The 288,358-nt window shown below is 37.7% G+C and overlaps 2 non-coding genes and 1 pseudogene across 2 annotated transcripts; 2 read left to right on the forward strand and 1 right to left on the reverse strand.

Moving 5' to 3' along the window:
- Window positions 1-1,228: 1,228 nt before the first annotated feature.
- LOC126000359 (U6 spliceosomal RNA) lies at window positions 1,229-1,335 on the reverse strand. The gene has a single exon (XR_007492703.1). It is a non-coding gene; the product is annotated as a U6 spliceosomal RNA (small nuclear RNA).
- A 158,025-nt stretch (window positions 1,336-159,360) lies between these two features.
- Window positions 159,361-159,467, forward strand: LOC126000158 (U6 spliceosomal RNA). The gene has a single exon (XR_007492521.1). It is a non-coding gene; the product is annotated as a U6 spliceosomal RNA (small nuclear RNA).
- A 93,997-nt stretch (window positions 159,468-253,464) lies between these two features.
- Window positions 253,465-255,460, forward strand: LOC125998879 (calmodulin-like; annotated as a pseudogene).
- Window positions 255,461-288,358: the final 32,898 nt, after the last annotated feature.

The raw sequence follows: 288,358 nt of genomic DNA on the forward strand, positions 1-288,358 counted from the left end.
TGAGAATTGTCATAAACCTAGGCTTCTGCTTACATAGAAGCAGCTGTTAAATGTGTGTGTGGCTTCTAGGATTTCTGACAGTATGAGCTGGAGCAGGCATTCTGCCATTACTCTGACAAGACCCTAAAGGTTACTGCCCCCACTGTGACAGACCATAAAATTTTCTGCCTGAAAAATTATGTGCCTGGAATTTCGTATCTGCAGAGATTAGTCATGAAGTGAAGCTGGGCCATTGCATTGTTTACATGGCTGTGGGATGTGGTTCTATAAATTGCTATTTATTTATTCTTCCCTCTTACTGAGCCACATACTCAAATATTGTATATCTCTATTGAAAAGTGTAACCCACAATTGAGTTGAAGGTTGGGAGAAGTAGGAGATACACTGGTGATAGGTAGGTGCTGGAATTATGAACACAAAAAATCATTATGAATCACATGGAAGACCACAGAATCTCATTTTTATTTGTTATTACTATTTTTTTTTTGGTTTTTGGGTCACACCCGGCAGTGCTCAGGGGTTACTCCTGGCTGTCTGCTCAGAAAGGGCTCCTGGCAGGCACGGGGGACCATATGGGACACCGGGATTCGAACCAACCACCTTTGGTCCTGGATTGGCTGCTTGCAAGGCAAACACCGCTGTGCTATCTCTCCAGGCCCTGTTATTACTATTTTTATCACAGCACCATGACTTACAAAGTTGCTCAGAATACAGTTATTTTACACAGTAAATGTTCAAACACCAATCCTACCACCAGTGTGACCATCCCTTCACCAGAATCCCCAGTCACTCACTTATTACCACAGCCTGCCTCCATGTAGGCACATATTTACTTTATTTTGATTGTTACAATACAGAGGGCAACTTGAATTATCAAATCTAAGATTAATTCAAGTCAATTAAAATGATTATTCTATTTCTTCATTATATAACTAGAGTCTGTCTAAGGATATACTGGGCTGTGGTCAGTGCTGGTTGAGCATTTTTTGCTACTTGTCAGGCTCACAGAGTTGGGTAGACTCTCCAATCAGATGACTTTCAAATCAGATTTCTTGTGATACTACTTGGCTGACGCTACAAGGTATTGAGTGTTGCATCCATGTAGTCCAAGATTTATAGATGTGAAATAAATTAGACAGCTTGGACTTTGATGAAGTTAAGTCACAGTGATGAGCCCTTACTGTTGGAGGGTGTCAGAAATGGCATTAACTGCATTCATACAGAAACAAAACATATGGAATGTTTCACAACTTTGCATGTCATCCTTGTGCAAAGGTCATGTAGATCTTCTCTGTATAATTCTAATTTTAGTTTATCTGCTGCTGAAGTGAGCACAGAATCTGATTACAATTTTAAAACTAAAGGCTACGCTTAGAAACTAAAAAGTGTGGTCAAGCAGCATATGTGCACATACTGCCTCAGTAGGCCCATCATTGAGAAAATAAGAAATAACAACCAGAAACAGTCTTACATGATTCAATATATGGTTGCAATTAAAATGCAACATAAAGTGTTTTACATAACATTTATATATTATAATTGTTGGACTTCCTTTTTAAAGTTTTATTTAGGAAGTATGATAGAGGAGATGGAGAGAGAGCTCCATAAAGTAAAAAAGAGATTATGCACGCTGAATTCAGATATAAGGATTCCAGAATGGAGAGCTTTCTTTGTGGCAGTGGTAGTAGGGCATCCCAAGCAGTGATTGCCTGAGAGCCATTTCGTTTTTTCTTTTTATTTTTCTTTTTTGGTTTTTTGGACACACCCGTTTGATGCTCAGGGTACTCCTGGCTAAGCACTCAGAAATTGCCCCTGGCTTGGGAAGACCATATGGGACACCGGGGGATCGAACCGCGGTCCTTCCTTGGCTAGTGCTTGCAAGGTAGACACCTTACCTCTAGCGCCACCTTGCTGGCCCCGAGAGCAATTTCTTAGTGTTCTCTTTTTTTCTTAGTATGGTTTTATAATTTTCTTTCACCTCTTTTGTTACACTTATTTCTAAGTTCTTGATTTTCTGAGACACAATTAAAATTAATTAAATTAAATTTTAATTTATCTCTTTTCTATTGCATTATTTCCATATAGGAAAGTCATAGACTTTTGTGCGTTGATCTTGCATCCTGCCACTCTTTTGTATGAGTTTATTGTTTCTAGGAATTTTTTATTGGAAGAATTTATATTGTCAAATGGAAACTTTTTTCTCAAAGAACTATATAGATTCAATGCAGTTTCTATAAAGAAAACACCTATGACAATTTAAAAAGCAGAGATAAAATGTTATTAAAACTTATATGAGGGGGCTGGAGAGATAGCATGAAAGAAAGGCGTTCGCCTTGCATGCAGAAGAATGGTGGTTTGAATCCTGGAATTCCATATAGTTCCCCGAGCCTGCCAGGAGCGATTTCTGAGCGTAGAGACAGGAGGAACCCCTGAGCGCTGCCGGGTGTGACCCAGAAACCCCCAAAATATTTGTAAAAATGTATATAAAATAATTAAATCCCAAGAATAGCCCAAGCAATCCTAGAGAAAAAAATAAGTTTCCTTCCTTCCCACATTTTAAAATTATACTTTAAAGTTGTAGTAAATAATGTGGTGCAGAAACAAGAATATACTATTAAACCAATGGAATATAATTGAAAATATAGAGATAGATCCACAGGCATATGGGTAGTTAATCTTTAATATAGTAGAGCAATATATATGTAGTCAAAAAAGGAAACCCTCTTCTTCAACAAATGGTGTTAGCAAACTGGTCAGTCTCAGGAGACTGGGACCCCCCCACGCCAGGTGGGTCTTCATGGCCGGCCCTGGCAACTCGGGCCCTGGGGGGCGGTTGGAGGAGGGAAACCCTTCCCTTTCGATTTTCAAACTGGAGAGGGAGCTCGCAGTTGGACTCAGCAGAGTGCACATGCCAGGAAAGCCGTCCCTCTTTCTTTCTGGTATGTTAGGGTCGGTGGTCGGACAGCAGGCCACAGATCCCCTCAACTGAACACTTGGTCCAGGAGACTGGGACCCCCCACGCCAGGCGGGCCTTCATGGCCAGCCCTGGCAACTTGGGCCCTGAGGGGTGGGTGGAGGAGGGAAAACCCCCTATGTATATTGGACCCACTGTTTTGTTTGCTAGTGATACTATTTTTCAAAACTGCACGGGCGCATTTGCGCCTGCGCGACAAATATACTTTTTAAGCGATATCCAAAAACGTTCCTGATCTAGAGTGTTCCTAGGAATAGAATCAGGATGCCAAAAATTCTGATAAAACACTCAAATTGACCTTTATTGTCTAGTCTTTTATGTATTGCCTCTGCCCTCACTCCTACCTCCTCATACCCAAACCCTGAACCATTATCTTCCCCTTATTCAACCCTCCTTATCCTCAGTTCCTAATTGGGTAGACACCAAGACTGACCTTCTGCCCCAACACCACCATCCAGCTCCTCATTGAATGACACCCTCTCGGTCCTCAGCTCATGCCTATACAAACAACTACAACCAACACGCCTGTTGACCCATGCTTGGTGGCCCCTCATGCCCCCATCAAACTATGGACTGTTGCATGATACCAGAATCAGCTTCAGCATAACCCCTAGTTCAAGGACAATATAGGGTTCTGTAATGCCGCAAAACATGTCTCAAACTCAACTATGACCTGTTGTCTTCAAATACCCTTGTTTTCTTTCTTTTTTTTCTTTTTAAAACATAAAAGGGTCACGTGTATCTCTTTTGTATATCTCAGATGTATTCCCTTAACATCTATAACTCTTTTCAAATATCCTCATATAGTGACAATTTTGCCCACTAGATTAGTTATATGATTGTTTGATTTTCACCCGTGAGATCTGTTTTATAAGCAATACTGGTAGAAGAGTAACTCTGTGTAGATTTTACCTTTATACCAAGTTACGGGAAATGTTGGACTTTATTAGTTGGCCCCCAGATGCACCAACAATATCTTGTGGCATTGCTTCTCTTTTGCACATTAAAATGGGAAAATAATACATATGCAAACAAGTTCTTATCTAATAGAGACGGAAACACAAATTTGGTAATGTAATTAGGCCTTTTACCCTGAACATTGGCATAATGATTTGGCTCAGGTCTCAGAAGTATGGGCATCGCCCACACACACCTGAACTATGGAAACAACCACAATTGTCTTTAACAGTCCCAGGATCCAAGCCTCTACCAGAGAAGACCTACCACTGCTTTGGTACTGACTTACTCCAAAGAGTACTCCCAACACTCAGGCGACTCAGCAACAGTCTGCATGCAGGGCAGATCGCTCTGCATTTAATGATATGCTGAAACTAGAGGATGCTCCACATCAGCCTGACATCGATAAAAGAAATGCACAGAATCCAGAGTCTTTAAATATAAAAGTCTGATACCAACTATAGCTAAAGTGTGAAAAAGTTTGACTGGGACCTTGAGAATGACTGGAGTTTGATAGACTGGTATGCCTGGAACCCAGAGTCTGTCTTATGCCAATAAACTTCTGGGGTGAGGCCTTTTTGTAATCAGGTCAAGGATTCTTTTTCCATTTTCTCCATTTTTCTGGACCTATGCAAACATTGGCGATTGCCACTATCACACCTTTACTATATATTTTTTTTACTCTTATCCTTTAAGGAAAAAAATACATTTACTGAACTTAAAAACAAATTACTGTAGTAGAATGCCAGTCTCAAATACAGGCAGAGGGTAGAAAGGGGGGAGGAGGTAATGTTGCACTGGTGAAGGGGGGGGTGTTCTGGTTATGACTGTAACTCAAATATGATCATGCTACTTAAATAAAAAATATATTTAATAAAAAATAAAAAATAAAATGTATGTTCTGTAAAAAAAAGAAAAGAAAACTGGTCAGTCTCTAATGCAAATCCCCCCGCCCCCCGCCACCAAAATAAAAAAGAAAAACAAATTCAGGTCCCTTTCTAACACTATGTAGAAAAATCAAATCAAATGAATTAAGGAACTGTATATCAGACTCAAATCCATAAACTACACGAAGGAAAATAAAGGTAGAAGAGACCATAGATATATTTAACTGTTTAAAACCATTGACCATAAGAACTGAAACAAATATAAACAAAAGGAACTATATCAAACTAAGAAACTTTTGCCACACAAAGGAAATTTTGGTCAGACTAAAAAGATGTCTCACAAACTGGGAAAGGATAATTGCCCACTACTCATCAATAGAGGTTGATATCCAAGTTATCAAAGTGCAAGTAGAATTCTACCAAAAATTTCAACTTCATCATATAATGAGAGAAGAAATGAAGAAGACAGATGACCAAAGTATCTCTGAAAAATTATTTGTGTCATTTATAATCAGGGAACTATGAATCAGAGCAAAAATAACATATCTCACATCAGTGATATGGTACCCAATATACAGAGCAAAAACACCCAATGTTGATGTGGATATAAGAGAAAAGAGACCATCATTTACTGCTCCTTGGAATGTAGATTCTTCCAACCCTTATAGGAAACAATATATATACTTCCCCAAACACTACGAGTGGAACTTTCATATAGCCCAGAAATTCTGAGTATTTAATACAGGCGTCAAAAACTTAATTTAGAAAAAAACTTGTACTGCTATGTTCATTGCAACAATACACAATAGGACTTCTGGTCTCCCAGCTTCTTGAAGGATCTCTCCTTCCTGGGAGCCGGGAGTCTAGCAGGAGGAGGTTTGGCAGGCCCACGCCATGCCGGAGGCCTGCTTGGCCAGGCCTAGGGGGGGTGCGGGACTTGGGTAACCCTAGCACCCCTCTGCCGCCTTGCTCCAGATCTCCAGGGCTTCCCCGGGCCACACGCCTGGGCAAGCCGGTGAGTTGGGTCCCTTGGTGGAGCTTGAAGGTACCCTAGGCCTTCCCCTACTATCCATGCGGCTCCTTAGGGAGGGTCTGGGTGGGGCTCTGAACTTCTGGTCTCCCAGCTTCTTGAAGGATCTCTCCTTCCTGGGAGCCGGGAGTCTAGCAGGAGGAGGTTTGGCTGGCACTGGTAATCTCTGTGCAGTCTACATTTTCAAAATTGCGCGGGGGCGATAGCGCGCACAAGAAACATTAATAGTACTCTCACAAGAAACATTAATCATACTCTCACAAGAAACATTAATAGTACTCTCACAAGAAACATTAATAGTACTCACTATCATTGAATTATGTTTTTATGTATGCAGAATGTCCATTTTGTACTCTGCCCTTTTTGCATACCCCTTCATAAGTTCATATTTCTCTTTAACTTCTTTAACTCTTATCATCATTACTCCTTTTTTACCCTTTCTAACTTAAGTACTGTTGAGTCCTAAGTCACAGACCAAAGTGGTGCCCTAGAGTTAACACCCACCCAACTATTTTAAAAGGCATAAAAAGGACACATATCTTTTCAACATTTTATGGGTGTTTTCTTTGACGGCTATAACTTTTGCTAAATACTTTCTTATACAGTGATGATCCCCCCCCCATGTTTTTTATCTTCTCTTTGTGAACTGCTCAATATGGAATTTGGTGTGAAAGAATCCCTCAGTTTAATACTTATGTTTGAACCAAGTCATGGGTCTTGTTGGAAATGTTCTTATGCCCCCATATATCTGATAGCACCACGTGGCTTTATATCTTGTTTGCGTAGGCACACTAACATGGGAAAATACTATACATACCAATAAGTTTTTATCTAATAGAAATGGGAACACACAAATCTTGTAGTGCAATGAGACCTTACACCCTGAACATTGACATAAAGACCTGGCACAGGCCTCAGAAGAATGGGCATTCTCCATTTACCCCTTGATCTACAGAAGACATTTACAAAACATCCAAGGTTGTATATAACATCACCCGGAGGTATTCCTGTACCAGGGACGACCCTACAGCTGCTCTGACATCGATCTACTCAAAAGAGACACCCCTTAACACTGAGAAGACAACAAGAACAATGACCTGCTTACTGGACAGGGCTTGCTGTATTGCCCCTTTATGGTGAGGTTTGTCTATAACATCACCTGGAAGCAATCCTCTACCACGGAAGACCCTACCACTGCTCAGGCATCGTCCTGCTCAAAAGAGACTTCCCTTAACATTGAGAAGACTTAACAACAACAACCCGCTTACAGGACAGGGCTTCCTGCATTGCCCTTTCATGGTGAGGTGAAACGAGAAGGCACTCCACATCATGACTTCAATGTAGGACATGCAGATTCCAGAATCTTTAATACAGAAACATGAGACCAACAACAGAGACTGTGTGATAAGTGTGTTGGCGCTACGGATAATGTCTTGGAGCGAACGATAACTTTCCTGAGGCCTAGAGCCGGTCTTATGCCAGGAAACTTCAGGGGTAGGATCTCTTTGTATTTAGGCCAAGGCTATTCCTTTCCATGCCTCTCATATTTTGGTGGGCCTATGCAAACAACAATTGCCACTCTAACACCATTTTTACTGTGCTCCTTTGACTCTAATCCTTAAAACGCACCCACTTAAAATTTGAGGTTAACTTAAGCTAATATGCATGTACATGGAAATGTAAAAAGTACTATGCCTCTAATGTTTAAGGAGTTACGTAAGTTTGATGGCTTTAGATTGCCTTGTGTGCTGTTAAGAAATATTATAATGTGCTACAATCTGGGGACTTGAGGGACAAAGTAATTGCACATGGATTCTGTTTTATTTATCTTAACTTTCTTTGGTGAAAGTTCAAAGTTAAGATATCAGCAAGGGGACTTCTTCTGATAATTATGTTATGGGTGATTGTCCTTCCACTGTAACTTTACCTTATCCTCTTTCTTTGCATCTTTTGTTCTCATAATTCAAAATAAAAAATTATAAATAAAAAAAACAATACACAATAGTCAAAAATTGGAAACAACCTAAGTGTACAAGATTAGATGACTGGATAAAGAAACTGTGATAGACATATACAATGAACCACTACTTGTTTAGATATATATATACACATTTATAATTATAGAAATTGTACAGAGTATCTTCTTAGACCACATAGCCATGAAAGTAGAAATTAACCACAGAAAGAATAGAGAAAACTTCCAAGACATGGAAGCTGAACAAAATGATGCTCAACAACTACTATAGGAAAGAGGAAATCAAGGAAGAAATAAAAGTTCCCTGAAATTAGTGATAGTGAAGATAGAACTGTCAGAATCTATGAGATTCAGTAAAAACTGTACTATGGAGGAAACTCATAGCATGTCAGGCCTGCAATTTGCAAATCAAATTACACGATACACCACAGGAGTAAAACAAAAGTTAAGAACTATATGATCATATCAATCAACACAGAGAAAGCTTTTCTCAAGATCCAACATCCATTCATGATAAAAAAAAATGTCATTAAAATAGTGGTGGAGGGAACTTTACTCACTATAATAAGGGCCATCTAAAACAAACCCATAGCCAGTATTATTCTTAATTTTGAAAATTAAAACCATTTCCTCTGAGTTCAGGCACAAGGCAAGGAATACACTCTCTCTACTTCTATTCGATGGACTAAATATACTAGAAGTCCTGGCTACAGCAACCAGGCAGTAAAAACAAGTTATAGGCATCCAAATTGAAAAAGAAGTCAAATTATTACTATTTGCAGATAACATGATAATATACATAGAAGATCCTAAAGACTCCACACAAAAATCCTAAAAACAATAAATCAATACAGCAAAGTTGCCAGTTTCCAATACAATACACAAAAATCAGTTGCATTTTTATATATAAAAATAAATCTTATGCATGGTAAAGAGATCAATTAGCTTATAATAATATACACAGGGCTCAGAGTGGTATCACAGTGGCAGGGCATTTCCCTGGCATGCAGCTGAACCAGGACTGATGTGGATTTGATCTTTGGCATCCCATATGGTCCCCTGTGGCAGCAGTGATTTCTGTGCACAGAACCAAGAGTAACCCCTGAGCGCTGCTGGGTGTGGCCCCCCAAAAATTGTAAACACAAACAAGTATCTAGGAATTTAACAAAAGATGTGAGAGATCTATATTATAAGTAATCTTTAAATCAATTTTTAAAAACAATGGAAGATCTTAGGAAATGGAAATTTGTTGCATGCACATGGGCTGAGAGAATCAATGTTAAAATGGATATCTTCCTTATGCTATTATACAGATTCAATGTAATTCCAAATTCAGACAACATTCTTCAAGAACTTAGAAAAGTCAATAATATAGTAATAATAATAATACAATATGCAATCAAAAGAGACCACCAAATAGTCAACCCATGCTGAAGAATAAGAAATGAGGAGGTATCGCATCATCTAATTTGGAACTGTATTAGAAAGCTATACTGATAAAAAAAATAGTGTCTGGTATGGAATAAAGATAGACTCTGATTAATGGGTCCAAATCTAATACCAAATCATAAAACCCAATATAACTATATTAACATTTTTATAAAGGATTTGAGAATATGAAATGAAATAAAGATAACCTCTTCAACAAATTGTGTTGGAAAAACTGGTTAACTACATGTAAGAAGTTGAACTTGAACCATATTTTATTCCTTACATGAGTCAATTTAAAGTAGATCAAAGACCTGGAGATCCAACCAGAATCTATAAAGTACTTCAAGGAAACCATAGGCATAAAGCTCCAAGATTTGGACTTTAAAGTTATCTTCAATGATCAGATACCACTGGTAAGGGCAACAAATCAAAAATAAATAAATGGTACTACATCAAATTAAAGACTTTCTGCACTGCAAAATAAACACAGTCTAAAACAAAAAGATAGCAAATTGAATGGGAAAAATCATCTCATTCAACATTTTATATAGGGATTAATATCTAAGATAGAAAATTACTAAGGACCTAAAGAAGAAGCTTGCCATGTGGCTTTTAAAAAATGGCGTCCCTCCTTATTCAGAATTCAGCTGAGGAAGGAAGTAATTATAGGATTAAAAAAAATCAGGACTGTGAGAAATTGTGAGTGCTGCTTGTCTGTGTTTGTCTCCTGTCCTGTCTCCTAAACCTCTTGTGAATGGGTTGAAAAGGGCCCAGGAAATTCGCTCTTCTAGAGGCTCCAGAAAAGCACTTAGCTCCGCTTCGCTACATGGCCATGTGCTCTTTCTAAGGAAAGAACGCCACTGCAACAAGAAGAAAAATCACACTAAGAACTGAGCTGGATCACTGAGGCCCAGCATTTCTCCCCGGACTGTCTTCTCTGCTGCATGTTCGGGCCTAAGATATGATCCTGTGTGAGGCTTCATCCTCAGAAGGCTCCCTTTTCTTGGAGGCAAGACATCCCAACCAGAAAGGGCAGAGCCAGAGGAGCATGGCCGCGCACATCATTTAGCCAACGAATGCCACCACAATATGTAGAAACACTCACAATAAAAGTGTGACAATGGGGAAACAATGCAGCTGAGCATCAAATAGAGAATATGATGACAACTCTGATGATCAACCAACTAATAAATCTCTCAGATAAGGAGTTTAGACAAGAAATATGGAAGATGCTCAAATAACTCAAAGAAACTATGAATCTAATTGAACAGAACACTAATAAGAACCAAGAAAATAATGAAGACAGAAATCACAAAACTCCAAACTGAAATAACCAGTCTAAACGGCCTAAAATCTCAGTAAACAAATTGAAGGACAAAATGGATGAGCTCTCCGACAGGGTAACAGAAGCTGAGAATAGAAATGGTGCTGTGGAAGATGAGATAAATAACAATTCCATACAGCGGGAGAGATTGGGAAAAAAACAAAGCAAATGAACAGGCAATGGAAAAATTAGTCAAAGAATGGGAACAGATGAAAATAGAAGTCTATGATAAGCTCAACAGAAACAACTTAAGAATCATTGGAGTCCCAGAGACCCAGGAAGAAAATTTCCAGAAGAATCAATGGTCAAGAACATTATTAAAGAGAAACTTCCAGAGCTAAAGAATATATGCGATCAAATCCTACATTCCAAAGAGTACCAACCAAAAGAAACCCCAGAAAAAATACCCCAAGACACATCCTAGCCACAATGACGAATCCTACAGATAGAGACAGAATTCTGAAAGCAGCAAGAGCAAAAAGGGAAATTACATTCAAGGGAACATACCTGAGATTTACAGCAGACCCATCACCAGAAACACTCAAGGCCAGAAAGCAGTGGTGGGACATAGTGACATAACTCAATGAAATAAATGCTTCTCCTATAATACTGTACCCAGCAAAACTCATTTTCAGGTTTGACGAAAAAATACATGGTTTCACAGACAAACAACAGCTCAGAAAATTTACAGTCTCAAAAGTAGTCTTAAGAGAAAAATTGAAAGACCTAATTTAAGACAAGACTGACCAATAGACACACCAAATTTTGATATAAAGATGGCACTAAATCTCAGGGCAATTTTTTTCTCTCAATGTTAAGAGACACAGAGTGGCTAAATGGATCATAAACTCAATCCAACCTTCTTCTGCCTTCAAGAAACGCACCTGAATAGTCAGAACAAACATCGACTCAAAATAAAAGGCTGGAGAAAAATTATCCAAGCAAACAACACCCATACAAAGGCTGGAGTGGCCATACTAATATCAGATGATGCAAACTATATACTCAGGAAAGTTGTAAGGAAAAAAGATGGACATTATATATTAATCAAGGGATATGTACAGCAGGAAGAAATCACTCTCCTAAAAATATATGCACCGAATGAGGGGCCAGCAAAATATTTAATACAATTGTTGACAAATCTGAAAAATAATATCAATAACAGCACAATAATTGTGGGAGAACTCAACACGGCTTTGTCAACACTGGATAGGTCAACCAGACTGAACCCCAACAAGAATATACTAGACCTGAGAAGAGAAATGAAAGAAAGTGGCCTAGTAGATATATATAAAACACACGATCCCCAGAAACCTGGATACACATTTTTCTCCAATATACATGGGATATTCTCCAGGATAGACTACATGCTGGCACATAAAACATACCTCCAAAATATCAAGAAGATAGAAATTTTGCAGGCTACATTCGCTGACCACAAGGCACTGAAATTATTTGCGAATTCAAAAGGGACACAGAAGAAAAACTATAATACCTGGAAGTTAAACAGTCTCATACTGAATAACCAGTGGTCCGAGATGAAATCAAAGAGGAAATCAAAACTTTAGTGGAAACAAATGATAATAAAGACAGAAACTATCAGAACTTAGGGACACAGCAAAAGCAGTACTGAGAGAAAAATTTATAGCTTTGTAAGCACACATCAGAAAGGAAGATGGGGGCTACCTGAATAGCTTAATGACGCAGCTCATAGAATTAGAAAGTGCTCAAAAAAAGGACCCAAAAGTAGGGAGACAGAAGAAAATAACAAAGCTGAGAGCAGAAATTAAAGAAGTGAAAACCCAAAAATACAATCTGAAAGATCAACGAAAGCAGAAGTTGGTTCTTAAAAAGAAATAAACAAGACTGATTGACCATTGCCAAAACTCACAAAGTGGAGCGAGAGAAACTTGATAACTCATATTAGGAATGAAAAAGGAGAGATCACTACAGATACCGCAGAGATTCAAAGGGTAATCAGAAACTACTTTCAGAAATTATATGCCACTAAAAATGAGAACCTGGAAGAAATGGATAAATTCTTGGACTCTTATAGTCTTCCACAGTTGAATGAAGAGGATGTAGCATATCTAAACACCCCCATCACTATTGATGAAATTAAAATAGTAATCGAATATCAGCCCCAAAACTAAAACCCAGGCCCAGATGGATTCACTAATGAATTCTTTTAAATTTTCCAAGAGGAACTACTACCAATCCTGGCAAGACTCTTTCATGAAATCTTAAAAACGGGAACACTTCCAAGTAGCTTTTATGAAGCCAACATCGAGTTGATACCTAAACCAGACAGAGATGCTACAAAAAAGAAAATTACAGACCAATATCGCTGATGAATGCAGATGCAAATATCCTCAACAAAATCCTGGCAAATAGGATTCAATGTCTCATTAAGAAGATCATCTACTACGATAAAGTCAGTTTCATCCCAGAAATGCAAGGATGGTTTAACATCTGTAAATCTATCAACATAATACAAAACATCAACAACAAGAAAAATAAAAATCACATGATCATATCAATAGATGCAGAGAAAGCATTTGATAAGGTCCAACACCCATTCTTGATCAAAACTCTCAGCAAGATGGGAATGGAAGGAATCTTTCTCAACATAGTTAAGGCCATCTACCACAAGCCAGTGGCAAACATTATTCTCAACGGAGAAAAACTAAAAGCCTTCCCTCTAAATTCTGGCACAAGACAAGGCTGTCCTCTCTCACCACTCCTATTCAACATAGCACTGGAAGTACTTGCTATAGCGATTAGGCAAGAAAAAGATATCAAGTGAATCCAGATAGAAAAGGAAGAAGTCAAGCTCTCACTGTTTGCATATGACATGATACTCTACCTAGAAAACCCTAAAGACTCTACCAAAAAGCTTCTAGAAACAATAGACTCATATAGCAAGGTGGCAGGCTACAAAATTAACGCAAAAATCAATGGATACACCAATAGTAATAAGGAAGAAATGGACATTAAGAAAACAACCCCATTCACAATAGTGCCACACAAACTCAAATATCTTGGAATTAACTTGCCTAAAAATGTGAAGGACCTAAACAAAGATAACTATAAAACTCTGCTCCAAGAAATAAGAGAGGAAATGCAGAAATGGAAACACATACCCTGCTCATGGATTGGCAGGTTTAACAGAATCAAAATGGCAATACTCCCCAAAGCATTGTACAGATTTAATGCGATTCCTCTAAAGATACCCATGACATTCTTCAAAGAAGTGGATCAGGCAATTTTAAATTTCATTTGGAATAATAAATACCCTGTAATAGCTAAAGCAATCATTGGGAAAAAGAATATGGGAGGAATTACTTTCCCCAACTATAAACTTTACTACAAAGCAATAGTTATCAAAACAGCATGGTCTTGGAATAAAGACAGGCCCTCAGATCAGTGGAATAGGCTTGAATATTCAGAAAATGTTCCCCAGACATACAATCACCTAAGTTTTGATAAAGTTGCAAGAAATCCTAAATGGAGCAAAGAAAGCATCTTCAACAAGTGGTGTTGGCAGAACTGGCTAGCCACTTGCAAAAATTGTACTTAGACCCCAGTCAACACCATGTACTAAGGTAAAATCCAAATGGATTAAAGACCTTGGTATCAGACCTGAAACCATAAGATATATAGAACAACAGGTAGGCAAAACACTCCAGGACATTGAGACTACAGGCATATTCAAGGAGGAAACTGCACTCTCCAAGCAAGTGAAAGCAGAGATTAACAGATGGGACTATATTAAGCTGAGAAGCTTCTGCACCTCAAAAGAAATAGCACCCAGGATACAAGAGCCCCTCCCCCCCACTGAGTGGGAGAAACTATTCACCCAGTACCCATCAGACAAGGGCTTATCTCTAAAATATACAAGGCACTAACAGAACTTTACAAGGAAAAAAACATCATCTAATCATATCAAAAAATGGAAAGAAGAAATGGACAGACACTTTGACAAAGAAGAAATACAAATGGCCAAAAGACACATGAAAAATGCTCCACATCACTAATCATCAGGGAGATGCAAATCAAAACAACTATGAGGTACCACCTCACACCACAGAGGTTGGCACACATCACAAAGAATGAGAACAAACAGTGTTGGCAGGATGTAGAGAGAAAGGAACTCTTATCCGCTGCTGGTGGGAATGACGTCTAGTTCAACCTTTATGGAAAGCAATATGGTGATTCCTCCAAAAACTGGAAATCGAGCTTCCATACGATCCAGCTATACCACTCCTAGGAATATACCCTAGGAACACAAAAATACAATACAAAAGTCCCTTCCCTACAACTATATTCATTGCAGCACTATTTACCATAGCAAGACTCTGGAAACAAGCAAGATGCCCTTCAATAGACAAATGGCTAAGGAAACTGTGGTACATATACACAATGGAATATTATGCAGCTCTCAGGAGAGATGAAGTCATGAAATTTTCCTATACATGGATCTACATGGAATCTATTATGCTGAGTGAAATATCAGAGAGAGAGAATAGAAACACAGAATGGTCTCACTCATCTATGGGTTTTAAGAAAAATGAAAGACATTCTTGCAATAATAATTTTCAGACACAAAAGAGAAAAGAGGTGGAAGTTCCAGCTCACCTCATGAAGCTCACCATAAACTGGGATGAGTTTAGTTAGAGAAATAACTACACTTTGAACTATCCTAATAATGAGAATGTATGAGGGAAATAGAAAGCATGTCTAGAGTACAGGTGGGGGTTAGGTGGGGCGGAGGCATATTTGGGACACTGGTGATGGGATAGTTGCACTGGTGATGGGTGGTGTTCTTTACATGACTGAAACCCAAATACAATTATGTATGCAATCAAGGTGTTTAAATAAAATATATTAAAGTTAATTAAAAAAGAAAACTACTAACAAAAATCACAAAAAACAAATCCAAAATTCCTATCAAAAAGTGAGGAGAGAGCAGCCGGAGCAGTTGTGCAGCAGTAGGGTGTTTTCATTGCAAGTGGCTGGTCCAGTACTGACCTCGGTTCAGTCCCCTGGCATCCCATAGGTTCCAACAAGCCAGGGGCGATTTCTGAGCTCATAGCCAGGAGTAATCCCTGAGTGTTACCAGGTGTGGCCCAAAAACCAAATAGAGTGAGAGAGAAAAAATGAATGAACACTTCTTAGATGAAGACAAGCAGATCGCCAATAGACACATGATTAGGTGCTCAACCTCTGATACTGGTGTGTTCCGAGCAGAGAGCCAAAGGATATTACAACCTTTCACATCCTCTAGAATCACTCAGGAGACTCGGATAGACCCACGTGGCATTTAAATTTAATCTGGAAGGGACGGTTTATACAACCACAGTAGAACGTTTTAGAACAAGTATTTCACAAAATATTTCCACAGTGAATTATTTTGGGCAGAATAAACAGAAAGAAAATTCCTTTCCATACTGCCTCTCTTCCACAAGGATGAAAATGTTCCTGTTTGATTTATGTGTTCTAAGAAAGATGAACATATTTTTCAACAACTGTAGTTGGGGGTCAGATTTCTTCTGTATGACATTGGTCTTCAGAAGCATGGAAGTCACTCTTTGATTTCAGCTGATGCTTCAAAATACTTTTCATTTATGATTGTCTTGTAGAAGCATTTTTTATAACACTGGTGGGTCAGCCCTTTTCTGGCTTTTGGATGAGATCTGCCATCTTTTATTTAGCAGCAGCAGCAGCAGCGGTTATGAGAAGATGGTCTTCAGCCAGGGGAGAGAGGGCTCAGTGACAAGCACAAGTTCATGAGATACCTGCCACCCAAAGCTGCACACACATGATCATATGGACTCATAACTTGAGACCTGGGTCCTATCCAACACTGGGAAATGGGTTTAGGTTTGTAAGTGATGATAAACTAAAGTGAAGCAGAAAAAAATTCACCCTGAAAGAAAGTATAGAACTAAATTTCTTTCAGCTTCTCTATATATTGTTTTAGGTCTGGAGGCAGTGTGTCATTTTTTTAAACATTTCTTTGCTAGGGATTTTAGTGTTTAGTCCTCTTGTGGGCCTAAGTCAAGATTTGGGCAGTCAGCATTGGATGTGCTTATCGTTAACAGAAGGAGAGTAATAAAATCAAAGAGCAGCTGTAAAATTCCAGAGGAGTTTTGGGGCAAGGCCGTACCCCAATTGAAACCTCCCATTGTTGTAGTTTCTCCAAGGGAACTTGTCCAAGGCCCTTCACCTGGTGAGCTGAGTCAGGCTTTCCCCAACTGAGCCCGGGGTGAATATGAAGCCAGCCAGATCAGGAACCATTCTGTTTTTTTTTTCAGGGAGTAGGGCACACCCAGTGGCTTTGCACTCAGAAATTGATCCTGGCAGGCTCGCAGGACCATAAGGGTTGCCGGGGATTGAACCTGGATCCGTCTAGATCAGCTGCATGCAGGCAAATGCCCTACTGCTCTGCTATCACTCTGCCCCCCAGGAACCATTTTGTAAAGTGAATGAAGATGATACCTCATCTGTTAAAATAACACAACAGCAGGGTTTTGTCACAGACCAGTTGGTCTTGACACAAAGAAATCTTCTGGGGGTCCATTGAAAGGTGTGTACCAGTGTCAGCTGACGGGTAATAACAGAGGGCTAAGGAGTCAAGTTGGTATCAAGCTCTGTTCTGTTTATTCAAAGCACAAGTAGAACACTTAAACTCAATTTATTGACAAATTATAAGGCTAATTTACCAAAAAAAATAGAGGCAAATTTTACAAAGCATATTTCTGATGCAGGATAGTTTTACTTTTGAGGCTGCTTCTTGCTATCAGTAGTTTCTCAGTAGCAAGGTCAGTTGAGAATTGTCTTGGTTTTATGCTTACTGAAATGGGACCTGAAATGTTAACTCTTACTATAGCTGCACACAGGCTAAGTGCAAAGTTAGATTTAAGGTTGACTAATTATTCTGTAATACTAAATAAAAATACTTCAGTCTAAGCAAATGTTTCTCATAGGATATGTTTATATGTCTAAGTAATTTTTGTTTCAAATATTATTTATGCTACATCCCTTTATTTCCCAAATGCTCATGGACAGGCAACCAAGGTTTATTTTAGGGCCCTAATGCCTGTGAGTACAGGTTATTTTTTCAAGCATCTTTTCTTACAGGTGCTACTTTTTTTTTTCAAATGTCCTCCCTGCGAGTACAGACTGCTTTGAAAAAGTTCCTGTAATAGCAGACAGCTTTTGAAAAAACCCTCCCTAAAGGAGCCAGAGAAATAGCATGGAGGTAAGGTGTTTGCCTTGCATGCAGGAGGTTGGTGGTTGGAATCCCAGCATCCCATATAGTTCCCTGAGCCTGCCAGGAGCGATTTCTAAGCGTAGAGCCAGTAGTAACCCCTGAGCGCTGCTGGGTGTGACCCCCCCCCCAAAAAAAAAACAAAAACAAAAACCCCTCCTATTGACAATTAGGGGCTTTATAAAAATAGTGTCTTCCTATGCCTCAGGATTTGTTAACATGGGAGATGTAGAAGGGTTTAGTTTTCAAGTATGGGAAATTGAGTCAAACACTTAAAGTCTAGAGAGCTGCCTGAAGCACAGGCCTCCTGCAATTAGAAGCATGATTATAAGAGGGAGAAGGTAAAGGAAATGGAGAACTAAAGAATCAAAACTAGAAATGTATAAGACTTGTAAAAAACAAAACAAACAGTTTTTGCTTTTGGCCACTCCTGGCAGTGCTCAAGGCATACACTGAAGTTTTTTTATGAAGACCTTGAGAAGCTAAAATGTTATAAATCTTATAAAATACTTTACATATGGCAATATATGGATTAATTTTTATTTGAAAATGAAAAAAGTGGAGTCATCCCTGCCCAGACACTGTGGAATTATTGGCTCTTCTGTGTTTCTAAAGCACAGCATCCATTTGGGCCTTCTCTGCTTGCTTTGGCCTAAAAATTTGATCCTCTCCAGCATCCATCCCTGAGGGCATGTCTTCTCCTGAGGTGAGTTGACCCTGCCCAGAGACTGTGGAATTAGCTGCTCTGCTGTGACTCTAAAGCACAGCATTCATTTTGGGCCTTCTCTGCTTGCTTGGTCTAGGAACTTTGATACTCTCCAGCATCCTTCACTGAGGGCATGCCTTCTCCTAAGGTGAGTCATCCTGCCAACAAAGAGTGGAGCCAGAGGAACACAGCCACACACATCATCTAGCCAATGAATACCACCACAACACGTAGAAAAACCCACGATATAAGCGTGACAATGGGGAAACAATGCAGACCAACACCAGGCATAGAGAATGAAGATGACAACTCTGATGAACCAAAAATGGCCAACCGTCTAGTTAGTCTCTCAGATATGGAGTTTAGAGAAGAAGTATGGAGACTCTTCACGGATCTCAAAGAAAACATAGATCGAGTTGAACAGAACACTAATAGGAATCAAGAGAATATAAAATAGAGATCAGAAAACTCCAAAATGAAATAACAGGTCAAATAACAGGTCTGAAAAACTCATTACACGGATTGAAAAACTCATAGAAAGCCTCTCCAACAGTGTAACAGCAGCTGAGGATAGAAATAGTGAGCTGCATAACAACTCTATATAGCAGAAGAGATTGGAAAAAGTTTTAAAGCAAAAGATTAGACAATGGAAAAATTACTCAAAGAATGTGAACAGATAGAAATAGAAGTCTTTGTTAAGCTCAACAGAAACAACTTAAGAATCATTGGAGTCCTAGAGACTCAGGAAGAAAATCTCCAGGAAAAATCAACAGTCAAGAACATCATCAAATGGGGCTGGAGAGATAGCATGGAGGGTAAGGCGTTTGCCTTTCATGCAGAAGGTCATTGGTTCGAATCCCGGCGTCCCATATGGTCCCCCGAGCCTGCCAGGAGCGATTTCTGAGCATGAAGCCAGGAGTAACCCCTGGGCGCTGCTGGGTGTGTCCCAAAAACCAAAAAAAAAAAAAAAGAACATCATCAAAGAGAAACTACCAGAGCTAGAGTATATATGCGACCAAATCCTGCATGCCCAAAGATTACAAGCTAAAAGAGACCCCAGGCAAAATATCCCAAGACACATCCTAGTCACATTGACGAAACTCACAGATAGAGACAAATTAGTGAAAGCAGCAAGATCATAAAAGAAAAATTACATTTAAGGAAGCATCCTTAAGAATTGCAGCAGACCTTGAGTGGGCCAGGGAGCCAGGGCACAGCAAGCAGTGCTGGAGAGGTGGTGAGGTTGGGAAGGAGGTGCTGGGAAGCACAGGAGCGGGCCAGGAGCTAGGGAGCAGCAAGCAGCACCGGAGAAGCGGTGAGGTTGGGAAGAAAGTGCCAGGAAGCGCATGAGCAGGCTGGGGAGCCAGGGAACAGCAAGCAGCACTGGAGAGGCGGTGAGGCTGGAAAGGAGGTGCCGGGAAGTGCATGAGTGGGCCGGTGAGCCAGGGCGCAGCAAGCAGCGCCTAAGAGGTGGTAAGGTTGGGAAGGAGGCGCCAGGAAGCACACAAGTGGGCAGGGTAGCCGGGGAGCAACAAGCAGCGCCAGAGAGGTGGTGAGGTTGAGAAGGAGGCACCAGGAAGCACAGGAGCAGGCCGGGGAGCCAGGGAGCAGCAAGCAGTGCTGGAGGGGCAGTGAGGTTTGAGCGGGCCTGGGAGCCAGGGCACAGCAAGCAGCACTGGAGAGGCGGTGAGGTTGGGAAAGAGGTACCGGGAAGGTCACGAGTGGGCCGTCGGAGGGTCACCATAACAGGTATCCCAGGAGGACCCTGAGTCCTGAGAGAGAGAGGCCAGAGGGAGCTGGAAAACTTTTGCCAACTAGCCAACCTGGCAGAGGCAGCTGGGGGTGGGGCAGAGAGCCAGAAGGAGTAGTGACTAGAGGGCCAAGAAGGAAGCACAGGCTGACTCCCAGGTGGGGGAGGTGACTCATCTAGGCTCAATGGTGCCCTCTGCCACTGTGGCCAGGAGCAGGACTACACTGTCACAGGAAAGGGAGGTGATCCATCAGGCTTGACTGGAGGATGGGGGAGGGGCCAAGCCTCAGCAACATACCCACCAGGAACAGCACTCCAGAGAAGGGACTCAGCCCCAACACACAGTTGGCAAAAGTAATCAGAATTCAGAAGGCACTGTTCTCTAAGCCACACCAATATAAGCAAAGGAATATGGGTAAATCAAGGAAGGTCCTGAATTCCAGGGATATGGAAAGGATCCCTAATAAATTTCCAAGTCCTCCAAAATGCACAGACCCAACAAAAGAAGATCTTAAATTAGCCATGAGGAATGAAATGCAAGCCATTTTAAAGAAAATGAAAGAAACATTAGCCAGCGAATACAAGAAATTCATGGACAAACAGATCAAGCAACTAAAAGAATTGTTACAAAATATGAGAGACTCCATGCAAACAGAATTAAAGGAATTACATAAAACCATAGAAAGCCAGAACAGCAGAATCGCACAGCTTGAGAATAATATAGAACAACTCAGAGATAAACTGCAAACAAAAGACAACAAAGAAGCCAAAAGAGAAATAGAAGGTAAAGCACTGGAAGTAAAAGTCCAGTATTTAATGAATATTTAAAGAAACAATCTAAGAATTGTAGGTATACCAGAAGAGGAGGAAGCACGGAAAGGGGAAGAACAATTAGTCAGGTAAATAATAGCAGAGAACTTTCCCACCCTCTGGAAAGACGCATCTGAGCAAATCCAGGTGAAAAGAATCCCCAACAAAATAGACCCTAACAAACCAACACCAAGACACATAGTAATTCAAATGGCAAGAAACAAAGAGAGGCAACCTACTTAAAGCAATGAGGTAGAAAAAACCCTCACATACAAAGGAAGGAACATTAGAATCAAACCAGATATCCCATATGAAATACTTCAAGCAAGAAGACAGTGGAACGACATATTTAAAAGACTGAATGAAAGAAATCTTCAACCTAGAGTCCACTATCCAGTGAAACTCTCATTCACATGGGAAGGGAGACTAAAATCATTCTCAAACAAAAATGAACTCACATTATTTGCGCTAAGAAAACCAACCCTAAATGTCCTGCTCAGAGACGAATTACACAATCCAAATCCCTGATTGTAATGACAACCACCTTAAACAACAGAACTGCACAAAAACCCTCTCTGTCAATAATCTCCTTAAATGTTAATGGACTAAACTCTCCCATTATAAGACAAATAATAGAGACCTGGACTAAAAAGCATAAACCAGATTTTTGCTGCCTACAAGAAAGACACCTACTAAAAAGGGGGAAATCATATGTATAAAAATGAGCTCCTATTTACTAGGGATAAGAACTCATACTTGTTTACAATAGAGGGGCATCTCCCACCATGAAAATATGTCACATGGACCCAACGTAGACCCCAGGTGATTAGACACCAACCATCCAGCCTTGAACCCTGGATCACAGACATAGAAATGACACACATCTTCACAACAGCCACAGGAAACAAATCCCAACTGGAACATCCTTAATAGTGCTCAGACACCAACAAGTGCCAGCCCTAATATGATACCCTGACAACGAGGAAAATGGGAACAACTTGACCTAAGAGCAAGTTATTCTACCTTGCCAGCTAACGATAAGACAAATAAGAAGACTTGTCACCCTTTGGTCTATCCAAATGCCAAGATCGCAATTTACAGATGACTGGATGACAGAACCATGGCTGAACTGTATGTATCCTGGGACAAATAAAAAAGCCCTAGTCTAGGACGTGAGCTACGACCTGCATAACAACCATGATCTCTAGTTCCAGAGGTCTGTCTGAGACATCCACAACAGAATGGGTCTTCTGGAAACATAACGGAAGACGCTATCCAAGGCCCCTTCCTAGGATCAGTGCAAAGACCAAGACTGCCAACCACAGAAGATGGATTAAAACAACACTGAGAAAACAGAACTTCTAGAACCACAAAGAAAGACATAATCATAAGTTTAACTCCTTGACTTGTGCAGATACTGAGACCTCTAGATACAGAGGTGTGATTTTATCACCCAGAATGGAGCAGAAGTCTTCCATACACCACAAAAGCACCAAGGGGAGAGTAAATGAGTCTATAATTAATCCCATGACAATATACTTCAAGGGTGGAGAATCCCTGTATCTCTTAGGCAAAGGAAATTCCTTTTTGAATGAGCCAAATATTTACTGTGCATGTGCAGGAGGGGAAAAAGGCAAAAAAAGCACAAAACAATTTATTATTATTATTTATTCATTTTTTTTGTTGATTTCTTTGTTGTGGTTTGGCTATTTGAAGTGGATGTCTCCATTTATATTTATTTAGTTATTTTCTTCTTTTCTTTTCTTTCTTTTTGTGCTCTGCCACATTATTTTTATCTCAATACCATGGCTTTTATGTGGTGCTTACCCTTTCTTTCTTTCTTTTTTTTTTTGGAGTGCTCACTGGATATTTTATTTGACAGTTCTTTATGTACTGTTGTGGTGTTTCACCTTCTTTTTCCCCTTCCCCTTGGTCTCTCAAACCAAGGATGAAAGCCTCTAGAAGGACTCCGCCCATTTCCAGAGTATTTGATATTTTTCCCTTTTTTCCCCCAGGTTATTACTTTTCTCTTCTTCAAACAAAACCACATAACTTGAACTATCTAGTCCCGCCTCCCAAGTAGGGGGGGGAATAAGGGAGGTACCAAGACCAAACAGGAGTAAGACCACTAAGTACTAAGCTAGGCAAAATGGGGACCACTTATTCTAGCAGTCCCGGGGAGTGAGGGAAGAGTATATGGGAGGTAGGATGGAAACGTAGGTGGAGGGAGGACAATTCGGTGATGGGAATTCCCCTGATTTTATGTGAATATGTACCTAAAATATTATTGTCAACGATATGTAAGCCATTATGATTAAAATAAAAATTACATTAAAAAAAGGAATTACAGCAGACCTGTCACAAACACCCAAGGCCAGAAGGCAGTGGTGGTACATAGTGACAAAACTTAATGAAATAAATGTTTTGCCTAGAATATTGCACCCAGAAAACTCACTTTCAGGTTCGAAAGAAGTATATATAGATTCAGAGATAAACAACAGCTCAGAAACCTTACAGACTCAAAACCAGCCTTATAAGAAAAAGTGAAAGAGGGGCCGGGTAGGTGGCGCTGGAGGTAAGGTGTCTGCCTTGCAAGCGCTAGACAAGGATCAGGACCGCGGTTCGATCCCCCGGCGTCCCATATGGTCCCCCCCAAGCCAGGGGCGATTCCTGAGCACATAGCCAGGAGTAACCCCTGAGCGTCAAATGGGTGTGGCCCAAAAAAAAAAGAAAAAGAAAAAGTGAAAGGTCTATTTTAAGACAAGACTAACCAACAGACACACCAAACTTCTACACAAAGATGGCACTAAATTGCATAACAATTATCTCTCTCAATGTCAGTGGACTAAATGCACCAGTTAAGAGACACAGAGTGGCTAAGTTGATCAAAAAACTTAATCCAACCTTCTGCTGCCTACAAGAAACACACCTGAATAGTTAGAACAAACAGACTCAAAATCAAAGGGTAGAAGAAAACAGTTCAAGCAAACAGCACCGTTGAAAAAGCTGGAGTGGCCATACTAATATCAGATGACACAAACTTTAGAATCAGAAAAGTTATAAGGGACAAAGATGGTCATTTTGTATTAATCAAGAAATATGTACAACAGGAAGAAATCACTCTCCTAAATATATATGCCCAATGAAAGACCAGCAAAATATTTAATACAATTGTTGAAAATCTGAAAAGGATATAAATAACAACACAATAATAGTGAGAGACCTCAACCTGGCCCTGTCAACACTTGATCACTTGATAGGTCAACCAGACAGAAAACCAACAAAAATATACTAGATCTGAAAAGAGAAATGGAAGAAAGAGGCCTAGTGTGTGTGTGTGTGTGTGTGTGTGTGTGTGTGTGTATTCCACCCTCAGAAACCTGGATAGACATTCTTCTCCAATGTACATGGGTCATTCTCCAGGTTAGACCACATGGTGGTACATAAAACATACCTCCATAAAATAAAGAGGATAGAAAATTTGCAGGCTAACTTCGCTGACCACAAGGCTCTGAAATTAGATGTGAACTAAAAAGGGACAGAGAAGAAAATATTTAGCACCTGGAAATTAAACAGTCTACTACTGAACAACCAGTGGGTCCAAGATGAAATTAAAAAGGAAATCAAAACTTCCCTGGAAACAAATGACAAAGAAGACACAAACTATCAGAACCTATGGGACACAGCAAAAGCGGTACTGAGAGGAAAATTTATAGCTTTGAAGACACATATTAGGAAGAAAGAAGGGGCAAAGCTGAATATACCTTAATGACACAGATTATAAAATTAGAAAATGATAAAGAAAAGGAATCAAAATAGGGAGAGAGAAGAAAATAACAAAGTTTAGAGCAGAAATTAATGAAGTAGAAACCCAAAACACAATCAGAAAGATCAATGAAAGCAGGATTTGATTCTTTGAAAGAAATTAACTAGATTAATAGACCATTGGCAAAAAGAACAAAGAGAGAGAAACTTGAGAGAAACTTGATGACTCATATCAGAAATTAAAAGGGGGAGATCACTATAGATATTGCTGAGATTCAAAGGGTAATCAAAATCTATTTTGAGAAACTCTATGCCACTAAACATGAGAACCTGGAAGAAATGGATAAATTATTGGACTCTTATAACCTTCTATTGTTGAATAAGGATAATTTAGCATATATAAACACCCCATCATATTGAGGAAATTAAAATGATAATCAAATGTCTGCCCAAAAACAAAAGCCCAGGGTCAGAGGGATTCACTAATGAATTCTGTCAAACTATCCAAGAAAAAGTACTACCAATCCTGGCCAGACTCTTTCATGAAATTGAAAAAACTGGAACACTTCCAAATAGCCTTTATGAAGCCAACATCACCTTAATACCAAAACCAGACAAAGATGTCACCAAAAAAGTAATTACAGACCAATATTCATGATGATCCTCAACAAAATCCTGGCAAATAGGATCCAATACCTCATCAAGAAGATCATCCACTATGATCAAGTAGGTTTTATCCCAGAAATGCAAGGATGGTTTATCATCCATAAATCTATCAACATAATGCACAAAATCAACAACAAGAAAAATAAAAGTCACACGATCATATCAATAGATGCAAAGAAAGCATTTGATAAGTTCCAATACTCATTCTTGATAGAAAAAAAACTGTCACCAAGATGGGAATGAAAGGAACCTATCTAAATATAGTTAAGGCCATGTACCACAAGCAAATGGTAAATATTATCCTCAATGGAGAAAAAATAAATGCATTTTCTCTAAATTCTGGTACATGACAAAGTTGTCCTTTCTCACCACTCCTATTCAACATAGTACTGGAAGTACTTGCTATAGCGATTAGACAAGAAATAGATATCAAGGGAATCCAGATAGGAAAGGAAGAAGTCAAGTTCTCACTGTTTGCAGATGACATGATACTATACGTAGAAAGCCCTAAAGACTACCAAAAGGTTTCTAGAAACAATAGATTCATATAGCAATGTGGCAGGATTCAAAATTAACGCACAAAAATCAATGGCATTTTTATATACCAATAATAATAGGGAATAAATGGACATTAAGAAAACAACCCCATTCATATTAGTGCCACACAAACGCAAATATCTTGGAGTCAACTTGAACAAAGACGTGAAGGGCCTATACAAAGAGAACTATAAAGTCCTGCTCCAAGAAATAAGACAAGATACGCGAAAATTAAAACCCTGCTCATGGATTGGCAGGATTAACATCATTAAAATGGCTATACTCCCCAAAGCATTATACAGATTTAATGCAATCCCTCTAAAGATACCCACTGCATTCTTTAAAGAAGTGGATCAATCACTCCTGAAATTCATTTGGAACAATAAACACCCTCAAATAGCTATAGCAATTCTTGGGCAAAGGAATATGGGAGGCAATACTTTCCCCAATTTTAAACTGTATTACACAACAATAGTTATCAAAACAGCATGGTATTGGAATAAAGACAGACCCTTAGATCAGTAAAATAGGCTTGATTACTCAGATAATGTTCCCCAGACATACAATCACCTAGTTTTTGATAAAGGAGCAAAAAAATTCTAAATGGAGCAAGGAAAGCCTCTTAAACAAGTGGTGTTGGCACAACTGGTTAGCCACTTGCAAAAAAGTGAACTCAGACCTCCAGCTAAAACCATGTGCCAAAGTAAACTCCAAATGAATTAAAAACCTTAATATCAGACCTGAAACCATAAGCTATATAGAACAACGTGTAGGTAAAATACTCCATGACATTGAGACTAAAGGTATCTTCAAGGAGGAAACTGAATCTCCAAACAAGTGGAAGCAGAGATAAACAGATAGAAATACATTAAGCTGAGAAGTCTCTACTCCTCAAAGGACATAGTGCCCAGGATACAAGAGCCACCCACTGAGTGGGAAAAACTGTTCACCCAATATCCATAAGGGGATAATATTCAAAGTATACAAGGCACTGACAGAACTTTACAAGAAAAAACATCTAATCCCATCAAAAAATGGGGAGAAGAAATGAACAGACACGTTGGCAAAAAAAAAAAAAATACAAATGGTCAAAAGGCACATGAAAAAATGCTACGCATCACTAATCATCAGGGAGATTCAAATCGAAACAACTATGAGGTACCATCTCATGCCACAGAGATTGGTGCACATCACAAAGAATGAGAACTAGCAGTGCTGGCAGGAATGTGGTGAGAAAGGAACTCTTAATCACTGCTGGTGGGAATGTCATCTAGTCCAACCTTGGAAAGTGATATAAAGATTCCTCCAAAAACTGAAAATTGAGCTCCCATATGATCCAGCTATACCACTCCTTGGGATATACCCTAGGAACATAAAAATATAATATAAAAATTCCTTCCTCAAACCAATATTCATTGCAGTGCTATTTACAATAGCCAGATTCTGGAAACAACAAAGATGCCCTTCAACAGAAACTGTGGTACATATACACAAGGAATATTATGCAGCCATCAGGAGAGATGAAGTCATGAAATTTTTCTATACGTGGGTGTACATGGAATCTATTATGCTGAATGAAATAAGTCAAATGAAGAGAGATAGACACAGAATAGTCTCACTCATCTATGGATTTTAAGAAAAATAAAAGACATTTTTCCAATAATTCACAGAGACAAAAGAGAGGAGGGCTGAAAAGTTCAGTTCACAACATGAAGCTCATCACAAAGAGAGATGAGTGTACTTAGAGAAATAATTACATTGAGAACTATCATAACAATGTGAATGAATGAGGGAATTGGAAAGCCTGTCTATAGCACAGGTGGGGTGGGATTGATTGGAGGAAGATTTGGGAGATTGGTGATGGGAATGTTGCACTGGTGAAGGGGGTGCTCTTTACATGGCTGAAACCCAACTACAATCATATTTGTAATCAAGATGATTAAATAAAGATAATAATTTTTAGAAAAGAAAATAAAAACTCACACCAGAGAAAATGGCACATATAAAAAACTAAGAACGATCTGGGCTGGCAGGGATGTGATGAAGAAAGAAATCTCATCCATTGCTTGTGGGAATACTGTTTCAATACCATCAAAAATTATAATTATCTTATAACTTACAACTTAAGTTATAAGTAAACTTCAAATTGAATTGCCAATGACCCAGCAATTCCACTTTTTCTGTATTTATTTTCAGGACTTATATACATTGATTCAAAAGGGCATATGTGCTTGGCCTCCCACTGGTGTCCAGAAAACACCTCTGGTTAGGTGAACTGGTACTCTTAGAAGGTGAGAACTGAAGAAAAGTCTTGGCCTCCTAGAGGTGCCTGTGAGTCCACCACTGGCTATGTGAGTTGGCTCTACCTAGAGGGAAAGAACCAGAAAAAATCCTCAGCCTCCCAACTGGCACCCAGGACTCCTGGCTGCAGCCAGGTGAGCAGACCCCACCCAGGAGGACAGACACTAGTCAATGAACCCCAGCATGGTATAAGAACTCAAAGAAAGCATGAAACAAATTGAATAAACCATAACGAAGACTCAAGAAGATATAAAGGCAGAAATGAGAAAAATTCAAACTGAAATAACAGGACTGAAAAACTTGTTATGTGAACACTGCAAAACCGCACCAGCAAAGTAACAGCTGTTAAAGTAATCAGAGAGATAGAAGATGAGCTACATGACAACTTCATACAACAGAAGAGTTTAGGAAAGAACTTTAAAAAAATGACCAGATAATGGAAAAAAATCCCCAAAGAATGTGAAGAGATGAAAATAGATGTCTGGGATAAATTAAACAGAATCATTGGAGTCCCAGAGAAGGAAATTCCCATGAAAAGTCAACAATCAGGATCATCATCGCAGAGAAATTCCCGGGGCTATAACGTGCATGTAACCTCATTTTGGATGCCTAAGGAGTACCAGCTATATATTTTTATCTTGTTTTTGTTTTCTTCTTTTCCTTAACTTCACTTTTTTTGGGTTCTGATAGGTACAAAAACCTACAAAAAAAGTCTTGCCTGGGATAAAAGCTCAGGTTAAAACCAGGCACAGAGATGATGGATCCTGACACTCTCACCCCCAAATGCACCAGCAATATTATATAGCACCATTTCTTTTTGCAAAGGCATATTAAAAAGGCGTAATTTTACATGTAGAAACAAGCTCATCTCCTAGGGATAAGAACTCATACAATTTACAATTCAGGGGCGCCTCCCAACTCGAACATTTGTCATGTGGTCCTAACTTAGACTCCATGTGGTTAGACAGCGACTGTCCCACCTTAAACCCTGGAACTCAGACATAGATCTGGCATGGTTCTCTGCAACAGCTACAGGAACCAAACTCCCTCTGAGGCATTCTTAATACTGCTCAGGCACCAATATGCGCCAGTTTCAATATGAGATCCTGACAATGAGGAAATGTCAACAACTAAGTCTAAGAGCAGGTTGTTTTAACAATAAGATGAAATCAGAAGACACATCATCCTTTGATCTATGCAAAAGCCAAGATTGCTAACTACAGAAGACTGACTTTGACAAGCATGACTGGGCTGAGCCTATCCTGGGACCAATAAAAAAGACCCTAGTCTAGGCTTTGGCCTACAACCTGTACAACAACCAAGATCTCTAATCCCAGAGGTCTAGCTGAGACAACTGCAACTAAGCAGAACTTCTGAAAACATAATGAAAGACTTTATCCTAGGTTTCATACAAGTATTGGTGCAAAAATCAAGACTATTTAAAATTACAGTGTTGGAACAGAACTTCTAGAAAGGAAAAGAAAGACTTCATTCTATTCTCCATCTTATGACCTGTGCAAATACCGAGATCTTTAGTTACTGAGGCCTGATTTTATCATCCACGACAGAGCGAAAAATTTCCAGACAGCACAAAAGAACCTAGGGAAGAGAAAAAGAGCATGTACGGAGGCTATAGTTATCCCCATGACAGTATGCTTCAAGGGTGGAGAAACCCTTTATCTCTTAGGCCAATAGAAATCCCTTTCTAATGTCCCCAATATTTACTGTGCCTATGCAAAAAAAGTACAAATTAATTTTTTTTATATTTGTTGTTGTTTTATTGTTTTTTTCTTTTTTGTGTGCTTTGTTTTGTTTTTATTTCAGGACCATGGTTATTGTTTGGTTGTTGTATTTATTGATGTGGAGCTTTTTGGGTTCTTTTGTTTGCTTGTTTTTTGGCATGGCTTTTATGTTTTTCTTCCTTTTTCCCTTTCTTCCCTTAAATTTATATATATATAAAATCTAGAAGGACTCCTCCCATTTCTTTCTTGTTTGATTTTTACCCCTCCTTTTTTCCTCCCTTTTTTCTTCCCTCCAAACAGAACCACATAACTTGAACAATCTTGTTTTGCCCCACAAATTGAGGGGGAAATTATGGAGGGTACCAAGACCAAACAGGTGTATGAACATTGAGTAGAAATATAAAATGATCATACTTAAACACAAAGTTCAAACCCAACGACAACAGAATCGAAACCCAATCTACAACAATCTACAACACAGATGGGACCACTTATTCTAGCAGCCTGGGGGTCAAAGGAGGGGGAAATGGGATGCATGCTGGGAACAGGGGTGGAGGGAAGATGACACTGGTGGTGAGAATGCCCCTGATTCAATGTCACTATGTACCTAAAATATTACTGTGAAAGATGTGTAATCCACTTTGGTCAAAATAAAAATCATTAAAAAAAAGTTCCAAAGAAAAGCACCCAAAGGCACATCCTAGTCACAATGATAAATACTACAGATAGGGATAAAATACTGAAGGCAGCAAGATAATAAAGATAAATTGCATACAAATAAGCATCCTTAAGTGGATTTATCAGAAACAACCTCAAGGCCAGAAGACAGTAGTGACAAAACTCAATAAAATAAATGCTACGCTAGAATACTTCACCCAAGCAGTCTTATGTTCATGTTTGAACAAATGATACACGTCTTCACGGATAAACAACAGCTCAGAAACTTTAGAGACTCAAAACCAACCTAAAAAAACTGAAGGGTCTACTTTAAGTCAAGGCAGACCCAACAAGCACATCAAATCCTACAAAAAGATGACACTAAATACAGTGACAAACATCTCTCTCAATGTCAATGCTCTAGATGAATCAATTAAAAGGCAGAGTGACAAAATGAATAAAAATTGAATTCATAATGGATAAAAATTGAATTTGTAATAGCATATATGTGTGTATTTTATATAAATTTTATATAAAGAGAGATATTCATTCCCAGAAAACTGAATATACATTCTACAATGCAGATGCAACATTCTCCAAGATAGATCATATGCTGGGCCATAAAACATAATTTAATAAAATTAAGAGACTTGAAATAGTTTCTGCTATCTTTGCAGAGCATAAATCACTGAAAATAGAAGGAAATTACCAGCACAGATGAAGAAATAACTTTAAAACCTGAAAATTGAACACCTTACTACTGAATAACCAGTGGGTCAGAGACAAAATATAAAAGGAAATCAAAAGTATCCTGGAAACAAACGAGAATGAAGACATGACTTATTAGAATTTGTGGACACAGCAAAAGCGGTACTTAGAGGAAAATTTATAGTTTTGCAAACACTCATCAGGAAGGAAGAAGGGGCCTATATACATAACTTAATGACACAACTTGTAAAATTAGAAAGTGATCAACAAAAATTTTAAAAAATAAAAAAGAAAGTGATCAACAAAATAAACCAAAATATGCTGAAGGAAGAAAATAAGAAAAATGTCTTTGGTTTGTACCTCTTGCAATTTTTTCACTTGCTTGAATTTAAGCATTTCATTTAAAGCTACAGACTTTCTTTACTCACTTAAATTTCTAGTAGCTTTATGGGTGCCGGTTAAACTTCCAAGGGCATGGCAGGATTCCCCTTCAATGTATATTATATAAAGCCGATTAGAAAAAATACTGAAAAGGTCTCAAAGATTTATATCATTGCTCATTTTGGGAATCATGGGAGCAATAATATTGACTGCCACTGCTGCTGTTTCTGGAACTGCCCTTTACTAGATATCCCAACTGTCTGTTTTGTAGAAAATTGACACAAAAATGCTAGTTTATTATGGCATCACCAACAACAAATTGATGCTAAAATTGTTACATATGGATTTTCAACAATACAGTCAGTTTTCTATGGGACAAGATAATAAAGTCTTACAAACAAAATTTCAGCTAAAATGTGACTGGAACTTTACCCATTATATAAAATATATAATGAAACCAACCTACAAAGGCGATAATTAAATATTTTTTCAATCAGGAAAATATTTCTCATGATATATAGCTGTTGTAACAAATATTCTGTACTTTCTCTTCTAATAAATTTACGATTTTCTCTGGCAGAAGCAGGATGGATGGTAACTCTAGTCTTAATCCACTAAAATCTTGCATTTATGGTAATTTTAATAGTTTTTTATTCTGATCATTCTATCTTCACTTTTATGTGTAGTCTGAAGGAGCTACTGCAGAGCCTGAATGACAATGAGACTGAGATATTGACCATCTTGAAACTATTAGCCCATAAAGAATTTTGAAAAGGTATAGACATATATTGTGTAAGATTACATATTTAAAATTTATATCTTTTATAGTTGATTTCAAGTTTAGCTAGAGGTCAGATCATCTGGGAGAAGGTGCAGGCAATGATCTGTTTACTCAATACAAACCACAGAAATGATGGTGCCCACGGGGAATGCCTTGGACACTGGTGTCCTGTATACAGTCTATTATCTGCCACCCTTTTTTGAAGAAAGACAACCTTCAAAGATTATGCATTAGTTTCTTCCTTCCTCTTATTATCTTATTGAAATACAAAGATCTTCCTAACCTAGATAGCATTAATTGAACATCTCTTTGTAATCTTCTCTTCTGTCTATGACCAATTATTGATGAATAATAAAAGTTCTGCATGGTTGACTGGTATGTTGGGGCACTGGGCAGGACAGCTAGCCACAGGCTCCCTGGGCTGACCACTTAGTCCAGGGGACCAAGATCCCCCCACACCAGGCAGGTCTTCAGGGCCATGCCTGGTTAATCGGGCCCTGGGGGAGGGGGTGAGAAATTCCTACCTATGCATCCAAAAACTACAGAATCGTGTGGGCGCTTGCGCACTTTAAACATTGAGTATTCCTTATCTTTATGTTATGTTTTGCGTACCCAGAATGTTCATTTTGTATTCTCCCCTATCCCACAACCCTACAAAGCTTTTTTTTACTCATTAACTCTCTAACCCCCCCAAACGTCACTAACCTACATTACTCTTTTTAACTTCAGTACTGTGCAATCCTAATCACAGACCAAAGCCGTGCATTGTGTGCAACAACCCCAAACTGTTTCAAGATACATAAAATGGACACGTATTTCTTTAGAATATTTTGTGTTTTTTCTCTGACAGCTATAATTCTTACTAAATGTTGTCTTATACAGTGATGATTCTAACCACTTTTTATCTTCTCTTTATGAGCTGTTTAACAAGGAATTTTGGTGAAAGAGTCCCCCAGTTTAATGCTTATGATTGAACCATATCATGGGAATCAGTTGGACTTGTTCTTATGGCCCGCATATGCGCCAATAACACCATGTGGCATTGCTCCTTTTTTGCATAGGCACATTAAAATGGGAAAATACTATACATACAAATAAGATCCTATCTAATAGAGATTGGAACACACAAATCTTGTAGTGCAAAGGGACCTTACACCCTGAACATTGACATAACGACCTGGCACAGACCTCAGAAGAAAGGGCATTTTCCATTCACCTCTGAACCAGGAAAGCCATCCACAAAACATCCAGGCTTCTCTATAACATCACCTGGAAGTAATCCTCTACCACGGAAGACCCTACACTGCTCAGACATCGACCTGCTCAAAAGAGACTTCCCTTAACACTGAGAAGACTTAACAACAACAACGACCTGCTTACAGGACAGGGCTCCCTGCATTGCTCTTTGATTGTGAGGTGAAAGGAGAGGATGCTCCACATCCTGACTTCAATGTAGAATATGCAGATTCCAGGATCTTTAATACAGAAACATGATACCAACAACAGAGACTGTGTGAAAAATAAAAGTGTTTTGGCACTACAGACAATGTCTTGGATTGGACGATCTAGTTTGCCTGGAGCCTAGAGTTGGTCTTGTGCCAGGAAACTTCAGGGGTCGTGTCTCTTTGTATTTAGGCCAAGGTTATTCCTTTCCATGTCCCTCATATTTTGGTGGGCCTATGCAAACAACAATTGCCACTCTAACACTGTTTTTACTGTATTTCTTTAATACTTATCCTAAAAAAAATAAAAGAAGAAAAGCTTATTAAACCTTCTGCTAGGCTTTTAATGAGTTAATTGGTGATTCAACAATTTTAAAAAATATACTTGCTACTGAACCTTTTCTTTCTCTTCCATCTCGTTAGTTTCTCTATTTTTAATAATGTTGCATTTGCTCTTCCTGAAACAAATGTATTATGACCAATTTTCTCAACTATGTGATATATTTTCTTCAAATAAATAAAATAAAAAATATAGAAAAAAAGAAAAACAAAACAAAACAAAAACCTTCTCAATATTCAACACCTCCCCTAAAGTGAATTCTCATTTTTGATGTTCACCTCCCCTTATATCAAAGATCATAGCCCTCTTAGGTTTCTTAATATGCTAGGATAGTTTTGCATCAAGGCATCTTGCATAAAATTTTCTATTCATGGAATGTTAACCACCACCTTTCCCTTTTTATACTTCTTTCCTTCCTTTTTCCCCTAGCTTCCCCTTACTATACCTATCCTTTTCTACTCAATTTTGCTTTTATACCTTTCTTTTCCCTAGATCTTTTTCCTTCTCTAGCTCTCTTATTTCATATAAATATTATTTCTTTATATTTGATACTGTCAAAAGACTAAGTCTATAGGCTATATAGCTAATATATTGTTTAGAATATTATATGTATTTGTAAGATTATTAAACATGCAGTGTGCAATATTCATTGTTCACATGTGTACATATGTATGCATATCATTTTGTGTTGTATTTGATACCAAAAATGGGGTCACTGGATCATATTAAGGTTCTATTCACGGGGCTGGAGAGATAGCATGGAGGTAAGGCATTTTCCTTTCATGCAGAAGGACAGTGGTTCGAATCCCAGCACCTCATATGGTTTCCCAATCCTGCCAGGAGCGATTTCTGAGTGTAGAGCCAGGATTAACCCCTGAGCACTGCTGGGTGTGACCCAAACAAACAAAAAGGGTTCTATTCTTTGTTTACAGTAAGTACTCATGCTGTTTTTCATAGAGAAAAATATTAAATGAGATGGATTAACGCTTAAGAAAAATGGTTCTATATATTCAAAAATAAGTCATGAATAATTTTCATTAAAACATTACTAATTTTAAAAATATGCACAAAATTTCATAATGAAGACATGGCATATTACAATGTCAGATGTAAACCACTACAAGCTCCTTACATTCTCTTGTCTTATGTTTCATCATCTCTATAGGAAATTATACTAGATCATATTGAAAAGATTTTCTAGTCTTTGACAATTTGTAATTATTTTAAGTGTTGTTTTAATTAAAATTTTAAGTTAACTACTTTTATAAGAAAATATCAATATATATGATATTTTTTAAAATTAATATTTTTATTTAAGCACCATGATTACAAACATGTTTATACTTGGATTTCAGTTATAAAATAAAGAACAACCACCTTCACCAGATCAACATTTCTACCACCAATGCTCCCCTTCACTCTCCTCCCCCACCTCACTGCCTGTATTCTAAATATAAATGACATAGTTTTGATTTAAATTTGTATGATAGGAAATAAGTCAAAAATATATGAGACAATTTTTCCTCTCTTCCTTCTCATACCACTTTTTATATTATATTTTTTGCACATACCTACACTTTGTCAGGCATGTACAACTTTGTAAGCTGCAGCAAATAGCGTGCTGCTAGTGGTAGCAGAGTTCTCTGTATTTCATCTCTACATCTTTGGCAACCACAACTCAAAGGTAGGATGGATGGGAGGCTCATGGGCAGAAGCTAGTGTCTTCCCATTTGTTCTTACTCTGTGGCTCAACATTTGCGTCTTTCTTTTTCTTCTCTTTTCACCTACTATTTTTACCTGTATATCCTTGGTAACACTACTATAAAGAGATTTAAAGAAATATCTTGAGCAAAGAATAATAAATCAATGGGAACTATGTGAAAGTGCACTGTCAGTGTAAAATCAGTGCATATATGCCAAGAAAACTGATTTACAACAGGACAAGAATTAGTAATGGAAAAAAACAAGCAGAGGTACTAATGAGTTCAAGTAAAAACTAAGCAGCCTCTTCACAAGTTTTTAATATAAGTCTTTACCAATATATAGCTTATTTTTACTGGAATATCTCAGAGTCCCTCTGTCTTAACAAACTGATTTTATTTTCAGGGTTTTTCCTAACTCCATTTTCTCTAAAGTCTAAAAAACATGCTAGAAAAACGTCCACTTGCCATGTTTTTAGATAGATAATGAGGTATTTATTTTCAAAAAGTAGTTTTCTTCTTGTTACTAGACCCATAAGGGCAGTAAAATGGCATATTAGGTACATAGAGTCCAACCTGTAACACCCACTATGTACAAGATAAAAATTCCTTGGAAGGAACACCCATATATTTGCAGCCTGGAACTTTATGAGAATGGGGCTTTGAACAAAGACTTTGATCCTGGGTTATATTTAATGCTTGAATGCAATAACAGTAAGTCAAATTATCTTTAATTTTCTCCATATGGTTCCTAATCTCCATTCATTTTTTCCTTTTTATTAATATCTTTATTTAAACACCTTGATTACAAATATGATTGTAGCTAGGTTTCAGTCATGTAAAGAACAACCCCATAATATCCATTCTAATTAATAAAATATTTTGTTAATTGAATTTTAAATGTATTAAATTCTTTTCAGAAATATAAGCACTAAACCATAGGTGTATAAGAATCTTGGAAGATAGTCAAATCCCAAACTCCCCACTTTAGAATAGGATAGCCAGTGCATAAAGGTAAACTACTTTTCCTATATTACACAGTGTTATTGTAAAACACAAATATATTTGAAAGTGTTTTCATGACATTAAGTTATATATAAAGTAGACAATATATTATAAATAAAAATAACCACAATCAAAAAACTGCTTTTTTGTCTTTATTAGTGGAAATTCTGTTGTGAATAAGAAATCTGCCTTTGCTTATTCAAGAGAGGAAATGGAAGGAGAGTTGAAAAAAATAAATAACACTGAATTAATTCAGAACAGCTGTACTACTTTTCCAGACTTTGGATTCTATATCTCAGTGTTGTTACCAGCCCAAGCAACATCGTATTTCCTTCCACATACAAAATGCAATATTTATATACTCATGGTGCTTGGTCTCATGATTCAAAAGCTCATGGTGTCTTTACCCTTTGCTTTGTGGGTGTAAGATGGTACATATTGCAGCAGACTCAAAAAATATAAAGTTGGTCTGAAAGTAATAGAATATATACAATTATTTAATAGTTCTCATTTCAAATATCACTTGATTTCAGTGGCTGTTTTGAGTCACCAGGGATATCATAACAAATAAATAATTCTTTTTTTTGAATGTCCTAAGCAATCATAGTACATATAGGGGCTTATTTGAGCATCTAACTTTCTCATTCCCCCTGTCTATATGAATCAGTAGAGTTATTTAGACGGTGGGGCTATCACAGGAGTGTGAGTGTATGCTAAGTATTTTCAAATGATCAAATATTTGTTTATGTCTTAAACAGAAATGAGAGAACAAGAAATATTTTTAAGAAATTTTATATACTAAAAATAATTGGCATAATATGTGCACCTTAGGGCTGAGCATTAGATTAGTTAAAATATTCATTTTATTTTTATTTTATTTTCAAACTTTTTGTAATCCTGTAAATTATACATTATAAATTATAAATTGTATATTATATCTAACTAGGATGTTTTCAACAAGGGAAGTGCCTATGTATTAAAGAATCAATGTATTTTTATGTTTGTGAAGTTTAACAGAGATTTCCACACAAGCCTGGAATTTTTCTTACTAAACATACAGTTATCATCAAATGGTGAGACTCTTGCTTAAAAGCATATGACTCTCTCATTACACTCATTGGAGGAGCAAGATTTGAGCCATATCTAGCTGTGCTTAGAGCTTTTCCCTTGCTTTGTAATTAGGAATAACTTCTGGTGGTACTCAGGAGACTATGTATGGTTCCAGAGATAAAACTGGGATCAATAACATGTAAGGCAAATGCTTTACTGTTTTTATAAATCCATACCATACTGTTTTTCTTTTATTTGAAAGAAATATTAAGAGTAGAGCCTAGGAAAATTATCCAAGCAAACAACACCCATAAAAAAGCTGGAGTGGCCATACTAATATCAGATAATGCAAACTTTATACTCAGGAAGGTTGTAAAGGACAAAGATGGACATTTTATATTAATCAAGTGGTACGTAGAGCAGGAAGAATTCACTCTCCTAAACAAATATGCACCGAATGAGGAGCCAGCAAAATATTTAATACAACTGTTGACAAATCTTAAAAATAATATCAATAACAACACAATAATTGTGGTGGACCTTAACACGGCTTTGTCAACACTGGATAGGTCAACCAGACTGAAACCCAACAAGAATATACTAGACCTGAGGAGAGAAATGGAAGAGGCCTAGTGGATATATATAGGACACTCCATCCCCAGAAACCTGGATACACATTCTTCTCCAATGTACATGGGACATTCTCCAGGATAGACTACATGCTGGCACATAAAACATACCTCCATTTTTTTTTAGCCGGCACGGGCGGGCAGCTGGCAGACCTCCGCATGTGCCAGCGGCCTTTTGGCCTGGCCTAGGGTAGGGGGGCCCGGACCTGGGTCACCCAACCCCCCTCTCCCCCTTTCCTCCGGATCTCCAGGTGGGTTTTTGGGAGAAGCTGATGGGGCACCCTGGGTTTTCCCCACTCCCAGGCCGGGTCTGGGGACCAGCCTAGGGTTGGGCTTAAATCCCTGTCCTTCGGGCTTGGGAGGGTCTCTCTCCCTTCCTGGAGCAGGATTTTTAGCCGGCATGGGCGGGCAGCTGGCAGACCTCCGCATGTGCCAGTGGCCTTTTGGCCTGGCCTAGGGTAGGGGGGCCCGGACCTGGGTCACCCGACCCCCCTCTCCACCTTTCCTCCGGATCTCCAGGTGGGTTTCTGGGAGGAGCTGATGGGGCACCCTGGGTTTTCCCCACTCCCAGGCCGGCTCCAGAGGTTGGCTTAGGGGGTGGCGTTTGATCTGGGGGGTGGCAGATAACTGCTCAGCTATACTCAGGCTGTCACTGGCAATTTCATACCAGTCTACCCCCGCGCGAACATATGCTCCTCCCAACCATCAGTACCCCAGATTTACCCTTCTTAACTTCAGTAACACAGTTTTAATCTCTGACCAAAGACATACAGTAGATCTTACAAATCCCAGAACTATTTAGAAGGACACAAATCGAACACATATTGAAAACATATATCTTTTGAATATTTTATGATTATTTTCTTTAACTGCTGTAACTCTCTATATATTCTTCTACCATGATGTTTCTATCCACTTTTCATCTTGTCTTTTCTTTGTAAGCTGTTCAGTAAGGATTGTTGGTGGAACTGTCCCTCAGTTTGATGCCTATGATTGAACTATATCATGGAAATTGCTGGTCTTGTTCCTATTGCCTCCAGATGCACCAATAACGCTTCATGGCATTGATCCTTGTTTGCATAGACACATTAAAATGGGAAAACACGTGGCTCCCTGTGTGTGACACCAGGCGGGGAAAATCCGCGAAAGTACACCGGCCCAGTGGGGCTCAGCTGTGAAAGACTGTGAGTGTGACCTGTCTATGTCTGTCTACTGTCCTCTTGCGTGAAACTCTTGCGAGTGGGGCAAAAAGAGCCTCCAGAAACCTCGCTCGCCCAGACGCCATTTTCAGGGAGGGACTTCAGAGCATAAAAACCGGCTATCCTTTGCAAAAGCTGGCTCCCTGTGTGTGACACCAGGCGGGGAAAATCCGCGAAAGTACACCGGCCCAGTGGGGCTCAGCTGTGAAAGACTGTGAGTGTGACCTGTCTATGTCTGTCTACTGTCCTCTTGCGTGAAACTCTTGCGAGTGGGGCAAAAAGAGGCTCAGAGAAGCACGGCCGCTCCGCTTCGCTACGCGGCCTTGCACTCTTTCTAAGGAAAGAACTCCATTGCAACAAGAAGGAAAAATCACACTAAGAACGGCGCTATATCACAGAAGCAAACATTTCTCTCTGGACTGTCTTCTCTGTTGCATGCTCGGGCCTAAGATTTGACCCAGTGTGAGGCTTCATCCACGGAGGACTCCCCTCCCTTAGAGGCAAGTCAGCCCATCCAGAAAGGGAGGAGCCAGAGGAGTGTGCTGCCTACATCATATAGACAATGAATACCACTACAACACGTAGAAAAACCCACAATACAAATGTGACAATGGGGAAACAGCGCAGGCCAGCATCAGACATAGAGAATGAAGATGACAATTCTGAGGACCAGATAATGACTGAACAACTAATCAACCTCTCAGATAAGGACTTTAGACTAGCAATATGGAAGGTGCTCAACAGACTCCAAGAAACCATGGATCGAGTTGAACAGAACACTAATAAGAACCAAGAAAATATGAAGGCAGAAATGACAAAACTCCAAACTGAAATAACATGTCAACTAACAGGCCTGAAAAACTCAGTAAACGAAGTGAATGACAAAATGGATAAGCTCTGGGACAGGGTATCAGAAGCTGAGAATAGACTTGGTGCTGTGGAAGATGAGATACATAACAATTCCATACAGCAGGAGAGATTGGACAAAAAACTTAAAGCAAATGAGCAGACAATGGAAAAATTAGTCAAAGAATGGGAACAGACGAAAATAGAAGTTTATGATAAGATCAACAGAAACAACTTAAGAATCATTGGAGTCCCAGAGACCCAGGAAGAAAATTTCCAGGAAGAATCAATGGTCAAGAACATCATTAAAGAGAAACTTCCAGAGCTAAAGAATATATGTGATCAAATCCTGCATGCCCGAAGAGTACCAACCAAAAGAGACCCCAGAAAAACCACCCCAAGACACATCCTAGTCACAATGACAAATCCCACAGATAGAGACAGAATTCTGAAAACAGCAAGATCAAAAGGGGAAATCATGTTCAAGCAAGCTTCCCTGAGATTTACAGCAGACCTGTCACCAGAAACGCTCAATGCCAGAAAGCAGTGGTGGGATATTGTGACAAGACTGAATGAAATGAATGCTTCACCCAGAATACTATACCCAGCAAAACTCACTTTCCGGTTTGATGGAAGAATACATGGTTTCACAGACAAAAAACAGCTCAGAAACTTCATAGACACAAAACCAGTCTTAAGAGAAAAACTGAAAGACCTAATCTAAGACAAGACTACCCAAAAGACACACCAAATTTTGAAATAAAGATGGCGTTAAATCCCAGGACAATTCTTTCTCTCAACGTCAATGGACTAAATGCACCAGTTAAGAGACACAGAGTGGCTAAATGGATCAAAAAACTCAATCCAACCTTCTGCTGCCTACAAGAAACGCACCTGAATAGTCAGAACAAACATAGACTCAAAATAAAAGGCTGGAGAAAAGTTATCCAAGCTAACAACACCCATAAAAAAGCTGGAGTGGCCATACTAATATCAGATAATGCAAACTTTATACTCAGGAAGGTTGTAAGGGACAAAGACGGACATTTTATATTAATCAAGGGGTACGTAGAGCAGGAAGAATTCACTCTCCTAAACATATATGCACCGAATGAGGGGCCAGCAAAATATTTAATACAACTGTTGACAAATCTGAAAAATAATATCAACAACAACACAATAATTGTGGGGGACCTAAACACGGCTTTGTCAACACTGGACAGGTCAACCAGACTGAAACCCAACAAGAATATACTAGACCTGAGGAGAGAAATGGAAGAAAGAGGCCTAGTGGATATATATAGGACACTCCATCCCCAGAAACCTGGATACACATTCTTCTCCAATGTACATGGGACATTCTCCAGGATAGACTACATGCTGGCACATAAAACATACCTCCATAAGATCAAGAGGATAGAAATTTTGCAGATTACCTTCGCTGACCACAAGGCTCTGAAATTATTTGTGAACTCCAAAGGGACTCAGAAGAAACACTTTAACACCTGGAAGTTAAACAGCCTCATGCTCAATAACCAGTGGGTCCGAGATGAAATCAAGGAGGAAATCAAAAGGTTCCTGGAAACAAATGACAATAAAGACACAAACTCTCAGAACTTATGGGACACAGCAAAAGCAGTACTGAGAGGAAAATTTATAGCTTTGCAAGCACACATCAGGAAGGAAGAAGGAGCTTACCTGAGTAGCTTAATGACACAGCTAATAGAACTAGAAAATGCTCAACAAAAGGACCCAAGAACAGGAAGACAGAAGGAAATAACAAAGCTGAGAGCAGAAATCAACGAAGTGGAAACTCAAAAAACAATCCGAAAGATCAACGAAAGCAGAAGTTGGTTCTTTGAAAAAATAAACAAGATTGATAGACCACTGGCAAACCTAACAAAGAAAGAGAGAGAGAGAAACTTGATAACTCGTATCAGGAATGAAAAAGGAGAGATCACTACTGATATGACAGAGATTCAAAGGGTAATCAGAAACTACTTTGAAAAACTCTACGCCACTAAAAATGAGAACCTGGAAGAAATGGATAAATTCTTGGACTCTTATAATCTTCCACGGTTGAAGGAAGAGGATGTAGCATATCTAAACACCCCCATCACCATTGATGAAATTAAAACAGTAATCAAATGTCTGCCGAAAAACAAAAGCCCAGGTCCAGATGGATTCACTAATGAATTCTATCAAACTTTCCAAGAGGAACTACTGCCAATCTTGGCAAGACTCTTTCATGAAATTGAACAAACAGAAACACTTCCAAATAGCTTTTATGAAGCCAACATCACCTTGATACCTAAACCAGACAGAGACGCTACCAAAAAAGAAAATTACAGACCAATATCACTGATGAATGCAGATGCAAAGATCCTCAACAAAATCCTGGCAAATAGGATTCAATGCCTCATTAAGAAGATCATCCACTACGATCAAGTAGGTTTCATCCCAGGAATGCAAGGATGGTTTAACATCCGTAAATCTATCAACATAATACACAACATCAATAACAAGAAAAATAAAAACCACATGATCATATCAATAGATGCAGAGAAAGCATTTGATAAGGTCCAACACCCATTCTTGATCAAAACTCTCAGCAAGATGGGAATGGAGGGAACCTTTCTCAATATAGTGAAGGCCATCTACCACAAGCCAGTGGCAAATATTATCCTCAATGGAGAAAATCTGAAAGCCTTCCCTCTAAATTCTGGCACAAGACAAGGCTGTCCTCTCTCACCACTCCTATTCAACATAGCACTGGAAGTACTTGCTATAGCGATTAGGCAAGAAAAGGATATCAAGGGAATCCAGATAGGAAAGGAAGAAGTCAAGCTCTCACTGTTTGCAGATGACATGATACTCTACTTAGAAAACCCTAAAGACTCTATCACAAAGCTTCTAGAAACAATAGACTCATATAGCAACGTGGCAGGCTACAAAATTAACACACAAAAATCAATGGCCTTTCTATACACCAACAGTAATAAAGAAGAAATGGACATTAAGAAAACAACCCCATTCACAATAGTACCACACAAACTCAAATATCTTGGAATCAACTTGACTAAATATGTGAAGGACCTATACAAAGAAAACTATAAAACTCTGCTCCAAGAAATAAGAGAGGACACACGGAAATGGAAACACATACCCTGCTCATGGATTGGCAGGATTAACATCATCAAAATGTCAATACTCCCCAAGGCATTATACAGATTTAATGCCATCCCTCTAAAGATACCCATGACATTCTTCAAAGAAGTGGATCAGACACTTTTGAAATTCATTTGGAACAATAAACACCCTCGAATAGCTAAAGCAATCATTGGGAAAAAGAATATGGGAGGAATTACTTTTCCCAACTTTAAACTGTACTACAAAGCAACAGTTATCAAAACAGCATGGTATTGGAATAAGGATAGGTCCTCAGATCAGTGGAATAGGCTTGAATACTCAGAAAATGTTCCCCAGAGATACAACCATCTAATTTTTGATAAAGGAGCAGGAAATCCTAAATGGAGCAGGGAAAGCCTCTTCAACAAGTGGTGTTGGCACAATTGGATAGCCACTTGCAAAAAATTAAACTTAGACCCCCAGCTAACATCATGTACAAAGGTAAAATCCAAATGGATTAAAGACCTCGATATCAGCCCCCAAACCATAAGATATATAGAACAGCACATAGGCAAAACACTCCAGGACATTACAGGCATCTTCAAGGAGGAAACTGCACTCTCCAAGCAAGTGAAAGCAGAGATTAACAGATGGGAATATATTAAGCTGAGAAGCTTCTGCACCTCAAAGGAAATAGTGCCCAGGATACAAGAGCCACCCACTGAGTGGGAGAAACTATTCACCCAATACCCATCAGATAAGGGGCTAATCTCCAAAATATACAAGGCACTGACAGAACTTTACAAGAAAAAAACATCTAACCCCATCAAAAAATGGGGAGAAGAAATGAACAGACACTTTGACAAAGAAGAAATACGCATGGCCAAAAGACACATGAAAAAATGTTCCACATCACTAATCATCAGGGAGATGCAAATCAAAACAACGATGAGATACCACCTCACACCCCAGAGAATGGCACACATCACAAAGAATGAGAATAAACAGTGTTGGCGGGGATGTGGAGAGAAAGGAACTCTTATCCACTGCTGGTGGGAATGCTGTCTAGTTCAACCTTTATGGAAAGCGATATGGAGATTCCTCCAAAAACTGGAAATCGAGCTCCCATACGATCCAGCTATACCACTCCTAGGAATATACCCTAGGAACACAAAAATACAATACAAAAACCCCTTCCTTACACCTATATTCATTGCAGCTCTATTTACCATAGCAAGACTCTGGAAACAACCAAGATGCCCTTCAACAGATGAATGGCTAAAGAAACTGTGGTACATATACACAATGGAATATTATGCAGCTGTCAGGAGAGATGAAGTCATGAAATTTTCCTATACATGGATGTACATGGAATCTATTATGCTGAGTGAAATAAGTCAGAGAGAGAGAGAAAAACGCAGAATGGTCTCACTCATCTATGGGTTTTAAGAAAAATGAAAGACACCCTTGTAATAATAATTTTCAGACACAAAAGTGAAAAGAGCTGGAAGTTCCAGCTCACCTCAGGAAGCTCACCACAAAGAGTGATGAGTTTAGTTAGAGAAATAACTACATTTTGAACTGTCCTAATATTGAGAATGTATGAGGGAAATGTAGAGCCTGTTTAGGGTACAGGCGGGGGTTGGGTGTGGAGGAGGGTGATTTGGGACTTGGGTGATGGGAATGTTGCACTGGTGATGGGTGGTGTTCCTTTTATGACTGAAACCCAAACACAATCATGTATGTAATCAAGGTGTTTAAATAAAAAAAAATTAAAAAAAAAAATAAAAATAAAATGGGAAAACACTATACATACAGATTAGTTATTATCTAATAAATCTCATTACAATGTACCTTACACCCTGAACATTGATATAATGACCTGGCACAGGCCTCAGATGAATGGGCATACTCCATTCACGCTGGAACCAGGCAAGCTATCTACGAAACATCAAGGTCTTTTATAGCAACAGTTGGAAGCAGTCCTCTACCAGGAAAGACACTACCAAGGGTCTGACATCGACCTCCTAAAAAGACACTTCCGTTTACACTGAGAAGACGTGACAACAACAATGACCTGCGAGAAGACGTGACAAGAACAGTGACCTGCTCTACAGGACATGGTTCTCTCTATTGCCCCTTAAGTGTGAGGTGAAATGAGAGGATGCTCTGCACCATCCTGACTGCAATATGGGATATGCAGACTCCAGGATCTTTAATACAGAAGCATGATACCAACAACAGAGACTATGTGAAGAATGGAGGTGTATTGCCACTACAGACGATGACTTGAATTGGACAAACTAGTTTGCCTGGATCCTAGAGTCAGTCCTGGGCCAGGATACTTCAGGGGTAGGGTCTCCATGTATTTAGACCATAATTTGTCTTTCCATGTCCCTTATGTTTTGGTGGGCCTATGCAAACAAATGCCACTTTAATATCGTTTTTTACTATGTTCCCTTGACTCCAATCCTTAAGAAAAACAACCCACTAAAACTTTTGAGGTTAACTTAAACTAGTAAGCATGTGCATGGAACTAGATAAATGTACTTTCCCCTCAATGTTTAAAGAGTTACATAAGTCTAATATCTTTAGATTATATGGTGTGCTGCTAAGAAATAATATGTACTACAACTGGGGATTTGAGGGACAAAGTAATTGTATTGTACATGGGTTCAGTTTTGTTTTTCGTAATGTTCTTTGGCTGAAAGTTCAAGGCTGGGATATCATCGATGGGACTACTGAGAATCCTGTTTATGGGTGATTGGGCTTCCACTGTAACTTTACCCTGTCCTCTTTCTTTGCATCTTTGTTGTCATAATTAAAATACTAAAAAAATAAAAAAATATATTAAAAAAACATACCTCCATAATATCAAGAGGATAGAAATTTTGCAGACTACCTTCGCTGACCACAAGGCTCTGAAATTATTTGTGAAATCCAAAGGGACTCAGAAGAAAAACCTTAACACCTGGAAGTTAAACAGCCTCATACTCAATAAACAGTGGGTCCGAGATGAAATCAAGGAGGAAATCAAAAGGTTCCTGGAAACAAATGACAATAAAGACACAAACTTTACAAGAAAAAAACATCTAACCCCATCAAAAAATGGGGAGAAGAAATGAACAGACACTTTGTCAAAGAAGAAATACGCATGGCCAAAAGACACATGAAAAAATGTTCCACATCACTAATCATCAGGGAGATGCAAATCAAAACAACGATGAGATACCACCTCACACCCCAGAGAATGGCACACATCACAAAGAATAAGAATAAACAGTGTTCGCGGGGATGTGGAGAGAAAGGAACTCTTATCCACTGCTGGTGGGAATGCTGTCTAGTTCAACCTTTATGGAAAGCGATATGGAGATTCCTCCAAAAACTGGAAATCGAGCTCCCATATGATCCAGCTATACCACTCCTAGGAATATACCCTAGGAACACAAAAATACAATACAAAAACCCCTTCCTTACACCTATATTCACTGCAGCTCTATTCACCATAGCAAGACTCTGGAAACAACCAAGATGCCCTTCAACAGACGAATGGTTAAAGAAACTGTGGTACATATACACAATGGAATATTATGCAGCTGTCAGGAGAGATGAAGTCATGAAATTTTCCTATACATGGATGTACATGGAATCTATTATGCTGAGTGAAATAAGTCAGAGAGAGAGAGAAAAACGCAGAATGGTCTCACTCATCTATGGGTTTTAAGAAAAATGAAAGACACCCTTGTAATAATAATTTTCAGACACAAAAGAGAAAAGAGCTGGAAGTTCCAGCTCACCTCAGGAAGCTCACCACAAAGAGTGATGAGTTTAGTTAGAGAAATAACTACATTTTGAACTGTCCTAATATTGAGAATGTATGAGGGAAATGTAGAGCCTGTTTAGGGTACAGGCGGGGGTTGGGTGGGGAGGAGGGAGATTTGGGACTTGGGTGATGGGAATGTTGCACTGGTGATGAGTGGTGTTCCTTTTATGACTGAAACCCAAACACAATCATGTATGTAATCAAGGTGTTTAAATAAAAAAAATTATGCATTAAAAAAAATAAAGACACAAACTATCAGAACTTATGGGACACAGTAAAAGCAATATTGAGAGGAAAATTTATAGCTTTGCAAGCACACATCAGGAAGGAAGAAGGAGCTTACCTGAGTAGCTTAATGACACAGCTAATAGAACTAGAAAGTGCTCAACAAAAGGACCCAAAAATAGGAAGACAGAAGGAAATAACAAAGCTGAGCGCAGAAATCAATGAAGTAGAAAACCGAAAAAGAATCCAAAAGATCAAGGAAAGCAGAAGTTGGTTCGATCAAGATTGATAGACCACTGGCAAACCTAACAAAGAAAGAGAGAGAAACTTGATAACTCATATTAGGAATGAAAAAGGAGAGATCACTACTGATATGACAGAGATTCAAAGGGTAATCAGAAACTACTTTGAGAAACTCTACGCCACTAAAAATGAGAACCTGGAAGAAATGGATAAATTCTTGGACACTTATAATATTCCACGGTTGAAAGAAGAGGATGTAGTATATCTAAACACCCCCATCACCATTGATGAAATTAAAACGGTAATCAAATGTCTGCTGAAAAACAAAAGCCCAGGCCCAGATGGATTCACTAATGAATTCTTTCAAACTTTCCAAGCGGAACTACTACCAATCCTGGCAAGACTCTTTCATGAAATTGAACAAACGGAAACACTTCCAAAGAGCTTTTATGAAGCCAACATCACCTTGATACATAAAACAGACAGAGATGGTACAAAAAAAGAAAATTACAAACCAGTATCACTGATGAATGCAGATGCAAAGATCCTCAAAAAAATTCTTGCAAATAGGATTCAATGGCTCATTAATAAGATCATCCACTATGATCAAGTAGGTTTCATCCCAGGAATGCAAGGATGGTTTAACATCCGTAAATCTATCAACATAATACATAACATCAATAACAAGAAAAATAAAAAACACATGACCATATCAATAGATGCAGAGAAAGCCTTTGATAAGGTCCAACACCCATTCTTGATCAAAACTCTCAGCAAGATGGGAATGGAGGAAACCTTTCTCAATATAGTGAAGGCCATCTACCACAAGCCAGTGGCAAATATTATCCTCAATAGAGAAAAACTAAAAGCCTTCCCTCTAAATTCTGGCACAAGACAAGGCTGTCCTCTCTCACCACTCCTATTCAACATAGCACTGGAAGTACTTGCTATAGCGATTAGGCAAGAAAAAGATATCAAGGGAATCCAGATAGGAAAGGAAGAAGTCAAGCTCTCACAGTTTGCAGATGACATGATACTCTACTTAGAAAACCCCAAAGACTCTACCAAAAAGCTTCTAGAAACAATAGACTCATATAGCAAGGTGGCAGGCTACAAAATTAACACACAAAAATCAATGGCCTTTCTATACACCAATAGTAATAAGGATGAAATGGACATTAAGAAAACAACCCCATTCACAATATTGCCACACAAACTCAAATATCTTGGAATCAACTTGTCTAAAAATGTGAAGGACCTATACAAAGAAAACTATAAATCTCTGCTCCAAGAAATAAGAGAGGACACACGGAAATGGAAACGCATACCCTGCTCGTGGATTGGCAGGATTAACATCATCAAAATGGCAATACTGCCCAAGGCATTATACAGATTTAATGCTATCCCTCTAAAGATACCCATGACATTCTTCAAAGAAGTAGATCAGGCACTTTTGAAATTCATTTGTAACAATAAACACCCTCGAATAGCTAAAGCAATCATTGGAAAAAAGAATATGGGAGGAATTACTTTCCCCAACTTTAAACTGTACTACAAAGCAATAGTTATCAAAAGAGCATGGAATTGGACTAAGGACAGGCCCTCAGATCAGTGGAATAGGCTTGAATACTCAGAAAATGTTCCCCAGACATACAATCACCTAATTTTTGATAAAGGAGCAGGAAACCCTAAATGGAGTAGGGAAAGCCTCTTCAACAAGTGGTGTTGGCACAATTGGATAGCCGCTTGCAAAAAAATGATCTTAGACCCCCAGCTAACATCATGTACGAAGGTAAAATCCAAATGGATTAAAGACCTCGATATCAGCCCCAAAACCATAAGATATATAGAACAGCACATAGGCAAGACACTCCAGGACATTACAGGCATCTTCAAGGAGGAAACTGCACTCTCCAAGCAAGTGAAAACAGTGATTAACAGATGGGAATATATTAAGCTGAGATGCTTCTGCACCTCAAAGGAAATAGTGCCCAGGATACAAGAGCCACCCACTGAGTGGGAGAAACTATTCAATCAATACCCATCAGATAAGGGGCTAATTTCCAAAATATACAAGGCACTGACAGAACTTTACAAGAAAAAAACATCTAATCCCATCAAAAAATGGGGAGAAGAAATGAACAGACACTTTGGCAAAGAAGAAATACAAATGGCCAAAAGACACATGAAAAAGTTCTCCACATCAGTAATCATCAGGGAGATGCAAATCAAAACAACGATGAGATACCACCTCACACCACAGAGAATGGCACACATAACAAAGAATGATAATCAACAGTGTTGGCGGGGATGTGGAGAGAAAGGAACTCTTATCCATTGCTGGTGGGAATGCCGTCTAGTTCAACCTTTATGGAAAGTGATATGGAGATTCCTCCAAAAACTGGAAATCGAGCTCCCATATGATCCAGCTATACCACTCCTAGGAATGTACCCTAGGAACACAAAAATACAATACAAAAACCCCTTCCTTACACCTATATTCATTGCAGCACTATTTACCATAGCAAGACTCTGGAAGCAACCAAGATGCCCTTCAACAGACGAATGGCTAAAGAAACTGTGGTACATATACACAATGGAATATTATGCAGCTGTCAGGAGAGATGAAGTCATGAAATTTTCCTATACATGGATGTACATGGAATCTATTATGCTGAATGAAATAAGTCAGAGAGAGAGAAAAAAACGCAGAATGGTCTCACTCATCTATGGGTTTTAAGAAAAATGGAAGACATTCTTGCAATAATAATTTTCAGACACAAAAGAGAAAAGAGCTGGAAGTTCCAGCTCACCACAGGAAGCTCACCACAAAGAGTGATGAATTTAGTTAGAGAACTAACTATATTTTGAACTTTCCTAATAATGAGAATGTATGAGGGAAATGGAGAGCCTGTTTAGAGTACAGGCGGGGGTCGGGTGGGGAGGAGGGAGACTTGGGACATTGGTGATGGGAATGTTGCACTGGTGATGGGTGGTGTTCTTTACATGACTGAAACCCAAACACAATCTTGTATGTAATCAAGGTGTTTAAATAAAAAAAATTATAACTTTAAAAAAAAAAGAGTAGAGCCTAGGGCCCAGAAAGATAGCACAATCGTGTTTGCCTTGCAAGCAGCCGATCCAGGACCTACGGTGTTTGGTTAGAATCCCGGTGTCCCATATGTTCCCCCGTGCCTGCCAGGAGCTATTCCTGAGCAGACAGCCAGGAGTAACCCCTGAGCACTGCCGGGTGTGGCCCCCCAGAAAAAAACAATAAAAAAAGAGTAGAGCCTAGTAGTTAGTCCCAAATTTATATGATAGCAAATAAAAAGCACAAAAGTTGTCTGGATCCTCATAAATGTCAGAAGGCCCAGATATCTTCCAAAGAGTAAGTGGATTACATCATGGTAGCTCTTTGTCTAGCTACTTAAACATAGATAAAAGAACTCAAGTAATTTTCCCATTAAAACATTTCTTATTCAACATAAGAAAGAAAATTTCTCATAATCCTAACAGCACTTGGAAACAAATGCTATGGTCACAAGGCCCTGTATACTCAATCTATTAGTCCTATCCCTTTAATTTCTACATGTAACTGGGCATGGCTATCTAAAACAAAAAAGAAAGGGAAGCAAGCTCCAAATAAGAGGACATTAGAAAATGTGTCAAATCAAAATTTTTCCATTCAAGTTAGAGTTCTGTAATAGTCTAGCAATCATTGATCACTTCTAAGTCTATATTTTGACCTCTAAAAATTCTTTATAGTCATACACAGTTAAGTCAGTCCAAAAAAAAAAACCCTTAAAGTGCTATAGTATCTGAAATATCTCCCTGGAACTATCTTGTCTAGAATCTAGCTACAGCAAATCTTAGAGAATGCCTAAAGTAGTATAGATGGTATGAAAGTATAGAGTTCTGTGTTCAATGTTTATGCTGGAGAAACACACTGGCATGCAATTAGAAATTTCACCTTTGCAGAATATCAGCAGTCAGCTCAATGTAACCCCAAGCCCTTCTGTGTAACCTTACTTACAAGAAAGACCTGCCCATGTCTGAGTGGGGTCTTTGGTAGGTAACAAAAAGGTTTGGCCTCAGAGGCAAAAGGGATTTGCATGGATGGAGGACAGAGAAGGTAGCAGGAGGAGAGATGGTTGAAAGACTAGTTAGAATGCAGGGCTGAATAAGGATCCAGTGTAAATGGTTATGATAGGCCACACATGTTGGCCAGGGCAAATAAAGATGTTATCTCCTGAAGAAGCCTGCCTGTTAGTTTTCTACTCGCCGCTCTTCCAAACCCAGATACCCGCTGGCTGGACGGGATTGAAGCCATGTGGCCTGGGATGGCAGAGAAAGGTACCTTCATTCATCCCATCACCATCCAGCTCGATCCAAAGGGCCTCTTTATTATTTTATACTACAGCTCAATAGGACTCATCTCATTGCTATAAGAAAAGTTAAGTGCAGGAAAGAATGTCTAAGAGTCAGACAACTGCAGGATCACAGAATGATGGGTATAACAAATATCGGAGAAGGCAAAGATGAATGCTGTTCTTACATAATAACCCTGTTTTTCTTTTTTTTTGTAAATATAATTTTTATTTTAATCATAGTGGCTTACATATCATTGACAATAATATTTTAGGTACATATTAACATAAAATCAGGGGAATTCCCATCACTGAATTATCCTTCTTCCACCTCCATTCCCATCCTACCTCCCATATCTTCCTCCCTCATCCCCGGAGGTGCCAGAATAAGTGGTCCCCTCTGTGCCTAGCTTACTACTTAGTGGTCCTACACTTGTTTGATCTTTGTACCTGCCTTATTTCCCATTCTGATTGGGTGGGGGGACTAGATAGTTCAAGTCATGTGATTTTGTTTGAAGAAGAGAAAAGTAATAAACTGGGGAAAAATCAAATATGCCAAAAATGGGCAGAGTCCTTCTGGAGGCTCTCATCCTAGGTTTGAGAGACGAAGGGGAAAAGGAAGGTGAAACACCACAACAGTAGACAAAGAGGTGTCAAATAAAATATCCAGTGAGCACTCCAACAATAAAGATAAGCACCACATAAAAGCCATGGTCTTGAGATAAAAAAAACATGGCAGAGCACATAAGGGAAGAAAAGAAAAAAATAATAAATATAAATGGAGACAAAAACTTCAATATCTACACCAAAGCAAAGAAATCGACAAAGACTAGATAAATAAATGTTTTGTGCTTTTTGCCTTTTTTTCCTTTTTGCTTCCCTCCTGCACAGGTACAGTAAATATTGGGATCATTCGAAAAGGAATTTCCTTGGCCTAAGAAATACAGGGTTTCTCCACCCTTGAAACATTTTGTCATGGGATTAACTATAGACTTCTTTCAGGTTCATTTACTCTCCCGTTGGTAATTTTGTGGTGTATGGAAGACTTCTGCTCTGTCCTGGGTGATAAAATCAGACCTCTGTATCTAGAGATCTTGGTATATTCACAGGTTATGGAGTGGAACTTATGATGAAGTTTTTCTTTGTGGTTCTAGAAGCTCTGTTCTCTCAGTGTCATTTTAATCCGTCTCCTGTGGTCGGTGGTCTTGGTCTTTGTGCTGAACCTAGGATGGGGCCTGGGATAGCGTCTTTCATTATGTTTCCAGAAGACTCATTCCGTTGCAATTGTCTCAGACAGACCTCTAAAAGTATCCCCAATACAAGAACTCTTCCCAAGACCTCCCTGCCGCAAATCTTTTGCCACTCTCAAGAGGGTCAGGTTGTGTGATGCAAAGGCACCAGACAACCCACACACCACAAGAAAATCTCAAAAGACAATGGGGAAACCTATACTTCCATCATGAGTATAAGACCTGTATTACACTACCTCTTTACTTGCTTTTCCCCAAATGTAAGGTAGTCTCTTGCATCACTTTGTTCCTTGAACCCTGTTTTTCTTACATTCTTTTACTATTCACTATTTATATAGTTTTTGTTTGTTTGTTTGTTTGTTTGGGAACCACACACAATGGTACTCAGGGGCTACACCAGGTTCTATTCTTAGGGCTATTCTAATGGTGCTCAGAGGAATTTGTAGAGCCAGAAATCAGATCAAAGATTCCTGTGTGCAAAGCTAATTGAACAATCTCTAGAGTGTTACCAAATATCATGTCATCTGCAAATAGTGAGAGCTTGACATCTTCCTTTCTTATCTGGATGCTTTTGGTATCTTTTTCTTGGCAGATTGCTATGGAAAGTACTCCCTTTACTATATTGAATAGGAGTGGCGAGAGGGGACAGACTCGTCTCATGCCAGTTCTTAGAGGAAAGGGTTTCAGTTTTTCCCTTATTGAGTAAAATGTGTGCCATAGGCTTGTGGTCAATGGCCTTAACTATGTTGAGAAAAGTTCCTTCAATTCCCATCTTATTGAGAGTTTTTATCACAAAAAAGGTACTGGGCCTTGTCAAATGCTTACTATTGGTATGATCATCTGATTTTTGTTTTTTCTTTTGTTGATTTGGTGTACTATACTGATTGACTTTCATATGTTAAACCATCCTTGCATCTGTGTAACAAAATCTACTTGGTCATGCTGTATGACCTTCTAGATGAGTTGTTTGGTTCTATTTGCTATCATTTTGTTGAGTATCACTGCATCTGTGCTCATTAGAGATATCAGTCTGTAGATCTCTTTTGTGGTGTCACTGTGCTTTTGATACCAAGATGATGTTAGTGTCATAGAAACTATTAGGGAGTGTTTCTGTTTCTTCAATTCCCTGGAGGAGCTTGAAAAGTATTGGCAATAGGTTCTTTTAAAGGTTTGAAAGAATTCACTAGTAAATCCATCTGGGTCTGGGATTTTGTATGTGGGAAGCTTTTTGATTTCCATTTAAATTTCCTCAGTAGTCAAAGGTTTGTTCATATATTGCAGATCTTGGTTCAACTTTATGGATTATTGAAGTCCAAGATTTCTTGCAGATTATCTTGTTTTGCTACATAAATATTCTGAAAGTAATATCAGATTGCACTTTGAGTTTCTTTAGTATCTGAAGTGACATCTCATTATCTTATCTCATTTCTGATTATGTTCGTTAAGTTTCTTTTTTGTTAATCTTGCTAAGGTTTATCTATCTTGTTTATTTTTTCAAAGAACAAACTCTGTCTTCATGATCTTTTGGATTGTATTTTTGGGTTTACAGAAAAATAATTTCCACACTAATTTTTCTTATTTCCTTCCATCTGCCTATTTTTGGTTCATTTTCTAATTTTTGAAGCTGTATCATTAAGTTATATTTGTAGGTCCTTTCTTCCTTTCTAATATTCATTGCTTGAACATACATAGCTTGGCAAGCTATAAATTTTCCTCTTAATACTGATTTCTCTGTGTCCTATAAATTCTGGTAATTCATGTCTCTTTCTCATTTATTTCCAGTAATCTTTTGATTTTCTCTTTGTTCCACTGAACATTAAGAGTAAGCTGTTTAATTTCCAGGTTTAAAGTTATTTTTCCATTTCTGTTTGTAATTCATTTCTATTTTAAGTACATTATAATTTGAGAATATAGTTGATTTAATTTCTGTCTTCTTCATATTATATTTAATGGCCCTACATGTGGTCTATCTAGGAGATTGTCCCAGGTACATTGAAGACAAATGCATATATAGCTTTCTGGGTATGAAAAACATTGTATGTATCTAAGCCACTCTTCCATTTATTTCTTCATAGCCAGTATATCCTTGTTAAATTTTAGTCTGGTGGCTCTATCACAGGGTGACAGGGTGGTGTTGCAGTCTCTCGCTTATATTATGTTGCCATTGATATAATTCTTCCTGTCTTTTACCAGCTGCCTTAAATATTTTGCTGACCCCTCTTTAGGTGCATATATGTTTGAGTGTGATTTCTTCCTAGTGTACTCATTTCTTGATTATTATTAAATGCCCATCTCTGTATCTTATTAACTTTTCTTTGTTTGCTTTTGGGGCCACACCTGGCAGCACTCTGGGGTTACTCCTAGCTCTGTGATCAGAAATTGCCCCTGGCTTGGGTAACAATATGGGATGCAGGGGGATCGAACCACCATCCTCCTGGGATAACTGCATGCAAAGCAAATGCCATATCGCTGTGCTATCACTCCACCTACTTTTTTAAAATTTAATTTAATCTTTTATTTTTGGGGGGGCCACACCCGGTTACTCTTGGCTCAAAAATCGCTCCTGGCTTGGGGGACCATATGAGACACCAGGGGATTGAACTGAGGTCTGTCCTGGGTCAGCCGCATGCAAGACACTACTTACTGCGACATCACACTCCAGCCCCTCTTTTTTAAATTTTATTTATAACTTCTAGATAGGGGCTACCTCCTTTTTCATAGAACCGTGGAATATTAATCACTTTGTTTACCTCATGTTTCTACGTCTTTCTATAAATTGAAAAAAGAAAAAAAAGTGGATGGGGTCCAGGGGCCAGGTGGTTTCAGGTACACTAGGTGGGAAAAATGGTTAGAACTAAATACCCAAGCCAAAATCAACAATAGAACTAAGAGACCCAAACATAACAATCTAAACAAAATGGAGCTGTTGTAGTGGTAGACTAGGGGGCTAAGGACAGAGGAATAGATGCATGCTGGGAACTCTGGTGGAGAGAGGTCAACACTGGTGGTGGAAATTGCCCTAATTCACTGTCACTTAAAGTAGACTCTTCAGTTCTTCTTTTAATGTTGGTTTTGAGTCTGCAAAGTTCCTGAGATGTTTTTCCATGAAGCAGTGTGTTCTTCCTCAAACCTGTATAAAAGTCTGGCATGGTGAAGTATTCACGGTATGGCATTCTCTCTGTTGAGGGTTTTATTTATTATTTCTTTCCTTCTTTATTTTTTTTTTTGTGTCACACCCGCCAACGCTCAGGGGTTACTCCTGGCTCTACGTTCAGAAATAGCTCCTGGCAGGCTCAGGAGACCATATGGGATGCCGGGATTTGAACCACCATCCTTCTGCATGCAAGGCAAACCCTTTACCTCCATGCTATTTCTCCGGCTCCTTATTTTTTTTAATTTAATTCCACCACTGCCTTTGGCATTGAGGGTGACTTGTGATAAATCTGCTGTGATACGTATACTTCTTTGTATGTTATTTCCTTTTTTGATCTTGCTACTTTCAGTATTTTTTTTTGGTTTTTTGGGCCACACCCATTTGATGCTCAGGGGTTACTCCTGGCTAAGCACTCAGAAATTGCCCCTGGCTTGGGGGGACCATATGGGACGCCAGGGGATCGAACCACGGTCACGATCTTTTCTTGGCTAGTGCTTGCAAGCAGACACCTTACCTCTAGTGTCACCTCGCCAGCCCCTTGCTTTCAGTATTCTATTTCTTTCTTCACTTTTCATCATTATTAAGATATGCCTTGGGTGCTTGTATTTGGGTCTCTTTTAGCTGGTACTTTTTGGAAGTTCAGTATGTGAGTTCTTGTGCTCTGAGAAATTTACAGTAATGATATCCGTGACTGTTGTTTTTTCATTGTGGTTTTCTTCCTGTCTCTCTGGGATTCATATGTTGTTCCTGTTGATTTCATCCCAAAGATCGATTGTTGTCTGTTCATGTATTTTGAGGAAATTTTGAATTTTCTGTTCATTTATATTAAGTCTCTCTTTTCCATCTTCTTCTGTTGTATCGAGGTGCTATGCAGCTCATCTTCCAGCTCACTGATTCTGTCCTCAACAGCCATTACTATGTTGGTGAGGCCATCCACTGAGTTTTTCATTTTGCCTACTAAGTTTTTCATACCTGTTATTTGTGTTTGAAGTTTTCTTATTTCTATTTTTCTTGAATCTTATATGCTGTGTATTCTGTTTATTCCATGGTTTCTTTGAGTTCTTTGAGCATCCTTCACATTTCTCCTCTAAATTCTCAGAGAGGCTATCTTAGTGACTTGCACTAGTAGAATCTTCTGAATTATCATCTTCATTCACTAAGCATGGTAGTGTTTTATGTTGGTTTCCCCTTTTAACTCTTTCAGTATGGTGGTGTTTTCTCTGTGTTATGCTGGGGCTCAGTGACTAGAAAAAAATACATAGCTACATTTGGTGATACTACAGCAGGGTTGTGGCTTCTAGTGCCTTCTCATCTGTGGGTGGGTCCTTCTGTGGGCTCAGAGTGAAATGTTGGGCATATGTGTTCAGTGGCCACTGTGGTGACTGAGGTGTCAGGGCAGCAGCCTTGATGCCTTATTTCCTAGTCTTAATTTTAAATAACATTTCTCCATGGGCCTGTATTTCTGATTACCTAATTTTGGATTATTAGCTCATAAAGTCCCTCATCTTTATTTTTGATCTTTCCTATATCTCCTTTTATTTTACTTGCTCCCACTCAAGTTTCACTTGTGGGAAGGAGATATCATACAGATGTTATGGATCTTACCCTTCATGCAGCCAATAGTGGTTCCAATTCCTTCTCCTTCTTGCATACATATAGTACCCAGATCACTGCCAAAGGTCACTCATCAAAGAGCTAGGAACACCAGTCAAGCACTGCCTAGTGTGGTCCAATCTCCTCTAATCCCACCCTACCTTCACTTAGATGTGTAGTTTGCTGGATAAGTTTTCAAAGTAATGGTTAGAAAACTAGTGGATATAGGATTGCTCTACTAACATCCATAGTAGTTCAAGGATTTAACATGTAAGGGAAATAACCTTTAAATCCAGTGTAGCATACTTTTATTTATTCTATTGTTATCCAGTTCAAATATGTTATGAAAACATCCAGAGAGCAACTTAAAATTTCAGAAATTAAGTCATTTGCTTCAGAAAGTTAAAAATTACAAAATAATCTTTCTGGCATTTCATATATCAAGAAACTGTTAGATCTGATGCCATATCACATTAGAATGTATGTCTCTGGAGAGGAGGAGTGTTTCTGGAAAGTAGAGACTTATGGGAGGCTAATAATCTTTCAGTGCTAATGGAATAATAATTTTAAAAAGACTAATCTGTTCTGGGAAGGTTGCTAAAGAAATTGAAACAATATTTCTTGGTTTATCCTCAGAATTACATGGTCTGCTGAACACTGTTTGGTAGGACCCTTGTGAACTTTACCACCCCTAGACCCATGTAGCATCACATTATTGTGTCAGAGCATTGAACAATCCAATCTGTACATCTTGACCAAGTACTACCAGGTGTACTCTGGGAGAGGGTCACTGAGCCTGGGAATTTAACAATATTATAGAATATATATAAGCATTATATAAAGTAGGTAGACTAGATGACTAACTCAAATACTTAAAATTACTATGACAAGAACCTAGAACACAAATATAAAACAAATTCATGGTGCTTTTGCATGTATGTAAAGGGAAGTATAAAGAAATTAAAAAATGGGGCCGGGCGGTGGCGCTAAAGGTAAGGTGCCTGCCTTGCCTGTGCTAACCTTGGATGGACCGCGGTTCGATCCCCCGGCGTCCCATATGGTCCCCCAAACCAGGAGCAACTTCTGAGCACATAGCCAGGAGTAACCCCTGAGCGTTACCGGGTGTGGCCCAAAAACCAAAAAAAAAAAAAAAAAAGAAATTAAAAAATGTATCCTTATAGATATATAAGATGTATATATATACACACATATAGATATATGTGTAAGAAGATGTATAACCAAAGATAATCCCACATCATATAACACCTAGATATGGGTCCAGAATAAAGAGTATGACCATGAAATAGTCATGTTGTAACGAATATGGCTGTTTAGATTAAGCTGGTATTTAACTGTTCTTTATAATAATGTTTATAATAATGCTCTAATCTAATGTTTTCACACTCAGAATCAGCTGTAAAATGCATTTGGAAAACATGGACTCCCTTTAAAGTGCTCACTATTAGGATTTTTAGTGTCTTAATTTCTTTTTTTTTTTTGTTTTGGAGCACACATGGTGATGCTCAGGGGTTACTCCTGGCTATGCACCCAGAAATCGCCCCTGGCTTGGGGGACCATATGGAATGCCGGGAGATCAAACCGTGGTCTATCCTAGGCTAGCGTGAGCAAGACAGACACCTTACCACTTGTGCCACCGCTTAGCCCCAAATTTCTATATTATTATTTTATAATAATCTTTTAATGTTTTTGCTCACAGTGATACTTGAGAATATAGTTTGGATGCCCTAGTTTCACATTAACATTATATATTTTATTGTACTCCTAATACAGTGATCATTATGATGTCTTAAAACATATCTAAAATTATTCATTTGCCATTTGATTTTGCCTGCTTGTATGATCTAATGTCTCCACAGATATCCTTGGGTAAGGCATCTGAATACCATGGAACCTTGCTACAGTGCTCAATCATTGAGTATGTTTTTGCAATTTATCTTTAATTCATGCTAGTTTTCTACTATATTTTATGCCTTTGTTAACAGTTTGCTTTTAGAAAAGAAACCTGGATGTTTGAGACCTGTGATACGATATCCCATGGTGTACACCTTTTACAGTGCTCATTACTGTATTATTTAGTATTCTAGACTTGAATATTATGTTTTAAAGAATGCTCTATGCACATTCTAACCATAAAGCTTTTTATCAGCAAAGTTCTCCTTCATTAATAATAATGATTACACCAAGGAACTGGAAAACTTTTTTTTGGTAGCTTATAAAAGCGTTTACTTCTTTTCCAATATTTCTGTGAGGATGAGAAGTAAGTTGGGTGTAAATTTCTTTTGTTTAGTATTTTATATGTTTTCAGTTCTCTTGGGTCATTTTTAAAAATATTATATATATATATATCACCAGTGCAACATTCCCATCACCAATATCCCAAGAGTCCCTCCTCCCCACTCCACGCCGACCTGTACTCTAGACAGGCTTTCTTCTTCCCTCATTCAGTCACATTTTGTTATGATAGTTCTCAGAAATACAAATAGCTCTCAGAAATACAAAAAATAAAATACAAATGGCTAAAAGGCACATGAAAAAATGCTCCTCATCACTAATCATCAGGGAGATGCAAATCAAAACTATGAGGTACCATCTCATGCCACAGAGATTGGCACACATCACAAAGAATGAGAACAAGCAATGCTGGTGGGAATGTGGAGACAAAGGAACTCTTATTTACTACTGGTGAAAATGCTGTCTAGTCCAACCTTTGTGAAAAGCGATATGGAGATTTCTCCAAAAGCTGGAAGTTGAGCTCCCATACGATCCAGCTATACCACTCCTAGGGATATATCCTAGGAACACAAAAATACAATACAAAAATCCCTTTCTCACACCTATATTTATTGCAGCGTTGTTTACAATAGCCAGACTCTGAAAACAGCCTAGATGCCCCTCAATAAATGAATGGCTAAAGAAACTATGGTACATATATACAATGAAATATTATGCAGTCGTCAGAAGAGATAAAGTCATGAAATTTTCCTATACATGGATGTATATGGAATCTATTATTCTGAGTGAAATAAGTCAGAGGGAGAGAGATAAACACAGAATGGTCTCACTCATCTATGGATTTTGAGAAAAATGAAAAACATTTGTGTAATGATTCTCAGAGACAAAATAGAGGAGGACTGGAGGGTCCAGCTCCCGAATGAAGCTCACCCCAGAGATTGTTGGGTGCAGTCACAGAAATAATTACACTGAGAACTATCATAACAAAATGTGACTGAGTGAGGGAAATGTAAAACTTTTCCTCCTGATATGTCGGTTTTATATTTTGAAGTGCTTTGACCTGTTCCACCTGTGTCAGATTTTCAAATGCAACCTATGGATCAATCTTCATTGTCTGTCTATGTGTTTGTGTATGATGGCCACCTCTAAGTCTGTTTAATGTCCATCCATATTGTATATGTCTATGTTGTATATAGCCCATCCTACTGTTGTATAACCCTTCTCTTTGTTTTTCCCGTCCCCAACTTACCACTTTACGCATCCTTTTCTATTGTTTTCTTCCACTTTATCATTCCTGATTTATTATTTCTCCTTAGCTAACCATTTTTACCCTCAGTTATTAACTCCTCAGGAACCATCACTTCCAGCCTGACTCATGTCTCAGTCCCAGGAAGAAGATGCCATCACCATTATTGCTAATTTGCTCTCAGTGGTCCCCTTTTCTCCCATATTCTTTCACCATGGAATGCAGCTCTTATCTGTTTTTTGCTTTTGAGAGACCATCAGTTCTAGACATTTCCTGATCCATGACTTTTGTGAGCCATATTTTCAGACTACCCAAGATCATGTTGTCAGCTGAAGCTGTAATCTGGAATTATTCTACCTTCAAATTATTTCAAAAGACTTAAAGGGGATATGTATACTGCCTCTGTACATTTCTTAGATGTATTTCCTCAATATGTATAATTTTTATTGTATATTTCATTATGTAGATGTAGTTCCCCCCTCTTCTTTGAATTTGCTAGTCAGAATTCATAGTAGATAGTATAGAAAGTAATCTTTGAGTTTTGTGTTTTTAATATAAGTAGGGTATAGGGATTGTTTGGTTTGATATTATTTCCCCTTAGTTTCCAATAGTCTCTGTGGCATTGTTAGTTTTGCATGAGCACATTTAAAGGGGGGAAATTTTAGATACAGAGAGGATTTACTATTCATCAGGTATGGAAACTCCATTTTTTTTACAAAGTGGTCTTCCACTCTGAACATTTGTCATGATATCTTAACCTAGGCTTCAGTTGCTCAGACATCAGCTGATCACCCCTGAACCTTGGGTCCCATATTTGGATCTGGCATGATTTTCTGCACCTACATCAGGATCAAACCTTTTACCAGGGCAGGTCCTAGAACTGCCTTGACAACTTCTTGTCCCACGGTGGGCTTATATGCCACCCTGACAATGACTTGGAAATCAGCAACAAATTGCTTTCAAGATAGATTTCACTGCCTCATCATCTAATGGTGAAATATCAGGAGATGCTTCAAGACATCCCGACTTTAACATAGGATCTGTGCAAACACCAAGATCTCTTGACTATGATAATTGTGTTTAAGGAGAACCTTTCCTTTGACTTTGAAAAAAGGCTTTGGGCTTAGACAAATTAGTATACCTGGAGCCTGTGATTGTTCTTATGGCAGGATGCTTCTTGGTTAAAGATACCCTGTGTTTAGGCCAAAGATTTCCCCCCAAATTTTGCTGTGCCTAAGTAAAAAACTACCACTTCTTTTCTTCTTTTCTTTCTTTTCTCTTTTTATATAAAGGCATCCACCTTTTTTCCTATAACCTTGGAGAGATGAATAATGTTGTTTAAATCCATGTCTCTGCATATTTATGGTTTGTTTAATTTTTAAATCAAATTTCAAAGTTAAATTGGGAAAATTTTAAAAATAAATATTCTAAAGAATAAGGTACCTTGGTCACTGGAGTAATGATGTAGTTAAATATCTTAAATATTTATAGTTCTTTAGGGGGGGTTCCACACCCAGTGCCCAGTGGTGTTCAGGGTTACTCCTGGCTCTGTGCTCAGAAATCGCTTTTGGCTCGGAGACTACATGGGATGCTCGGTATAGTTTTTTTCTAACAAAAGCCATGACAAAAAATTTAAAAATAATTACAATAAAAGTAAATTGGCTTAGATAGGGGGTTATGCCTTAGCATTATATCGATCTTCCCCTCCACTCTTAAAAATGTTTTCTCCAGGAATGCTTATCCACATTTCTCAGGACTCTGTTCCGAATTTAAAAATAAAATGGCATGGTGCTCCATTTGGTTGGAATATATTTCCTGCTGTATTCCTCAATTTTCCTCTTGCCCAGACTCAATTGAAACCGATATTTGCAGAAGGCAAATAACACACAGTGAACCTAAGACTGTGCCAATTAAGCATAACCATAATAGGAAAATCAAAATGAAAACCAAATGCCAACTATATGAAAATAAATTAACAGCTTCTACCAAACCATAAAATGTCAAGAAAGAAGATAACCCTGCCTAGCAATGCAGTTCCAATTTTTTATCAAACTTTTTATCATGTGCCCCACCAATTGAACACTTTATATTGTTATGACATTAATTATGATGTAGCACATTTATAATAAATATATATTAATATTGGTTTCATTAAATTTATTTGGAAGTACAAGCTGCTCTAATTTTCTTTTTGTTGTCCCCCCGCTTTTTGTTGTTGTTGTTGTTGTTGTTGTTGTTGTGCTCTAATTTTCTAAGATAACTGATGTACTTTGGTCCAGTCAAGCAGCAAACCAAGACTCTTCATTCCTCACAATGTTTAGGTTTCAGCTGTGTGTTATGGGATAAAAATAACTTTGTGATCTAAGTAAGGGTTTCACCATAATGGTGGTAGGAGCGAGTATTGGAATTGATTAGTTGAAATCTTTGATTTCACATATGATTTTTATTTGAATAAATATGGTTTATGGAGTAAAGCATCCCAAATTCATATATAGTATATAGTCTAAAATTTTTATGTCCTGTTTGAACACAAAAATAAATGTCACTGTCATTTCTATTTCTGTGTCTTTACTTACTTCAGCTCCTTTAGAGGAAGATGGTATATATCATGTGATACTATAGTGGTAATGATAATAGTAGTATTTAAATCATGACCTGCAAGAAGTAGAATGCCTGTCTCAAATACAGGCAGGGGTTGGGAAAGAGGGAGGGGGCATTGGTGGTGGTAATGTTGCACTAGTGAAGGGCGGTGTTCTGTTTATGACTTAAACACAACTATAATCATGCTTGTAATCATGGTGCTTAAATAAAGATTTTATATTAAAATAAATTGTGACCTTTGGGTGAGGTATGAGTGGAAAAAACCTTGCCCTCTACCATGCAGCCCAGTTCCCTATGACTTGAGATTAAATTATTTTACATTACCCTAATATGATACTATTTCCTGTCCATCTTCTAACCTCTTCTTACTAGGAATATCCTAGTGATGGTTTCTAGACTTAATCTACATCCTGTCAATCATATACTGTTAAATTAAAAAATGTCTTACTGTAGAGTCCAGAAAATATTTGTGCTTTTAGGTACAGAGGGAGGATATTGGGGAGAGAAAATAGTTTTTTATGACTCCAGAAACCAGATGACATGCCTTTGCTACTTTTTCCCTCCAGTTCTCTTGACCCACCTTGGAAAAAGAAAAATCTCTCTATTTATACACCTGCTCTGTTTAGCCTGTTAGAAAAGATTTTATCTTGCTTATTATTCTTTCTTGCTTTCTCCAAAACAAGGATGAATGAGTATTTAGTGCTATATCACTAGGGTGAATTTTCCCCTTGAGTATATGAAGGAAACAGGACTTCGTAAAAAAAAATAAAAAACATGTTATTTAATCTTTTTTTTTGTTTTGGGGCCACACCCAGTGATGTTCAGGGGGTTACTCCTGGCTGTACACTCAGAAATAACTCCTGACTTGGGGGACCATATGGGATGCCAAGATATAAAACCACAGTCCATCCTAGGTTATCTGCGTGCAAGGCAAACTCACTACTGCTGCACCACTGCTCTGGCCCCATGTTATTAAATCTTTAATTCCAATTTTGATTCTTTAGTCTACCCAGTATTATATTTTCAAAGTGTTTATCTGACTTAATTTGGGGAAGTATTGGGCCACACTTGCGTCTGTGCCCACGGATCATTCCTCTTTGTGCTTGGGGGATTGAATCTGGGTTAGTCATATACAAGGCTCAGTTTCTGTCTTGATTTTTATTCAGATTTTAGGATGGCTATGGTATGATTCCAGTGACAAAGGGAAGAATCAAGCTGCAGATATGTCTAAAAAGTCATAGGGTGATGAATTTCCTAGATAAAACTAATTCAACATGGTCTAACCTCATCAATCAAAGATTGTCTTTTTTTAATATAATTTTTATTTTGATCATAGTGGCTTACATATTGTTGACAATAATATTTTAGGTACATATTTACATAAAATCAGGGGGGGTTCCCATCACCAAATTGTCCTCCCTACACCTCCGTTTTTGTCCTACCTCCCATATCCTCTTCCCTCACCCCCAGGGTTGCTAGAATATGTGGTCTCCTATGTATCTAGCCTACTACTTAGTAGTCTTGCAGCTGTTTGGTCTTGGTGCCTCCCTTATTTCCCCCTCTAACTGGGGGGGGGGCAGGACTAGCTAGTTCAAGTTACGTGGTTTTGTTTGAAGGAGAGAAAAGTAATAAACTGGGGTAAAAGTCTAATACGCCGAAAATAAGTGGAATTCTTCTAGAGGCTCTCATCATCGGTTTGAGAAATGAAAGAGAGAAAAAAGGTGAAACATTCCACCAGTACAAAAAGAAGTATCAAATATCCAGTGAGGACTCCAACAATAACGATAAACACCAAAAAAAAAAAAAAAAACCCCACACACAAAAACAGAAACAAAAAAAACACAAAACAAAACAAAACAAAACAAACAAACAAACAAAAAACCCGCCATGGTCTTGATATAAGAAACATGGCATAGCATATAAAGAAAGAACAGAAAGAAAGAGAAAGAATAAGTATAACTGGGGACAACTTCAATAATCACATCCAAACAGAGAAATTGACCAAAAATAGATAGGTAAATAAAAATAATAATAATAAATGAAAATACAATAATATATAAAAATAAACAATGTTTTGTGCTTTTTGTTTTTTCCTCCTGCCCTGGCACAGTAAATATTGGGGTCTTTTATGTACACATATGCTCAGGGGTGACTCCTGGCTGTCTGCTCAAAAATAGCTCCTGGCAGGCACGGGGGACCATATGGAACACCAGGATTCGAACCAACCACCTTAGGTCCTGGAATGGCTGCTTGCAAGGCAAACACTGCTGTGCTATCTCTCTGGGCCCATAGAACAACTTTCTATGGTTTGAATATATAGTTATTTCATTCTGCCATAGAGTACAGTCAATGACACAGAAAAAATAGATCCAAACTACAACACATTTTAAAATGTGGCTGTCAAGGTGGCAAGCTGGAAGGGTGAAGAGTAGAGGGAACTTGGGAAGACTGATGGAGGGAAATGGACACTGGTGGTGGTACTGGTGCTAGAACATTTGATGTACAATTCTTTAATAAAAATTAAAAATTAAAAAAACTAATAACTCGTAAAATGAATCTCTATAGGAGAAGGCATATTCAACATTCATCCATGCATAAGATACATTTTATGTCCACAGTATAGATGGGAAGAATGCTAGCATTTATTGAAATAGTATACAAGGTACTTAATATAGTTAATTAAGACAAAAATTCTTAAAGTAGTTTCTTCAAACAGAGTATCCAGATTCCATCTCACCCAAAACCATGACTGTAACTATAACAATCCCCACCATTTAAAGAATTGTGATTTATAATATTATTATTGATAGGGTTTCTTGAATGGCTTTCTAGCTCCACACCCTCCCCAAAATGCCCTTTTCCCTCTGCTGTTTTCTCAATGACTATTTACTTTCCCCTCGATATTTAAACCTATCATTAAATTATTTCTTGTGTTTATAGTCCATAAACAAAATAATATCGAACTCATGAAGTAAACATAATTTTAGGGGAATATTTTTATCATACCTGGTGATGCTCAAGGTTTACTCCTGGCTCTGCATGCAGAAATCACTCATAGCAGTACTCTGGTGCTATATGGGATGCTGGAGATACCAATCTGAGTTGGTAACTTGCAAGGCAAGTGCTTTTGTCCACTGTACTATATCTCTGGCTCCGGAATTTTTATCTAGGGGTATAATAAAATGTAATTGGCATGTAAAATATAAGAAAGTAATTGTAGACACAATTTCTTTTCTCCAAAGCTCATAGTCGTACTATCCATCACATGTTTCTGAGATGCCTGGATCATGGACTGAGATACAATCTTTTTTGTATCATAAAGGTGGACTCACTCACCCTAATTAAAGGGCAATTTAAATTCACTAACATGCTGCTCTAAACAAGTTGAATAAAATGAAAAGAAAGAAGTTGTAATAGTCTCTGAATCTGAAATCAAGTGATAAACATTTATTGAAGTCATTTTTGTTAGGTCAGACTTACTAAAGAAGTGCCTATATACACACATATCTTATCCACAGGAACTTTGAAGAACTAAAAAGTTCTAACTAATGCCTTCTTGGGATGAAGATTGGTAGATTTCCTTCCCCTATAAAGAGGCCCAGCTGCTGCAACAGCCACCACCTCCAACATATAAATGACCCAGATCTACTCCTTCTCCAGTTTTATATTACTAACAGCTCATATAAATGGCAAATTTGGTGAGAAAGTTGTGCAGAAGCTCAATGAATAAAAGCAATAACACAAAATCTCAACCAGCACAAAACAGCTTAGTAAAACTCCAGGAGATTACTTCAGTTATACAGCTGTATTAAAGAGTAATGATCTCAAATGAACTTTTATTGACCTATTTTCTGATACTTTCATTTGTCATTATGCTGTAACAAGCTATAAAATAAATTTGTGTGTACCTGATAAGGGGGCAGGCTTGGGGGTGGGAAATTTGGGATATTGTCTGAGAGAAGGTCACAGTATTGGTGGGTTTGGTGTGGGAATACTGATTACCTAAATGCTTGAAACAACTGACTTAGGAATGGCATTGTAAATCATGGTGTTTATATATAATTCTTTGATCCTGTAGAGAGTATGGTACTTCTTTTTCAAAAGTACTTCTTTAAAAAAAAAGTACCATACACTCTAAAGAATCAAAGAATTGATAGTATAAAATAACTGACATGGAGCTAGATAGGCCCTGCACTTGTGAAATGAAATTGTTCAGTACATTTTAAATTAGAGAAATGGTGTGATTGAAGTGGTAATTTAATATTAGTAGATTTAGAATGAATCATGAGAGACAGGAATATAGACAAATAAATGTTGGACTGAGCAGTTAGATGCTCTCAATTTTCCTCATGATTTTATCACCTTTATTAGTGTGATCTTATAAAATAAAGATGAATACACCTGTGATTCTACTTAACAGTACCATTGGTAGCCCAAATAAGAGAAACACTTTTTAGGGTCAGGGCTACCCTGGAGAGATAGCACAGCGGCGTTTGCCTTGCAAGCAGCCGATCCAGGACCTAAGGTGGTTGGTTCAAATCCCGGTGTCCCATATGGTCCCCCGTGCCTGCCAGGAGCTATTTCTGAGCAGACAGCCAGGAGTAACCCCTGAGCACCGCCGGGTGTGGCCCACAATCCCCCCCCAAAAGGGAACCAAATTAACTAAAAAGCTGAAGGAACTATACAAAGAAACCTACAAACCCTGCTTCAAAAAATAAAAGAGGACACATGGAAATGAAGACACATACCTATTCATAATAACTCTAACTTTCTTTTTCTTAATATGATGTATTATTTTTATTGATTTACATATGTTAAACTATCCTTGCATTTTGGAATTAATTGTTCTTGGTTTTGGTGTATGACCTTTTGATGAGGCATTGGGTCCTATATGCCAGAATTTTGTTGAGGATCTTTGCATCTGTGTTTATCAGGGATATTGGTCTGTAGTTTGCTTTTTTGCAGATTTATTGTCTGGATTGAGTATCAAGGTGATGTTAGCTTCATAAAAACTATTTGGGAGTATTCCTGATTTTTCAATTTCATGAAGGAGCCTAAAAAGAATTGGTAGTAGTTCCTCTTGAAAGGTTTGAAAGAATTCATTAGTGAATCCATCTGGGCCTGGACTTTGTTTTTGGGAAGACTTTTAATTTTTACCATTTAAATTTCATCAGTAGTCATGGGTCTGTTTAAATATGCTAGATCATCCTGGTTTAACCACGAAGATTGTAGGAGTCCAAGAACTTATCTATTTCTTCCAGGTTTTCATGCTTTGTGGCATAGAGTTTCTCAAAGTAGTCTCTGATTTCCCTTTGAATCTTTGCAGTATCTCTCATGATCTCCCCCTTTTAATTTCTAATCCAGTTTATTAAGTTCTCTGTCTTCATTTTTTGTGAGTTTTCTAGTGGTTTATCAATCTTATTTATTTTTTCAAGAAACCAACTTTTGTTTTCATTGATCTTTCGGATTGTTTTTGTATTTCCACTTTATTGATTTCTGCTGTAAGCTTTGTTATTTCAGTCTGCCTACCTATTTTTGGCTCCTTTTGTTGATCATTTTTTAACTTTAAAACTTTTGTTGTTAAGCTTTTTATATGACCCCTTCTTTTTTCAGATGTGTGCTTGCAAAGCTATTAAATTTCCTCTTAGTTCTGTTTTTCCTGTGTCCCACAAATTCTGATAATTTGTGTCTTCATTTTCATTTGTTTTCATGAATGTTTTGATTTCTTCTTTGATTTCATCTCTGACCAGCTGGTTATTTAGTAATGAGCTGTTTAATTTCTAGGTGTTAATTTTTTTCTGTGTCCCTTTGTAGTTCACTTGTAATTTCAGTGCTTCTGATCTGAGAAGGTAGTTTGTACAATGTCTATCGTTTTGACTTTATGACCCATGTGCATTGCAGAAAAATGTGTATCCAGTTCTTTAGGGATGTAATGCCCTATATGTATCTACTTGTCCATTTTCTTTGATATCTTTTTTCAGAGCTTTTATATTCGTGTTGGGTTTCATCCTTGTTGACCTATCAAGTGGTGACAGGGCAGTGTTGAGATCTCCCACTATTACTGTGTTGTTATTGATATCTACGTTGCTGCTCTGTCATTGGGTGCATATGTGTTTAGAAGTGTTATTTCTTTTTAAAATTTTTTTCACATTTTAAATGACTTTAATTTTTACTTGTTTTAAAAAATATACATATAAAAACATAAAATCAGAAGTTCCTGAGCACCCCCAAAATATGATCCAAACTACTCTCTGCTTAGAAAAAAATATAAACATCCCTTTGGTGACATCTCAACTTATAATATATTTCTTTCTTACCACTTCTCCCTACTTTTCTCATCTTTTACTATCTTTTCTATATTTATTTATATACAGCTTTACCTTCTGTAATGTAATATTTTCAAAAACTCTTTTTTTAATTATAAATTTTTATTTTGACCAAAGTGGATGACATATATTTCACAGTAATATTTTAGGTACATATTAACATATAATCAGGGGAATTCCCATCACCAAATTTGCCCTCTCTCCACCCCTGTTCCCACCCTGCATCCCATTTTCCCCACCCTCACCCCCCAGGGCTGCTAGAATAAGTGGTCCCCTCTTTGTCTAGCTTACTACTTAGTGATCATACATGTTTGGTCCTGGTACTCTCCCTTACTTCCTCCTCTATTTGAGAGGCGGAACTAGATAGTTCAAGTTATGTGGCTTTGTTTGAAGAAAAGAAAAGCAATACAATGGGGTAAAAAAAAAATCAAAAAAGCTGAAAGGCACAGTATTTACTGTGCCTATGCAGGAAAAAAAGCACAAAATAGTCTTTTTATTCATTTACCTATTTATTTATTTACTTTTTTGACTTCTTTGTCTTGATGTGGATATTGAAGTTGGTGAGTTGGTGTCTCCAGTTTTTTTTTCCTTTTTGCGCTCTGCCATGTTTATATTTCAGGACTGTGGCTATTATGCAGCACTTGTCTTTATTGCTGTAGTGCTCACTGGATATCTTATTTGATACTTCTTTTTGTATTGTTGTGGTGTTTCAATTCCTTGTTTCCTTTCCTTTCTCAAACTGAGATTGAGAGCCTCTAGAACAGGGGTCCTCAAACTTTTTAAACAGGGGGCCAGTTCACTGTCCTTCAGACTGTTGGAGGGCCAGATTATAGTAAAAACAAAAATTATGAACAAATTTCTATGCACACTGCATATATCTTATTTAGAAGTGAAGAAACAAAATGGGAATAAATACAATATGTGGCCCGCAGGCCGTAGTTTGAGGACCATTGCTCTAGAAGGACTCTGACCATGTTCAGCTTTTTTTATTTTAGAATTGTTATTTCTTAATGTAGAACATATTCTTTGATTAGTATGAAATGACCATCTTTGTTCCTTACAACTTTTCTGAGTCTGAAGTTTGTGTCATGTGGTATTAATATGGACATTCCAGCTTTTTTGAGGGAATTGTTTGCTTAGATAATTTCCATCCAGCCTTGATTTTGCACCTATGTTTGTTCTGACTATTCATATGTGTTTCTTGTAGGCAGCAAAATGTTGGGTTTAGCATTTTGATACATTTTACCACTCTGTGCCTCTTCACAGTTGCATTTAGACCATTGATGTTGAGAGAGACCATCATAATGGGATTTACTGTATTTTGGTGTAGAAATTTGCTGTGTCTGTTGGTCTTTTCTGTCTTAAACTAGACCTCCACTCTATAAACATCAGTTTCATAGCTTCATGACTAATCTCCGAAAAGATGTCACACAGACAAAACTTCCAGTTCTATAGATCCAGTAGGTCCATATATGTGGCAGCATAACACCTCAAAATTCTACAATACTGACAGTCCATTAGAATCACAATAAATTAGATGAAAAAGTAACATGGAAACCCACTAAGCTCCATAAGCAAAAATAATAACACAGAGGGTTCAACTAGCAACAAATAGATAAAAAATTCTCAATTATTTTAGTAATACCAATGTGAAATAAAAACAATTTTCACAAATTTTTATTGAACTCTTGATGATTTTATTTACTGTTTTATTGTAACAAGCAATATAAAATAAATTATATATTTACTAAGGAGAAAATGAGATAATCTTGGGGAGAGTAAACTTGGCACAATGATGGAGGGAACGCCAGATTAGTGGTTGTACTGGTGTTAGAATACTGAATGCCCCCAAACAATTTTTAAACCATGATGTTTAAATAAAGTTAAAGGAAAACGATTCATTCTATTCAAACTCTTATGAATAACTGAAGAGTGGGAACAATACTATATTACATAAAGCCAATATCACTATAATATTTAATCTAGAAAACAAAGCACAAAAAATTAACCAATATCTTTTACATAGATGAAAATTTCTCAACAAACCTTTGGCAAATATGATTCAAGAAAACATGAGTAGAAGCAATCATCACGGCTGAGTAATTTATCCCAGGGATGCAAGAATATTTCAGCCATAAAAACCAAGTAACATATTGAACAACTACAACAAAAATTAAAACAACTTAATCACATCAATAGAAGCTGAGAAAATCTTTGGCAAAATTCAACATTTCTTATGTTAACACAATTCTAAATAGATTGGATTGCAAGTACCAAACATAAGTATATAAAAGCTACATATGACAACTAAAATAGTTTTGATTGCAAGTACCAAGCATAAGTATATAAAAGCTACATATGACCACTAAAATAGAATGTTGAAAAACCAAAACTTTCTATGTTCAGTCTTGAAGATCAATCCTCAAAAACGGGTCTGTCGCTTTAAAAGCAAATAATTCTTTCAGATAAGGACCCAAATATCAAATTGCCTTAGGGTCATAAGAACCCAAACTGGAATACCTTTGGTTGGTGGGTGTGGTAGCTGTTGATATTGGTGGTTGTGTTGATGGTGATTGTGGATTTTCCTAATGATTTTGCTGAAAGACCCTGGCCTTCTTTCTACCTGCTTTTTTTTAATTAAATCTTTTCACAGAAAAAAATCTCTATAAGGCAAGAGTTTTTCCTGCTTGACAACAGGAGGAAGGTGTTTTCATTATAATCAGAAAGAAGACAAGGTATGCAATCTCACTACTACTCTTCAACTTACTTTAGGAAGTCCTAACTAGAGCAATTTAGGCAAGAAAATTATATAACAGGAATTAACTTGGAAAAGAAGAAAAACTACAGTGTATGATACAATTATATACATAGAAAACCCTACTGAATCCACAGAAAAGTACTAAAATAATTAGTTCAGTTAAGTGTCAGGATAGAAACTAAGCCCACGTAAATTTACTGCATGTCTCAGTGAAAATATTAAGTGGAGGAAAAATATTATGAAAACTATATTATTTGCAGTTGCATCTAAAAAAGATGTGGAGCACAGACAGACTATAAGAAGCATGACCTTAAAAATGCATGTCCTTCATGTAACAGGACATCATTACATAATTTTATAGGCTTTGTACAGCACATAGTCTGGATATTCCCAACTCTGTAAGACTTTAAGGTACATCAAAACAGAAATCATGTCACATCCTTCCAGTCTTCTCATTCTTTTGGCATAAATATCCTTATTTCACTAGTCTTTTCTAAAACTTTACTTTTCAAATAATATGCCTTATGTTCAGGTTATCTTCCACAGAAAAAATTTAACAGGTAATCTCTTTTCTATAATCGAAAACAATTGTTCCTTCTAAAGTTGAATCTTTTATGCATATGCACCCATTTTTTGCTAGACATTTCTTTGTTCTATCCTCTCCATTTTAATTTTATAAATAAATTCTTTTTAAAAATACTTTATTTAAAATCCATAATAACAAGGTTGTTCATAATACAGTAGAATATATTTCACAGAGTCTTTTTAGGAACCTATATGGCTCGTCCTCAAAAAATGGAAATTTATCTTACATATGACCCAGCAATGACCTACAATACCACTCCTAGAAATATACTCTGAAGAAAAACAAACAAACAAAACCACAATGCAAAAAAAGGCCTCTTGCATTGATATGCTCATTGCAGAACTTTTCACAAGAGCCAAAATCTGGAAACAATAAAGTACTCAAGAGCAGACAAGTTGATAAAGAAACTTTGGTACATCTACAGAATGGGCTACTATGCAGCTATTAGATAAAAAATGAAGTCATGAAATGTACTTATACATGAATGGATATGAAGAGTATTATACTGAGGGATAGACATAGAATAATCACGCTCATTTTGAGCATATAAAAAGACAGTAAGGAAATAACATTTGGAGACAATTGAGATTAGGGCCAGAAGAACCAATCCATGGCAGGAATCTTGTCACAAATATCAACAGAGTGCAGTTAGGGCATAGCATAGAGGGATCACTATGATTAATTTCACAGATAGAGTCTTTCAGGAACCTATATGGCTATACAGTGTAGTGATAGTTGGAAATTGTCATTCTGGACAAGAACTGGGTACTGAAAGAGATAAAGTGATTGGCATAATACCCATTCAGCAAAAAAATATCGCAAAACAAGTGTCTAAAATAAGAAAGGAAAGAGAGAAATAAGAAAATGTCTGCTACAGGGCAAGCAGGTGGGATGTTAGGAGGGAAACTGGACATTGATGTTGAGATACATGCACTGTTGAGAACATGTTGTGTGTGCAAAATATGGTTGAAAATCAACCATAAACAGCTTTGCAATTGTGAAAAAAAGAAAAACCCGAATATATTATGAAAAACCTGTAAACATAGTGTTTAGATAAAGTAATTTAGAAAAGAATGTTGGACACAGTGAGGTCAAAAAAGAAATTAAATATAAATTAGCATCTGATATTTTTTTTGGTTTTTGGGTCACAACCGGCAGTGCTCAGGAGTTATTCCTGGCTCCACGCTCAGAAATCGCTCCTGGCAGGCACGGGGGACCATATAGGATGCCGGGATTTGAACCAATGACCTTCTGCATGAAAGGCAAGCACCTTACCTCCATGCTATCTCTCCGGCCCCAGCATCTAAATATTTTACAGCATATTTATCAGATCCAAAGGTACTATTGGGATACATTGAAAAAAAATAAATGAAATGGATGCCTTACCAAAAGATGCTTCATCCAGCCAGATGTTCACTCAGAATCAAAGAAATAATATACACATTCACAGAAAAAAATAAATCAATATCTCAGGAACTTCACATCATCCTTAAACGTATAATTAAAGAGTGAATGTTAATACAATGCCCACGACACACCAAATTTTTCTTTCTTTCTTTTTTTAACCTGCATGTCTATTCATGGATGACTTTGTAAAGAAGTTGTGGTATATGTATACATAACAAAATACTCATATGAAGAAAGATGTTATTTTGCTTTGGTAATAGCATGGATAGAATTAAGTGAAATGAGTAACAGTGCGAACTAATTATTGGATATTTTATTCCATATTCAGAATAAAATAACTGAAGCAAATAAGCCTACAAATCATAACAAATTAACAGATTTTGAAAAAACAATATTGGGTAGTATTTTTTATTAATATCTTTATTTAAATACCTTGATTACAAATATGATTGTAGTTGGGTTTCAGTCATATAAAGAACACACCCTTCACCAGTGCAACATTCCCATCACCAATGTCCCAAATCTCCCTCCTCCCCACCCGACCCTACCTGTACACTAGGCAGGCTTTCTGCTTCCCTCATTCATTAACATTGTTATGATAGTTCTCAATGTAGTTATTTATCTAACTGCACTCATCTCTCCCATTTTCTTCATGAGTTTTGTTAGTGGTTTATCAATCTTGTTTACTTTTTCAAAGAAACAACTTTTGCTTTTTTATCTTTCTGATTGTTTTTGGATTTCTACTTCATTGATTTTTGCTCTAAGCTTTGTTATTTCCTTCTGCCTACCTAATTTTGATTGCTTTTGTTGATCATTTTCTAATTTTATAAGCTGTATTATTAAGCTATTTATGTATGCTTTTTCGTCCTTCTATAATTTTCCCTCTAAATACCGCTTTTGCTGTGTCTCATAAATTCTAATAATTTGTGTATTCATTGTCATTTGTTTCCAGGAATTTTTTCATTTTCTCTTTGATTTTATCTCTGACCCACTGGTTTTGCAATAGTGCATTGTTTAATTTCCTGGTTTTAGAATCTTTTCTTCTGTTTTCCTTTGTAGTTCACTTCTAATTTCAGTGCCTTGTGATCTGAGAAAGTAGTTAGTATAATTTCTTTTTTTATACCATTTTTATATCTTTATTTAAACACTATGATTACAAACATGGCTGCAGTTGAGTTTCAGTCACAAAAAGAACACCCCTTCACCAGTGCAACATTCCCAAAATCAATGTGCCCCATTTCCCTATACCCACACCCTCTGCCTCTATTTGAGTCAGGTATTAACCTTCTCTCACTCATTAACATTGTCATGGCTGTTGTTAGTGTTCTAACTGCAGTCATCCCTCCTTGAAAAGAGCTTTATATCCTGAGCCGGTCCTTTCAGCTCTCATCTCTGGGCATTATTACAATAATGTCTTTTATTTTTTCATAAAATCCATAGATAAGTAGGACTATCCTGTGTGTCTCTCTCCCTCTGACTTATTTCACTCAGCATAATAGATACCATGTATGTCCATGTATAGGAAAATTTTATGATTTTATCTCTCCTGATGACTGCATAATATTCTATTGTGTATATATATCACAGTTTCTTTAGCCATTCATCTGTTGAAGGGCAACTTGATTGTTTCCAGAGTCTGGCTACTGTAAGTAGTGCTGCAATGAATATAGGTGTGAGGAAGAAATATTTGCATTGCATTTTTGTGTTCCTAGGAGTGGCCTAGCTAGATCAGATGGAAGCTCAATTTTCAGTTTTTTGAGGAATCTCCATATTGTTTTCTATAAATGTTGGATTAGAAGACATACCTACTAGCAGTGAAATGAGAGTTGCTTTCCCCCACATCTCCACCAGCATTTACTGTTCTTGTTCTTTGTGATGTGTGCCAGTCTCTGTGGTGTGAAATGGTACCTTGTTGTTGTTTTGATTTGCATCTCCCTGATAATTAGTGATGTGGGACATTTTTGTCAAGTGCCTTTTGTCCTTTTGTATTTCTTCTTTAAGAAATTGTTCATTTTACTCCTATTTTTGATGGGGTTAGATGTATTTTTCTTGTTAAGTTCTGTCAGTATCTTGTATATCTTAGATATTAGCCCCTGTCTGATGGGTATTGGGTGAATAGTTTCTCATATTCTGTGACTGGCTTTTGTATGCTAGGTACTATTTCATTTGAGGTGAAGAAGCTTCTCAACTTAATATAGTCCTTTCTGTTTAACTCTGTTCCTCTTATATGGAGAGTGCTCTTTTCTCCTTGAAGATGTCTTTAGTCTCAATATCATGGTATGTTTCACCTACATGTTGTTATATATATCTCATGGTTTCATGTCTGATATCAAGGTCTTTAATTCATTTGGATTTGACCTTTGTGCATGTTGCTAGATGGAGGTCTGAGGTTTTTTTGTTTTTGTTTTTGTTTTTTTTTGCAGTGGCTGACCAGTTGCTCCAACACCACTTGTTGAAGAGGCTTTCCTTGCTCCATTTTGCATAACTTGCTCCTTTACTGAAGATTAATTGATTGTATATCTGGGCACATTCTCTGAATACTTAAGTCTATTCCACTGAGCTGAGGGTCTGTCATTATTCCACTACCATGCTGTTTTAATGACTATAGATTTGTAATACAATTTAAAGTTTTAGAAAGTGATAACTTCCATACTCCTTTCCCCACGGGTTTCTCTAGCTATTCGTGGGTGTTTATTGTTCCAAATGAATTTCAGGACTATTTGAACACTTCTTTGAAGAATGTCATGTGTATCCTTAGAGGGATTGCATTATATCTGTACAATGCTTTGGGGAGTATTGCCATTTTAATGATGTTAATTCTGCCAATCCATGAATAGGGTATGTGTCTCCATTTCCATATGTACTCTTTTATTTTTGAAGCAGGGTTTTGTAGTTTTCTTTGTATAGATCCTTCACAACTTTAGTTAAGGTAACTCCAGGATATTTCCGTTTGTATGATACTAATGTGAATGGGGTTGTTTAGTTAATGTTCTTTTATTCTCTAGTACTATTGGTGTATAAAAGGCTATTAATTTTGTGTGTTAATTTTGTAGCCTGCACATTCCTATATGAATCTATTGTTTCTAGAAGCTTTTTGGTAGAGTCTTTAGAGTTTTATAAATATATATCATTATCATGTTATTTGCAAACAGAGCTTGACTTCTTTCTTTTCTATCTAGATGCACTTGATATATTTTTCTTGCCTAATCACTATGGCAAGTTCTTCCAAAACTATGTTGAATAGGAGTGGTGAGAAAGGACAGTCTTGCCTTGTACAAGCTTTTGGAGGAAAGGCTTTTAATTTATCACCATTGAGAATAATATTTACCATTGGCTTGTTGTAGATGGCCTTAACTATATTGAGAAAAGTTTCTTCCATTTCCATCTTGATGAGTGTTTTTACCAAGAACGGGTACTGAAACTTATGAAATCCTTTCTGTACATCTGGTTTTTATTTTCTTTTGTTGATATGGTGTATTATGTTGATTTATTTATGTATGTGAAACCATCCTTACATTCTTGAAATGAATCCTACTTAGTCTTGATGTACGACCTTCTTGATGAGGCATTGTATCCTATTTGCCAGAATTTTGCTGAGGATTTTTAAATCTGTGTTTATCAGGGATATTGGTCTGTAGTTTTTTTCTTGAAACATATCTGCCTGGTTTTGGTATCAGGGTGTTGATAGCTTCATAAAAAACTATTTGGGATGAAACAACACCTGCCCAGTGGGGCCCGACTGTGAAAAATTGTGAGTGCTGCCTGTGTGTGTCTGTCTACTGTCCTGTCACGTGAACCTCTTGGGAGTGGGCCAAAAAGAGGCTCCAGAAAACTCGCTCTCCCAGAGCCCCATTCTAGGGCAGGAGCGCCAAGGAACTGCTCCATAACATGAAAACCAGCTATAAGCAGTACTTTGCAGAAGCCAGGTCCCCTGTTTGTGATGTCAGGCTGGGAAAATCTATGAAACTACACCTACCCAGTGGGGCACGACTGTGAAAAATTGTGAGTGCTACCTGTGTGTTTCTGTCTACTGTGCTGTCGCGTGAAACTCTTGGGAGTGGGCCAAAAAGAGGCTCCAGCAGAGCCCAGCTGCTCCACATCGCTATGCGGCTGTGTGCTCTTTCTAAGAAAAAAAACACCATTGCAAAAAGAAGAAAAAATCACACTAATAACTGTGCTGGATCACTGAAGCTCAGTATTTCTCTCCGACTGTCTTCTCTGCTGCGTGCTTGGTCCTAAGATTTGATCCTGTGTGAGGCTTCATCCACGGAGGACTCCCCTCCCTTGGAGGCAAGTCGACCCATCCAGAAAGGGCGGAGTCAGAGGAGTGTGGCTGCCTACATCATTTAGCCAATGAATACCACCACAACACATAGAAAAACCCACAATGCAAGTGTGACAATGGGGAAACAACGAAGGCCAGAATCAGACATAGAGAATGAAGATGACAATTCTGATGACCAGATAATGACCAAAAAACTAATCAACCTCTAGGATAAGGCTTTAGACAAGCAATATGGAAGATGCTCAAAGAACTAAAAGAAACTATGGATTAAGTTGACCAGAACACTAATAAGAACCAAGAAAATATGAAGACAGAAATCACAAAACTCCAAACTGAAATAACATGTCAAATAATAGGCCTGAAAAAGTCAGAGTGAAAAAGTCAGAGTGAAAAAGTCAAAGGGAATGACAAAATGGATAAGCTCTGGGACAGGGATCAGAAGCTGAGAATACGCTTGGTGCTGTGGAAGATGAGATAAATAACAATTCCATACAGTGGGAGAGATTGGGAAAAACTTAAAGCAAATGAACAGACAATGGAAAAATTAGTCAAAGAAGGGGAACAGATGAAAATAGAAGTCTTTGATAAGCTCAACAGAAACAACTTAAGAATCATTGGAGTTTCAGAGACCCAGGAAGAAATTTCCAGGAAGTATCAACGTCAAGAACATCATTAAAGAGAAACTTCCAGAGCTAAAAAAATATATGTGATCAAATCCTGCATGCTCGAAGAGTACCAACCAAAAGAGATCCCATCCTAGTCACAATGACGAATCTCACAGATAGAGACAGAAGTCTGAAAACAGCAAGATCAAAAAGGGAAATTACATTCAAGGGAGCATCCTTGAGATTTTCAGCAGACCTGTCACCAGAAACACTCAAGGCCAGAAAGCAGTGGTGGGATATTGTGACAAGACTGAATGAAATGAATGCTTCATCTAAAGTACTGTACCCAGCAAAACTTATTTTCCAGTTTGACAGAAGAATACATGGTTTCACAGACAAAAAACAGCTCAGAAACTTTACAGACTCAAAACCAGTCTGAAGAGAAAAAGTGAACGACCTAATTTAAGACAAGACTAACCAAAAGGCACACCAAACTTCGATATAAGGATGGCATTAAATCCCAGGACAATTCTTTCTCTCAACGTCAAGGAACTAAATGCACCAGTTAAGAGACACAGAGTGGCTAAATGGATCAAAAAACTCAATCCAACCTTCTGCGCATATAAGAACGCAACTGAATACTCAGAACAACCATAGACTCAAAATAAAAGGCTGGAGAAAAATTATCCAAGCAAACAACACCCATAAAAAAGCTGGAGTGGCCATACTAATATCAGATAATGCAAACTTTATACTCAGGAAGGTTGTAAGGGACAAAGATGGACATTTTATATTAATCAAGGGGTATGTAGAGCAGGAAGAAATCACTCTCCTAAACATATATGCACCAAATGAGGGGCCAGCAAAATATTTAATACAACTGTTGACAAATCTGAAAAATAATATCAATAACAACACAATTGTGAGGGACCTCAACATGGCTTTGTCAACACTGGATAGGTCAAAATGACTGAGACCCAACAAGAATATACTAGACCTGAGGAGAGAAATGGAAGAAAGAGGCCTAGTGGATATATATAAAACACTCCATCCCCAGAAACCTGGATACACATTCTTCTCCAATGTACATGGGACATTCTCCAGGATAGACTACATGCTGGCACATAAAACATACCTCCATAATATCAAGAGGATAGAAATTTTGCAGGCTACCTTCGCTGACCAAAAGGCTCTGAAATTATTTGTGAATTTCAAAGGGACACAGAAGAAAAACTTTAACACCTGGAAGTTAAACAGCCTCATGCTAAATAACCAGTGGGTCTAAGATGAAATCAAGGAGGAAATAAAAAGGTTCCTGGAAACAAATGACAATAAAGACACAAATTATCAGAACTTATCGGACACAGCATAAGCAGTACTGAAAGGAAAATTTATAGCTTTGCAAGCACACATCAGGAAGGAAGAAGGAACTTACCTGAGTAACTAATGACACAGCTAATAGAACTAGAAAGTGCTCAACAGAAGGACCCAAAAATAGGGAGACAGAAGGAAATAACAAAGTTGAGAGCAGAAATCAACGAAGTGGAAACCCAAAAAACAATCTGAAAGATCAATGAAAGCATAAGTTGGTTCTTTGAAAAAATAAACTAGATTGATAGACCACTGGCAAAACTAACAAAGAAAGAGAGAGAGATGGAGAAAAAGAAGGTGAAACACTCCACCAGTACCAAAAGAAGTGTCAAATATCCAGTGAGGACTCCAGCTATATCGATAAGCACCACAAAAAAACAAACAAAAAACAAAACAAAACAAACAAAAAACTAACAAAAACAAACAAACAAACAAAAAAACACGCCATGGTCTTGAAATAAGAAACATGGCATAGCACATAACGAAAGAAAAGAAAGGAAGAGAAAAAAATAAGTATAATTGGAGACAACAATTTCAATAATCACACCCAAACAGAGAAATCGACCAAAATAGATAGGTTAATAAAAATAATAATAGCAATAATAAATGAAGGTAATATATATAAGAAATAACCAAGGTTTTGTGCTTTTTGTATTTTTGTTTTTTCCCTCCTGCCCTGGCACAGTAAATATTGGGGTCATTCGAAAAGGAATTCACTTGGCCTAAGAAATATGGGGTTTCTCCGTCCTTGGAGTATACTGTCATGGGATTAACTCTAGACTTTTCTCAGTATCATTTACTCTCCTGGTGGTGTTTTTTTGGTGTGTGGAAGACTTCTGCTCTGTCCAGGGTGATAAAATCAGAGCTCTGTGTTTAGAGGTCTCAGTATCTGCACAGATCCTAAGGTGGGACTTATGATGAAGTCAGTCTTTGTGGTTCTAGAGGTTCTGTTAACTCAGTGTCATTTTAATCCATCTTCTGTGGTTGGTGATATTGGTCTTTGCACTGAACCTAGGATGGCACCTAGGATAGCGTCTTTCTTTGTGCTTCCAGAAGCCCCATTCCTTACAATCGCCTGTAGAAGGATTCCGCCCATTTTCGGGGTATTAGACTCTTACCCCAGTTTATTTATTTTCTCTTTTTCAGGCAAAACCACGCAACTTGAACTAGCTAGTCCTGCCTCCAGTTAGAGGGGGAAATAAGGGAGGCATCAAGACCAAACAGGTGCAAGACTACTAAGTAGTAGGTTAGATACAGAGGGGACCACATATTCTAGCCGCCCTGGGGGTGAGGGAAGAGGAAATGGGAGGTAGGACAAAAAGGGAGGTGTAGGGAGGACAATTTGGTGATGGGATTCCCCCCTGATTTTATGTAAATATGTACCTAAAATATTATTGACAACAATATGTAAGCCACTATGATCAAAATAAAAATTATATTTAAAAAAAAAGAAAAGAGTGACAGAAAATGAAAATCAGTACCACTATCAAGTTAGTCATAAATTGTAAGTTGTCATCCCATAGGCATATATGGAATCAATAGCCAATGAATTTTAGTATATAAGACTGAAGCTTTAGCAGTGTCCAGCAAAATATTATACAATGTTATTATTTATATTTAAAAGATTCTAAGGGAAAACATATTTTGATACTTGCAAAAGGGAGAATGACTCACAAATTGATGTATTACATTTTCAGCATAAATGTAATAACATAAAAAGTTTATTCATATTTCTTAACATATATTTATGTTTTAAATATTACATATAAAATTATATACAATTTTTTCCATCACTATTTATGATAACAAACTTGAATGGGCCATGGTATACTAAATTGATCAAAAATTATAATGGGTGTATTGGTGGGGGACAGAGTATAGTGAGTCTAACATTGAATCAGTAGAACAGAGAAATCAAATTCTCCTGTCAAATGTGGGTATAATTTACTAAAAGACAAATGTCTGAATAGTATTAAAATATAAAAGTAAGGAAAAAAAAGAGAGAGAGAAACTTGATAACTCATATTAGGAATGAAAAAGGAGAGAACACTACTCATATGGCAGAGATTCAAAGGGTAATCAGAAACTACTTTGCGAAACTCTACGACACTAAAAATGAGAACCTGGAAGAAATAGATAAATTCTTGGACACTTATAATCTTCCACGGTTGAAGGAAGTGAATGTAGCATATCTAAACACCCCCATCACTATTCATGAAATTAAAACGGTAATCAAATTGTCTGCCCCAAAACAAAAGCCCAGGCCCAGATGGATTCACTAATGAATACTTTCAAACATTCCAAGAGGAACTACTACTAATCCTGGCAAGGCTCTTTCATGAAATTGAACAAACGGAAACACTTCCAAATAGCTTTTATGAAGCCAACACCACCTTGATACCTAAACCAGACAGAGATGGTACAAAAAAAGAAAATTAAAAACAAATATCGCTGATAAATACAGATGCAAAGATCCTCAACAAAGTCCTGGCAAATAGGATTCAATGCCTCATTAAGAAGATTATCCACTACCATTAAGTAGGTTTTATCCCAGGAATGCAAGGATGGTTTAACATCCGTAAATCTATCAACTTAATACACAACATCAATAACAAGAAAAATAAAAATCACATGACCATATCAATAGATGTAGAGAAAGCCTTTATTAAGGTCCAACACTCATTCTTGATCAAAACTCTCAGCAAGATGGGAATGGAAGGAATCTTTCTCAATATAGTTAAGGCCATCTACCACAAGCCAGTGGCAAACATTATCCTCAATGGAGAAAAACTAAAAGCCTTCCCTCTAAATTCTGGCACAAGACAAGGCTGTCCTCTCTCACCACTCCTATTCAATATAGCACTGGAAGTACTTGCTATAGCAATTAGGCAAGAAAAGATATCAAGGAATCTAGATAGAAAAGGAAGAAGTCAAGCTCTCTCTGTTTGCAGATGACATGATACTCTACCTAGAAAACCCTAAAGACTCTATCAAAAAGCTTCTAGAAACTATAGACTCATAGAGCAAGGTGGCAGGCTACAAAATTAACACACAAAAATCAATGGCCTTTCTATATGCCAATAGTAATAAGGAAGAAATGGACATTAAGTAAACAACCCCATTCACAATAGTGCCACACAAACTCAAATATCTTTGAATCAACTTGACTAAAATGTGAAGGACCTATACAAAGAAAACTATAAAACTCTGCTCCAAGAAATAAGAGAGGAAACGTGGAAATGGAAACACATTCCCTGCTCATGGATTGGCAGGATTAACATAATCAAAATGGCAATACTGCCCAAGGCATTATACAGATTTAATGCGATCCCTCTAATGATACCCATAACATACTTCAAAAAAGTGGATCAGGCACTTTTTTTGTTTTTGTTTTTGTTGTTGTTGTTCTTGTTTTGTCTTTGTTTTTTTGGCCACACCCAGCATTGCTCAGGGGTGACTCCTGGCTGTCTGCTCAGATGTAGCTCCTGGCAGGCACGGGGAACCATATGGGACTCCGGGATTTCAACCAACCACCTTTGGTCCTGGATCCACTGCTTGCAAGGCAAACGCCACTGTGCTATCTCTCCGGGCCCAGATCAGGCACATTTGAAATTCGTTTGGAACAATAAACACCCTAGAATAGCTAAAGCAATCATTGGGAATAAGAATATGGGAGGAATTACTTTCCCCAACTTTAAACTTTACTACAAAGCAATAGTTATCCAAACAGCATGGTATTGGAATAAAGACAGGCCCTCATATCAGTGGAATAGGATTGAATACTCAGAAAATGTTCCTCAGATATACAATCACCTAATTTTTGATAAAGGAGCAAGAAATCCTAAATGGAGCAAAGAAATCCTCTTCAACAAGTGGTGTTGGCACAACTGGCTAGCCACTTGCAAAAAATTGAAATAGACCCCAGCTAACATCATGTAAGAAGGTAAAATACAAATGGATGTAAAACCTCGATATCAGACTCAAAACCATAACATATATAGAAAAACACATAGTCAAAACACTCCAGGACATTGAGACTACAGGCATATTCAAGGAGGAAACTGCACTCTCCAAGCAAGTGAAAGCAGAGATTAACAGATGGGAATATATTAAGCTGAGAAGCTTCTGCACCTCAAAGGAAATAGCGCCCAGGATACAAGAACCACCCACTGAGACGCCATTTTCAGGGAGGGACTACAGAGCATGAAAACCTGCAAAGCTTTGCAAAAGCCAGCTCCCTGTGTGTGACACCAGACGGGGAAAATCCGCGAAAGTACACCGGCCCAGTGGGGCCCAACTGTGAAAAACTGTGAGTGTGACCTGTCTATGTCTGTCTACTGTCCTCTTGCGTGAAACTCTTGCGAGTGGGGCAAAAAGAGGCTCCAGAAAACTCGCTCGCCCAGACGCCATTTTCAGGGAGGGACTACAGAGCATGAAAACCAGCAAAGCTTTGCAAAAGCCAGCTCCCTGTGAGTGACACCAGGCGGGGAAAATCCACGAAAGTACACCAGCCCAGTGGGGCCCAACTGTGAAAAACTGTGAGTGTGACCTGTCTATGTCTGTCTACTGTCCTCTTGCGTGAAACTCTTGGGAGTGGGGCAAAAGAGGCTCCAGCAGAGCACTTTAGCTCCGCTTCGCTACGCGGCCATGCCCTCTTTCTAAGGAAAGAACTCCATTGCAACAAGAAGGAAAAATCACACTAAGAACGGCGCTATATCACAGTAGCAAACATTTCTCTCCGGACTGTCTTCTCTGTTGCATGCTCGGGCCTAAGATTTGACCCAGTGTGAGGCTTCATCCACGGAGGACTCCCCTCCATTAGAGGCAAGTCAGCCCATCCAGAAAGGGCAGAGGCCGAGGAGTGTGCTGCCTGCATCATATAGACAATGAATACCACCACAACACGTAGAAAAACCCACAATACAAGTGTGACAATGGGGAAAAAACGCAGGCCAGCATCAGACATAGAGAATGAAGATGACAATTCTGAGGACCAGATAATGACCAACCAACTAATCAACCTCTCAGATAAGGACTTTAGAGTAGCAATATGGAAGATGCTCAAGAGACTCCAAGAAACCATGGATCGAGTTGAACAGAACACTAATAAGAACCAAGAAAATATAAAGACAAAAATCACAAAACTCCAAACTGAAATAACATGTCAACTAACAGGACTGAAAAAGTCAGTAAACGAAGTGAATGACAAAATGGATAAGCTCTGGGACAGGGTATCAGAAGCTGAGAATAGACTTGGTGCTGTGGAAGATGAGATACATAACAATTCCATACAGCAGGAGAGATTGGACAAAAAAACTTAAAGCAAATGAGCAGACAATGGAAAAATTAGTCAAAGAATGGGAACAGATGAAAATAGAAGTCTATGATAAGATCAACAGAAACAACTTAAGAATCATTGGAGTCCCAGAGACCCAGGAAGAAAATTTCCAGGAAGAATCAACGGTCAAGAACATCATTAAAGAGAAACTTCCAGAGCTAAAGAATATATGTGATCAAATCCTGCATGCCCGAAGAGTACCAACCAAAAGAGACCCCAGAAAAACCACCCCAAGACACATCCTAGTCACAATGACAAATCCCACAGATAGAGACAGAAATCTGAAAACAGCAAGATCAAAAGGAGAAATCACGTTCAAGCAAGCTTCCCTGAGATTTACAGCAGAACTGTCACCAGAAACACTCAATGCCAGAAAGCAGTGGTGGGATATTGTGACAAGACTGAATGAAATGAATGCTTCACCTAGAATACTATACCCAGCAAAACTCACTTTCCGGTTTGATGGAAGAATACATGGTTTCACAGACAAAAAACAGCTCAGAAACTTCACAGACACAAAACCAGTCTTAAGAGAAAAACTGAAAGACCTAATCTAAGACAAGACTACCCAAAAGACACACCAAATTTCGAAATAAAGATGGCGTTAAATCCCAGGACAATTCTTTCTCTCAACGTTAATGGACTAAATGCACCTGTTAAGAGACACAGAGTGGCTAAATGGATCAAAAAACTCAATCCAACCTTCTTCTGCCTACAAGAAACGCACCTGAATAGTCAGAACAAACATAGACTCAAAATAAAAGGCTGGAGAAAAATTTTCCAAGCAAACAACACCCATAAAAAAGCTGGAGTGGCCATACTAATATCAGAACTTTACAAGAAAAAAACATCTAACCCCATCAAAAAATGGGGAGAATAAATGAACAGACACTTTGACAAAGAAGAAATACACATGGCCAAAAGACACATGAAAAAATGTTCCACATCACTAATCATCAGGGAGATGCAAATAAAAACAACGATGAGATACCACCTCACATGCCAGAGAATGGCACACATCACAAAGAATGAGAATAAACAGTGTTGGCGGGGATGTGGAGAGAAAGGAACTCTTATCCACTGTTGGTGGGAATGCCGTCTAGTTCAACCTTTATGGAAAGCGATATGGAGATTCCTCCAAAAACTGGAAATCGAGCTCCCATACGATCCAGCTATATCACTCCTAGGAATATACCCTAGGAACACAAAAATACAATACAAAAACCCCTTCCTTACACCTATATTCATTGCAGCACTATTTACCATAGCAAGACTCTGGAAACAACCAAGATGCCCTTCAACAGACGAATGGCTAAAGAAACTGTGGTACATATACACAATGGAATATTATGCAGCTGTCAGGAGAGATGAAGTCATGAAATTTTCCTATACATGGATGTACACGGAATCTATTATGCTGAGTGAAATAAGTCAGAGAGAGAGAAAAACGCAGAATGGTCTCACTCGTCTATGGGTTTTAAGAAAAAAGAAAGACACCCTTGTAATAATAATTTTCAGACACAAAAGAGAAAAGAGCTGGAAGTTCCAGCTCACCTCAGGAAGCTCACCACAAAAAGTCATGAGTTTAGTTAGGGAAATAACTACATTTTGAACTCTCCTAATAATGAGAATGTATGAGGGAAATGGAGAGCCTGTCTAGAGTACAGGCGGGGGTCGTGTGGGGCGAAGGGAGACTTGGGACATTGGTGATGGGAATGTTGCACTGGTGATGGGTGGTGTTCTTTACATGACTGAAACCCAAACACAATCATGTATGTAATTAAGGTGTTTAAATAAATTAAAAAAAAAGAACCACCCACTGAGTGGGAGAAACTATTCACCCAATACCCATCAGATAAGGGGCTAATCTCCAAATTATACAAGGCACTGACAGAAATTTACAAGAAAAAACATCTAATCCCATCAAAAATAGGGAGAATAAATGGACAGACACTTTGACAAAGAAGAAATACAAATGGTCAAAAGACACATGAAAAAATGCTCCACATCACTAATCATCAGGGAGATGCAAATCAAAACAATGATGACATACCACCTCACACCACAGAGAATGGCACACGTCACAAAGAATGAGAATAAACAGTGTTGGCTGGGATGTGGAGAGAAAGGAACTCTTATCCACTGCTGGTGGGAATGTCATCTAGTCCAACCTTGGAAAGTGATATGAAGATTCCTCCAAAAACTGGAAATCGAGCTCCCATACGATCCAGCTATACCACTCTTAGGAACACAAAAATACAATACAAAATCCCCTTCCTTACACCTATATTCATTGCAGCACTATTTACCATAGCAAGACTCTGGAAACAACCAAGATTCCCTTCAATATATGAATGGCTAAAGAAACTGTGGTACATATACACAATGGAATATTATGCAGCTGTCAGGAGAGATGAAGTCATGAAATTTTCCTATACATGGATGTACACGGAATCTATTTTGATGAGTGAAATAAGTCAGAGAGAGAGAGTGAAATACGCAGAATGGTCTCACTCATCTATGGGTTTTAAGAAAAATGAAAGACATTCTTGCAATAATAATTTTCAGACACAAAAGAGAAAAGACCTGGAAGTTACAGCTCACCTCAGGAAGCTCACCACAAATAGTGATTTGTTTAGTTAGAGAAATAACTACATTTTGAACTGTCCTAATAATGAGAATGTATGAGGGAAATGAAAAGCTTGTCTAGAGTACAGGCGGGGGTCGGGTGGGGAGGAGGCAGATTTGGGACATTGGTTATGGGAACATTGCACTGGTGATGGGTGGTGTTCTTTTTTTTTTTTTTTTTTTTTTTTTTGGTTTTTGCGCCACACCCTGCGGTGCTCAGGGGTTACTCCTGGCTGTCTGCTCAGAAATAGCTCCAGGCAGGCACGGGGACCATATGGGACACCGGGAGTTGAACCAACCACTTTAGGTCCTGGATTGGCTGCCTGCAAGGCAAACACCGGGCCCGCGTGGTGTTCTTTACATGACTGAAACCCAAATACAATTATGTATGTAATCAAGGTGTTTAAATAAAATATAAAAAAATACTATTTGGGAGTGTTCCTGATTTTTAATTTCATGAAGGATCCGGAAAAGTATTGGGAGTAGTTCCTCTAGAAAGGTTTAAAAGAATTCGTTAGTGACTCCATCTGGGCCTAAATTTTTTGGGGGGGAAAACTTTTGATTACTCTTTTAACTTCCCCAGTACTGATGAGTCTACTTAGATATGCTAGATCATCCTGGTTTAACTGTGGAAGACTGTAATAGTTTAAGAATTTATCCAATTCTTCCGGCTTCTCATGTTTCATGGCATAAAGTTTCTCAAAGTAGTCTATGATTACCTTTTGGATCTCTGCAGTATCTGTTGTGATATCACCCTTTTTATTTCTAAACCAGTTTATAAAGTTTCTCTCTTGCTGTTTCTTTGAGTTTTGCTAATGGTTTATCAAACTTGTTTATTTTTCCAAAGAACCAACTTTTACTCTTGTTGATCATCAAAATATTTATTTCCATTTCATTGATTTCTGCTCTAAGCTTTATTACTTCTGTCTGTCTACCTATTTTTGGTTCCTTTTGTTGATCATTTCTAATTTTAAAAGTTGTGCCATTAAACTATTTGTGTAGGCCCCTTCTTTTCTGATGTGCGCTTGCAAAGCTATAAAATTTCCCCTTAGTATCACTTTTGCTGTGTCCCATAAGTTCTGATTGTTTGCGTTTTCATTGTCATTTGTTTCCAGAAGTGTTTTGATTTCCTCTTTGATTTCATCTCTGACTCATTGGTTGTTTAGCAGTGTGCTGTTTAATTTCCAGGTGTTAAATTTTTTCTTCTGTGACCTTTTGTAGTTCACTTCTAATTTTAGTGGTGTTGAGATCTTTTACAATTATTTTGTTGGTATTGATTTCTTCTTTCTGGTTTGTCAACAATTGTATTAAATATTTTTTGTCCCTTATTGGGTGCATATATATTTAGGAGAGTGGTTTCTTCCTGCTGTACATATCTTTGATTAGTATGAAATGACCATCTTTGTTCCTTTCAACTTTTCCGAGTCTAAATTTTGTGTCATCTAATATCAATATGGCTCTTCCAGCTTTTTTAACGGAGTTGTTTGCTTAAAATAGAACAAAGACAGTCTCTTGAACAAATGATGTTGAAGCAACTGGATAACCGCCTGTAAGTAATTAAAGATTGACCCATACCTCACACCTTACACAAAAGTCAACTCGAAATGTATTAAAGACCTTGAAATCAAACCCTAATCTATAATGTTTATTGAGGAAAAGATAGGCAGAACACTCCAAGGCCTATATATCATAAAAGTCTTTGAGGGTAGAATGCCAACGGCAAGAACTTTAGCATCAAACCTAAATAAATGGGACTATGTCAAACTAAAAAGATTCTGTATAGCAAAAGAAACCCTAGTTAATACTAGAAGACAGTTAACAAAATAGGAAAAAAAATTTGCACTCAACACGTCAGATAAAGGGCTGATATCGAGGATATACAAAGCACTCAGAAAGCTGAGCTCCATAAAATCTAATAAAGCCATAGAAAAATGGGGAATAAGTAATGAATAGACACTTCTCTGAGGAAGACCAAAAGATGGCCAATAGACACATGAAAACATGCTCACCATCACTCATCATTAGAGAAACCCAAATCAAGACAACAATGAGGTACCAACCACCTTAGAACAGTGAAGATGTCTCACATAAAAAAATAATGGGACCAATCTCTGTTGGTGGGGATGTGGTAAAGGAAGGAACTCGCATTCTCTGCTGGTGAGAATGCTGCCTGGTGCCAGTAGTGTGTTTTCCACACTATGGAAGACAGTGTGGAGAGTGCTCAGTAAACTCAGAATTGAGCTGCCATATGACACAGCAATTGCTCTCCTGGGTATCTATCCCCAAGATGGAAGGACATTCATCCAAAAATATTTGTGCACTCCACTATTTATCACAACACTCAGTACAATAACCAAGATTTGGAACCAGCCTTGATGCTCAAAAACAGATGAGTGGATCATGAAGATGTGGCATTATACACAATGGAATACTACATAGCAGTTAGAAATGATACAATCACGGATTATGCAGCAACATGGATCTACAAAATATTATGTTAAATGAAGTCAACCAGAAGAAGGATAGATACAGAAAGATAGCACTTCTCTGAGGTATTTAGAATATACACCATATATACATATAATACTCCAATAACAAATAGAACGGTCTAATAGGGTAGAAACTCCAAGCACTGTAGTTATCAGCATTTACTGGGGAGAAGTGTTCAAAAACAAGTGGAAGAGGAACAACACAAAGCCTCGAATATCCATTATACCATAAAGAAGCCAGCAACAATGGAAACAATGGTTTAGTGTACGTTTTGGCAAATTAACATTTCCCTTCTCTCTCTCTCTTTCTCTCTCTCTCCCTTCCCCACTTCTTTGCTTCTCCCCTTTCTTCTTTTTCTTCAACATAAATTTAATCTTTGTCAAATAAAACCAAAACACACCCTGTTAGTTACTCTTTAGGAAATGAACTTCTATACATAAGATGCAGCGGACAATACTACATAGGGTAGTTACCTACATAGCTAGGCCTCAATACCACATTGCTTAGTACTCGAGACATGAAAACTATGTGTATTCTAAAATGTTCCAGCCATTATATAACCCTGAAACCTTCATTTAGTACTGCCCAACCCCATCACTGATGAAGTGCCTAAGAAAGTGGGAGAACCTCCCAACTCCAACACACTGGCCCTATCTCTTTTACTTGACTTACCTAATTTTTAAATTTATTTTTTCTATATTTACTTATTTTTCTTTTCTCCCCTCTTTTATCTTTTGTTCTCACTTCCTCTTTCCTACGCTATACCTAAGCTAATTATTTATCTTAATTCAACCAGTCCTTAAGAACTCAGACCCATCCTATTAGGGTTAGATATATAAGTACAACTTAAGAATAGATCACTAATGTATGTCTTTATATGGGCATGAGTACATAGACAGAGGACTCATCACTGAGTGCCAAATCTAAATTGTAAACAATCCATGCCTATAGTGTATATAGTTTCTCCTATATAATACCCTCCTTCCCCCTTCAAAAATCCTACTATCCCTTCACCGCCCAATCCCCACCCAATATCCCTCCTTATTAACGCACTTTACCCTCAGTTCTTTTTTATAGAATTTCTTTATTTAAACACCGTGATTACAAACATAATTGTACTTGAATTTCAAACATCAAAAGAACACCCCTTCACTGTGCAACCTTCCCATCACCAATGCCCCCATCTCTTCCCTCTCCACCCCTTTCTACATCTTTCTACAACCCTCCCTAACTGACATTGTTATGATAGTTGTCAGCGTAATTATAGACAGTTATATAACTGTCTAACTGAGCTCACCACTCTTTGTGGTGAGCTTCATTTCTTGAGCCTGTTCTTCCAGCCCTCATCTCTGAGAATTATTTCAATGTCTTTAATTTTTAAATCATAGATGAGTGACACTATTCTGTATCTCTTTCCCTCTGACTAATTTTACTCAGCGTAATAGATTTCATGTATAGGAAAATTTCATGACTTCATCTCTTCTGATGGCTGCATAATATTCCATTGTGTATATGTACCACAGTTTAGCCATTCAACTGTTGAAGGACATCTTGGTTGTTTCCAGAGTCTGGCTATTGTAACTAGAGCTGCAATAAATATAGGTGTGAGGAAGGAATATTTGTATTGTATTTTTGTGTTCCTAGGGTATATCCCTAGGAGTGGAATAGCTGGATCAAATGGGAGCTCAATTTCAAGTTTCTTGAGGAATCTCCATATTGTTTTCCATAGGCTGGACTAGATAGCATTCCCACCAGCAGTGAATAAGAGTTCCTTTCTCTCCACATCCCCAGCAACACTGATTGTTCTTGTACTTTTTGATGTGAGCCAGTCTCTGTGGTGTGATATGGTACCTTATTGTAGTTTTGATTTGCATCCCCCTGATGATTAGTGATGTGGAGCATTTTTCATGTGTCTGTTGGCTATTTGTATTTCTCTTTTGAGGAACTGTCTATCCATTTCTTATCCCCATTTTTGATGGGGTTGTATGGTTTTTTCTTATTAAGTACTGTCAGCACCTTGTATATTTATTGTATTAGTCCCTTGTCTGATGGGTATTGAATGAATAGCTTCTCCCATTTTGTAGGTAGCTTTTGTATCCTAGGCATTGTTTCCTTTGAAGTGCAGAAGCTTCTCAGCTTAATATAATCCCATTTGTTTGGGATTATAACAAGTCTGCTTGGACTTGTTTGGAGAGTGCTGTTTCTTCCTTGAAGATGCCTGGACTGTTTTACCTACATGTTGTTCTATACACCTTATGGTTTCAGGTCTGATATCAAGGTCTTTAAATCATTTGCATTTAACCTTGGTGCATGGTGTTAGCTGGAGGTCTTAGTTTGTTTTTTTTTTGCAAGTGGCTGACCAGTTGTGCCAATACCACTTGTTGAAGTAGCTTTCCTTGCTCCATTTTACATTTCTTTCAGCTTTATCAAAGATTAATTGATTGAATATCTGGGGTGCATTCTCTAAATATTCCAGTTTATTCCACTGATCTGAGGGTCTGTATTTTTTCCAATACCATGCTATTTTAATGACTACTTCTTTTTGATACAATTTAAAGTTGGGAAAAGTGATGTCTCCCATATTTTTTTTCCTAAGCTTTGCTCTAGCTATTCTTGGGTGTTTATTGTTCCAAATGAATTTCAGGAGTGTTTGATCTTTTTTGAAGAATATTATATGTATCCTTAGAGGGATTGGTTTAATCTGTACAATACCTTGGTGAGTATTGCAATTTTAATGATGTTAATTCTCCCAATCCATGAGGCGGATATATGCCTCTATTTCCTCGTATCCTCTTTTATTTCTTGAAGTAGGGTTTTGTAGTTTTCTTTGTATAAGTCCTTCACATCTTTAGTTAAGTTGACTCCAGGATATTTGAGTTTGTATGGCACTAATGTAACTGGGATTTTTTTGATTTCCATTTCTTCTATATTATTATTGATGTATAAAAAGGCCATTGATTTTTTGCGTGTTAGTTTTGTAGCCTGCCACTTTGCTCTATGATCTATTGTTTCTAAAAGGTTTTTTCGTAGAGTCTTTAGGGTTTTCTAAATACAGTATCATGTCATCTGCAAACAGTGAGAGCTTGACTTCTTCCTTTCCTATCTGGATGCCCTTGATATCTTTCTTTTGCCTAATCACCATGACAAGAACTTCCAACACTGTTGAATTGGAGTGGTGTGTGAGAGCAGTCTTGTCTTCTAACCTCAGTTCTTATCTCATTAGGTATTGAAGTCGACCTCCTGCCTCAATAAGCCATTACCCAGCTCCCAAGCAAATTGACACCCTCTTAGCCCCACATCTTGTCCCCTGGCAAATAACTACCACCATCACTCCCGCTGACTTATGCTTTGTGGCCCTCCTTCTCATCCCCCATATGTGCTTGATACGAGATACAGCTACAGAAGGACCCCCAGTGCAAGAACTCTACCTGAGCCCTTTCTTCCGCAAATCATTTCTCAAACTCAACAAAACCAGAGTGCATGATAAAAATGTGCCCTGGATTTAACCCCCCCCAAAAGAATATTTTAAAAGACATTGGGGAAGCCTATATTTCCTTTATATGTTTAATACCTCTATAATACTACCTCTTAACCTGTTTATTCCCAAATGTAAGGTACTCTCCTACAGCACTTTTTCCTTAAATTACTTTTTAAAATTTATTTATACTTATTTCTTCCTTTATATATGTGTATATATATTTTCTTGTTTGTTTTTTCTCTTCTTTAGCTTCACTTGTTTTGGTTCTGCTTGGTACAAAAACCTACAAGAAAAAGTCTTGTCTGGGATAAAATCTCAGGTAGGAACAAAGGCACAGAAATGAGGGAGCCTGACACTCTCATCCTCAAATGCACCAGTAATATAATATAGCACAATTTCTTTTTGCAAAGGCATACTCAAAAGGGGGAAATTTTATATATAGAAACAATTTCTTATTGGCTAGATAAGGGATAAGAACTCACACATTTTACAATACAGGGGCGCCTCCCAAATTCAATATATGTCATGTGGACCCAAATTAGACTCCATGTGATTAGAGAGTGACCGTTCAACCCCTATTCCTAGGTCTCAGTTATCGGCAACAGCTCCAGGAACCAAACTCCCTCTGGGACATTCTTAATACTGCTCTGACACCAATATATGCAATTTTGATATGACATCCTGACAATGAGGAAATGGCAACAACTTGATATAAGAGCAGGTTTTCTTATTTCATCATCTAACGATAAGATGAAATCAGAAGACATGTCATCCTCTGTGCAAAAACCAAGATCTCTAACTACAGAAGGCTGACTATGACAACCATGACTGGGCAGAATTTATCCCAGGACCAATAAGAAAGACCCTAGCCTAGGCTTTGGCCTATGATCTGTACAACAACCAAGATCTCTAATTCCAGAGGTCTGACTGAGACATCTGCAACTGAGCAGAACTTCTGGAAACATAATGAAATCCTCTATCCTAGGCTTCATCCTAGGATCGGTGTAAAAACCAAGACCACCAATTACAGAAGACTCATTCAATCAACAGTGATGGAACAGAACTTCTAAAATCATAAAGACTCTATCCTAGGCTTCATCCTATGACCTTTGAAAATACTAAGATCTCTAGTTACAGAGGATTTATTTTATCATCCACGACTAAGAGGAAAGTTTCCAGACAGACACCACAAAAAGACCTAGGTGAAAGTAAAAAAATGTATGGAGCCTGTAGTTATTCCTATAACAGTATGCTTCAAGGGTGTAAAAACCCTGTATCTATTAAGCTAAGGGAATTTTCTTTCTAATATCCACAATATTTCTGTGCCTATACAAAAAAAAGTACATTTTTTTTCTTTTTATTTCGAAGTTCGTGATTGTTGCTTGGTTGTTGTCTGTATTGTAGTGGCGCTTTTTTGTCATTGTAGTATTTTTGTTTGTTTTCTCGTTTGTTTGTTCTTTTTGTATTTTATTGTCTTTTTGTTATGTTTTTATTCCTTTTCCCCTTTCTTCTCTTAAATTGACATTTATAACCCTCTAGATGGACTCCTTTCCTTTCGTTTGTTTTTCTTTTCCTTCAAACAAAACCACATAACTTGAACCTTCTTGTTCTGCCTCATAAATTGAGAGGAAAAATGAATGGTACCAAGACCAATTGGTTGTATGGACATTGAATAAAAATTTAAAAATGATCAGACTTAAACACCAAATCCAAAGCCAATGATAACAGAATCAATACCCAATCTACAGCAAGCTAGACACTTATACTAGCAGTCTGGGGGGCATAGCAGAGAGATATGGGATGCATGCTGGGAACAGGAGTGGAGGGTAGACAACACTGGTAATGGGATTGCCCTGATTCAATGCCACAATGTACTTAAAATATTACTGTGAAAGATTTGTAATTCATTTTGGTCACAATAAAAAAATTATAAAAGAATCATGTTATAGGGATTGTCTGGCATGTTATTTTTACCACCATATCCACCAGTGGCATTGCTCCATTTTGCATAAGCACATTAAAATGGGGGAAATTTTATGTATAGGTAGTTCTTGTCTAATAGAGATAGTAACTCATAAATTTTATATTTCAGGGGGCCCTTTACTCTGAAAATTTGTCATAGTGACTTGACTTAAGCTTCAGTTGATTGAACATTGGCCATTCACCTCGGAATGTTGGATCCCGTTTTCTGCACCAGCACCAGGAATTATACTTCTATCGAGGAAGGTCATAGTGCTGCCCTGGCACTGAATTGCTCCATAATGTGTTCATGTGACGTCTTGAATACTTAGCAACAACTTGCTTTCAAGGACAGAGTTTCCTGCATTGTCACCAAATGGTGAGATGAAATCAGAAGACACTTTGGGATACCCTGACCTTGATTTAGGATCTGTGCATAAACCAGGATCTCTAACTTCAGAAAACTGACTGTGAAAACCATACTTGAGAATAACTTTAACTGGGACCACAAAAAAAGACTTTGTGGTTAGACAAGTTAGTACACCTGAAACCTGAATTTAGTTTTATGGCAAGATGCTTCATGGGTATGGTATCCCTGTTTTTAGACCAAACGTTTTACTTTTCTATTTTTCCCATCCTTTGCTGCACCTATGCAAAAATGAAAACACAAATGAACAAAACAATTACAAGCCTTCCTTTTTTCTTTTCTTTTCTTTTTTTAATTTCTTATCTTTTAAATAGGGGCTACCACCTTTTTTATAGGACCTTGGGACTTGGATTACATTTTTTTACCACATATTTCCACATTTTTCTATAAAACTAAGAAGAAAGGAAAAAAAGAAAGGCTGGGGGCCAGAGGCCAAGTGATCTCAGATTTATTGGTGGAGGAAAAATATTAGGACAGAATTAAATAATTAAGCCAAAGTCAATGACAATAGAATCGAGACCTAAAGTTTAACAATCTAAACTTAAATGGGGCAAGGGCCAAAGAGTGGTGATATAGGATATATTCTGGGTTCATTGGTGGAGGGAGGTCAACATTGATAGTGGGAATTGCCCTAAATCACTGTATATCTGAAATTCAACTATGAAGGACTTTGTAAATCACAATGGTTTCAATAAAATACAATTTAAAAAAGAACCAAGAAAAATATAAGAACCATAATGCATATTACTATTCTCAAAGTTTCAAAAAACAGAGAAAGGGGCTATGATAACATTAATAAGAACAAAAGGGGAAGGATAAAGTAAATTTTATAAACTATTAAAAATTTAGAGAATTGAGGTGAGGCACATATGTATAATAATTCTTCTATTAGTGATTCAAAAATTTCTCCTAATTTAAGATATTTCAAAATAAAAATGAAAGGAAACACATTTATATCAACTACACACATTTAAAATTCTAAAATATTTATTATTTTATAGCAAATTTAGTCATTTTCTTTCCACTTTATCTTAACAGCATTCATATCATGGGGACAAATTTTTACTTAGGGTATTAAAACATTATATTCAAGACAAAGCAAACTATAAAGAATAATCAATTTGTATGTGCCTTTGGCAAACATAATAGTAACAATATAGTTATGGGGTATCTGGATTTAAAGGACTTAAAAAGATGAATTCCATTATCCCATTAATTTTCAAGCAACTTGGAGAGTAAGCAGGGATTCAAAACTGTTATTTTTAGATATTTAGATGGAAAATATCTAAGATACATGAAATAACCAAATAGCAAAATTGAGAATCAAACCCAGACTTGAAAATACCAATTTAGTTCTCACTAATACTATAGTCAATGCTATCTCTTTAATATACACTCTTCAATACAAAAAGTTCTTCATTGTCTTTTTCTTATTTCCCATAATTTCCTGTTAGGTTTCATTTCTTTTATTTTTCCAAACTTATTGACTATCCTATTAATGTTGAAGTTTGGTCTAGGTCTTTTGGCATCAGGTCAGTGCTAAAAGGTATAATCAGAAATCATCCAGTCTAGTGCTTTATAACAACATAATACAATATAAGATAAATAATTAATTTGGGCTATGAGAGCAACTCCAGCAAAATTACATTACTTTCTTTTTAGATATAACCTTGAAATAAATATAAACAAAAATAAATGTCACAATTACTTGTATTAATTACAATGCACAATTATATAAAATATATTCTAAAATCTTACAGAATAATGGTACAAAAATCAGCATAACTTCATGAAACCTAAATTTCGGTGGATGTATTAACTTTATATATATAATTTCATCCTCAATACTATTTAAACAAGCCTAAAATATTGTTATTGACTCTATTTGATTCTGGTACATTAAAAATAAAAAATTATTGATCTGTATGAATCTCTGCTGTACATATTCCTTTGTCTGACCTTTAATCTTCTTAACCTTTGACCTTATTAAGATTCTCCATGGATCTTTTTTTTTTTTTTTTTGGTTTTTGGGCCACACCCGCCATTGCTCAGGGGTTACTCCTGGCTGTCTGCTCAGAAATATCTCCTGGCAGGCACGGGGTACCATATGGGACACCGGGATTCGAACCAACCACCTTTGGTTTTGGATTGGCTGCTTGCAAGGCAAACGCCGCTGTGCTCTCTCCGGGCCCTCTCCATGGATCTTAATATCCATACATAGCTATTAAAATACTTCTATATTGGTTAAAGCATCACATAACTATCATTGTATAATCTATATAACACTCTTGGCTTGCTTTAGAAGACTGAACAATGATACAGATCGACAGAGATTCTTGTTACTGGTTAGTGGTTAGATTCTTTTTACTGAATAGTGGTAGGCAAAATTATCTAGGACTTCTAGAAATGCAGGCTTTATGTTGAGAATTTAGCATAGACAGATACAAGAAATTTCACCGTGCAACATCTTATAAACTCAAATTACCAGCACAATCACATTCAATAATATCTTATCCCAGGTTAATCCTCAATGTTTAGATAAATGACATCATAAGTTAAATGCCCTAAGTAATACTATAGCAAACTGAAAGTATTCACAAAGAAGTTATATATATATATATATATACATACACATATTTGTGTGTATGTGTGTGTGTGTGTGTGTGAGAGAGAGAGAGAGAACCAATAGTATAAATATGAATAAATGTATTCTGGCCATATTTACTGTCATACAAAAATCTGTTCTTTAAAGGAAAATGTCAGAAAAGAGTATTATAAAATTTCTTTCGCCAGTATTACCCTTTCTGTCCAAACATATAGCATCTATTATGGCTCATTTGTCTTTTAAAATGCTTTTTAAAATATAAATATCTAATATCTCTGAGTTTAACATCTCTATGCTCAATGAAACAGCAGCTGCCTTGAGTGCTTGAGTGGAGCTACTAAAATAGTTTTGTTATTGTTGTTTTGGGATCACCAGAAGCTACCTACATGACTGGTTAAATGCTCACACACTTGACCATGGTGCTTGCTGGAGATTGTATTCTTCTAGTTCACTTCCTGGTTGACAGCCTTTCAGAAGTTGAACTCTTTAGCTACAGTGTTCTCCAGGGACTATTTGGTTTAGTTGTACTGTTTGCATGCACCTAGATGTGATGTACTGGAGAATGTTCACTGCATTACTGGGATTCTCCCCCAAAAAGTATCACCTCACACTTGCAAAGCATACACTTTTGTTCTGTGAACCATTCCCAAGACCCACTACTTATATAGTTTTAATGTTGTCAGGGTTACAGGTAATTCTGTCCATTGACATCATTCACTGTCTGAATTTTAGACCTGGTTTTACATCTTTAAGACTCAAATATATAAAGAGATAAATATGCATATTCTAGAAGGTACTCTTTGACTAGGAGCGAACAGTCACTTATGTTTTCTGAGCAAGAATGACTGTGAAACGGTGACTGTATGCTGACAAATATTTATAACCATCTTGAACCATAGGAAAACCCGATTAGTTGTTTGGTTGATTTTGTGGTGTAAATAAGCCCACTGTGAGTAATTTGATACTATCAATTACAACAAAAATGAGCTTTCAGTTGCAATGCGCACAATAAGTTGTCAAGATCTGGTAAAAATCTGTCCATAATATATCACTAAATATAGAATAGAAATAGACTTCATCCTTTTCTACACCCATGGGAAGTTAAGCTATTATCAAGATATTTTTCTTTATATGTAGACAACATATGAGGCAGAGTAAGACAAAAAAATTTCCTTAAAACAGGTGCATGCAATTTATGGATAATTTAGTGGAAAAAAATAAGTCCTATACTTAATCTTTAGTTTGTAGCTGAGAAAAGTAATAAAATCATAAAGACAATTATAAAAAATAATGTTAAAGATAAATTTAAATTACTTTGAACTTTCACCATGTAAAAGAGATTACTGTGAATCAGAAAAATAAGTTCAGTGTGTTTGAAGAAATAAAAATAAATCTTTAATAGAAAATATTGTTAGCATGTGTAAGGTAAGATGCAGTTTGAGGGGAAGAAGTGTGATTAGCTAACAATCTCTAATGAGTATTTGAATATAATGAAACTTGAGTTGCAGTGGAAGATTTTTTTGGCACTGTATTGGAATACATAGCAGAGTGTTTGTAGAAATAGGCACCATAAAGTATAAGTATTATTTTAAAAATTATTATTTTGCTGCTGTGATACAGAGACATACTAGAAGTTAAAAATGTTCATGGATCCTTAGTTAAAATACTGGAACCAGCTGATATGGCACTTACCTAGAATGAGACTGACTCAGATTTGATCCCCAGCATCTCATGTGTTCCCTTGTGCCATGGCAGAAGTGATCCCTGAGAACAGAACCAGGAGTAAGTCCTGGGCACTCCTGAGTGTCAATCAAAACCAAAAATTTTCATGCCGACTACCACAGAATTGACCATATAATTCATGGACTAATTTTTATCTTTATTTAAGCACCAAGATTACAAACATTTGTAATTGGGTATTAGTTATAAAAAATGAACAAACCCTTTTCACTAGACAACATTACCACCACCAATGCCTTCCATCTCCCTCTTCCCCACCCCTTGCCTGTATTCAAGATAAGCATAATCTTTCACTCACTTTCATTGCCATGATAGTTGTCAGTGTAGTTATTTCTCTAACTGAACTCACCACTCTTTGTGGTAAGCTTCATATTGTGGGTCAGTCTGGTTTTTCTTCAGATTGCATAAATCTTTCACCTTTTATATCTTCTTTGAAGTTTCTTTTCATCTCCTCTTCACTATTTGGTATTATTTGTTTTGTTATGATTCAGGTTTTGATCCACACTCAGCAGTGCTTAGGTTCTGCATTGAGGGATCACTTGGTATAGCTCAGGACCATATGGGTTTCTGGGGATCAACTGTATTCAAGAAAAGCATCTTACCTATCGTACTATTTATTGTTTTGTTTTGTTTTGTTTTGGGCCACATCCGGTGATGCTAAGGGGTTATTTCTGGCTATGCGCTCAGAAATCGCTCCTGGCTTGGGGGACCATATGGGATGCCTGGGGATTGAACCACGGTTCGTCCTAGGTCAACAGCTTGCAAGGCAAACGCCCTACTGCTGTGGCTCTGCTCTGGCCTCTGTTCTATTTCTTTGGCCTATCTTTTAGTGTTAAGAGTGCTTGATATGTTGTAGATATTATCCTTTTGCTTGAAGTATGATACAAGATAATTTCCTCCCTCAAAAACTGTGGGTTTTTTGTTGTTTTGTTCAGGCCAAATATCCCTTGCATTATAGAATCTTTATACTCTGATGTAGTCCCAATTGTACATTTCTTTATTTGTTTTCCTTACTATGGAATCATATCACTGAAGACTCCTCTAAGACCAATATTGTGAAAAGTCTTGCCAATATTTTCCTCAATGTATTTTATAGACACAGTCTTGATGTTGAATTTCTAAACCAATTTTAAATTAACTAGCATATAGTTTGAGGTAGGAATCAAATTTTTATTATTTTAGGAATCAAATTTCTATTATTTTCATGCTATTTCATTTTACAGGTTGTGGGAATAGATTAGATTCTCTTACTCCTTTTCATACACTTAGCCCTTTATTGTATACTAACTGACAATACAACTGAGGTAAATCTACATCTGGACATTCCATTCTACTCTATTGAACTAAAAGTCTATTCTAGTACCATGTAATTTTCACCATTAATTTATATTTATTTATTTAGGGATGTGAGGGATACATTGTGCTGGGGCTACTTCTAGCTAGATGCCTAGGGATTAATCTCGGATATGCCAAGGTCACTCGCCATTGTGTGTCAAAGATTTGACTCTCAGTGATCAGTATGCAAAGCTTGCATTCAACCTATTGAGATTTTTGTTCAATCTTGTCAAACATTTATTTTTAATTTTTAAATTTATTAAATCGCAGTGAAATACAAAGTTGTTCATGACTGACTTTCAGTCCTATAATGTTCAAACACACACCTCTTCACCAATGTTTACTTTCCTCTACCACTGTCCCTACCAGTACTCAGCATGCCACTATCTTAGGCACTAACTATTGTTTTGTTTTGTTTTTTTACTTTTAAGCATTGTAGTTTTCAATGCTGTTACTGAAGGGGTATCCTACATACCATTTTATATATTTTTAGCACTTAGTTCATGTCCAGAGTGATGATTTTTCATTGTCATAGTGGTACCATCTATGACTTAACCTCACTTCTCATAGTGGCAAGCTTTCTACTAAAAACCAGTTCTCCTAGACTTTCTATCCATTTTCTTTGGGTATTATTTTCCTATAATTTTTCTTTTAAGTTTTTGTTTTGGGTCATACCTGGTTATGCTCAGGGCTCTGCACTCAGGAATTACTTCTGGCGGTACTCAGGATTCTGGTGATTGAGTCTGCATCAGCTGTGTGAAAGGCAAGGACACTGCATGATGTAATAATGCTCTAGCCCCTACAATGTCTCTTTACATCCCACAAGTGTGTGTGAATATTATGTCTGTACTTCTCCCCCTGACTCATTTCACTTGGCATTATAGTCTCAATATCTATCTATGTATCAGATAATTTCATGATCTCATTTTTTTCCTCTAAAGGCCATGTAGCACCCCATTGTGTAGATATACCATAGCTTCTTTATCCACATGTTCTTGTGAACTTGGATTAGTTCCAAATTTTGGCTATTCTGACTAGCTACTGCAGTGAACATAAGAGTGCAGATGCCTTATCTATTGGATTTTATGGCTGTTAGTGTACATTTCCAAGAGTTGAAATGTTGGTTTCATGGAATCTCTAATTAGTCTTGAGAAAAATGTCCATATTGCCTATCAAAAGGCTATACCAGTATAATTTTAAAAATCATAGCTTTGATAGTAATGGTAATGCAATAATTCATATCTAATTTTTATTTAGAATTATTTTCACTTTCCTAAGTAAGGTAAGAGAAGAAAGATGTCTAGGAATTTTATGTTTCCATCCCAATTTTAGGACTATTTGTTCTATGACCCTGAAGAATGCATTGAGGATTTTGATAGAAATTATAATGCATTTATAAATTGTTGTAGATAGAATAGTTATTTTAACAAAGCTGATTCTTCCCATCCATAAATATATGTACATAATTGTGTTTTGTTTTGTTTTATTTTTAATAAATAATTTGCGGGGTATTTTTTGGTTACTGGGTCACACTAGGCGATGTTCAGGGGGTACTCCTGGATGCACACTCAGAAATCATCCCTGGCAGATATGAGAGACCACATGGGATGACGGGATTTGAACCACCATCTTCCCTGGATCAGCTGTGTGCAAGGCTGTGATATCTAATGCTGTGATATCTCTTTGGCCCCCAGATGATTTGCAATTTTTATTACCACATTTGTTATGTTAAATTATAGGTGTGAAGGGATAGTATATTTCACTTCATTATTAAATTACAGTAAGTAATTAATGTAAGTTGGACAAGTCTTGCATTTCACATATTGGAATGTGATATCAATTTGATATGTTACTTAATTTTATTTACTAAAATTTTGTTGACAATCCTTGCAGCTATATTCATCAAGGATGCTGGTTTGTAGTTTGAGTGTATGATATCTCTTCATATTTTTATATTAAGGTAATGTTGATCCAAAATATATTTGGAAGTTTTCTCTTTTTTCAATTTTTAGAAGACTTTGGGCAAAATAGGTAATAGGTCTTTGAAGGTTTATTATAATCAAGCAGCCTGCTGATAGGCCTGAAGTAAAGAAGCAAGAAGGATGACAAGTATCATAGTGAGTTCCCTAAATGGGAAGCCTCAACAGCAACTCAAATTGAGTTCATTGTGCACATTTAGGTTTTCATTTCACCTTCCATTTTTATTTCTGCGCACATCAATTAGGCAATGAATACCACCACAACGCATAGAAAAATCCACAATACAAGGGTGACAATGAGGAAACAACTCAGACCAGCACCAGGCATAGAGAATGAAGATGGCAACTCTGATGACCTGAAAACGGCCAACTACCTAATTAGTCTCTCAGATATGTAGTATAGAGAAGAAATATGGAGGATGTTCACAGAACTCAAAGAAAGCATAGATTGAGTTGAACAGAAGTCTAATAAGAACAAAGAAAATATGAAGACAGAAATCAGAAAACTCTAAACTGAAATAACAGGTCGAATAACAGGTCTGAAAAACTCAGATGAATTGAAAGACTCAATGGAAAACCTCTCCAGCTGAGGATAGAATTAGTGAGCTGGAGAATGTGATGCATAACAACTCCATACAGCAGAAGAGATTAGAATAAAGCCTTAAAGCAAATGATCAGACAATGGAAAAATTGCACAAAAAATGTGAAAAGGGACAGCCATTCTTATAGCAGACCAAATACCATTCAACCTCGAGAAAGTGATCAGAGACAAAGAGGGTCACTACATACTAGTCAGGGGAACACTAGATCAAGAGGTACTAACCCTGATAAATATTTATGTACCAAATGTAGAGTCAGCAAAATATGTGAGGCAGTTGCTCACTAACCTGGAGAAACACATGAAGGGAAATGTGATAATAGCAGGAGATCTCAATACTCCGCTATCACCACTGGACAGATCCAGCAGACAGAAAAAATAGCAAAGAAATAAGAGCCCTAAATGAAAAATTAGAAAATCAAGGGCTAATAGAATTATATAGGACCCTCCAACCCCAGAAAACAGAATACACATTCTTTCGCCCGGAGACATACCACAGCGGCATTTGCCTTGCAAGCAGCCAATCCAGGACCAAAGGTGGTTGGTTCAAATCCCGGTGTCCCATATAGTCCCCCGTGCCTGCCAGGAGCTATTTCTGAGCAGATAGCCAGGAATAACCCCTGAGCACAGAAAAACAACAGCTCAGAAACTTTACAGACTCAAAACCAATCTTAAGAGAAAAACTGAAAGACCTAATCTAAGACAAGACTGACCAAAAGACACACCAAAATTTCAATATAAAAATGACATTAACTCCCAGGACAATTCTTTCTCTCAATGTCAATGGACTAAATGCACCAGTTAAGAGACACAGAGTGGCTAAATGGATCAAAAAACTCAATCCAACCTTCTTCTGCCTACAAGAAACACACCTGAATAGTCAGAACAAACATAGACTCAAAATAAAAGGCTGGAGAAAAATTATCCAAGCAAACAACACCCATACAAAGGCTGGAGTGGCCATACTAATATTAGATGATGCAAACTATATACTCAGGAAAGTTGTAAGGGACAAAGATGGACATTTTATATTAATCAAGGGATATGTAGAGCAGGAAGAAATCACTCTCCTAAACATACATGCACGGAATGAGAAGCCAGCAAAATATTTAATACAATTGTTGACAAATCTGAAAAATAATATCAATAACAACACAATAATTGTGGCGGACCTCAACACGGCTTTGTCAACACTGGATAGGTCAACCAGACTGAAACACAACAAGAATACACTAGACCTGAGAAGAGAAATGGAAGAAAGAGGCCTAGTAGACATATATAAAACACTTCATCCCAGAAACCTGGATACACATTTTTCTACAATGTACATGGGACATTCTCCAGGATAGACTACATGCTGGCACATAAAACATACCTACACAATATCAATAAGATAAAAATTTTGCAGGTTACCTTCGCTGACCACAAGGCTTTAAAATAATATGTAAATTCCAAAGGAACACAGAAGAAAAATTTTAACACCTGAAAGTTAATCAGCCTCATACTGAATAAACAGTGGGTCCGAGATGAAATCAAAGAGAAAATCAAAACTATTCTGGAAACAAATAATAATAAAGACACAAACTATCAGAACCTATGGGACACAGCAAAAGCAGTACTGAGAGAAAAAATTTATAGCTTTGCAAGCACACATAAGGAAGGAAGAAGGGGCCTACCTGAATAGCTTAATGATGCAGCTCATAGAATTAGAAAGTGCTCGGCAAAAGGACCCAAAAATAGGAAGACAGAAGGAAATAACAAAGCTGAGAGAAGAAATCAATGAAGTGGAAACCCAAAAAACAATCCGAAATATCAACAAAAGCAGAAGTTGTTTCAAAAAAAATAAACAAGATCTATAGACCACTGGCAAAACTAACAAAGAAGAGAGAGAGAAACTTGATAACTCGTATTAGGAATGAAAAAGGAAAGATCACTAATGATATGGCAGAGATTCAAAGGGTAATCAGAAACTATTTTGAGAAACTCTACGCCACTAAAAATGAGAACCTGGAAGAAATGGATAAATTCTTGGACTCTTATAGTCTTCCACGGTTGAATGAAGAGGATGTAGCATATCTAAACACCCCCATCACTATTGATGAAATTAAAACGGTAATCAAATATCTTCCCGAAAACAAAATCCCAGGCCCAGATGGATTCACTAATGAATTCTTTCAAATTTTCGAAGAGGAACTATTAATAATCCTAGCAAGACTCTTTCATGAAATCGAAAAAAGGGGAACATGGAGTAAAAAATGGCTGACCGTGCGGACTGCCAGGTGAAGTGCTGATTGACTCACTTGCGAAGACCCCGCCTGGCTGTGCTTCTTCTGAGAAAACTGAGGACCTGAAGGGAGCCCTGCCCTGTGCTTCTCTGTCTTTTCTGAATCCTTGGAGCTCTCCTCAGAGCCCTGGGAAGCGAACTCCCCCAAACTGCATTCTGAAGCTACCCAGCTAGCCGGTGAGTGAGTTAAAAATGGCTGACCATGGGGACTGCCAGGTGAAGTGCTGATCGACTCACTTGCAAAGTCCCCGCCTGGCTGTGCTTCTTTTGAGGAAACTGAGGACCTGAAGGGAGCCCTGCCCTGTGCTTCTCTGTCTTTTCTGAATCCTTGGAGCTCTCCTCAGAGCCCTGGAAAGCGAACCCCCAAAAACTGCATTCTGAAGCTACCCAGGGAGCCGGTGAGTGAGTAAGAGGTGGATGACCTTGGGGACTGCCAGGTGAAGTGCTGATTGACTCACTTGCGGAGTCCCGGCCTGGCTGTGCTTCTTCTGAGGAGGCTGAGGACCTGAAGGGAGCCTGTCCTGTGCTTCTCTGTCTTTTCTGAATCCTGAGATTCTCCTCAGAGCCCTGGGAAGCGAACCCCCAAAAACTGCCTTCTGAAGCTACCCAGCGAGTGGGTGAGTGAGTAAGAAATTGCTGACCATGGGGACTGCCAGGTGAAGTGCTGATTGCTCCACCCGCAGAGTCTCTGCCCTGCTATGCTTCTTCTGAGGAACCTGAGGAAACTTAGGACCTGAAAGGAGCCCTGTCCTGTGCTTCTCTGTCTTTTATGAATCTTTGAAGCTCTCCTTAGAGCTCTGGGAAGAGAACCCAAAAAAAACTGCATTCTGAAGCTACCCAGCGAGCAAGTGAGTGAGTAAGAAATTGCTGACTGAGAGGGGCCCGAATGTGAAAGACTCTGAGTACTGCCTGAGTGTGTCTGTCTACTGTCCTCTTGCATGAACCTCTTGGGAGTGGGCAGAAAAGAGGCTCCAGCAGAGCACTTAGCTCCGCTTCGCTACATGGCCTTGCGCTCTTTCTAAGAAAAGAACACCATCACAACAAGAAGAAAAAATCACACTAAGAACCATGCTGGATCACAGAAGAAAGCATTTCTCTCCGGACTGTCTTCTCTGCTGCGTGCTCGGGCCTAAGATTAGATACTGTGTGAGGCTTCATTCACGGAGGACTCCCCTCCCTTAGAGGCAAGTTGGCCCATCCAGAAAGGGCGGAGCCAGAGGAGAGTGGTTCCTGCATCATATAGCCAATGAATTCCACCACACATGTAGAAAAACCCACAATACAAGTGAGACGATGGGAAAACAATGCAGGCCAGCATCAGACATAGAGAATGAAGATGACAATTCTGAGGACCAGATAATCAACCTCTCAGATAAGGACTTTAGACTAGCAATATGGAAGATGCTCAAAGAACTCAAAGAAACCATGGATCGAGTTGAACAGAACACTAAAAAGAACCAAGTAAATATGAAGACAGAAATCACAAAACTCCAAACTGAAATAACATGTCAACTAACAGGTCTGAAAAAGTCAGTAAACGAAGTGAATGACAAAATGGATAAGCTCTGGGACAGGGTATCAGAAGCTGAGAATAGACTTGGTGCTGCGGAAGATGAGATACATAACAATTCCATACAACAGGAGAGATTGGAAAACAAACTTAAAGCAAATGAACAGACAAGGGAAAAATTAGTCAAAGAATGGGAACTGAGGAAGATAGAAATCTATTATAAGATCAAAAGAAACAACCTAAGAATAATTGGAATCCCAGAGACCCAGGAAGAAAATTTCCAGAAAGAATCAATGATCAAGAACATCATTAAAGAGAAACTTCCAGAGCTAAAGAATATATGTGATCAAATCCTGCATGCTCGAAGAGTACCAACCAAAAGAGACCCCAGAAAAACCACCCCAAGACACATTCTAGTCACAATGACAAATCCCACAGATAGAGACAGAATTCTGAAAACAGCAAGATCAAAAGGGGAAATTACATTCAAGCAAGCATCCTTGAGATTTACAGCAGACCGGTCACCAGAAACATTCAATGCCAGAAAGCAGTGGTAGGACATTGTGAGAAGACTGAATGAAATGAATGCTTCACCTAGAACGCTGTACCAAGCAAAACTCACTTTCCGGTTTGACGGAAAAATACATAGTTTCACGGACAAAAAACAGCTCAGAAACTTTACAGACTCAAAACCAGGATTAAGAGAAAAAATGAAAGACCTAATTTAAGACAAACCTACCCAAAAGACACACCAAATTTTGAAATAAAGATGGCATTAAATCCCAGGACAATTCTTTCTCTCAACATCAATGGACTAAATGCACCAGTTAAGAGACACAGAGTGGCTAAATGGATAAAAAAACTCAATCCAACTTTCTGCTGCCTACAAGAAACGCACCTGAATAGCCAGAACAAACATAGACTCAAAATAAAAGGCTGGAGAAAAATTATCCAAGCAAACAACACCCATAAAAAGGCTGGAGTGGCCATACTAATATCAGATAATGCAAACTTTATACTCAGGAAGGTTGTAAGGGACAAAGATGGACATTTTATATTAATCAAGAGGTATGTAGAGCAGGAAGAAATCACTCTCCTAAACATATATGCACCGAATGAGGGGCCAGCAAAATATTTAATACAACTGTTGACAAATCTGAAAAATAATATCAATAACAACACAGTAATTGTAGGGGACCTCAACAGGGCTTTGTCAACACTGGATAGGTCAACCAGACTGAAAACCAACAAGAATATACTAAACCTGAGGAGAGAAATGGAAGAAAGAGGCCTAGTGGATATATATAGAAATCTGGATACACAATCTTCTCCAATGTATATGGGACATTCTCCAGGATAGACTACATGCTGGCACATAAAACATACCTCCATAATATCAAGAGAATAGAAATTTTGCAGACTACCTTCACTGACCACAAAGCTCTGAAATTATTTGTGAATTCCAAAGGGACTCAGAAGAAAAACTTGAACACCTGGAAGTTAAACAGCCTCATACTGAATATCCAGTGGGTGCGAGATGAAATCAAGGAGGAAATCAAAAGGTCCTTGGAAACAAATGACAATAAAGACACAAACTATCAGAATTTATGGGACACAGCAAAAGCAGTACTGAGAGGAAAATTTATAGCTTTGCAAGCACACATCAGGAAGGAAGAAGGAGCTTACCTGAGTAGCTTAATGACACAGCTAATAGAACTAGAAAGTGCTCAACAAAAGGACCCAAAAATAGGAAGACAGAAGGAAATAACAAAGCTGAGAGCAGAAATCAACGAAGTGGAAAACCAAAAAACAATCCGAAAGATCAATGAAAGCAGAAGTTGGTTCTTTGAAAAAATAAACAATATTGATAGACCACTGGCAAACCTAACAAAGAAAGAGAGAGGAACTTGATAACTTGTATTAGGAATGAAAAAGGAGAGATCACTACTGATATGACAGAGATTCAAATGGTAATCAGAAACTACTTTGAGAAACTCAACGCCACTAAAAATGAGAACCTGGAAGAAATAGATAAATTCTTGGACTCTTATAATCTTCCACGGTTGAAGGAAGTGGATGTAGCATATCTAAACACCCCCATCACCATTGATGAAATTAAAACGGTAATCAAATGTCTGCCCAAAAACAAAAGCCCAGGCCCAGATGGATTCACTAATGAATTCTTTCAAACTTTCCAAGATGAACTACTACCAATCCTGGCAAGACTCTTTCATGAAATTGAACAAACGGAAACACTTCCAAAGAGCTTTTATGAAGCCAACATCACCATGATACCTAAACCATACAGAGATGCTACATAAAAAGAAAATTACAGACCAATATCGCTGATGAATGCAGATGCAAAGATCCTCAAAAAAATCCTGGCAAATAGGATTCAATGCCTCATTAAGAAGATCATCCACTACGATCAAGTAGGTTTCATCCCAGGAATGCAAGGATGGTTTAACATCCGTAAATCTATCAACATAATACATAACATCAATAACAAGAAAAATAAAAATCACATGATCATATCAATAGATGCAGAGAAACCATTTGATAAGGTCAAACACCCATTCTTGTTCAAAACTCTCAGCAAGATGGGAAAGGAAGGAACCTTTCTCAATATAGTTTAGGCCATCTACCACAAGCCAGTGGCAAATATTATCCTCAATGGAGAAAAACTAAAAGCCTTCCCTCTAAATTCTGGCACAAGACAAGGCTGTCCTCTCTCACCACTCCTATTCAACATAGCACTGGAAGTACTTGCTATAGCGATTAGGCAAGAAAAAGATTTCAAGGGAATCCAGATAGGAAAGGAAGAAGTCAAGCTCTTACTGTTTGCAGATGACATGATACTCTACTTAGAAAACCCTAAAGACTCTACCAAAAAGCTTCTAGAAATAATAGATTCATATAGCAAGGTGACAGGCTACAAAATTAACACACAAAAATCAATGGCCTTTCTATACACCAATAGTCAAAAGGAAGAAATGGACATTAAGAAAACAACCTCATTCACAATAGTGCCACACAAACTCAAATATCTTGGAATCAACTTGACTAAAAATGTGAAGGACCTATACAAAGAAAACTATACAACTCTGCTCCAAGAAATAAGAGAGGACACACAGAAATGGAAGTGCATTCCCTGCTCGTGGATTGGCAGGATTAACATCATCAAAATGGCAATACTCCCTAAGGCATTATACAGATTTAATGCTATCCCTCTAAAGATACCCATGACATTCTTCAAAGAAGTGGATCAGGCACTTTTGAAATTCATTTGGAACAATAAACACCCTCGAATAACTAAAGCAATCATTGAGAAAAAGAATATGGGAGGAATTACTTTCCCCAACTTTAAACTGTACTACAAAGCAATAGTTATCAAAACAGCATGGTATTGGACTAAGGACAGGCCCTCAGATCAGTGGAATAGGCTTGAATACTCAGAAAATGTTCCCCAGACATACAATCACCTAATTTTTGATAAAGGAGCAGGAAACACTAAATGCAGCAGGGAAAACCTCTTCAACAAGTGGTGTTGGCACAATTGGATAGCCACTTGCAAAAAATTGAACTTAGACCCCCAGCTAACATCATGTACGAAGGTAAAATCCAAATGGATTAAGGACCTCGATATCAGCCCCAAAACCATAAGATATATAGAACAGCACATAGGCAAAGACACTCCACGACATTACAGGCATCTTCAAGTAGGAAAATGCACTCTCCAAGCAAGTGAAAACAGAGATTAACAGATGGGAATATATTAAGCTGAGAAGCTTCTGCACCCCAAAGGAAATAGTGCCCAGGATACAAGAGCCACCCACTGAGTGAGAGAAACTATTCACCCAATACCCATCAGATAAGGGGCTAATCTCCAAAATATACAAGGCACTGACAGAACTTTACAAGAAAAAAAAACATCTAATCCCATCAAAAAATGGGGAGAAGAAATGAACATACACTTTGACAAAGAAGAAATACAAATGGCCAGAAGACAAATGAAAAAATGCTCCACATCACTAATCATCAGGGAGATGCAAATCAAAACAACGATGAGATACCACCTCACACCACAGAGAATGGCACACATCACAAAGAATGAGAATAAACAGTGTTGGCGGGGATGTGGAGAGAAAGGAACTCTTATCCACTGCTGGTGGCAATGTCATCTAGTCCAACCTTTATGGGAAGCGATATGGAGATTCCTCCAAAAACTGGAAATCGAGCTCCCATACGATCCAGCTATATCACTCCTAAGAATATACCCTAGAAACATAAAAATGCAATACAAGAACCCCTTTCTTACACCTATATTCATTGCAGCACTATTTACCATAGCAAGACTCTCGAAACAACCAAGATGCCCTTCAACAGACGAATGGCTAAAGAAACTGTGGTACATATACACAATGGAATATTATGCAGCTGTCAGGAGAGATGAAGTCATGAAATTTTCCTATACATGGATGTACACGGAATCTATTATGCTGAGTGAAATAAGTCAGAGAGATAGAAAAACGCAGAATGCTCTCACTCATCTATGGGATTTAAGAATAATGAAAGACATTCTTGCAATAATAATTTTCAGACACAAAAGAGAAAAGAGCTGGAATTTTCAGCTCACCTCAGGAAGCTCACCACAAATATTGATGAGTTTAGTTAGAGAAATAACTACATTTTGAACTGTCCTAATAATGAGAATGTATGAGGGAATTGGAGAGCCTGTTTAGAGTACAGGCGGGGCTCGGGTTGGGAGGAGGGAGACTCGGGACATTGGTGATGGTAATGTTGCACTGGTGATGGGTGGTGTTCTTTACATGACTGAAACCGAAACACAATCATGTATGTAATCAAGGTGTTTAAATAAAAAAATTGAGATATGAAAAAAAGAAAAAAAAAGAAAAAAGGGGAACACTTTTAAACAGCTTTTATAACGACTGCATCACCTTGATACCTAAGACAGAGATGCTACAAAAAAAAGAAAATCACAGAACAATATCTCTGATAAATGCAGATGCAAAGATCCTCAACAAAATAATGGCAAATAGGATTCAATGCCTCATTAAGAAGATCATTTTCTACGATCAAGTAGGTTTCATCCCAGGAATGCAAGGATGGTATAACATCCGTAAATCTATCAACATAATATACAACATCAACAACACGAAAAATAAAAATTACATAATTATATCAATAGAAGCAGAGAAAGCATTTGATAAGGTCAAACACCCATTCTTGATCAAAACTCTCAGCAAGATGAGAATGAAAAGAACCTTTCTCAATATAGTTAAGACCATCTACCACAAGCCAGTGGCAAATATTATCCTCAATGGAGAAAAACTAAAAGCCTTCCCTCTAAATTCTGGCACAAGACAAGGCTGTCCTCTCTCACCACTCCTATTCAACATAGCACTGGAAGTACTCGCTATAGTGATTAGGCAAGAAAAAGGTATCAAGGGAATCCAGATAGGAAAGGAAGAAGTCAAGCTCTCACTGTTTGTAGATGATATAATACTCTACCTAGAAAACCCTAAAGACTCTACCAAAAAGCTTTTAGGAACTATAAACTCATATAGCAAGGTGGCAGGCTAAAAAATTAACACACAAAAATCAATGGCCTCTCTATACACCAATAGTAATAAGGAAGAAATGGACATTAAGAAAACAACCCCATTCACATTAGTGCCACACAAACTCAAATATCTTGGAATCAACTTGACTCGAAATGTGAAGGACCTATACAAAAAAACTATACAACTCTGCTCCAAGAAATAAGAGAGGACACACGGAAATGGAAACACATACCCTGCTCATGGATTGGCAGGATTAACATAATCAAAATGGCAATGATCCCGAAGGCAATATACAGATTTAATGTGATCCCTCTCATATTCCAGTGACATTCTTCAAAGAAGTGGATTAGGCACTTTTGAAATTTGTTTGGAACAATAAACACCCTCTAATAGCTAAAGCAATCATTGAAAAAAAGAATATGAGAGGAATTACTTTCCCAACTTTAAACTTTACTGCAAAGCAATAGTTATCAAAACAGCATGGTATTGGAATAAAGACAGACCCTCAGATCAGTGTAATAGACTTGAATACTCAGAGAATGTCCCCAGACATACAATCACCTAATTTTTGATAAAGTTGCAAGAAACTCTAAATGGGGCAAAGAAAGCCTCTTCATCAAGTGGTGTTGGCGCAACTGGCTAGCCACTTGCAAAAAATTGAACTTAGATCCCCAGCTAACATCATGTACGGAGGTAAAATCCAAATGGATTAAATACCTTGATATCAGACCTGATACTATAAGGTATATAGAACTACACGTAGGCAAATCACTCCAGGACATTGAGACTACAGTCATATTCAAGGAGGAAACTGCACACTCTAAACTAGTGAAAGCACAGATTAACAGATGGGAATATATTAAGCTGAGAAGCTTCTGCAACTCTAAGGATATAGCGCCCAAGATACAAGAGCCACCCACTTGGTGGGAGAAACTATTCACCCAATACCCATCAGATAAGGGGTTAATCTCCAATATATACAAGGCACTGACAGATCTTTATAAGAAAAAAAATCTGATCCCATCAAAAAATGGAGAGAAGTAATGGACAGACACTTTGACAAAGAAGAAATACAGATGGCCAAAAGACACATGAAAAAAATGCTCCATATCACTAATTCTCAGGGAGATGCAATTCAAAACAACAATGAGGTACCACCTCACACCACAGAGATTGGCATACATCACAAATAATGAGAACAAACAGTGTTGGCGGGGATGTGGAGATAAAGGCACTCTTATCCACTGCTGGTGGAATGCCATCTAGTTCAACTTTTATGGAAAGCAATATGGTGATTCCTCCAAAAACTAGAAATTGAGCTCCCATACGATCCAGCTATACCACTCCTAGGAACAGAAAAACACAATATAAAAATCCCTTCCTTACACATATATTCATTGCAGCACTATTTACCATAGCAAGACTCTGGAAACAACTAAGATGCCATTCAAAAGATGAATGGCTAAAGAAACTGTAGTACATATACACAATGAATATTATGTAGCCGTCAGGAGAGATGAAGTCATGAAATTTTCCTATACATGGATATACATGGAATCTATTATGCTGAGTGAAATAAGTCAGAGCAAGAGAGAAAAATGCAGAATGGTCTCACTCATCTATGGGTTTTAAGAAAAATGAAAGACTTCCTTACAATAATAATTTTCAAACACAAAAGAGAGAAGGACTGGAGGTTATAGCTCACCTCATGTATCTCACCATAAACAAGGATGAGTTTAGATAGAGAAATAACTACATTTTTAACTATCCTAATAATGAGAATGTATAAGGGAAATAGAAAGCCTGTCTAGTGTACAGGCGGGGGTTGGGTTAGGAGGAGGGAAATTTGGGACATTGGTGATGGGAACGTTGCATTGGTGATGGGTAGTGTTCTTTACATTACTGAAACCCAAATACAATCATGTATGTAATCAAGGTTTTTAAATAAAATAAAAACAAAACAAAACAAAAGACTTAGAACAATCAATCATAAAATTCATCTGGAACCACAAAAGACCCAGGATAGCCAAACAGATACTTAAAAACAAGAAGCTGGTTTGCATCTCTTTACCTAACCTGAAGCTATACTATAAAGTCATAGTGATCAAAACAGCACGGTACTGGAACAAAAACAGAGCCTCAGACCACTGGGTTAGAACAGAATTTCCAGACACAAATCCCCAGATATAGCGTCAATTAATATTTGACAATAGAGTCAAAACCTTGAAATGGAACAAAGAATGTCTCTTTAACAAATGTTGTTGGTGCAACTGGAAAACATCTGTAAGAAACTGAAAATTGACCCATACCTCACTCCTTATACAAAAGTCAAATTAAAATGGATTAAAGACCTTGAAATTAGATCAGAATCTATAATGTTTATTGAGAAAAAATAGGCAACACACTCGAAGCCCTATGAATTAAAAAAGTCTTCGAGGATGAAACACCAATGGCAAGGATTTTATCATCAAACATAAACAAACGGGATTACATCAAACTAAGAAGCTTCTGCATGGCAAAGGGAACCCAACTTAAAACAAGACAGCTAACTGAATGGGAAAAATTTCTCGCACTCAACACATCAGATAAAGGGCTGATAACCAAAATATACAAAGCACTCAGAAAGCTGAGTCCCCCAAAACCAAATAAAGCCATAAAAATTGAGAGATGAAATGAATAGACACTTCTCTGTGGAAGACCGAAAGATGGTCAAAAAACCCATGAAAACATGCTCACCTTCACTCATCATTAGGGAAATACAAATCAAGACAATGAGGTACCAACTTACACCAGTGAGGATGGCTCACATCAAAAATAATGGGAACAATCTCTGTTGGCGGGGATGCGGTGTGAAAGGCAGTTTCATTTACTGCTGGTGGGGATGCCCCCTAGTCCAACACCTATGGAGAACAGTCTGGAGAGTGCTCAAGGAACTAATAATGGAGCTGCTATTTGATCCAGCAATTGCTCTCCTAGGTATCTACCCCCAAGTCAGAAGGACATTCAACCCAATGTATGTGTGCATTCCACTACTTATCACAGCACTCAGTATAATAGCCAAGTCTTTGAACCAACCTCAATGTCCAACAACAGATGAGTGGATTATTAAGATATGGTATCTATACACAATGGAATACTACATGGCAGTCAGAAATGATACAATCACAGACTTTGCAGCAACGTGGATGGACCTAGAACATATTATGTTAAATAAAACAAGCCAGAAGACAAAAGATAAACACGGAATGATAGCACTATTCTGTAATACCTAGAATATACACCAGATATACAACCAATACCCTGCAATTAAATAACAAGGGGTAACAGGATAGAAATCTCAAACACTGTAATAATCACCATATAATAATCACTGGGAAGTAGAACCCAAAACAAAGGGAAGTGAAACAACACAAAGCCCGACTACACATTATATCATAAAGAAAGCACCAGCAGCAGAAACAGCAGCGTAGAGAGAACAGGTATGTAATTATCGTTTTACCACAAAGGCCCATAATAACTTAACTAGGTTAAGACGGAAATTACTGAGTCCAACGGAAACTTCTCAAAACGTTATGATTGAATGCCTTAATCTTACCACATTTAAAATAACCTCTCAGTTTTTCTGTCCATAGATACAAATCCACCCTCAGTTCTTAATTCATTATGCATCAAGACCAACCTCCTACCCCAACGAGCCAGTACCCACTACACAAATGAAAAGACACCCACCCAAACTGTCACCTCGTTCCTGGCAAGAAAATATTTGTGTTTTCTGTCCTGGATACAAATGGTGAAAATCCTACAGTGGTACCTCGGTGCTCAGTCACACGAGGCACCATACTCTGCTTGAACCATGAAAAGGGCCAGATAAAACTCTTTAACATACCCTTTATCCCTAGATTATGCCTTCTTTTAGGACCTGAAGCACATGACCAGCCAGGTCACTGAAGCAACAACCGTGACATACAGAGTTTTACCACAGGGCCTAAGCATCGAACACGTTCAATCAAACTAACATGCACTTGCTCTTATACCCTCCCTTCTTATTACTTCGTATTTTTGTTGTTGTTTGTTGTTTTGTTTTGTTTTTCCTACTCTCTCTTGTCTCCCTCTTCCTCCACCTTCTCCTCAATATCATCAATATCTCAATCATATGATGTATAGGGCGCTGTGGACAATATGTCAAATAAAAATCACACGGTTACACCCTCTACAGGAAAGGAAATATGATGTATAGGGCGCTGTGGACAATACTGTAAAGGGTAAACACCTAATAGATAGACCTCACTAACACAGTGGTCAGTACTCGAGACACGAAACCTATACATATCCAAAAGTTGAACTATTAGTTTTCTTTCCTTACATGTACTATACTTACCTATTTTTCTGTACTCAGCGCACCTCTTGCCCTCCTGACCTCTCTACATTAATATACACCTAAGCTAACTTCTATTTGTTTATATGTGGGCAGGATCACACAGAGATAAGAATCCTCCTTAAGGGACTAACCTAAACCACAAACAACCCATACCTATACCTATATAACACCTCCCATATACTACCCCCTCTCCCTCCCCCAGAAATCCGGCTATCCCTTCACCCCTCAATCCCACCCCCAATATCCCCACCACATTATAACTCTCCACCCTCAGTTCTTAATTCATTATGCATCAAGACCAACCTCCTACCCCAACGAGCCAGTACCCACTACACAAATGAAAAGACACCCACCCAAACTGTCACCTCGTTCCTGGCAAGAAAATACAACCAACACCCCGACTGACCCATGCAGTGTGGCCCTCCTAATCACCTCTCCCGAATGTGGACTGTGGCTTGATACCGGAACTAGCCCCAAATGACCCCCACTGCAAGAACTATACCCAAGACCTCCCTGCCTGGACCCCACACTTCACAAGGAAATCTCAAAAGACAATGGGGAAGCCTGTACTTTCAACACAAATATAGATCTATATAACACTACCTCGTATCATGTTTCTCCCCAAATGTAATCTTCTGTATCACTTTCTCCCTTTTTCTTTGTTTTTTTTCTTTTTCTTTTCTTTTTTATTCTTGTTCATTTTTTTTATTTTGCTTTGTTTTGTTTTGTTTTAGTTTTTGTTATTTGATTTGATTTGTTTTTGTTTCTTTTGGATCACTCCTGGAGGCTCTCGGAGGGTTCCCCTGGCTCTATGCTCAGAGATCACCCCTGTTGGCACAGGGGACAATATAGAATGCCAGGATTTGAGCCACCATCCTTCTGCAGGAAGGACAAATGCCTGGTCTCCATGCTATCTCTCCTGGCCCCACTTTACTCCTTTAATTACGTCTTTTATTTAATCTTTTTTTTTTAAAGAAACTCTTTTTCTCTTTAGATATGTGTGAGCATATATATTCCTAGTTTTTGTCGGGTGTCTGTTTTCTTCTCTCTCCACCCCCAAATCCACCAGCAATATAATGTAGCACTATTTCTTCCTGCAAAGACATATTAAACAAAGGGAAAATTTTATGTGTAAAAACTACTCCTATCTACTAGGGATAAGAACTCATACTTGTGTACAACACAGGGAAATCTCCCACCCTGAACATATGTCATGTGGAAAAACTTAGACTCCAGGGAATTAGACACCGACCATCCAGCCTTGACTCCTGAACCCCAGACATAGAAATGACAGAGTTCTCCACAACAGCTCCAGGAGCCCAACCCCCTCCAGGGCATGCATAATGCTAGTCTGACGCCAACATGTGCCATTGCTAAATTGATAACCTGACAACGAGGAAATGGGAACAACTTGATCTAAGAGCAAGCTGTCCTTCCACATCAGCCAATGATAAGACAAAATCAGAAAACATGTCACCCTTTCTATCTGTGCAAAAGCCAAGATTGCTATATACAGATGACTGGATGTTACAACCAGGACAGGACAGTACACAATCAGGGACCACCACCACCAACAGCAACAAATGCTCTAGCCTACCTTTTGGTCTACTATCTGTTCAACAAACAAGAGCTCCAATTTCAGAGGACTGACTAAGACAAACCACAACTGCATGGGTCTTCCAGAAACATAACTAAAGACTTTATCCCAGGCTCCATCCTAGGAGCAACATAATGACCAAGACCACCAACTACAGAAGATGAATAAAAACAACACTGAAGAAGCAGAACTGCTAGAACCACAAAGAAAGACTTCATCATAAGCTCCATTCCTTCAGCTGCATATTCACCAAGATCTCTAGATACAGAGTCTGATTTTACCATCCATGATGTAGCAGTTTTCCATACACCACGAAAACACCGAGGGGAGAGTAAATGTTCATGAAAGGAGTCTATAATTAATCCCATGACAGTACACTTCAGGGGGGAGAAACCCTGTATCTCCTAGGCCAAGGGAATTCCCTCTATAATATCCCCAATAGTTACTTTGCCTATGCAGGGGCAAAAGGAAAAAAAGCACAAAACAATCATTTTTCCACATATTTATTTATCAATTGATCGATTTTTGATGTCTTTATATTAGTGTAGAGATTGAAGTTGATATCTCCAATATTATTTTATTTTATCTTATCTTTCTCTTTCTTTTTGCACTCCATCATGAGTTGATTTCTGAACCAATACTGTTGTGTGGTGCTTGTCTTTATTGCTGTGGTGCTCACTGGATATTTAATTTGATATTTCTTTCTGTATTTTGGTGGTGTTTCAAATGCCTTTCTCACATCCTCTCTCAAACTGACGTTGAAATCCTCTGGAAGGACTCTGCCTATTTTCAGCATATTTGACTTTTTTCTCTCTTATTTTGTACCCCAATCTATTGGTTTTCTTTCCTTCAAACAAAGCCACATAACTTGATTTTCCTAGCTCCGTTTCTTAAACAGAGGGGGAGACAGTGGAGGGTACCAGGACCAAACAGATATATGATCACTAATAGTGAGCTGGTCAAAGATGGGACCACCTACTCTAACAGTCCAGGGGATGATGGTGGGGTATATGGGTTGCAGAAGGGGAACTGGGATGGGGGAAGACAAATTTGGTGATGGTTATCCCTCTGATTCAATGTGTCTAAAATACTACTGTGAAATATATGTAAGCCATTAAGATCAAAATAAAAATTAAAAAAATGAAAAATGTGAACAGATGAAAATAGAAGTCTTTGATAAGGGGCCCAGAGAGATAGCACAGTGGTGTTTGCCTGGCAAGCAGCTGATCCAGGACCAAAGGTGGTTGGTTTGAATCCCGGTGTCCCTGCCCCGTGCCTGCCAGGAGCTATTTCTGAGCAGACAGCCAGGAGTAATCCCTGAGCAACGCCGGGTGTGGCCCAAAAAACAAAACAAAAGAAAACAAAACAAAAAAAGAAGTCTTTGATAAGCTCAACAGACACAACTTAAGAATCATTGGAGTCCCAGAGGCCCAGGAAGAAAATCTCCAGTAAGAATCAACGGTCAAGAACATCATTAAAGAGAAAGTACCAGAGCTAAAAATACATGCTACCAAATCCTCCATGCCCGAAGAGTACCAACTAAAAGAGATCCCAGAAAAAACATCCCAAGACACATCCTAGTCACAATGACGAATCCTACAAATAGAGACAGAATACTGAAAGCAGCAAGATGAAAAAAGAAAATTACATTCAAGGGAGCATCCTTGAGATTTACAGCAGACCTGTCACAAGAAAAGTCAAGGCCAGACGGCAGTGGTGGGACAATGTGACAAAACTCAATAAAATAAAGTCTTCGCCTAGAATTCTGCACCCAGCAAAATTCACTTTCAGGTTTGAAGGAAGTATACATGGCTTCACAGATAAACAACAGCTCAGAAAATTTACAGACTCAAAACCAGCCTTAAAAGAAAAATTGAAAGATATACTTTAAGACAAAATTGACCAACAGACACACTGAACTTTTTCACAAAGATGGCACTATATACCATGACAATTATCTCTCATAATGTCAATGGACTAAATGCACCAGATAAGAGACACAAAGTGGCTAAATGGATCAAAAAACTGAATCTAACCTTCTGCTGCCTACAAGAAACATATCTGAATAGTCAGAACAAAGAAACTCAAATAAAAGGCTGGAGGAAAATCATCCAAGCAAACAACACCCTTAAAAAAAGCGGGTGTGGCAATACTAATATCAGATAATGAAAAATTTATACTCAGAAAAGTTTTAAGGGACAAAGATAGACATTTTGTATTAATCACAGGATATGTACAATAGTAATAAATAACTCTTTTAAACATATATGCACTGAATAAGGGCCAGCAAAATATTTAATACAATTGTTGACAAATCTGAAAAAGGATATCAATAACAACAAAATAATTGTGGGAGACCTCAACATGGCTTTGTCAACTTTTGTTACATCAACCAATTGAAACCCAACAAAAAATATACTGGACCTAAAAAGAGAAATGGAAGAGAAAGCCCTAGTATATTTATATAGGACACTCTAGCCCCAAAAACCTGGATACACATTCTTCTCCAATGTACATAAGTCATTCTCAGGATAGACTACATGTTGGCACATAAAACATACCTCCATAATATCAAAAGGATAGAAATTTTGCAGGCTACCTTTGCTGACCAAAATACTCTAAAATTAAATGTGAACTACAAGGGACAAAGAAGAAAAACTTTAACATTTGGAAATTAAACAGCCTGATACTGAACAACCTGTGGGTCCAAATAAAATCAAAGAGGAAATCAAAACTTTCCTGGAAACAAATGACAATAAAGACACAAACTATCAAAACCTGTGGGACACAGCAAAGGCAGTCCTGAAAAGAAAGTTTATAGCTTTGCAAGCACACAACAGGAAGGAAGAAGGGGCTTACCTGAATAGCCTAATGATGCAGATCATTGAATTAGAAAGTGCTCACAAAAGGAACCAAAAATAGGAAGACAGAAGGAAATAACAAAGCTGAGAGGAGAAATCTACGAAGTGGAAACCCAAAAAACAATCCAAAAGATCAACAAAAGCAGAAGTTGGTTCTTCAAAAAAATAAACAAGACTGATAGAACATTGGCAAAACTCACAAAGAGAGAGAGAAACTTGATAACTCATATTAGAAGTGAAAAGGGGGTGATCACTACCGATATTGCAGAGATTCAAAGGGTAATCATAAACTACTTTGAGAAACTCTATGCAACTAAAAATGAGAACCTGGAAGAAATGGATAAAATTTTGGACTCTTATAACCTTCATGGTTGAATAAAGCAGATGTAACATATATAAACACTCCCATCACTATTGGGGAAATTAAAACAGTAATCAAATATCTGCCCATAAACAAAAGCCCAGGCCCAGATGGATTCGCTAATGAATTCTTTCAAACCATTCAAGAGGAACTACTGCCAATCCTGGCAAGACAATTTCATGAAAGCAAAAAAACAGGAACACTTCAAAATAGCTTTTATACTGCCTACATCACCTTGATACCTAACGTAGACAGAGATGCTACTTAAAAAGAAAATTACAGACCAATATTCCTGATGAACACAGATGCAAAAATCCTCAACAAAGTCCTGCAAATAGGATTCAATGCCTCATTAAGAAGATCAGGCACTACGATCAAGTAGGTTTCATCCCAGGAATGCAAGGATGGTTTAACATCCGTAAATCTATCAACATAATACACAACATCAACAACAACAAAAAAATAAAAATAACATGATCATATCAATAGACGCAGAGAAAGCATTTAATAACGTCCAACACCCATTCTTGATCAAAACTCTCAGCAAGATGGGAATGGAAGGAACCTTTCTCAATATAGTTAAGGCCATCTATCACAAGCCAGTGGCAAATATTATCTTCAATGGAGAAAAACTAAAAGCCTTCCCTCTAAATTCTGGCACAAGACAAGGCTGTCCTCTCTCACCAATCCTATTCAACATAGCACTGGAAGTCCTTGCTATAGCGATTAGGCAAGAAAAAGATATCAAGAGAATCCAGATAGAAAAGGAAGAAGTCAAGCTCTCACTGTTTGCAGATGACATAATACTCTTCTTAGAAAACCTCAAAGAATATACCAAAAAAGCTTCTAGAAACAATAGACTCATATAGCAATGTGGCCGGCTACAAAATTAATACACAAAAATAAATGGCCTTTCTATAGACCAATAATAATAGGGAAGAAATGGACATCAAGAAAACAACCCTATTTACATTAGCACTGCACATACTCTAATATCTTGGAGTCAACTTGACTAAATATGTGAAGGACCTATACAAAGAAAACTATAAAACCGTTCTCCAAGAAATGAGAGGACACACGGAAATGGAAACACATACCCTGCTCATGCATTGGCAGGATTAACATAATTAAAATTGCAATATTTCCCAAAGCATTGTACAGATTTAATGTGATCCCTCTAAAGATACCCATGGAATTCTTCAAAGCTGTGGATCAAGCACTGTTGAAATTCATTTGGAACAATAAACACCCTTGAATAGTAAAGCTATCATTGGGAAAAAGAATATGGGAGGCATTACTTTCCCCCAACTTTAAATTGTATTACAAAGAAATATTTATCAAAGTAGCATGGTATTGGAATAAAGAAAGACCCTCAGATCAGTGGAATAGGCTTTAATACTCAGAGAATATTCCCCAGTCATACAATCACCTAATTTTTGATAAAGGACCAAGAAATCCAAAATGGAGTAATTAAAGCCTCTTCAACAAGTGGTGTTGGCACAACTGGCAGCCACTTGCAAAAAATTGAACTTAGACCCCCCAGCTAATGGATTAAAGACCTTGATATCAGATCTGATACCATAAGGTATATAGGACACATTGGTAAAACAGTCCATAACATTGAGACTAAAGGCATATTCAAGGAGGAAACTGCACTCTCCAAACAAGTGAAAGCACAGATTAACAGATGGGAATATATTAAGCTGAGAAGCCTCTGCACCGCAAAGGAAATAGTACCCAGGGTACAAGAGCCATCCGCTGAGTGGGAGAAATTATTCATCCAATAACCATCAGATAAGGGGCTAATATCCAAAATCTACAAGGCACTGACTGAACTTTACAAGAAAAAAATTGATTCCCATCAAGAAATGGAGAGAAGAAATAGACAATTTGATAAAGAAGAAATACAAATGGCCAAAAGGCACATGAAAAAATGCTCCACATCACTAATCATCAGGGAGAAGCAAATCAAAACAACTATGAATCACCACCTCACACCCCAAAGATTGGCACACATCACAAAGAATGAGAACAAGCAGTATTGGCGGGGATGTTGTGAGAAAGGAACTCTTAATCACTGCTGCTGAGAATGCCATCTAGTCCATCCTTTATGGAAAGTGATATGGCGATTCCTCCAAAAACTGGAAATTGAGCTCCCATACAATCCAGCTATACCACTTCTAGGCATATACCCTAGGAACACAAATATACAGTACAAAAATCCCTTCCTTACACCTATATTTATTGCAGCACTATTTACCGTAACAAGTCTCTGGAAACAACCAAGATGCCCTTCAACAGATGAATGGCTAAATAAACTGGTACATATACACAATGAAATATTATGCAGCCGTCAGGAGAGATGAAGTCATGAAATTTTCCTATACATGGATGTACATGGAATCTATTATGCCAAGTGAAATAAGTCATAGAGAGAGAAAGATGCAGAATGGTCTCACTCATCTATGGTGTTAAGAAAAGTGAAAGACATTCTTGCAATAATTTTCAGAGGCAAAAGAGAGGAGGGCTGGAAGTTACAGCTCACTTCATGAAGCTCACAACAAAGAGTGAAGAGTTTAGTTAGAGAAATAACTACATCGAGAACTATCCTAACAATGAGAAAGTATGAGGGAAATAGAAAGCCTGTCTAGAGTCCAGGCGGGGCTGGTGTGGGGGGAGGAAGACTTGGGACATTGGTGATAGAAATATAGTACTGGTGATGAAGTATGTTCTTTATATGACTGAAACCCAACCACAATCATGTCTGTAATCAAGGTGTTTAAATAAACTATTATTAAAAAGATGTTAATTACAAAGAGACAGAGGAACAATTTTAACACCTGAAAATTACATAGCTCACTTCTGAACAACCAGGGATCAGTGACAAAATTAAAGAGGAAATTAAGATTCCTGGAAATAAATTAGCAAGAAGCCACAAATTATCCAAATATGTAGGATAGAGCAAAAGCAGTATTAAGAAAAAATTGTATAGCTTTGAAAACACTCATCACAAAGGAATAAGAGATCTACATAAATAACTTAATGGCATAGCTTATAAAATTCGAAATTCATCAACAAGATGAACCATAAATAACCAGTCTGAAAGAAATAACAAAATGTAGAGCAGAAATAAATGGAAATTCAAAAACTATCTGAGAGATCAATGAAAGCAAGAAATGCTTTTTTGAATAAATAAACAAGACCAATAAACCATTAGCAAATTTCAAAAAAGAAATGTTATAAACTGAGTTATAAATTAAAAGGTAGTTATTACAGTTAGTAAAAAATATCCAAAGGGTAATCAGAGATTACTTGAGAAACTCTTACAAAACAAGACTCCTTGGACTCCTATAACTTCCTAAATTTGAACCAAGATGATCAAGCATATCGGAACAAACCTATCACTACTGAAAAACAGAAAATGGTAATCAAAAGTCTTCCCAAAAACATAATTTCAGGCCTACATGAATTTACTAGTGAATTATTTCAAATCTTTCAAGAGGACCTACTGTCAATCCTTCTTAGGTTCTTACAGGAAACTAAAGAAATAGAAACACTCCCACATAGTTTTTTCAAAGCTAACATCACCTTGATTTCAAATACACACAAAAATGCCACAAAAAGAGAGCTACAGACAAATGTCCTTGATGCACACAAATGCAAACATCCACGAACACAATTCTAGCAATTTTTTCCCATGGTCTTATCAATAAGGTCATTTAACATGACCAATTGGGATTCCTTCCAAAAATGCAAGGATGGTTTAACATATGTAAGACAATCAACATTATACATCATATCAAGCAAAGGGAAAATAAAAACCACATGATCATACAGATCATGTATAGAAAGCATTTTGATAAAATCCAACACCCATTCTTGATAAAAACTGTCAACAAGATGGGAATGGAAGGAACTTTATTAATATAATCAAGGACATTTACTAACGCCCATGGTAAATATTATAGTCAACAGGGAAAACTTGAAAATATTTCCTCTAATATCTGGCAAAAGAAAAGTCTTCTCCTTTTGCCGTTCCTATTCAACAAAATACTAGAAGAACTTGCCATAGAAATCAGACAAGAAAAATATAGCAGATTACATGATAGATATTTAGAAAATCCTAAAGACTATCAAAAAACTTCTAGAACAATCAATTTGTACAGCAAAGTCGCAAGCCCCAAAATAGACATGCAAAAATCTATTGCCTGTTATACGAATAATGATAGAGAAGAAATAGATATTTTAAATAATCTTGTTCACAATAGAATCATAGAAATCAAACCATAGGCAGAAGCCGGGTCCCATGTTTGTGACATCAGGCTGGGAAAATCTACGAAACTACGCCTTCCCAGTGGGACCCAACTGTGAAAAACTGTGAGTGCTACCTGTGTATGTCTGTCTTCTGTCCTCTTGCATGAAACTCTCAGGAGTGGGGCGAAAAGAGGCCCGAGAAAACTCGCTCTCCCAGAGGCCATTTTCAAAGCGGGACTCCAGAACATAAAAACCAGCTAGCTTTTGAAGAAGCTGGGTCCCCTGTTTGTGACATCAAGCTGGGAAAATCCACGAAACTACACCTGCCCAGTGGGCCCAACTGTGAAAAACTGTGAGTGCTACCTGTGTAAGTCTGTCTACTGTACTCTTGCGTGAAACTCTTGGGAGTTGGCCGAAAATAGGCTCCAGCAGAGCACTTAAGCTTCGCTACGCTAAGCGGCCGTGCACTCTTTCTAAGAAAAGAACACCATCACAACAAGAAGAAAAAATCACACTAAGAACTGTGCTATATCACAGAAGCAAGCATTTCTCTCCAGACTGTCTTCTCTGCTGCATGCTCGGGACAATTTGATACAGTGTGAGGCTTCATCCACGGAGAACTCCCCTCCCTTAGAGGCAAGTCAGCCCATCCAGAAAGGGCAGAGGCAGAGGAGTGTGCTGCCTGCATCATATAGCCAATGATTACCACCACAACATGTAGAAAAACCCACAAAACAAGTGTGACAATGGGGAAACAACGCAGGCCAGCAACAGACATAGAGAATGAAGATGACAATTCTGAGGACCAGATAATGACCAACCAACTAATCAACCTCTCAGATAAGGACTTTAGTCTAGCAATATGGAAGATGCTCAAAGAACTCAAAGAAACCATGGATCGAGTTGAACAGAACACTAATAAGAACCAAGAAAATATGAAGACAGATATCACAAAACTCTAAACTGAAATAACATATCATTAACAGGTCTGAAAAAGTCAGTAAACGAAGTGAATGACAAAATGGATAAGCTCTGGGACAGGGTATCAGAAGCTGAGAATAGACTTGGTGCTGTGGAAGATGAGATACATAACAATTCCATACAGCAGGAGAGATTGGAAAAAACTTAAAGCAAATGAGCAGACAGTGGAAAAATTAGTCAAAGAATGGAAAAAGATGAAAATAGAAGTCTATGATAAGATCAACAGAAACAACGTAAGAATCATTGGAGTCCCAGAGACCCAGGAAGAAAATTTCCAGGAAGAATCAATGGTCAAGAACATCATTAAAGAGAAACTTCCAGAGCTAAAGAATATATGTGATCAAATCCTGCATGCTCGAAGAGTACCAACCAAAAGAGACCCCAGAAAAACCACTCCAAGACACATTCTAGTCACAATGACAAATCCCACAGATAGAGACAGAATTCTGAAAACAGCAAGATCAAAAGGGGAAATTACATTCAAGCAAGCATCCTTGAGATTTACAGCAGACCTGTCACCAGAAACATTCAATGCCAGAAAGCAGTGGTGGGATATTGTGACAAGACTGAATGAAATGAATGCTTCACCCAGAATACTATACCCAGCAAAACTCACTTTCCAGTTTGACGGAAGAATACACGGTTTCACAGACAAAAAACAGCTCAGAAACTTTACAGACACAAAACCAGTCTTAAGAGAAAAACTGAAAGACCTAATTTAAGGCAAGACTAACCAAAAGACACACCAAATTTCGATACAAAGATGGCATTAAATTCCAGGACAATTCTTTCTCTCAACGTCAATGGACTAAATGCACTAGTCAAGAGACACAGAGTGGCTAAATGGATCAAAAAACTCAATCCAACTTTCTGCTGCCTACAAGAAACGCACCTGAATAGTCAGAACAAACATAGACTCAAAATAAAAGGCTGGAGAAAAATTATCCAAGCAAACAACACCCATAGAAAACCTGGAGTGGCCATACTAATATCAGATAATGCAAACTTTATACTCAGGAAGGTTGTAAGGGACAAAGATGGACATTTTATATTAATCAAGGGGTATGTAGAGCAGGAAGAAATCACTCTCCTAAACATATATGCACCGAATGAGGGGCCAGCAAATTATTTAATACAACTGTTGACAAATCTGAAAAATAATATCAATAACAACACAGTAATTGTGGGAGACCTCAACACGGCTTTGTCAACACTGGATAGGTCAACCAGACTGAAAACCAATAAGAATATACTAGGCCTGAGAAGAGAAATGGAAGAAAGAGCCCTAGTGGATATATATAGGAGACTCCATCCCCAGAAACCTGGATACACATTCTTCTCCAATGTACAAGGGACATTCTCCAGGATAGACAACATGCTGGAACATAAAACATACCTCCATAATATCAAAAGGATAGAAATTTTGCAGACTATCTTCGCGACCACAAGGCTCTGAAATTATTTGTGAATTCTAAAGGGACTCAGAAGAAAAACTTTAACACCTGGAAGTTAAACAGCCTCATACTGAATAACCAGTGGGTCCGAGATGAAATCAAGGAACAAATCAAAAGGTTCCTGGAAACAAATGACAATAAAGACACAAATTATCAGAACTTATGGGACACAGCAAAAGCAGTGCTGAGAGGAAAATTTATAGCTTTGCAAGCACACATCAGGAAGGAAGAAGAAGCTTACCTGAGTAGCTTAATGACACAGCTAATAGAAGTAGAGTGCTCAACAGAAGGACCCAAAAATAGGGAGACAGAAGGAAATAACAAAGCTGAGAGCAGAAATCAACGAAGTGGAAACCCAAAAAACAATCTGAAAGATCAACGAAAGCATAAGTTGGTTCTTTGAAAAAAAATAAACAAGATTGATAGACCACTGGCAAACTAACAAAGAAAGAGAAAGAGAAACTTGATAACTCGTATTAGGAATGAAAAAGGAGAGATTACTACTGATATGGCAGAAATTTAAAGGGTAATCAGAAACTACTTTGAGAAACTCGACGCCACTAAAAATGAGAATCTGGAAGAAATGAATAAATTCTTGGACACTTATAATCTTCCACGGTTTAAGGAAGTGGATGTAGCATATCTAAACACCCCCATCACTATTGATTAAATTAAAACGGTAATCAAATTGTCTGCCCAAAAACAAAACCCAGGCCCAGATGGATTCACTAATGAATTCTTTCAAACTTTCCAAGAGGAACTACTACCAATCCTGGCAAGACTCTTTCATGAAATTGAACAAACGAAAACACTTCCAAAGAGCTTTTATAAAGCCAACATCACCTTGATAACTAAACCAGACAGAGATGCTACAAAAAAAGAAAATTATAGACCAATATTGCTGATGAATGCAGATGCAAAGATCCTCAAAAAAATCCTGGCAAACAGGATTCACTGCCTCATTAAGAATATCATCCACTATTATCAAGTACGTTTCATCCCAGGAATGCAAGGATGGTTTAACATCCGTAAATCTATCAACATAATACACAACATCAATAACAAGAAAAATAAAAACCACATGACCATATCAATAGATGCAGAGAAAGCATTTGATAAGGTCAAACACCCATTCCTGATCAAAACTCTCAGCAAGATGTGAATGGAAGAAACCTTTCTCAATATAGTGAAGGCCATCTACCACAAGCCAGTGGCAAATATTAACCTCAATGGATAAAGACTAAAAGCCTTCCCTCTAAATTCTGGCACAAGACAAAGCTGTCCTCTCTCACCACTCCTATTCAACATAGCACTGGAAGTACTTGCTATAGTGATTAGGCAAGAAAAAGATATCAAGGGAATCCAGATAAGAAAGGAAGAAGTCAAGCTCTAACTGTTTGTAGATGACATGATACTCTACTTAGAAAACCCTAAAGACTCTACCAAAAAGCTTCTGGAAACAATAGACTCATATAGCAATGTGGCCGTCTACAAAATTAACACACAAAAATCAATGGCCTTTCTATACACCAATAGTAATAAGGATGAAATGGACATTAAGAAAACAACCCCATTCACAATAGTGCCACACAAACTCAAATATCTTGGAATCAACTTGACTAAAAATGTGAAGGACCTATACAAAGAAAACTATACAACTCTGCTCCAAGAAATAAGAGAGGACTCACGGAAATGGAAACGCATACCCTGCTCGTGGATTGGCAGGATTAACATCATCAAAATGTCAATACTCCCCAGGGCATTATACAGATTTAATGCTATCCCTCTAAAGATACCCATGACATTCTTCAAAGAAGTGTATCAGGCACTTTTGAAATTCATTTGGAACAATAAACACCCTCGAATAGCTAAAGCAATCATTGGGATAAAATATATGGGAGGAATTACTTTCCCCAACTTTAAACTTTACTACAAAGCAATAGTTATCAAAACAGCATGGTATTAGAATAAGGACAGGCCCTCAGATCGGTGGAATAGGCTTGAATACTCAGAAAATGTTCCCCAGACATACAATCACCTAATTTTTGATAAAGGAGCAGGAAATCCTAAATGGAGCAGGGAAAGCCTCTTCAACAAGTGGTGTTGGCACAATTGGATAGCCACTTGCAAAATATTGAACTTAGACCCCCAGCTAACATCATGTACGAAGGTAAAATCCAAATGGATTAAAGACCTCAATATCAGCCCCCAAACCAGAAGATATATAGAACAGCACATAGGCAAAACACTCCAGGACATTACAGGCATCTTCAAGGAGGAAACTGCACTCTCCAAGCAATTGAAAGCAGAGATTAACAGATGGGAATATATTAAGCTGAGAAGCTTCTGCACCTCAAAGGAAATAGTGCCCAGGATACAAGAGCCACCTACTGAGTGGGAGAAACTATTCACCCAATACCCTTCAGACAAGGGGCTAATCTCCAAAATATACAAGGCACTGACAGAACTTTACAAGAAAAAAACATCTAATCCCATCAAAAAATGGGGGGAAGAAATAAACAGACACTTTGACAAAGAAGAAATACAAATGGTGAAAAGACACATGAAAAAGTGCTCCACATCACTAATCATCAGGGAGATGCAAATCAAAACAACTATGAGATACCACCTCACACCACAGAGAATGGCATACATCACAAAGAATGAGAATAAACAGTGTTGGCGGGGATGTGGAGAGAAAGGAACTCTTATCCACTGCTGGTGGGAATGCCGTCTATTCCAAACTTTATGGACAGTGATATGGAGATTCCTCCAAAAACTGGAAATTGAGCTCCCATATGATCCAGCTATACCACTCCTAGGAATATACCCTAGGAACACAAAAAGACAAACAAAAACCCCTTCCTTACACCTATATTCATTGCAGCACTATTTACCATAGCAAGACTCTGGAAGCAACCAAGATGCCCTTCAACAGACGAACGGCTAAAGAAACTGTGGTACATATACACAATGGAATATTATGCAGCTGTCAGGAGAGATGAAGTCATGAAATTTTCCTATACATGGATGTACACGGAATCTATTATGCTGAGTCAAATAAGTCAGAGAGAGAGAGAGAGAGAGAAATGCAGAATGGTCTCACTCATCTATGGGTTTTAAGAAAAATGAAAGACATTCTTCCAATAATAATTTTCAGACACAAAAGAGAAAAGAGCTGGATGTTCCAGCTCACCTTATGAAGCTCACCACAAAGAGTGATGAGTTTAGTTAGAGAAATAACTACATTTTGAACTCTCCTAATAATGAGAATGTATGTGGGAAATGGAGAGCCTGTTTAGAGTACAGGCGGGGGTCGGGTGGGGAGGAGGGAGACTTGGAACATTGGTGATGGGAATGTTGCACTGGTGATGGGTGGTGTTCTTTACATGACTAAAACCCAAACACAATCATGTATGTAATCAAGGTGTTTAAATAAAAAAAAGAAATCAAACCATAGATCACATTAATTAAATAGGTGAAATACATAGACAAAGAAAACCACAAAACACTGATTAGATAATAAAAGGAAACGCAAGGAAATGAAGATATATATCCTGTTCATGGAAAGGGAGGATAAACAACATTAATATGTCAATACTCCCTCAAGTGCTTTATAGATTTAAGACAATTATCAAGATACCCATTACATTCTTCAAAGTAGTGGATCAAACACTCCTGAAATTCATTTGAAACAATAAATGCTGACAAAAACCAAACCAACCTTTAAAAAAGGAAGGTGGTAAGCATTACTTTTCCCAACTTAAATTGTACTACAAAGTACTATTCAGTAAAACAGTATGGTATTGGAATAAAGACAGATTCGCTGATCAATGGAATAGCAAGACAGGGCAAATGAAGCAAGGAAAGCTTCTTAAGCTCGTGGTGTTGGGGCAAATGGTCAGCCACATGCCAATAAAGTGAACTCAGAGCTCTTTTAAACACCATGCAAAATGATCAAATCAAAATGAATTAAGACCTTGATATCAGACCTGAAAGTATAAGATATATAGAAGAAAACATATGTAAAACACTCCATGACATTGGTAATAAGGGTACCTTCAAGGAGAAAACAGCACTATCCAAGCAAGTGGATGCAAATATAAGCAAGTAGGACTATACTGAAACAAGAAGCTTCTGCACATACAATACTCTCACTCATATGTGGGATATAGAGAAATAGAATATAGTGTGTTAATAATATCCAGTGACAATAGAGATGAGGGCTGGAAAAATCAGCCCATTATATTAAGCTTACCACAAAGAGCAGTGAGCACAGTTAGAGCACTAACTGTGTTGACAACGACTATGACAATTATAGTGAGATCAAACAGTAAAATGTCTGTCTAAAAAAACTGGGAGGGGTGGAGAGGAGGGAAATGGTGGACCTTGGTGACAGGAGAGTTACATTGGTGAAGGATGGTGTACATTCTATGACAGAAACCCAACTATGAATATTTCTGTCACTATGGTGCTTAAATAAATTATTAATGATATGGCTTATTATAACTTGTTGATGAAATCATATTATCTTGGTAATTTGTTTTTTTCCTGTAGACTTTTGATTACTGTTTCATAATTTTCTATAACTGAGCTGTTCTGGTTTTCTTTATCATCTTTATTAAGCCAAGGGAAGTTGAATAATTACAAATGTTTGTATATTTCTTCTAGATTTTTTATATACAAGCATAATTTTCACAGGAGAATATTATGACTTGCATTTCTCATTTGGTAAAGGTTTTCTACCACTTTACATTAAAATTTAAATATAATTAATTTGACTTTTTGTTATTTCAACTTATTTAGGCTTCATTTGTTCTTTTTTCTATTTTCTTCAAATGTGACATTTGATAGATTTTTTCTTATTTCTTGATATATACTTTTTCTGTTATGAACTTTCCTGTTAGTGTTGCCTGTGCTGTTCCATATTTGTTCTTCTATGATTTCTAAAAGAATTTTTGCTTATGATACTTAATAAACATTGAATTATTTATAATTATGCACTATTTGAGAACAGAGATATGTCTTAATTTACAATACTATATATCATATTTTCTAAATATACCAACCTTTACTTAGGAACATATTTGTTGTTTAAGCTGGAAATCAGTTCTTTACTCTGGAGTCATATTTTTTTACCACACTTGGAGCTGAGCTCAGGAATTACCCATGGCACCTGGGAAGGGGGACCATATAGGCGATTAAACCGGGGACTGCTGTGTGCAAGGCAGAAGACCAACCTGTTGTAATATTACTCCAGCGTTTTTTACAGGTCATTATCACAAACCTAATATCTGATGGGACTAATTTCTTTTATTTGTTTTTCTAATATAATTTAGCTAACATGATTACAATAGAGTTAACAATAGGGTATTAATCCACAATGTTAAGTTCCTCACTACAACCCATGTTGCCAATAACCTTCATTACTGCCATATGCCACATATACTTCACTTCTTAATTCCCCTCTATGTCACTACTTGACAATCTGAGTTTTGCAATCCAATGGACTGGGATTTGACCTTGATTATAAATTCACTAATGATTCAACATGTGTTTTACTGTTAATATAAATAAGGGACTTTTGTAAGATAATTTTATTTTTTTTAATATTCCACAAAGGAGTGCAATCAATCAATGTCTATGCTGCTCACTGACTCATTTTGCTCAGCATAATACTCTCCATATCTATCCACGTATAAGCAAAGTTCATGACTTTATTTTATCTAACAGCAACGTAGTATTCCATTGTATAGATGTATCACAGTTTCTTCTTTTCTTCTTTTCATTTTGTATTCTTTTTTATATAATTACTTAAGCACTATGATTACAAACATGTTTGTAGTTGGGTTTCAGTTATAAAAAGAGCATCACCATTCACAAGTGCAACATTCCTATCACCAATGTCCCCCCTTTCCCCACTCCATCATCCCTACATGTATAAGAGACAGGCATTCTATTTCTTTAACTCACTACCACTGTCATGATAGATGTTAGTGTAGTCATTTCTCTAACTGCACTCACCACGCTTTGTGTTAATCTTCATATCATGAGTAAGTCCTTCCACCCTATTTTTTCTGGGTATTATTACAATATTGTCATTTTATCCCATAGAAGAGTGAGACTATTCTGTATCTCTCACTTCTCACTTATTTCAATTAGCATAATAGTTTTCATGTCCTTCCATGTATAGGAAAATTTCATGACTTCATTTTCCGAGATGGCTGCATAGTATTCCATTGTGTATCTGTACCACAGTTTCTTTAGCCATTTACATGTTATTGGGCATTTGGGTTGTTTCCAGATTCTGGCTACTGTTAATATTACTGCAATGAATTAAGGTGTAAGGCATTTTTGTATTTTCATTCATAGTTGGGTTTTAGACATACAATGTTTCAGGACCAGTCCCACAACCAAAGTTAACATCCCTCCACCAATATTCCCGGAGTCCATCCCCTGCCATCACCCCAGCCTACAAACAAAATAGGCACCTTTTTAAATTTGATTGTTAACTTTGGGTCTCATGAATTCATTGTTGTTGACTCTGGCTTGGACATTTAGTTCTGTCCTTAACACCACTAAGGAATCAAGAGATCCCTGAACCCCTATCTCTAATTATTTCATATTGTATTTATTCTCCCACACTCTCAATTTCTTTTCTTTTTCTCACTGTACCATGGGACCTAGGGTTTTCTCAATAGCACCCATTTAGGGGCCAGAGAGATAGCATAGAAATAAGGCATTTGCCTTGCATGCAGAAAGACGATGGTTTGAATCCCGGCATTCCATATGGTCCCCCGAGCCTGCCAGGAGCGATTTATGAGTGTAGAGCCAGGAGTAAACCCTGAGCACTGCCAGGTGTAACCCCTCCCCCCAAAACAACACCCATTTAAACCATTGCATTTCCTCATGCAGTTATTCTAAGTACCCACATATAATTGATATCATCTTGCATTTATGATGCTTCTGGCTTACTTCATTTAACATAATATCTTCCAATTCCATATATGTTGCTGTAAATTGCATAATGACATGATTTCTTACAGCTATGTACTATTTCCTTGTGTATATGTATCACTTCTTCATGATCCACTCCTTTGTTGTTGGACATCTAGGTGGATTCCAATTCTTAGCTATTGTAACAAGTGCTGTGATAGTAGTGTGCATACATCCTTTTGGATGAGTGGTTTCTGTTCTGGGGATAAGTATTCCAAAACAGGATTGTTGAGTCATATGGCAGTTCAATTCTGGGTTTACTTAGAATCATCCATACTGTTTTCCATGGAGATTGGAGCAGACAGAATACAAACCAGCAGTGCATGAGAGTTCATTTGTTTGTTTGTTTGTTTTGTTTTTTGTTTTTGGGTCACACTCGGCAGCGCTCAGGGGATTACTCCTGGCTCTAATCTCAGAAACTGCTCCTGGAAGGCTCGGGGGACCATATGGGATGCTGGGATGCGAACCACTGCCCTTCTGCATGAAAGGCAAACGCCTTACCTCCATGCTATCTCTCCGGCCACGAGAGTTCATTTTCACCACATCCCAACCAACACAAATTTTTACCAATATTTTATATGTGTCATTCCCACTGGTGTAACATGATATCTTCCCAATGATAAGTGATAAAGAGGTTTTTTTACGTGTCTGGTGGCCCTTTTGGGGGATTCTTCAGAAAGATTTATATTCATATTTCCACATTTTAATGAGGATTTTAGATTTTTTAGGATAAACTTTGTGAGCACTTGGTATATCTTAGCTGTCAACATTTAATATGCTGACTAAAATATTTTCTCCCACTCAGTAAACTGTCATTTAGTTTTAGCATTGTTTTTAATGTCATACAGAAACATTTAGTTTAATGTAATCAGTTTGTTTGGGTTTGATTCCATAGCTTTTGCCATTGGCATCATATCATTGAAGACTCCTTTGAGGTTTAGGTCTTAGAGTGTTCTGCCTAAGTTTGGATCAATGTACTTTAATGATTCAGGTATAATTTCAAGGTCTTTGATAGACTTTTAATTCGCTTTTGTGTAAGATATTAGATAAGGATCTAACTTTAATTTCTTAGTGGTTATCCAATTATCCAATTTGTTGAAGAGGCTGTCTTTATTAAAATTTATGTTCTCAGCTCCTTAGTCAAAGAGTAATTGATCATATACTTGGGGGTTTGCCACTAGGCATTTTATTCTGACCCATTGGCCTGAAAGTCGGTTTTTGTTCAAATACCATACTGTTTTGATTGCTATGGTTTTTGTAGTACAGCTTCAAGTTAGCCAAAGAGATGCCTCCCATTTTTTGTACTGTTTTGGCTTTCTGGAGTCTTTTATAATTCCACACAAACTGTGTAATTGTTCAAACTCCTTGAAATGTGTTGTCTGAATTTGGATAGGGATTGATTAAATGTATATAGTCGTTTAGGTTAGATGGTCATTTTGATAAGACTAATTCTTTGGATCGATGAGCACAGAATATTTTTCCATTTCCTTAAGTAGTCTTCCATTTCTTTCTTAAGTGTTTTGTTGTTTTCATGGTATAAATATCTCAGATCTTTTTTTAAATTGATTCCTATGTAATTGATGGTTTATGACACTATTTTAAATGGGACAAAATATTTTATTTTCAATTTCTTCGAGTCATTATTTATATAAAGTAACTTGTGGCCTCATCCCCCCATTCTTCCCAGGTAACTTGATCTTACCTGCAAGACTCCGCCCATTCCTGGGAGGAGTCTTGGAAGGTTAGATAAAGCTTTGACCAGAGAGGGTTAGGCCCTTTTGGGCTTTTGGCCCTTTTGGTCTTTGGCCAGGATGGAGAGGAATTGGCATTTACCTGGATGGAGAGCCATGGCTGAGGGAGAAGCGAGAATGCAGGGCTGAATGGTAAATGGTTAGCAGCCACATTTGTTGGCCTGGGCAATAAAGATGTTATCTCTCTGGAAGCCTGCCTGTGAGTGAGTTCAATACCGGTCGCTTTGGACCCAGACCCAGACCCAGACCCGCCAGTTAATGGGGGGGGGGCATGTGTCCGGGGCCTAAGGACAAAGGCCTCCATCCACCATCCAAGGCCATCTTAAGAGCTGTTTTGCAACAGTAACTGATTTTTGTGTACTCATTTTTTAATTTTAATTGCTTTTTTAAGCACCATGGTTATATAGTCGTTCATTGTTGGATATGAGTCATACAATGTACACCATAATTCACCACTGCACCCTTCCTGTCAAACCATTGATGTATCCCATTTCTTTATTATCCCTACCCTCCCATTCATGCCTTGTTCTAGGGCAAGCAAATTGATTCTCTCTCACTCTTCCCCTTTTACTTATTGTCACTGTGGTTTGCCTATTGTGAAAATGGAAAGATGCCTTGCTTGTTATTTTATCCACTTTCAGCACCGAGTTCTTGTCCAGAGTGATCAGTTCCATCTATCATCGTACTAATAGTTTTGGTAGTCGCTTCTCTATTCTAGTTACAATAACCTCTCATTAAAGTGAGATTTCTACCCAGGACTGAACCACCTGAGTATATTGTCTCTGAGTTATTATCATAATAACTCTTGTTTTCCTTATATACCACAAATAAGTGAGATTATTCTGTCTATCCCTTTCCCTCTGGCTCATTTCACTCAGCATAATAAGATTCCATGTCCATGAAAAATTTCATGACTTCATTCTTCCTAAAGGCTGCATATTATTCTATTGTGTAGGTGTATCTCAGTTTCTTTAGCCACTCATCTGTTGTTGGGCACCTGAGTTGATTCCAGATCCTGGCTAATGTAAATAGTGCTACACTGAACAAAGAAGTGCAGAATGAATTTTTGTATTGTGTTTTTGCATTCTGAGGTATATCCCTAGGAGTGGTATTGTTGGGTCATATGGAAGCACAATTTCTAGCATTTTGAGGAATATCCATATTGTTTTTTCAGAAAGAATGGACCAGTTTGCATTCTGACCAGCAGTGCATGAGAATCCCGTTTTCTCTGCATCCACGCTAGCACAGATATTTCTTGTTTTTTTTTTTTTTTTTGTTTTTTAAGTGTTTTTATTTTGTGACAGGTACTAGTCTCTGTGATGTGAGATGATATCTCACTCTTGTTTTGATTTTAATCTCCCTGATAATTAGTGATGAGGAACTGTTTTTTCATGTGCCTTTTGGCATTTCTTCTTTGAGAAAATGTCTGTTCATTTCTTCTACCCATATTTTGATGATTTAGCTTTTTTTTCTAGGAAATTTAAATCAGAGCCTTATATATCTTAGATACTAATCAATTATCTGATGGGTATTGGGTGAATAGTTTCTTCCATTCTGTGGGTACCCTTTGTATCTTAGTCACTATTTTTTTTGAGGTACAGAAGCTTCTAAATTTAATGTAGTCCCATTTGTTTATCTTTTCTTGCACTTGCCTGGCTAGTGGTGTTCCATCATTGATTATGCCTTCAACTTCAATGTCATGTAGTGTTTTGCCTACATTGTCATTTAGTAATGTATGGTTTCGTGTCTGATATAAAGGTCTTTAATCCATTCCATTTGACCTTTGTGCATGATGTTGAGATTTGAGTTGATTTATTTTCATATAATTTACCAATTTTCTGGCACCATTTGTTTGTTTTTATTTTGGAAGGCCACACCCGACAGTGTTCAGAAGTTACTCCTGTCTCTGTGCTCAGAAATCAATCCTGGCAGGCTCAGGGGACCATAGGGGGTGCCAGGATCAAACCAGGGTCCATCCCAGGTCAGCCATGAGCAAGGCAAACACTCTACTGCTGAGCTATCACTACAAACCCCCAGCACCACTTTGTTTTATTGATCTTTTATAAAAAATTAATTGTTCATAAACCTTTAGGGCCATCTCTGTATATTCAAGTCTATTTAATTGATCTAAGGGTTTTTTCCTTTATTCCAATACCATGCAGTTTTAATGACTACTGCTTTATAGTAAAGTTTAAATTTCAGGAAAGTGATATTTCTCATCCTTTGTCAAATATTGTTTTAGCTATTTCTGACAATTATTTCTTAATATAAATTTCAGGAGGGTCCAATCCACTTCTTTGAAAATGCCATAGCAATTTTATAAGGATTTTATTAAATCTGAAATTTTGATATTTTAATGTAAATATTAAATTAAATCCCAATCCATGAACAGGGAGGCAGAGGCCTTTCTCCAGGTTTGTCAGTCATGTCAGGGCCTGCTTGCTTGACCAATGATGGTGTTCTGGGTAGTGGCAGGAAAGCAGAGGCCTTTCCCTAGGTCTGTCTTTGAAGTTGAGGCTTGCACACCTGGTAAGCGATTCTTTTCTTGTGTGAGTTTTCATCTGATTACTTTGTTTTATTGGTTTATAGTTTCTGTTTTTATGGACCATATGTGGTCTTCAATGTATATCACCGTGTCACTTGCAAATGGAGATAAATTGACATCCTCTTTTCTAATATGGATCCCTTGGGTTTTCTTCTCTTACCTAGTTGATACTTACTAGGACTTCTCATATTATTTTGAATGAGAGTAGAGACAATGAACATCCTTGTCTTGTGCTTGATTTCAGTGGGAATGCTTTCAGTTTATTACCATTAAGAATATTGTTTTTCGGGGCTGGAGATATAGCACAGCGGTGTTTGCCCTGCAAGCAGCCGATGCAGGACCTAAGGTGGTTGGTTCGAATCCCGGTGTCCCATATGGTCCCCCGTGCCTGCCAGGAGCTATTTATGAGCAGATAGCCAGGAGCTGGGCATGGCCCAAAAACAAACAAAAAAAAGAATATTGTTTTTCTTATATCCTGCATATGATTGACATGATTATATGTATTTCATCTCCCTCTAACTCATTTCACTCAACATAACATTCTCCATGTCCATTTCTTTATAGGCAAAATTCATGGCTTTATTTTTCTTAATAGCTGCATAGTATTTCATTGTGACATACCAGTTTCTTTAGCCACTTATCTGTTGTTGGGCAATTGAGTTGTTCTCAGATTTTGTTTATTGTAAATAGTGCTGCAATGAACTGTCAGTGTACAGAGCATTTTTTGTCTTGTGCTTTTGTGTTCTCTTGGAGTGGTTAGTTAGAGCACTTAATACACTGATAGCTATCATGATAATGATAGTGAGAAATAGTGGCAGATTGCCTTTGTTAGAGACAGCCAGGGAAAAGGTGGGAGAGGGAAATGGGAGATATTGATGGTGAGAAAATTGCACTGGTTAAGGATGGTGTACATTCTATGACTGAAATCCAACTACAAATATTTCTGTAACCACGATGTTTAAAGAAACAAAAGGGGAGAAATTACAACAGAATCTCTAGAAATTCAAGCCATCGTAAGAGTTTACTACAGAATACAAGACAAGTGTATTCTGTTAAGCTAGAGAACCTAGAATACATATACAAACTTTCCAAAAATAAATTAGGCAAAAGTAGATAGACTAAACAGGCAAATTATGAGCAAGGAAACTGGGTGTTCTTTACATGACTGAAACCCAAGTACAATAATATTTGTAATCAAGATATTTAAATAAAGATATTAATAAAAAAAGAAAAAAAGTAAAAAAAAGATATAGCACAGTGGTAGGGCATTTGCCTTGTACGTAGATGGATGGTGGTTCAAATCCTGGCATCCCATATGGTCCCTGGAGCCTGACAGGAGCGATTTCTGAGCATAGAGTCAGGAGTAACCCCTGAGCACTGCTGGGTGTGACCCCAAAACAAAAAAATTTAAAAAAAAGAATGACTGCTACTGTCTATGAGCAGCCACTCACTATGTTTCATTATTGAAACTTCTCTCTTTTTTATTTATACAGAGCCAGGATGAAACTGATGTTCTGTAATTCCTTTGTGCTCAGCTCTATCCCATCCTAGATTGGAATTTTCTGAATATTCAGAATTCTATCTTTGCAATTGTGTCCCTTTTTCCATTAAGAATATTGTCTTTTTTTATATCCTGCATATGATTGACATGATTCTATGTCTATCCATCTCCCTCTAACTCATTTTACTCAACATAAAATTCTCCATGTCTATCTCTGTATAGGCTGTTTTCTCTAGTGAAGTTTCTCAGCATGATTCCTCACAGAATGCAGCACTCAATTCACAATTGTTTTTATTGACGCTACAGGAACACTTACAGAGTTTTTCCTTTTCAGTTATCATGGCCTTGCCTTTCTGACCCATATCTTTTGATAACTCATGCTATCATTTTAATTTGTTTCAAGAATTTCAATCTTTTCTATTTGATTTTCTCATTGACCCAATTGTTATTTAGTAGCATGTGTTTGTAAAAGTTTTTTAAAAAGCTGATTCAGCATTTTCTTTGTGGTTTATTTCTACATTTGAGATCTAAAAAGGTAGTTAAAATAATTTTTATGGCTTTTGGGTCACACCCGGCAGTGCTCAGGGGTTTAGTGAAAATAATTTTAATTTTCAGAATTTTATTTACATTTTTGTTTCCCAATATATGCTATATTTTGAATAATGTCCCATGTTACACTTGAAATTATATAATCAGATTTAATAGGGGCACGGGGTGTCTGGTGTAAAAACATGTAAGTTTGTTTTAGCACATCTGACCCAACTCTTCATTAAGGTTCTGATTTCATTGTTGTTTTTGTCTTACTGATCTGTCTCCTGGTGTAGATGAGCTGTTCAAGTCATGTCACTATCAAATTGCTGTCTTCAGGTGATCTGTAATTTTTGTATGGGTTTTCAGTTTACCACACTTGCTGCATGATCCTAAATGTTAAATCCCCTAAATAAATGTATCCTAATCATTATGTAATTTTCATTACAGTCACTTCTTACCCTTTATTTAATGAACTATTCTCTATTCTATGTAGGTTTATGCCACCTTTTATATGACTGTTTTTATTTAAATTTTTCTTTGATTCTGTGTTTATTTTGGGAAATCTTGATACTTTTAATCTATCCTAATATTTGGCACCTTTATATTAATAAAATCAGGCCATTGATGTATAGTAAAATAAGTTATATAAATGAATTTTCTGCCATTTTCTTTTTGGATTATGGATTGTTGCAAATTGTCTTATTCTTTCAGCATTACTTATAAAGAAAAACCCACCATTTACCAGTGCAACATTTCCACCACCAGTGTCCCCCATCTCCCTAGTCCCCCACCCCTTTTCTATATTAGAGACAGGTATTCAATTCCTCTCATTCACTACCTATGTCATGAGAGTTTTCAGGGTAATTACTTCTCTAACTAAACTCACCACTCTAACTTATGTAAGGTTCATTTCAGGAGCAGGTCTTAACAGCGTTCATCTCTATTGTCTCTGTGAATTATTACAATAATGTCTTTTATTTTTCTTAAAATTTCATAGAAGAGAGACATTCTGTGTCTATTTCTCTCCATCTGACTTATTTCATTCAGCATAATAGTTTCAATCCATGTATAGGAAAATTCCATGACTTTATTTTTTCCTGATGGCTGCATAGTGTTTCATTCTGTATAAATACCATGGTATCATTCGCCACTAATCTGTTGTTGGTCATCTGGATTGTTTCTAGATTGTGGCAATGGTAAACAGGACTGCAATGAATATAGATGTGCAGAAGGCACTTTCTGTTGTGTTTTTGTGTTCCTAGAGTCTATCCCTAGGATTGGTATAAGTGGATAATATGGAAGCTCAATTTCCAGTTTTTTGAAGCATCCCATATTGTTTTTCATTAGGACTGAACTATATGGCATTCCTACCAGCAGTGAATAAAAATTTCTTTCTCCCCACATCTCCCCCAGCACTGATTATTCTTGTTCTTTGTGATGTGGATCATTTTTTCATGTGTTTTCTTTGTTGGCCATTTGTATTTCTTCCTTGAGGAACTATCTATTCATTTCTTCTCTTCATTGTTTGATGGGTTTAGATGACTTTTGCATGTTAAGTTCTATCATTACTTTGTATATCCTAGATGTTAGCCCCTTATCTGATGGGTAATGGGTGAATAGCTTTTTCCTTTGTATCCTAGTCATTATTTCCTTTGAAGTGCAGGATATTCTCAGATAAATATTCAATCTGTATAAATCTGCTTCCATTTGTTTCCTCCTTGAAGATGCCTTTAGTCTCAATGTCATGGAGTGCTTTACAAACGTGTTAGTGTATATACTTTATAGTTTTGGGTCTGATATCAAGGTCATTAATCCATTTGGATTTGACTTTTGTGCGTGGTGTCAGATGGAGGTTTGAGTTCTCTTTTCTGTATGTGGATGACCAGTAGTCCCAGCACCACTTATTGAAGAAGCTTTTCTTGCTTCATTTTGCATTTCTTGCCTTTTTTTCATATATTAATTGACTGAATGTCTGGGGAACATTCTCTCAATAATCAAGTCTATTTCACTGCTCTGAGGGTGTGCCTTTATTCCAATTCCATGCTGTTTTAATGACTATAGCTTTGTAATACGATGTAAAGTTTGGGAAAGTGATGCCTCCCATGTTTTTTTTTCCTAAGGGTTGTTTTAGCTATTCATGGTTATTTATTGTTCCAAATGGATTTCAGGAGTGTTTAATCTACTTCTTTGAAAATGTCTTGTATATCCTTAGAGGAATTCCATTCAATGTGTACAATGCTGTGGGGAGTATTGCCATTTTAACAATGTTAATCCTCCCAAACCATGCACAGGGTATGTGTCTCCATTTTTTGTGTTCTCTTTTATTTCATGAAGAAGTCTTTTTAGTTTTCTTTGTATAAGTCCTTCACCTCTTTATTTAAGTTAACTCCTAGCTACTTGAGTTTGTGTGGAAATAATTGGATTGGTTTTTAATGCTCATCCCGTCTTTATCATTACTTGTGTATAAGACGGCTATTGATTTTTGTGAGTTAATTTTGTAGCCTGCTACTTTGCTAAATTTATCTATTGTTTCTGAAAGCAGTTTCTAGAGACTTTAGAGCTTTCTAAATATAGTATTATATTATTTGCAAACAGAGCTTGACTTGTTCCTTTTATATCTGGATGCCCTTAAGATATTTTCCTTGCCTAATTGCTATGGCAAGTTGAATAAGAGTAGTGAGAAGCAACAGCCTTGTTTTGTACCAGATTTTAGAAGAAAGACTTTTATCTCCATTGAGAATAATATTTGCTATTGGCTGTGGTAGTGGCCTTGACTATATTGAGAAAAATTCTTTCCATTCACATCTTGTTGAAAGATTTTATATTGAATGATTGTTGGACCCTATTGAATAATTTCTCTGCATCTACTAATATGATCAGATGGTTTTTAATTTTCTTTTTGTTGATATTTTGTATTATGCTGTATTATGCTGAATAAAACCTACTTGGTTGTGGTGTATGAACATCTTTGAGGCATCCTATTTGACAGGATTTTGTTGAGGATCTTTGCATCTGTGCTCATCAGTGATATTGGCCTGTAGTGTTCTTTTCTTGCAGTATCTCTGTCGCGTTATGATACTAGGGTGATATTAGCTTCAGAAAAATTATTTGGGAGTGTATCTGTTTCTTCAATTTTCTGAAAGTGTCACAAAAGCATTGGTAGTATTTCTAATTGAAAGTTTTGAAAGAATTCATTAGTGAATCAATCTGGGACTTAGTTTTGTTTTGGGGAAAACTTTTGATTACTACTTTAATTTCTTCAATGTGATGCATTTGTTTAGATATGCCAAATCATCCAGATTCAATTATAGAAGATGATGAGTCCAATAATTTATTCATTTCTTACTTATCTCCTGTTTTGTGGCTTATAGTTTCTCAAAGTAGTCTCTGATTACTTTTTGAATCTCTGTATTATCAATAGTGATCTCACCCTTTTCATTTATTTTTTTATAATTATCTTTATTTAAACACCGTGATTACAAATATGATTATAGTTGTATGATTACAGTCATGTAAAGAGCACCCCCCTTCCCCAGTGCAACATTCCCACCACCAATTTCCCAGATCTCCCTCCTCCCCACCCTCACACCTGTACTTGAGACAGGCTTTCCACTTCCCTCATTCATTCACATTGTTATGATAGTTTTTAGTGTAGTCATCTCTCCAACTGCACTCATCACTCTATGTGATGAGCTTCATGTCATGAGCTGCACCTACCAGTCTTCATCTCTCTTGTCTCTGAGATACTGTTAAAAATGTCTTTCATTTTTTCTTAAAACCCATAGATGAGTGAAACCACTCTGCGTCTTTCTCTCCCCCTGACTTACTTCACTCAGCATAATAGATTCCATGTACATAAATGCATAGGAAAATTTCATGACTTCATCTCTCCTGACGGCTGCATAGTATTCCATTGTGTATATGTACCACAGTTTCTTTAGCCACTCATCTGTTGAAGGGCATCTTGGTTGTTTCCAGAGTCTGGCTATTGTAAATAGTGCTGCAATGAATATAGGTGTAAGGAAGTGATTTTTGTATTGTATTTTTGTGTTCCTCGGGTATATTCCTAGGAGTGGTATAGCTGGGTCATATGGAAGCTCAATTTCCAGTTTGTGAAGGAATCTCCATATCGCTTTCCATAAAGGTTGTAGTAGACGGCATTCCCACCAGCAGTGAAAAAGAGTTCCTTTCTCTCCACATCCCCGCCAGCACTGCTTATTTTCGTTTTTAGTGATGTGTGCCAATCTCAGTGGTGTGAGGTGGTACCTCATAGTAGTTTTGCTTTGCATCTTCCTGACGATTAGTGATGTTGAGCATCTTTTCATGTGCCTTTTGGCCATTTGCTTTTCTTCTTTTTCAAAGTGTCTGTTCATTCCTTCTCCCCATTTGTAATGAGGTTAGATGTTTTTTCTTGTATAATTCTGTCAGTACCTTGTAAATTTTGGATATTCGTCCTTTATCTGATGACTATTGGGTGAATAATTTCTCCCACTCAGTGGGTGGCCTTTGTATACTGGACACTATCTCCTTTGAGATGCAGAAGCTTCTCAGTTTAATATACTCCCATCTGTTTATCTCTGCTTCAACTTGTTTGGAGAGTGCTGTCTCCTTAAAGATGTCTTTAGTCTCAATGTCCTGGAGTGGTTCACCTACATGTTGTTCTATATACCTTATAGTTTCAGATCTGATATCAAGGTTTTTAATCCATTTGGATTTTACCTTTGGACATGGTGTTAGCTGGGGGTCCGAGTTTGCTTTTTTGCAAGTGGCTAACCAGTTGTGCCAAAACCACTTGTTTAATAGGCTTTTCTTGCTCCATTTAGGATTTCTTGCTCTTTTATCAAATACTAGGTGGTTATATGTCTGAGGAACATTCTCTGCGTACTCAAGCCTATTCCACTGATTTGAGGGTCTGTCTTCATTCCAATACCATGCTGTTTTATAACTATTGCTTTGTAATACAGCTTAAAATTGGGGAAAGTAATGTCTCCCATATACTTTTTCCCAAGAAGTTCTTTAGCTACTCGAAGTTGTTTATTGTTCCAAATGAATTTCAGAAGTGTTTGATCCACTTCTTTGAAGAATGTCATGGGTATCTTTAGAGGAATCACATTAAATCTGTACAATGCTTTTGGAAGTATTGCCATTTTAATGATGTTGATCCTGCCAATCCATGAGCAGGGTATGTGTTTCCATTTCTGCGTGTCTTCTCTTAATTCTTGGAGCAGTGTTTTATAGTTTTCTTTGTATAGATCCTTCACATCTTTAGTCAGGTTGACTCCAAGATATTTGAGTTTGTGTGGCACTCATATGAATGGGATTGTTCCCTATCATTATTAGTGTATAAAAAGGACATTGATTTTTGTATGCTAATTTTGTAGCCTGCCACTTTGCTATATGAATCTATTATTTCTAGAAGATTTTTGGTAGAGTCTTTAGGGTTTTCTAAGTAGAGTATCATGTCATCTGCAAACAGCAAGAGCTTGACTTCTTCCTTTCCTATCTGGATTCCCTTGATATCTTTTTCTTGCCTAGTCGCTATAACAAGTACTTCCAGTACTATGTTGAATAAGAGTGGTGAGAGAGGACGGCCTTGTCTTGTACCAGAATTTAGAGGGAAGGCTTTTAGTTTTTCTTCATTGAGGATAATATTTGCCACTGCTTGTGGTATATGGCTTTAACTATATTGAGAAAGGTTCCTTTTATTCCTATCTTGTTGAGAGTTTTCATCAAGAATGGGTGTTGAACCTTATCAAATGCTTTTTCTGCGTCTATTGATATGGCCATGTGATTTTTATTTTTCTTGTTGTTTATGTTGTGTATTATGTTGATAGATTTACAGAAGTTAAACCATCCTTGCATTCCTGGGATGAAATCTACTTGATCAAAGTGAATGATCTTCTTGATGAGGCACTGGATCCTGTTCGCCAGGATTTTGTTGAAGATCTTTGCATCTAAGCTCATCGGGGATATTTGTCTGTAATTTTCTGTTTTTTTTTTCAGCATCTCTATCTGGTTTTGGTTTTAAGGAGATGTTGGCTTCATAAAAGCTAGTTGGAATTGTTCCTGTTTTTCGATTTCATAAAAGAGCGTGGCCAGGATTGGTAGTAGTTCCTCTTTAAAGGTTTGAAAGAATTCATTCGTGAATCCATCACGGCCTGGACTTTTGTTTTTGGACAAATTTTTGATTACGGTTTTAATTTCCTCAATAGTGATGGGGGTGTTTAGATATGCTACATCTTCTTTATTCAACCGTGGAAGGTTATATGAGTTCAAAAATTTGTGCATTTCGTCCAGGTTATCATATTTAGTGGGGTAGAGTTTCTCAAAGTATTCTCTGAATACCCTTTGAATCTCTGCAGTACCTGTAGTGATCTCCCCCTTTTCATTTCTTTTTTTTTTGTTTTTTTTTCCCCTTTTCATTTCTAATATGCATTATCAAGTTGCTCTCTCTCTTTTACTTTGTGAGTTTTGCCAATGGTCTATCAATCTTGTTTATTTTTTCAAAGAACCAACTTCTGCTTTTGTTGATCTTTCGGATTGTTTTTTGGGTTTCCATTTCATTGATTTCTGTTCCTGGCTTTGTTATTTCCTTCTGTCTCCCTATTTTTAGTTTCTTTTGTTGATCATTTTCTAATTCTATAAGCTGTGTCATTAAACTATTCATGTATGCTCCTTCTTCCTTCCTGATGTGTGCTTGCAAAGCTATAAATTTTCCTCTTAGTACTGCTTTTGCTGTGTCCCATAGGTTCTGATAGTTAGTGTTTTCATTGTCGTTTGTTCCCAGGAAATTTTTGATTTCACCTTTGATTTCATCTCGGACCCACTGGTTGTTCAGTAGTAGACTGTTTAATTTCCAGTTGTTAAATTTTTTCTTCTGTGTCCCTTTGTAGTTCACATCTAACTTCAGAGCCTTTTGGTCAGCAAAGTTAGCCTGCAAAAATTATATCTTCTTGATTTTATTGAGTATGTTTTATGTGCCAGCATGTGGTCTATCCTGGAGAATGACCTGTGTACGTTGGAAAAGAATGTGTATCCAGGTTTCTGAGGATGGAGTGTCCTATATATATCTACTAGGCCTCTTTCTTCCATTTCTCTTTTCAGGTCTAGTATATTTTTGTTGGGTTACAATTTGGTTGACCTATCAATTGTTGACAAGCCTGTGTTGAGGTCTCCCATAATTATTGTGTTATTATTGATATCCTTTTTCAGATTTGTCAACAATTGTATTAAATACTTTTCTGGTCCCTCATTGGGTGTGTATATATTTAGGAGACTGATTTCTTCCTGCTGTACATATCCCTTGATTAGTACATAATATCCATCTTTGTCCTTTACAACTTTTCTGAGATTAAAGTTTGTGTCATCTGATATTAATATGGTCACCCCCGCTTTTTTAAGGATGTTGTTTGCTTGAATGATTTTCCTCCAGCCTTTGATTTTGAGTCTATATTTATTCTGACTATTCAGGTGTGTTTCTTGTAGGTAGCAGAAGGTGGCTTCAGTTTTTTTTATCCATTTCGCCACTCTGTGCCTCTTAACGGGTGCATTTAGTCCATTGACATTGAGAGAAATAATTGTCATGGGATTTATTGCCATCTTTGTTTAGAAGTTTGGTGTGTTTTTTGTTCTGTATTGTCTTTAGAATAGATCTTTCAGTTTTTCTTTTAACGCTTGTTTTGAGTCTGTAAAGTTTTTGAGCTGTTGTTTATCTGTAAAGCCATGTATACTTCCTTAGAACCTGAAAGTGAGTTTTGCTGAGTGCAGTATTCTTGGCGAAGCATTTATTTCATTGAGTTTTTTCACTATATCCCACCACGGCGCCTTCTGGCCTTGAGTGTTTCTGGTGACAGTTCTGCTGTAAATTTCAAGGATTCTCCCTGGAATGTAATTTCCCTTTTTGATCTTGCTGCTTGCAGTATTCTATGTCTATCTGTGGGATTCATCATTGTGACTAGGGTGACTAGGCCTTGGGGTGTTTCTCCTGGGGTCTTTTTTAGCTGGTACTCTTCGGGCATGCAGGATTTGGTCACATGTTTTCTTTAGCTCTGGTAGTTTCTCTGTGATGATGTTCTTGACAGTTCTTCATGGAGATTTTCTTCTTGGGTCTCTGGGACTCCAAAGAATATATTACTTACATTCTTTGAGTAATTTTTCCATTGCCTGATCATTTGATTTAAGGCTGTTTTCTCCAATCTCTTCTGCTGTGTAAAGTTGTTATGCATCACATCTTCCAGTGCACTAATTCTATCCTCAGCTGATTTTAACCTGTTGGAAAGCTCATCCATTATGTTCTTCAATTTGTCTACTGAGTTTTTCAGACCTGTTATTTGACCTGATATTTCAGTTTGGAGTTTTCTGATTTCTATCTTCATATTCTCTTGATTTTATTAGTGTTCTGATCTATACTTTCTTTGATTTCTGTGAGCATCCTCCATATTTCTTCTCTAAACTCCATTTCTGAAAGACTGCTTAGGTGGTTGGCCATTGTTGGGTCATCAGAGTTTTCATCTTCATTCTCTATGGCTGATGTTGGTCTGCGTATTTTCCCCATTGTCCCGCTTATGCTGTGGATTTTTCTATGTGTTGTGGTGGTATTTATTGGCTAGGTGGAGTGCACGGCCATGAAGTGAAGCAGAGCAGCCATGCTCCTCTGCTTCAACCCCTTATAGGTGGGCTTAAGGGGGCCAGCAGAGTCAGCTTTATCCGCAACTCCGGCCCGGAAATACTTACCTCAGCTGAGGCAGGCTGTCAATGGATGAATGCCAAAGAAGATTAAAGTTCCCAGGTTGAAGTAAGCCGGGGGAGGCCCCAAAATGTCTGCCGAGCTTAAGGGGCCCAGCAGAGTCTCTCTTATCCACAATTCCGGCCTGGAAAGACACACTACCCTTTTCATTTCTAATTCTCTTTATTAAATTTCTTTTTTGTTGTTGTTGTTTTCCTGGGCCACACCTACTGACGTTCAGGGCTTACTCCTGGATATGCACTCAGAAATCACTCCTGGCTTGGCTGACCGGGGGATCAAACCACATTTTATCCTAGGCTAGTGCCATCAAGGTAGACACATTGCTACTCCGAGCCACCACTTCATCCCGTCTTTATTAAATTTATCTCTCTCCCCCTTTCTTTATGAGTTTTGATAGTGGTTTATCAAACATTTTTATTTTTTCAAAGAACAAACTTTTGCTTTTGTTAATCTTTCAGATTGATATTTGGATTTCCATTTCATTTATCTCTGCTCTAAGCTTTGTTATTTCCATCTGCTACCTATTTTTGGTTCCTTTTATTGATCATTTTCTAATTTTCTCTGCTGATTGATTAAATTATTTATATATTCCCTTTCTTCCTTCTTGATGTGTGCTTGGAAAGCTGTACATTTTTCTCTTAGTACTGTCTTTGCTCTGTCCAACAAATTCTGATAATTTGCTTCTATATTTTCATTTGTTTCCAGGAATGTTTTGATTTCATCTCTTACCCAGTGGTTGTTCAGTAGTGAGCTATTTAATTTCCAGAGATTAAAGTTATTCTTCTTTGTGTCTTTGTAGTTAACTTCTAATTTTAAAGGTTGTTATCTGAGAATGTAGTACAAGTTCTTTACTCTTGGTTTTGTGGAGGTGTGTTTTATGGACCCACATGTGGTCTATGCTGTATAATGAGCCATGTGGAATGGAGATGAGTGTGTACCCAGTTTTCTGTGGATGGAGTGCCATATATATATATATATATATATATATATATATATATATATATATATATATATATATTAGGCCGTTTTCTTCTATTTCTTCTATCAAAGCTATTATATTATTGTTGGGTTTCAGCTTGCTTGACTTATCAAGGGGTGACATGGCAATTCTGAGGTCTTATATTATTTTGTGTTGCTATAGATGTCTTCTTCCAGATTTGTCAACAATTGTATTAAATATTGTGCTTGTCTCTTAATTGGGTATGTATGTGTTTAGAAGTGTGATTTCTTCCTGTTTCACATACCCATTGATTATTAACGAATGTACATCCTTGTCCTTTATAACTTTTTTAAGTCTAATGTTTGTGTCATCTGCTATTAATATGTCCACTCTGGCTTTTTAAGTCAGTTATTTGCTTGTATTTTGTCTGCCAACTTTTGATTTTTATCCTATGTTTGTTCTGACTTTTCAGATGTGTTTATTGTAGGCATGAGAATGTTGGATTTAGTTTTTTTTTTTAACCATTTTGCCACTCTGTCTCTTAACTGGCACATTTAGTCCATTGACATTGAGAGAGATAATTGTCATAGGATTTATTGTCATCTTGATGAAGGAGTTTGGTGTCTCTTGTTTTGTCTTATTTTAAATTAGACCTTTCAGGTTATTTTAAGGCTGGTTTTGAGTCTGTAAAGCTTCTGAGCTATTGGTTATCCATGAGTCTATATATATTTTCGTCAAACCTGTAAGTGAATCTGCCTTGTTGCAGTATTCTAAGTGAAGCATTCATTTAATAATTTTTGTCACTATATCTGACCAGTGCCTTCTGGCTTCGGGGGTTTCTTGTGACATGTCTGCTGTAAATCTTAAGGATGCTCCTTTGAATGTAATTTTCCTTTTGATATTGCTGCTTTTAGTATTCTATTCCTATCTGTGGGACTCGTTATTATGACTAGGATATGTCTTGAGTACATTTTTAGGGTCTCTTTTAGCTGGTAATCTTTGAGCATGCAGAGTTTAGTTGTATACAGTCTTTTTTCTCATATCTTTGTTTAAGAACCATGATTACAAACATGTTTATAGTTGGTTGTTAGTTCTATACATAAAAAATAAAGAACACCCCCCCTTTCACCAGTACAACACTCCCACCATTAATGTCTTTAGCTCTGGGACTTTTTCTGTAATGATGTCCTTGACTATTCTTCATGGGAATTTTCTTGCTGGGTCTTTGGGATGTCTCTGACTCTTATACTGTTCCTGTTAATTTTATTAAAGACTTCTCTTTTCATTTGTTCACATTCTTTGAATATATTTCCCATTGTCTGATCATTTGGTTTAAGGCTCTTCTGTTGTATAAAGTTGTTATGCATCTCATCTTCCAGCTCACTAATTCAGTCGTCAGTTGTTATTACTCTGTTGGAGAAGCATTCCAGTGAGGTTTTCATTTTGCCTACCAAGTTTTTAAGTCCTGTTATTTCAGTTTGGCATTTTTTCATTTCTATTTTATATATTTTTTTATTCTTATTTGTGGTTCATTCATCTCAATCAATACTTTCTTTTAGTTCTAGGAGAATCCTACATAATTCTTCTCTAAACTCCTTATCTGAGAGGCTGAATAGGGGGTTGGCACTTTTCAGGTCATCAGAACTGACATCTTCATTCTCTATGCATATTGTTGGCCTTTGTTGTTTCCCCATAATCATGCTTGTAATTCTTTCTATGCTTTTTTGGTGGGGTTCATAGACTACAAGAGTGTGTAGATGTTCCTCTTTGCTTCACAGTCCTGCTCTTCTGGCTTCACCTTTCATGGGTGGAGACAGCCTACCTCATTGATGTGACATCAGCATTTGTTTCATTGCTACTTCATGGAGCAAAGCAGGTAACAGAGCATAGAACTGAGCAGGAAGCAAGAAAATGTCATTTAAAATATCACCTATGTGCCAAAATACCTCAACTATTTTTTTCTTTTTCTTTGCATTTGATGCCTACTTTTGTGTAGTGATTTGGATCCACCTATATTTTATTATTTCTTTCTTCCAAGTATTTTTGAGGTTATATTCTATTTTATTTAAAGCAAAAATATTTGCTCAAGGGGTTTCTACTGTTATCTGCAATGGCCCCAAGTGCCATTTTTCCACATAGGAAAAATGAATCAATAGCAGTGCTTGCCACAGGAAATAAGTCAAATCAAGTTGAGAGTGAAATATTCATGGCTGAGGAGCAATCTGTCTCAGTAAACTGAGAGAATATTGTTGATACATGCTTCATACATGCTAAGTCAGGAAAATCTCTGTTTTGGGTAAAATCAAGTTGTAAACAAACAGATGCAAAGAAACCAAGGATGATCTTGGTTAGAGGTGGAATCATGTTTTAAGTTGTAAACCAATAGTTACCATCTTCTGATATTTTGTTTTTCTGTAACTTCTTCCAGATGACATTTCTTATTTATAGATGTTCCTTTAGTAACTTCTTGTTTGGTAGCAATTGAGTCTCTTTACCAGTCCTTCAAGTTTGAGTGATAACCTAATGGATTAGAGTACTCTTGTTTGGACATTTTAATCTATTCTGTACTTTACTTATTTTCTGACACATTATTTTATTTTAATAAAATTTATATTAATAAAAAACAGGGGGCTGGAGAGATAGCACAGCGGTAGGGCATTTGCTTTGCATGCAGCTGATCCATGACGGACAGTGGTTCAAATCCTGGCATCACTTATGGTCCTCCATGCCTATCAGGAGTGATTTCTGAGTGCAGAGCCAGGAGTAACCCCTGTGCACTGCCAGGTGTGACCAAAAACAAACAAATAAACAGAAAAAAACAGTCTCATTATACATGATCCAAGTACATTCAAATATATTAGCTGTAAAAGACCAGTCTTCAAACATTATAATGAATGAGGTTATGATCTTGCCAACGTAAAACCACATCCACACCTCTATGGCCTCCAAACCATTAAGCAAAGCTTCCTTAACTATACTATGTCTATTTGAGTACTATTGGCTAGGGTTTATTTGCTTAGTCATAAAGAAATTATAAAATATAATCATGTTTGTAATCATGGTGTTTAAATAAAGATATTATTATTATTATTATTGATTTGGGGGCCACACCCAGTAACCCAGAGGTTACTCCTGGCTTTCCACTCAGAAATTGCTCCCGGCTTGGTGAACATATGGGTATATGGGATGCCAGGGGATCAAACTGCATTCTGTCTTATGTTAGTGCATGCAAGGCAAATGCCCTACTGTTTGTGCCATCGCTTCAGCCCCAAAATAAAGATATTATTTTAAAGATGTATTCATGACGGGGTTTCAAGCATACAATATCAACACAAATCCCTTCACTAGTTTCTTTTCACTTCCTTCCACTGGTTTCTCCCAATCCCGTTTGCTTTCCACTAGTCTGCTTTTACAAGATCCCAAGTATTGACTAGTTTTTTTTCAAGCTTGAATATCTGGGTGTTGGAGAATCCAGTAGAACCTTGGTATATTGTAAAAATTTGGCCAATTAAGTCTTTAAGTAGGTCACAGCAGTGCTGATCAGCACCAGACTTTTGTGAAATTGCACACAAACTGAGCCGTGGTTCTGGGATAAAGGCTCCTCCACACAATACTTTATATTGTACCAATATACCAATATATACCAATATATCAATACTTTATATTGTACCATTCTTATCTGACCAATAAACTCAAGTGAAAAATCTTCTGAGTATTATGGGTTACTTTTATATATGATGTTTTGCATTTATTGTGATACTTTTATAATTCTTTATTATTATTATTATGACATTTTATGTATGTGTTTTGGTATGTATGTTTGCATTTATTTGGAATTCTTTGAACCTCATGGGTCTAAATGCTTGAGCTCTTAGATCTAAGTGCTAAATTCTTGGTCTCCTTTCTCAGCTAGAATGATCTGTTATTATTTCTTCAGTGAACAATTCTTCCTCTCTCTTTGCTATATTCTTCTATAATCCCTAAATTGCCAATATTATTCTTTTTTGACATTTTTAATAGTTTTATTGGGGACACTGTGAATTACGAAAGTCTTTCAGTGTTATGTTTAAGGTACATAGTGCCTGTGAATTCCCACTATCTGTGTTGACCATGTGCAGCCCCTGTTCCTAGCATGAATCCTGTACCTCCACTTTTAACCCTCTCATCTGCTGATGTAACAGGTCCCTTTTTGTGTATAGTTCGTTATGGTTTAGATCTTTTGATTCCATTGTCATTGACTTTGGGTTGGGTACTTAGACATTGTCATTTTTTATTTCTATTCAATGCTTTTGAGACTGCTTGTCACTGCTATCATCAATGTTTTATCTCATTTTATGTGGCAGAACAAGATGGTTCAAGTTCTATGGTTCTCTTGATAAGAAAAATAAAAAGAAATAAAAAATTAAAAAAAATTTTAGGGGTGCTCGCTTCGGCAGCACATATACTAAAATTGGAACGATACAGAGAAGATTAGCATGGCCCCTGCGCAAGGATGACAGGCAAATTCATGAAGCGTTCCATATTTAAAAAAAATTTAGGGGCCGGTGAGGTGGCACTAGAGGTAAGGTGTCTGCCTTGCAAGTGCTAGCCAAGGAAGGACCGCGGTTCAATCCCCCGGCACCCCATATGGTCCCCCAAGCCAGGGGCAATTTCTGAGCACTTAGCCAGGAGTAATCCCTGAGCATCAAATGGGTGTGGCCCCAAAAACCAAGAAAAAAACATTTAAAAAGTAAAAAAAAAAAATCAGGGAGGAGCCCCTATCTAGAAACTGTGAATATAAATTTAAGAGAGGAGGAACAAAAATAGAAAAAGGAAAAACAAAACCCAACAAAAAAAAACTAAACAAAAATTAAAAAAATAAAAGGAAGGGGGATTGGTGTGGTAGGGTTTTTTTGTTTGTTTACATAGGCACATTGAGTACTGGGGAAATTAGAAAGAAAATTTCCTTGACCTTTGAGATACAAGGTTTCTCCCCCACTGAAGTATACTGTCATGGGATCTTCTACAGGCGCCAGCCTTGTTCGTTGTTGAATGCTCAGGATTTTCTATGGTACCAGGAAATGCTCTGCTCAGTTGTGGTTGTCAACATTCGTCTTCTGTAATTTGAGGTCTTGGTTTTTGCGCAGGTCCTAAGATAAAGTCTAGGATAGAGTCTTTCTTTGTGGTTTCAAAAGTTTCTTTCAGTCACAATAGTTGCTGTCAGTCTTCTGGTTCTAGTAATCTTGGTTTTTGCACAGATCAAAGGATGGAGTGTCTTCTGATTTCATCTCACCGTTTGGTGGTGAGGTGAAGTAACCTAACTTTAGATCAAGTTGTTGCTATTTCCTCGTTGTCACGATGTTATATGAGCAGGTCTTGGCACAAGTTGGTGCCAGAGCTGTGTTAGGGATACCCCGAATACAGGGGGAGTTTGGTTCCTGGTGGTGTTGTGGGTAACTGTGTTAGTTCTAAGGTTGGGATTCAGGGTTTGAGGTTGGACAGTCAATGTTCAATCATGTGAGGTCTAGGTTGAGTTCCCATGACAAATGTTTAGGGTGGGATGAGACCCTGTATCCTTTTTGACAATTTTATAATAACTCTTATATTAGCTTCATTGTCTTCAATTTTTCTTTCTTTGCTGCTCTTTTTATATGGTTTCCATTACTTCATCTTCAACCTACTAACTTTTAATTTCTTTGATTGTTATGTACAAACCCTCTATTTCATTTTTCATTTACTACTGTGTTCTTCAGCCCTATGGTTTGTTTTCCTTTATTCGTACTTTGTTTCATATATTGTTTGGTTTGAGGGCCACACCCAGCATCCAGCAGTGTTTAGAACTCGTTACTCACTTTGATATCAATAATCGCTCCTGGTGAGGTTCAGAGACCCACATAGGGTGCCGGGAATAGGACACTGGTTGACCATATGCAAAGAAGTATTCTCTCTGTTTCACTACCTTATCTCTCATACTTTATATGCTCTTCCTGAATTTGTCTTCTATTGGTCTCATTTTAGTAAACATCACTCTGGTTATTGTTTTGATGGGGTTTTTTTGGTAGTTTTTAAAACTGACATATCGATCCTTAGTATATTGCCTTGATTCCTATGTGTGGGTGCTTTACTCTGTCTCATCTGTTTGTCTGTGAGAGCTTGGGTAGACATTATAAATCTGTTTGAACCTGCCCAGTGTCAGCCAGAGAATTTCAATAGTGAGTATCTGAAAGAGGCTACAGCTCTGAGGTCAATAATGCCTGGTTGGTAGCTAAGAGTTTATAGTCATGAATTCTTGGAAGTCACCAACATGATAGGATGTCCAGGAAAACCTCATAATTTCATAATGAAAGTCTTTTATTGGCAGTGTTATCAAGTTTTAGAACATCTTCACAATGACCAGGCCTTCATAATGTAAGTGATTGATAAATTCTAAAATGTAATGATCATGCTGAAAAGGTCAGAGGCTTGGAACCATGTTGTGACGGTTCAATACTGAGTATGAGGCTTTAGTAACTGCAGGAGATGCATATAGTTTAACAGGCTGGGAGAGATAAAAATGTGGATGAGTGATAGAAGGGAAAGACTAGAGAGTGCGTTATTCCTAGACCACAAATGACTTATTTCACTTTAAGTGAGCTAAATATTCATAGTTACTCATTTATACTATAAGAATGTATCTTCTCTATACCTTACATTGCAATAATAACTGCAATGAATAAATTGTCAGTCAGTAAGGATATTGCAAACCACAGTGGCTAAAAGGAATAAAGAAGAGAGTAAAAAAGAGAGAAGAAAATACTTGCCATGGATGCAGGCAAAGAGGGCAGGAGAGAAACTAGGGTACAGTGGTGGCAAGAAATATGCACTAGTGAATAAATGGGTGTATAACATTGACCGGAACCCAATCATTAACAACTTTGTAACTGAATTTCATGGTGATTTAATTAAATAATTTATTAAAAATAAGTCGTTATAAAAATCCAACTACATCTTTACATATAAATGTACAACTTTAAATAAGTCATTCTAGAAAACTTACACTGTTTCCACCAGAAAGGGGTTGGAGGGATTGGGAAGAGAAACAAATGATAGAGCTTTACTACCCTCAAAAGACAAAGAATCTGTAAGTATATTTAAAGCCAGGGGTCTCAAACTCTGGGCATACAATATTTTGTGGCCCTACCCTAGAGGAATCTTTTTTTGTTTTGTTTTGTTTTAGTTGTTTGGGTCACACCCCCCAATGTTCAAGGCTTACTACTGACTTTGCACTCGAGGATCACCCCAACTTTGCCTCCTGCGGCCTCCAGGTAAATTGAACCTAAGCCAAAAACGCAGGCTCTGGAGGTTGTCTTAAAGGAGAAAGCCAAAAACACACTCAATAAATGATGGTTTGGATAAAATACTGAGTTATATAAAGTATCCAATTTGAAATGGAGCAATATGTATTTGCCTTTATTTATGTTTTTGTTTGTTTTTGAGCCATAACTGGCAGAGCTTAAGGGACATTTCTGGTTCTGTATTCAGACATATACCCTGATGGACTATAGGGGATACCAGGAATTGAAGCCAGGTATTCCATGTGCAAGGCAAGCACCTTACCCTCAGTATTAACATTTCAGTCCCTATTTTATATATTTTTATAGGCAAATAGTTGTTATTTTATAATCATAGCCCATTAATTTTATCTCTCTACCTTAATTATATAGTACTATTAGAAAGGGCACTTTTAAATTGTCAGATTGCACAATCTTTAAAACCCTCTTATAGCTCTTAAAAAGTGCCTTTGTCAGCTCAAGGTTATATATATTAATATTACTACTAATAATAAAATATAACATTCAATTAGACAATACTGAACATGTTTTTTTCATAAAAAACGTTTTATTAGGGCACATGCAGTCCTAGATATAACTTCTCCCAATAATCAGTCTTTTTAAATGATTTTAAAATGTTTTATGATAATTTAGATAATATGGCTGCAATAGTTTTATGGTTGTTGTGTACAAAGTTATTGTACCTTAATGACTAACACCAAAGTAGTTAAGATCATCCACCACTTACCTTATGTTACTTCATTGATCTCACTAATTAAATTATTTTAGTTAATTAAATCAGGAAACTAAGAGGCTGATATCGCTAAATCTTCTCTGTTCTAACTGAAACAGTTGTAAGTCTAAATTATGTATTTCTCCTATATCACTGATAAAATTCTTTTCCAGTATGGTCAATTTTATTCTGCACACCTGCAGACAAAATTCCTCTCTGTTAAAGACATTTAAAGATTATGGTTACATTCTGAGTTTTCTCATTTAGTAAAAACATGGGTCCTTATTTAAAAATATAGTTACTTCTCATGCAAGGAGTCTATAGTTAATCCCATGACAGTACACTTCAGGGGTGGAGAAACCCTGTATCTCCTAGGCCAAGGGAGTTCCCTCTATAATGTCCCCAATAGTTACTGTGCCTATGCAGGGGGAAAAATAAAAAAAAAACTCAATATAATCTTTTTATCCACATATATATTTATTTATTGATTGAATTTTTGACTTCTTTATTTTGGTGTAGTTATTGAAGTTGATGTCTCCAATTTTATTTTATTATATTTTATCTTTCTCTTTCTTTTTGCACTCCAGCATGGTTTGATTTCAGGACCGAGACTATTGTGCAGTGCTTGTCTTTATTGCTGTAGTGATCACTGGATATTTTATTTGATATTTCCTTCTGTATTGTTGTGGTGTTTCAATTACCTTTTTCCTGTCCTCTCTTAAACTGAGGTTGAAAGCCTCTAAAAGGACTCCACCCATTTCAGCTTATTTGATTTTATTTTACCCCATTCTATTGCTTTTCTTTCCTTCAAACAAAACCACATAACTCGAACTATCTAGTTCCACCTCTCAAATAGAGGGGGAAATAAGGGTGGGTACCAGGACCAAACAGATATATGATCACAAATAGTAAGCTAGACACAGAGGAGCATGCCGGGGGGTGATAGGGGGGATATGGTTGCAGGAAGGGAACGGGGGTGGGGGGAGGACAAATTTGGTGATGGGTATTCCCCTGATTCAATGTTAATATATACCTAAAATACTATTGTGAAAGATACATAAGCCAATATGGTCAAAATAAAAATTTAAGAAAATATATAGTTACTTCAACAAAACTACAGGGTTGGGCAAGTAATTAACACAAACAACATACTACATTATAAACTAATTTATATCAATTATTTTATTTAAAGGTAATGTATTACATAGTTGCTCATAATACATTTTTTCAAGACTATTCCCACCACCAAAGTAAAATTACCTCCTGACTCCTACCAATTCTCAAGCATACTCCTTGGCAGGCACAAAATAATGCATTTACTATTTCTTGTGTTAAAGTATTAATTAAACTACTAAAAATACAGCAATAATAAAATTTGTATCAATTAATGGTTGTCACAGGAGATCACTGTCATTGTCACTGAAGTTTTGCCAAATGATTTGTTGCTAGTTTTATTTCTATTATTTGTTTTGCTTCTGAATATTAGGTGACTTCAAATCCATGTCAATATTGAAATTGGGGAACTCCTATTAGGATGATAGGATTGAAAAATTATCAAGAATTCCAAGCTCTTTGTGGCTGATATTGTATTCTATATGGGTATAATTTTGGCTTTCAGGGCTTCCAGAAGTAGAAAAAGGATGAGGCAGGGTGCCTGCACTCACTTCAAAAAGTCGTGGTGATGTCAGCCCAAACAATGGCATACCTGGAGTTTTGTTTGGTTTGATGTCTCTGCGAAGATCAGTGATTCAGATGATTGTGGGTGGTAGGTGCAGCTGGTATACCTTTGGCAGGGCAGAGATTTTGCCTATACTCTCTTCTGGAGAATGCCATTTTTAACTGCACAGCCAGTGTACCATAATATTTCATGGCTTTGTATATATCTTTTTTAAGGGTAATCTATGGAGTCTATGGAGCAGGTAAAATGCAGTTTTGCCTAAACTAAATTTGGTGGGATGGTTGGGCCACATCTGGCTGTGCTCAGGGGTTATTTCTGGCTCTGCACTCAGAAATCACTCCTGGCAGGCTTAGAGTACCATATGAGGTGCCGGGCATCAAACCTGAGTAGGTTACAGGTCAGCCACATTCAAGGCAAACACCCTACCACTGTGCTATTGCTCCAGCCACTAACCTAAACTTTTTAAGCTTTATAAACCAGATTGCAAGAAAGCCAGATGAGTGGCACTGAGGTATGGGTAGGTATAAAATCCATATCATCTTCCAATATTTAAATATTGGGCATTGGGTTTCTGTCCTCAAAACAAGTATCTGTGACCCTTCAGAAAACAAAACAAAACAAAAAGATTGCCACTCTAACAGGACAGACTCTCATGCCCATTGAATGGAGCCCCTGAAAAAAGCAACCTATAGGCCAAGGCAACCCCCGAAGTATGGGGAGAGGTAGATGAATACCTGCTAAAGCAAACATATGGCATGTAACAATGGAGCCCACATACTGTGCTTGTCCCAGTCATGTAGGTCATTCTCCCTAATTGAGAAGCACTGGATTATTAAAATGATGGTGGTCTAGGGATCCTCTTAAAGGAGCTTCTCTTTACTGACTGTCTTTCCCACCAGGCTTTTCATTACTGTAGGATTAACTGTTATTCACCTTAATCAAAGATGGCTTCTTTACATATATTTATCCCACCTGGGCTGAAAGAACCTATGGATAGGTTTTCTACCCCAATCTATTCTCCACCCATGGAAGTAGTCCTATTCTTCCCAATGAAGACTGAGACTTTAGTGGATCTTGTGCACTCCACATGGTGGAAGGATCCCCAGACCTACTTCATCTCTCCAGCCTGGTTTGTATTCTTTTCTGCATCAATCCTGTTTCCAGCTTCAGATTGCCAATCTCTTTGGGATTGGGGTGTGAGAAATCATCTACATCTATCTAGTGCCACAAATAGAGACCTCAGCAATAGTGAGATGATTCTTGGGTGAACCACATGAATAATTAGATGAATAATCCCCACTAGGTAAGGGCCATAGTACCCCCTTTGGATCAAGGCTATGGTAGTGTTCTGAGAGACCTTGGTATTTTTTCACGTCCCTTACCACACTTTTCACACATGATAATATGTATACTAGGAAATTTGCTGTTGATCTTAGTAGGATTTATGTTTCTCTGATCCTATTTTATGTACCATATAATACAGGTTGTACAGATCAAACTTTTTGAAATGTCTGCCATATTGGAAAGTAAAAGCACCTTCTTAGTGGTGACATACACTTCAAACTAAAAACCACACCAAGGCCAATAATTTGCTGCCTGCCACTATAATTAAACCACAGAAATCACCATGTGTCAAGACTACTATATCAGATGAAAGGAATGCTGAAGATGAGCTGGCTACTGCTCATCTTTGGACTCAGTTCAAAAGCAGTTCTGTAGGAATACCCGACCCCTTCACCACTGCAGCTCAGCATGAAGTGCTCAAGATGCAGCTCCTTTGCTCCCACCTATCAAGAGAATAATCAACCCCTATCTAGTGGGTGTGAACATGGCCATGCTCAGTAGATTCAAAAATTACTATTCATAGTATGAGTTGATCTTTAGTATTTTGTACTGAATTTCATACTAAATGGAGTGAGGGTGGGTTCTGGACTTCTCAGGATTTTCATAAAATCATTAAGACCTGCCTGAGCTCCTCACAATTCATGCAGTGGAGGATGTAGATCAGTGATGAAACTAAAATCAAACTTCAAATTCTAGCTTATTATGGAAAGATGATTTCAAGTATCCCATTGAATTATGAATTTCTTTTGGATGAGGGCCTTATGCTGACCTGTAGAGACAAGTGAGTCTACCTTGTGCTGTTTTAAAGCTGGTCTATGAGATGGTGCTGTGTGCTTGGAAAAGATTGATGGAGATATTACATTATTTTTTGTTGTTTTTTTGGGGGGGCCACACCTGGTGAGGGTCAGGGGTTACTCCTGGCTATGCACTCAGAAGTAGCTCCTGGCTTGGGGGACCATATGGGACGCCGGGGGATCAAACTGCGGTCCGTCCTAGGCTAGCTCTGGCAAGGCAGACACCTTACCTCTAGCGCCACTGTGCCGGCTCCAGAAATATTAAATTTAAAGTTAGCTTTAAAAAGATTTAAAAAGAGAGATAGCACAGTGGTAGGCTGCTTGCATTGCACTCAGCCGATCCAGGATGGGCGGTGGTTCGAATCCCAGCAATCCATTTAATCACCCGTGCCTGCCAGGAGTGATTTCTGAGCTCAGAGCCAGGAGTAACCCCTGCTAGGTGAGACCCAAAAACAAAACAAAAAAGATTTTTCAAGGCACTTCAGAGACATATCCAGAATTCCAGTATTCAGACTGATACTATCCAGAGACAAGTTAGAGGTAAAGAAGCACAGCAGCATCTGATAAAAAAAACATTAGGTTTTGAGAATGCCAATAAAAACTGTCAGGAGATCTTGTGCTCTATTAGAAAAAAGAAGGATATAATGAGGTTTCTATGGGCTTGTCGAAATGTTGGATCCATTGAGCATGAGGTTCATGTCAATGCTATGACAGCTTATTCTGTATGGAGAGAGATTCAAGAGAATCAGAATGGATCAGGCTAACCTTCCAGAGAATACAGAACCACCCCAAATACTTCCTTCTTTAAGGATACCAGCCAGACCTTGTCCAATATGTAGTAAAGTAAATATATGGGCAAGAAACAGCCATTCATTTGGTTATCAGTACCCAAAAACTGGAGAAGAGGCCAAAACCAAGTTTCATGACTTCAGAACAGATGCATTAACTGTGGTAAATTGGGGCATTATTACAGAAACTTTCAGAATCCTCCTGAACCTGCCTCCATGAGTGAAAGAGCTGATTGTCTAGTCTCAGAAAACTGCAAAAGGGGCCAGCCACAGGCCCCAAAGAATCAGGGAACATTCTTATCTGCAATTCCTCCCCACAACATTGGCCAATAGAGATGTGATCAATAAATTTGCTGCAACTTGCTTTTGCAGGAAGTTGCACCTTGGATATCCTCTGCCCTGAGAAAAAGATTATAACATTGGTCCAAGGCCTCTATAAATTAAAATCTGGTGTAAAGAGCGTTATAACTACCAGATACTATGAGCATTGTCATGGAGAGATGCATACTAACTATTTATTTTAATACTATCTTTATTTAAGCACCATTATTACAACCATGTTTGTAGTTGAATTTCAGTCATAAAACGAACACCTCCTGAGGACCCCGAGCGCCGGCGAGAGCAGTTTGGGTGAGTCCCCTTTCCCCTCGCAGGCGCCTAGTCCGGCAAACCCCCACCCCCGACCCCAAGCGCCGGCGAGAGCGGTTTGAGTTGAGTCCCCTTTCCCCCACGTGGGTGCCTAGTCGGCAAACCCCCCCCCCCCGACCACAAGCGCCGGCGAGAGTGGTTTGGGTGAGTCCCCTTTACCCCACATGGGTGCCTAGTCGGCAACCCCCCCCCCCGGACCCCGAGTGCAGGTAAGAGTTTGGGTGAGTCCCCTTTCCCCTCGCAGGCGCCTAGTCTGGCAAAACCCCCCCTGGGACCCCGAGCGCAAGCGAGAGCGGACTGGGTGAGTCCCTTCCCCCGGGTGGGCACCTGGACCGGCAAGGTGAGCAACCCACTCCACTCCAGGACCCCAAGCCCGAGTGAAGGGTGGGAGGGGCGAGGAGAACCCTGCACGGCTGGGGCAGGCTAGGGCCAATAGAAGGGGAAGATAGGGCCAGCCACCTGGACCCTTGGGTGACCTAGAGCAGTCGACCCCCCTGAGCCCTGGAACTGACCTGGGACTCCCCAAGGGCTGAGGGCAGAGCATGAAGGGTTTGGCTGAGGGAACTCTTTCAACTGAGGCTTGGAGGGGGCGGAGCTCCATTGACTCTCAGAGAGAGTAGGGAGGATAGAGAGCTAGGCTCAACAGCGCCAGCAACCATTGTGGCCAGGAACAGAACTGCACCACTGACAGAAATAAGGAGCAGAAAAGTGACAATACCCACTGCAGGAAGGCTGACCTCTAGGTAGCAAAGGGGAGGAGAAAGAGCTAGGTTCAACAAGCTCACCCAACAGCCCCCTCTAGAAACACCTTCAGGAAGGGGAACCATCTCCACGCCACAGGGGACCAAAGCAGGCCGAAATTAGAAGCCACAGTACTCCAAAACACACCATTAAAAACAAAGAAATATGCATAAATCAAGGAGTTCCCTAATATCTGGAGACACCGTGACAAACCCTAGCAAGTTTCCAAGTCCACCAAAACGCACGGGTTGGTTCAACATACACAAATCAATCAACATTATACATCACATCAACAACAAGAAAGACAAAAACCACATGATCATATCAATCGATGCAGAGAAGGCGTTTGACAAAATCCAACACCCTTTCATGTTAAAGACACTCAGCAAAATAGGGTTAGAAGGAACCTTCCTCAAGATAGTTACAGCTATCTATGAAAAACCGACAGCCAACATTATACTTAATGGCAAGAAACTAGAAGCATTCCCACTAAGATCAGGAACTAGGCAAGGCTGTCCACTCTCTCCACTCTTATTCAATATAACCTTTGAAGTCCTAGCAATAGCAATCCCACAAGAGAAGGGAATCAAAGGTATCCAAATTGGGAAAGAGGAACACAAACTATCTCTATTTGCAGACGATACGATGATATACATCGAAAACCCTAAAGAGTCCACAGTAAAACTCCTAGAAATAATTAACCAATACAGCAAAGTGGCTGGATACAAAGTCAATACACAAAAGACAACAGCGTTTCTATATACAAACAACAAAGTTGAGGAGAGAGAGATTAAAAATACAATTCCATTTAAAATAGTATCAAAAAATATCAGGTACCTAGGAATCAACCTTATATGGGAAATGAAAGACATATACCAGGGAAACTTCAAAACACTTCAGAAAGAAATTGAAGAGGATCTAAAGAAATGGAAGAATATCCCATGCTCACAGATAGGTAGAATTAACATAGTCAAATGACTATCCTATCCAAACTACTATATAGATTTAATGCAATCCCTATCCAAATTCAAACACCATTCTTTAAAGAAATAGAACAATCAATCATAAAATTCATCTGGAAAAACAAAAAACCCAGGATAGCCAAACACATATTGAAAAACAAGAAGCTGTGGGCATCTCCTTACCTAACTTGAAACTATACTATAAAGCCATAGTAATCAAAACAGCATGGTACTGGAACAGAGACAGGACCTCAGACCAGTGGGTCAGAACAGAATTCCCAGACATAAACACCCAGATATACAGCCAACTAATATTTGATAAAAGAGGCAGGAACTTGAAATGGAACAAAGATAGCCTATTCAACAAATGGTGTTGGTACAACTGGAAAACCACATGTACAAAAGTGAAAATTGACCCATACCTCACTCCTTATACAAAAGTCAACTCAAAATGGATCAAAGATCTTGAAATCAGACCCGAATCTATAAAGTTTATCGAGAACAAAATAGGCAGAACACTCGAAGACATATATATCAAAAAGGTCTTCGAGAATGGAGCACCAATGGCAAGAACTTTAGTATCAAACATAAACAAATGGGACTACATCAAACTAAAAAGCTTCTGCATGGCGAAAGAAACCTTACTTGAAGCAAGGAAACAGTTAACAGAATGGGAAAAATAATCTTTTCACTCGACATATCAGATAAAGGGCTGATATCTAGAACATATAAAGCACTCAGAAAGCTGAGCCCCCCAAAACCAAATAAAGCTATTAAAAAATGGGGAGATGAAATGAATAGACACTTCTCTGAGGAAGACAGAAGGATGGCCAACAAACACATGAAAACATGCTCACCTTCACTCATCATCAGAGAGATCCAAATCAAGACAACAATGAGATACCATCTTACACCAGTAAGGATGGCTCACATAAAAAATAATGGGAACAATCTCTGTTGGCGGGGATGCGGTATGAAAGGAACTCTCATCCACTGCTGGTGGGAATGCCCCCTAGTCCAACACCTATGGAGAACAGTCTGGAGAGTGTTCAAAGAACTCAGAATTGAGCTGCCATTTGACCCAGCAATTGCTCTCCTAGGTATATACCCCCAAATTGGAAGAACATTCATTCCAAAATAAGTGTGCACCCCACTATTTATTGCAGCACTCAGTATAATAGCCAAGTCTTGGAACCAACCTCGATGTCCAACAACAGATGAATGGATCATTAAAATGTGGTATCTATACACAATGGAATATTACATGGCAGTCAGAAATGATACAATCACAGACTTTGCAGCAACGTGGATGGACCTAGAACATGTTATGTTAAATGAAGTAAGTCAGAAGACAAAACATAAACACAAAATGATAGCACTATTCTGAAGCACCTAGAACACACATCTTATACACAACTAACACTCAACAATCAAATAATAGGGTTTAACAGGCTAGAAACTCTAAACACTGTAATAGTCAACATATACTCGAGAGCAGTGCCCAACATACATGAAAAAGGAACAACGCAAACTCTTGATCGCATTATACCACAAAGAAAATAGCAACACCAGAAACAGTAGCATAGAGAGAACAGGTATGTAATCAGCCTTATATGACAAAGGCCCACATTAATCCCTTGGAGATCGTATACAGGATCAAAGTTAAAGAATACCATGGAAAATCACTGACTGCAATGGAAACATCCCATAACATCATGTTTTAATGCCTTATCTTACTATATTTAAAATAACCTCTCAGCTTTTCTGTCCACAGGCACTCTTGGATACAAAGGGTGGACAAACCAAGATGGCAGCTCGGGATACCACACGAGATATCTTACCTAGCTGGCACTACGAGATGGTCCCGAGAAAACTCTCTAACATACTCTTTATTTCAAGGTTATACCTTCTTTTAGGAACCGAAGCATGTGGCCAGTCAGACCACGGAAGCAGTAACCGTGACATACAGACCTAAACTACAGACTCTACTCATCGAACACATTCAAGCAAACTAACATTCCCTTACTATTCTCTCCTCTCTTCTCACTACTTTCTTTTTTATCATTTCTTTTATACTCTTCTCTCTACTTTTTTTCTCTTTTCCCTTTCTTTCTAATGTATTTTCTCTTTTCTCCGTTCCTACCCCTACCATATACCTTCCCCTTTCCCCCCTCTGGAAATCCAACTACCCCCTCACCCCTCATTCCCATCCAGACTTCCCACTGTATTAAAACTCTTCACCCTCAGTCCTTAATCTATTAGGCATCAAGAATGACCTCCTACCCCAATGAACCAGTACCCAGTACCCAAACGAAGAGACACCCAGTCAAGCCCACACTTTGTCTCCTGCAAGAAAAGGCAGCTAACTCCCCTGCGGACCCATGCTGCGTGGCCTCCCTACCATCCCCCTAATGTGGACTGGTACTTGAAACTGGACTTAGTTCCAAAAGTAGTCCCAATACAAGAACTCTTCCAAGACCTCCCTGCCGCAAATCTTTTGCCAATCTGAAGAAGGTCAGGGGGTGTGATGGAAAGGTGCCTGGGAACCCACACACTACAAGAAATACCCAAAAGACAATGGGAAAACATGTACTCCCAACATAAACATAAGACCTGTATTACACCTCCTCTTTACCTGCCTTTCCCCAAATGTAAGGTAGTCTTCTGCATCACTTTGGTCCTTTAAATACTTCGTTAATTCATTTTTCAATTGTCTGTCTACATATACGTATGTGAACACATACATTTTTAATCCTATTTTTTTAATCTTTTTTGGGTATGTGACCTGTTTCTGTTTTCCTTTCTGTCCACCCCCAAATGCACCAACAATATAACATAGTACCATTTCTCTCTGCAAAGGCACACTAAAAAAGGGGGAAATCTTACACATAAAAAAGAGCTCTTATCTATTAGAGATAGGAACTCATAGTTGTTTACAATACAGAGATAACTCCTACCTTGAAAATATGTCATGTGGAATCAACTTAGACCTCAGGAGATTAGATCCCATCCGTTCAGCCTTGAACCCTAGATCCCACTCACAGAAACGGCACAGTTCTTCACAACAACTGCAGGAAAAAAAACCATCCGGGACAACCTTAATACTCCTGGAACACCAACAAGTAACAGGTCTAATACGATATCCTGACAATGAGGAAAATGGGAACAACATGACCTAAGAACAGGTTATCCTACCTCACCAGCCATCGATGTCAAAATCAGAAGACTTGTCACCCGTTGGTAGGTCCAAAAACCAAGATCGTGATTTACAAATGACTGGCTACTAGAACCATGACCAAACTGTATATATCTTGGGACCAATAAAAAAGCCCTAGTCTAGGTTTGAATTACGACCTGCACAACAACCATGATCCCCAGTTCCAAAGGTTTGGCAGAGACAACTGTAACGGAATGGGGCTTCTGGAAACACAAGGAAAGGCGTTATCCTAGGTGCCAAGACCAAGACCACCAACCACAGAAGATGGATTAAAATGACACTGAGGGAATGAAACTTCTAGAACCACAAAGACTGACTTCATCATAAGTCCCATCCCTGGAACTATGCAGATACTGAGATCGATAGATACAGAGGTCTAATTGCATCACCTAGGATGGAACAGAAATCTTCCAAACAACACAAAAACACCACCGGGAGAGTAAAGGATCCTGAACAGAGGCTATAGTTGATCCCGTGACAATATACTTCAAGGGCAGAGAAACTCCATATCTCTTAGGCCAAGTGAATTCCTTTTGGAATGACCCCAATATTTACTGTGCCAAGGCAGGAGGGAAAGAAACAAAACACAAAATATTATTTATCTTTTTATATATATTATTTTTATCTTCATTTATTATCATTATTATTATATTTACCTATCTTTTTTGGTTGATTTCTTTGTTTTGGTGTGGTTATTGAAGCTGTTGCCCCCATTTACACTTTTTTCTTTTCTTTTCTTTTCTTTTCTTTCATTATATGCTCTGCCATGTTTCTTATCTCAAGACTGGCGTTATTTTTTTTTTTGTGATGCTTAGCATTATTGTTGGAGTCCTCACTGGATATTTGACACTTCTTTTTGTACTGGTGGAGTGTTTCACCTTTTTCTCCTTCGTCTCTCTGAGGAGACCCTCTAGAAGAATTCCGCTTATTTTCTGCGTATTAGACCTTTACCCCAGTTTACTTCTATTCCCTTCTTCAAACAAAACCACGTAAATTGAACTAGCTAGTCCTGCCCCCCAGTTAGAGGGGGAAATAAGGGAGGCACCAGGATCAAACAGGTGCAAGACTACTAAGTATTAGGCTAGATACAGAGGGAACAACATATTCTGGCAGCCCTAGGGGTGAGGGAAGAGCATATGGGAGGCAGGACAAAAACGGAGGTGTAGGGAGGACAAATTGGTGATGGAAATCCCCCCTGATTTTATGTAAATATGTACCTAAAATATTATTGTCAACAATATGTAAACCACTATGATCAAAATAAAAATTAAATTAAAAAAAAGAATTTAGGAACAAAGCAATGGAAAAAAAAAAAACGAACACCTCCCTTCATCAGTGTAACATTCCCATCCCACTCGTCTACTGCCTTCTGCCTGTTTTTGAGACAGGTATTCTTCTCTCACTTAATAATATTGTCATAATATTGGTTACTGTAGTTTAGCTCTAACTACACTCACTATTCTATGTGGTGAGATTCGTATCATGAGCTGGTCCTTCTGACACTCGTCTCTATTGTCTCAAGGCTTTATTTCAATGATGTCTTTTATTTTTCTTAAAACCTATAGTTAAGTGAGACTATTCTATGTCTATCTCACTTCCTCTGACTTATTTCACTCAGAATAATAGTTTAATGTCCATCCATGTATAGGAAAATGTGATGACTTCATCTCTCCTAAAGGCTCCATAATATTCCATTGTGTATATGTACCACAGTTTCTTTAGCCATTCATCTGTTGTAGTGCATCTAAGTTGTTTCCAGGTTCTGGTTACGGTAAATAGTGCTGAAATGAATATAGGTGTGTAAAAGGCAGTTTTGTATTGTGTTCTTGTATTACTAAGGACCATTCCTAGGAGAGGTATAGCTCTATCATATGGGAGCTCAACATTTAGTTTTTTGAAGCATCTCCATATTGATTTCCACAAAGGCTGGTCTAGACAGCATTCTCACCAACAGTGAATGAGAGTGACTTTCCCCCAACATGCCCACCAGCACTGATTGTTCTTGTTCTTTCGGACATGTGCCAGTCTCTGTGGCATGAGATGATACCTAATTGTTGTTTTGATTTGAATCTCCCTGATGATTAGAAAGGTGGAGCATTTTTCATATGCCCTTTAGCCATTTTTAAATATAATTTGTACTGGAGCACCAGATGCAGGTGCAGGGCCAAGAGCCAACCCTCAGCCATCGAACTCTCATACTCATTGCCTTGAATAATACCAACCGAGGATCTGTCCCCTGAATTCCAATATGGTTCCGTGAATAGAACCAGTAATAAGTACTAAGCCACAAGTCTGACCTCTGAGCATTGCTGGGTGGAAGGAATGAATGAATGAAGGAAGGAAGGAAGGAAGGAAGGAAGGAAGGAAGGAAGGAAGGAAGGAAGGAAGGAAGGAAGGAAGGAAAGAATGGAAGGAAGGAAGGCAGAAAAAAAGAAAGAAGGAAAGAAAGAAAGAAAGAAAGGAAGGAAGGAAGGAAGGAAGGAAAGAATGGAAGGAAGGCAGAAAGAAAGAAAGAAGGAAAGAAAGAAAGAAAGAAAGAGACAGAAAGAAAGAAAGAAAAGAAAGAAAGAAAGAAATAAGAAAGAAAGAAAGAAAGAAAGAAGAAAGGAAAGAAAGAAAAAAGAAAAGAGAAAGAGAAAGAAGAAAGAAAGAAAGAAAGAAAGAAAGAAAGAAAGAAAGAAAGAAAGAAGAAAGAAAGAAAGAAAGAAAGAAGAAGAAGAAGAAAGAAGAAGAAGAAAGAAGAAAGAAAGGAAGGAGAAAGAAGGAAAGAAAGAAAGAAAGAAAGAAAGAAAGAGAAAAGAAAGAAAGAAGAAGAAAGAAAGAAAGAAAGAAGAAAGAAAGAAAGAAAGAAGAAAGAAAGAAAGAAGAAAGAAAGAAAGAAAGAAAGAAGAAAGAAAGAAAGAAAGAAAGAAAGAAAGAAAGAAAGAAAGAAAGAAAGAAAGAAAGAAAGAAAAAAGGAAGGAAGAAAGAAAGAAAGAAAGGAAAAGAGGAAGGGATAGAGAGAGGGAGAAAGGAAGGGAGAGGGGGAGGAAGAAAGGCCCCTTTGGCCATTTGTATTTCTTCTTTGAGGAAGTGTCTGTACACTTCTTCTCTTCATTTATTGATGGTGTTAGATGTTTTAATCTTGTTAAGTTCTGTCAGTACCTTGTACGTTTTTGATGTTAGCCTCTTATCTGATGGGTATTGAATGAATAGTATCTCCCATTCTGTGGGTGGCTTTTGTATCCTCATCCCTATTTCATTTGAGGTGCAGAAAATTCTCTACTTAATATAGTTTCATCTGTTTATCTCTGCTTCCACTTGTTTGGAGAGTGATGGTTCCTCCTTGAAGATGACTTCAGTCTCAATTTCATGGAGTGTCATTACCTACATGTTGCTCTGTATACCTTATGATGTCCAGTCTGATTTCAAGGTCTGTAATGTATTTGGATCTGTAATTTGTGCATGGTGTTTGAAGAAGGTCTGAGTTTACTTTATTGCATGTGGCTGACCAGTTGCCCAAAACCACTTGTTGAAGAGGATTTCTTTATTAATTTATTATTTATTGCCTCTTTGTCAAATATTAAATGATTGAATGTCTGGGAAACATTCTCTGAATACTCAAGTCTATTCCATTAATGTGAGGGTCTGTCTTTATTCCAATACCATGCTGTTTTAATGACTATAGCTAAGTAGTACAATTTATTCAAAAGGCATAGGGATATATGTATATTTCTTTAGACATATTTCTTTACTATGTATATTTCTTTATGTGTATTTATATATTGGGATGCAGTATTGCCCCATTTGGATATGTATTTCTTTACACGTATGTCCTGGGTAGCAGTCTTGTTATTAGACCTATGTACCAGGGATTATTGAGCATGACATGAAGGATATATATTACTAATTAACTATAGCCCCCTTGTGCCCCAATAGTATCTTGTGGCATTATTCTTTTCTTTTTTTGCATAAGCCCAATAAAATGGGGGAAATCTTAGGTAAGAGAAAAGTTCCTATCTATTAAAGATAGGAACACCAAAATTTTTATGTTGCAGGTGGATCTTTTAGCCTGAATATTTGTAAAATTGACTTGACTTAGGCTTCAGTTGCTTGAGATCAGCCATACACTCTCGAACTTTGGGTCCCATCAACAAAACTGTCATAGGCTTCCACAAAACACCAGGCAACGACTTGTAACCAGGGCAGGCTTCCATGCTGCCCTGGCACTGTCTTGTACCAGAGTGGGCTCCCATGCCATATTGACTGCATAAAACCAGCAGCAACTTACAACCAGAGTGGGTTTCCATGCCATGCCACCCTGATGGCAAATTGGACCTAGGGCATGCTTTCTATTGCCTTGAAAATGACAAAGGACCTTGAACTATAATTACAGAGCCTGATTGCAATAATCACTATGAGAACTTTTCCTGGGACCTAGAAGAAAAACTCCGAGGTTAGGCAGACTGTCTAAAGCCTATAGTTGGTAATATGATGAGATGCTTCCTGGGAAAGGACAGCTTGCTCTTAGGCTAAATGTTATTTTTTCTTTATTTACCTAACTTTTACTATCCTTATGAAAAATGCAGCTACCTTTTTAGATTCCAAATAGAGGTGCTCACCTTTTGTAGAGAACATTAGAACACAATTTATTATGGTTTATCTCATATTTCTGCATTTTAGAATACACAAGGGAAGTTGTTGGATTGGCCTGTCTTCACCCTAATCAAAGATGGTTTTTTCTTTACAGATATCTAGCCCACCTACGTGGGAAGTAACTCTGGATAGTCTCTCTACCCCAATCTGTTTCCCACCCATAGGGCTGGCCCTATTCTTCCAGTAAAGACTGCAGCTCTGGCGGATCTCATGTTCACATAGAAGGATCCCCGAACCCTTTCTTCTCTCCAGCTTGGTTTGAAGTATTTCCTTCAGAAGCCCTATTTCCAGGCTGGTGTCCCTAATCCCCTTGATATTGTTATATGAGTAATTATCTACTTTTTTAATACCTAAAACTCTTCTCTTCAAGTAGTCGGGGCAACCTAAAGGAGAGTCATACCTGTAACTCCACCCTGGATTTAGGTGTATCTACCTGAAACCTGCCCATTTCTGGGAGGGATCTTGGGAACCGGATATTACGTGTAACCTTACCTGCAAGACCCCTCCCATTCCAGGGAGTGGTCTTGGAAGGTTATATAAGGTCTTTGACCCAGGGGATTAGGCCCTTTTGGTCTTTTACCAGCATGGAGAACAAAGGGAAGATGGCTGAAAGGAGTTAAGACGCAGGGCTAGCTAAGAATGGCTGAATGCTTAATTGGTTATGATATAGGCCACACATGTGGTGGATAGGGTATGAATAAAGCTGATACTTCCTGATGCCTGTCTCTGGATGAGTCTGATTCCGCCGTTCACCTAAACCTGGGACCCGCCTGCTGAATGGGGGTTGAGGAGCCACATGGCCTGGGATGGCAGAGAAAGGCCTCCATCCACCATCCAAGTCCATCCTAAGGGCTTAATGCAACAATACCCACCATTAAGAAAGAGAAAACAAGGGACCAGATCGGTGGTGCAGGAGTAGTGTTTACCTTGCACATGGCTGACTTGTGACAGACCATGGTTCAATCCTCCGGTGTCCTATATGGTCCCCAAGCCAGGAGTGATTCCTGAGCACATAGCCAGGAATAACCCCTGAGCATCACTGGGTGTGACCCAAAATACAAAACCAAAAACAAAAAGAAAGAGAAACCACTTCTAAGAAAATTCCCCAAAAGTCAGATATTGATAATAAACTGAAATGAAAAAATGGGCCGTTTTAAAACTCAAGCTTAGTGAGTTAAAAACTCTCATAAAGAGCAGATAGCTTTAAGTTTGTGGTTTCTAAGAATGAAGAATTGCATGGAAAATGCTGTAATTAGGTTTTTCAGGCTATGTTTTTAATTAGCCTGCCCAGTTCAGGGAAATTGATATTGTTAAGGTAACTTAATTCCATGTAAATTTTGTCACCAGGTATCAAACTTATGTTGGCCTTAAGATAGCTTTACCTGTAAGTGCAAGATGATTGCACTTATGGTTCAACATAATCTTAGTAAATGTGATGATACTTGATTGTGAATAACCAAAAGTCACTGGAAATATATAGAACTAATTTAATGTTTTATTCAAGAGGGTATTAAAGGTCTTTATTAAGTATCATAAAACAAAATTTTGTCCTGATTGGTGTAATAATACCTGGCAAAATGTTTTTAAATATACATAGCAGTTCAAGTCTTTCTTCCAAAAGCAGTGATGCTGGTTTCTAGGCTGGAGACTTGGGAAACTGTCATGGGGGAAGGTAGAGAAAGGAGTGCAGATGTGTGTTCTATGCAAGAGAGTGAAGCCAATTGGTTGTAAATTGGATTGTTTTAAAGACATTTAAATTATATCTACAGAAGTATTCTAATGTTTTTGTTTGGAGATGCTATGGACATAGATTTTAGATTATTAAGACTCATTTTACAGTAATCTTAGAAAATTGTACCTTTGGAAACTATAGGAAATCAAGGTGTTTCAAATGAATCTAAAGAATCAAGTAATCACAATACTGTTTAAAATTTATGTGCCTGGAGAACACCAGGAAAGACTAGTGAGATTAACCAAAAATTCATTTGGTTTAAAAGAGTGAGTAATGGAGGAATGGAGCAAAGAATGGGTAAAGATTTGGGAAGAGGGTCTGCTTACAGGAAAAGATGCCCAATCAGACCCTTAAGATTCAAGAAATTTACGGAAAAGAGCCATATAGCATCACTGCCCACTAGGAAAAAAAATTAAAAACTTGCCTAGGAGTCAGAAAAGTATTGGTCCAGATTTACATGGTAAAACACCAGCTACTATATTTCTAGCTGTGATTGTAATTTTTAATGTTTTGGTAAGCTTAGCAAATGAGATAGTGCTGGTAGTTAAATATACCCCTTTGGGATTCATTAATGTAACTGTATGAATACCCAATATATGGGACACTTGAGGCCCAGAAAAATCATCTAAATATTGACTGTACTTCAAATTATGTATTCCAAAATATTTATACTTTTGGATTTACTTGCCCTGGGAGCTGTCCTTTTCTTTCTCAGCCTTATATAAGTTTCATCTCTGCTACCCTACATGGGTCAAAATAACAGCTAGAACAAATTGATCAATCAACTGTATATGTGAGTACTTGTGATCTCCACCTTTATGTTTGTAGTCTCTGTTAGGGTGGAATATTAAAACTAGGCATACAGGTTTTAGATCCTTGGCATCCCATATGGCAATTCAGAGTTGAACATTGTGGTTTTATAAAGTCATGTTTTATACTACCTTCTGTTGATTCCACTTCATATATCAGGCCTTGATCCCTGTGAGAGATAGAGAACACCATTTTTTTTAAAAAAAAAAAAAACACTGATTGTAGACCTGGGCAAACATGTTCTACCTCCTTATGCTTGCCTTCATTGCTGAAGTACTTACAGTATGCTCTTCAACTCCTAATGTTGACAATATCTCAGAAACTCAGTATTGTTTTCTTTGTGATTCCTTATCTTGGCCATTGTTTGCTGCTGTCCCCTTAAATCTCACAGATAACCTGTCTCTGTGATACATGCCAGCGCCAAGAAAACAACCATGGGCCCCACTCCAAGGTCCCCACTATGGAAGGATCCCTGAATCTTAATACCCATTGAACCCTGTAGCTCTGCCCCTACCACCATCTCTTCTGTTTTGGTGAAGTTTTACTCTTTACAGTTCTGTGCCTCCTTAGAGAAGTGGTCCCCTTGTTCATCTATATATACTGATCAGATGTCCTGGTCACTACTACAAACCAAGACAAGAAGAAATGTTTTCCTTCCCTTGTTGATAGTGGCAGGGCTATCCACCTCTATTTTACTTTTGATGGAGCACTAGTCCATGGGCTGATCTCAGCTCAAGACTTTTCCCAGCACCTTTAGGAGATCAACGATACCTCCACCATCTCACTGTCTCACTGCTCCAATTACCTCCTTAGCTGGAGTGGTCCTGTGAAACGAGAGAGCCCTGGACCTGATAAGAGCATACGAAGTGGGGTACATTTGTGGTTTTGAAGGGACAATGTTGCTACTATCTTAATGAGTCTGGGGTTATAAAAAAAAGCATCACCAAATTAATTAATATTTAAATAAGCTTAGAAATTAATTTACCAATCAGGGTACTCTCATAGTTCCAAATAAGATACCCCCTGGACTTATTTTATTCTTTCATCAGTCATTCTGATTTCCTTTCTATTACTTATTGCTTCCTGCCTTGTGAGCTTCACTTAGATCCTGATTAAGGGAAATTACTTATATATTGATGCACGAATTAACTATCCAGAGATTCATGCCCATTAGGCCCCCAAAATGTCGGAATATTTTATGACTTCACCAATATTATAAAAGAGGGGGGTTGTAGCCAGGGCCCATCATAACCAGGCTTGGAACCTATTGACATTGCCACTCTATCAGGGCAGACTTTCATGGCCACTGAATGGAGTCCCTGAAAGGAGGCACTCTGTAGGCCAAGGTAACCCTCATTCCAAGTATTGGGAGAGGTAGATGAGCACCTGTTAAAGCAAACATCTGGCTTGTCACAACAGAGCCCACATCTGTGCTTTCTCCAATTACATAGGACTTGTGGACTTGTTTCCTGTCAGTAGGTTACATCAGCAGACAAGATATGCTGCATGTACACCTGTCCAGTCAGGACCTTCATTTCCCTTTGTTCAATCTTCGTGTGTGTGTGTGTGTGTGTGTGTGTGTGTGTGTGTGTGTGTGTGTGTGTAAATTCTGCTTTCCCTATAAGTTGTACAGCAATTTAAATATTTCTTTCCCCTTTGTGATAAATGAGTAATTTCACTGGTCTTGGAGGGTTTGATTGGATCTTTTGTACACACCTTCTGCCTCAGCACCCCACAAGCCACAGTCACTCTCAGACGTGGTCACAAATTCATCTGAATGCATACTAGCTACAAAAACATCATGAACTTGAAGCACATTATCAGTTTCTTGTAGCCCTTTTAACAAATTACCACAAATGTGTTGGCATAAAACAACTATAATAAAAGATGTCAGAAGTGTAAACTCAAATGTCAGTGGGGGTCACTCTCCACTAGAGATTTTAGGGAGAATTATTATTATTAATTAGTAGTAGTAGTACCATTATTAGAGTTATTAGTGATAGCTACCATTCCTTGTTCTTGGCAGAATTTCCTTTTGCCAAATCACACATTGACTTCTCCTTTGTCTCTTTTCCTCTGTAGTATGCTTTTGGTATCTTATTTGATTTTTTTAAACTTTATTAAATTAAAATAGTAATTTAACATTTTCAGGCATAATTTTTATTTGTAATATATTGTAATATATAAATTATAAAGAATTTTTCTGTTAAGGCAAATTTCACCAGATTTCTAAGACTAAGTATCTTTTTGAGGAATACTATCCAGCTTACTACAATAATCAATATTTTAAAAGACAAATGTTAAAATTCTCTTGAAAACTCAAAATTAGGGGAGGAGCGATAGGGCAGAGGTAGGGCATTTCCTTGCATGTGGCTGACCCAGGAGAAACCTTGGTTCTATCACCAGTGTCCCATATGGTACCCCAGGCTAGGAGCAATTTCTGAGCACATAGCCAGAAGTTACCCCTGAGCATCACCGGGTGTGCCCCCCAAATGTTCAAAATTAAAAATCAAAAGGAGCCCCATTATCCCTGAACCATAAACTTCTTGATAACTATTTTCAAATATCACCATAATAATCCTAGTATACAAACAAGAGACATTTAATATTAATTTGCATGATCACTGAAATAGCATCTTAAGGCCACAGAAATTTATCTCTCTTACTGAAAAATAATGAAACAGTTCTCAAATAATTGAGAATATGAAGTTCAAATCACAGCACCCACATAACTTTAAGAACAATGGGGAAATAAATGTATTCTCCTGCTCTGGAAGACAGAGACAGAAGTCCTAACTCAATAAAACTCAAATAAAGCTACAAGCCTCATCAAGGAGGACTTTAAAGGTAATACACAGTGCAATGAAAATGAAAAAAGCAATCACTCATAGAAAATTTCAATCACTCAAAAATGAGCTAATCCAGAACATCAAAGAGTCCATACAAAGGGAATTATAAAAGTTAAAAAATACAATAGAAAGTCTAAGCAATAGAATTCAGCATAGAAGAATATCAGTGATATTGATGGAAAACACTATTCATAAAAAATGATAAAGTAGCTAACTAAAAGAGAATATAAATAGAAAAAAATTAAAATTCTTAATATATGGTAGCAAGAGGAATAATCTCTAAATTATAGGAATATTATAGGGAAAAGAAAAATAATAAGGTAAGCAAGGCAAAGAATATGTAGTGGGAGCATGTCCAACCTACAACATGGCATGCATTGCAGCAAGGCAAGCATGTCCTACCCCACTCAAATAAGACACAGTGAGACTCTGTCCTGTGAGTGGCAGTGAGATGAGCATTCCCCATCCTATCTACATGGTGAGTAAGCCCAGCCAACATGGGACCCAGTGAGATCCCACCACATACATAACAGCAAGGCGCACATGTTCCACCCCACCAGTGCAATCAGAATGACTCGGCACTGATATGCATAAAAGTGGAGCAAGTGCATCGAGCACCACTCTGATGAGACCCAGCAATTCCTGGCCCTATGCACAGCAGCAAGTGCATGACACACCCATACTAGACCCTGAAAGAATCCACCAGGCCTGTATGGGACCTAGCAAAACTATTGCAATGAGAATAGTGTGGCCACTTTGCTCCACTTCATAGCCTCTGACTTCTCCTAGCTAATGAATCCTAGCAAAACACTAAAAAAACACCACACCGCTAAAGTCATAATGGAAAAATAATGCAGAATCCCACCATGCATAGGGAATAAAGATGGTAGTTCTGAAGACCTGACAAGTATTGGCCACCTATTTATACTTGCCAATAAGAACTTTAGAGGAAATATGAACACTGTTCAAAGAAGTTAAAGAGACCATAAAAGGAACAGAACAAATAAGGCTAGAGAGGTTATGAAAGTAGAAATGACAAAATTTCAAACTGAAATAACAGAACTTAGAAACTTGGTATGTGAAATGAAAAACTCACTAGAAGTCCTGACAAGCAGAATAAGAGGTCAGAATCAGTGAGCTGGAACATGAGATGCATAGCACCTCCATACAAGAGAAGAGGTTAGAAAGAACCTTAAAATATATGAACAAATGATTAAAAAAATCCTCAAAGCAAGCAAACTTATGGGAAAATAGAACTCTAGGTTAGATTCAATTGAAAAAAAAAAAAGGAACATAAGAATCATTGGAAACCTGTATCCAGGAAGAAAAAAACACCGTGAAGAATCAAGAGTCAAAGATATCATTGCTGATTGTTTGCAAGAGCTAAAGAGTGCATACAATAACATCCTGGCTGACTGAAGAGTACCAGCTAAAACAGATTAAAAAAGCAACCTAAGGCACATCAGAGTCACAATGATGTAAATCACAGATAGAGATAGAATACTGAAAGTAGCAAGATCAAGAAGGAAATTACTTACAAGGAAATATTCTTAAAACTTACAGCAGATTTATTATAAGAATACCTCCAGGCCTCTAAATAGTACATGGATATAGTGACAAACTCAGTTAAATGAATGATTCTCCAAGATCAATTTACCCAGCCGTACTTACATTTAGGTTTGAAGGAAGATACACAACTTCATGGATAAACAACAGCTCAGAAACTTAACATACCCAAAACAACTTTAACATAAGAACTGAAGCATTTATGTTAAGGCAATGCAGATGACACAAATACACCACACCTACATAAGCATAAAGAAATCCATTACAATTATCTCTAATGTAAATGGTTAAGAGGCACCGCTTGGAAAAATTGATCAGAAAGCTGAAACCAAAATATTGTTGCCTCCAAGAATCACATCTCAATAGCCATAGCAAACAAAAGCTTAAGTTTGGAGGATAATTATTCAAGCAAACAAGTCCCTTAAAAAGGTAGTGGTGAACCCCCTGATCACCACCGGGTGTGGCCCCCCCAAAAAACAGGCAGTGGTGGCCATACATAATATTAAATGACACAGACTTTAAGCTTAAAAAAGATTAAAAGATAGAGTTGGGAATTTCTTAATAATCAAGAAATATGTGCAATGAGAAGAAATCACACTCCTAAACATCTATGTACCCAATGAGAGGCCAGAAAAATACTTAAAACAATTTCTGATAGATTTGAAGAAAGATATCAATAAGAGTGTGGTGCAATTATAAGCAACACATTAATAGTAGAATTCAACACTGCCATGTCACACATTAATAGGTCAATCCAGATAAAAACAAACCAAGGGTATACCAACTCTGAAGAAAGAAATGAAGAGAGACACTTAGTGTTTATATATATATATGTTTATAGAAGAAATTAAGTATATATATAGTATATATACTTAGTATATATAGTATATATATAGAAGTTAAGTAGAGCACCTCTCTTCATTTTTTCCATATATACAAAGTAGTCCTCTTTATTTCTTCCATATATATGTGTGTGTATATATATGCTTAGTATGTGTTTATATATTAAGTGACTCTTCATTTCTTCCTTCAAAGTCAGTACACCCTTGGTCTGTTTTATACATTTATACACACAGATATATGTTCTTCATTCCCAGAAAACTATTCTTCCACAGTGCACATGGAACATTCTCCAAAATAGACCCTTGTTGGGCCATAAAACATCCTTCCTTATAATCAAGAGGATAGAATTGTTTCTACTATCTTTTTAGACCATGATGAACTGAAAATAGAAGTGAATTACATATAGACAAGAAGAAACTATTTTAACACCTGGAAAATAAACAGGTCACTGCTGAACAACCAGTAGGTCAGAGAGAAAATCAAAAAAAAATTCAAAGATTCCTGAAAACAAAGAGAATAAAGACAGAAATGATCAGAATTTGTGGGACACAGCAAAAGCATTATTAGTAGGAAAATTTATGGCTTTGTAAACATTCATCAGAAAGAAAGAAAATGGCCTACATAAATAACTTAATAGCAAAGCTTAAAAAATTGGAAATAATCAATAATACGAACCAGAAATAGATAGGTGGAAGAAAATAATAAAAAATTAGAGCATAACAGAAGTGGGATGTCATTGTCCACACCTGAGTGGAAAGTCTTTTGGCACCATAAAAAGACTTTCGGTTGTGTAAAAGAGTGAGTACGGAGCCTGTAGTAATTCCCATGGCAGTATGCTTCAAGGGCAAAGAAACCATGTATTTCATAGGCCAAGGGAACTCCCATTCTAATTTCCTCTAATGCCAAAATAATAGAAACACAACCCTTTTTTAAGAAGTTGCTGGTCTGGTTTTTTTTTTCTTTTTTTTTCTCTTTTCTTGTTTTTGTTTTGGTTTTGTTTTTGATCTTTTTTGTTTTTATTTGGGGGGCTTTGTTTGGGTTATTTGGGGCTACACCTGGTGGTGCTCAGGGGTTACTCCTGGCTATCTTCTCAGAAATAGCTGCTGGCAGGCACAGGGGACCATATGAGACACCGGGATTTGAACCAACCACCTTAGTGAGTCGGCTGCTTACAAGGCAAACACTGCTGTGCTATCTCTCTGGCCCTGTTGATTTTTGCTTTTTTGTTTTTGTTTTTGGTTTTGGTTTGTTTCTTCATAGATGGTGGTTTTGGCTTTTGGTTTACTCGTTTTTTCTTAATTCTTTTTGTACTTTTTTGTTACTCCCTTGTTGGTTTTTGTTTTGTTTTTGTCTTATCTCATTTTATCTTGTTTTGTTACTTTTTTCTTCTTTTTTCTTCTTTCCCCTTTCTTCTTTCAAAGGTATACATACAGCACCTAGATGGACTCCTCCCATATCCCTTCTTATATCTCTAATAGAGCCACATTACTGGAATCACCTTAATCAGCATCATAATTGGAGGGAGAAAAATAGATGGTACCAAGACCAGAGAGTTGTATAATCCATTTGGTGGAAATAAAATTGATCAGATTTGAACACAAAATCCAAAGTCAACGACAACAGAAAAGATACACAATCTACATCAAGCTGTACATGAGGGGAACAGTTGCACTAGCATTATGGGGGGTAGAGGATGGGAAAGAGGTATGCATGCCGGGAACAAGAGTGAAGGGAGAACAACACTGGTGGTGGGAATGCCACTCATTCATTACTACTATGTGCCTTAAATATTACTGTGAAAGATTTGTAATTTACTTTGCCCACAATAAAAAAAATTAGAGCATAAATCAATGAACAGTAAACCTCAAAATCAATAAAAATATTAAGATAAGCAAGAGTTTTTTGAAAAAATAAAACAATATCTATAAAATCTTAGCAAGACACAAAGAAAGAGAGAGAAATTTAATAAACAGAATCAGAAATGAAATGGGGATGCCACTACAGATAGAAAAAGAAAAATTCAAGCTCTGACTGATAGCAGATGATATAATACTATACTTAAAATATCCTAAGACTTCACCAAAAAATCTAAAAACAATAGATTTGTATCATAAAATGGCAGTCTACAAAAATAATAATCAACTATCCATGCTTTTCTATATATATATATATATATATATATAATGAAAGAGAGAAAGGAGCATTATAAATCACATTCACAATTGTGCCTCAGAAAATCAAGTACCTTCCTGGAAGTCAATTTAACTAAGGAGATGAAAGACCTATACATTGAAAACTACAAAACACTGCTTCAAGAAATAAAAGGGGACACAAGAAATTGGAGAAATATACCATGTTCATGGAATCAGAGGATTATTATTAAAATGGCAATATTTCCCAATGCATTCTACACATGTAATAAAATCCCTATACAAATATTCATGACATTTTTCCAAAGAAGTGACTTAAAGTTTCTTGAAATTCATATGAGAAAATAATCATCCACAAATACCTAAATCAGTCCTTGGGAAAAAGAATATGAGAGGCATATTTCTTCCCCAACTTTAAATTGTACTACAAAGCAATAGTCAGCATGGTATTGCAATAAGACAATTAATGGAATAGACTTGAATATTCTGAGACTGACCCACACATATACAATCAATTATTCTTTGATAAAGGGGAGCAAGAAAAGCCTCTTTAATAAGTGATGCTGTGAAAACTGGCCAACTACAGGCAAAAAATGTACTCAAACCTCTCTACCACCATGCACAATGGTCAAACCAAAATGTGTTAAAGATCTTGATATAAGACCTGAAACCATAAGATACATCAAGAAAGGGGCTGGAGAGATAGCATGGAGGTAAGGCGTTTACCTTTCATGCAGAAGGTCATCGGTTCGAATCCCAGCGTCCCATATGGTCCCCCGTGCCTGCCAGGAGCAATTTCTGAGCACGGAGCCAGGAAAAATCCCTGAGCACTGCCGGGTGTGACCCAAAAACCACAAAAAAAAAGATACATCAAGAAAAATGTAGGTAGAACACTCTATGACATTGTAGCTAAAGACATTTCCATAGATAAAACACCACTAGGCAAGCAAATGGAAGCAAAAGTAAATCAATAGGACTACATTAAAGAACTTCTACTACTAAAGAGCTTCTGTACTTCAAAGTAAACTGTGATTAGGATACAAAGACTACCCACTGAATGGGATAAACTGTTCATCCAGTACCCATCAGATAAGGGGTTAATATCTAAGTTATACAAGGCATTGATAAATTTAACAGGAAAAAATAGGGGAGAAGAAATGAACATATTCTCAAAAAAATACAGATGGCCAAAAGGCACATGAAAAACATGTTCTACATCACTAATCATTGGGTTACTCTAATCTAAACTACAATGAGATATATCACCTCACACCACAGAGACTGGCACACATCATAAAGAACAAGATCTGCATGTATGCAGGAACTGCCATTCACTGCTGTTGGTAATTTAGACTGATAAAATCATTTTTGGAAAATGATATAGATTTTCTTCAAAAAAATAAAATTGGAAAAGTGTGTCAGATTGAATCAGAGGAGAAAGATATAGAGTCTGTCCCATTTAAAGGAGTAAACAAATAATCACGTGTCTAGGAATGAACTTTCTAAAAGACATGGCAGATCTTTGCAACAAAAATGTTAAATCTCTTAAGAAAATGATAGAAGACTTTTAAAATGGAAAAACATGGGGCTGGAGCAATAGTACAGTGGTAGGGCATTTGCCTTGCATGTGGTTAACCCAGGACAGAACTCGGTTCAATCCCCAGTGTCCCATATGGTCCCCAAGCCAGGAGCGATTTCTGAGTGCATATCCAAGAGTATCCAACCCTTGAACGTCACCAGGTGTGGCCCCCCCAAACCAAAAAAAAAAAACCAAGCAAACAAAAAACCAGAAATTCAGCTTACACATGATTCAGCAATACCACTCCTAGGGATATACCTAGAACACAATATCACCATGCAGAAAATCCCTGTTTGTCTTAGCACTATTTACAATAAGCAGAATCTGGACAAAACCCAAGAGTGGCTAAATGAGTGGCTAAAGAATAATATCCAGAAACAACAACAGAGTTGTGGATCAGGAAGACCAGGCTATGTTCTTGCATAAAGGATTGCTAATTGCAGTAAAGTTGTTAATGGTCCATGGTGACGACAGTTGAAACTGATTACTCTGGACAAAACCTGGGTGTTGAAAGGGAATAATGTAGTATTCATGATAACTCTTTATTAGCAATACTACAAACCACAGTGTCAATAAATAAAAGAAAATAGAAAGAGAAAGAGAATTAAAATGCCTGCCCAGAGTGAGGTTGACGGGGATGGCATGGAGGGAAACTGGGGACATTTGTGGGGGGGAAATGTGCACTGGGGAAGGTGGTGTATGGTCTAGGACTGAATAAAACTGGCAATCCATTTTTATATCAGACCGATTTGCATGCAACATAAACTAATTAGAAAATAGAAGGAAAAAACTGACTAGCTAAAGGTGCCAAGAAATAGGTCAACATTTTGCACAAATTATATTAATAAAATTTATGCTCACAAACCTAAAAATACATTGACAGAAAAAATAATATTTGAGACATCAACACTTCATTTTCATCATTAGACAGATCAACAAGACATATATTGATAAAGAGATGAGAGTCCTAATTGAGGAGCCAAATGAATTGACATTGTTGGACATATACAGGAATGTCATTCCCTAAAAGAATAAAGAAATTTCTTCTCCGGTGTACATAAAATGTCCTCCAGACAGATAACATACTAGGATATAATTAAAATATACAAATTTACAAAAACAGAACTCATATCTGCTCAGACCACTATAGCATTAAAGTTGAATTTAACCATAGAAATAAGATAGGGACGATTTCTAACACTTGGAAACTGAATAAAACCCTGCTATACAACCAGATCATAGAGAAAATCAAGGAAGAAACAAAGATTCCTTGAAACAGATTATAATTAACCTACAAGTTATCAGAAAACAGATAAAGAAGCCAAAGCTATAGTAAGTGGGTATGGCATTTGCCCTATACATTGCCAACTTTGACTCAATCTATGGCATCCCATATGGTCTCCTGAGCTTGCCAGGAGTGATCCCTGAGCACAAGGCACTTAGTACTGCTGGGTGTGACTCCAAAACAGAACAGAACAAAATAAATCTATGAAATACAGCAAAAGCTGGATTAAGAGAGAAATTAACTCTCTTGAGCTGGAGGCGAGCTCTAGCCGCATGGGGTTTGGGAGACCCCAGGTGGAAGGCCTTCTCCCTAACTTGGGTGCGCTGGGAGCCTTGATAGGCCCCCAGCCTTCCCTTCTTCTACCCCCAGCCTCCAGGCCTTCTGGGGTGGCAGCCCAGGCGGCCAGACAAGGTGGGTGTTGGGGGGGTCCCTCCTGGATGGGGTCCCAAGCTTTCCCCGCCCTTCTCCCAGCTCTAGGGTGGGAAGGGCACAGGGTGTAGGGCAGGCAGATCCTGGCCTCCGGCTCTCTCTCCATCCTCTCTTGAGCTGGAGGCTAGCTCTAGCCGCATGGGGTCTGGGAGACCCCATGTGGAAGGCCTTCTCCCTAACTTGGGTGCGCTTGGAGCCTTGATAGGCCCCCAGCCTTCCCCTCTTCTGCCCCCGGCCTCCAGGCCTTCTGGGGTGGCAGCCCAGGTGGCCAGACAAGGTGGGTGTCGGGGGTCCCTCCTGGACGGGGTCCCAAGTTTTCCCCGCCCTTCTCCCAGCTCTAGGGTGGGAAGGGCACAGGGTGTAGGGCGGGCAGATCCTGGCTTCCGGCTCTCTCTACATCCTCTCTTGAGCTGGAGGCTAGCTCTAGCCGGCATGGGGTTGGGGGAGACCCCATGTGGAAGGCCTTCTCCCTAACTTGGGTGCACTGGGAGCCTTGATAGGCCCCCAGCCTTCCCCTCTTATGCCCCCGGCCTCCAGGCCTTCTGGGGTGGCAGCCCAGTAGGCCAGAAATGGTGGGTCTTAACTTGGGGTGTGTTGAGACTTGCTCGGTTGCGCTAAGTTTGTCACGGGCAATTTCTGACTACTCCACATATGGAAAAACTGTGCGGAGGCTAGTGCCCCTGTGCACACTGCATGTATTAAGAGTATTCCTTATCTCTATGTTATGTTTTGCGTATCCAGAATGTCCATTTTGTATTCTGCCCTTTCCCACACCCCTACAAAGCTCATTTTTACTCCCTAACTCTCTCACCCCCCCCCAAACATCACTAACCCACATTACTCTTTTTAACTTCAGTACTGCACAATCCTTATCACCGACCAAAGCCCTGCATTGTGTGTGACAACCCCAAACTGTTTCAAAAGACATAAAATGGACACGTATTTCTTTAGAAAATTTTGTGTTTTTTTCTGACAGCTATAAGTCTAACTAAATATTCTCTTATACAGTGACGATTCTAACCACTTTTTATCTTCTCTTCATGAGCTGTTCAAGCACTAGGAATCAAGCACTATCAAGCACTTAGGAATCACTCCTGGATTGTTGCATCATTTATAGAAATTTTTACATTTCTATGAGGGGGATGGACAGAAGGCCCACTAATATGTCATATTGAGCAAATGGCTATTTGAATACCCCCAGAATTGATCTGACATATGATCCTGCATTACACTGGATATCTACTCTCAAAAAAAAAAAAACATTGAGGGCTGAAGAGATTGCACGGCGATAGGGCATTTGCCTTGCATGCAGGCGATCCAGGACAGATGGTGGTTCGAATCCCAGCATCCCGTGTGGTTTCCCATGCCTGCCAGGAGCGATTTCTGAGCACAGAGCCAGTAACCCCTGCGCACCACCAGGTGTGGCCCCAAACCCAAAATAAATAAATAAATAACCCCATTCAGAAGAATAGATGCAACCGATATTTGCTGCATCACTTGTAAAATGACTAATATATGGAAACAACCCAGGTCCAAAGACAGATGAATATATTATGAAGATGTGGTATATATACAAAACTAAGTAGCCACAAGGAATAATAAATGCGTGCAATTTGCTGCAGTCTGGTTGGAATTGGAAGATGTCACGTTGATTGATGAAAAGTGATGTCAATTATGTGTGGTTCATGAATAAATTGAGAAGAAAATGAAAGTAATAAAGGAGGGATGCCTTGATCATTCTTGATCTGATAGCATAGGCAGTAGAAAGAGAAGAAAATATATCAGTGGGGAAGGAAGATGGGAAAAGGAAGAATTGGGGAAAGAAAAGTCAGAGGTTTTATTTATTTATTTATTTTTGCTTTCTGGGCCACACCCTGTGACGCTCAGGAATTACTCCTGGCTATGCGTTCAGAAATTTCTCCTGGCTTCAGGGACCATATGGGATGCGAAGGGATTGAACCTTGGTCTGTCCTACATCAGACACACACAAGGTGAATGCCCTACAGCTTGCGCCACTGCTCTGGACCCAGAGGTTTTAAATATATATGTGGGAAAGCATTATATCTTTATATCCAAAACACAGATTTAACAATATTAAAAACATGAGATCTAAACTACAGCCATTGAAATTTGTAATGTTCTTTTTAAGATAGTCGGTCTGTATATAGTGCATAAACTAGCCTGTGAATACTGATGGAGGGTATTTGACACCTGTGGTCAGATTAGTCTTGGAATATTGAATAAGTCTCAACTATCTATAACTTTGCATGTCAATGTTCTGTAATTAAATTAAAAAATTAAAAAGTCTTGATAAACAGACTATAACACTTTTAATCCATTTGCTGCTCTTCTAGATTCAATCTATTGGTTCAAATAACAAGGTTTAACTTATTTTATACAGCATAATTACTTTTTTGTGCATTTATTCTATGACATCTTTTCTATTCATTACTCCACTGATGGAATACTTAGGTTGTTTACATACCTTGCTTATTGTCAATAATGCTGTGATGAATGTGCAGATGCAAATATCTCCTGAAACTTTTGAGTTTTTGTATTTGTTGGATGAAATAGAATAGTTGAATCTTAGATATTTCTAGCCCTAATATTTTGAGGAATCCAAATCTCTTTACTCTAATTGCTTTAACCAATTTATTTATATTCCCAACAACAGCATATAAAAATTCCCTAGTCAGAAATTTTTGTGTCTTGCCCTTTTAGTATTAGGCATTCTTATTACTATTGTATAAAATTATTAATTAAATACTGTCATTTGCAAATTTACTTAAGAAAATTATATATTTTTGCCATACCATATTCAAACATCATTCCCATCACCAGTGTAATTTTCTCTCCACTATTGTCCCCAGATTACCACCAAACCCCAAACCTACACCTGTGGCAGGCATGAAATTATTTTATATTGCTTATTTACAGCTAAGTCATAATAAAAAATTTTATAAACTACAGTATGAGAAAATTTGTTAAATTATAATATCTATCTGTGGAGTCATTAAGTCATTATCTGAAGTATTGATAAGCTATTTGTTGCTAGTTCATCATTCATTCTGTTATTACTTTTATTTGTTTACCTTAGACGACTTTTATGCTACTTTGACATTTAGTTTGGTGTTTCCTTTTAGGATGACAGTACTAAAATATTTGGAGATGGCAGCCACATGCTCCAGGAATTTTAAGTTCTGTGGTGTGGCTGATTGTCAGGTTTTCTGGAAGTATAAAAAATCTAAGGTGTGTGTGTGTGGGTTGTGTCAGCACTCACTCTGTCAGAGTTCTTGTGATGTCAACCCCAATACTGGTGTACTTGGAGTTTTAGGTCAATGCTAGAGATCAATAGTAAAACAATAAAGTTAGGCTGTTGGTGAGCTGGCAATTGTGGGTTGTGGGTATGGCTGCTGGAGATTCAGCAGGGTAGGGGCTTGGTCTGACCCTTCTCTCCAAGAGTATCCCAGTTTTCAGCTTCGAGGCCCTTGTACCCATAATGTTTTGTGGCTTGGTTTATATTTGTTTTGAGAATAAAATTAGTCTGGCCCCTATAAAGCTGGCCCCTGACCAGATATGGTGTCAATCAGTAAAACCATTCTTATGAATATAGTTTTGATTCACATTTTCTTTACCAGAATGATAAACATCCTCATTGTTTTTATTTATTTTTTTTGTACACTAAAATATTCCTGGAGGGGTGACATTTTTGTGCTTGTGTTTGAACTTGCTCTTATCAGTGTGTGATAGATGATGAGTGCTAGTGATCATATAAGTAACTCATGCATGCAAAATCTTAATGTTTTCCAATCATAATTTTTTCTTGCATGTGAGGGCCACTCACATGCAAGGTAAGTAAACTACCACTAAACAACACCCCTTGCATAACTAAATGAACTTTCTGTGTGGCTACTGGCCATCTCTATGTCTTTTATTCATGTATATGGCCATTTTTTAGTTTTACAAATTTTTATATTTTAGATATTAACCTCTTCTCAAACCTGTGATTTATAAACATCTCTCATTCAGCAGCTTCTATTTTTATTTTAGTGACAATTTCTTTCACAGTAAAGAAGATTTTTGTTAGTTTGAGGCCACAATTAGCCATGCTTGGGGGCTACTCCAGAAAGGTTCTCAGGGCTTGCTTTAAATGATGTTCAGGAACTCTTATATGTAAACTACCTGTTCCAGACTTTTGATTAATTTCTCCAACCTCTCTGCCAACTTTGTTTTTATTTAATGTAGTCACAATTATTTATTTGACTTTTCTTTTCCTGCCATTAGATATGTATCCACAAAGATGTCACGAAGGCTGAAGTCTGTCTTTCCTGAATACATGAAGCTCTCATCAGAGGGCTGGGAAGCGAACCCCCAAATAACTGTCACCTAAAGGCCCCAGAAGAGCATGGCCGTGAAGCGAAGTGGAGCAGCCGCACACTCTTTCAAACCAATGAACCCCACTACAACACGCAGAAAAAAAATCACACTACAAGCTTGACATCACTTGATAGATCAACCAGACTGAAACCCAACAAAAACATACTAGCCCTGAAAAGAGAAATGGAAGAAAGAGGACTAGTAGATATGTATATGACACTCCACCCCAAAAAACCTGGATACACATTCTTCTCCAATGTACATGAGTTATTCTCCAGGATATGCCAGCACATAAAACATACCTTCATAAAATCAAGAGTATAGAAATCTTGCAGACTACCTTTGCTGACCACAAGGGTCTGAAATAAGATGTAAACTACAAAGGGACACAGAAGAAAACTTTAACAATTCGAAATTAAACACCTGCTACTGAACAACCAGTGGGTCTGAGATGAAATTAAAAAGGAAATCAAAACATTCCTGGAAACAAATGATAATGAAGAAGCAAAAGCGTTCCTGAGAGGAAAATTTATTGCTTTGCAAGCACACATCAGGAAGGAAAAGGGGGCATACCTGAATAACTTAAAATTAGAAAATGACCAACAAAAGCAGGGGTCCTCAAACTTTTTAAACAGGGGGCAAGTTCACTGATCCTCATACCATTGGAAGGTCTGATTATAGTAAAAACAAAACTTATGAGCAAATTCTTATGCACACTGCATATATCTTATTTTGCAATGAAGAAACAAAACAGATACAAATACAATATGTGGCCCGTGGGCCATAGTTTGAGGACCACTGAACAAAAGGAACCAAAAATAGAAAGACAGAAGGAAATAACAAAGCTGAAAGCAGAACTCAATGAAATAGAAATCCAAAACACAATCAGAAAGATCAACAAAAGCAGAAGTTGGTTCTTTGAAAAAATAAAAAAGATTGATAGATCATTGGCAAAATTCACAAAGAAGAAGAGAGAGAAACCTGATAACCCATATTAGAAATGAAAAGGGGGGGATCCCGAAAGATATTGCAGAGATCCAAAGGGTAATCAGAGACTACTTTGAGAAACTTTATGCTACTAAACATGAGAATCTAGAAAAAAAATGGATAAATTATTGGACACTTATAACCTTCCACGCTTAAGTAAGGAGGAGATAGCATATCTAAACACCCCCATCACTATAGAGGAAATTGAAACTGTAATTAAACAGTTGCCTAAAAAGAAAAGCCCAGGCCCAGATGGATTTGCTAATGAATTCTTTCAAACCTTTCAAGAGGAGCTACTACCAATCATAGCCAGGCTCTTCCATGAAATTGAAAAAAGGAGAACCCGCCCAAACAGCTTTTATGAAGCCAATATCACCTTGATACCAAAACCAGACAGAGTTGCTGCCAAAAAAGAAAATTACAGACCAATATCCCTGATGAATGCAGATGCAAATCTTCAGCAAAATCCTGGCAAATAGGATTCAATGCATCATCAAGATCATACACTACGACCAAGTAGGTTTCATTCCAGGAATGCAAGTATGGTTTAACATCATAAATCTATCAACATCATACACAACATCAACAACAAGAAAAATAAAAATCACATGATCATATCAATAGACGCAGAGAAAGCATTTGATAAGGTCCAACACCCATTCTTGATAAAAAAAAAAAAACTCAGCAAGATGGGAAGGAAAGGAACCTTTCTCAATCTAGTTGAAGTTATCTACCACAAGCCAATGGCAAATATTATCCTCAATGGAGAAAAACTAAAAGCCTTTCCTCTAAATTCTGGTACAAGACAAGGCTGTCCTCTCTCACCACTCCTCTTCAACATAGTAGTGGAAGTACTTGCAATAGTGATCAGGCAAAAAACAGATATCAAAGGAATTCAGATAGGAAAGGAAGAAGTCAAGCTTTCACTGTTTGTAGATGACATCATACTCTACTTAGAAAACCCTAAAGACTCTACCAAAAAGCTTCTAGAAACAACAGATTCATATAGCAAAGTTGCAGGCTACAAAATTAACACACAGAAATCAATGGCTTTTTATACACCAATAATGATAGGGAAGATATGGACATTAAGAAGGCAATCCCATTCACATTAGTGCCACACAAACTCAAATTTCTTGGAGTCAACTTGTCCAAAGACGTGAAGGACCTATATAAAGAAAACTACAAAGCCCTGATCCAAGAAATAAGAGAAGACACACGGAAATGGAAACACATACACTGCTCATGGATTGGCAGGATTAACATCATAAAATTGGCAATACTTTTCAAAGCTTTATACAGATTTAATGTGATCCCTCTAAAGACACCCATGACGTTCTTCAAAGAAGTGGATCAAACACTTATGAAGTTCATCTGGAACAATAAACACCTTCAAATAGCTAAAGAATTCCTAGGGAAAAGGAATATGGGAGGCATTAATTTCCCCAACTTTAAACTCTACTACAAAGCAATAGTTATCAAAACAACATGTTATTAAATAAAGACATAATAGAATAAAGACATAAAGACATAAAAGAATAAAGACAGACCTTCAGATCAGTGGATAGGCTTCAGTTCTCAGAGAATGTTCCCCCAGACATACAAGCACCTAATTTTTGACAAAGGAGCAAGAAATTCTAAGTGGAGAGGGGAAAATCTCCTCAAAAAATGGTGCTGGCAGAACTGGTTAGCCACTTGCAAAAAAGCGAACAGAGACCCCCAGTTAACATCATGTACGAAGGTAAAATTAAAGACCTTGATATCAGACCTGATACCATAACGTATATAGATTGACACATAGGTAAAACACTCCATGACATTGAGGGAGGAAACTGCACTTTCCAAACAAGTGGAAGCAGAGATAAACAGATGGGAATACATTAAGCTGAAAATCTTCTGCACCTCAAAAAAATAGTGCCCAGAATACAAGAGCCACCCACCGTGTGGGAGAAACTGTTCACCCAATACCCATCAAATAAGGGGCTAATATCAAAAATATACGGGGCACTGACAAAACTTTACAAGAAAAAAATCTAATCCCATCAAAAAATGGGGAGAAGAAATGAACAGATTCTTTAATAAAAAGAAATACAAATGGCCAAAAGGCACATGAAAAAAATGCTCCCATCAGTAATCATCAGGGAGATGCAAATCAAAACAATGATGAGATACCATCTCACACCAGAGATTAGCACACATCACAAAGAATGAGAACAATCAGTGCTGGCAGGGATGTGGAGAGAAAGAAATTCTTATCCACTGCTGGTGGTAATGCAGTCTAGTCCAACCTTTATGGAAAGCGATATGGAGGTTCCTCCAAAAATTAGAAATTGAGCTTCCATTCGACCCAGCTATGCCACTTCTAGGGATATACCCTAACAACACAAAAAATAAAATACAAAAATCCCTTCCTCATACCTATATTTATTGCAGCACTATTCACAATAGCCAGGCTCTGGAAACAACCAAGATGCCTTTCAAACAATGAATGGCTAAAGAAACTGTGGTACATATACACAATGGAATATTATGCAGCCGTCAAGAGAGATGAAGTCATGAAATTGTCCTATACATGTATGTACATAGAATGTATCACGCTGAGTGAAATAAGTCAGAGGGAGAGAGAGATGCAGAATAGTCTCATTCATCTATGGGTTTTAAGAAAAGTAATAGTCATTTTTGCAACAATCTTCAGAGACAATGAGAGGAGGGCTGGAACTTCCAGCTCACTTCAAGAAGCTCACCACAAAGAGTGGTGAGTGCAGTTACAGAAATAACTACACTGAGAACTACCATAACCATGTGAATGAATGAGGGAACTGGAAAGCCTGTCTAGAGTACAGGTGTGGGTGAGGTGGGATGGAGGGAGATTTGGGACATTGGTGGTTGGAATGTTGCACTGGTGAAGGGGGGTGTTCTTTACATGACTTAAACCTAATGACAATCATATTTGTAATCAAGATGTTTAAATAAAGATATTATTTTTGGGGGCCGGGCGGTGGCGCTGAAGGTAAGGTGCCTGCCTTGCCTGCGCTAGCCTAGGATGGACCGCGGTTCGATCCCCCGGCGTCCCATATGGTCCCCCAAGAAGCCAGGAGCAACTTCTGAGTGCATAGCCAGGAGTAACCCCTGAGCGTCACAGGGTGTGGCCCAAAAACCAAAAAAAAAAAAAAAGATATTATTTTTTTTTAAAGTTTGAAGTCGGGGCCAAAGAGATAGCACAGCGGCGTTTGCCTTGTAAGCAGCCGATCCAGGACCTAAGGTGGTTCGTTTGAATCCCAGTGTCCCTTATGGTCCCCCGTGCCTGCCAGGATCGACTTCTGAGCATAGAGCCAGGAGTAACCCCTGAGCGTGGCCGGGTGTGACCTAAAAACCAAAAAAAAAAAAAAAAAAAAAAGCTGAAGTCAAGGATTTTATTATCTACGCTTTATTCAGTATATTTAATTGTCTCAAGTTTTAAAACCATTTTAATAAATTTTGTTTATGTTGTGTGTTAGTACCCTAATTTTATTAATTTGTTATTGTTTGTAATATTTGACACTACCACAATTGATTAACATTTTCATTGAATCATTTAGTTCTTTTGTCAAGAAATACATGTCTATTTTTGTGGGTTTGTTTTAGGGCTTTTAACTTGACACCTGTATTTCTTCTTTGAGGAACTGTCTGTTTATTTCTTTTCCACATTTCTTTTTATGGGGGGGCACATCTTGGCTATTGGCTCAAAAATCGCTCCTGGCTTGGGGGACCATATGGGATGCCAGGGGATCAAACCACGGTCTGTCCTAGGTCAGCCACATGCAAGGCAAATGCCTTACTGCTTTGCCTCTGCTACAGCCCTCTTCTCCCCTTTTCTGATAACTTGTTCAGTTCTACCAGTACCTTATACATTTTAGATATCAACCCTTTATCAGATTGGTATTGGGCAAATAGTTTCTCCCATTCTGTGGGTAGCCTTTGTATCCTAGTCACTGTCGCCTTTAAGTTGCAGAAGCTTCTTGGTTTAATATAATTTCATTTATTTATCTCTGATTCCACTTAGACAATTAAATTTCTTCCTTTAAGATGCCATTAGTCTAAATGTCACGGAGTGGTCTACGTACATTTTCCTCTACCTGCCTTATGGTTTTAAGTCTGAGATCAAGGTCTTTATTCTATTTTGATTTGATCTTTTTACATAGTGTTAAAGAGAGGACTGAGGTCTTATTTTTGCATGTCATTGACCAGTTTTCCCAACATCACTTGTTGAAGAGGCTTTCCTTCCTCCATCATGTATTTGTTGCCCTTTATCAAAGATTAATTGGTTTTATACCTGAGATCAGTCTCAGAATACTCAAGTCTATTACATTGATCTCAGGGTCTGCCTTTGTTCCAATATCATGTTCCAATTTCATATTGTTGTCTAATTGTTATGTAAATTATATACAGTACTATATTTACTAGAAGTGGTGGGTGAGCAAACTTGTCTTGTGCCTAGTCTTAGAGGAAAGTTTTTCCCCATCGAGTGTAATGCTTGTCATGGCCTTGATTATATTGATTATATAGTGCTTTGACTATATCAAGGAAAGTTCCAACAATTTCCATCTTCTTTTTTGTGAATAGCTGCTATATCCTGTAAAATGCCTCCTCTCCATATATAGCTACTGTTGCAAGTCAGTCCCTGAAGAGGTTGACTGATGGAGGGATGGAGGATGAGGCCTTTCTCTTCCAGCTCGGAGCACGCATCTGCCACCCTGTCTAGCCGACGGTTCTGAGGTGAAACGGCGGGTAAACAGCTCGAAGGCAGTCAGGCTTGTGGAAATATTAGCTTTATTCGGTGGACAAGACTGAAGTCCAAAGACTCAGCCTCAGTTCCAGCAAAAAAGCCCCTCGCCTTCCACAGACCCTTGTTTTTATCCCCCAGAATCAGGTACCACCCAATGGTGGGATCAGATACCAACCAATGGTGGAAGAAGAATCAGGTACTACCCTAGGGTGGGGGCAGAAGGCCAGGTCACACCCTAGGGTAGGGCACAATCACCAATCAGGTTAGGGTGAGTAACATAGTAATCCCCTAAAGTATTTACATACACAACAGCTACTATTATATGATTTTGTGTGTGTGTTTGGGCTACACCCAGGTGCACTCAGGATTTATTTTTTGTTTTGCACTCAAATCATTTCTGGTAGGCTCAAAGAACCATATGGGATGCTGGGAACTGAACCCTGGTTCGTCCCAGATCATCCACTTGCAAGGCAAACACTCTGCTCTGTGCTATTACTCCGGCCCCCATCATATGATTTTTATTTCTTTTTTATTTATATGGTGTATAATGTTGACTAACTTGACTAAATTAAACCATTCTTGAATCAACAGATTCCAGAAGGAATCCTACTTGGTCATAGTGTATGACTTTTTGATGAATTGTTGGATTCTATTTGCTAGTATTTTGTTGAGTCTCTTTTCATCTGTGTTCACAAAGAATATTGGCCTGTAATTCTCTTCTTAATGGTGATTTTGTGGTGCCTTTGATGATGTTACATTCATAGAAAATATATGGAAGTGTTTCTGTTTCCTCAATTTTTGCTAGAACCTGAAAAGGATTGGCAGTCAGTCGTCTTTAAAGGTTTGAAAAATTCAATTCAGAATTCATCTAGACCTGGAATTTTGTGGGGTTTTTTGTGGGGGAAGCTTTTGATTATAATTTCAATTTCTCAGTGATAGTTTTTTTCAGGTATTCCTTCCATATAACCTTATATGAAAGGTTGCCAACTATAATAATCCTATATATAATTATATATAACATATATTATATAATATATTATGATAGATTATTGGGAGGTTAGAGGATTGCAAGAATTTATCTGTTTCTTTTGGGTTCTTTTGTTTTGTGGAATAAAGTTTTTCATATTAAACTCTATCCTTTGAATTTCTGTAGTATACATTTTGACATTCCCCATTTCATTTCTGATTCGTTTTATTTTAGGACTTTCTCTTTCTATTTTTTGTGAGTCGTGTTCATGGCTCATCCATCTGTTTATTTGTATTTGTTCAAATACCCAAATCTTAATTTCATTAATCTTTTGGATTGTGGTGGTTGCAATTTATTACTTTATGCCATAATTTTATTATTTATTTCAATGTGCCTGATTTTGGCTCATTCTTCTCTGGTTATTTTCCAATTTATTAACCTGTATGATTAAGTTCTTTATGTAAGCCCTTTCTTCTTCCCTGAGCAATGCTTGAAAAACAATACGTTTATTTAATATAGCTTCTGTTGTTTCCCACAAATTCAAATTATTCATATCCTCATTTTCTGTTATTTTCAGGAATATTTTAATTTTCTCTTTTATCAACTGATTGTTTATTAGTGAACTTTTTAATATCCAGCTGTTAAATTTCTCCATTACTGTTTGTAATTAATGTCTATTTATAGTGCAACATGGTCTGAAAATTAGTTGATACAACTTCTATCTTCCTGATTTTATGAAGGTATGCTTTGTGGCTCAGCATGTGGTGTATCTTAAAGAATGTCTCATGTGCATTGGAGAAGAATTTATATTTTGCTTTGAGGATGAAAACGATATATATGCATGTACACACACACACACACCCCAAGCCCCTTTTTCCATTTTTCCTGGGAGTTAACCTGGTTGATCTACTGAGAGATGATAGATTTTTACTAAAGCCTGCAATTACTATTGTGTTGCTATTGATGCCTTTCTTATAGTCCATTAGCATCTATTTTAAGTTTTTTTCTGGCCAATAATTAGGTACATAAAAGTTTGGAGTATGAATTCTTCTTGACATACAAATCCTTTGGTTACGAAAAAATTACCCTCTCTGTCTCAGAATCTTTTTAACCCAAAGTCTATGTCATCTATATGACTACGGTGTACTAATACTAATACTAGTACTAATTCTAAAGCTAATGTAATACTAATACTATACTATGTGTATGTCAGCCATTTTGTGAGGGAGTTGTTGCTTGAAGGTTGGTCTTCTAGCCTTTGATTTTGAGTTTCTGTTTGCTCTAATTCAAATGTATTTCTTGCAGCAGCAGAATTTTGGATTCAATTTTCTGATCCAATTTGCAACTCTGTGTATTTTAATTGGTACATTAGTTGATTAACATTAAGGAAGATTATTGTGGGGCTGAAGCAATAGCACAGCGGTAGGGCATTTGCTTTGCATGCCACCGACCTGGAACAGAGCTGGATTCAATCCCTGGCATCCCATATGGTCCCTCAAGCCTGCCAGGATCAACCTTTGAGCTCAGAGCCAGGAGTACCCTTCAAGCTCCGGTAGGTGTGGCCTCAAATCAAAAAGAAAAAGATTGTTGCCATGGAATTTTGTGCCATAGTTTTGTATAAATTTGGTGTATTTGTGGGATTTGTTTTGCCTTAAAGTGCCCTCTTCAGTTCTTTTGAGTGTGTATTAGTCCTTCAAACTTGAGTGACAGTCTAGTTGGGTGATGTAATTCTGGTAAGATATTAATTTTATTGAATTTTTTTTTACTACATCCAACCCTGCTTTGGGACCTGAAGGGTTGCTGTGATAATTTGCAAATCTTAAGAATGCTCCTTCGGGCCCAGAGATTGCACAGCGGTGTTTGCCTTGCAAGCAGCCGATCCAGAACCTAAGGTGGTTGGTTCGAATCCCGGTGTCCCATATGGTCCCCTGTGCCTGCCAGGAGCTATTTCTGAGCAGACAGCCAGGAGTAACCCCTGAGCACCGCCGGGTGTGGCCCAAAAACCAAAAAAAAAAAAAAAAAAAAAAAAGAATGCTCCTTCATATGTTTCCATTTTTTTACAATATAAATATTTTATTTTATTTGTAAATAATTTTTTTAAAGATTTAATTTTTATTCATAATTTAAAGATGTTCACACCCAATGTTGATTAATCTTTTTTTTTTTACACCACCCATCACCAGTGCAACATTCCCATCACCAATGTCCCAAGTCTCCCTCCTCCCCACCCGACCCCCGCCTGTACTCTAAACAGGTTCTCAATTTCCCTCATACATTCTCATTATTAGGACAGTTCAAAATGTAGTTATTTATCCAACTAAACTCATCACTCTTTGTGATGAGCTTCCTGAGGTGAGCTGGAACTTCCAGCTCTTTTCTCTTTTGTGTCTGAAAGTTATTATTGCAAGAATGTCTTTCATTTTTCTTAAAACCCATAAATGTGTGAGACCATTCTGCGTTTTTCTCTCTCTCTCTGACTTATTTCACTCAGCATAATAGATTCCGTGTACATCCATGTATAGGAAAATTTCATGACTTCATCTCTCCTGACAGCTGCATAATATTCCATTGTGTATATGTACCACAGTTTCTTTAGCCATTCGTCTGTTGAAGGGCATCTTGGTTGTTTCCAGAGTCTTGCTAAGGTAAATAGTGCTGCAATGAATATAGGTGTAAGGAAGGGGTTTTTGTATTGTATTTTTGTGTTCCTAGGGTATATTCCTAGGAGTGGTATAGCTGGATCGTATGGGAGCTCGATTTCCAGTTTTTGGAGGAATCTCCATATCGCTTTCCATAAAGGTTGAACTAGACGGCATTCCCACCAGCAGTGGATAAGAGTTCCTTTGTCCCCACATCCCCGCCAACACTGTTTATTCTCATTCTTTGTGATGTGTGCCATTCTCTGTGGTGTGAAGTGGTATCTCATCGTTGTTTTGATTTGCATCTCCCTGATGATTAGTGATGTGGAGCACTTTTTCATGTGTCTTTTGGCCATCTGTATTTCTTCTTTGTCAAAGTGTCTGTTCATTTCTTCTCCCCATTTTTTGATGGGATTAGATGTTTTTTTCTTGTAAAGTTCTGTCAGTGCCTTGTATATTTTGGAGATTAGCCCCTTATCTGATGGGTATTGGGTGAATAGTTTCTCCCACTCAGTGGGTGGCTCTTGTATCTTGGGCACTATTTCCTTTGAGGTGCAGAAGCTTCTCAGCTTAATATATTCCCATCTGTTAATTTCTGCTTTCACTTGCTTGGAGAGTGCAGTTTCTTCCTTGAAGATGCCTTTAGCCTCAATGTCGTGGAGTGTTTTACCTACGTATTGTTCTATATATCTTATGGTTTTGGGGCTGATATCGAGGTCTTTAATCCATTTGGATTTTACCTTCGTACATGATGTTAGCTGGGGGTCTAAGTTCAATTTTTTGCAAGTGGCTAGCCAGTTTTGCCAACACCACTTGTTGAAGAGGCTTTCTTTGTTCCATTTAGGATTTTTTGCTCCTTTATCAAAAATTAGATGATTGTATGTCTGGGGAACATTCTCTGAGTATTCAAGCTTATTCCACTGATCTGAGGGCCTGTCTTTATTCCAATACCATGCTGTTTTGATAACTATTGCTTTGTAGTAAAGTTTAAAGTTGGGGAAAGTAATTCCTCCCATATTCTTTTTCCCAATGATTGCTTTAGCTATTCGAGGGTGTTTATTGTTCCAAATAAATTTCAAAAGTGCCTGGTCCACTTCTTTGAAGAATGTCATGGGTATCTTTAGGGGGATCGCATTAAATCTGTACAGTGCTTTGAGGAGTATTGCCATTTTAATGATGTTAATCCTGCCAATCCATGAGCAGGGTATATGCTTCCATTTCCGCGTGTCCTCTCTTATTTCTTGGAGCAGAGTTTTATAGTTTTCCTTGTATAGGTCCTTCACATTTTTAGTCAAGTTGATTCCAAGATATTTGAGTTTGTGTGACACTATAGTGAATGGAGTTGTTTTCTTAATGTCCATTTCTTCCTTATTAGTATTGGTGTATAGGAAGGCCATTGATTTTTGTGTGTTAATTTTGTAGCCTGCCACCTTGCTATATGAGTCTATTGTTTCTAGAAGCTTTTTGATAGAGTCTTTGGGGTTTTCTAAGTAGAGTATCATGTCATCTGCAAACAGTGAGAGCTTGACTTCTTCCTTTCCTATCTGGATTCCCTTGATATCCTTTTCTTGCCTAATCGCTATAGCAAGTACTTCAAGTGCTATGTTGAATAGAAGTGGTGAGAGAGGACAGCCTTGTCTTGTGCCAGAATTTAGAGGAAAGGCTTTCAGTTTTTCTCCATTGAGGACAATATTTGCCTCTGGCTTGTGGTAGATGGCCTTAACTATATAGAGAAAGGTTCCCTCCATTCCCATCTTGCTGAGAGTTTTGATCAAGAATGGGTGTTGGACCTTGTCAAATGCTTTCTCTGCGTCGATTGATATGATCATGTGATTTTTATTTTTCTTGCTGTTGATGTTGTGTATTATGTTGATAGATTTACGGATGTTAAACCAGCCTTGCATTCCTGGAATGAAACCTACTTGATCGTAGTGGATGATCTTCTTAATGAGGCATTGAATCCTATTTGCCAGGATTTTGTTGAAGATCTTTGCATCTGCATTCATCAGCGATATTGGTCTGTAATTTTCTTTTTTCGTAGCATCTCTGTCTGGTTTAGGTATCAAGGTAATGTTGGCTTCATCAAAGCTATTTGGAAGTTTTCCTGTTTTTTCAATTTCATGAAAGAGTCTTGCCAGGATTGGTAGTAGTTCCTCTTGAAAGGTTTGAAAGAATTCATTAGTAAATCCATCTGGGCCTGGGCTTTTGTTTTTGGGCAGACATTTGATTACTTTCTTAATTTCCTCAATAGTAATGGGTGTGTTTAGATATGCTACATCCTCTTCATTCAATCGTGGAAGATTATAAGATTCCAAAAATTTATCCATTTCTTCCAGGTTTTCATTTTTAGTGGCATAGAGTTTCTCAAAGTAGTTTCTGATTACCCTTTGAATCTCTACCATATCAGTAGTGATCTCTCCTTTTTCATTCCTAATACGAGTTATCAAGTTTCTCTCTCTTTCTTTCTTTGTTAGTTTTGCCAGTGGTCTATCAATCTTGTTTATTTTTTCAAAGAACCAACTTCTGCTTTCATTGATCTTTTGGATGGTTTTTCTGGTTTCCACTTCATTGATTTCTGCTCTCAGCTTTGTTATTTCCTTCTGCCTCCCTATTTTTGGATCCTTTTGTTGAGCACTTTCTAATTCTATGAGCTGCGTCATTAAGCTATTCAGGTATGCCCCTTCTTCTTTCCTGATGTGTGCTTGCAAAGCTATAAATTTTCCTCTCAGTACTGCTTTTGCTGTGTCCCATAGGTTCTGATAATTTGTGTCTCCATTGTCATTTGTTTTCAGGAAGGTTTTGATTTCCTCTTTGAGTTCATCTCGGACCCACTGATTATTCAGTATGAGGCTATTTAACTTCCAGGTGTTAAAATTTTTCTTCTGTGTCCCTTTGTAGTTTATATATAATTTCAGGGCTTTGTGGTCAGCAAAGGCAGCCTGCAAAATTTCTATCCTCTTGATATTATGGAGATATGTTTTGTGTGCTAACATGTAGTCTATCCTAGAGAATGTCCCATGTACATTAGAGAAAAATGTGTATCCAGGCTTCTGGGGGTGGAGTGTCCTGTATATATCTACTAGGCCTCTTACTTCCATTTCTCTCCTCAGGTCTAGTATATTCTTGTTGGGTTTCAGTCTGGTTGACCTGTCTAGTGTTGACAATGCCGTGTTGAGGTCTCCCACAATTATTGTGTTGTTATTGATATTATTTTTCAGATCTGTCAACAGTTGTATTAAATATTTTGCTGGCCCCTCATTCGGTGCATATATGTTTAGGAGGGTGATTTCTTCCTGCTGTACATATCCCTTGATTAATACAAAATGTCCATCTTTGTCCCTTACTACTTTCCTAAGTATAAAGTTTGCATCATCTGATATTAATATGGCCACTCCTGCTTTTTTTTGGGTGTTGTTTGCTTGGATGATTTTCCTCCAGCCTTTTATTTTGAGTCTATGTTTGTTCTGACTATTCAGGTGCGTTTCTTGTAGGCAGCAGAAGGTTGGATTGAGTTTTTTGATCCATTTAGCCACTCTGTGTCTCTTAACTGGTGCATTTAGTCCATTGACATTGAGAGAAAGAATTGTCCTGGGAGTTAGTGCCATCCTTATATTAAAGTTTGGTGTGTTTGTTGGTAAGCCTTGTCTTAAAGTATGCCGTTCAGTTTTTCTTTTAAGAATGGTTTTGAGTCTGTGAAGGTTTTGAGCTGTTGTTTGTCTGTGAAACTATGTATTGTTCCTTCAAACCTAAAAGTGAGTTTTGCTGGGTACAGTATTCTAGGCGAAGCATTTATTTCATTGAGTTTTGTCACTATGTCCCACCACTGCCTTCTGGCCTTGAGTGTTTCTGGTGACAGGTCTGCAGTAAATCTCAAGGATGTTCCCTTAAATGTAATTTCTCTTTTCGATCTTGCTGCTTTCAGAATTCTGTCTCTATCTATGGGATTCGTCATTGTGACTAGAATGTGTCTTGGGGTGTTTTTTCTGGGGTCTCTTTTAGTTGGCACTCTTCGGGCATGCAGGATTTGATCACATGTATTCATTATCTCTGGTAGTTTCTCTTTAATGATGTTCTTGACTGTTGATTCTTCCCGGAGATTTTCTTCCTGAGTCTCTGGGACTCCAATGATTCTTAAGTTGTTTCTGTTGAGCTTATCATAGACTTCTATTTTCATCTGTTCCCATTCTTTGAGTAATTTTTCCATTGTTTGATCATTTGCTTTGAGGCTTTTTTCCAATTTCTTCTGCTGTATGTAATTGTTATGTATCTCATCTTCCAGTGTACTGATTCTATCCTCAGCTGCTGTTAACCTGTGGGAAATCTCAAACATGTTTTTCTTCAATTCATCTACTGAGTTTCTCAGACCTGTTATTTGATCTGAAATTTCCGTTTGGAGTTTTCTCATTTCTATCTTCATATTCTCCTGATTCTTTTTAGTTTTCTCTTCTATACTTTGTTTGAGTTCTTTGAACATGTTCCATATTGCAACTCTAAACTCCTTATCTGAGAGACTGACTAGGTGGTTGATCATGTTCAAGTCATCAGAGTTGCCATCTTCATTCTCTATGTCTGGCACTGGCCCATGTTGTTTCCCCATTGTCACACTAGTACTGCGTGTTTTTCTACGTGTTGTGATTGTATTCATTGGCTAAATGCTGTGCACCGTCGCGAAGGGGAGCAGAGCAACCGTGCTCCTCTGGCTTCTCCCTTTCTGGGCGTGTCGACTCACCTCCACGGAAGGCTCACAGGAAGGCAGGCTGGCAGATGGGCTGCACCCAGGATGAAATCAGGCCAAAAATGCAGGACAGCAGAGTAGAGAGGCAGAAGGATGCTGGCATCTGAGATCCAGCGAAGTTCAGTGGCTCCTCCCTTTCTGGGCGTGTCGACTCACCTCCACGGAAGGCTCACGGGAAGGCAGACTCCCCGGAAAGTTCACAGGAAGGCAGGCTGGCTGATGAGCCGCACCAAGGGTGAAATCAGGCCGAAAATGCAGGACAGCAGAGTAGAGAGGCAGAAGGGTGCTGGCATCTGAGATCCAGCGAAGTTCAGTGGCTCCTCCCTTTCTGGGCGTGTCGACTCACCTCCACGGAAGGCTCATGGGAAGGCAGACTCCCCGGAAAGCTCACAGGAAAGCAGGCTGGCTAATGAGCCGCACCAAGGGTGAAATCAGGCCGAAAATGCAGGACAGCAGAGTAGAGAGGCAGAAGGGTGCTGGCATCTGAGATCCAGCAGAGTTCGGTCATGTTTCCATTTTTAAATCATGATGATTTCTTATGTTTCTTATATGGTTTTAATCATTGTGAGAGGGATGAGCTGTGTAATGTTTATTTGGGGTTTTTTTTGCTGGTATTGTTTGGGCATCCAGGATGTGGGTGCATGCTCTCATTTGCTCTAAGAACTTTCAGCAATGATTTTGTGGGAGAGGTGGGCCACACTCCAGAGTGGTCAAGGTTTACTCCTGGCTCTGAGCTCAGAAATTACTCCTTGCAGTCTAAAGAAATTATATGGGATACTAGGGATTTAAGGCAAATTAGTCAAGTGCAAGGCAAATGCCATAACCATTGTGCTATTACTCTGGCCCAAGCAATGATAATTTTTGACTGTTGCTTCTTCATAAGGGTTTTTCTCCTGGCTCTCTGGGACCTAAATAAGTGTTCTGTTATTCCTTTTGTTGTTGTTGTTTTTCGGCCACACTGGGTGACGCTTAGGGGTTACTCCTAGCTATGCACTCAGAAATCGCTCCTGGCTTGGGGGACCATATGGGATGCCGGGGGATCAAACCACGGTCCGTCCTAGGCTAGCACGCGCATGGCAGACACCTTACTGCTTGCACCACTGCTCTGGCCCTCGTTTTGATATTTCTGTTGAATAAAAAAAATTTATTTTGTCATCTGTTTATTTTGAGAAGTTTTTCCATCTAAATTTTATTAAGACACTTTGCCATCTCTGTTTTCTGGAGAAGTTATCCATGTCATTGACTAGTTCATTGATTCTGTCTTCAGCAGCTCTTACTCTGCTGGTGATATCTTCCAATTATATATATTTTCACTTACCTAGTTTTCATTTCTGTAATTTCTGTTTCAAATTTTCTCACTTCTACTCGCAAAAGCCCTTGAGCTGTATATTGACTGTAGATTTGATGATTTCTTTGGTTTTATGGAGTATCCCCAAAATTTCCTCTCTAAGATTATTATGAAAGAAGCTAAGTAGATGGCTGGTGCAAGTTAGATTTCAAAAAATACCCTCTTAATTCACTAAGTATGGTGGAATTGTGTGTTGCTTTCCAATTTTGACCATTGCAGTGTGGTGGTGGTTTTTCTGATTCTGATCATTGCAGTGCACTGGTGTTTTGTAAGCATTGCAATGTGGCTTTTTGACTAAAAAATGCTTGTCAGCAGAGTAAAGCAGAGCATCTGTGCTATACTCCTGAATGCACTGACCTGGGTGAAAAATGGCTCATCTAAGTCACAAAGAGGACTCCACTGCCAGTTTTTCTGCCTCAGTTTCTTGGGCTTCTATGGCTGTATGGAGCCCAGTATTCATGACTAGAAAACACCTCCCTTTGTCCTTGTACTTCTCTTTCCCTTGGGGTGTACTGACCTGTGTGAAAATATACTGACTTTCTGCGTCTCAAAGAGAATAATCATACTACTGGTATGTGTGTCTCCCTCATTTTCTTGGGACTTTGGTTGCACAGAGGAAATACCTCCCCATGTCCTGTGCTTCTCTTTCTTTCTGGGTGCACTGACTTGAGGGTAAAAACAACATTTTTGGTCACAAAGAGGATTCTGCTGCTGGTTTGATTTCCTGCCTCCATTTCTTCACACTGTTTTTTTTATTTATAATTATGAGAACAAAGATGCAAAGAAAGAGGACAAGGTAAAGTTACAGTGGGAGGACAATGACCCATAAACAGAATTCTCAGAAGAAATCCCCTTGCTGACACCTTAATTTTAAACTTTCAGCCAAAGAACATTAAGAAAAATAAAATAGAACCCATGTACAATTACTTTGTTCCTCCAGTCCCCAGATTGCAGTACATTATAACATTTCTTAGCAGTACACAAAGCAATCTAAAGCCATAAAATTTATGTAACTCCTTAAACATTGAAGGCATAGTATTTTTTACAGTTCCATGCACATGCATATTAGTTTAAGTTAACCTCAAAAGTTTCAGTGGGGTTTTTTAAGGATTAGAGTCAAAGGAGCACAGTAAAAACGATGTTAGAGTGACAATTATTGTTTGCATAGGCCCACCAAAATATGGGGGGCATGGAAAGGAAAAGCCTTGACCTAAATACAAGGAGACCCTACCCTTGAAGTTTTGTGGCATAAGACCAAATCTAGGCTCCAGGCATACTAGTTTGTCCAATCCAATCTGTAGTGACAGTACACTTATTTTTCACACAGTCTCTGTTGTTCGTATCAGTTCTGTATTAAAGATCCTGGAATCTGCATATTCTACATTAAAGTCAGGATGGTGTGGAGTGTCCTCTAGTTTCACCTCACAATTAAAGGGCAATGCAGAGAGCCCTATCCTGTAAGCAGGTCGCTGTTGTTAAGCCTTCTCAGTGTTAAGGGAAGTCTCTTTTGAGTAGGTCAATGTCAGAGCAGTGGAAGGGTCTTCCCTGGTAGAGGATTGCTTCCAGGTGATGTTATAGACAACCTTGGATGTTTCATAGATGGCTTCTTTGGTTCAGGGGTGAATGGAGAATGCCCATTCTTCTGAGGCTTGTGCCAGGTCATTATGTCAATGTTCAGGGTGTAAGGTCCCATTGCACTACAAGATTTGTGTGTTCCTATCTCTACTAGATAAGAACTTATTTGTGTATATTTTCCCATTTAATGTGCCTATGCAAACAAGGAACAATGCCACGTGGCATTATTGGCTCATACAGAGGCTGCAAGAACAAGTCTAATAATCCCCGTGACTTGGTTCAAACATAAGCATTAAACTGAGGGACTCTTACCAGAATTCCTATTGAACAGCTCACAAAGAGAAGAACAGATAAGAGGTGGGAAAATCGTCACTGTATAAGAGAATATTTAGTAAGAGTTATAGCTGTCGGGCCCAGAGAAATAGCACAGCGGCATTTGCCTTGCAAGCGGTCGATCCAGGACCAAAGGTGGTTGGTTCGAATCCTGGTGTCCCATACGGTCCGCCGTGCCTGCCAGGAGCTATTTCTGAGCAGACAGCCAGGAGTAACCCCTGAGCACCGCCGGGTGTGTCCCAAAAAACAAACAAAAAAAAGAGTTATAGCTGTCAAGGAAATACACATAAAATATTCAAAAGACATATGTGTCCATTTTATGTCTTTTGAAATAGTTGGGGGGTGTTAAATCCAGTGCACCACTTTGGTCTGTGATTTGGACTGTGCAGTACTGAAGTTAAAAAGGGTAAATGTGGGGTGATGGTAGTTGGGGGTGAGAGAGTTAAGGAGTAACAATGAGCTTTGTAGGAGTGTGCAAAAGGACAGAATACAAGATGGACATTCTGCATACACAAAACATACCTTAAGGATAGGAAATACTATTAATATATATCGTGCGATTTTGAACATATAGACTGGTAAGAAGTTGCCAGTGACTGCCTTAGTGCAACCGAGCCACACTGTGGTTTTTAAATGCTTTATTCCTATGCCAATTCTTTTGAGATCTTTTATCAGAAAGTGATTTGAGTTTTATAAAAAGCATATTTTGAGATAATTAAATGGTTTTTATCCTCAATATCCCATTATCTGATTAGTGACTTTTGATGATGACTGTATTTCTGAGATAAGTCACTTTTTATTGATGTGAAATATCAGGCATATCATATTTACTAATTTATATTTTTAAAGACATTGCACCACGGAAGTAAATCTCACTTTGTCACAATATGTATGACCTCTTAATATTTTTCATTTATATTTCTCAGATTTACTGAAGAGTTTTTAATCAATGTTCATCAGAAGTATTGGTATATAGTTTGTGTTTATCTTTCTCTTCTTATCCCTCTCTTCCTCCTCCTCGTCCTCCTCCTTACTCTTCTTCTACAATTATTTACAAAGTTATTCATAGCTGAATTTTATGTGTATTATGTTCTAACACCAGTCCCATCACCAATACCAACTTCTCTTCACTAGCATCTCTATGTTCCTTCCCTCTTACCCAACCTACTCTCCAACCCCGCCTGCCTTTTTATGGGCACACTTATGAATTTGGTTGTTCTGGGTTTGAATCTCCTGCTTTCATTGCTAGTGACTCTGTGGTTTGAATTTATAGCTACACCACTTCTCTACACTACCCTTATGCCATTCCTCAACACCCCCATTATACCATGCATCTACATTGAGACACTTGAATTCACTTGAGAATCAAGTAGTGATAATGATATTATATATAAAACAGCTGCAATTCATCAAGCTAAACTCCATTCTAATTAAGGGATTTGTACTTGTCAACATCTAAATGAAGTATTAAAGCCAAAATTCAACAGATGTGGTAGCAATAAGTGATGTAATCTTGTGTGTATAATGGCCTATGGCACTGAGTTTGAGGGGGCCTCTATTTACACCAGATGAACTAGCTCATGTGTTTTTTAATATTCCTGAGCACTATGTTGAACAAGCCTGGAACATGACTATGTGTGGACTAATACTATTGCCCTGTGGAAGGTCTGTCTACTTTGAACACGACTGTTTGTCTGCCTAGGATACTATATTTCTGGTACCCAAAGGTAACTTTTATTTTTTTTAATTTCTTTATTTTTGGTTTTTCGGGCCACACCTGTTTGATGCTCAGGGGTTACTCCTGGCTAAGCACTCAGAAATTGCCCCTGGCTTGGGGGGGCCATATGGGACGCCGGGGGATCGAACCGCGGTCCTTCCTTGGCTAGCACTTGCAAAAAAGTCACCTTACCTCTAGCATCACCTCGCCAGCCCCCAAAGGTAACTTTTAACCAATTCTCCAAGAGTGTGTATTAGTAACCAAGGGAAGATTTTAGACTTGGGGTTACACAGAAATACCTTTGTCTCAAATTAATTCAAACTTGTTGGAGCTGCACTTCAGATTACAATTATTCCAGAGTTCATGAGCATTTGAAAGGACCAAGTGGCAGTTATGTTTGGAAGGAACAATCTCCAGAAACTGGAAGCCACCCTGTTGTGTTTACACAGGTCTCTGTGTAGATAGTGACTTTCATTTATTAAGTTATATCTTAAATTGTCTACCCTCTGAAGCTGAATAGCAGAATAACTAACACGAACCTCTCACTAGCTGGGAAAGCTCTGCAAGACATAAGCTTCTTTATAAATCACTGTGGGTTGGGAGGGGTAATCAAGGGTCACTAAGCTGCCTGTTAGTTTTTCTATTGGCTTGAAATGAGAATATGTTTCAGAAATGGTGAATTTCAGAAAAATTTCCAGTGGCAATGAAGAAAATGTTTGCTGATGGATCTGATCCAAGTGTCCATATTTTGGTCAGTAATTTTCTCTTTGGTTGATGTGAAAAGAAAATGGTTGTATATTTAGAAAGTCTTAGGATTGGCTTATCCCCACCCAGTTTCCAAATACACCAAATTCTTATCATTGAATGTAAACAGCTCCTGACCCCCCCATTAATATCCTCACTGCTTCGTATTCCTCCATGTTGCTCTTTAATTTCCTCTCGCATATCAAGCTGCTGCTTGTTATTCCTTAATAGGTTACTCCTCTAGAAAAGTGGGCCCATCAATGTCCTTTGGTTCTTTACGTCCATAGGCAGGATTCTGCAGATCTAATACAATTTTTGTTTAATATTTTGCAGTGATGATGGCAGAACATTGGATGGATCTTCATTACTTTGCCATCTTGACACAGACTTGTTCTAACTTTATATCATATTACTTCTATGGATTTTATGATTACTTTACCCCTATACTGCTAACCTCTAAATTGGCATTTTGATAAATAACTTCTATTTTCTTCTTTCTCTTTTGACATTTTTGAATAGCCATATTGCTTATATTGAATACCCATATTCCTTCCCAATGGAATCTGATATTACATCACAGATTCTTTTTATTTCTTTGTTTCTCTGTCCTATTTGGCTTGATGTACTTCTAGATCCTGTATTCATTTTCATCAATAATTTCCTTATTAAGATAGATCCTAATTCCTATGCCTTAAAATACCATTCCTAATTTAAGTATAAATTGTTAACAAACAGAATATTAGGATTTGTTCTTATATATTCACTGTTTTTGATGAAGTATATCCCTTTTTCTTCTTAATTTCTTTTGTCTTGACTGTTTTTTTCTTCAGTAGAATAAAAGTTTACTCAGTTCTTCAATGATAGAAATTTTGAATTTTTTTGCTAATCAGTCATGTTTATAGCTTTAAATTTCATTTATTAAGGTCTTTGGTATTTATGGGGTTCACATACCAAAATCCCCAGGGAGAATGGTTCTGGAGCAGAGGTCGCCACAGGTGATAAGCTAAATCAAGATGAGGGTAAAACACATGTGATCTGGGAGCCTTCAACCTTGTGGTGAGAGAGGTCAGCTGAAACAGCAGTATTTATTAGGAACTAAGACCACCCTCATGGGAGGGATATTAAAAGCAAAGGGCCTTTCTAGGAACTCTTCCTGCCTAGGTGAGTCTTTGACATGTAAAGAGGAAACCACCTTTGTCCAACAACCCCTTGTATGTTTAGTAAAATGCAGAGATGTGAGAAAAACAGAATAAATCATATTCTAATGTTCTCTGTAAGATGCAGGAACCTCCAGATAGGTGCCAAAAAATGGTTGCCATTTGTATAGGCACAGTAAAGCTGGGGAAATAAAAATACTTTTAGCCTATAAACAGTGTGATCTTTCCCAGGAAGCATCTGGTCATACTTCCAACTGCAGGCTTTAGACAGTCTAAGTTTGCCTAACCCCCAGAGAGTATTTATTCTAGGTCCCTAGAAAAGTTCTTTTTATTGTAGGTATCATTGTCAAGAAATTGCACCAGAGTCTTTGGGTTTTCACAAATCCTATGTCATTGGCAGGACATCATTAAGCATGCCCTAGTATTCAAGTTATTTGTAGCATGTCAAAAAGCATGCCCCAATTTTCAAGAAGATGTCAGAGTGGCTCAAAACCTGTTCCTGGTTCAGATGATAGGACACAATGTTTGGGGGTGTACAGCTGATCTCAGAGCAACTAGAGATTAAATCAAACCAGTATTACATATGTTTAGCGTTAAAAGCCCACCTGCAACCTATACATTTTGAAGTTCATATCTCTAATAGATGGGAACTCCTCTTTCATAAGAGTTCCCAATTTTACTGGGTTTATGAACAAAATAAAATAAAGAATATTGACACAATGTCCTTGGGTAGGTTGCTGTGTCTATGGGTAGGTTGTTGTATCTATCCCTCATAAGATGTTATAATTCCTGATACATATGTATAATAACAACACTTCCCCCAAGAAATACATATAAAGAAATAAATATATCTCCTATTTTTCTTCTGAACAAGTTCAAAAGAGCAATACTGTTTCCCAGTAAAGAAATACACATAAAATACACTCCTATTCTATTGAATGAGTCCAAAGTGGGTAGTATATGAATTACTGTTTCAGCTAACAAGGTGATCTGTTGGTAGATGGCAGTCAGGGAGGTGTTGGAAATATCCTGCACCTGCTGGGTGCAGTCACAGGCTAAAATCAATCCCTGAGCTAAAGCCAACTTGAAAAGCTGATTCTCATCGTGATGGTAGTCTACAGTGATGGGAGGTTGAAGGGACAGGGTGGGGGGCTTGGTGTGTGAGAGTGGTGTGGTGTTCTAGGACTCTGTTTGGGAGTACCACTTGCCAACCTGGGGATAATGGGTTTTGGGCAGGGATCACTGCAGGAAATAATCCAAACCAAGCTCAGAGTTAAAAATGTGTGGTCTAGGAGCCTTCCATTTCGTTGAGAGAGTGAGAGAGGGTGGCCAAAACCGCAGAATTTATTAGAAACTAAGATCTAATAGAAACCAAGACATGGGTGGGGGAGGACTGAAGGCAAAGGGCCTATCTAGAAATTCTACCTCCTAGGTGAGTCTTTGACATGCAAAGAGGAAGCCATCTTTGTATAGGGTGAAAACAGATTTAATCCAACAGGTACTCTTTCTGAAATGACATGCAATTTTAAAATATTTAATGTTACTTTGTGATTTCTGTAGTAACTTGGTGCTTTTCTTTATTACAGTAGGTGACATTGTAGCTTTAGGTATAGTGGTTTTTCTATACTAGTGGTTCTGGGGGGGAATGAGCTAGAAGACATTCTTCTGGTATTGAGCAATGCATGGTTGGGAGAAGGCAGATCAGGATAAGCTGTCACTATGCTGTTTCTTCTTTCTTTGATCCCATACTGTAACTTTTCATGAGTGCATTGCTTTTGCCATAATTCCCTAACTGAGAGCTTTAAAGTTGTGTGGTAGGCAGCTTGTTTGGCTTATGGTAACAGAGAAGGGAAGAAATATTGGGGCCGAAGTGGTGGCGAAGCAGTAGGGCATTTGCCTTGTTCACATCTGACCTAGGACGGACCATGGTTTGATCTCCCGGTGTCCCATATGATCCCCCAAGCCAGGAGCAATTTCAGAGCCAGAGTCAGGAGTAAGCCTTGAGCTTCACTGGGTGTGGCCCAAAAGACAAACAAACATCAACAACAACAAAAAAATATTGTAGTCACACATACTCAACCTGTATGTAGTCCTGCTGGACTTGTCCATGTGGTACAATTTTTGTCCTTGAACAAGACTTTCTGGAGTTTAGGGCATGAGCATTAATAGTATCTATACCCTCTCCTGTTTGGTTTTCAGAGAAGTCTGGCAGTTCCAACCTATTCCTTGCGCTAAGTCCATCACCAAAAGAGTCAGTTCACCTACCTTCATATATATAAGCACAGAAATATTTCTAATTATGTGGTTTGAGAATAAAACTTTCTATATGGCAAATTTTCTATTGAGTTTAAATTTTTATATTAGTAGTGATGGTTACATCTTAATCCACCATGATGCAGATTCTCAATGTTATACACTTTAAAAATTATCTTGAGTGAAAAAATTTTAGACATACATATGGAGTCCATTTAAAAGATACGTAATCATTGTTCTAACTTTACCATTAAACTAAGTGATATTCATATCAGCTTGAGATAAAGTTAGGGAGTCTTTATGATGACTTCTCACAATCCAAGATTTCTAGTTTTAACATTTCTATTCAATGGGTCTAATAAATGTGGACATTTATTTACTACCTTTGGTGTATTAGACAAACAGAGGAACGTACTGAAAGATGACCCCTATAGAAAGGTGTAGAGGTGGTCTTAAACCATGGCTTGTAACAGAATATATATTAGGCAACTATTTGAAGACCTTCAAAGTTCATAAGTATTCCTTCCTAAACCTTAGCTACCTGAAAATCTGTGGTTAATAAATAATCTGTGGTTAATAAGTTTCCTTCCATTATCATCATCTCTGTATTTGCTAAAATCATAGCTGTAGCTAAGCGTGTGGAGTATACACCCTTTCCCCTAAATAGAGCATACACCCTGCTTTTCCATAAACAAACATAGCTCACACCCTACTTACCCATGACCTAATATATATCCCACTCTCCCAAAAACAGGTTTATTTCCCTAAAGTGGATCATAAATTGTTTTTGACTCGCTAAGCATTCTACTTGCCCAGAACCTGACCTCACTAGCAGCACTTACATCTGGTGCCTGAACAAGGACCTGAGAACAGAGACCTCAACTCAGAAATGAAAATGCTGGTGAATCCTAGCAGTGATGGCTTTTTGCATGGACTGAATGTGTCATGCCCTTTACAGAAGTAGCACCATACATAGCTCTGGTGAGTTTACCTGAATTTTTAAATTGGACTGAACATGGCATGCTCTCTAAATATTCTCCTGCATATATGCTTTGAGAGGGGATGGGTGCCTTTCCAACAGTGATGTGTTCTCAATCTAAAGGCCTTCCCAGGTCTGATAATTTATCGTTTACTACTTGTGTAAAATCAGAGAGACCTACACTTCCAAGTATGACTTAACCTCCAGTATATCAGATGAGTAAGATATATACGATGAGCCAGCTATCACCTCTTCAGACTCTGAGTCTGAATAAGGCTTAGTAGAAATGCTCGTCTCTAAGCCTCAAAGTCTCTTGGGCTTTCCCATAGAGACTACCTGAAACACAGTGACAAGTGAAGCTTATAATTCACTTATAATTCTGTATTCCACCTAGGTCTCATCACCTTTTACCTGTATCTGTCAGAAGCATAATCAAGCTCCATCTTATGAAGGCTTGAAAATGGACTCACTCAGTCACTTTAAAAAGGCCTGAGCTTCATTTGGACCTATGTCCTCATGCTGCAATGCATACAGAGGCTGGAGTGAAAGTTCACTTGGACCACCCAGGATTTCATGTGATTGCTAAAACTTGCCTAAGCCCTTCTCAATATATACAATGGAAAATGTAATTTATTGATGAGGCCAAGATAAAACCCCACACCATAGATCATTCTGGGAGAAAACTTTTAGGGTTTAGATTGACTTATGAGAATCTGTTAATAGGTGAGGGAGAGAAGGACACAGAAAAGCAAGCTGTCCTGCCTCATGAGGTTTTATATCGTGTCCATGAGGCAGTGTTCTGGACTTTGAAAAGATTGATGCAGATGGCAATTTTAAAGAAGTTATACAAGAACTTTTCAGGGAGTTTCTGAGCCATGTTCAGAATTTATTGGAAACTGCAGGATACAACTGAGATGCAGGTTAAGTACAGAGACTCAACAACACCAGTTGAGGCAATTAGCTTTTGAGGCTGCTAATGAAGATTGTCAAGCTATCTTGTACCTCATCAGAGAAAGGAAAACGTCAAGGGTTATTTAAGCAATATCAGGCACATGTGAAGCCTATGAACTATAGCGGCAAACTCAGAAATCAGGCTATCTCTTCAGGGAATGCAGAGCCCTTCCTAATTCTGCACTTTGGGAACACCACAAAGATCCAAGGCACCCCAAGGGAAACCATTGGGCAAAAAATTGCCACTCTACTTCTGGTAATCTTGTCCCCAGAAATTGGACAGGGGGCCAGTTCAGGCCATGCAAGCTCAGGGTAGATATTTTAATAGTGGTGAATTGGGCCATTTTCATAGAGAATTGAGTACCTCTTCCGGTCTAGACCTCTTGAGAATGCCACCAAATAATCCTGTCTTGGGAAAGTGAAGAAAGGGGAATCCCTGGGTTTTGCATAATCAGGAAACTCTCCCAACTGCACGCTCTCTCCCCAACCTGGCTTACAGGAATATAAGCAATTCATTCACTACAATCCGCCATCACAGGGAGTACTGCTTTGTATATCCTCTTCCCAATCACTGTTATAATAGCACTGGCCCAATGCCCTTACAAACTAAAATCCGGTATAAAGGAGCCAATTCTGCCAGACATTGTAGGTCTACTCCTAGAAAGGAGATTGGCAACTTGTCTTTAAATTAAGTATATATGCAAAAATATTATAAAGATTTTTGCTCAGAAAAGTCTATAGAAAATAAATTTATATTCTCTAGACTTATATTACAGTGCTCTTAGACTTTAAGTTATTTGTCACCATCCCAGAGAGAGCATCTTCTAAAAAAACAAATAAGATTGTACTCCTAAGGATAGAGAGCACCTTTAGCTGCTCCAGGACCAGATTATTTTTAATGGTATTCCTCTGACTAATTGATATGATCTTTTAAAACTTCTGCCACAAACTAATTAATTACCTAAACCCTCATTAAATTAGGTAGGAAGAAAATCTTTAACTGGGTATACTGTTTTTGTGACCCCTAAACTTATACATTTGGTATATAATTCACTCAGACAATCTGAGTGGGACAATAGCCACTGAATTACAAAAATTGGGTAAGTTAAAATTGCGTAAATGTTTTTAGTCTTTGAATCTCCTTAGTTTTGTGGTATGTTTAAAGACTAGGATCTTAAAAACTTGATTGGTTTGAAAATGATAGATGCACAATTTAACCAATGATACTTTTACCAATGATACACTTAACTCTACCCTCATGAGCAGTAATTCACAGAATTAGAAATCGCCATAACTGGTTTAAAATGTCCATACTACCTTTATTGCTGAGGTCGCTAGGGCAGCCTCTCCTTGTGTCTAAGAAAATATTACTCATCTCTCTCAGAGTAGGATAACTGATAATGGTAATTTCTCACTGTCTTTGACTGACATACTAGACCATACATGCCAGCTTCAAATTCATGAAGCACTTTTCTATTTCTATGTAGATTAGGCTGGAATCAGGTTTGTGAATTTGGTAAATGTGAGATAAAGTTCCAATCACCCAGCAGGAATAATTTTGATCTGGGAACTTTCCTTTCATTTCTCAGCCCCATACCAGTTTCATTCCTACCATCCCAGAAGGGTCATATTAATAACTGTATTATATTGATTGATCAACTCTGTGCGTGCATGTGTGTATGTGTGGTGGCCATCTTAATATTTGCAGTCATTTCTTATGTCTGTGGTGTACCTAAGCAAATCCCTTCCCATCCTTCTCTTATCCCTCTTGTGAAATCCCCCTACAACTCTTTCTTGGCCCTGAATTATCTCCTGTGCCCTTTTAGCCTTGTACTAGGAGAATATGAGGACTGCCACTTGAGACCAGACTGATCACATTGATCAGCATTTCAAGTGGGCCCTAGTTCAGGGACTGATCTTGGCCCTTGAGTCTGACCAGAAGTTGCAGGAAATAATTGATACTTCCATTGCTTCCCTGTATGTTCTCCACTGACGTATTACCTCATTAGATGAAGTAGTTCTCTTGACTTAACCTACCTTAGACTTGATCACAATAGACAAAAGAGGGATATGTGTATTTCCTGGGAACAATGTTGTTAACTAGTCTTCCAGAACTGACATTCTTTAGACTTGATCACAACTGACTAAGGAGTGCATATGTATTTTTTATGTGTATTTCTTGGAGAACAATGACGTTATTATACCTATGATACTACAATGTAGCCATAGTCTCCTGATGCCCCCAATAGCACTTTGTTACAATACCCTATTTTCCATTTTTTGCATAGATTAAGTAGAATGGAATGTCCTACTAAAAGAAATTCCTGACTATTCGATGTAGGAACTCCAAAATTCAAACAAGTAGGTGGATCTGAAAGCCTGACTCTTTGTCATATTTTCTTGACTTAAGCTTCAGGTGCTCTGAAATTGGCTGTACACCCCAAACTATAAGTCCCGTCAAGGGTCTTAAATGGAACTGGAACAGGCTTTGTGCTACCCTGGCAACAACATGGTATTTGAGAGAGCCAAGAGCTCAAGTGTGATGTCTTACAACAACCACCACTGTAAAAAATGGGAAAAATGGAGCCTTTACTTTATTCAATACTTAGAGGAAGGACACTTCAGGATTAGTCTAAGCGACTGGTCTGAAAAGTGCAACTGAAAGAAATGACCAAATTATTCCTGAGAAAGTTTACCCTTCTTTAATATAAGTGTAGGTTAATAGTTTTTATTCCAGCTCTTAGTGTATCTTTGCAAAATAACAGACACTTTACAACTTTAAAGTAAGCTCTGCTCTGGGTATAATAGATCTGCTCACTCATGCTCTTGACAGATGATACTATATTGGTCCTACTATTTCTGGGATCCTGCATCTTGAAACTAAAAGTAATATATACAGAGAGCACAAACTATCTAGCCCATATCAATTTTTTCTGCCTAGTAAATCATTCAAATTTTTGTGTTTAGCAAGAGAAAGGGGGAGATATAGCTAAATACATGGAGCACACACCCTTTATTACTAAATAGAGCGCACACCCCTTTTACTTTAAACAGAGTGCACACCCTACTTTTCCATAAACAAAACACAGACTCTGCATTCCCATAAACAAATAGTGCTCACATCCTACTTGCCCCTGAACTGATATATGTTCCACTCCCAACAAAAAGCCCTGAAGTGGCTTGTAGATGGTTTTGAATCTGTAAGCACTCTACTCACCTGGAATCCAACATCACCAGTTACATTTACAATACCCACTTCTTACCCATTCTAAACCTTAGTATCTACAATATCAAAGGATATATAAAAACCTTTATGAGTGTAGAAATTGAAAAAGTAAAAAAGCGTATTATTCTATTATCTGTAAATTCATAATTTTTCAACATAGATGGCTTCTATTTTATTTTGAACATAATTTAAACTGCTTTTTTGCTCATAGCTAAAATCATTTAATGAATAATTTTTTGTCAAGGCAATGTTTTATAGAGGGATAGTTTTTCTCAAAAGAAAACTTATCAAAAGCTGGCTCCCTGTGTGTGACACAAGGCGGGGAAATCCACGAAAGTACACCGGCCCAGTGGGGCCCAACTGTGAAAAACTGTGAGTGTGACCTGTCTATGTGTGTCTACTGTCCTCTTGCGTGAAACTCTTGCGAGTGGGGCAAAAAGAGGCTCCAGAAAACTCGCTCGCCCAGACGCCATTTTCAGGGAGAAACTACAGAGCATGAAAACCGACAAGCCTTTGCAAAAGCCGGCTCCTTTTGTGTAACACCAGGCGGGGAAAATACACGAAAGTACACTGGCCCAGTAGGGCCCAACTGTGAAAAACTGTGAGTGTGACCTGTATATGTCTGTCTACTGTCCTCTTGCGTGAAACTCTTGCGAGTGGGGCAAAAAGAGGCTCCAGAGGAGCACAGCCGCTCGGCTTCACTACGCGGCCGTGCACTCTTTCTAAGGAAAGAACACCATTGCAACAAGAAGGAAAAATCACACTAAAAACGGCGCTATATCACAGAAGCAAACATTTCTCTCTGGACTGTCTTCTCTGCTGCATGCTCGAGCCTAAGATTTGACCCAGTGTGAGGCTTCATCCACAGAGGACTCCCCTCCCTTAGAGGCAAGTCAGCCCATCCAGAAAGGGAGGAGCCAGAGGAGTGTGCTGCCTGCATCATATAGACAATGAATAACACCACAACACGTAGAAAAACCCACAATACAAGTGTGACAATGGGGAAACAACGCAGGCCAGCCTCAGACATAGAGAAAGAAGATGACAATTCTGAGGACCAGATAATGACCAACCAACTAATCAACCTCTCAGATAAGGACTTTAGACTACCAATATGGAAGATGCGCAAAGAACTCCAAGAAACCATGGATAGAGTTGAACAGAACACTAATAAGAACCAAGAAAATATGAAGACAGAAATCACAAAACTCTAATCTGAAATAACATATCATTAACAGGTCTGGAAAAGTCAGTAAACGAAGTGAATGACAAAATGGATAAGCTCTGGGACAGGGTATCAGAAGCTGAGAATAGACTTGGTGCTGTGGAAGATGAGATACATAACAATTCCATACAGCAGGAGAGCTTGGACAAAAAACTTAAAGCAAATGAGCAGACAATGGAAAAATTAGTCAAAGAATGGGAACAGATGAAAATAGAAGTCTATGATAAGATCAACAGAAACAACTTAAGAATCATTGGAGTCCCAGAGACCCAGGAAGAAAATTTCCAGGAAGAATCAACGGTCAAGAACATCATTAAAGAGAAACTTCCAGAGCTAAAGAATATATGTGATCAAATCCTGCATGCCCGAAGAGTACCAACCAAAAGAGACCCCAGAAAAACCACCCCAAGACACATCCTAGTCACAATGACAAATCCCACAGATAGAGACAGAATTCTGAAAACAGCAAGATCAAAAGGGGAAATCACGTTCAAGCAAGCTTCCCTGAGATTTACAGCAGGCCTGTCACCAGAAACACTCAATGCCAGAAAGCAATGGTGGGATACTGTGACAAGACTGAATTAAATGAATGCTTCACCCAGAATACTATACCCAGCAAAACTCACTTTCCGGTTTGACGGAAGAATACATGGTTTCACAGAAAAAAACAGCTCAGAAACTTCACAGACACAAAACCACTCTTAAGAGAAAAACTGAAAGACCTAATCTAAGACAAGACTACCCAAAAGACACACAAAATTTTGAAATAAAGATGGCGTTAAATCCCAGGACAATTCTTTCTCTCAACGTCAATGGACTAAATGCACCAGTTAAGAGACACAGAGTGGCTAAATGGATCAAAAAACTCAATCCAACCTTCTGCTGCCTACAAGAAACACACCTAAATAGTCAGAACAAACATAGACTCAAAATAAAAGGCTGGAGAAAAATTATCCAAGCAAACAACACCCATAAAAAAGCTGGAGTGGCCATACTAATATCAGATAATGCAAACTTTATACTCAGGAAGGTTGTAAGGGACAAAGACTGACATTTTATATTAATCAAGGGGTACGTAGAGCAGGAAGAATTTACTCTCCTAAACATATATGCACCGAATGAGGGGCCAGCAAAATATTTAATACAACTGTTGACAAATCTGAAAAATAATATCAACAACAACACAATAATTCTGGGGGACCTTAACATGGCTTTGTCAACACTGGATAGGTCAACCTGACTGAAACCCAACAAGAATATACTAGACCTGAGGAGAGAAATGGAAGAAAGAGGCCTAGTGGATATATATAGGACACTCCATCCCCAGAAACCTGGATACACATTCTTCTCCAATGTACATGGGACATTCTCCAGGATAGACAATATGCTGGCACATAAAACATACCTCCATAATATCAAGAGGATAGAAATTTTGCAGACTACCTTCGCTGACCACAAGGCTCTGAAATTATTTGTGAATTCCAAAGGGACTCAGAAGAAACACTTTAACACCTGGAAGTTAAACAGCCTCATGCTCAATAACCAGTGGGTCCGAGATGAAATCAAGGAGGAAATCAAAAGGTTCCTGGAAACAAATAAAAATAAAGACACAAACTATCAGAACTTATGGGACACAGCAAAAGCAGTACAGAGAGGAAAATTTATAGCTTTGCAAGCACACATCAGGAAGGAAAAAGGAGCTTACCTGAGTAGCTTAATGACACAGCTAATAAAACTAGAAAATGCTCAACAAAAGGACCCAAAAATAGGAAGACAGAAGGAAATAACAAAGCTGAGAGCAGAAATCAACGAAGTGGAAACTCAAAAAACAATCTGAAAGATCAACGAAAGCAGAAGTTGGTTCTTTGAAAAAATAAACAAGATTGATAGACCACTGGCAAACCTAACAAAGAAAGAGAGAGAGAGAAACTTGATAACTCTTATCAGGAATGAAAAAGGAGATATCACTACTGATATGACAGAGATTCAAAGGGTAATCAGAAACTACTTTGAAAAACTCTACGCCACTAAAAATGAGAACCTGTAAGAAATGGATAAATTCTTGGACTCTTATAATCTTCCACGGTTGAAGGAAGAGGATGTAGCATATCTAAACACCACCATCACCATTGATGAAATTAAAACTGTAATCAAATGTCTGCCGAAAAACAAAAGCCCAGGTCCAGATGGATTCACTAATGAATTCTATCAAACTTTCCAAGAGGAACTACTGCCAATCTTGGCAAGACTCTTTCATGAAATTGAACAAACAGAAACACTTCCAAATAGCTTTTATGAAGCCAACATCACCTTGATAGCTAAACCAGACAGAGATGCTACAAAAAAAGAAAATTACAGACCAATGTCGCTGATGAATGCAGATGCAAAGATCCTCAACAAAATCCTGGCAAATAGGATTCAATGCCTCGTTAAGAAGATCATCCACAACGATCAAGTAGGTTTCATCCCAGGAATGCAGGGCTGGTTTAACATCTGTAAATCTATCAACATAATACACAACATCAATAACAAGAAAAATAAAAACCACATGATCATATCAATAGATGCAGAGAAAGCATTTGATAAGGTCCAACACCCATTCTTGATTAAAACTCTCAGCAAGATGGGAATGGAGGGAACCTTTCTCAATATAGTGAAGGCCATCTACCACAAGCCAGTGGTAAATATTATCCTCAATGGAGAAAAACTAAAAGCCTTCCCTCTAAACTCTGGCCTAAGACAAGGCTGTCCTCTCTCACCACTCCTATTCAACATAGCACTGGAAGTACTTGCTATAGCGATTAGGCAAGAAAAGGATATCAAGGGAATCCAGATAGGAAAGGAAGAAGTCAAGCTCTCACTGTTTGCAGATGACATGATACTCTACTTAGAAAACCCTAAAGACACTATCAAAAAGCTTCTAGAAACAATAGACTCATATGGCAAGGTGGCAGGCTACAAAATTAACACACAAAAATCAATGGCCTTTCTATACACCAATAGTAATAAGGATGAAATGGACATTAAGAAAACAACCCCATTCACAATAGTGCCACAATAACTCAAATATCTTGGAATCAACTTGACTAAATATGTGAAGGACCTATACAAGGAAAACTATAAAACTCTGCTCCAAGAAATAAGAGAGGACACACGGAAATGGAAACGCATACCCTGCTCATGGATTGGCAGGATTAACATAATCAAAATGGCAATACTTCCCAAGGCATTATACAGATTTAATGCCATCCCTCTAAAGATACCCATGACATTCTTCAAAGAAGTGGATCAGACACTTTTGAGATTCATTTGGAACAATAAACACCCTGGAATAGCTAAAGCAATCATTGGGAAAAAGAATATGGGAGGAATTACTTTCCCCAACTTTAAACTGTACTACAAAGCAATAGTTATCAAAACAGCATGGTATTGGAATAAGGACAGGTCCTCATATCAGTGGAATAGGCTTGAATACTCAGAAAATGTTCCCCAGACATACAATCACCTAATTTTTGATAAAGGAGCAGGAAATCCTAAATGGAGCAGGGAAAGCATCTTCAACAAGTGGTATTGGCACAATTGGATAGCCACTTGCAAAAAATTGAACTTAGACCCCCAGCTAACATCATGTACGAAGGTAAAATCCAAATGGATTAAAGACCTCGATATCAATCCCAAAACCATAAGATATATAGAACAGCACATAGGCAAAACACTCCAGGACATTACAGGCATCTTCAAGGAGGAAACTGCACTCTCCAAGCAAGTGAAAACAGAGATTAACAGATGGGAATATATTAAGCTGAGAAGCTTCTGCACCTCAAAGGAAATAGTGCCCAGGATACAAGAGCCACCCACTGAGTGGGAGAAACTATTCACCCAATACCCATCAGATAAGGGGCTAATCTCCAAAATATAAAAGGCACTGACAGAACTTTACAAGAAAAAAACATCTAACCCCATCAAAAAATGGGGAGAAGAAATGAACAGACACTTTGACAAAGAAGAAATACAAATGGCCAAAAGACACATGAAAAAATGTTCCACATCACTAATCATCAGGGAGATGCAAATCAAAACAACGATGAGATACCACTTCACACCACAGAGAATGGCACACATCACAAAGAATGAGAATAAACAGTGTTGGCGGGGATGTGGGGACAAAGGAACTCTTATCCACTGCTGGTGGAAATGCCGTCTAGTTCAGCCTTTATGGAAAGCGATATGGAGATTCCTCCAAAAACTGGAAATCGAGCTCCCATACGATCCAGCTATACCACTCCTAGGAGTATACCCTAGGAACACAAAAATACAATACAAAAACCCCTTCCTTACACCTATATTCATTGCAGCACTATTTACCATAGCAAGACTCTGGAAACAACCAAGATGCCCTTCAACAGACGAATGGCTAAATAAACTGTGCTACATATACACAATGGAATATTATGCAGCTGTCAGGAGAGATGAAGTCATGAAATTTTCCTATACATGGATGTACACGGAATCTATTATGCTGAGTGAAATAAGTGTGAGAGAGATAGAAAAACGCAGAATGGTCTCACTCATCTATGGGTTTTAAGAAAAATGAAAGACACCCTTGTAATAATAATTTTCAGACACAAAAGAGAAAAGAGCTTGAAGTTCCAGCTCACCTCAGGAAGCTCACCACAAAGAGTGATGTGTTTAGTTAGGGAAATAACTACATTTTGAACTGTCCTAATAACGAAAATGTATGAGGAAAATGGAGAGCCTGTCTAGAGTACAGGCGGGGGTCGGGTGGGGAGGAGGGAGACTTGGGACATTGGTGATGGGAATGTTGCACTGGTGATGGGTGGTGTTCTTTACATGACTGAAACCCAAACACAATCATGTATGTAATTAAGGTGTTTAAATAAATTTAAAAAAATGTTTGAAAAATAAAAAGTAAAACACTCCAAGACATTGAGACTAAAGGCATCTTCAAGGAGGAAACAGCTGTCTCCAAACAAGTCAAAACAGAGATAAACAGATGGAACTATATTAAGCTTAGAAGCTTCTGCACCTCAGTGGAAATAATGCCTAGGATACAAATGCCCCCACAGAATGAATGAAAGCATATTTTTTAACATTCAAAGAAAATATGCAATTATTACACATTAGCAAAAGGACCACAAAGGAGTCTATTACAAGAAATGGACATTATCTGCAAATGATAGAACAGTTATATAATGTGGGCTTGCTGAGGAGATGGAAGGATAAAAAATTGTATCCCCAAAGTGATTTTTAAAATGAAAGAAAAATGATCTTTATATTTAAAGAAATAAATTGGAAAATAAAATTGAATAAGTAAAAGAGAGGAAGTTCAGAGAGTGAATTCCAAACCCTGTCTTTATCAGAATGCTAGCTTTCCAGAATACTATGGTGGCTCCATGAATGAGGAATATTTTGCACTAGCCACAGAATCATTCTTTTGAATCTATGATTCATTCCTGCTTTCATGTGAATTATTCTGGCATGTAAAGGGGCTTTGGAGATGAAAAAAATGAATTAAAGTTAAGTCTCCAAAAAAAAAAAAAAGAAAAAGAAAACTTAGGTAGTGTACATATTTCTAAAGGGTTAAATAATTATTAATTGAAACGAAAACCTTAAAAGGAATTCAATTTTGGCAATATTTATTTATTTTTTTGTTTTGTTTTTTTCGGGCCACACCCGTTTGATGCTCAGAAGTTACTCCTGGCTAAGCGCTCAGAAATTGCCTCTGGTTGGGGGGACCATATGGGACGCCAGGAGATCAAACTGTGGTCCTTGGCTAGCGTTTGCAAGGCAGACACCTTACCTCTAGTGCCACCTCGCCGGCCCCGGCAATATTTATTAAAAAATCCATTCATATCCAATTTACAAAAGTTATATTAAAAATACAAAAACAAACGTTATAGAAATGCCTTTCATACTCTGATACTAATACAGTCTAATTATATATCAAATAATTTTAAATGTATATTTTAGTAGTATAAATTTGCTAGGAAAGTTTTATAATTTTGATAAAAGTTAGTCTAGAATTTTTTAACTCTGAAACCCTTAGAAAAATTCACACACATACACTCATAAAATACACAAAGAAGTGCATCTGAGAGCACAGCTATAAGGCATTTGCCTTGCACGCCTCCAACAGGATGGATGATGGTTCGAATATCGGCATCCCATATGGTTAGAATCCCAGCATCCCATATGGTCCCCTGAGCCTTCCAGGGGTGATTTCTGAGCACAGAGCCAGGAGTAACCCCTGAGCACCACTGGGTTTGACCCCCACATATATACACAAAGAAATAAAGAGCTCAAATTAGCACACACTTGAGAGGTAATAAGGTGATAAATGTTTGGACAGACAAGAGCAAAATAATTTTGATTATCAATAAAATCCAATTTAGTTTTTAAATATAATTTTGTTACTTTCTATTTTCCATTCAACTCTGTGCACATAAAATATCAGGGCACTGTTTTTTCAACACCTTATAAGGTTTTAATATCTTCTCAGAATATGTAGTTTAGTTCACCTGAATAAGAATAATAAAAGTTTTAGTAAACTATAATGGAAGATAAGAAAAATAATAACATGGGGATACAGAAAGGGCCACAAAATAAGAAGGGAATAACCAACTAAATACAAATCATCCAAAATCAAGATTGCTGGTGTTACAGCACATAATTATTATAAAATGGCAACAAATCATAAAACTGACCCAGGAGATTTCTAAAGTATAATGGATAAAGTTTTGAAAATTACAGAATACTGTTGGATATATTTTATTGAATCAAAAATGATCAGCCAAGAATTAATTTAAATGTATTTCAACATAAATTTAAAGTATCTAATATGGGAGAACAGATAATAGAAGCTCCCAGACCCAAGAACAGTATTCATATTAGATGTGTGTGCATATTTATAATGTATGTATATAGTGGTAAAGTGGATGTAAAGGCAACAAGTCATCTGTCAAAGTATTAAGAATTTTAAGATTCTGATTATTAACTAAAAGCTAGCAACAATCTAAGAATATTGTTAATATAAAAATTGTTATATATCAATAAAAATAATGAGCTGATAGTTTCTTTGAAACTTGTCCTATTCACACCTTTAACCCCCAGCTCTGAATTAACCAAAAAAAAACCCATACATTTGAGTCACAGTATAAACCAGATGTTATTGAGGGGGAAGAATGAGTCTGGAGTACCTTCAAAGTACCATTTTTAGAAAATTGTCATCATTTAACTTGTCTGGTGTTCTCTATAATACTCTTCTCACAACTATTGTCTTCATTATATCAGACAGAGAGCTTTTCAGTTGCAACAAGTCTTTATCAGGGAGCTGGTTTAAAATAATCAAGGATGACTGTTTGCCATATGAATATATGAGACTGTTTGCCATCTTAGAATGTGAGACAATGAATACTGGCAATTTAGAAAACAGTTTAATCGAAAAGGTTAATAGGAAAAGAAAACTATGGACATGTCTAGATGTGGCTGAAAAACAGATATATTCTTGGAAATCTCAAATACTTTCTGTTCAGGGCTATGCAGAATCTAAGAAATTTCTAAGCCCTTACTTCTGGTCAGTCCTGAAATTATATGAAAGTATAAGAAGAATAAACTATGTTGTCAACTGAGTACTGGAGATAGGCTCTCAGCATTTACAGAGTCCATTGGAAAGTATGGGAAAATTACTGTCCATGTTTATAAAAATATAATTATTAACTATTACAATTAAGAACTGCCTTGTATGTGGCTGACCCAAGACAAACCTTTTTTGATCTTTGGCTTCCCATAGGGTTCTCTGAGCCAGGAGTTATTTCTCAGCACAGAGCCAGGAATAACACCTGAATACTGCCAAGTGTAAGCCAAAAACCAATATATATATAGTTTTCCTATTTTGAAGCAATAGCATATTAGAAAAATTTAGGAGAATCAGAGATAACATATCACAAGTTGTTATGAGGGTATCAGAGAATGCACATGAAATATCTAGTTATCAGAGGCTGCAGAGAAAGAACGGTGGGTAAGCGGGCTACTTTGCATGCAACCAATGATTATTTGAATGTTAGAACCACCTATATTCTCCTGAGCACTGCTATGAGTGGCCCCTAAATGCAGAGCAAGGAATAACCCCTGAATACCAACTGTGACTCAAACTCACATCCAATTCCACTTTTCAAAATAAAACATTCAAAAAGTCAGTGAAGTAAAGCTCATCACGACGGAAAAAAAAATCAATCAATAAAAGGTCTGAGTCAGTTTAAATGTTAGATTCAGTAAAGAAGATATGTTCAATCAGCAATTTTTCTTCCTAAATATTTATTTTTCTTAGTCTGTTTTGGGGCCACATTTGGCTGTGCTCAAAGATTACTCATTCCTCTCTAAAAATACCGATGACATTATTCAAAGAAGTGGATCAAACACTTATGAAATTCATTTGGAACAATAAACACCTTCGAATAGCTAAAGCAATCGTTGGGGAAAGCCTCTTCAACAAGTGGCGTTGGCACAACTTGTTAGCCATTTGCAAGAAAGTGAATTCAGACCGCAAGCTCAAACCATGTACGAAGGTAAAATTCAAATGGATTAAAGACCTTGATATCAGACCTGAAGCCATCAGGTGTATTGAACAACATGTAGGTAAAACACTCCATGACATTGAGACAAAAGGCATCTTTAAAGAGGAAACTGCACTCTACGAAGAAGTGGAAGCAGAGATAAACAGATGGAAATATATTAAGCTGAGAAGCTTCTGCACCTCAAAGGAAATAGTGCCCAGGATACAAGAGCCACCCACTGAGTTGGAGAAACTATTCACCCAATACCCAGCAGATAAGTGACTAATATCCAAAATATACAAGGCAATGATGGAACTTTACAAGAAAAAACATCTGATCCCATCAGAAAATGGAGAGAAGAAATGAATAGATACTTTGTCAAAGAAGTAATGCAAATGGCCAAAAGGCACATAAAAATGCTCCACATCACTAATCATCAGGGAGATGCAAATCAAAACAACTATGAGGTACTATCTCACACCACAGAAATTGGCACACGTCACAAAGAATGAGAACTAGCAGTGCTGGTGGGATGTGGAGAGAAAGGAACTATTCCATCTAGTGAAGTCCAACCTTTATAGAAAGCGGTATGGAGATTCCTCCAAAAACTGGAAATTGAGCTCCCATACAATTCAACTATACCACTCCTAGGGATATACCCTAGGAACACAAAAATGCAATACAAAAATCCCTTCCTCACACCTATATTCATTGCAGCACTATTTACAATAGCAAGACTCTGGAAACAACCAAGATGCCCTTCAACAGATGAATGGCTAAAGAAACGGTGGTACATATACACAATGGAATATTATGCAGCCATCAGGAGAGATGAAGTCATGAAATTTTTCTATACATGGATGTACATGGAATCTATTATGCTGAGTGAAATAAGTCAGAGGAGAGAGATAGATGCAAAATAGTCTCACTCATCTATGAGTTTTAAGAAAAATAAAAGACATTTTTGCAATAATTCTCAGAGACCAAGAGAGGAGGGCCGGAAGTTTCAGCTCACGACATGAAGTGGTGAGTGCAGTTAGATAAATAACTACACTGAGAACTATCATAACAATGTGAATGAATGAAGGAAGTAGAAAACCTGTCTTGAGTACAGGCGGGGATGGGACAGAGAGGAGGGAGATTTGGGACATTGGTGATGGGAATGTTGCACTGGTGAATGGGGGTTTTCTTTACATGACTGAAACCCAACCACAATTATATTTGTAATCAAGGTGTTTAAATAAATATAATAATAAAAAGAAAAAAACTATTGTTTCTTATAAAAGAAAATAACTTAAATGGATTATTCCTTGCTCTGTGCAAAGAAATTACTCCAGGCACCCTTGGAGGACCATATGGGATGCCAGGGATCAAACCCAGGTAGACTGGATATAAGGCAAGGCCCTACTTGATGTGTAGTCACTCCAGTTCCTAAAGTATTATTTTAATTGATAAATTATTTAACTGAATCACCATGAGATACATAGTTACAAAGTTGTTCACGATTCGTTTCATTGATTCAATGTACTAAATCCTTCAAGAATATATATATATATTCCGCCACCAATGCCCCCAGTTTTCGTCCTAACCACCCACCGCTGACTTACCTCTGTCTTCCCTGCCTGCCTTTGTGGAAGATATTTTTCTTCCATATATCTTTCTTATTTTTATTTGAGATATTGTGGTTTGCACTATTGTTAATGAAGGGGTATGTATCATGCATATCACTTTATCTCCTTTCAGCACCCAGTTCTTATACATAGTGATCATTTTCTTCTTTTTTTTAATTTTTTTTGTTTTATGACATATCCAGTAACTCTCAGGCATTACACCTGGCTATGTGCTCAGACATCACACCTGGCTTGGGGGACCATATGGGACACCAGTGGATTGGACCATGGTCCATCCTAGGTTAGCAAATGAAGGCAAAAGCCCTCTGCTTGCACCACTGCTCCAGTCCCCAGAGTGATCATTTTCAACTATTATCATCCTTAGAGGTCCCTTCACTGCCATAATTACACTCCCTTGTTCATGTTGCAAAATCATAACATGGACAGGTCCTCCTGGCCCTCGTCTCTATTGTCTTTGTATATTATTACCATACTATTATTTTATATCCCACAAATGGGTGTGACCATTCTTTGTCTACCCCTCTTACTCTAACTCATTTCACTCAGCATAATATTCTCCATAACCATCCATATATAAACTAATTTTATGAATTTATTTACCTAACACTACATAGTATTTCATTGCATATTTTACCAGTTTCTTTATCCACACATCTGTTGTTGGGCATTTGGGTTGTTTCTAAATTCTGGCTATTGTAAATAGTGCTACAATGAACATAGGAGTGCTTCTAAGCTCCTACTAGGCCATATTCCTAGAAGTAGTATTGTTGGATCATTTCTAGCTTTTTAAGAAATATCCATATCGTTTTCCAAAGAGGCTGTACCAGTTAACTTTCTCACCAGCAATGAATGAGAGAGTCCCTTTCTCCCCACATCTTTTCCAGCACTTGTTAATATTGTTCTTTGTTATGTATGCCAGTCTATGTGGTGTGAGATGATATCTCATTCTCATTTTGATTTGCATATCCCTGATGACAAGTGATACGGAGCATTTTTTTTAATTTTTTTTGGGGGGGTCACATCTGGCAGTGCTCAGGGCCTAATCCTGGCTCTACACTCAGAAATCGCCCCTGGCAGGCTCGGGGACCATATGGGATGTGGGGATTCGAACCACCGTTCTTCTGCATGCAAGGCAAATGCCTTACTGCTGTTCTATCCCTCTGGCCCCAATACAGAGCATTTTTATGTGTCTTTTGACCATCTGTATTTTTTCTTTGAGGAAGTTTCTAATCACCTCTTCCCATTTCTGGGATGGATACTGGGTGAGTAGTATCTCATATTCAATGGGCAGTCTGTATTATAGTCACCATTTCCTTTGAGGTGCAAAAACATCTTAGTTTAATGTAGTCTCACTTGTTTATCTTTACTTCCACTTGCTTTAATCAGCTATTTTAGATATTTATAGTATGGCTATATTCTCTGCATCCTTGCATTTTTTCTTTTTTCTTTCTTCTTTCTTTGTTTCTTTCTTTCTTTTTCTTTTGTTGTTGTTGTTTTGGTTTGGGGGCCACACCTGGCTGTGCTCAGGGGTCACTCCTGGTTCTGCACTCAGAAGTCACTCCTGGAAGGCTCTGGGGACCATATTGGATATGGAAATCAAACCCAGGTCTGTCTGGGATCAGCCACATGCAAGGCAAAAGCCCTACCATTATGCTATCTCTCTGGCCTCAGTATCCTTGCATTTTCCATTAAACAATCAACAAAGTCAAATTGGCCTCAAAAAGGAAAAGACAGAAAAATTGTACATTTCCTGGGATAGGCAACAACAAGTGTCAGAGAGAACAGGAATAATTGTAAACCTGGGGTGTCAATTTTCAGTGATCTAGAGCAGGGTAAGGAACAAAATGGAGATTAGTGGGATACTGTGGAGCTCATTTCCACAGCCAAGTGTTGAAAAAACAGTTAGATGCCAATAAATTCTGACATGAGACAGCTAATAAGCAGCTGGATAGCTAGGAATGTAGGGAAAGAAAACCTACAGCCAGGCTCTTGGGGTGTCTTATGCTATTCAATAGTTCCTCTGACTATCAACATGGTTCTCTGTGGTAAGAGCTTACTACTTGACCTGTACCAAACAGATTGCCTCAGTTCAAATATGGGGGGCACTGCTTCTAAGGTTGTTAATTTCACCAAAAAAGACTTTTCTCTATATAGCACCCATTTTATTAATTTTGGGGTAAGACATTGAGCATCACTGGGATTCTATTTACCAACAATACATATTGTTTTTAGTAAAAAATTTAAAGCACAGGAACTAAACTTACTCTGGAAGAAAGACTTTACTTATTTTACACAGTAATGACATTGAGAAATCACATTTAGTATATTCATCCTTGACTATTAATGAATCTGCAACCTGACTGCAGTTCAAATTCACAGTCCCACATCAGTGTTTTTCAACCTTTTTGTGCAAAGGCACACTTTTTCATGAAAAAATAAATGACGATGCACACCACCATTGGAAAATGTTAAAAAATTTAACTCTGTGCCTATATTGACTATATATAAGTAAGTCTCTTGAATAGGAATAAAATAAACACAAAGAAATTATTTTATAATATTATTTCATTTATTTGAATTATTTCATAATAAAGTACTTTATTATTTATTATTTCATAATAAAGTACTTTATAATTAGTCATATTTCTGATCACTTACTCAGTGCAAAATCTGGGCCTGTTTGGCTCAACACAAAGCTGATATTCTGGCAGGAATCGAAGAAAGACACACACGTAGCTCTCCACCAACAGCTCTCAGTCTCTGTCTTTAGTTTTTATAACAATCAGACTTGAAAAGCTCATCTTACACAGATATGTAGCGGAAAATGGGAGCAATGCCAAAATAGCTTTGTTTGCCAGAATGGGGAACTCCTTGGCAGTATCCAACCAAAAACTGTCCAAAGGTAGATCAGCAAATCTTAGCTTGCAACCACGATTTTTTCTCAGTTCAGTTAGTTCTTCCTGCGCCTGTAAAGTCATATATATCTTTTTTGCCAATTGATGCTGAGCTATAAGGGTCCCTAACACTGTAGTTAGGGCATTCAGTGAAGACTGAAGAGAAATAAAATGACAACTTCTCCTCGAGAGTTTTTAAATGTTTAACTATTATCTCACACAGTGCAGCAGTGTGAATACCTTGCCATTGCTTGGTGAGTGTGAACATTTCAAGATTGCCGCTTTCAACTTTTTGATGCCAGAGTTGCACCTTTGAACGGAATCCATTTATTTTATTTGTACTTGTAAGCAGGTTTTCATTTCTGCCTTGCATTCATGTGTTCAGTTCATTCAGATGATGAAAAATATATGCCAGGTATGCCAGCCTTGCACACCACTCATCACTTGCAAGCAGCTTTGCGTAATCTGACCTCTCATTTGTCAGAAACACTAAGTTCCTCCCTCAGCTCAGACACACGAACCAAGACCTGGCCACGCGGCAACTACCAGACCTCCATTTGAAACAGCAAGGTTTTATGCTTCACTCTCATCTCCTCACACAAAGCTGCAAACATGCTTTTTCACGGGTCATGACTTTACAAAGTTTACCATGTGCACAACATCATCCAACACAGGAACTAGGTCTGCTGCTAAAGTCTTTACTACGAGGGCCTCATAGTGTAAAAAAACAATGCATAAAAATCATATCTGGATTTCTTTCGTTCACCCTGCTTACAAAGCCTTTTGTACACCTGACCATGGATGCAGTTCCATTGGTGCAGACACTTGTGCAGTTTTTCCAATTAAGTCCTACTTGTTCAAGGTATTCTGATGTGACCCGAAAAATTTCTTCTCCTGTTGTTTTTTTCTGGCAATGCCTCTCAAAAAAAGAAGTTTTCTCTAATTGTATCACCATCCACAAAACGCACATTGGCCAAGAATTGAGCATGTCCACTGATATCAGTAGACTCGTCACGTTGCAATGCAAATTTCTCATTAATACGAATCTTTTTCAAAACCACACTTTCAATGTCTGCAGACATGTCATTAATACGTCTGGAAATTGTGTTGTCTGAGAGAGGGACTTTGGTTATTTCCTTAGTTGCTTAGGTCTGAGCATCTCCTCTACAATAGCTTTGCAGACAGGAAGTATTAATGTCTTTGCAACATTGTGTGACTTATTCGACTTGGCTAAAAGTTCAGCAACTTGATAGCTAACTTGAAGATCTCTTTCATTTACCTTTGTGGCTTTCTCATGAAAGTTGTCTGTTTCTCCGTGTTTTTACACAGGCGAACAAGAAAGTCCACATTCTTGTTTTGAAGTAAAGGGTGCTTTGTTTGGAGATGGTGTTTAAGTTTACGTGGGACCATAGCACTGTTAGGTAGCTTTTCACCGTACACCACGTACAGTGGAGTTGATTTCTTTTTTTTTGTTTGTTTGTTTGTTTTTGGGCCACACCCGGCGATGCTCAGGGGTTACTCCTGGCTGTCTGCTCAGAAGTAGCTCCTGGCAGGCATGGGGGACCATATGGGACACCGGGATTCGAACCAACCACCTTTGGTCCTGGATGGGCTGCTTGCAAGGCAAACGCCACTGTGCTATCTCTCTGGGCCCAGTGGAGTTGATTTCTTTGCATCTCTGGTGAAAGTAAATCCAAATGAAATATAGCTTTTGCTATATTGTCTTGTGCCAGAGAATTTGCTTGAGCTAACCACCTTACTTGCTTGCTTGCTTTTTTTTTTTTTTTTTTGATTTCTGTTTTTTTGGTTCACACCCGGCAGCGCTCAGGGGTTACTTCTGGCTCTATGCTCAGAAATTGCTTCTGGCAGGCTCAGGGGACCATATGGGATGCCAGGATTCGAACCACAGACCTTCTGCATTCAAGGCAAACACCTTATCTCCCTCCATGCTATCTCTCCGGCCCCCCACCTTGCTTTCTTTTGATACCCACTCATACTTGGACTCTCATCTGGCTCCAAATTTTGTTCAGACTCCAGTTCTTTCCTTTTCAAAAACTTGTTCATCACTGCAGTATCTGCTCCTGTCTCACTGTCACTCAGTATTAACTGTGCTTGTCTCCTCCAGATAGCCACTGTCCATCACTCTCAGCACTCTTCTGCGCATTTCTCCATCCAGATCCATCAGTTAGTGCTCTTCAGCTCATGTCTCCTCCAGATCCATCACTCTGTGCTCTTCTGTGCTGTGTCCATGATAATCCTCCAGAGTCCAGATCCATCGTGCTCTTCTGCACATCGAGGATCTACTGTGATGTCTCCTCCTGTCAGTGTAACAGTGACACTGGAGCCATTTATAGTCAGCAACATGCAGCTTCAGCTCACAAATAGGCCAATCATTAGAATTTAAATTAAATTAGAATTAAATTAAAATCATTAAATTCTAATGATTGGTTTATTTGTCAGCTGAAGCGAATGTTACAGATGAAATTCAAATTTTTCCCACGGCACACCAGACAATATCTCATGGCATAAGTGTGCCATGGCACAGTGATTGAAAAATGCTCTTCTAGATATTATCCCTATTTAATCCTGTCTGAAGTAGTTGAGGATTAGAATATATAAATTAGGATTATACTATAGTGAACAGATAAATGATAATCTGAAGTACTAGAGGAACAAATCATAAAGAGAAGATCTCATTCACCTCAGTTTAAGACACTAGCAGCCCCTTAAATTCATAACTCCCTTTACAGTAATATTGAACTATTTCCTGGATATTACTCTCTTTGGTTCCAAGATCTCAAAAAAATCTAAGTAGGTGCAGTAGTGTCCACATATGAAGGAAAGTCACTGTACCTTGGTTAATACTTTAAACCTACAAGTCTGGTGTATGACATACACAACTAAAGAAAGTACAGATATTAAATTGAATACACAGTAGTAAAAGTACAATATTAAATAAAAAGAAAATTTCTATGAAAAATTAAGTGAAATAAATATGGGGGGACTCAAATATAGGGAAAATGAGATATTTGAGTTTAAAACAACAGTTCTAATAATATTAAATCAGTGGAACAATAAGCAAACTATATGATATTGATTATGATTTGGACAGAAAGCCTTTAAAAGACTTTAAACAGAAATAATGAACTGAGAAATAAAAGACGTGAACTAAAGAATACAATAGAGGTAATTAACAGTAAACAAAAGAAACAGATTTGATGAGTGCAGGGCGAAAGGAACTCCCATTCACTGCTGTTCGTATGTCAACTGAACAAGGATTTTTGGAAAACAGTATGGATAGTCTTCAAAAAATAGCAATTGAGATTCCATATGAGCCAGCGAACCATTCTTCGGAACCCAAACACAGAATGCAGAAAATTCTTCTGCATTCTTATGTTCATTGCAGCACTATTTAAAATAGACAAATTCTGGAAACAAGCTAAATGCCTGGGAAAAGAAGAGTGTATATGGAAACTGTGGTATATATATGCAACGGAATATTATGCAACTATTAGGAAAAATGAAGTCATGAAATTTGCTTATACATGAATATAGATATGGATATATACTGAGTGGAATGAGTCAGAGGGAGATAGATATAATTATCACTCTCATTTGTTAGATATAAAAAAGTAAGATAATGGTAATAGTATGCTGAAACAATAGAGATGAAGGTGAGGAGGACCAGTCAATATAGGAAGTTTGCCACAACCAGCGAGAGAGTGCAATAGGGCAGAGAAGGAACAACTCTGACAATTTGGTTGAAAATGATTACTCTGTACAAGAATTGTGCAAAAGGAGAGGTAGTGATATGCATGATACCCTTTCAGAACAGTATTGCAAAACATATTTTCATATATATTTTTTCCCTTCATTTATTATTGTTATTTTTATTTTTATATACCTATCTATTTTGGTCGACTTCTCTGTTTGGGTGTGACTACTGAAATCGTGGTCCCCAATTATTCTTTTTTTTTTATCTTCTTTTCTCTTCTTTCGTTATGGACTATGCCATGTTTCTTATTTCAAGACCATGGCGTGTTTTCGGTTTGTTTGTTTGGTTTTTGGTTGTTTGTTTTGTTTTGTTTTGTTTTGTTTTTTGTCTGTTTTTTTGTGGTGCTTATCGATATAGCTGGAGTCCCCACTGGATAATTGACTCTTTTTTTGGTACTGGTGGAGTGTTTCAACTTCTCTTTCTCCTTCATCTCCCAAATCGATGATGAAAGCCTCTAGAAGGATTCCATCCATCTTTGGAGTATTAGACTCTTACCCCAGTTTATTTATCTTCTCTTTTTCAGGCAAAATCATGCAACTTGAACTAGCTAGTCCTGCCTACAGTTAGAGGGGGAGATAAGGGAGGCATCAAGACCAAACAGGGGCAAGGCTACTAAGTAGTGGGTTGGATACAGAGGGGAACACATATTCTAGCCGCCCTGGGGGTGAGGGAAGAGGAAATGGGAGGTAGGACAAAAACGGAGGTGTAGGGAGGACAAATTGGTGATGGGAATCCCCCCTGATTTTATGTAAATATGCACCTATAATGTTATTGTCAACAATATGTAAGACACTATGATCAAAATAAAAATTATATATATTAAAAATAAAAAAAACATATTTATAAAAGTAAAAAATAAACGAAGTGAGAGAAAGAGTGATGAGAGAGTTAAGAAAAATGTCTGCTCCAGAGGCAGATTGGGGGGAGGAAAACTGGGAACATAAGTGGTGAATTATGCACTAGTGAAGGATATTTACATTGCTTGACTGCAATACAATCATGAACAACTTGGAAATTTTGGGAAAAAAAAATAACAACTCTATTATGAACAACCTGGTTACCAGGGTGTTTAAATAAATTAATTAATATTTAAATATAGTTGCAAATAGAACAGCACATAGAAGATGACTTGCAAATGTGAAAAGTGTGTAGAATATTTTGCATTATAGTGTTATCAGAAAGGGAATTGAGACCAGCAAATAAAAAATATATTTAAAGAAATAGCAAATAACTTCTTTAATATGGGAAATGACCAAATAGCAAAATATTCAAAGGGTTAGAAAATGAACTTAGATGTACCCCACACAAATTATAATAATCTTCTAAAAAACTAAAGAATACTACAAGGTTATGGGGGAAACAAATTTATATAATAAAATTTCCCTATGTTTATCCATGGGCTTGTCCACAGAAACCATACAAGACAGAATGGTCTAAAACATTAAACATTCTACAAAAGAATTTTCTAAAAACAAAAAAGGATTTTCTACTGAAAATAAAACTCTTTAATTTAATATTATCCTTTGGGTTATAGGTAGAATAAAAACTTTTACAGACCACAAAATTTAAGGCAGTTCATCACCATCAAACTGATCTTGCAAAATATTTAAGATTTTATAAAGAGAAGAAATATTACCTAGAAGTAACAAGGCACCAAAACTATAGAATCTATGAGACATGCAAACACAATAGAATCAAGGCACCCAAAGTATAACAATTTAAATTCAAAATGTGCCAGTTATATTGGAAATCCAGAGGGCAAAGGGTGCTGGTATAGGATGCATTCTGGTAACATTGGTGGGGTGAGGTTGACACTGGTGGTGGATTGGCCCTAATTCATTGTGTGTCTGAAAACCAACTAAGATGGACTTTGTAAACACAATGATTTCAATAAAATAAAATTTTAAAAAAGTATGTATGAGACATAAAGGAGAAAAATAAACTTGTAGCCTATAAAAATGAATTCAAAGCCATTCATTTTTGTTAACCCTTGAGTGAGCATGATAAATACAATTTCTTAAAAAAATTTAAAGGTACATGATTTACACTTATTCATAGTTGAATTTGAGACAATGTTACAGACCAATACTACCACCAGTATCAACTTCACCAGTGCATTTTCCAGTTTCCCTCCAGCCCTGTCTCTATAGCAGACATTTCTTTATCTCTCCCTCTTTTTCTTTTTTCCCCCTTAGCACTGTGGTTTGCAATGTTATTACTAAAGGGCATTATGCATATCACTTTACCTCCTTTCAGCATCCTGGAGATAAATACACGTAAGTGAAAATGATGGGATATATGGCCCTCCGTACAACATTTTGTGGTCCTGCCCTAGAGGAATCTTTGTTTGTTTTGTTTTGTTTTAGTTGTTTGGGTCACACCCCCCAAGGTTTAAGGCTTACTACTGACTTTGCACTCAAGGATCGCCCCGACTTTGCCTCCTGCGGCCCCCAGGTAAATTGAGTTTGAGACCCCTGGTTTACATAGATCCCTTAAGTTTTTCATAGGGTCAGACCAGACAACATTCCCACCAACAGTGGATGAGAGGTCCTTTTTCACTACATACCTACCAACACAGATTGTTATCAGTACTTTTGATATGTGCCATTTTCATTGGTGTAAGATATATCATTGTAGTCTTATTTTGGATTTCTCAAATAAAACATGGTGATGAGCATTTTTTCATGTGAGACCTTATTTGAGCTCTATAGTGTAACCACACCCCCCATTTCCTCCGGTGTAACCTTACCTGCTAATATATCCTCCCATTTCTAGGAGGGGTCTTGGGAGGTTATAAAAGGTTTTGCCTGAAAAGCAAAGGGGAGGGATTTGGCCTGGATGGAGAATGAAGATGGAAGCAGGAGGAGAGATGACTGAAAGAAGCTAGACGCAGGGCAAGCTGACAAGACCATGCTTAAATAGGTTTAAGATTATAGGCCACACATGTTGGCCAGGTCAAATAAAGCTGATATTTCCGAAGCCTGTCTGTGGATGAGTTTTCTACCCGCCACTTTCCTGAACCCAGATACCAGCCAGTTGGAGAAGTTGGAGCCACATGGTCCTGAGCTGGAGGAGAAAGGCCTCCATCACCATCCACCTCCATCTAAGCCCATCTAAAGGGCTCATAAGTATTATTTAATTCAACACTATAGTACTAGTGTCGTTGTCTGGCAGAGCAGATGAATTCCTTAGCTTCTTATTGTTCTTTGAGATTTTTACATGCTTTAATTTGAGTTCAGATCCCCAGTTATTTGAGTTCTGATCTGTTTTATTTTAGTTTAGCAAACAGTTACTCCTTATAGTCTATTCATATAATCATCTCTCTGCTCTTAATATATCAGTGTTCATGAAGGTGATTATTTAAAAATCCATTTTCATGTTAGGTTATTATGGAAGTATTTGAGGCAAGATATCAAACCCAACAATGTTTAAAGTTGATAGAGTTGAAGGGGTAAGTGGACATGTTATTTCTGTGCAATTTTGGATTCAAGAGCCAGGCAGTCTTTACTTATTTGGTCTACTCTACTGGAACCAGGAATAGGCACCGTGCATAGGCAATGAGGTAGGAGAAGGGTCATAGTCATTGACAACATAGCTGGCATGAGAGGTCATTGCCAGTATAATAGGGCTCTGGCACATCCTGGGTACATGAGTCAGGTGACCAGGCTTTGTCCTCTGTCCTCTGTCTAGGGATAGGTCATGCATGGCACATGGGTAAAGGATTGGAACAAACTATCTTACCATCTCTTAATGTATTATTGTATGTATAAAAATGTGTTATGGTTTCATTGTACAAGGCTTTTAATTAGTCGCATTTATTTTTAGATATTTAATTTTGGAGATAAAATTATAAATGTAATTGATATATTATTTTATTCTCATTAATTTTTATTTAATTTTTTCATTCATTTATTTTTTTCTTTATGGTTTAGAGTAACACTTATATGTGTATAATTTCAGGCCCTCATTACCAAATTTCCAGTGTTATTCCATCACAAAAGAACTTCTCATTCCTCTCATCATATTTTCCATTCCTCTAGTAACAAATATAATTTTAATTATAAATTCATAATTTTACTATAAATTCAATTTTTTCTATAAAATAACTGTTTATTCTTGTAAATTTGTTTTCTTTACTAATTTATATTCCACAGATGAGTGAAACAGCTCAATAGTATTCTTTTGCTACCTTAACAATTGCTTTAGTAAAATTATCTTAAAGGCAATTTATTCAATGACTGAAAACCAACTATAATTTTTTGTAACCATGGTGCTTAAATAAAGAAATTGTTGTTTTAAAATGCAATTTATTTTGTCACAAAAAGACAAAATAAAACAGAGTATTATTATAGTGAGTTAGTATACTACAACTTCTTTATTCAGTAATCAAGTCTAAATATGTTAAGACACAAAAGACATCTGCTATGTGGCTATTGAAATATAAAGCATCTTTTCTTATCACAATGGTATGTGAGTTCAAATCAACAATAAAAAGTAGTAAAGAAAAAATCTGAACCTGTGAAATCTCCTAGCTTTATAATGGAATCTATAGGCATATATGTGTGTGTGATCATATCTTCTATAAACATTATTTTACTTACCATTTTTTAATCTGGATTACTTTTATTTATTTATTTTATTTTATTATTTATTGTTTATTTTATTGTTTGTTGTCTAATTTCTCTGGGCAATATATATGATACTAAAGTAAATAAAAGTATTGATAGTAGATAGTCTTATCTTGTTTCTGGTTCCAAAGGTCTTATTTTTTACATTTGTTTGTTTTATGGTTTTGGGAACTGCTGACTGTACTCAGGATTTATTCCTGGCAGTCCTGTATGTGATTCCAGAGATAGACTCATGATTGCATGCCAGCAAATGCCTTAAATACTGTACTTTCTCTTTGGGTCAATAAAAATATTAGTTTTGGGGGTCAGAGCAATAGCACAGCAGGATTTGCCTTTCATGCAGTCAATGTGAGTTGGATCCCTGGCATTCGATAGGGTTCCTTGGGCCTGCCAGGAGTTATTTCTGAGTTCAGAGACAGGAATAAACCCTGAGTGCTGCAGGTGTGGCCCAAATATCAAAAAATATATATCAGTGTTTAATGATTAGGTTTATTATCTGTAGGTATATTGTAGATGAAATTTATGTGATTTATTATACTAACATACATTCCTGTTATTCCCATATTTTAGTGAGGTTCTGTCAAAGTGTTTGCTGACTAATTTTACTCAGTATGCTACTCTCTAGATCCATTCATGCATCAACACATTTTATTATTTTATCTTATGTTAAGTAAAATTTCAAGTGTAGAATAATACTAGAACATTGTATGTATGAAATCTTACCACTGCCTAATATTACAGAAAGAACATTAGGTCTGTACACCACTTGTAGTAGTATTAATAAACTATAGATAATATGATGACTAATATTTTATGGAGCTTAACAAATACTTTCCTCATATCTATTAATTTTAATTTTAATATATATTCTTTTATTTTATAGATAAATAGTATTTATCCATTGCATATAAATAGTACATAAATAAACAGTATTTATCCATTTATCAATCATTGAGGGAGCTTCAATTTTGAATGATCTTTGAATAACTAAAATAAACTACACTTGGTCATATAGTTTGAGCCATTTGAAGTGTTTTTTAATTTGATAATAGGGTTTGAGTTCAGAATTTTACATTTAAGTTCACCAGGACTATTCAGTTGGTTTTTTTTTTAATAAGCATGTCTGGTTTTGGTATCATGTAATAGGAGGCTCAGATAGTTGGAAGTATACTTTAATACTTGAAAAAGTCAGAAAATAGGTTTAATTTATTTTATTTTTATTCTATTTAAGCATCATTGCTTAATAGTTGTTCATAATACATTTGTTTCTTCCATTCTATGTTTCAACAAAAATTCCACTACCACTGTAAACCCACCTCCACCATTGTCCCACCACCAAAGCCAACCTCCTTGGCAGGCATGAAATAATTTACTCTGTATTGACTGAACACAACTAAGTGGTAATGGAATTAGTGAAAAACTGCAACAAAACATTCTGAAAATTATTTTAATTCTCAGAAGGTTCATTAAGTCATTGTTTGAAGGTTTTCTAAACCATTGCTAGTAAGTTATTCTGCTATTGGTTTTGTTTGTTAACTTGAGGTGTTCTTTGTTATGTTGATATATAATTTTGTGTTTTCCTACTGGGATGTCAGTACAGAAATATTTGAAGGTGTAGCATTGTCGCATGTGTGGCCACATAGTACAAGAAATATAAGTTTAGTGGCTGTTATGGCTGCATGTGGAGTATAGCTACAACTTCCAGGGCATATGGATGAAAAAAAGATGAAGGAGACTGCCAGCATTCAGTCTGACAACGGCCTCAAGACTTCAACTCAAATATTGGTATAGCTGTAGTTGTGATTGGTCAGGCATCTTTGCAAATATCAGTGGTAAAGTGGTGAATTTGGGCAATTGGCAAGGTGGGAATTATGAACTATGGGTGCAAATGCCATCGGTTCAGCAGAACAGGGACTCAGTCAGCTGTTCATCTAAAGAGTGGCTCAATTTTTAGGAAAAAGAGTTTAATTTATTTGAAAATTTGGTGAACATTACTGGTAAAAATCATTTGGTCCTGGATATTTGCTTTTAGAGGTTTTTCTTTAATTTGTTGGGTAGGCCATGTCGAGTTGTGCTCAGGGATTGTTCCTGCTCAGGGGAGAATATATGGTGGCAGGATCAAAGATACCACCATAAAATAAAACTACAGACCAATCTCACTAATGAAAATGGATTCAGATATCCTAAACAAAAATCTTAGCAAACCGAATCCAATAACATGTCAAAAAGATTATACATCATGACCAAGTGGGTTTCATCCCAGGGATGCAAGGTTCAATCTACGCAAATCAATCAACATCACACATCTAAAAGAAAGGATAAAAAACACATAATTATATCATCATATCAATTGATGCAGAAAAAGTATTTGACACTCAATCATGACGAAAACCTTCAGCAAAATGGTGTGAATAGAACTTTCCTCAAGATAGTAATAACTATCTATAAAAATCCCACAGCCAACATTATTCTTAATGGTGATAAATTGAAAACATTTTCAATAAGGTATGGTATGAAGCAAGAATGTTCACTATCTCCACTCTTACTCAACATTGTATTATAGGTCCTAGCAATAACAATGAGACAAGAGAAGGAAATCAAAGGAATCCAAATCAGAAAAGAGGAAGTCAAATTATTTCTATTTGCAGACGACATGATGATATACATCAAAGACCCTTAAAGAGTTCACAGAAAATCTCCTAAAAACAATAAACAAATACAATAAATTTGCCAGCTACAAAATCAATACACCAAAGACAGTTGAATTCTTTTTTTTTTTTTTGGATTTTTTTGGGGGGGCCACACCCGGCAGTGCTCAGGGGTTACTCCTGGCTGTCTACTCAGAAATAGCTCCTGGCTGGCATGGGGGACCATATGGGACACCGGGATTTGAACCAATCACCTTTGGTCCTGGATCGGCTGATTGCAAGGAAAACGCCACTGTGCTATCTCTCTGGGCCTGACAGTTGAATTCTTTAATACAAATAACGACTCAAAGAAGAGATCAATGAATCAATCCCATTTACAATAGGGTCCAAAATGATCAAATACCTAGGAATCAACCTAACAAGAGAGGTGAGAGATCTATATCAAGAAAATTTCAAAACATTTCAGAAAGAAACTGAAGAAGGCCTAAGAAAGTGAAAAAACATTCCGTGCTCATAGATTGGAAAATCAATATAATCAAAATGACCACTTTACCTAAACCACAATATAGATTAAATTCAAGCCCTATTCAAATTCAGAAAAATATCTTCAAGGACTTAGAATGATTACATTTTTAGAGTTTTTTTTTGGGGGGGTGGCATACCCGTTGATGCTTAGGGGTTACTTCTGGCTATGCCCTCAGAAATCGCTTCTGACTGGTGAGACCATATGGGACACCAGGGATTGAACCGAGGTCCATCCTGGGTCAGCTGCTTGCAAGGCAAGCGCCCTACAACTGCACTACCGCTCTGGCCCCAGAGCGATCCATTATAAAGTTTATGTGGAATCATAAAAGACCTAGGATAGCCAAATAAATACAGAAAAACAAGACACTGGGAGACATATCATTACCTAATATAAAATTCTACTACAAAGCTATAGAGATCAAACATGGTATTGGAACAAAGACAGATTTCAGAGCAATGTGTCAAAATAGAATATTCTGTGACAAACTCCCAAGCAAATGCTCAACTAATCTTTGACAAGAGAGCCAAGAATATGAAATGGAACAAAGACAGTCTCTTTAACAAATAGTGTTGGAACAATTGAATAACTATGTGTATGAAAGTAAAGATTGATACATATCTCACACCTTATATAAAAGTCAATTTAAAGTGGATTAAACATCTTGAGATTTGACCCTGATCCATAAAGTTCACTGAATAAAACATAGGCAGAACACTCCAAAACTTGAACCTCAAAGAAATCTTCCATGATAGGATGCCAATGTCAAGAATTATAGCATCAAAATTAAATAAATAGGACTATATCAACTAAAAAGTACCCGCATGGCAAAAGAAACACGAACTAAATTTAGAAGGTAACTAACTAATTGGGAGAAAATTTTGCACTCAACACATCAGATAAAAAGTTGATTTCTAGAAAATCCAAAGTACTCACAATGATTAACTCCACAAAGCTCAAAAACCCTATCAAAAACGGGGGAGAGGAAATGAATAGGCACTTCTCTGAGTAGAGCCAACAGATGGCCAACAGACACAAAATTGTTCGTCATCACTTATTCTTAGGGAAATCCAAATAAAGACAACAATGAGATAACATCTTGCACCAGTGAAAATGGCACATACCAAAAATATTGAGGATAATCTCTGTTTGAGTGGTGAGTAAGGAACTCATCCTTTGTTGGTGGGAATGCCATCTGATCTAACCCTTACGGAAAACAGTATGGAGGGCTCTCACTAAACTCAAAATTGAGCTGATATATAACCCAGAAATCCCCCTTCTGGATATCTATCCCCAGAACAGAAAAACATTCATCCAAAAGAATGTATTTTTTCAATTTCATGAAAAAGCCTGGCTAGGTTTGGTAGTAGTAGTTCCCCTTAAAAGGTTTGAAAGTATTCATTAGTGCAGTGATGGCTAACCTTTTTGAGCCGAGTGTCCAAACTGCCACACAAAACCAAAGAATGCCCAGTCCTCCCAATGGCCAGTCCAGCCCTCTTGCCAAGTGAGCCGCATAGCAGACACCGGCACATTCGCCTCCCACCATGCCACATATCTTAATTGCGGACCTTCCCGCATGCCAGCTGCATGTCCTTCATGTGCCATAGGTTCGCTATTGCTGCATTAGTGAATCTGTCTGAGCCTGGCCTTTTGTTTGGAGGCAGAATTTTGGTTATGGTTTTAATTTCCTCAATAGTGAGGAGTATTATGATATGCTACCTAATCTTTATTTAACCGTGGAAGGTTACAAGACTCTAAGAATTTATCCATTTCTTCCAGGTTCTCATGTTTAGTAGCATAGAGTTTCTCAAAGTAGTCTCTGATTGCCCTTTGAATCTCTGCAATATCTGTAGTCATCTTTCCATTTTCATTTCCAATATGTGTTATCAAGTTTTTCTTTCTTTGTGAGTTTTGTCAATGATCTATCAACTTGTTTATTTTTTTTAAAATACCAACTTCTGCTTTCATTGATCTTTCAGATGTTTTTTTTTTAGATTCCATTTCATTGATTTCTGCTCTAAGCTTTGTTATTTACTTCTGTATCCCTATTTTTGGTTCCTTTTGTTGATCATTTTCTAATTTTATAAACTGCATCATTAAACTATTCAGGTTTGCCCCTTTTTCCTTCCTGATGTGTACTCGCAAAGCTATAAATTTTCCTCTTTGTAATGCTTTTGCTGTGTCCCATAGGTTCTGATAGTTTGTGTCTTCATTGTCATTTGTTTCCAGGAAAGTTTTGATTTCCTCTTAGATTTCATCTCGAGCTCACTGGTTGTTCAGTAGCAAGCTGTTTAATTTCCAGTTGTTAAACTTCTCCTTTTGTGTCCCTTGTAGTTCACATCTAACTTCAGAGCCTTGTGGTCAGCAAAAGTAGTATGTTAAATTTCTATCCTCTTGATTTTATGGAGGTATGTTTTATGTGACAGCATGTGGTCTATCCTGGAGAATGATTTATGTACAATGGAGAAGAATGTGTATCCAGGTTTCTGGGGATGGAGTTTCATATATATACTAGGCCTCTTTCTTTCATTTCTCCTTTCAGGACTAGTATATTTTTGTTGGGTTTCAATCTGGATGACCTATCAATTATTGACAGGGCCGTGTTGAGGTCTCCCACAATTATTGTGTTATTACTGATATCCTCTTTCAAACTTGTCAGTAATTGTATTAGATATTTTGCTAGTCTCTCATCAGATGCATATATGTTTAGTAGTGTGATTTATTCCTGTTGCACATATCTTTTGATTAGTACAAAATGTCCATCTTTGTCCCTTACAACTTTTTTGAGTCTAAAATTTGTGCAGTCTGATATTAATATGGCAACCCCAGCTTTTTTAAGGTTTTTTTTTTTTGCTTGGATGATTTTCCTCCAGTCTTTTATTTTGAGTCTATGTTTGTTCTGACTATTCAGGTGTGTTTCTTGTAGGTCGCAGAAGGTTGGATTTAATTTTTGATCTATTTAGCCACTCTGTGTCTCTTAATTGGTGCATTTAGTCCATTGACATTGAGGGAGATGGTTGTCATAGGATTTATGTCATCTTTATGTATAAATTTGGTGTGTTTGTTGGTCTGTCTTGTCTTAAAGTAGACCTTTCAGTTTTTCCTTTAAGTCTGGTTTTGCATCTATAAAGTTTCTGAGCTGTTGTTTATCCATGAGTCTATGTATCCTTCCTTCAAACCTCAACTTGTGTCTGGCTGGGTGCAGTATTCTAGGTGAAGCATTCATTTAATTCAGTCTTGTCGCAATATCCCACCACTGTTTTCTGTCTTGAGAGTTTCTTGAGACATGTCTGCTGTAAATAATAAGAGTGCTCCATTGAATGTAATTTTTCTTTTTCATCTTCCTGCTTTCATTAATTCATTTATCTGTAGGATTCATCATTGTGACTAGTATGTGTCTTGGGGTGTTTCCTCGGGTCTCTTTTAGCTGGTACTCTTTGGGTATGCAGGATTTGATTGCATGCAGTCTTTAGCTCTGGGAATTTCTCTGTGATGATGTCTTTGACTATTGATTCTTTCTATGGATCTCCTTCCTGGGCCTCTGGGACTCCAATGATTCTTATGTTGATTCTGTTGAGTTTATCAAAGACTTCTATTTTTATCTGTTCACATTCTTTGAGTACATTTTCCATTGTCTGATCATTTGCCTTAAGGTTCATTTCCAATCTCTTCTGCTGTATGTAGTTGTTGTGCATTTTATCTTCCAGTTCACTGATTCTGTCCTTGGCTGATGTTACCCTGTTGAAGAGACTTTTCATTGAGGTTTTCAGTACAGCTACCATGTTTTTCAGAGCACACAGCCATGAAGAAGGCAGCCCTGCTCTTCTGGAACCTCCAGGAGACAGTTTTTGCTGCGCCCTTCTTGGCCCTCTCAGGAGTTTCAGGAAACAGGAAAGTAGAGAAACATACAAAGGCAATAGGTCCCCTCAGTCTCTCCCAGTTGTTAATCTCACAGCAGGGGCAGACTCCTCTCACCTGCCTTCACAGACAAAGGATCTACCATATTTTCCGGCGTATAAGACGACTTTTGAAACAAAAAAAAGTCAACCAAAAATCGGGGGTCGTCTTATACATCGAGTATATCCTAAAAATGTTTCAATATGCTGCTAAACAAAAATTGTCTGAATATTGCCACAAAATGAATTTTCCAATTTGATCCTGCACCAATCACTGCAAGGCTGCTCGGACCACCTCTCTAACTCAGCCAATCCAAGCAGGCTTTTTATGCATGCAAATTAGACAATGTTCTGGACCTGAATCTACACTGTAAAAAGCCTGCTCAGATTGGCCAGAGTCAGAGAGGAAATCTATTACAGTATAACCTTTGAACCTTTGTTGTGATTGTCTCACTGTGGTACATGAGCACAGGAACACATGCAGCACAGGAACGTTCTGTCTGATACAGCGAATATAGGCCTAAACCTATGTTTTAACTGCAAAATTAGGGGGTCGACTTATACGCCCAGTCGTCTTATACGCCAGCAAATATGGTACCTTTCTTGGAGCAATTTATGAGCACATCGCCAGGAGTAACCTCTGAGCATCACCAAGTGTGGCCCAAAAACCAAAACAAACAAAGAAACTGAGGAAGACAAAATAGTAAGAGGATCTCCATTGAATCAAAAGAACCAATTTCATCCCAGGCCAGCACTTCCTGTGAAGAAGTTAAGCACCAGGACAATAAAACGTGTATTCCACACAAACTATATGGTTTTTGCCCAGTCACACTGTCCCAAGAAAAATGAACACAAACTGGCATCTGGGTCCTCTTTGTGACTCAGAATAACCAATATATCTCCATGTCAGTGTACTCAAAGAAGAACACAGCCACTCTGTTTCTCTTTGAAGCTGTGATTTTTTCTAGTAAATCAACCACACTGTAACACCTAAGAAACCATCACACTGCAAAGGAAACAGTGATAAAGCAAAACAACCTCCCACACTTGGTGAATGAAGATGGTTGTTTTGAAGACTCAAATAGTATTAACCAACTATTTGGTCTGATAATAAATTTAGAGGAGAAATGTTGAGGATGTTCAATGAGCTCAAAGAAACCACAAAATGTGGCATTGGAGCTGAGAGTCTCACGGGCATGGTGCCATTATTCACAGTGGGAACAGAGCACAGGTGGCAATGGCAGTAATGGTGCTGGTGGCTGTAGCAGCAGCAGTGGTAGCAGTGGCAGTGACAATTGCAGCAGTAGAGTTGGCCTAACAATGAGAGCACCCCAAAACTTAGCACCAGCAGTGTCACAGCAGTGCCACCATGGAGGCCTCATCATCATCACAGCCCCTGCGCTGGTGCAGTCACCCTCATTCCCTCTGCTCTTTCTCTGTTCACTCACATCATAACTGATCTGATGACTGAAGAGCAGATTGCTGAATTTAAGGAAGCTTTCTGCATATTTGACAAGGCTGGTGATGGCACCATCACAACCAAAGAGCCTGGAACTGTAATAACGTCACTGTTTCAGAACCCAAAAAAAGCTTAGCGGCATGCAGTATATGATCAATGAGGTGAACACTGACAGAAATGGCACAATTGACTTCCCAGAATTTTTGACTCTGATGGCAAGAAAAATGAAAGATACAGAGAGTAAAGAGAAAATCCGCAAAGTACTCCAAGTGTTTGACAAGGATGGTAGAGGTTACATCAGCACAGCTGAGCTCCGCCAAGTCATGACAAACTAGAAAACCTAATAGATGGAGGAAATAGATGAGATAATCAGAGGGGCAGATATCAATGGGTATAGACAGGTCAACAATGAATAATTCGCATAGATGATGACTGCAAAATGAAGACATACTTTTAACTCCTTTCCCCCATCTAGAATAATCAAATTGAATACTTACCACTTGCAAAAATTTTTCATCTACACATTCTGTTTCTATATAGCAAAACTGAATGTAAAAAATACCTTCTGTCCACACACACAAAATCTGCATGTATTGGTTGGTGATCCTGTTCCCTAAAGTTGAACCTACACATCCATTTTCTGATATAAATGCTTATACTACCTTAATGATAAGGAAACACATATTAGTCGTCTCTGCACAGTTCCATTTTCTTTTTTTCCATTTTCTAATGATTATTACTACACTGTTAGGATTGGCCAGTTTTTTTATGCATGCTGCTTGATAATTGAGCACAGTCAAGCATTTGTATTAAAAAAGGAAGAAAAATGAAAATAATTAAAAATCTTAATTCAATGGGTTCTAGTTCTTGGTTGTTAGTTTTAAATGTATTAGCTAGTTGACTTAAAAAACCAACATATTAAAATTGATATTTTTACTATATATTACCATTCACAGAAAGGTACTTTTATACTTCATGTGGCCCCCGCCATAGCGCTCCATGACACTACAATGGCAGGTCCTAGGGCTGGCTTAGAGCTGTTTGTATTGAGGGGCTGGAGAGATAGCACAGTGATATGGCATTTGCCTTGCATGCAGCCAATTCAGGACAATTCAGCCAATTTAGATGGTCCCATATGGTCCCGCATGAAGTGATTTCTGAGTGCAAAGCCAGGAGTAACCCCTGAGCACCATTGGGGGAAAAACAAACACAAAAGAGTTGTCTGTATTGTACTAGAGTTTGATGGTTGTTAGACTGTCACTGTTCACACAACTTTTTTTTTTAAAAAAAGAAAATTTTATCAAGGGAACATCATTGACCTCTTTGTTTTTAAAACCTTCTGAATCATGAACTTGGAGCCATTAGAGTAGTAGGATGTGGGGCTATAGGATTTGAGCACAACCATTGACAACTGCTGTAAAAAATGACAATTAACATCCAGTTCAAGTTGTAAATGTTTGTCTTTTTTTAATAAAAATGCCATTTACTAAAAAATGGAATGGACAGCTTTCAAGACTCAAGAGTATATAAGAGCAGAAATGAGAAAACTTTAAGCAGAAATGACAGAACTGAAAAAATTTGGTAGGTAAAATAAAAAACTCACAGAAAGGCTTCATCTGTAGAGTACAGGCTGTTGAGTTTCGAAACAGTGAACTTGAAGATGAGCTGCAAAAAATACAAACAACAGCAGTAAATAAAAGAGTCTTAAAATAAATGAATATAAGATAGATATGTCCTCAAAAATACAGTAATAGATGACAATAAAACTTTGGATAAATTCAACATAAGCAGCATGGAAATTATTGAGGTCCCAGAGTGCCCAATGAAAAACTCCTAGAAGTAACAGTCAAAAACATCATTGCTAAGAAGGTTCCAGAGCTGAAGAGCACACATACCCATATCCTGGACACTTAAAGAGGACAAGCTAAAAGAAACTCAATAAAGATACCCCAATGCCTATTCAGTAACAATGATGAAAACCAGAGATATAGAATATGTAAAGCAGAAGAAATGTATAAATTCGTGGACTCTTATAATCTTCCACGGTTGAAGGAAGAGGATGTAGCATATCTAAACACCCCATCATCATTGATGAAATTAAAACGGTAATCAAAAGTCTGCCGAAAAACAAAAGCCCAGGCCCAGATGGATTCACTAATGAATTCTTTCAAACTTTCCAAGAGGAACTACTACCAATCCTGGCAAGTCTCTTTCATGAAATTGAACAAACGGAAACACTTCCAAACAGCTTTTATGAAGCCAACATCACCTTGATACCTAAACCAGACAGAGATGCTACCAAAAAAGAAAATTACAGACCAATATCGCTGATGAATGCAGATGCAAAGATCATCAACAAAATCCTGGCAAATAGGATTCAATGCCTCATTAAGAAGATCATCCACTACGATCAAGTAGGTTTCATCCCAAGAATGCAAGGATTAACATCCATCCGTAAATCTATCAACATAATACACAACATCAACAACAAGAAAAATAAAAACCACATGATCATATCAATAGATGCAGAGAAAGCCTTTGATAAAGTCCAACACCCATTCTTGATCAAAACTCTCAGCAAGATGGGAATGGAAGGAACCTTTCTCAATATAGTTAAGGCCATCTACCACAAGCCAGTGGCAAATATTATCCTTAATGGAGAAAAACTAAAAGCCTTCCCTCTAAATTCTGGCACAAGACAAGGCTGTCCTCTCTCACCACTCCTATTCAACATAGCACTGGAAGTACTTGCTATAGCGATTAGGCAAGAAAAAGATATCAAGGGAATCCAGATAGGAAAGGAATAAGTCAAGCTCTCACTGTTTGCAGATGACATGACACTCTACTTAGAAAACCCTAAAGACTCTACCAAAAAGCTTCTAGAAACAATAGACTCATATAGCAAGGTGGCAGGCTACAAAATTAACACACAAAAATCAATGGCCTTTCTATACACCAATAGTAATAAGGATGAAATGGACATTAAGAAAACAACCCCGTTCACAATAGTGCCACACAAACTCAAATATCTTGGAATCAACTTGCCTAAAAATGTGAAGGACCTATACAAGAAAACTATAAAACTCTGCTCCAAGAAATAAGAGAGGATGCACGGAAATGGAAACGCATACCCTGCTCATGGATTGGAAGGATTAACATCATCAAAATGGCAATACTCCCCAAGGCATTATACAGATTTAATTCCATCCCTCTAAAGATACCCATGACATTCTTCAAAGAAGTGGATCAGGCACTTTTGAAATTCGTTTGGAACAATAAACACCCTAGAATAGCTAAAGCAATCATTAAGAAAAAGAATATGGGAGGAATTACTTTCCCCAACTTTAAACTGTACTACAAAACAATAGTTATCAAAACAGCATGGTATTGGACTAAGGACAAACCCTCAGATCAGTGGAATAGGCTTGAATACTCAGAAAATGTTCCCCAAACATACAAGCACCTAATTTTTGATAAAGGAGCCAAAAATACTAAATGGATCAGGGAAAGCCTCTTCAACAAGTGGTGTTGGCACAATTGGATAGTCACTTGCAAAAAATTGAACTTAGACCCCCAGCTAACATCATATATGAAGGTAAAATCCAAATGGATTAAAGACCTCAATACCAGCCCCAAAACCATAAGATATATAGAACAGCACATAGGCAAAACACTCCAGGATATTACAGGCATCTTCAAGGAGGAAACTGCACTCTCCAAGCAAGTGAAAGCAGAGATTAACAGATGGGAATATATTAAGCTGAGAAGCTTCTGCACCTCAAAGGAAATAGTGCCCAGGATACAAGAGCCACCCACTGAGTGGGAGAAACTATTCACCCAATACCCATCAGATAAGGGGCTAATCTCTAAAATATACAAGGCACTGACATAACTTTACAAGAAAAAAACATCTAATCCCATCAAAAAATGGGGAGAAGAAAAGAACAGACACTTTGACAAAGAAATACAAATGGCCAAAAGACACATGAAAAAATACTTCACATCACTAATCATCAGGGAGATGCAAATCAAAACAACGATGAGATACCACCTCACACCACAGAGAATGGCACGCATCACAAAGAATGAGAATAAACAGTGTTGGAGGGGATGTGGAGAGAAAGGAACTCTTATCCACTGCTGGTGGAATGCCGTCTAGTACAGCCTCTATGGAAAGCGATATGGAGATTCCTCCAAAAACTGGAAATCTAGCTCCCATACAATCCAGCTATACCACTCCTAGGAATATACCCTAGGAACACAAAAATACAATACAAAAACCCCTTCCTTACACCTATTTTCATTGCAGCACTATTTACCATAGCAAGACTCTGGAAACAACCAAGATGCCCTTCAACAGACGAATGGCTAAAGAAACTGTGGTACATATACACAATGGAATATTATGCAGCTGTCAGGAGAGATGAAGTCATGAAATTTTCCTATACATGGATGTACACGGAATCTATTATGCTGAGTAAAATAAGTCAGAGAGAGAGAGAAAAACGCAGAATGGTCTCACTCATCTATGGGTTTTAAGAGAAATGAAAGACATTCTTGCAATAATAATTTTCAGACACAAAAGAGAAAAGAGCTGGAAGTTTCAGTTCACCTCAGGAAGCTCACCACAAAGAGTGATGAGTTTAGTTAGAGAAATAACTACATTTTGAACTTTCCTAATAATGAGAATGTATGAGGGAAATGGAAAGCCTGTTTAGAGTACAGGCGGGGGTCGGGTGGGGAGGAGGGAGACTTGGGACATTGGTGATGGGAATGTTGCACTGGTGATGGGTGGTGTTCTTTACATGACTGAAACCCAAAAACAATCATGTATGTAATCAAGGTGTTTAAATTAATAAAAAAGAAAAAAAAAGATTAGGTAAAGCAGAAAGAACAAAAAACAAAACATATACAAAGGAGCACCCTTAAATTTTACAGCAGTTTTTCTACAAGCAAACTGTCAGGCCTCAAGGAAGTAGCAGGTTATACTGAAAAAAATCAACAAAATGACCACCTCACCAAAAATATTTAACCGAGCTAGACTCTCCTTTAGGTTTGAAGTAAGAATACACAGCCTCACAGATAAACAACAGTTAGAAAATTTTACTGACTCAAACCCAAATTTACAGGAACTGAAAGTACAGCTAGACTCTCCTTTAGGTTTGAAGTAAGAATACACAGCCTCACAGATAAAAAACTGTTAGAAAATTTTACTGACTCAAACCCAAATTTACAGGAACTGAAAGTACAAGACAAACTGTAATAATGCACCAAACGTATGCAGAAAGATAGCACAAAATACCAAAACAATGATCTTTCAATATCAATGAATTAAATGCACCCATTAAGATATACAGAGCAGCAAAATAGATTAGAAAAATTAACGCAATTTTCTGCTGCCTGCATGAAACAATTTTGAAAAACCTGAGCAAACAGACTCAAAGTCAAAGTTTGGAAAACCTAAAAATAAGCAAACCAATTATAATGACTGGGATCACTATATTAATATCAGCAGACATAAACTTCAATTTATTTAAAATATAGAATTTAGAATTTTTTTAGAATTTAAAATGTTATAAGACATACAAATGGTCTTCCTTAATAATCAAGTGATATGTTAATCAGAGAGAAATCATGTTCCTTGAAACAGGAATTATTACACAGATAATTTGCATTTTATGCTGCGAGTCCAGGATCAATCCCTGGTAGCTTATGTGGTCCTCTGAGCTTGCTTTGAGTAACTATTGAGTGCAGAGTTTTAAAGGAAACTTTAAAAAATCATATTCCTCAACATACAAGCACCTAATGTCAAACTAGAAAAGTATGTAAATCAACAACTAATATTCTTGAAGTAAGACTTCAATAGCAAATTAATAGTAGTGGTAGACTTCAAAACCACTCTGTCACCTCTTGATAGATCAGCCAGGTTAAAATTCGATAAGGATATGCTGGGTTTGATGGAAGAATGTAAAAGAGGTAGATAGTAAGGATACCTAGGGCTAAATATACATTATGCTTTAATATACATGGGACATTTTCCGAGGTAGACCACATGTTAGGCAATAAATCATACCTCCATAAAATCAAGAATATATTAATTTTTGTTAATTCCATTCCTAAAATGGAAGTGAAATACAGATTAAGATAGGTAACATTAATACCTGAAAATTAAATAGCTCAATACTGAACAACTAGGTACCATTTCGTTAACAGTAGTGCAAAACACAGTGTATAAAAGAAAAAATGGAGAGAGGAGATAAATGCCTGCCCTAGAGGCAGACAGGTGAACACATGGGAGGGAAACTGGGAATATTGGTGATGGAAAATATTAATGGGTGAAGGGTATTGTAGATTATAAGACTGAAACTCAAACATGAACAACTTTATAACCATGGTGTTTAAATAAAAGGAGAAAAAAGATTCCTGGCAACAAATAAAAATAAAGACATAAATTATCTGAATGTGAGGGATACATAAAAAGCAGTATATAAGGAATATTTATAGATTTTCAAGCATTCATAAGGAAGAAAGGGCCTACATAAATAACTTAATAGCACAGCTTAATAAGTAAAAATATAACCAACAATGAGCCAAAGGTAAGCACAATGAAGAAAATAAGAAAAATAATTCAGCAGAAGTTGAACTGGAAATTAAAAAAAATTTAAAAAACCAGTGCAAACAAGCTTTGATTCATTGAAAAATAAGATAGGTAAATTATTAGCAAGACTCAAAAAAAAAAAAAAAGAAAACCCCAAGATACTAAATGAGAAATAAAATGGGTGCTGTCACAAGAGATAATACAGAAATTCAAAGGGTGATCAAAAATTACTTTGAGAAACTTTGTGCACAAAATGATGAAACAAAAAAATAAATGGAAAAATTATTGGGTTCCTGTAAGCTCCAAAGGTTGATCCAAGATAATCTGAACTAGCTGATGCAGAGTCACTCAACAATATTAGCAAAAAAAGTCCAACAGTTCAACTAAAAGGTTATACACTATGACAAAATAGAATTCCACCTGGGATGCAAAGATGTTTTAATTTGGGCAAATCATTAAACATAACACACCATATAAACATATAAACAAGAAACAAGAGAGAGGGTCAGAGTCCACCTCCCAGTGACAGCATCTGTAGAATGACCTCAGCATTTGTGCATAGAAGGCACATTGGCGCTTTCCAGGTGAACTGACAGTGACCAGGTGGGGAGCCAGAGGATGGAATACTGAAAGCAGCAAGATCAAAAAGGAAAATTACCTTCAACGGATCATTCCTAACATTTATAGCACATTTGTCTCAAGCAACCCTCAAGGCCCAAGACAGTGGCAGTATATAGTGACAAAACTCAATGAAATGAATGCATTGCCATGAGTGCTTTACCCAGCCTGACATACATTCAGGTTTGAATGATGGGTATACAGCTTTACAGACAAAGAACAATTTGGAAACTTTACCAAATTAACACCAAACTTAAAGGATGAACTGAAAGTCTACTTTAATACAAGACAGATCAAAAGACACACCTAACTCCTACAATAATATAATGATATTAAATCTCATAATAATTAGCTATCTAGACATCAATGAACTAAATGCACCATTTAAGAGACACAGAGTGGAAAGAGGATCAAAATGCTTAATCCAATGTTTTTCTGCCTACAAGAAACTCAATTGAATAGTAAGAACAAAAATGGACTGAAAGACCAAGGTTGGAGGACAATCATTTAGGCAAACAGCACTTATAAAAAGTTTAAATGGCCATAATAATATCAGATGACACAGACTTTAGACTTAAAAAAGCTATAAGGGAAGAAAATAGACATTTCTTACTAATGAAGATATATGTACAACAGGAAGATATATATTGGATATATATATCCATCCAATGAGGGATTAGCAAATTATTTAAATAACTGCTGAAAAAATCTGTAGGACGACATCAGCAGCAACACACTAATAGTGGGAGTGTTGAACACCTCCTTGTCATCCCTTGATAGGGGTGAAAACCTAACTGAAACATAGTAAGAATATACTAGCTGTGAAAGGAGAAATGGAAGAAAGTGGCCAAGTAGATATATAGTGCTCTCCATCCCCACAAAAGTTGATATACATTCTTTTCCAATGCATATGTTCATTCTTCAAAACAGACAACATACTAGCCCAGGACACATTCCTCTATGAAATAAAGAGGATAGAAATTTTACTAATTAACTTCTCGATCACAGTGCATTGAATTTAGAAGTTAATAACAAACAGGCACAGAGAGAACATTTTAATACTTTAAAATAAAACAGCTCACAACTGAACAACCAGTGGGTTGGAGACAAAAACAAAGAAGAAATCAAAATATTCCTGAAAAAAAATGAAAATGAGGTCACACACTATCAAAATTTGTGGAATATAGCTAAAGAGGTACAGGAGGAAAGTTTATAGCTTTGAAAGAACTCATCAGGAAGGTCCTACATAAATAACTTAAGGGCACAGCTTATAAAATGAAAAGAAATCAACAAAATGAACCAAAAACAGGCATATGGAAGTAAATAATAAAGCTTGGAGCAGAAATTAATAAACTAGAAATAAAAAATAATCTGGAAAATCAGTAAAAGCAAGAATTGGCTCTATGCCCTGCTGTGCCTTTGTTCACTCTGAGGACTTCAGGGGAAACTCCTATCTTTGTCTGCCTGAAACTGTGCTTCTGAACCCCCAAAGGTTTCCTTAGAGGCCTAGGGAGCACACCCCCAAAGAACTGCATTTTGAAGCTGCTGAGTGAGTACATTCTGGGGCTGCGGGATCCCTATGCCCTGCTGTGCCTTTGTTCACTCTGAGGACTGTCAAATAGAGGCAGCAGAAGAGCGTAGCTGCAAAACTAACAAAGAAAGAGAAAGAAACTTGATAACTCGAATTAGGAATGAAAAAGGAGAGATCACTACTGATATGACAGAGATTCAAAGGGTAATCAAAAACTACTTTGAAAAACTCTATGCCACGAAAAATGAGAACCTGGAAGAAATGGATAAATTCATGGACTCTTATAATCTTCCACGGTTGAAGAAAGAGTATGTAGCATATCTAAACACCCCCATCACTATTGATGAAATTAAAATGGTAATCAAATGCCCAAAAACAAAAACCCAGGCCCAGATGGATTCACTAATGAATTCTTTCAAACGTTCCAAGAGGAACTACTACCAATCCTGGCAAGACTTTTTCATGAAATTGAACAAACGGAAACACTTTGAAATAGCTTTTATGAAGCCAACATCACCTTGATACCTAAACCAGACAGATGCTACAAAAAAAAGAAAATTACAGACCAATATCACTGATGAATACAGATGCAAAGATCCTCAACAAAATCCTAGCAAATAGGATTCAATGCCTCATTAAGAAGATCATCCTGGGCCCGGAGATATAGCACACCTGTGTTTGACTTGCAAACAGCCGATCCAGGACCAAAGGCGATTGGATCAAATCCCGGTGTCCCATATGGTCCCCCGTGCTGGCCAGGAGCTATTTCTGAGCAGACAGCCAGGAGTAACCCCTGAGCAACGTCGGGTGTGGCCCAAAAACCAAAAAAAAAAAAAAAAAAGAAGAAGATCATCCACTACGATCAAGTAGGTTTCATCCCAGGAATGCAAGGATGGTTTAACATCCATCCATAAATCTATCAACATAATACACAGCATCAACAACAAGAAAAATAAAAACGACATGATCATATCAATAGATGCAGAGAAAGCATTTGATAATGATCTTGATCAAAACTCTCAGCAAGATGGGAATGGAAGGAACCTTTCTCAATATAGTTAAGGCCATCTACCACAAGCCAGTGGCAAATATAATCCTCAATGGAGAAAAACTAAAAGCCTTCCCTCTAAATTCTGGCACAAGACAAGGCTGTCCTCTCTCACCACTCCTATTCAACATAGCACTGGAAGTATTCGCTATAGCGATTAGGCAAGAAGAAGATATCAAGGAATCCAGATAGAAAAGGAAGAAGTCAAGCTCTCATTGTTTGCAGATGACATGATACTCTACTTAGAAAACCCTAAAGACTCTATCAAAAAGCTTCTAGAAACAATAGACTCATATAGCAAGGTGGCAGGCTACAAAATTAACACACAAAAATCAATGGCCTTTCTATACACCAATAGTAATAAGGAAGAAATGGACATTAAGAAAACAACCCCAATCACAATAATGCCACACAACCTCAAATACCTTGGAATCAACTTGCCTAAAAATGTGAAGGACCTATACAAAGAAAACTATAAAACTCTGCTCCAAGAAATAAGAGAGGACACACAGAAATGGAAACACAAACCCTGCTCATGGATTGGCAAGATTAACATCATCAAAATGGCAATACTCCCCAAGGCATTATACAGATCTAATGCGATCCCTCTAAAGATACCCATGACATTCTTCAAAGAAGTGGATCAGGCACTTTTGAAATTCGTTTGGAACAATAAACACCCTGGAATAGCTAAAGCAATCATTGGGGAAAAGAATATGGGAGGAATTACTTTCCCCAATTTTAACCTTTACTACAAAGCAATAGTTATCAAAACAGCATGGTATTAGAATAAGGACAGGCCCTCAGATTGGTGGAATAGGCTTGAATACTCAGAAAATGTTCCCCAGACATACAATCACCTAATTTTCAATTAAAGAGCAGGAAATCCTAAATGGAGCAGGGAAAGCCTCTTCAACAAGTGGTGTTGGCACAAATGGCTAGCCACTTGCAAAAAAATTGAGCTTAGACCCCAGCTAACATTATGTATGAAGGTAAAATCCAAATGGATTAAAGACCTCGATATCAGACCCAAAACCATAAGATATATAGAACAACACATAGGCAAAACACTCCAGGACATTGAGACTACTGGCATCTTCAAGGAAGAAACTGCACTCTCCAAGCAAGTGAAAGCAGAGATTAACAGATGGGAATATATTAAGCTGAGAAGCTTCTGCACCTCAAAGGAAATAGTGCCCAGGATACAAGAGCCACCCACTGAGTGGGAGAAACTATTCACCCAATACCCATCAGATAAGGGGCTAATCTCCAAAATATACAAGTCACTGACAGAACTTTACAAGAAAAAAATCTAATCCCATCAAAAAATGGGGAGAAGAAATGAACAGACACTTTGACAAAGAAGAAATACAAATGGCCAAAAGACACATGAAAAAATACTTCACATCACTAATCATCAGGGAGATGCAAATCAAAACAACGATGAGATACCACCTCACACCACAGAGAATGGCACGCATCACAAAGAATGAGAATAAACAGTGTTGGAGGGGATGTGGAGAGAAAGGAACTCTTATCCACTGCTGGTGGGAATGCCATCTAGTACAGCCTCTATGGAAAGCGATATGGAAGTTTCTTCAAAAACTAGAAATTGAGCTCCCATTCGACCCAGCTATTCCACTCCTAGGGATATACCCTAGGAGCACAAGAATACAATACAAAAACCCCTTCCTCACACCTATATTTATTGCAGCACTATTCACAATAGCCAGGCTCTGGAAACAACCAAGATGCCCTTCAACAGACGAATGGCTAAAGAAACTGTGGTACATATACACAATGGAATATTATGCAGCTGTCAGGAGAGATGAAGTCATGAAATGTTCCTATACATGGATGTACACGGAGTCTATTATGCTGAGTGAAATAAGTCAAAGAGAGAGAAAAACGCAGAATGGTCTCACTCATCTATGGGTTTTAAGAAAAATGAAAGATATGCTTACAATTATAATTTTCAGACACAAAAGTGAAAGGAGCTGGAAGTTCCAGTTCACCTCAGGAAGCTCACCACAAAGAGTGATGAGTTTAGTTAGAGAAATAACTACATTTTGAACTGTCCTAATATAGAGAATGTATGAGGGAAATGGAAAGCCTGTTTAGAGTACAGGCAGGGGTCGGGTGAGGAGGAGGGATATTTGGGACATTGGTGATGGGAATGTTGCACTAGTGATTGATGGTGTTCTTTACATGACTGAAACCCAAACGCTATCATGTATGTAATCAAGGTGTTTAAATAAAAAAGAAAAAAGAAAAAAACAGATTGGCAGCATTCAAGTCAAGTGCCTTACCCACTGTAAAAGAAGAAGAAGAAGAAGAAGAAGAAGAAGATGAAGAAGAAGAAGAAGAAGAAGAAGAAGAAGAAGAAGAAGAAGAAGAAGAAGAAGAAGAAGAAGAAGAAGAAGAAGAAGAAGAAGAAGAAGAAGAAGAAGAAGAGCGTGGTCGCGAAGCAAAGCTTCGAGGCCGCGCTCTCTTTCTAATCAATGAACCCCACAACAACACGCAGGAAAAACCACACTACAAGCGTGACAATGGGGAAACCTCGCAGGCAAACAACATCCACAGAGAATAAAGACGAAAGGTCAGATGACCTAATAAATTCCAACCACCTGATTAAACTTTCATATAAGGAGTTTAGAATAGAAATATGGAATATGTTCATAGAACTCAAAAAGAGCATAGATCTGAAGAGAACACAAAAACAGAAATCAGAAAACTCCAAACTGAAATAACAGATCTGAAAAACATGGTTGCTCAACTGAAAACCTCATTGGATAGCCTCATTGGATAGCAGCTGAGGAGAGAATCGGAGTACTGGAAGATGTGATGCAGAAAAAACACAACAGAAGAAATTGGAAAAGAACCTTAAGACAAACAAACAGGCAATGGAAAAAGTACTCAATGCATGTGAACAGATGAAAATAGAATTCTTCGATAAAATCAACAGAAACAACGTAAGAATCATTGGAGTCCCAGAAACCCAGGAAGGAGATCTCCAAGAAGAATCAAATGTCAAAGACATCATCAAAGAGATTCTCCTAGAGTTAAAGAGTACATGCAATCAAATCCTGCATGCCCTAAGAATACCAGCTAAAAGAGACCCAAAGAAAAACACCCCAAGACACATCCTCGTTACAATGACAAATTCCATAGATAAAGATAGAATACTGAAAGCAGCAAGATCAAAAAAGGAAATTACATTCAAAGGAGCATCCCTAAGACTTACAGCAGACATGTCACAAGAAACTCTCAAGGCCAGAAGATATTGTGACAAGACTGAATGAAATGAATGCCTCACCGAGAATACTGCACCCAGCCCGACTGACGTTCAGGTTTGGAGGAAGAATACACAGCTTCATGGATAAACAACAGCTCAGAAATTTCACAGATGATAAATCAGCTTTAACGGAAAAACTGACAGGTCTACTTTAAGACAAGAGAGACCAACAAACAAAGCAAACTTATCTACAAAGATGACATTAAATCCTATGACAATCTCCCTCAATGTCAATGGACTAAATTCACCAATTAAAAGACACAGTGGCAAAATGGGTCAAAAAGATGAATCCAAACTTCTGCTGCCTACAAGAAACACATCTGAATAGTCAGAACATAGACTCAAAATCAAACGCTGTAAAATCCTCCAAGCAAACAACACCCTCAAAAAAACTGGGGTGGCCATTTTAATATCTGATGACACCAACTTTATACTCAGAAAAGTGGTAAGGGACAAAGTGTACATAGTACACTATGTACTAATCAAGGGATATGTGCAACAGGAAGAAATCAGACTATTAAACATATATGCACCCAATGAGAGACCAGCAAATTATCTAATACAATTACTGACAAATCTGAAAGAAGAAATCAATGATAACACAATCATTGTGGGAGATTTCAACATGGCCCTATCAACATTTGATAGGTCAACCAGACTGAAACGCAACAAAAACATACTAGCCCTGTAAAGAGTTATGGAAGAAAGAGGACTAGTAGTTATATACAGGACACTCTATCCCAAAAACCTGGATACACATTCTTTTCCAATGTACATGGGTCATTCTCCAGAATAGACTACATGCTGACACATAAAACATACCTCCATAAAATCAAGAGGATAGAAATCTTGCAGGCTACCTTTGCTGACCAAAAGGCTCTGAAATTAGATTTGAACTACAAAGCCACACAGAAGAAAAACTTTAACAATTGGAAATTAAACACCCTGCTACTGAACAATCAGTGCGTCCGAGATGAAATCAAAAATGAAATTAAACTTTCCAGGAAACAACTGATAATGAAGACACAAACTTCCAGAACCTATAGGACACTGCAAAAGCGGTCCTGAGAGAAAAATTTATAGCTCTACAAGCACACATCAGGAAGGAAGAAGGAGCACACCTGAATAACTTAATGGCGCAGCTTAAAAAATTAGAAAATGACCAACAAATGGAACAAAAAATAGGGAGACAGAAGAAAATGACAAGGCTGAAAGCAGAACTCAATGAAGTGGAAAACCAAAAAGCAATCCGAAAGATCATGAAAACAGAAGCCTGTTTTTGAAAATATAAACAATATTGATAGACCATTGGCAAAACTCACAAAGAGAGAGAAATCTGATAACCCATATTAGAAATGAAAAGGGGGAGATCACAACAGAAATTGCAGAGATCCAAAGGGTAATCAGAGACTACTTTGAGAAACTTTATGCTACAAAACATGAGAACCTAGAAGAAATGAAAAAATCTTGGACACTTATACCCTTCCACATTTAAGTAAGGAGGATGTAGCATATCTAAACACCCCATCACTACTGAGGAAATTGAAACTGTAATCAAACATCTGCCCCAAAAGAAAAGCCCAGGCCCAGATGGTTTTCCTAATGAATTTTTTCAAATCTTTCAAGAGGAGCTACTACAAATCCTAGCCAAAATCTTCCATGAAATTGAAAAAACGGGACACTCGCAAACAGCTTCTATGAAGTAACATCACCTTGATACCAAAACCAGACAGAGACGCTGCCAGAAAAGAAAATTACAGACCAATATCCCTGATGAATGCTGATGCAAAGATCTTCAACAAAATCCTGGCAAATAGGATCCAATGCATCATCAAGAAGATCATAGTCTACGACCAAGTAGGTTTCATCCCAGGAATGCAAGGATGGTTTAAGATCCGTAAATCTATTAACATCATACACAACATCAACAACAAGAAAAATAAAAAACATATGATCATATCAATAGATGCAGAGAAAGCATTTGATAAGGTCCAACACCCATTCTTGATCAAAACTCTCAGCAAGATGGGAATGAAAGGAACCTTTCTCAACCTAGTTGAAGCCATCTACCACAAGCCGATGGCAAATATTATCCTCAATGGAGAAAAACTAAAAGCCTTTCCTCTAAATTCTGGTACAAGACAAGGCTATCCACTCTCACCACTCCTCTTCAACATAGTACTGGAATTTCTTGCTATAGAGATCAGGCAAGAAAAAAATATCAAGGGAATCCAGATAGGAAAGGAAGAAGTCAAGCTCTCATTGTTTGCAGATGACATGATATTCTACTTAGAAAACCCTGAAGACTCTACCAAAAAGCTTCTAGAAACAATAGATTCATATAGCAAGGTGGCAGGCTACAAAATCAACCTACAGAAATCAATGGCCTTTTTATACACCAACAATGATAGGGAAGAGATGGAAGTCAGGAAGGCAATCCTATTTACAATAGTGCCTCACAAACTCAAATATCTTGGAGTCAACTTGACCAAAGACGTGAAGGACCTATACAAAGAAAACTATAAAGCCCTGCTCCAAGAAATAACGGAGGACACACGGAAATGGAAACTTACCCTGCTCATGGATTGGCAGGATTAACATCATTAAAATGGCAATACTCCCCAAAGCATTATACAGATTTAATGTGATCCCCTTAAAAACACCCATGACATTCTTCAAAGAAGTGGATCAAACACTTATGAAGTTCATCTAAACAATAAACACCCTCAAATAGCTAAAGCACTCCTATGGAAAAGGAAAATGGGAGGCATTACTTTCCCCAACTTTAAACTGTACTACAAAGCAATAGTTATCAAAACAGCATGGTATTGGAATAAAGACAGACCCTCAGATCAGTGGAATAGGCTGGAGTTCTCAGAGAACATTCCCCAGACATACAATTACCTAATTTTTGACAAAGGAGCAAGAAATCCTAAGTGGAGCAGGGAAAATCTCTTCAACAAGTGGTGCTGGCAAAACTGGTTAGCCACTTGCAAAAAAGCGAACATAGACCCCCAGTTAACATCATGTACGAAGGTAAAATCCAAATGGATTAAAGACCTTGATATCAGACCGGATACCATAAGGTATATAGAACAACACGTCGGTAAAACACTCCATGACATTGAGACTAAAGGCATCTTCAAGGAGGAAACTGCACTTTCCAAACAAGTGGAAGCAGAGATCAACAGATGGGAATACATTAAACAAGAAGCTTCTGCACCTCAAAAGAAATAGTGCCCAGGATACAAGAGTCACCCACTGAGTGGGAGAAACTATTCACCCAACACCCTTCAGATAAGGGGCTAATATCCAAAATATACAGGGCACTGACAGAACTTTACAAGAAAAATCATCTAATCCCATCGAAAAATGGGAGAAGAAATGAACAGACACTTTGATAAAAAAAAGAAATACAGATGGCCAAAAGGCACATGAAAAAATGCTCCTCGTCACTAATCATCAGGGAGATGCAAATCAAAACAACGATGAGATACCACCTCACACCACAGAGAATGGCACACATCACAAAGAATGAGAATAAACAGTGCTGGTGGGGATGTGGAGAGAAAGGACTCTTATCCACTGCTGGTGGGAAGCCGTCTAGTACAGCCTCTATGGAAAGCGATATGGAGGTTCCTTCAAAATCTGGAAATTGAGCCCCCATTTGACCCAGCTATTCCACTCTTAGGGATATACCCTAAGAACACAAGAATACAATGCAAAAAACCCTTCCTCACACCTATATTTATTGCAGTACTATTCACAATAGCCAGGCTCTGGAAACAACCAAGATGCCCTTCAACAGATGAATGGCTAAAGAAACTGTGGTACATATACACAATGGAATATTATGCAGCTGTCAGGAGAGATGAAGTCATGAAATTTTCCTATACATGGATGTACATGGAATCTATCATGCTGAGTGAAATAAGTCAGAAGGAGAGAGAGAGACGCAGAATAGTCTCACTCATCTATGGGTTTTAAGAAAAATAAAAGTCATTTTTGTAACAATCCTCTGAGACAATGAGAGGAGGGCTGGAACACCAGCTCACTCCATGAAGCTCACCACAAAGAGTGGTGAGTACAGCTATAGAAATAACTACACAGAGAACTACCATAGTCAAGTGAATGAATGAGGGAACTGGAAAGCCTGTCTGGAGTACAGGTTGGGGTGGGGTGGGATGGAGGGAGATTTGGGACATTGGTGGCAGAAATGTTACACTGGTGAAGGGGGGTGTTCTTTACATGACTGAAACCTAATCACAATCATTTATGTAATCAAGATATTCAAATAAAGAAAAAAATTGGCTCTATGAAAAACAAACAAGATCGAAAACCACTAACGAAGCTCACAGCAAAAGGAAAAGAGAAACCTAATAAACTGAATTAGAAATGAGAAGGGGGAGATTATTACGGAGACTACAGAAATTTAAAGTGTAATCAGAGACTACTTTGAGAAACTCTACGCCACAAAACAATAGACCTGGAAGAAATGGATAAATTCTTGTACTCTTATAACTTCTCAAGTAAACCAAGATTTTCTAGCGTATTTGAACAGAACCATAACTATTAAGGAAATTAAAATGACAATCAAAATCTCCCAAAAATAGAAATCAAGGCCCAATGGATAAAATAACAAATCCTTTCAAGCCTTTCAAGAGGACCTAATGCCAATCCTTTTCAGGCTCTTCAGAAACACTCCTAACGAGTTTTTATGACTCTAACATCACCCTGATAACAAAAGCAAACAGAAATACCACAAAAAGAACTACATACCAATATCTCTGATGAACATATATTCTAATATCCTCAAGAAAATCGTAGAAATAGGATCTAATGTCTTATCAAGAAGGTCATACTCCATGACCAAGTAGGATTCATTCCAAAGACACAAGGATATTTAACATATACAGGCCAATCAACGTAATACCGAATATCAATAAAAAGAAAAATCACATGATCAAATCAATAAATATAGAGAAATTATTTGATAATGTCAAACATCAATTCATGATCAAAATCCCTCAACAAGATGGGAATGAAAGGAACTCTCTCAATATAGCGAAGGCCTTTACTGCAAGCCTTGATAAATACTATACTCAATGGAGGAAAACTGAAAATTTTTCCTCTAAGAGGTGGCACAAGCCAAATCTGTCCTCTCTTGCCACTCCTAGTTAACATAGAACTAGAAGTATTTGCCATAGCAATTACACAAGAAAAAGATATCAAGAGCATCCAGAGAGGAAAGGAAGAAGTCAAGCTCTCACTGTTTGCAAATAACATATTTTTTAAAAATCCAAAAGACTTTACAAAAAACTCCTAGAAACAATAGATAAATATATAAAAGTTGCAGGTTACAAATTTTACAAGTAAAATTCAATAGCCTTCTTACCCACAAATAATTATGGGTAAAATAGACATTAAAATAAATCCTGTTCACAATAGCACCACAGAAATTCAAATCCATTAAAGTCAACTTAACTAAAGAAATGAAGGACCTATGCAAAGAAAACTACAAAAACACTGCTTTGTGAAATAAAAATGGACACAAGGAAATGGAGACATATATTCTGTTCATAGATTGGGAAGATTAATCTCAATAAAATGGGAATATTTCCCCAAAGCATTGTACATATTTAATGCAATACCTCTAAACATACCCATGATATTCTTCAAATATGTGGATAAAACACTCCTGGAATTTATTTGGAACAATAGCCACTCACAAAATGCTAAAGTAACCCTTTGAAAAAGAAAATGAAAGTCATCATTTTCTCCAACTTTAGTTTAAACTACAAAGCAATAGCCATTAAAACAGCATAGTATTGGAAGAAAGAAAGACCTGCAGATCAGTGTAATAGACCAGAGTATTCAGAGATTGGTCACCAGACAAAAAACCAATTAATCTTTGATACAAAGGCAATGAAAACAAAACAAAAAGGAGCAAGGAAAGTCTATTCAACAAGTGGTCTTGAGACAACTGGTCAGCTGCATGCAAACATCCAAATTCAGACCTCTATCTAACACCATGCACAAAGGTCAAAGCAACCTATGTTCATTGTAGCACAATTTACAATAGCCAGAATCTGGAAACAACCTAAGTGCCTGAGAACAAATGAGTGGCTAAAAAAACTGGTAAATCTGCAGAATGGAATACTACAGAACTGTTAGATGAAACTGAAGCCATAAAATTTTTCTAAACATAGATGGGCATGTAGACCATCATTCTCAGTGAAATGAATCAGAGATAGAGCTAGATACAGAATAGTCTTACTCATCTGCAGGATTTATGAAAATAATACTATATGGTGTTAAAACCCAAAGACAATAGAGATACAGGTTGGCGGAACAACCAATGATATGATGCTTATCACAAAGAGTGATGAGAAGAGTTAGAAAAATAATTGCACTATCAACAACCATGACAATGATAGTGAGAGAAAGAAATAGAATGCCTGTTCTGAAGAACAGGCACAGGTGCTGGGGAGGTAAATGAGAAACATTGCTGGCAGAAAAAAGTTACACTGAAACCCAACTACACCTAAAGAGTAAAAAATAGAAGATTTTCCACTAATATCATTCACAAGTCAAGGTTGCTCACTCTTGCCACTTCTATTCAATATATTATTGGAATATAGATCATAGAAAGTACAGAAGCAGTCAAACTCTCACTCTTTGTGGATGACATGATTCTACAAAAATGTTTCTAAAAACAATATATTTTACAGTAAAGTGGAAGGCTACAAAATTAACATGCAAAGGCTATGACTTTTCTATAAACACATAATCAAAGAGAAGAGATTTTAAAAACTATCACATTCAAAATTGAGCTTCAGAAAATCAAGTACCTTAATCAACTTAACTAAAGAAGTAAAAATCCTGTTAAAAAAAACCTGTGAAGGACTCGGACCAAAATGGCGCTGAGGGCTCTTGGATACAAAGGGCAGACAACCTAAGTTGACACCTCGGTGCTTAGTCACACTAGATACCATACCCAGTTTGCATTATGAACATGTCTTGATAAAACACTTTAATATACCCTTTATCTCTGGGTTATGGCCTCTCTTAGGACCTGAAGCATGTGACCAGCCAGACCACTGAAGCAGTCAACTGTGACTCACAGATTTATATTATAGGACCTACTACCGAACACGTTTAGGCAAATTAACATTTCCTTTCTTTTTTTTTCTCTCTTCTCACTACATTTTTCTTTCTCACTTTTCTTCCTTATTATCATCAATTCAATCTATGTCAAATAAAAACCACACTGTTACTTTCTCCTTAGGAAAGAAAATTTGATACATAAGATGCAGCAGACAACCACCTACATACACAGGCCTCACTAACACATTGTTTAGTATTCGAGATGCAAAACCTCTGTGTATCCTAAATTGCTCTGGTCATCACCAAAGCCTGAAACCCTCATCCAGGAAGGCCCAACCCCATCATAATGAAATCCCTAGAAATTGAAAATTCCTCCCAACTTTGACACACTGGCCCAATCTCTTAGTTGATTCATTACTGTCTTTACCTTACTTTTACTAAATTTACCTATTTTTATGTTCTCCTCTTAGTTCTTGCTCTCTCCCCATTGTTTTCTTAAGCTATACCTAAGCTCACTATTTTATGCTTCTATGTGAGCATGAGCACATAGAGAGAGGACTCCTCCATGAGAGCCAAACCTAAATTGTAAACAATCCATGCCATGAGAGTATATAGCTCCTTCTATATACTATCCCCTATCCTCCCATTCCTTCACCCCCTCAATCCCAACCTGATATCCTCCTACCTTACTAAAGCTCTTTACCGTCATTTTTTAGCCCATTAGGTTACAAGACCGACCTCCTATCCCAATAAGACATTGCCCAGCACCCAAGTAAAGGTACACTCACTCAGACCCACACCTTGTCCCAGGCAAGAAACTACAACCAATACCCCTGCTGACTCATGCTTTGTGGTCCTCCTTTTCACCTCTCCCAAATGTGGACTGTTGTTTGATACCAGACTCAGCTCCAAGGGATCCCCAGCACAAGAAATCTACTCGAGACCTCGCTGCCACAAATCTTTTCTCAATCTCAAGAAGACCAGGATGTGTGACGAAAATGCACCCTGGATCCCACACCCCACAAGAAAATCTCAAAAGACAATGGGGAAGCCTATACTTCCTTTCTAAGTTTAAGGCCTATATAATACTACCTCTTAACCTGTTTATCCCCGAATGTAAGGTAGTCTCCTGCATCACTTTGCTCCCTTAATTACTTTTTAATTCATTTTTAAAATTTATTTCTTTATATATATTTATATGTGAGTACATATATATTTATTTTTTGTCTTGTTTTTGTTTTCTTCCCTTCTTTACTTTTACCTCTTTTGGTTCTGCTTGGTACAAAAACCTACAATAAAAATTCTTGCCTGGGATAATAGTTCAGGTCAAAACCAGGGCACAGAGGGAATGGAGCCTGACCCTCCCACCTCCAAAATGCACCCGCAATATAATGTAGCACCATTTCTTCTTGCAAAGACATACTAAAAAAGGAGAAATTTTACGTATAGAAACAAGCTCTTATCTACTAGGGATAAGAACACATTTTTTTACAATATAGGGGCACCTGCCATCTTAAACATATGTCATGTGGACCCAACTTAGACTCCAAGTGATTAGACAGCAACCATCCAACCCCGAACCCTTTATCCCAGACATAGAATCAACACAGCTCTCTGCAACAGCTCCAGGAACCAAACTCCCTCTGGGACATTCTTAATACTGCTCTGACACCAACATACGTCAGTTTTGAGATGATATCATGACAATGAGGAAATGGCAACAACTTGATCTAAGAGCAGGCTGTCTTATATCACCATCTAACGATTAGATGAAACCAAAAGACTTGTCATCCTTTGATCTGAACAAAAGCTAAGATTGCTATCTATAGAAGACTGACTGTGACAACCATGACGGGACAGAACTTATCCTGGAACCAATAAAAAAGCCTTAGTCTAGGTTTTGGTCTATGATCTGTACAACAACCAAGATCTCTAATTCCAGGGGTCTGGCTGAGACAATTGCAACTGAACAGGTCTTCTGTAAACATAATGAAAGATTCTATCCTCAACTCCATCCTAGGATCAGTCCAAAAACCAAGACCACCAACTACAGAAGACTGATTAAAGCAACAGTGATGGAACAGAACTTCCAGAACCATAAAGAAAGACTACTTCATAGGCTCCATTCTTTGACCTATGCAGAGAACAAGATCTCTAGATACAGAGGTCTGATTTTATCATCCATGACGGAGCAGAAGTTTTTCATACACCACAAAAGGGCCTAGGGGAGAATAAATGAACATGTATGTAGTCTGTATTTATTCCCATGACAGTATACTTCAAGGACAGAGAAATCTTCTATCTCTTAGACCAGTGGTCAGCAAGCCACGGCTCATGAGCCATGCGGCTTTTTACACTTTTTTATGCGGCTCTTCTTTGTACCAGGCGACTGCTCCAGGAGTCAGGACTCTGCTCCTAGCCTCTGTCATTGCACGCCCTGTGTGGCTCTCAAAATAAATTTCAGTCGTGGTTTTGCGAGATTTGGCTCAGTTGAAAAAAAGGTTGCCCACCACTGTCTTAGGCCAAGGGAATTCTCTTTCTAATTTCCCCAATATTAATATGTCTATGCAGATAAAAAAAAGCAGCACAAAATAATTTTTATAGGTTTTGTTATTGCTCTTGTTTTCTTTTTTTGTGCTTTGTTTTGTTTTTATTTCAGGACTGTGGTTATTGTGTGGTGACTGTCTTTATTGCTGTGGTGCTTTTTGGATTTTTTGTTTTATTTTTCTTTTTGTATTGTTGTTGTGCTTCTCTTCCCTTTTCCCTTTCTTCTCTCAAATTGATATTTATAGCCTCTAGAAGACTCTGCCCACTTTTTGCTTGTTTGATTTTTACTTCATTTTATTTTTTTCTTTTCTTCTAACAGAACCACACAATTTGAACCATCTTGTTCTGCCTCTCAAATTGAGGGGGGGAAATAATGGAGGGTTCCAAGACCAAAGAGTTGTATGATCACTAAGTAGTAATAAAAATGATCGGACTTAAACACAAAATCCAAAGCCAATGACAACAGAATCGATAGCCATTCTACACAAGCTAGACACAGAGGGGACCACTTATACTAGCAGCCCAGGGGGTAAGAGAGGGGGATATGGGATGCATACTGGAAACAAGGGTGGAGGGAGGACAATTTTGGTGGTGGGAATTCCCCTGATTCAATGTCAATATGTACCTAAAGTATTACTGTGAAATATTTGTAATCTACTTTGGTCAAAACAAAAATTATTATTATAATAATAAAATAAAAATTGAACAAAAATAAATAAATAAAAAGATAAAAATAAACCTGTGAAACACTGTTTGAGGAAACAAAAAGCATAAACATATACCAAAATCATGTTTTGGGAAGATTAACATCATTAAAATTACAATATATCCTAATCTGCTCTCCCACTCAGCGGTGAAGAACATTGTTCCAGGAATCAAAATAAGTGCAAATATTTATACGCATTTTCTATTTTTTTAAATACGTTATTATGTGGAAACTCTGATTCATTGGGATTTTTTTGTGAGGTGGAATGAGTTCTTTCCCTTAGATATGTTTGTGCCTTTGTCACATTAAATTCTTACACAGTCTGTAAAAAATTACAATACATTCTAAATCATCGTACAGATTTATTAAGTCACTATAAGTATACTCATGCCTTTTTAAAATAAATATATACAAATTCCCTGAGATTTATATGAAACAATCAACCTTCATGGATATCTAAAGCAATTCTTGGAAAAAGACAAGATGGTAAACATCACTTTCCACAATTTCAAACAGTACTATAGAACAGTAGCCATTAAAACATCATACTATTGGAATAAAGACAGGCATTTAGGTAAATGGAATAAATTCGAATATCCTGAGTCTGACCCCAGGTATATACTCAATAAATATTTAGTAAAGAGGTAAGAAATATGAAGTGAAGCAAGGAAAGCTTCAACGTGTTTGTGCTGAAAACCCTAGTCAATTACTGTCAAAATGTGAACTCAGATTCCTTTTTAACACTGCACAATGGTTGAATCAAAATGGATCAAAAATCTTGATATCAGACCTTATACCATAATGTACCTAGCGTGTAATGTTGGCATAACATTCCATTATCTTAAAGCTAAAGTCCTTTTCAAGAATAAAACACCACTGGTCAAGCAAGTGTAAGCAAAACTAAGCAAATAGGGCTACAATAAGCTTCTGTACCCCATAGGAAATGATGATGACTAGGATACAAAGACCTGCCATGGGATGGGAGAAACTATTCACCCAATAACCATCTAATAAAGATTTAATATCTAAAATATATATTATTGGGATAAATTGTTAAGAAAAAAGTACTTAACGTCTTCCCAAAATGAGAAGAGGTGAACAGAACTTCCCTCAAAGAAATATAGTTGGCACATTATTAATTATCAGGTAGTTTCATATCAATTTAACAATGAGATAGCATCTCACAGTACAGAGATGTGCACAAATCACACATAACAAGAACAATCAGTGCTGGTGCAGATGTGGGGAGAGGGACACTCATTCACTGATGGTGCTAATATAGACAGGTCAAGCCTTTTTGGAAGACAATATGAATATTCCTAGAAAAACTAGAAATTGATTTTCTATATGATCCAGCAATACCACCCTTAGGAATATACCTTAAGAGCTTCCAAATATTCATAAAAAACTCTCTGCATTCCTATGGTCATTGCAGCACTAGTCACAATAGCCAGAATCTTGTAACAATCAAGGTGCCTGAGAACAGATTAGTACATAATTGCATAATATGTAACTGTTAGGCAAAAAGAAGTCATGAAATGCACTTATACATGGATGAATATAAAGGATATTGTGCTGAGTGAAATGAGCCAGAGGGAAAGTGACCAACACTGAAATACTGCACTCATTGTGGGATATAAAAGTAAGTTAGATAATAATAATATCCAAACACAATAGATGAGGGTCAGGTAGGACCAGTCCTTGCTAAGAAGCTGCCAGAAACAACAGGGTAGTGCTGTTAGGGCAGAATGGGACCACTTTGACAATGATAGTAGGAAATGATCGATCTAAACAAGAACTGGGTGCTAAAAGGAGATACAGTGATATGAATTGTATCCCTTCAGTAACAATAATGCAAACAACTGTGTCTAAAAGGAAAAAAGAAGTTAGGGATAGAGAGAAGTAAAATAACTGCCACAGAGGCAGGCAGGGAGAGTACAGTGGGGCCATTTGAGGAGGGAAACTGGGACATTGATGGTGGTAGATGTGCACTGGTAAAGGGTATTGTACATTGTATGACTGAATCTTAATTTTTGTAAACGTTGTCACTGTTAAAAATTACTGCATTATAAACAATCCTTTAATCCATGGTGTTTAAATAAAAGAATTTTAAACATCTTAAAAATGAGACCAAAAAGATACTGGAGATCTATACCTGACAACTTCCAAGTACTTAAGAATGAGATTGAATAACTTAGTAAATGGATAAATATTCCATGCTGAAAGATAGAAACAATTTTGCCTGAATGGCTACCTTTCTTGAACTATTAAATAGATTAACTACAACATACATAAAATTAATACATTCTTCAGTGGTCTAGAAAAGTCAACAAGAAAGTTTATATGGAATCAGAAGATACCCCAAGTATCCATGGCTATACTTAAAAATAAGAAACTAGAATGTATAACATTATTAAACTTTAAACTGTACTATAAAGCTATATTGATCCCAGCAGCATGATTCAGCATAGGCTTTCTGATTACTACTCAAGGACAAATATACTTATGTATGCACACTAATTTTTTGACAATGGATCTAGGACTATGAAAGAGTAAAAAGATAGCCTCTTCTAAAAAGACAGCTGGAAAAACTGGGCAAACACATATAACAAACCTGGATCCATATCTCACACCTTACACAAAAATCATTTCAAGACAGATCATGGATCAAGTCAAATCTTCAGGTCCATCAGTTTACACTGAGGAAAAATAGGCAGACTGCTCAAGATTTCAATTTCAAATTGGTCTCTGATAATGTTATGCCAATGGCCAAGGCTACAGAATCAAAATTAAACTAAAGATATTACATCAAACTATAAAGATTCTGTATAGCAAAAGAAGCATGGGCTAAAACTAAGACAGCTAGCTAAGAGAAAATGTTTTCACCCATCACATCATAAAGTGTTTATATGATATATAAAATAGAATATACAAAGTACTAAAAATGTACCAAAAAATTCTATAAAAATAACAAAATTTGGGGTGGAGAAATGAATAGACAATTCTTAGAGGAAGATGAGCATATGACCAATAGGGATATAAAAAACACACCATCACTTATTAGGGAAATCCAAACCACAATTATGAGGCATTTCACACCAATAAGAATGCCACATATCACTTGATCTCTTTTCAGCACCTAGTTCTATTCAAGAGTGATCATTTCCAATTATCTTTGTCATAACAGTGCCTTCTCTGTCCTATGTGCACTCAAACCCTCTTTGTGGCAAGCTTTCTACCGAACACTAGTCCTCCTGGCGATCATCTCTATTGTCTTGGTTTATCATTATGATATTATCTTTTTATATCCAACAAGCTTCACTATATTGCACTAAGTGGTATGTATAATGCCTCTTCAGTGGCAATATTGCAAATCACAATGCCTAAAGGAAAACAAGAGAGAGAAGAAAAATGTCTGCCATAGAGGCCAGTTGGATGGAGGACGGGGGAGAGGGGAAGCAACTGTGAATATTGGTAGTGAGAAATGTGCACTGGTGAAGGGATGGGTATTTTACATGGTATGACTCAATCATGAACTACTTAAATATATAGGAACTTGTATCTACTGCTAGTGGAAATCTTGTTTAATCCAATCCTGTTGGAAACCATTATGGACAGTTCTCAGTAAACTCATATTTGAGTTGCTATATAACCCAGAAATTCTACTTTGGGGTATGTATCCCCAGGAAAGTTTTCATTGAAACAGAACAACACCAAACCACATAGTAATTAGATGACAAAATTAAAAGACAGAGCCAGATAGCTTTTTTTTTCTGATTTCTTTTTTTTTTATTAATGCATAATTTTTTTTATTTAAACATCTTGATTACATACATGATTGTGTTTGGGTTTCAGTCATAAAAGGAACACCGGGGCCGGGCGGTGGCGCTAAAGGTAAGGTGCCTGCCTTGCCTGCGCTAGCCTTGGACGGACCGCGGTTCGATCCCCCGGTGTCCCATATGGTCCCCCAAGCCAGGAGCAACTTCTGAGCACATAGCCAGGAGTAACCCCTGTGCATTACCGGGTGTGGCCCAAAAACCAAAAAAAAAAAAAAAAAAAAAAAAAAATAAAAGGAACACCACCCATCACCAGTGCAACATTCCCATCACCCAAGTCCCAAATCTCCCTCCTCCCCACCCAACCCCCGCCTGTACCCTAAACAGGCTCTACATTTCCCTCATACATTCTCAATATTAGGACAGTTCAAAATGTAGTTATTTCTCTAACTAAACTCATCACTCTTTGTGGTGAGCTTCCTGAGGTGAGCTGGAACTTCCAGCTCTTTTCTCTTTTGTGTCTGAAAATTATTATTACCAGGGTGTCTTTCATTTTTCTTAAAACCCATAGATGAGTGAGACCATTCTGCGTTTTTCTCTCTCTCTCTGACTTATTTCACTCAGCATAATAAATTCCATGTACATCCATGTATAGGAAAATTTCATGACTTCATCTCTCCTGACAGCTGCATAATATTCCATTGTGTATATGTACCACAGTTTCTTTAGCCATTCGTCTGTTGAAGGGCATCTTGGTTGTTTCCAGAGTCTTGCTATGGTAAATAGAGCTGCAATGAATATAGGTGTAAGGAAGGGGTTTTTGTATTGTATTTTTGTGTTCCTAGGGTATATTCCTAGGAGTGGTATAGCTGGATCGTATGGGAGCTCGATTTCCAGTTTTTGGAGGAATCTCCATATCGCTTTCCATAAAGGTTGAACTAGACAGCATTCCCACCAGCAGTGGATAAGAGTTCCTTTCTCTCCACATCCCCGCCAACACTGTTTATTCTCATTCTTTGTGATGTGTGCCATTCTCTGGGGTGTGAGGTGGTATCTCATCGTTGTTTTGATTTGCATCTCCCTGATAATTAGTGATGTGGAACATTTTTTCATGTGTCTTTTGGCCATGCGTATTTCTTCTTTGTCAAAGTGTCTGTTCATTTCTTCTCCCCATTTTTTGATGGGGTTAGATGTTTTTTTCTTGTAAAGTTCTGTCAGTGCCTTGTATATTTTGGAGATTAGCCCCTTATCTGATGGGTATTGGGTGAATAGTTTCTCCCACTCAGTGGGTGGCTCTTGTATCCTGGGCACTATTTCCTTTGAGGTGCAGAAGCTTCTCAGCTTAATATATTCCCATCTGTTAATCTCTGCTTTCACTTGCTTGGAGAGTGCAGTTTCCTCCTTGAAGATGCCTGTAATGTCCTGTAGTGTTTTGCCTATGTGCTGTTCTATATATCTTATGGTTTTGGGGCTGATATCGAGGTCTTTAATCCATTTGGATTTTACCTTTGTACATGATGTTAGCTGGGGGTCTAAGTTTAATTTTTTGCAAGTGGCTATCCAATTGTGCCAACACCACTTGTTGAAGAGGCTTTCCCTGCTCCATTTAGGATTTCCTGCTCCTTTATCAAAAATTAGATGGTTGTATCTCTGGGGAACATTTTCTGAGTATTCAAGCCTATTCCACTGATCTGAGGACCTATCTTTATTCCAATACCATGCTGTTTTGATAACTGTTGCTTTGTAGTACAGTTTAAAGTTGGGAAAAGTAATTCCTCCCATATTCTTTTTCCCAATGATTGCTTTAGCTATTCGAGGGTGTTTATTGTTCCAAATGAATTTCAAAAGTGTCTGATCCACTTCTTTGAAGAATGTCATGGGTATCTTTAGAGGGATGGCATTAAATCTGTATAATGCCTTGGGGAGTATTGCCATTTTGATGATGTTAATCCTGCCAATCCATGAGCAGGGTATGCGTTTCCATTTCCGTGTGTCCTCTCTTATTTCTTGGAGCAGAGTTTTATAGTTTTCTTTGTATAGGTCCTTCACATATTTAGTCAAGTTGATTCCAAGATATTTGAGTTTGTGTGGCACTATTGTGAATGGGGTTGTTTTCTTAATGTCCATTTCATCCTTATTACTATTGGTGTATAGAAAGGCCATTGATTTTTGTGTGTTAATTTTGTAGCCTGCCACCTTGCTATATGAGTCTATTGTTTCTAGAAGCTTTTTGATAGAGTCTTTAGGGTTTTCTAAGTAGAGTATCATGTCATCTGCAAACAGTGAGAGCTTGACTTCTTCCTTTCCTATCTGGATTCCCTTGATATCCTTTTCTTGCCTAATCGCTATAGCAAGTACTTCCAGTGCTATGTTGAATAGGAGTGGTGAGAGAGGACAGCCTTGTCTTGTGCCAGAATTTAGAGGGAAGGCTTTCAGTTTTTCTCCATTGAGGATAATATTTGCCACTGGCTTGTGGTAGATGGCCTTCACTATATTGAGAAAGGTTCCCTCCATTCCCATCTTGCTGAGAGTTTTGATCAAGAATGGGTGTTGGACCTTATCAAATGCTTTCTCTGCATCTATTGATATGATCATGTGGTTTTTATTTTTCTTGTTATTGATGTTGTGTATTATGTTGATAGATTTACGGATGTTAAACCAGCCTTGCATTCCTGGGATGAAACCTACTTGATCGTAGTGGATGATCTTCTTAACGAGGCATTGAATCCTATTTGCCAGGATTTTGTTGAGGATCTTTGCATCTGCATTCATCAGTGATATTGGTCTGTAATTTTCTTTTTTGGTAGCGTCTCTGTCTGGTTTAGGTATCAAGGTGATGTTGGCTTCATAAAAGCTATTTGGAAGTGTTTCTGTTTGTTCAATTTCATGAAAGAGTCTTGCCAAGATTGGCAGTAGTTCCTCTTGGAAAGTTTGATAGAATTCATTAGTGAATCCATCTGGACCTGGGCTTTTGTTTTTCGGCAGACATTTGATTACTGTTTTAATTTCATCAATGGTGATGGGGGTGTTTAGATATGCTACATCCTCTTCCTTCAACAGTGGAAGATTATAAGAGTCCAAGAATTTATCCATTTCTTCCAGGTTCTCATTTTTAGTGGCGTAGAGTTTTTCAAAGTAGTTTCTGATTACCCTTTGAATCTCTGTCATATCAGTAGTGATCTCTCCTTTTTCATTCCTGATACGAGTTATCAAGTTTCTCTCTCTCTCTTTCTTTGTTAGGTTTGCCAGTGGTCTATCAATCTTGTTTATTTTTTCAAAGAACCAACTTCTGCTTTCGTTGATCTTTCAGATTGTTTTTTGAGTTTCCACTTCGTTGATTTCTGCTCTCAGCTTTGTAATTTCCTTCTGTCTTCCTATTCTTGGGTCCTTTTGTTGAGCATTTTCTAGTTCTATTAGCTGTGTCATTAAGCTACTCAGGTAAGCTCCTTCTTCCTTCCTGATGTGTGCTTGCAAAGCTATAAATTTTCCTCTCAGTACTGCTTTTGCTGTGTCCCATAGGTTCTGAGAGTTTGTGTCTTTATTGTCATTTGTTTCCAGGAACCTTTTTATTTCCTCCTTGATTTCATCTCGGACCCACTGGTTATTGAGCATGAGGCTGTTTAACTTCCAGGTGTTAAAGTGTTTCTTCTGAGTCCCTTTGGAGTTCACAAATAATTTCAGAGCCTTGTGGTCAGCGAAGGTAGTCTGCAAAATTTCTATCCTCTTGATCTTATGGAGGTATGTTTTATGTGCCAGCATGTAGTCTATCCTGGAGAATGTCCCATGTACATTGGAGAAGAATGTGTATCCAGGTTTCTGGGGATGGAGTGTCCTATATATATCCACTAGGCCTCTTTCTTCCATTTCTCTCCTCAGGTCTAGTATATTCTTGTTGGGTTTCAGTCTGGTTGACCTGTCCAGTGTTGACAAAGCCGTGTTAAGGTCCCCCACAATTATTGTGTTGTTGTTGATATTATTTTTCAGATTTGTCAACAGTTGTATTAAATATTTTGCTGGCCCCTCATTCGGTGCATATATGTTTAGGAGAGTGAATTCTTCCTGCTCTACGTACCCCTTGATTAATATAAAATGTCTGTCTTTGTCCCTTACAACCTTCCTGAGTATAAAGTTTGCATTATCTGATATTAGTATGGCCACTCCAGCTTTTTTATGGGTGTTGTTTGCTTGGATAACTTTTCTCCAGCCTTTTATTTTGAGTCTATGTTTGTTCTGACTATTCAGGTGCGTTTCTTGTAGGCAGCAGAAGGTTGGATTGAGTTTTTTGATCCATTTAGCCACTCTGTGTCTCTTAACTGGTGCATTTAGTCCATTGACGTTGAGAGAAAGAATTGTCCTGGGATTTAACGCCATCTTTATTTCAAAATTTGGTGTGTCTTTTGGGTAGTCTTGTCTTAGATTAGGTCTTTCAGTTTTTCTCTTAAGACTGGTTTTGTGTCTGTGAAGTTTCTGAGCTGTTTTTTGTCTGTGAAACCATGTATTCTTCCATCAAACCGGAAAGTGAGTTTTGCTGGGTATAGTATTCTGGGTGAAGCATTCATTTCATTCAGTCTTGTCACAATATCCCACCACTGCTTTCTGGCATTGAGCGTTTCTGGTGACAGGTCTGCTGTAAATCTCAGGGAAGCTTGCTTGAACATGATTTCCCCTTTTGATCTTGCTGTTTTCAGAATTCTGTCTCTATCTGTGGGATTTGTCATTGTGACTAGGATGTGTCTTGGGGTGGTTTTTCTGGGGTCTCTTTTGGTTGGTACTCTTCGGGCATGCAGGATTTGATCACATATATTCTTTAGCTCTGGAAGTTTCTCTTTAATGATGTTCTTGACCATTGATTCTTCCTGGAAATTTTCTTCCTGGGTCTCTGGGACTCCAATGATTCTTAAGTTGTTTCTGTTGATCTTATCATAGACTTCTATTTTCGTCTGTTCCCATTCTTTGACTAATTTTTCCATTGTCTGCTCATTTGCTTTAAGTTTTTTGTCCAATCTCTCCTGCTGTATGGAATTGTTATGTATCTCATCTTCCACAGCACCAAGTCTATTCTCAGCTTCTGATACCCTGTCCCAGAGCTTATCCATTTTGTCATTCACTTCGTTTACTGACTTTTTCAGTCCTGTTAGTTGACATGTTATTTCAGTTTGGAGTTTTGTCATTTCTGCCTTCATATTTTCTTGGTTCTTATTAGTGTTCTGTTCAACTCGATCCATGGTTTCTTGGAGTCTGTTGAGCACCTTCCATATTGCTAGTCTAAAGTCCTTATCTGAGAGGTTGATTAGTTGTTCAGTCATTATCTGGTCCTCAGAATTGTCATCTTCATTCTCTATGTCTGATGCTGGCCTGCGTTGTTTCCCCATTGTCACACTTGTATTGTCGGTTTTTCTACGTGTTGTGGTGGTATTCATTGCCTATATGATGTAGGCAGCACACTCCTCTGGCTCCTCCCTTTCTGGATGGGCTGACTTGCCTCTAAGGGAGGGGAGTCCTCCGTGGATGAAGCCTCACACCGGGTCAAATCTTAGGCCCGAGCATGCAACAGAGAAGACAGTCCAGAAAGAAATGTTTGCTTCTGTGATATAGCGCCGTTCTTAGTGTGATTTTTCCTTCTTGTTGCAATGGAGTTCTTTCCTTAGAAAGAGTGCACGGCCGCGTAGCGGAGCGGAGCGGCCGTGCTCCTCTGAGCCTCTTTTTGCCCCACTTGCAAGAGTTTCACGCAAGAGGACAGTAGACAGACATAGACAGGTCACACTCACAGTCTTTCACAGCTGAGCCCCACTGGGCCGGTGTCAGAGCCAGATAGCTTAAAGCAACAAGAGAGAGAGAACAAAAAATCTCTTATATAGGATAATTTTCAAAAATATACTTGCTACTGAACTTTTTCTTCTTTCCTTTCTCTTCCATATCTTCAGTTTTTCTTTCTGTTTTCTACTTTTTTTAATAACCTTGCTGTTGGTCATCTTGAAACAAATGTACTATGATCAGTTATGTCAACTATGTCATGCATTTTCTTTAAATAAATTTAATTATTAAAAAACTCTCACATAGGAAAAAACATAAAAATCACCAAAGACCTTTTACATAATATCTTAAAAGTCAGGAG

Source organism: Suncus etruscus, chromosome X, assembly GCF_024139225.1.
Source record: "Suncus etruscus isolate mSunEtr1 chromosome X, mSunEtr1.pri.cur, whole genome shotgun sequence".
NCBI lineage: Eukaryota > Metazoa > Chordata > Mammalia > Eulipotyphla > Soricidae > Suncus > Suncus etruscus.